The sequence below is a fragment of the Saccopteryx leptura genome, chromosome 2, assembly GCF_036850995.1.
Source record: "Saccopteryx leptura isolate mSacLep1 chromosome 2, mSacLep1_pri_phased_curated, whole genome shotgun sequence".
Taxonomy (NCBI): domain Eukaryota; kingdom Metazoa; phylum Chordata; class Mammalia; order Chiroptera; family Emballonuridae; genus Saccopteryx; species Saccopteryx leptura.
In genome coordinates, this window is record NC_089504.1 from 117,465,848 (window position 1) to 117,754,205 (window position 288,358).

Consider the following 288,358-nt stretch of genomic DNA (forward strand, 5'->3'; position numbering starts at 1 on the left):
GGAAATGAGTGTTATGAAGGTGTTGAGCCTGTTTTTATTGTTCTTGTTTTGTTTTTTGGGGTTTTTTTTTCTTTTTAATTACTCAAACCTGGATTTCATGGTCTAATTTTTGAATTAATAGGAGCTTTCAGAATCATTGCCACATATTTTGTATAATTTCGACAGACAAGACTTAATTGGTTCACTGAACTGTGTCTTTGTAAGACTTTAATTATACTATATAAACAGTAAATGCCAACCAGATAGACATCCCTGTTCTTTTAAGCTCTGTTTACAGTTCTAAGAAATAAACAGGCAGTTATTACCTTAAAAAACATTCCCTGTGTGCCAACAACATCTAGTGTTAATCTGTGGAGCTATTGGAAAAAGATCTAAGAGCTAGGGATAGCACAAAGAACTCCAAAATATGACTAATACCTAAAGCCTGAACCTTGATCTGATTCCACTGTGGAGGAATGAACCACGGACTTCTCAGAGTCACCACTGTCTTGACGTATAGAATGGGATAATATTGGCCACTTAGTCTATCAATAAGATTCTCTTAGTTTCTAAATTGCTTTGAGACATCACCTTGGAGGCATTTTGTAGACCTGGAGCAAGAAGTCCCATTTGTCATACTGGATGTAAAATAAATTAAGTGGAATTCTGGTGTCCACATGGATTAATGTCCCAAAGGAACCAACATACTAACTTGGGCAGAACTTATAAATCTCAGTAGTGTCAACTCTTCTGTGGCCAAATAAATTGCCCCTTCCTCTTTGCTGGTCACACAGTATCATAATTGCTGGCTGTTATGTTTGTCTCCTCAGCAAGCTAGTATCTTATAAGACAGAGACTGTGTCTTATTTATCTTTGTATCTCTGGTAGTTTGCACAAATTGGTAGCTGGCTAATTGTTCTGCAATCAGTAAGAATTTGTTTGATGACTATAGAAATTTTTATTTAATGATCGTCAAATATTAGATCAGAATCCCATCCCAATTCTGACTATGCTCTGAAGTGTGCCTACCAGTTCGTATTGCTTATCTTTAGTGTCCTGGTAGAAGTACTGAAGGAACACACTTCGTGCTGCTATACCACAATTCACATCAGGAAAAGGTGATTCTGACCCCCACACTTCTCAGGGCCCCGACAGGGAGAACAATATTAGAGGCACCCTGAGAGCTAAAATAATTCATCTCAACAATTTAGCAGAACATTTTTCTGCACCAAGCACTGTTCTAAGCTTTCACCTTGCAGACTCCTCACTGTAACCACTGGTGGGTACTGTTATTATACACATTTTACATATGTGGAAACTGGGACAGAAAGATGGAGTGAATTGCCCTAGAAAGGAAGGCCATGTGAGGATGCCACATGCTTCTCAGCTCTGAAGACAGCAGCAGCATGAGTCATTTCTCCTCTGTCTGCCCAGAGGCTTGGGACTCAGGCATGACCTCACTGCAGTATGCGGTGATTAGCGATCCATGTCAGACTCGTGGGCCACGCAGCGAGTTACTGGAAGGCTGGGATTGTGTATTTACTGATCATTTTTTTTTTGTCTCCCTGCTTAGCAGAGTGGCTGACTTACTTATAGTAGCTTTTCGCTAAGTGCTTTCTGAATAACTGGACGAGAGGGGTCTCTTTCTGAAACTCCCACTTCTGGAGAATTGCCCAGAGAAAAGGATGAAGACATTCATTCCGCTCCTCCATTGTGTTTGTGTGTGTGTGTCCAGAGTGGGCTACTGAAATCTTGTGAAACAACTGGCATTTAATACCAACCCCCTATCTTTTACTTCAGTAAAAGTAGTTTTTCAAATTGTTTTATAAAAGTTTTAGAAAGTCAAAGTAGTTTTAAAAAATGTGTGTAACTTTAAACTAGGCAGTTCTACTTCAAGTTTGTGAAGACTCTTCAAGGCTGTCTGCCTAGAGTCCACCAGCGTCCGTCTGTGTGGGGCCGAGCGGAAAGCACAGAGGCGGAGGGGCGGGGAAGGGACTGCATTCTGAACGTGGCTTGGATGGTGTCGCGCTGGAATGGGCCTGCCCGTCATTGCAATGTGATGAGGGGGAGCAGATTAGCCACACTTAGTTTTTTCAGTAAAGCTCAGAAATTTCACTTTTCAAATACTGGCTGTGATAGATTACAAAGATTGGGCCTAACTTATCCCTCTCTTCAAGCTCTAGGTTTGAGCCCTCCCATATTGACTCTGGGCTGGCCTTGGGACTCACTTTGGCCAACAGGATATTAGCAAAAAGGAATGCAGAGGCTTGCAATGTGCTTGCACACTGGAGCTCGACTTCTTGCTGTCCATGGGATCCTGTCCCCACCGCAGCAGTGAGAAAAGTGGGGAAAGTTTATGAAGGGAGGTGTGTGACCTAGACACCTCTGCTGTCCCAGCCGCAGCCAGACGCCCTCAGGTTCAGGAGCGCCCAGGGAGCTCAGCTCAGTTGTCCCGGGGCAGAGCAGTCCAGCCAGCTCCCAGAATGTTGGGTGCTTTGCTATATAATAAAAGCTAATTGATAACAAAATTTAAATATGTTTCGAGCTGAACAAAAGAGGAACCCAGTTCACTGTTACCTCCCATGAATGTAAAGATTTAACAAGGACTTCTTTTACATGACTTAAAAACAGTGAAAAAGCCAAGACCAAGAGGAAAGATTCTTATAGCCTGACCAATGGTGGCACATGGACAGAACATTGACCTGGAATGTTGAGGTCCCAGGCTCGAAACCCCAAGGTTGCTGGCTTGAGCCCAACATCACTGGCTTGAGCAAGAGGTCACTGGTTGGAGCAAGGGGTCCATGGCTTGGTTTGAGCACCTAACCCCAGTCAAGGCACATATGAGAAGCAATCAATGATACACTAAAGTGAAGCAACTATAAGCTGATTCTTCTCACTCTCTCTTTTCCTTCCCTTTCTCTATCGCCCTTCCTGTACCCCTCCCCCAAAAAAGAAAGAAAAAGAAAACAAAGATTTTTCAAATGTAAGGGAATGGTTAACAAGTGACGGCACATGCAGATACTAGAAACGTACCCCTAAAAATGATGGTTAGAATGGCCCCATACACACATCTATCAAATGTGGTGTGCTCCCACATATGGATTGATACTGCCCCCCAAAATACAGGCTCCTGTAGAATCGGACTACTGAGCTGAGTGGATCCCACAGTGCTGTGGAGTGGGTATCTTGTTATATAATGAAGAGATTAAAAGCTCAGAAAAGCCTAGAATATTTACAGGAATGTGTTCAACTTTATTTTAAGGATATAAGAGTGCACAGAGGGTGCAGTAAACAGCTCTACTCAGGTGACAACAGTGTGTAAACGGGGGATCGGGCTAATGTGTTTCGACAGTGAAAGACATCGTTATACCAAGTACTGTCTTTTCACTTCTTCAAACATGCTGCCCAAACTTACAGGACTTAACCGAGTTCTCCAAACACAGAGTTGTTGATAATCACTGGTACAGAAAAATCTTTACTGACATGAAAAGATACATTAACTGAAAGAGGCCAGTTGTAAAACAGCAGGTGCATAATACAATCCAATTTTTGTTAGCAAAGGAATGTGCAGGCATAGAAGGTAACTGAAGACAGAGACGAGGACGAGGGTATAGCAGTGGTTATATCTGGAAGGTGGGAGGAGGGGTAATTCTTTTTTTTTTCTTTCTTTTTGTTACTGGGTATTTTTTTTTTAGTGGCTATAGTGCTACTTTAGTACTGAGAAAATTTAATGAAAGTTATAGTTTTTAAAAAGTTTGGGGGCATATTCCCCCATGTCCATGCACATGAATATAATATAAACACACACATAAACAAACACACACACACACACACACACACACACACACACACCAAATTTAATTAAAGCAAGATTTGGGGGGGGGGGCAGTGCCTGCAAAATGCTCAGCCACATCACGACAATCGTTCAGGAGATTTCAGGAGTAGGCAATCTCTAGAACTTCAGTCTTCTTTCACGCAAAACCCCATGGATGCCTTGCCAGCACAACACCTACCTGATTCTCATGGGAGGCAGGTTGATGTCATGCAGCATCACTCTTTGCGGCCAGAGGTAGAAATGAGGCAGTGATCTGGGTGTTCTATTCTCCCATTCTGCAAATATCCTGCAAGAATGGGAGCAGGCCCACACAGGTGCAGCTGCCATGTGACATTGGAGACACCCTACTTATTAGGACAAGTCAGAGCTCTTGAATGGCCCCGGCAGCCCACCAATGGGCAACTTCATCATGACTTGCCCTTGACTGCTGACAGAGCACAGAGGTGTCTTTGCACATGACAGCTTCCTTACAAATGGCAGAAGGATGATCTAGATAGTCGTCTGATCCATGTTGACAATGCTATTGAGTCAGATGTGGCAGAGCCCAGCTATACTCCTGCATCTATAAATGTGGTGAGAGCAAAAGCCACAGCAACTCTCCATGGGCAAATCCTGGGGGAAAAACAGCGATGCAACACATCTAAGGCTCAAAATGATGAGCAGTTTATTAAAGATGCTGTAGAGGCCCTGGCTGGTTGGCTCAGCAGTAGAGCATCGACCCAGTGTGTGGAAGTCCCAGGTTCAATCCTCGGTCAGGGCACACAGGAGAAGTGCCCATCTGCTTCTCCACTCTTCCCCCTCTCCTTCCTCTCTATCTCTTTCTTCCCTTCCCGCAGCCAAGGCCCCATTGGAGCAAAGTTGGCCTGGGCGCTGAGGATGGCTCCATGGCCTCTGCCTCAGGTACTAGAAAGGGTCGGCTGCAGCAGTGGAGCAACTCCCCAGATAGGCAGAGCATCGCCCCCTGGTGGGTGTGCCAGGTGGATCCCAGTTGGGCACATGCGGGAGTCTGTCTGACTGCCTCCCTGCTTCTAACTTCAGAAAAAATAAATGCTGTAGAAGTACAGTGTCTCACTGGATGCAGTGATAGGGCCAAAACCTTGAGAATTTTACAGGCTCTTGAATTAATGGCTGGGCTGCAAAATGGAAAATCAGAGCTGATGAGGCCAGAATACCCTTCTCTTGAACTGTTTGTTGAACATGAAGTAAGTGATCTTTTTTACTAAAAGGAATATAGTCATCAGACATGGAAAGGATGCTATCAACATATCAATGTCATCTTTTTGAACATCCACTTCATGTTCAACTCTGATACTCTGCATCTCGAAATGGAGAGAGATAAAAAGTGTAATTTTATACTTTAAAAAGTCATGAGTTAGGTTAAGTTTAAGAAATAGATTCTCTGATTATTCAGAAGGTCAGATCACAAAATTGGGGGATGTTCACCTGTCCCTGTGTTGATTGGACCCACTGCAGAGTTAGTAAGATCCCATCACATTTTAAAGCTTAGCAAGGAGCAGGGCAGCTCTTCCCACAGTGCGCTCAGCTCCAGCCACTCTGCGGCTTTGTCTGCGAGCTGTGCCCGGGTTCAGCCACCACAGCAAGTCAGCAGCCACCGTTTCAGCTAGGGACCGGGCAGGCACTAGATGAGCCCATTCACAGACATTATTCCTTTTACCATACCCAAAATCTTGGCAGTAAGGATGATCATTTCCTCATTTTACAAATGAGGAAACTGAGAGGCTTGGAGAAGTGAAGTAGCTTATCTGAGGCGATGCTGCTAGCCGGAGGGGAGCCGGAGGGGAGCGGGAGGGGAGAGGGAGGGGAGAGGGAGGGGAGCGGGAGGGGAGCGGGAGGGGAGCCGGAGGGGAGCCGGAGGAGAGCGGGAGGAGAGCGGGAGGGGAGCGGGAGGGGAGCCGGAGGGGAGCGGGAGGGGAGCCGGAGGGGAGAGGGAGGGGAGCCGGAGGGGAGCCGGAGGGGAGCGGGAGGGGAGAGGGAGGGGAGCCGGAGGGGAGCGGGAGGGGAGAGGGAGGGGAGAGGGAGGGGAGCGGGAGGGGAGCGGGAGGGGAGAGGGAGGGGAGCCGGAGGGGAGCGGGAGGGGAGAGGGAGAGGAGCCGGAGGGGAGCGGGAGGGGAGCCGGAGGGGAGCGGGAGGGGAGCGGGAGGGGAGAGGGAGGGGAGAGGGAGGGGAGCCGGAGGGGAGCCGGAGGGGAGCCGGAGGGGAGCGGGAGGGGAGAGGGAGAGGAGCCGGAGGGGAGCGGGAGGGGAGAGGGAGAGGAGCCGGAGGGGAGCGGGAGGGGAGCGGGAGGGGAGAGGGAGGGGAGCGGGAGGGGAGCCGGAGGGGAGCGGGAGGGGAGCCGGAGGGGAGCCGGAGGAGAGCGGGAGGAGAGCCGGAGGGGAGAGGGAGGGGAGCGGGAGGGGAGCCGGAGGGGAGCGGGAGGGGAGCCGGAGGAGAGCGGGAGGGGAGCGGGAGGGGAGAGGGAGGGGAGCCGGAGGGGAGCGGGAGGGGAGCCGGAGGGGAGCGGGAGGGGAGCGGGAGGGGAGCGGGAGGGGAGCTGGAGGGGAGCGGGAGGGGAGCCGGAGGGGAGCCGGAGGGGAGCGGGAGGGGAGCCGGAGGGGAGCCGGAGGGGAGCGGGAGGGGAGCCGGAGGGGAGCGGGAGGGGAGCGGGAGGGGAGCCGGAGGGGAGCGGGAGGGGAGAGGGAGGGGAGCGGGAGGGGAGAGGGAGGGGAGCCGGAGGGGAGCGGGAGGGGAGCCGGAGGGGAGCGGGAGGGGAGAGGGAGAGGAGCCGGAGGGGAGCGGGAGGGGAGAGGGAGGGGAGCGGGAGGGGAGAGGGAGGGGAGCCGGAGGGGAGCGGGAGGGGAGAGGGAGGGGAGCCGGAGGGGAGCGGGAGGGGAGCGGGAGGGGAGCCGGAGGGGAGCGGGAGGGGAGCGGGAGGGGAGCGGGAGGGGAGCCGGAGGGGAGCGGGAGGGGAGCGGGAGGGGGGAGCGGGAGGGGGGAGCGGGAGGGGAGCGGGAGGGGAGCGGGAGGGGAGCCGGAGGGGAGCGGGAGGGGAGCGGGAGGGGAGCCGGAGGGGAGCGGGAGGGGAGCGGGAGGGGGGAGCGGGAGGGGAGCGGGAGGGGGGGAGCGGGAGGGGGGAGCGGGAGGGGAGCGGGAGGGGAGCGGGAGGGGAGCGGGAGGGGAGCCGGAGGGGAGCGGGAGGGGAGCGGGAGGGGAGCCGGAGGGGAGCGGGAGGGGAGCGGGAGGGGAGAGGGAGGGGAGCGGGAGGGGAGCCGGAGGGGAGCGGGAGGGGAGCCGGAGGGGAGCCGGAGGGGAGCGGGAGGGGAGCCGGAGGGGAGCGGGAGGGGAGCGGGAGGGGAGAGGGAGGGGAGCCGGAGGGGAGCCGGAGGGGACCTCCCTGATGCACCTGTGAGAGGAGGAGCAGCCACGTGGAGCCTCTGTAAAGGGCCCGCAGGAGCGCTGCTCCAACGCATATTCAAGCTCATTCACCCGGCAAGTCACTTCATCTCACAACAGACGGAGGCTCACCTCTCTTCGCCCAATTATTTCATAGGATTTTCATGAGGTCCAAATGAGATCTCATATACACTGCTAACAAAAATTAGGTGATCAGGGAATGTACAAATACTCCAGTACTTTCAGCCTTTTGTATAGTGCATTTTCACCAATGAAATAAGTTAGTTTTGCATCTCATTAGCATAATTGAACAACTTTCTTTGACTGTGGTTTGCTTTTCTGGTTTTGTTTAATAAAAAAAAATTAAATGCTTTTTTTATTGCTTTATATTCATTTTGAAACATCCCCTAAGTTTTGTGAGCAGTATTTAAAAAGCCTTGAAAACAGTAAAGCAGTTGCCAAATAACATGTGTTATTAATAAAAGGACAGAAGACTAAATTATACTCCTTTAGAGCATAACACTTCAATTGTTAGGGCTTCAGTGGGAAGAGCACACCCCCTTCTGTGCCTAGACTAAATCCTTTAAATAAATGGTGCAGGATTTTCTTAAGCAATCTTTTAAAGATGAAGGACTCAGGTGTACATGCTGGTACTTGAACCGATCTTTGCAGGGAGCGTTAATGTCTTCAATTCTATGCAGACACTCTCCGTGAGCTATTTATCTTGACCGAACCATTTTCTTGTTCCTATCAATTCTGTTCCAAAGAAATGACAAATGTATACTCCTAACCTATCCAATATAAGAATGAGAAAAAATCCCTGGCTGGTTAGCTCAGCGGTAGAGCATCGGCCCAGGGTGTGGAAGTCCTGGGTTTGATTCCCAGTCAGCGCACACAGGAGAAGCACCCATCTGCTTCTCCACCCTTCCCCCTCTCCCTCCTCTCTATCTCTCTCTTCCCCTCCCACAGCCAAGGCTCCATGGGAGCAAAGTTGGCCTGGGCTCTGAGGATGGCTCCATGGCCTCCACCTCAGGAGCTAGAATGGCTCCAACCACAATGGAGCAATGCCCCAGATGGGCAGAGCATCGCCCCCTGCTGGGCATGCAAGGTGAATCCCAGTCAGGCGCATGTGGGAGTCTATCTGACTGCCTTGCTGCTTCTAACTTAGGAAAAATACAAAAAATAAAAAAAATTTTTAAAAAGAATGAGAAAAAAACAAGCAACATATTCTCATGAAAGGGCCACATTATGTCTAGTAATTAACTTTTATTATCATCATCATTATCAATAGCAAAGTTCACAGTTCAGTTCATGGGCAACCAAAAAGCGGATGTTTTATGTATAGGACACCTGCAGGCAGTGTGATAACACAGTCTAGTTTTTGAGCAACTATGCATTACCATTTTATTAAAAGGGAAATGTACAATTAAAACCTGAACAGTTAAAACAATGCAATCTTTGGGCAATTAAAAACAATGAATTTTCAAGCCAATGTGGGAGATCTGAGTAATTTGGCCTTTCAGGTAATGTCAGATGGAAATCCTACTTCCTCCTTTTATCTAAGGATCATAGAAAAGAAAACACACACACACACACACACACACACACACACACCGAACAACAACAAGCTACCTGCCCTGAACACATGGGACTTGGAGAGGCCCTCCCAGCGCGTGAATGGAGGCACCATCAGTCTAGCATGTGCTGGAGCACTGAGGGGTCCACCTCCACGGCCTCGAGGCCCCTTTGCAAGCTCTGGAAGGTGGCCTGCTTCCCATAGCGCTGCCTCCAGTGGACGAGGGCCTCCACCATCTGTGACTGCACGTTGTGGGGGTGGTTGGCCTTGCAGCGGTAGACATCTGTCTGGGACAGCCCCAGAGACAGCACCATGGACTCCCACTCGGGGCCCAGCCTCTGGGCCAGCTGGTTGATCTGCCGATCCGACGGGGAGCTGTTGAGGATCTGTGGTGGGATTCTAGGGGTCTGACCACCTGGGGAGGAGAAAGACATCCAGGTGAAAAGAGCAAGCAAACACATCAGAAGGGGGCAAACATGAAAAACGTGGGGAGGATGACCTACGCTTCCATATGTCAGGGGCCAATTTTTCCTAGTTCTTTTGGGGTCTGCTCAGCACAAAGCCTAGACAGGGGCTTAAGAAATACCGTTCAGCATCAGTAAAAACTCATCATTTATTACAGAAAAAATTTGAAAATAAGAAAATAAAAATAACTAAAAAGCCTGACAGCGACACCAACAGATAGCAATTTGCCCTATTTCCTTTCAGTTCCCTCCATATAAAACACGCACCAGGGATTACATCGCACACACTGTTTTGTCACATGCGGTTTTCATCTCCGTCTCTTTCACCAGAGAGGCCAAGCAGGGGTCCTGGGGGAACGTGAGGATGTGGCACAGGCCCCAGGTCCCTCTAGCACGGCCATGGACGCAGGGGTGACGCTGTTCCCTGCAGAGCCAGCTAGTGCGGGAGGGTAAGCCGAAACAGAACAGCTACTCTCTCCCGATAGACTTGAACATAGCCAACGAAAGTTGTCGTTTCTGACAGAAGCAGGAGCCAAGAGTCCTACTGAGAAAAAATAAAACTTAGAGGCCATGAGGTAACAGGTCGAGAGGAGAGCCAAGTTCACTGTTCCAGTGCAAGCCACAGGAAGAGATACCAGCCTGGCAGGGCCCAGGGGAGGAGGAGGAAGCATTGTGCTAAGCAGGGGCAATGAGGGAACCTGACCTTGCAGTCAGTCCTAAACGGAATTCCAGTCTCTCAGAGGCCAGTCTGCTGAGGAAGCCTGACCTTTAGTGAGTGACTGTAACTGTTCCCAGCCTATCTAATGAGAAATACCATCAGTTACCCAGAAGGTCTTCCCAAGGAAGGAGGTTAAAGCTAAGCCATGAACATGGAAAGGAGCCCAGTAAAGGGTATGTACCCTGTGCAAAAAAGAACTGCATGAAAGAACTGCAGAAAGATCAGGCAGTGGTGCAGTGAATAGAGCATAGGCCTGGGATGCTAAGGACTCAGGTTCGAAACCCCAAGCTTAAGCGTGGGCTCATCTGGCTTGAGTGTGAACTCATCAGCTTGAGCGTGGGGTTGCCGTCTTGAGCGTGGGATCATAAACATGACCTCGTGGTTGTTGGCTTAAGCCCAAAGGTCACTGACTTGAAGCCCAAGGTAACTGGCTGAACAAGGGGTCACTGGCTTGGCTGGAGTCTCCTGGTCAAAGCATTATGAGAAAGCAATCAATGAACAACTAAGGAGCTGCAACTACAAGTTGATGCTTCTTATCTCTCTCCCTTCCTGTCTGTTCCTCTCTCTCTCTCTCTCTCTCCCAGAACTGCATGTGCAAAAGCCCTGAGGCAGGAGAACAAGGCATGTTCAAGAAAGTGAAAGATGTTCACTGTAGCAAAGTGCAGAGATGGAGAACTCCAAACATCCTACATTATCGTGTGATTGCTATGTAGTTTGGCCAGGACTAGAAGTGAGGTCTTCCTATTCCTGGTTCAGACATCTGTACGACAGCATATTGTACTTCTCTTTCTGTCACCAACATCATAGGTCAACCCCATTCCACATACACCAGCTCACTGTTTTGTTTCATGAGCTCAGTTTGAAGACAAAAGGTACCCCATTAGAATAGCTCATGTTTTCCACTCAATGTACATTGAGTAGTTGTCAATACCTTAAGCCTGAGTTGTAAAATAATTGTCAAAGAATCTTTCTGGTGTTTATCAAGATTGTATATTTTAAAAATATAACCAAGAAACAATTGTAATAATGATGATACAACTGACCAATATTTTATATTAACTGTAATAATTTTATGGCTTTTCTAAAAAAAATTGGGCTTATTAAAAATTCAAGCAACATAAAAAAGTACAAAGAAAAAATCATCCAATATTTCACCACAAATCGATACTGAGAAAAAAATGTATAAAAATTTAAGAGATTAATTGCATTTTCACATTAATGTTCTACAATGAACAGTTTATATTTCCTCTCCCTTTTCTCACACCTCTTGATTTTTAATGCTTACATCATTTTTATTTTTCCAGGTGCATAACATTTATGTGCCTGAGTAAGAATAATACCCCATCCCCAGCTGTTTAGTCTTAAAACTACATTATAATGGTTTGAAAGTTCACCTGTGGTTTTTCACTGTTCCCATGTTTTTGATCATGTGATTTTCTACTCCTGCGTCTGTTATTTTTATTTGAGTCTTTAGTCAATTTCATCATAGGGTAGTTTTTCTCAGGAAATGCTCATGGTTACTATATTCCTGGATTTCTTTCAAATTAAGATTGTCTTATTACCTTCACTGCTAAATAATAATTTAACATTTATTTAAAAATTTCATGCTATATTACTTTAATATGCTTTCAGATTATGGATATAATTTTATATTATTTTAATAATTTTATTCCTTTTACAAGTTTGTAGACCTTGCTCATATTTCATGGTAGAGAACATTGGTGTAGAAAATTCTAATACCAACTTGATATCCCTGTTTTGTATAACTTGCTTTTTCTGTCTGGGGTTTACAGTACTAAAGCTTCAGACCAGGGCATAGCATTTTCTATTTGCTTTTCCAGGCATGTGGTATGATCTTATGACCAAATTTTAGTTCTTCCTTCCTTTCAGAAAAATATTCTTGTGTTATATCTTCACATTCTTTTTCTGCTCATGTGCTGTATTGGTTTGCCTGTCCTCCATGGCTATCATCTTCCTTCTTACTGCTTAATTCCCCGTAATAATTAAGCATCCCGATGATGCTCATTTGATTTTCTACAATGTCTGTCCTGTTTTCTCCCCTGATTCAATATTTCTCTATTTATTTTCTTGGCTTTTCAATCAGTCTTTTAAAAAAAACCCATTTTCCCCTCATTGCCATTAGAATGGCTCTACTAAAAAACAAAAAATAGACTTTTGGTCAAGACAGCAAAGTTGGTAAATGCTGTGCTTGCTTCTTCCACAACCACATCAAAATTACAACTAAGATACAGAACAACCATTCTTGTCAACCAGCCAAAGACTAGCTGAACAGAATTCCTATAACTAAGGATATAAAGAAGAAGCCACATGAGACTATTAGGAGGGGTGGAGACACAAAACACACTGGTCCCACACCCACAGGATGGTGGTTAAGAAACAGGAGAGATATCTTGGCTGCAGAGATCACCCTATAAAGAACTAGGGTACCCCAGACTCACACAAGGCTCCCCATCCTGGTGTCCCAGTGCTGGGAAGAGAAGTCCTCATAACTTCTAGCCGTGAAAACTAGCTGGATTGCAGCTAAATGAGAAGGAAGGCTGTTAGAGTGCCAGGTGTCTTTCTTAAAGGGCCCACACACGGACTTACTAGTTTTGAGCTCCAGCACTGGGACAGCAGCTGGAAAGATGTCAAGGGCATAAGGGAAGAAACTGAATTATCTGGTTAAAGATGAGAGCTGAAGAGGAAGATGAGAGCTGAAGGGGCAGCTTTCGCCCCCACAGAAATGCTGGCAGATGCCATTGATCTTGTGCTGAGTTCTCCCACAACACAATCTGCAGGCACAGGTGGGCAACAAGTCTAAATCTCCATCAATATGGCAAATGACATTTGCTCCACCCTTGTAATTCCCTGAAACCTTGCCCACCAAACTCGTAGGCCTACCTACCCAAGCTGTTTAAAGTACATATCTTTTCCATACAAATGGTCAGTCTCCACTTAAGCTATGGACTTTCCTAAAATCTTTCAAAGATTCACAAATTCCAAACAAGTGGTGTCTGGCCTCAGCATGCCCTGTACCGCTTCCTAAGTGCTTCCAAGCTAGAACCAACATACTCAATGGCTGGCTTCAGAGCACACCAGAATACCACCCACTTAGCTCCACAAAGGGCACACCCAAAGAGTAGACTCAGCATGCACCAGAGCTCCACTACAGTGAATCAGGCTCCATGGGAAAAGACCTGGTACAACAGCTCATCGGATGTAGTCACAGCCTTTCCTCACAGCAAATCAGCCTGAGGATCAATCCCGTCCACTGATGTGCCAACAGCAATCAAGGCTCAACTATGACAGGAGAGCACGCACAACCTACATACAGAACCTGACTCAAGTGACCAGGGACACTGAATTACTGAGCTCCACAGGACATCTACTACAGAAGACCAATCTACCAAGATATGAGACATAGCAGATCTACTTAGTACATAAAAACTGACGTGTAATATTCAAAATGATAAAGAACTGGGACCTACAACCAAGATAAGTCTACCCACCCAGCAAAGCTATCATTTAGAATGAAAGGACATATCAAGAGCTTCCCAGACAAGAAAAAGCAAAACAAGTTCATAACCACAGGGAATCAGCCAAAATAAGGAAACAATGAAATGTCACAGATGAAAGAACAGGACAAAACTTCAGAAAAAGAATTAAACAAAATGGATACAAGTTGTGAACTAGACATTGAGTTCAAAACACTGGTTACAAGGATGTTCAAAAAACCTAGGGAAAGAGAAGATGAACTCAGTGAGAACTTTAACAAAGAGATAGAAAACATAAAAATAAAGGTAGAAGACATTAAAATAATCAGTCATAAATAAATAATACAATAACTGAAGTAGAAATATATCAGAGGGCCTCAACAGTAGAGTAGATGAAGCAGAGGATCAAATCAGAAAGTGGAAGACAAGGTAACAGAAAACACCCAAACAGAACAGTGAAAAAAAATTTTTTTTAAATGAGGATAGTTTAAGGGATCACTGACACACATCAAGTGTACCAATATTTGCATCATAAAAATACCAGAAGGAGGAGAGAAAGAGAACAAGGGATTAAAAATCTATTTGAAGAAATAATGAAAAAAAAAAAAAAAAGAAAGAATGACAGTATAGAAGAATCACTTTGTAAAGTATACTGCTCACAAAAATTACGGGATATTTCAAAATGAATATGAAGCAATAAAATATTCCCTAATTTTTTGAGCAGTATATAAAACCAGGAAGTACAAAGTCTTACACAACATGAACTCAAAGAGGCCCACACCAAGACACAACATAATTAAAATGCCAAGAGTTAAAGACAAAGAGAGAATCTTAAAGGCAGCGACAGAAAAGCAGTTATTTACCTACAAGGAAGTTCCAATAAGACTGTCAGCTGATTTCTCAACAGAAACTCTCCAGGTCATAAGGGACTGACATGTAATATTCAAAGTGATAAAGGACTAAGACCTACAACCAAGATAAGTCTACCCACCAGCAAAGCTGTCATTTAGAATGAAAGGACATATCAAGAGCTTCCCAGACAAGAAAAAGCAAAATGAGTTCATAACCACCAAACTTATATGACAAGAAATGTTAAAGGAACATTTTTAAGAAGAAGACAAAGAAAGATAAAAGAAATATGGATAATAAAATGACAATAACTACATATCTATAAAAATTATTTATTTAGTGAGAAAGAGAGAGGGACAGACAGGAACAGACAGGAAGGGAGAGAGATGAGAAGCATCAACTCATATTGTGGCACCTTAGTTGTTCACTGATTGCTTCTCATATGTGCCTTGACTGGGGGGATCCAGCCAACCCAGTGAACCCTTGCTCAAGCCAGGGACCTTTGGGTCAAGCCAGCAACCATGAAGTCATGTCTCATTCAAGTTGGCAACCTCGCACTCAAACTGGTGATTCTGCTCTCAAGCTGGATGAGCCCGTGATCAAGCTGGTGACCTTGGGGTTTCAAACCTGGTTCCTCAGCATCCCAGGCCGATGCTCTATCCACCGCCTGGTCAGGCTAAACAATTACTTTAAATGTAAATGAATTAAATGCTCTAATCAAAAGACATATGGTAGCTGAATGGCTAAATAAATAAGACCCTCATATATGCTTGTCTACAAGAGACTCACTTCAAATCAAAAGACACAGACTAAAAGTAAAAAGATAGAAAAAAGATATTTCATGAAAGTAAAAATGAAAAAAAATAGAAACCTGGAGTAGCAATACTTATATCAGACAAAATAGACTTTAAAACAGAGTCTATAACAAGAGATAAAGAATGACTTAGCAATTCTACTTCTGGGTACTTATCCTAAAAACCCAAAGCACTAATTCAAAAAGACATATGTATACTTACATTTACTGCAGAATTATTTATAATAGCCCAATAGCCAAGATATGGAAGCAACCTAAGTATCCATCAGTAGACAAATTAATAAAGATGCAGTACAATATACAATGGAATATTACTTAGCCATAAAAAAGAACAAAATCTTGCCATTTGCAAAAACATGGATGGACTTAGAGGGTATTATGATAAGTAAAATATAAAAGAAAGAGAAAGACAAATACCATATGATTTCACTTGTGTGGAATAAAAAATAATAATAAATGAACAAAACAGAAATAAACTCATAGATACAGAGAATATTTTGATGGTTGCCAGATGGGAGATGAGTGTAAAAGGGGGAGGGATTAAAATTTATAAATTTCCTGTTATAAAAACAGTCACCATGATATAAAGTACAGCATGGGGAATACAGTCAATAATACTGTAGTAACTATGAACAGTGTCAGATGGGTACTAGATGGGGGTGATCACCTTGTAAGTTATATAAATGTCTAATCACTATGTTGTACACGTAAAACTAATATACTATTGTATGCCAACTGTTATTGAAAAATTAAAGAAATTATTTTAAAAAACAGAAAACAATAAGTGTGAAGATATGGAAAAACTGAAACCCTTGTGCACTGCTGGTGGAAATGTAGAATGGTATAGCTGTTATAAAAACAGTATGGTAGTTAAACTAAAAATGGAATTACCATACGATCCAGCAAGTCTGCTTCTGAGTTATATACCAAAAAAGAACTGAGGGCAATGACTCAAAGAGCTATTTGTATGTCTATTTTCATAGCGGCACTGTTCACAATTGCCTAAAACTGAAAGCAACTCAAGTGTCTATCAAGGGATAAATGGATAAACAAAACATGGTATATTATACATTGGAATATTGTGCAGCCATAAAAAAAGGGGGAAATACATGACCCACGCTATAGCAGGTATGAACCTTGAGGGAATTATGCTAAGGGAAACAAGCCAGTCACAAAAGGACAAATACTCTCTGATTCCATTCACTGAGATGGAAATAGGAATGACTGTTGCCAGGGACTGGGGGAGGGAGAGGCAGGGCACTGTTTTAACAAGTACAGAGTTTCAGTTTGACACGTTGAAAAGAGTTCTGAAGGTTGGTTGTACCACAGTGTGAATGTATCATACTTAACTCTCCTGAACTGTACATTTAAAAATAGAAAAGATGGCACATTTATGCTATGTATATTTTACCACAATTAAAAATAAAAATTTTAAAAGCATCTCATTGTTTTATAACTGCAGTGAGTTTTTATTTCTACTGAACTGATTCTGAGCTCTTCTATAGCATGAAATACTTATGAGGTTGAGTTTTCTTGAATTGGGTTTTCTCTCCAACCAGGCTGGTTGTGGTGTTTTTGTTTTGTTTTGTTTTGCAAGCCATGTTTCTTCCTTTTATTCCTGTGCTGTAGCATTTTCACAGTTGTCATGACACTTATCTTCATCTTGTGCATACTTAATATGAATATTTCCATCCAAAACTGCTGCTTGCTCTCTTACAGTAAGTTCATGTATCCTTGACACTCTGCTCACTTTATAGGGGACTAGCTGTCTTTCTCCCCTGAGCTATAATTTAACATTGCTTGTTGCTTTCTGTGCAGTGTTTTGCCATAAAGGAGAGTTAGATAGGACTCACCAGACCTGTTTTTGCTGGGAGTCCTACATTCTGTCCTCTCCTTTGAAGTTATTAAATATCTTATACGAGATCCCACTCTGCCTAGCCAGGGTGCACTCACTTCTGTGGTCTTTCCCCCGTAACTGTAACTCGGCATGGAGACTTGGAGTACAGCCTGCTCCGGGTTGCCTTCCTGCTTCTGCTGAGGGTGACTCCTGACGTTAATGGAGGCTGTCTACTCACCTCGTCAGCCGGATTCTTTCCAGACTGATCTGTGTAGTAGGAATCCTCAGGATTTTGTCTCCTCACCTTTCTTTCCCATTATTGCCTCTGAGGGGTCAGGCTGGGGTGTGTTCTTCATTGCCTCCCATTTTTCAAAGTACATGGATGAAAGCTGTGATTGGTTATTTTTTGTTTGGTTGGTTGCTGCTGGTGAATGTTTTTGTTTTAACTGCTCTTTGGCTCTGCACACTGGGCGCTGGAGAGGGAGGGCCTGAGATCCTGCCCTTCTCTGAGAACCGGCCTGTTCTGACCCCGGGCCGCCTTAGTCACATACCGTGTGCTTTCAGCCAAGTAATTGAAAGTGGAGACACAATTTGCTCTCATTCCTCCACACCTTCAGGGTCACATATTCCTTGTGAATACTTCCACATAATGGAGGTGCCTCATAGTCTGCAGACACAGGCTGGAGCAAAGATAACAGGCACACAGGCACGCCCAGCCAAGAGCCAATCAGGCCCTCCGAGGACAGCTGATCCGCATAAAGAGACAGTAACAGCTGTGTGTGCTGTCTGACCTCCATCTCGGAGAGTGTCCTCGGGAACCCTTCCAGCTCGTGAATTCTGCTGAATAGAAGGTTACCTAAAAATGAAAGTCCTAAGGCTTCAGTGTCAACTCCCAAGGCCATACAACTACATAAAATCAGGTCAAGCTATAAATTAATCCACTGTGACCATCTGGCCACTGTTTCTCAAAGCTGGACGTGGTTAGTGTGCAAGATGATGGCAGGTGTGCGTGGGTGAACATTCTGCATTAGAACAGTCATGCATCTATTTTAACACAATTAGAAAATTATAAATAGCACCTCAAACTCATGATTGCAAGGATTAAGATAAGTAAATAAAAAATAAAACACAGGGAATGACAAAATAGTAAACAAAAAAGTAAATTTTAAAATAAAAAGTAATTTTTTTTAAAAAAAGCACTAAATTAGTGGTACCAATGGTACGAAGATATGGCAAAAATTGCACAAATGGAATCCAGTGGTTCTCAACAATTGCACCATTGGCATTTCCGGTCTTTTCCCCGTAACTTGACACTCCATTGTGCAGGGCTGTGCCCAGCACATGGCAGGGTCTTTAGCATCGCTGACCTGTGCCTACGAAGTGCTAGTAACATCCGCCAGCCCAGTCTGGGCACACATGTGCACATACCTTGGGCTGAGACAGCACTACCTCAGATACTGTGACATCATAATGTCCAACCTAGTTTTAAAAATTCCAAGCAAGGAGTTAATTCCTCCATATAAATGGACAAAATGTTGTCCCTTATCTAAATCCTAAATGCTTCATGCAACCCTTTAATTCTCACTGAAAGTAAAACTCACCCGTTTCAAAAGGAAAAGATGCTCAAATACAAACAGTTCATCAAAATGAAGACAACAATGAGAAACCACTTGATGTGCTTAGAACTCGAGATAATCCTGAGTTTTGACTGAAATGGGGAGACGTACAGAACTGTGTCCACTGCTGGTGGGAATGCAGACGGACAGCCGTTCTAGAGAGCAAGCTCACCATGTGGGTAAAATTGAATATAGTTAATGATCTTGTTCCTGGATATACATACCCAAGAAAAATTCTGAGAAAAGACCCATAGGAGACATGTGTAAGGTTGTCTGTGCAAAGTTATATTATTTGTGTTAGCAAATGTATATATACCTTATAGCTCAGCTATCTTCTTTGGGGTTTATATATCCCACAAAAATTCTCAACCAGATCCATGAGGGATCATGTATGAGGCTGTTTGTATTAGGTAACACTGTGGGAAGACAGGAACTGGGAACAGCCAAAGAGCTTACCACCAGGGGAACAGACAGACAAATATGAAGGAGCATATAGGGAATACCAGGCAGACTTAAAAAAAAGATTGCCTAAGTCACAACTATAAAAAAAAATCTATACCAATGAAAAAATTTAAATATATATTCAGAACACCATTGATAAAACACGCACAAATAAAAGAATATCTATCAGAAAGAATAGTTGGTTATGGAGGAAAGGGAGTGGATGGTGGGGTGGCGGCCAGGTCGAGAAAATGAATCTGACCCGCGCCTCCCAGGGCCCAAATTATGGGGTGGGATTCAGTTGGTTCGCATCAGTTCGGCAGAACCGATACCTAATTTTTTGTTGAGTTCAGTGAACCAGTTGTTAAAATGTCCCCCTGTAATCAGGATTCTCTCTAAGGTGAGCACCTGGGCAGCCGCCCAATGTGGAAATCACAAATTTACATTCCTTACTCTTCTTTAATGTTCATCTTGCGCAACAGCGTATTCTAAGCGCCCGTAATAATGTTCATTCTGTCCGTATTTGTAAGTGAGGATGCCAATCAAGAAGCAATATGAAGATATCTTAAAAACAGTTCTCTTGTTTTTTGTCATGTACTATTTAATATTTTTTAATTAATATTTTTAAACATTTTTTTATTTTTTAATTGATTTTAAATTTATGTTTACATAGATTCTAGTGTTGCCCCAAATGTATCCCCCCTCCCCTGTATTCCCCTCAACATCTCCCTTGGACCCCCTCCCCATAGCGCCTTCCCCGCTTCCCTTCAGCTTTATCGCATCCTATCATCCCCTTTCCCTCTGTCCTCTTTTCCTCTGGTCCCTTTGATGTCTCCTCTGTCTCAATTCTGTTTCTCAGTTCAAGTTGCTCATTGGATTCCTCAAATGAGTGAGGTCATATGATATTTTTCTTTGCCTGGCTTACTTCACTTAACATAATAGTTTCCAGGTCCATCCATGTTGTCGCAAAAGGTAAGATTTCTTTCTTTTTCAAGGCCCCATAGTATTTCCATTGTGTATATGTACCACAGCTTTTTAACCCACTCGTCCACTGACAGACACTTGGGCTGTTTCCAGATCTTCGCTATTGTGAACAATGCTGCCATAAACACGGGGGTACACTTCTCCTTTTCAAACAGTGTTATGGTATTCTTGGGGTATATTCCTAAAAGTGGGATAGCTGGGTCAAAAGGCAGTTCGATTTTTAATTTTTTGAGGAATCTCCATACTGTTTTCCACAGTGGCTGCACCAATCTGCATTCCCACCAGCAGTGCAGGAGGGTTCCCTTTTCTCCACATCCTCACCAGCACTTATTCTGTGTTGTTTTGTTGATGAGCGCCATTCTGACTGGTGTGAGGTGATATCTCATTGAGGTTTGAATTTGCATTTCTCTTATAATTAGTGTGTTGAGCATTTTTCATATGCCTAGTGGCCATCAGTATGTCCTCTTTGGAGAAGTGTCTATTCATTTCTTTTGCCCATTTTTTGATTGGATTGCTTGTCTTCCTGGTGTTGAGTTTTACAAGTTCTTTATAAATTTTGGTTATTAACCCCTTATCAGGAGTATTGTCGAATATATTCTCCCATTGTGTAGTTTGTCTTTTTATTCTGTTCTTATTGTCTTTAGCTGCGCAAAAAGCTTTTTACTTTGATACAGTTCCATTTGTTTATCCTGTCTTTTATTTCACTTGCCTGTGGAGATAAATCAGCAAATATATTGCTGTGAGGGATGTCAGAGAGCTTACTGCCTATGTTTTCTTCTAAGATGCTTATGGTTTCACACCTTACATTTAAGTCTTTTATCTATTTTGAGTTTATTTTTGTGAATGGTGTAAGTTGGTGGTCTAGTTTCATTTTTTTGCAGGTAGCTGTCCAATTTTCCCAACACCATTTGTTAAAGAGGCTGTCTTTACTCCATTGTATTTCCTTACCTCCTTTGTCAAATATCAGTTGTCCATAGAGCTGTGGGTTTATTTCTGGGTCCTCTGTTCTGTTCCATTGATCTATGTGCCTGTTCTTATGCCAGTACAAGCTGTTTTGAGTACAATGGCCTTGTAGTATAACTTGATATCAGGAAGTGTGATACCTCCCACTTTATTCTTCCTTTTCAAGATTGCTGAGGCTATTCGTGTTCTTTTTTGGTTCCATATAAATTTTTGGAATATGTGTTCTAAATCTTTGAAGTATGTCATTGGTATTTTAATAGGAATTGCATTGAATTTATAGATTGCTTTGGGTAATATAGACATTTTAGTGATATTTATTCTTTCTAACCATGAGCATGGTATATGCTTCCACTTGTCTGTATCTTCCTTGATTTCTTTTATCAATGTTTTATAATTTTCCGAGTACAAGTCTTTAATCTCCTTGGTTAAATTTACTCCTAGGTACTTTATTTTTTTGGTTACAATAGTGAAGGGGATTGTTTTCTTAATTATTCTTTCTGACAGTTCATTGTTGGTGTATAAAAATGCCTCTGATTTCTGAGTATTAATTTTATATCCTGCCATCTTGCTGAATTCATTTATCAGGTTCAATAGTTTTTTGACTGATACTTTAGGGTTTTTTATATATATACAATATCACATCATCTGCAAATAATGACAGTTTTACTTCTTCTTTTCCAATTTGGATGCCTTTTATTTCTTCTTCTTGTCTGATTGCTGTGGCTAGGACTTCCAGAACTATGTTGAATAAGAGTGGTGAAAGGGGGCACTCCTGCCTTGCTCCTGATCTTAAAGGGATTGCTTTTAATTTTTGCCCATTGAGTATGATATTGGCTGTGGGTTTGTCATAGATGGCCTTTATCATGTTGAGGTATGTTCCCTGTATTCCCACTTTGCTGAGAGTTTTGATCATGAATGGGTGCTGGATTTTATCAGATGCTTTTTCTGCATCTATTGAAATTATCATGTGGTTTTTCTCCTTCTTTTTGTTTATGTGATGAATAACATTTATAGATTTGTGAATATTGTACCAGCCTTGCCTCTCCAGAATAAATCCCCTTGATCATGGTGTATGATTTTTTTTTCATTTATTGTTAGATCTGGTTTGCTAATATTTTTTGAGGATTTTAGCATCTAAATTCATCAGGGATATTGGCCTATAATTTTCTTTCTTTGTGTTGTCTTTGCCTGGCTTTGGAATCAGAATTATGCTCGCCTCATAAAAGAAGCTTGGAAGTCTTCCTTCCTCTTGAATTTTTTGAAATAGCTTGAGAAGGATAGGAGTTAGTTCTTCTTTGAATAGTTGGTAGAATTCACTTGTGAAGCCATTGGGCCCAGAGGTTTTGTTTTTTGGGAGCTTTTGATAACTGTTTCGATCTCATTTGTTGTAGTCAGTCTGTTTACGTTTTCTGATTCTTCCAGATTGATTTTTAAAATATTATATGTTTCAAGGAATTTGTCCATTTCATCTAGGTTGTTTAATTTTTTGGCACACAGTTCTTCATAGTATTTTCTTACAATCCTTTGTATTTCTGTTGTGTCAGTTGTTATTTCTCCACTTTCATTTCTAATTTTATTTATTTGAGTCCTCTCTCTTTCTTTCTTGGTGAGTCTGGTTAAAGGTTCATTGATCTTGTTTACCTTTTCAAAGAACCAGCTCCTGGTTTCATTGATCCTCTGTATTGTTTCTTTAGCCTCTATGTCATTTATTTCTGCTCTGACCTTTATTATTTCCTTCCTTCTACTACCTCTGGGCTTTACTTGCTGTTCTTTTTCTAGTTCTTTTAGGTGCAGGGTTAAGTTGTTTATTTGAGCTTTTTCTAGCTTCTTAAAGTATGCCTGTAATGCTGTGAACTTCCCTCTCAGGACTGCTTTTGCTGTGTCCCATAAATTTTGAGTTGATATATACTCATTATCATTCATTTCTAGGAATTTTTTTATTTCTTCTTTGATCTCATTGTTAACCCATTCATTATTTAATAACATGCTATTTAGTTTCCAAGTGTTTGAGTATTTTTCAGTTTTTCTGTTGTGGTTGATTTCTAGTTTCATGCCATTGTGATCAGAGAAAATGCTTGATATGATTTCAATCTTCTTAAATTTGTTGAGACCCCTTTTGTGCCCTAACATGTGGTCTATCCTAGAGAATGTACCATGAGCGCTTGAAAAGAATGTATATTCTGCTGCTTTAGGGTGAAAGGTTCTGAAAATATCTATTAAATCTAGTTGATCTAGTGTGTCCTTTTCAAACTCTTTCTTATAACAATCTAGTTTTGTTACCTCTTTTATTGTTTTTATTTAAGTATTAAAGGCATGAAATAATAAACAACCTTTCGATATATTGTTTTTTTATACTTAAAATGGCCATTAGGGCAGAGAATCAGTTGTTACATTATTTGAGTCTCACCACCACCCACACGTTAACCTGGTCCCCGGGTGCAACCGCTGGCAGAGAAAAACCCCTTCGGTGCGGGGACTGGCTGCCTGGAATTGAAAGAAAAGCACCTTGAAAAGAAAACTACCATAATTAGAGCCCCTTGTTCTGATAGATAAGCACAGAGAATAGTCTCGGCCTCCCAGAGAGGTGGAGACATAAACTGCTTGGTCTTTCCGAAACCAATTTCCAGAATGATGAAGTGGCAGCCTTCTCCAAATAACAAGGCTGTTTTGCAAAATACAAGTAAATCATACTTAATGTGATGTGAAACTTTATTTGACTAGCAAGTCCATGGAAGGTCAGCAACAAAAATGTTAGCAATAATTGAGTTCTCACTGAATTAAAAGGTAGGAGCTAGGGTGGTCACGGCTCTGGGCGAGAATCGGCAGGCCTGCGGACTCTAAACTGGAACCTGCCAACACTAAGCCCTGGAACTAGGGAGACATCATTTCGCCTCTCTTAGGATGTTTTCACAATCATATAAGGCAACCAGATGACTTCTAACACCTCATTTCAGTATAATATGTTCTGCTATCTTTTCCAAATGCTATTTCATTTTCAATAGATCCTATGTTTTATGACTTCTCATCAACCAACAATTATTCATTTATTGTTGCATCACTTTGTCCAGCATGTATTCTAAGATAAAACTAAGACTTCTGGTGTTTTTGTAATCATTTTTGGTTTTGGGTTTTTTTGTTTGTTTGTTTGTTTTGCTTATTTGTTTCTGCTTTACAAAGACCACTCGTGGAAACTAATCTTTCCATAGCAAAAAAAACCCAAAAAAACAGTGAAATCAATATTGGCACAGTAAACATTTTCAAAACTGTCTAGAAACTATAAAAGTTCAAGTTGCTGGGGCCATTCATTTTTCTCACATACTCTCACAAACCTGACCCAACGCTTTCAGTTTGTCCTTCATCGTGCTGCCTGAATATATCAGCCGGCCTGGGGCCTTCGGGCCATACGCTAGCTGCTGCCTCTCCCTGGGACAGTGTCCTGCTAACTCCCTCCATTAAGTGTGACTTCTCAGTACAGCCCACCCTGACCACCCTATTCTAAATTGCAGCTCCCATTCCTCTCTGTGATCCCCCCACCATCCACCTATCACCTTCTAACATCTTATGTATTTTACAGGTGAGCTATATTTGTAGTTGCTGACTGCCCCTCCACCCCGCATCATCCCGTCCCTGCGAGAATATAAGCCTCTCATAGGCAGGGGGGCTTTATTGGTTTTGTTCAATGATGTGTCCCAAGGCGCTAACGCTAGTGCCTACCACATAGTTGGCACTCATGACACATCTGGCAATTGTTGGATAAATGAAGGAATTAAAAGGAGTGACTCATTACAATTAAAACACAATCATCTAGCTCTGCTCTCTACTGCCACAGTGTTACCACGCTCCCCCCATTTTTAGTTACTTAGCACTTAAAAACCAAAGAAATTATAGTGCATAATCCGGGAATGGATAGAAAATTTTAAAGGGGCCAATCCCATAACAGCAAAATACTATCAAGGTTAAGGGTAGGCAGTCACCCACTGTCTATACTGAACTGGGCAACAGGGAACTCCTCCCTCCCATACCCTTGTTTAATTTGAAGAGAGAAATACAGACAGACCCCAAGATGGCTTCTGGGTAAACATAGCAGAGTGAGGCCTGATCCTAGAGTCTCCACCCCCCACCCCCCAGTACCTCAGGAAATGGATAGAAGGTGACAAAAAGAAGCCAACTGAAGGATGGCAGAACCACCCTCCATCCCTTTCTCCCTGAAGCAGTATCAGTAGTCAACAAAGTTCCACTCTGGCATCCCCAAATCTGGAGAGGAATAATGAATGAAGTAAGTTTTCTTATGACTTTCTCTCTTCTGACTTAAGTCAGTTGGGATGGTGATTGCTTCATGGAGGGACAGGAAGATCAGAAATGTGAACAAGGATGGACACTCCCTGGCAGAAGAGATGAGACCTTTCACATGGTCGCAGGACAGAACAACATGGCCCACACATGACAGCGCAGCCAAGCTCACTCTACTGCCCTCACTCCTGCACTGACATGTGCCCTTTAACAGAATAGGAAATACCAAGTCCCCAAGGGGCCACAAAAGGGGTCAGAAGGATGTTGAGGAGAAATCAACCCGGTGTATCGGAGCACCAAAGGCTAAACATAGCTACCCAACATGTGCAAGGGAATAAACGGCCTGGCACCTGAGTAGCAGACTACTTTCTAAGTCACTAGTATTAAGTGATTTAAAAATGCAACATTATGTGGGAAAACAATGACATAAAAATCCACAATCCCCAAGGAGTAAGGGAAAGTATTTTGTCATAGAACAACTTAAAAGCATAATAGCAACATGAACACAGTAAAATAAGAGCTTAACCATGAGAGAATCACCTGATGCTTGTCAAACTAAAGTGATAACCCTAGGGCCAAAAGAACAGCATTATGATATAAATAAATTAAAAAACACCAAGGAATAGAATTAAAACATGGCTCAAAATTATTTTCAGAGGCTTGAGGTAATCAGAGATAGAAGTCAGAATTTAAAGCAATTAGAGAAAAAGGACAGTTATAAAGAACACATAAACACAGTTCATTAAAAGACTAATAATAGGCATCCCTGAAATAGAAAATCTAGCCCAAAGTACTCAAACATCTAATACAATAAAATATACCTAAAATGAAAAATCATCAGAATCTCTAAATTGAAAGAGCACACGCTATTTTAGAAAAAAATAGATAATTATCAACTGTGAGACACATTCTGGCTAAATAATTAAATTTCCAGTTCCCTAAAATAATTCTTCAAGCAGAAATAAAGAGCAAGTTACCTACAAGTAGGAGAAAGTCAGTCAAAATTTTCAGTAGTCCTTTACATGCAAGATAATGAAGCAATTCCTTCAAGAGTCTAAGGGGAATAAAGCATAGTCTCTGAATATTATTCCTAGCCAAGATGACATTCAAACACAAAAGTAATTGGTAGATATTCTTGAACAGGAAAACAACTCGAGAATCCACTGCTCTGAGCCCTCCTTTGAAAGTCTTGACAATCTATTCAGTGCAATGAATAGAAGAAAAAGTTATTCGTGCCATACCAAACGTGGAGAGGGGAAAACAGTTTGGGCAGGTGCAGGCAATAAAGGATTTATTGTTGACAGAGAATTTTAAAAATAGCAATAAAAAACACTAAAAATCAATCTGATTTTCCTATCACCATGTACCAACAATTCTAAGCATTCAAACGATAAAATCTCTCTTCTTTCTGGGGTGGAATGCTCCCCACAACCAGACAGTCTCTCCTAAGCCCCTTGACCTGCTCTTGATATCAGTAATAGGAAAAGCCACAGTGAAAAGATCATTACTGGACATTGAATTTATTTAATATAAACCTAATTTTAAACAGCTGAACAGAACATACTGTTATATATCCTGATTATATAAAAATAATAACACTCTACTCACAATCAAGGCTATAGAACAGAATGTAAATATTATATACCCTGACTATGTGAAAATAACAATGTAACTAATCTCAATCTCAGAAGGAAAAATCAAGTAACATTTTTTACTGAGAAAAAAATGTTTATTCAAAGTTCAGTAATTTCTGGACAGTTAGCTCAATGGTAGAGTATCAGCTCGGCATGTGGATGTCCTGGGCTCGATTTCTGGTCAGGGAACACAAGAGAAGCAACCACCTGCTTCTCTACACTTACCCCTACCCTTCTCCTTCTTTCTCTATTCTTCTCCCACAGCCATGGCTTGACTGGTTCAAACACATCAGTCCTGGGTGCTGAGGATGGCTCCATGGAGTCTCTACCTCAGGTGCTAAAAATAGCTTGGTTGCAAGCATGGCTCCAGACAGGGGTTGCTGGGTAAATCCTGGTCAAGGGAGATGCTGATAGCTTTGGGCCACGTAGGTGGTTGGAATTGGCTGTATAAAGAACATATATTTCTATTTTTACCAATTTTAAAAAGTCTTTTATATCTTATTCAGAATAGTTCTTGATTTATGTCAGGACTAATAGAGGTCATGCCTACTGAATATTCAGTTGTTTGCAGAGTTTAATAGAGGTGCCCTATTGAAATAGCGTTGGCTTTTCCCATTTAAAAATATGAACCTTAAATACAAAGGTATAATTAATAAACTGAAAAAGAAAACATAATAACTTCTAATCAGAGTTGACATCCATTAGGCAAACAGGGACAGTACCAAAGGCTCACAATACTTTTTTGAGTCCATGAAATTATTTTAATTTCTTTTAAAATCAGAAGGTAATGAACTCTAGGTCAAAGAAAATGTTTGAATATATAATATATACATCTTCATACCAACTCAATCATATGCTACAATTTTTAGTTTTTTTTTTAATGAATGAACAGACCCACCCAGGCACCAGTGCCTCTGGCCCAAGAAAGTCATAATGGGGCTCTGTTTGTAATATTTTTAAGCCACAAACTCATTGGCAGATGGCAAAAATTATTTAGTTGAAAAATATACTTTAAAACTACCTTTTTTTTTAATTCAGTGAAAGGAGGGGAGGCAGAGACAGAGTCCCACATTTGCCTTGACCAGGATCCACCTGGCAAGCCCCCTAGGGGGTGATGCTCTGCCTATCTAGGGTGTTACTCCATTGCTCAGCAACCAAGCTCTTCTTAGTGCCTGAGGAGGAGGCCATGGAGCCATCCTCAGCATCTGGGGCCAACTGGCTCCAATTGAGCTATGATTTCAGAAGAGAAAGAGAGAGAGAGAAAGAGAGAGAGAAGTGAGAATGGGAGGAGTGGAGAAGCAGATGAGCACTTGTCCTGTGTGCCCTGACCAGGAATCGAACCTGGGACATCCACACCCTGGGCTAAACTCTACCACTGAGCCATCCAGCCAAGGCCAAAAACTACCTTCCAAAATTAAAATCAGTGTAGTGATGGGAGAAACAAAATTCCAAAGTGCCTCATCAGTTACTCAGAGTGCACAGATAACTAATAAACTATATTTTTCACTCCATAGATGCACCTGACCATAAGACACACCTAGGGTTTTAAGGAGGAAAATAAGAAAAAATAGTATTCTGAACCAAATAGTGTGTTAAAATATTTAATAAAATACCATATTTTTTGTTCCATAAGAAGCACGGGCATTTTCCCCTCCACTTTTGGGCGGAAAAAGTGCGTCTTATGGAGTTAAAAATATGGTAAATTCTCAATATAAACAGCAATAGTTTTCTCACAGGCCACCAGCAAAGAACATTAAGATTCCTTCATAGGGAAGATATACAGATATAAAGTTTTGAGTTTTCCCTTTTCTAAATAGAAACATGAACTCTTGAATCACATTATTTCCCATAAATGATTATTCTTCAAATTTTTAAAATTAAAAAAAAACTGTAAGTTTACTTTAGTCTTCAAGATTACATACAGCCTGACCTGTGGCAGTGCAGTGGATAGAGCGCCAACCTGCAACACTGAGGTCCCCGGTTCAAAACCCTGGGCTTGCCTGGTCAAGGCACATAGGTCAAGCAACCAATGAGCAACTAAAGTGAAGCAACTGTGAGTTGATACTTCTTGGTACTCCCCCCACCTCTGTAACATCAAAAAAATAAAATCTTAAAAATAAAAAGATTAAACACATAAGATTTCTAAACTGATGCCCAAATTAAAGAAAACAAGCTGGCCCCGTGTTCCCTTGATATTATGATGCTGGCACATGGACTGCAAAGAATTAAGAGAAAATTCACTTAAGAAATTTCAATTGCATATTAAAATGATAAAAGATAAAGAACTCTGATTGATTTAAGTTTTATAAGTCCTAAAACTGCTCAGAGGAAGGATAAGGCTATTGCTAAGAAGTGCTCACAGCACATTCCTGTGATGAAGTTCAGCGGGGTTGAATGGCTTGGCAATAAGACAAAAGAAATAAAAATAATTTTCCAAGCAAAATCTTTCAAAGCTATGACACAACAATAAACTTAAAAATAAAACTTTTAGTCCTCTTATCAGAGACCCAGGGAGAGAGACAAAAGGCAGGCTTTTTAATTTGCAGCCTTCCCACAACTGGCAGGGACAACAAATGTGATGACTGACATAATCAAGAATCAAAATAATGTGGATTGATAAAAAGATATTAACAAGATTTAATTTGTTTTGGGATAAATGTGACATCGTGCTAAGCTTAAAAAATCAATCATGAAGACACAGACTGTTTTCAAGTTACCTTCAACGCACTCGAGGAGAAAATGTTCATATGCTTTAATTGATTGCAAACGCAATATGAACCTTGAAAAAAAACACCCAAAGAACAAAAAACAAAACCCCCAAATGTAATCTTAGTCCCAAATATATATATAGGTTTGGAATCAGGAACAAGGGAAATGACAGTCTCACAGAATTCATACTAGTCAGAGAAACCCCTTCCAAATCAATGACCTGATTGCACATTCTATGGATAGAGAGGCAGGCAAAACCCAAGTGCAGGGTCTGCCCAAGGATGTTAAATTAACCTGCAAGCACATACGAACTCAGTATGAAAGCATTGGCATCTACTACGGTGAACTACGAGCTTCAGCAAGGCAGGGACTGTGCCAGTCTTGTTCATAGCAAGGACCTAGCACATGGCTGGTACATCATAGCTCCCAAGAAATATCTTTCAAGACTTTAGTTTAAAAATGTAGGAAGCACCTGACCAGGCAGTGGCACAGTGGATAGAGCATCAGCCTGGGACACTGAGGACCCAGGTTTGAAACCCCAAGCTCACTGGCTTGAGCAAGGGGTCACTCGGTCTGCTATAGCCCCCCAGTCAAGGCACATATAAAAAAGCAATCAATGAACAACCAAGGTGCCGCAACTATGAGTTGATGCTTCTCATCGCTCTCCCTTCACATAGGGAGCAGTTGTGGGGAGTGCATTGAGAAGGTCACACACGGTGCGAGACTAACCTAGCAAAGCACAGCAGTTCTGCCATGAAGCAAGAGCTAAACTCAGTGGAGAATTCCACTTGACTTAATTTTCTAGCATTATTTCAAATTTTGTGCCTTAAGTGAGACTTCGGTAATAAATTTTTATAAACTAATTCAAATATGCCTAATTTCACATAAAATGCACTGGCGCTCTGAGGATAGGTACCTTAATTCAGCAAATATTAATTGAGACCAACTATGTTGCCAGGTATCTTTTAGTGCTGACAATATAGCAGTGGGCAAATGTAGCTCTTTATGTAAACTGCTTGCAATTTGTCTGAAGCACCTCCATGGAATTTAGTGCTTGGAAACTATCCGTCTAAACCAATTCATTTAGTTTACCAATGAAGGGAAGGGAATAAAATCAAAGGAATTAAGTCACTTGTTTACTCTCAGTTAATTGGCAACGGAGCCCGGAAGACAGTGATCGACAGGGGCCTGTTCTAGCAGGTGTTCAGTGTCCACGTCTAGCTGCACGCAAGCAGCTAAAGCTAACAATTTGGAGGCACATTTATGAAAGGGTCTCAGAAATAACACAGGATCGTCACTAATAAATATTCTGTTAATCTCCTTGTAAACACTCTCACAGAAATAAAAAATTTTGCAGACTTTTTCTAAGCTTTTTTTTTTTTTAAGTGAGAAGAGGGGAGATAGTGAGACAGACGCCCAAATGCACCTGGACCAATATCCACCTGGCAACACCTGTCTTGGCCAATGCTCAACTGAGCTATCCTTAGGGCCTGAGGCTGATGTGGTCCTACTAACAGAACCACTGGCTGCGGGCAGGGGAGAGGGAAAGAAAGGGAAGGGGGAGAGGGAGAGAAGCAGACAGTCACTTCTCTTGTGTGCCCTGACCGGGAATCAAACCTGGGATGTCCATATGCTGGGCTGATGTTCTATCTTCCACTGAACCAACTGGCCAGGGCCATTTTCAAAGTTTTAATCAAAAATTTCTTTTAAAAACATATATGTATTAGAAGCACAGGAATGTAAGTGTGTGTGAAACAAACAAAAAAAGATTAAGAAAACAAAACATACTTACTTTTGCCGTGTGCTATCTTATTTTATTTTAATTTTGAGTAGCAACCACTAAATTGACCTCAAGTTTCACTAACAAGTAGAAACCAGAAGTCTGATGAACACTGTTCTAGTGCACATTCAATAATTAGCTTACGGGTCACCTCCTCAGAGAACCCTCCCAGGACTTCTCCAAGCACAAGCACGCATCACCTCCTTTAAAGCCTGAAACCAGTGGCAGTGAGGACACAGGGAAGGCGCAGATTCGGGAGAGACTAGCAGGGGGCACTGGGAGGACTCTATGCCACACCCAAGCCCCCGCTGGAGCAGGAGCCCCTCTAGCACAAGGACCTGGAAGGTCTTCCCAACCTTCATGCCCAACCCAGCATATATTGAATTTCAATTAGCAATTGTTGGAATAAATTCTTTAGGGAGCTGATGAAAGAGCTGAGCCTGAAAGCCAATGAAAGAACCCACCCATCAGAGGCTGCACACTGACAGCGGCGAGCTGAAATCGGCCCACGGATATGTTTCATTTGGCCTGTGCAGTTCAAAACACTACAGAGACAGCATTTGAAAACTGGGAGGTTTCATACATTTCCAGATTTGTAGCTTTGCTAGTCAGTTCACCAAAGTCATCCTCATGCTGGTTACCTCCAACAGCCACTCTCTCCCACAACGCACGTGGAAGCCCAGTGGCTGGGCCGTGTTCCCTGTCCAGCACCTCTCGGGCCCTACAGGCATATGATTTGTGAGTCTTTATCAAGCAACGGGAGGAAATCATGCTCAGTACAATAGTCTAATACTTGGTAAATGAGCCACCAGCCTCCCGGGAGAAGGAAGAGAACACAGCAAAAAGGACCCTTCTTACTCAGGAAAGCACAGACCCTCCCAAGTAATGGTGACCTTTTCCCAGGGCTCAAAGGCTGACTGAGAGAACTGAACTGTGTTTATTCTCTTCCTCTCTCTGGGAGGAGAAGAAAAAAGAAGGGGTAGAATCATAAAACATAAGACGCAGCATTAGAACATTTTCTTTTTCCTGTCTCCTTTGGCATTGAATAACAACACTATTTTGCACAGGTGGGTTTTCAATAAACTTGGAAGCAAGGCTGTGGAAAATTTTTTAAATGCTGTATTACGCTCCAAAATTCCAGCTGTTCAGATATAAAAGTGATGTTTGAATGCCGTCCTTCCATGAACACATTCTCTTGAAATCCCCAAAACTTTCAATCAAAATCACTCTCGATCAAAATCGCAGCATATTTTTAAATAAAAATTGACAAGCTGATTCTAAATTTGTAAGGAGATATGAAGAAACTAGAAGAGCCAAAATCATTTTGAAAAAAAAAGTTGGAGAAATCACATTACCTGATTTCAAGACATTCCAAAGCTAAAGAAGTGAAGACAGTGCGATATGAGTGAAGTGATAGACAGACCAATGGATCAGAAATAAAATCCAGAAATAGATCTATGCCTGTATGGAAAACTAATTTTTGACCAAGATGCATAGGCAGTGCAGTAGAGAAGGAACAGTCTTCCCAATAAATGATGCTGAAGAAATTGGCTACCCATATGCACACACACAAAAGAGAGACCTTCAACCCATACCTCATACCAGACACAAAATCAACTCAAAATGGATCACAGACCCAAATAAAATACCTAAAACTACAGAACTTCCAAAAAAAAAAAAAAAAACGAAGTCGAAAACATTTGCGACCTCAGGCAAAGTTTTCTTAGAAGCAACACCAAAAGCATAGTCCAGCCTGACCTGTGGTGGCGCAGTGGGATAAAGTGTCGACCTGGAACACTGAGGTCGCCAGTTCGAAACCTTGAGCTTGCCCGGTCAAGGCACATATGGGAGTTGATGCTTCCTGCTCCTCCCCCTTCTCTCTCTCTCTGTCTCTCTCTCTCACTCCTCTCTCTCTAAAAAAATCAATAAATAAAAAATATTTAAAAAAAAAAGCACAGTCCACAAAAGAACAAATCGATAAACTAATGTCATCAAAATGTAAAACTTGGCCCTGGCCAGTTGGCTCAGTGGTAGAGCGTCAGCCTGGCGTGCAGAAGTCCCGGGTTCGATTCCCGGCCAGGGCACACAGGAGAAGCGCCCATTTGCTTCTCCACCCCTCCCCCTCTCCTTCCTCTCTGTCTCTCTCTTCCCCTCCCGCAGCGAGGCTCCAATGGAGCAAAGATGGCCCGGGCGCTGGGGATGGCTCCTTGGCCTCTGCCCCAGGCGCTAGAGTGGCTCTGGTCGCAAAAGTGCAACGCCCTAGAGGGGCAGAGCATCGCCCCCTGGTGGGCGTGCCGGGTGGATCCCGGTCGGGTGCATGCGGGAGTCTGTCTGACTGTCTCTCCCCATTTCCAGCTTCAGAAAAATACAAAAAAAAAAAAAAAAAGTAAAACTTCTGCTCTTTAAAAGACAGTGTGAAGAGAAAAGACAAATATAGACTACAAAGAAATACTTGCAAATCATTTATCTTAGAAAGGACTTATATACAGTATATACAAACATTTTCAAAGCTTTATGAGAAAACAACTCAATTTAAAAATGGGCAAAGATTTGAACAGACATTTCAATTGACGAGATATTTAGATGGCAAATGGACACATAAAAAGATGCCCAACCTCATTAGTCAACAGATTTAAATGCAAATTAAAACCACAAAGAGAATTGTAAAAATTAAACAGACTGATATACAATGTTGGCAAGGATGTGGAGAAACTAGAACTCTCAAACATGGGTGGTGCTTTATTTGTAATAGCCAAAAACACAGACCTTCGTCAGCAGATGGATGGGAAGAAAAACTGTGATGTACCCTTATAAGGGAATAGCGTTCTGTAATAAAAAGGACTGAAATATCAATGCACACTTCAACGTGAATCAATATAAAAATAAATATGCAGAGTGAAAGAAGCCAGACAAAGAAGAGAACTGTAGAACTCTTTCTGCAAAATTCTAGGGAATGACATGAATGTATGATGACAGAAAGCAGATCAAAGTTTGCCTGGTGATGAGGATGAGGAGAAGAAGGAATTACAAAGGGTGTGAGGAAACGTTTGAAGGGGCGCTAGACATGCTCATTATTTGGTTGTACTGATGGCTTCATGGGTGTATGTATGTGTCGAAACTTATCAAATTGTGCACTGAGTATATGTGTGCTTTATTATACTTCAATAAAGTGTTGAAAAAACAAACAACAAAACAAAAAAAAACAAAACTCAGCTGTGCTGTCCCTTTTTGTCCCTGACCCCATGTCACTTTGTTAAGTCCTCTTTCCTAAATGGTCCAGTAAGTAGCACAGCATGCTGGCCCCATCGCTACACTTGTAATTTAGTACAGTTTTAATCTAATTACCAAGTTAAGCCGTCCAATACTACCAATGTTCTACCATTTTTACTCTTAAAAATTGCAGCTTCACAGGGCTCAACCTAAATGCTTACTCCCTACTGACCGGATGGTGAGCTCTCTGAGGTCTGAGCTCATTTGAAAACCCTTCTCTCTCCAGCTACCCAGTCTCTCTGGGTCATCACAAGCATCTAAGAAATAGGCTTTAGGGCCCTGCCTCTACAGCCTCATCCTTTTTACCCACTTAGCATCACTCAAGCACCCTAAACTGTAAAGCCTCCTTGTTGCATAATCTTAAACTTAATGAGGTGACATTGACCAATAAGAGTACATAGGTTTCAGGTAAACATCTCTATAGCATTTGAACTTTGATTGTGTTGTGTGCCCATCACTCAAAGTCAAATCATTTTCCATCACCATATACTTGTCCCTCTTTGCTCCTCTCCCCCTGGTAACCACTGCACTCTTATCTATGTCCATGAGTCTCCGTTTTATATCCCATCTATGTGTGAAATTATATAGTTTTTAGCTTTTTTAAATTTACTTATTTCACTTAGTATAATATTATTCTCAAGGTCCATCCATGTTGTCATAAATGGCACTATGTCATCATTTCTTATGGCTGAGTAGTATTCCGTTGTATATATGCACCACATCTTCTATTTCTAATCCTCTATTGAGGGACACTTTGGTTGCTGGCCACTGTGAACAATGCTGCGATGAATATGGAGGTGTTTGTGTCTTCGCGCACCAACGTTTTCGAGTTTTTTGGGTAGATACCCAGTAGGATTGCTGGGTCATATGGTAAAAAGGATCTTTTTAAAGCAACAGAAACACACCCCTAGGCAGCTAGAAGCAGAGGATGTAGCTTTGAAAATGTAAAAAGTGTTAAACATTTAAAGCAACCATAAATCAAAGTAAAACTCTGATTCTGGACATCTCTCCAAGGAAAAATTCCAGAGGCTGCAGTACTTTAAAATAATACCATGTGCTCTGGCCCCCTGCCTTGGCTGCTTCTCCCTTAGAACAACAAAATGAAGCATGCCAGCTATTAGCGGCAGTCTTGTTATATAATGCAGTTAATCTCACATACTCTTCCCTGTGGGACTTAGCCCAAGTTTCACAGTGGTCTATTTTATTTAGCACTGATAGTTTTATTCGTTTCTTATTAAAGAGATCTTTCCACAAAATTGGCTGCTCTCTCAGCTTGGCTTGAAAGGGAGAAATATCTGAATTAAAAATCTGTGCAGCAGATGGACCTTGGTTACAAAGAATATCTCTGGCTTCAGAAGCTCCTCGCAGAGGCAGGTGTCAAGCCTGTTACTAAGTTCCTGGCTTTCAGACTTTCCTGAAGACACTTGAGGTCTTCCATTTATGCACTCTATGGGCAGAACAGAAAATAAAAGCAAAAAGCTCTATCAATACTGGTCAGATTCTGGGGATGTATTAGACTCACTTTTTGTTCATTTAAAAGGAACCGTTATTTTATTAAGGGAAAGACAATGTAATTGGGGAGATTTGAGGAGAGAAGGGACACATCATACTGCTGACAAGTCACCCTCCTGTACAGATGGGTCTTAGGCAGAGAGGGGTCTGAGAGGCCAGGAGTGACATACTGGATATCCTGGTTACCGTGGCTTGTCACAAGGATGGGCTGCCCAGAAGAGGCTCTCTTGGCTCCTGCTGCTGTTCCCAGCCTAGCCTTAGCCAGCCCTGACATTCCCCCTCCCAGCTACTGGGTGGGTGTCAGAGCAGAGAAGCTGTCAGTCATTTCCTTCTTGGCTCTGTGACTGACACAGCAATGACCTGTCTGCCTTCAGAGAGTTCTCATCTGTGTCTTCTCCGTGTATCACTTTCAAACAAGGAGATGGGAAGACGATAGCAATACTTTCATTCATAAAGCCAGCACCATGAAGTAGGTATTATCATCATATTCTTTTTATAAAGAGGGCATTAATAATAGAAGTTGAGTGACTTGCCCTAAGTCACTCAGCCTAAGAAGTGATAGCCACCTCGTCTTGAACCAAGGGTTTTCTGGTGAGTCTACCTAGAATCGTGAATGATTAGATTATCTATGTCTCAGAATGACTAGGCGAGTGTTGACAAATCCCTTGAGAGAAAAGGGGGATTATAGGACAGTGATGGTTCAAATACAGTTCCCAAACTGCAGACACCAGAGAGTTGAGGTGGAGCCACATGGAAAGAGGATCCCCACAGAGAAGAATTTATTCACGGTATGGTCTGAGGACCCTAGGGGAAAATAGCTCTAGCCAAATAGTTTGGGATTAGGTGTACTTTTATAGAGAATCCCAACAACAAAAACAACAAAACCTGACTTCATGACTGGCTTATAAGAAGTTTTTATAAATCCATGCTTGTAATGTCTACCACACTGAAAAGATAATGTGACCAATTTAACTAACAAAAAGATGGGGTGGGGGTCCAAAGGGACACCTCCTATAATGTGCCACCATGTCCCACCAACATGTTCTACTTTGTCTAGTGGCAGCTGTTACTTCCTGCTGATCAGTCACATTCCATAGACAGGTCAACCATCGCCCCTACCCCTACCCCCACCCCGTGCAGGAGATGCAGACCCCACAGCCGGCATCTAAACTTTGGGGAACTGAACCCTGGGACTTCCCAGAGTGAGCACCTTCAGGAAGACAACTCAGCAGAAGGCCAGACGTTTAGTTTCAGCGATGATATGTCATTTTAAAGTATTCTTCAGCGTTAACACAATTGTTCCATAAGTAATCTGAACTCTGGCAAAGGCATTCAAAGTAAATTTTCTAAATTTCCTTCTCTGGCAGTAAGGTACTTCTTTCAAAAAGGAAGAAGAAAAAATCCAAAACAACAGAAAACTGTAATAATCTTTTAGCCTACTTACTGGCAGCTGTGTGTGTGTGTGTGTGTGTGTTCCAAAGAGCGTAGAAGTGGCTTTTATGGTTAGAAAATTGAAGTGCTATCAAACCCAGGAAATTATAGGGATGAAAAACAAAACAGCTTATCTACACATGTCCCATCTGCTTTTGGTTTTGTGTTTTGCACAATCAATTACTGGAAGCACTGGAAAGTATGCCGAGATGCTGAAAATGAAACCTGGGGTGTGTCATAACAGTGACCTGCAGTGGAAGTAACGCTGCCATCGAGCTTGCACCAAAACCCAGACTCGCAGGAGAGCTTCCAGGAACCATCAGGGCAGGCTTTACAAACAAAAACACAACACGCACCAAACTGGAGCCAGTGATTTGGAACACGGTAAAGGCAAATTTCCATTCACTGGGAAAATGCCATCTACCTCATTCTTGTGTCGGTGTAGATCCTTATGTTCCCCACAGTTCAGCATGTTCACTGCAGAGGGCAGTTCGCTCCCAAGCTGTTTCGATGGTGGACTTTGCTCTTTGACAATTTCCCAGACTGCTACAGCTGAATTTTACGAAGGGAGCCCTTTAGAGCACAGTCTCTTTGGACCACTCCATTCCAACAATCCTCCTTCTTTCTCCTCTGACAATTTCCTACTCCACACCCCACGTCCATTATCTACTATTTGACTCTCACTGCTCTCCCTGAAATCATCATCTCCACTTCTGCATGAGACAAGGAAGAGGAAAAAGACTTCACTTTTAAAAAGAAAAGTCTGACAAAGACGACAATAGCAATGAATTCGCACTTTAAATGAACCGAGTGAATGACCAAACTATTGTAACAAAGGAACATTCTTTAGCTAAAAGAACTTTGTGGCAGAGAATTCTTATAAAAAAAAGAAGAAAAGACTTTCTATGCCTGTTGACCCAAAAAATGAATAAGAATGCATCATCAGTGAAAATAATTTTAGTCGAATTTTGAAAATTACTTTTTGTCGAAGGGAAAAGGAACTGGAGGGTGACAGTATTAGTTATGGATCCGTTCAATACTCATGCTTTTGGTATAGTCTTGAAGGGGGCAACACAGGTCAAAGCCCCAGGAATTCTAGAAATAAAATCAACAATGTGAGCCTATTCTTAAATGAGTATATTTCATTTGCATAAATCATCATATTGATTAGTCTGTCATCATAAAATGACAATCCATGAAATCATAAACCTGATTTTCCTTGTTGAGCAATAACTTAGAGATCTGAAAGGGAATTTGATTGCTACACCTCTGTCTAGAGGAAAATATTTCTCTTACTGATAAAATATTCAAATTATATTGGCTTAATCATAAGAAGAGTGTTAATGTATGCAGAAGTTGTTAGATACACTTGAATACAGATCAAAGTACTATTAGGAATCATTAAACATATTTAGATTCCAATGGAAGACAAAAAAGAGAATAGAGGCAAAGCCCAAAAGGTAAATGCATATAACACCAAGCTCTGTCCCCTGGCTTGTGTTTGGGAACCTGTGCTGTCTCTCACTCCTTTTCCCTCATAAACAGCTTGCATTTCTATAGCTGATAGAGAAGGAGCCCGGAGTTGCCCTGAGGATGAGGTCTAGAGTCCTGATTCATGACTCAGAGCAGTCTTGTCTCTCATCTGCTTGGCAATGCTACACTGTGGTATGAAGAGGACTCAGTATGGGGGGGGGGGGGCGGGGAGCGGGGAGCTGTCAAGGCTAATTTTCCTATGGTCTGATGCGGACCTCCTTTTCTAAGAACACAGGAAAACTTTTTCCTTCTGATTCAAAGCTCTGAGGCTGCCTTTCTTTCCAGTTTCTCTTGATTAGTCAAAGCTATTGTTTGCCAAGGTAAACTGCAAATTTCCCTCTCTGCAGAGATTGATCTATACACAGTCATTTTCAGGGTGTGACAGCATGGCACAGGGCACCAAGCCCGAAGGCGCGCTCCCCAGCACTTTCTCTGCCACTGACTCATGGCCGTCTACATCTCAATTTCTACATCCCTGAGAAGGTGGCGACCCAGATGACTCCCACCTTTCGGCAGCACGAAAAGATCTACTTTCTACACCATTTTTTAATTCTAGTTTCCCCCTTTCTTTACTTGGGCTAGAATCTTGCGCAGAGTAGGTGATATTTATGAAATACCATCTCGGTTCTCCAAATCGTACGTTCTAATTTTCATGTGGCCACAGATATAAGCAAAACAGCGCAAGGGCACATCGGCTAGCAATGACGGCAGGAGAATGACTAACCAGGCTGCGTAGCGTGTTTCCTTTCAGCCTTCCTCTGCGAGGGAGCTGTGATTCAGCAGAGAGAGCAGAAGCTGGGGGACAGCTCACTGTCTACCTTTCTAGCCTCTACTTTCTCACTTGTAAAATCAAGGAACTGACCCAGTTTAAAGGCTGCGAATGCAAATGTCCTCTGCTGGCCTGATGGGGAACACAGAGGGCAGGAGTCTGAGGCGTGAGGGCCGGAGCACGAGAGCGCATGCGCCAGCGAAGGGGACAGCCGCTGCTCAGCACCTGCCCGCTGCCGCCCAGGGAGGAGGAGGGCCCAACACCTTCACATCTTCTTTGAGGAGAAGCCAAGAATCTACATGTTAGGTGAAGTCTTGATTTCAAATACTGTCAACTAATTTAAAATTTTTAAAGTGCTAGGTGAGCCGGACAAAATTTGTCTGCAGGCTGGCTACCGCCTCGGGGTGTGCTCTAGGCAGGCGGCTCTCAGCTCCCCACAGGCCTAACATTCTACGATCCACCTTGGGTCCGTTTTTATAGCAAACCCTTCCAGTGATCAGTGGCTATTAACATAATTAACATGATGGATACAAATGTATCACGATAGACACAGCTCAAATTTGATTTGGAGCTCAAGGGCAATGTGAAAGGCTGGAGGTAGGGTGATACTGGAGAGAATGAGGCCTGATCCAATTTACATTTTAATAACATCGCTCTGACTGCTGTTGGAAGAATGAACTGGAAAGAAGGGCCGGCGCGTACGGTGGAGCAGGTGTTGAAGTACAAGGGCGCTGGCCAAGCGAGCAGGCGAAGGCTCAACTCCGGCCTCGGTCTGCCCATGAAGGCCTGGCCACCAGCAGCATCTTCCCTTGAGGGCAGGGTGCTCCTCCTACACCGAGGTGCCCTGCAGGCTTTCTGGCCCTGGGGCAGAGGTAACACAGGAAGGCCCGGTAGACATGTACTAGGGGTGAGAGATGATGATTCCTTGAACTAAAACAGAAGCCGTGGCTGTGCAGCAAAGTAGATGGCTCCAAAGATACTAAGAAGTGGGGTAAACATCTGTTGGTGATTGATTAAATATAAGGACAAAGTAGATAGATGGAGGCATCAAAGGTGACAGTCACGTTTCTACCCTGAGTGACTAGGTGGTCGGTACTGAAGTGGAGAAGGTGAAGGAGGAGCAGGAAGAAGCAGGATCCCGAGGTGAGTTTTGAGCACCTCAGGTATGAGATGCCTGGGAGAGAACCAAGTGGAAATGTTAGGTAGATGGCTAGATATGCAGAGCTGGGATGGGGCTGGGCTAGAGAGTAAGGCTATTTGAACTCGAGTGTTTTTTTGCTCATTGTTTTTTAAGGTCTCTTGTTGGGTAAACTCTGATATTTGTTGAGGTAGATTTTCCACTGATCCTTCTTCGGTTATTTGGTGGAGCCCACTGTCTGCTCCTTGCCTTCTTGCACACCATATCAAAGGCATGTTTAATGCTTACCCTGTCAGGCACTGTTACAAGTGCTCACCTTGCTCAGGCAATCTGACTTCTACCCAGCACACCCTAAGTTCCAATGCCTCTTCAAACGTCCGAGGTGGCATCCAGAGCTTCTCTTAGTCCTTCCTCTTCCACACCCAATGCCTGGCTCCTCACTGGAACTGCCTCTGGGTCTCTCATGAGTTTGATTTTCCTCACATGAACTGGTTTCTAGACACCCCACTTACATCCATGCTAACTTTGTTTTCTGCTCCTGAACCACCAAAGTTTGTTGGCTTGGATCATGCATATGAATGAGTCTTCTCTTCAAGAGGAAGGATAGGAATCAGGCCCCATGTTTATTCCTCCTAATTCCTTTACAGAGCTGCCAAAGATGCACCCACGGAGCAAGCTCTCATACACAGGGCCGGACCCCACCGGGATAATAGGTCTGCCCATGTGGATAACAGCATTCAGCTGGGAAAATAAACATTTTATCTGTGACAGCCCTAATTATGGGACAAGGTCTTATCTGGTGGCTACAAATGTCACCATAATGAATTGGTTCATTGTTCCTTCTTGCTGCAGACCTTCTCCAGTACTGTGTCTAGGTCCCAGCATTGAAGCTGGAAGGCACCTTAGTTGGCCACGTCATAAGATATGCCTGACCCCGTGTATGACAGGGCTACTCTGGGGCTGGGCCACCTCTCCTGGTGTATTTGAGCCTGCTCTGTCTTGTTGGGATATCTTTCTGGGGCAGACTGCCCCCTTCAAGACCATGAGGCAGAGCTCCCCTTTGTCTCTCACTGTGGTATTTCCTTCCTGCCCTCTTCCCCAGGGCCTGGGAGGGGTCAGAGAACACCACCTGCCGGGGCCTGGAGACACTCCTTTATGCTGTCACTAGGTAGCTCCTGGTTTCATCACCTCTCCCATGGAGAGTCCAGATCTTTCTAACTCAGTAGACCTCGGCTTGCCTCTTCTCCCAACTGGCCTGTTGTTCCCACTGCTTATGTTTGTCCCCACCTACTGCCCCTAATATGTCAAGAAAAAACTGGTCCAGGAAAGGAACCTAACCAGAAGACATAGTTAGTTACCTGTCCTACGGGGTAGGTACATCCCTGGTCAGGAGATGGAGCCTCGGACAATCTAACTGGTGGAAGAAGTTGGTAACAAGGGTTGCCTCTGGGGGGGAAGGGCTAGAAGGAAGGTTGACCTTTTTCACTAGGTGCCCTTGTAACAACATCCTCTTCAATTATAACTACTTAATTGGTCAACAATAATCTAACTATTTGTAACTCCAGGTGTGCTAAACAACCTTCTTTAAAAGTCTGGCTCCTCACACATGGTTTTCTGTGCAGAGAAAAATATGCTGACCTACAAACATAAATATTATTTAAAAATAATATCAATGGGGCCACTTTTACATGGGGTTAGATCTGCCTCCGGAGCTTTCTCCAACCCAGAGGAACTGCTTTGTACATCGTACGCCTTCGGACTGAGCCTAAAGCAGCATTGTGTCCCGAAGAACTGTTTGCAAGGATAACAAGAACGCAGATATGGTGACTCCTGGACTGATGACTACCAAACTGAAGACTCAAAACGTTGTTTAGAATTAGTGTCTATAGGGAAAACAGCTGTATTAGGCTTGCTTGCTTGGACTTTGCATGATTAGTGCATGAGCACACGGCAGAGACACGTGTGTATACTATGTAAGGCTACGGGTGCTTGCCCTTGGGGCAGATCGCTTGCCCACCACCGCAAGGGGCCATTTGCTGTTCGTTCGCCTGCTGCCATAAGAAGTGGTTTTCCCTGCCTGTTTGCTCATCTGCCTTTGCGAGACTCCAATAAACAGAATGGCTCAACGCTTTCTGGCTCCGCAGTTCCTCTCCCGTCTGCCTGAATTCAGTGTGAACCTGCCTGGCCTCGGCCACTGGCATTACAGTGTCACTAGGCTAGCTTATCTGCACCAACAGCAACACCTTCCTTGTACTGATGTAATTGTTCCCCATCTCTTTCTCATAAATACTCCCTTTGTTTCTCAATAGGAACACTATTTGGCCTTCTTCCTGAATCAATGTGACCAGCATAGTTATTATTATTTTTTATCCCACATAAATGCTGTTGCCTCTCACTTTGGCCTTTTATTTTTAGGTTAATACCTCTTAGGAGGAATTATTCTTTCAACACATTAATGAACAGATGTTCTAATTTATAAAATTGGTTATCATGAGTCCGTTTCCGCCACGCCCTCTGCTGGCCCGCCCCCTCTGCCCTGGCCTGAGAGTCCCTTGAATGGAGCTGGGAGGAGGGCTCCTGGCAAGGCCCAGCCTCAGGGCCTAGATCGCCCCTCTAGGTTTGGGAAGCAGCTTTCCTTCCCGTGAAAGGCTAAGGTATTGGCGGCAGCAGCTCCCCGTCTGGACCCCAGGAGGAGGCAGACAAACTGAATCTCCAGTTGACTGCATAATGTAGAGCTGAATTACACATTCCCAGCTTGAGCTTCCAGAGGGAGGAGTCTGAGCCCTCAAATGGAAAACAAGTTTGGAAGTCTGAGGGCCGCAGATAGAGGATGAGAGGCCTCCCACTTGCTTTATGGTGATCTGCTGGCCCAAAGCACTTTCGCGGTGCAGAGGTGAGGAAAGCGGGGAGAAGAAGCAGCTCATGGAAAAGAAAGATGAATAAGAAGGGGCAGGCAGGTTTCTGCCAAAAAGGCAAATTCTGCCACGCAACCACAGAGAATGGAATGCTGAGAGCTCCTGGGACCTCTTTTGCCTCCATCTCCTTTTGTGAAAGACAAGGACAACCACCATGGCATCCACCTCCAATGGCTGTTCTACTGATCCAGTAGGGCAATATACCCTACACACACACACACACACACACACACACACGTGCATGCATGGGCCCCTACACACTGCTCTTGGGCATGTTGAAAACATATTTCAAATACCTCAGAGACACTCCGGGGAGACATGGCTAGAATTTGTGTCCCTTGAAGGGCCAGGTTTGAGGCTCTGATGAACTTCCTTCCAAATTAGGAGGCAGTAACATAGACAGGGAAGGACCTCAGAAAGTCACCTGGTCCAATTCCCTTTGTACATGCATCCCATAAATGAGCTAAATGAGAAGATGAGGATTGAGAAGACAAAAGGATTTATAAAACAGTGCACTTCGGAAATACAGTACAGTTCTCTAGTACTGAGCCCTTGTATTCCTGGCATCCAACCCCTTCCCTAAATTCAGACCTCTCATTCCAGGTTGTTGGGCAAACAAATGTGTTTAGGCTTGCTCGCTTGCATATATTTTGCCTGATTGGTGCGTGAGCACGGGGCAGCACCATGTGTGTATATAGTGTATGGAAGGCTGTGGTGCTTGCCCTCAGGGCGGCAGATGGCAAGTTGTGAATTTCCTGCCTGCTTGGGAGGGGCCATTGTTTGCTTCTGCTTGCCCAGGAAGGGGGTCTCACCCCCCCTCCAATCTCCCCTTTCCCCCCTTCCGTCCTCCCCTATCTGTTTGGCTTGTGAGTCGGAGAGTCCCGCGAGAGACAGGGAAGCGGTTTTCCCTGCTGCCTGCTTGTCCACTGTTGTGAGACTACTAAATGAATGGCCCACCATTTTCTGGCTCCATGTTTCCTTTACCATCTGCCCAAATCCAGTGGGAACCTGTGTGTCCAAGCCCACCGGCCTTATACAGGTCATCGGTCTCCCCTGCTGGGGCAGCAACCTGAGCACACTAAGGTGTTCAGGTGAGACTTAGCAGAGGCCCTCCCATATTCTGAAAGCCTTTGACTCTGGTGCAGGGAGTGGGTGGGAGATGGTAGATGTCACCTGCTGCACCTGCATCCCCCGTCCAGCATCCTTTCCCAGGGATGGGGGTGTTCTCTAGCCTGGGAATCATTGATTGTAATGAGAGGAGTTACAGATGCGAGTGCCAGGTGCAGTGAACCAGGTAGAGACAGAAGGGCTGAAAGCCCTACGGTGGCCGCTAGCCTCATATGACTCTGCGTGTGCTGTCAGTGGACAGCATGGTAGATTTTTGAACCTAGTATGAAAAAAAGTGTAAAGGTCCTCATTAATAATTATTCACTATTCCTTTTATATTGCAGGGATAATCCTTTGAACATACTGGGTTAAATAAAATATATGAATCGGACTAATTTTCCATGTTTTTAGTTTTATCAATGAGGCTACTAGAAAACATGAAATTATGCACGTGGCTCACGCCGTGGCTTGCGTTATCGCCATTAGACAGCACTGCTGTAGAAGCAGCTGTCTCTGCCCTTCCCTCTCTCCACCGCTCAATACAGGAATGAGCAGTGTGTGTGGAGGACTAAATAGCTACTCCTGGGCCTTTGTTAGTCTGAAAAAGGAAGTGGACAATAAACTAAAATCATGTTCTTGTCGTTGGTGGTACACTCCCCATGCACCCGACGATCACAGCCTGAGACACCCCCCATGCACCCGACGATCACAGCCTGAGACACCTCTAGCCTTACTTAGCAGGCCCCTCCTTCCCTCAGGCTCCAGGGCACCAGGCACAGAAAACCGGCGCTCAGAGCCATGGTGGGTTCCAGGTGCTGCGGAGCTACTAATCAGCTATGGGACCTTCTGTTTGTTACTTCTTGGCATGTGTCTCACCTTGGCTACCAGACCGGAGGATCCCTGGAGATGGGGATCATATTTTTGTCCGTGATACCCAGCTACCTACCGACATCCTTAGGGCAGAGTCAATAAATATTTGTTGAATGCGGCCCATGAAACACTTAATGGACTTGAGTTTACTCACCTGTGATGACATCAGACTAAATAATCGCACAGACTCATAGAATTTTAAAGTTAAAAGAAAACTTAGGATCCTCTGGTCCAGTAGTTTTCAATCCAGTCAGATATACAGTACATTTTTATAACAATTTATGGTGCCATATTTACTAATCTGATATAAACTAATATAACCTATCTACACACATATATTTTAAATAAATATAATGTACAAATTGTAATACAAAGGAGAAGTGAAAAGAATATCTATAAAATGATATGTATTTCAATATTTGAATACTAGAGAGCAAGGAGGTCTCAGATTCACCCACCTGTAGAATCACCATGACTGTGCTCACTACTGTGTGGACTATACAGTCATGTTCTGTGTTGTTTTGGTGACTCAGACATCATTAGTGTTTGCTAGTGGTGATCTGATTTTTCTGAAACAATGAATAACTCATGGGAAAGTCCTGAACAAAACAGAGTATAACCTTAACTCAATTTATACATATTCTTAGATAATTCAGTGTATATTTTTAAACATGTGAAAAATACTATATGTTCATATGTAAAACAAAGTTGGTTTCTTTCAATATCTGGCAGGGACATACAATCCATGCAGGCTGTGGGACAATTCTTTGAGGAATTATCCAGAATATTATTTTGCAGCTTGGCCCATGCCATCGAATGTCACTAGCACTCCATCCTCACTCATTGTGACATCTAAAAAGCGCTCCCAGAGACTGCTAAAAGCACCCCAAGGGGGTGGTTACAACCCCTGCAGAGAACTGTGACAGGCTAAACCTTTTAATCACCAGTGTGATTTGAATAGAATGTGGTAAGGGCCACAAGATAATAGATATAGTAAGTTTTGATTTTCTATTTTAAAGAAAAAATTGTGCATATATCCACTGTCACAAAATGGATGAAACCATGAACTTGGTTTCACAATTTATGTGGCTGATTTCATGCATTACTGTTGGTCCTGTCACATTTCAAATTACAAAAACGACTTGTCCTCTGAGAGGCTTTGCCCATGTTCCTTATGATAGAACAGGCCTTGAGGCTCCGCGCATTAGCGGTGGGCTAAGCTGGAGAACCAGGCCTCCCCGCTGCCAGTCCATGCTCTTAGGCTTGTTTCCTCTGGCATACTCAAAAGTTTCTAGGACGTCACAGCAGAAGTACCAGTTGCAACACTTCTGACTCCAGCTACAGTGTTTACTTTCGGTCATTACTGCTTACATAAGATTCTGAGGTTCTTAATGAGGATAGGTTAAATATTTAAATCCCTCCAACAGCCTGACCTGTGGTGGCGCAGTGGATAAAGTGTCAACCTGGAACCCTGAGGTCACCAGTTCAAACCCCTAGACTTGCACGGTCAAGACACATACAGGAAGCAACTACTATGAGTTGATGCTCCCTGTTTCTCCCCATCTTTCTCATTCTCCCTCTCTTTCACTCTCTCTCTCTCTCTTCCCCTCCCCTTTTTCAATAAAAAACAAATTTAAAAATCCCTCCAACAAAAACAAATTTAAAAATTACAGTTTGACTGGATTACTGTTGAATAATACCATTTGAACCTTGTTTACTTTGGGGGGAATGTGGACTCTATTCATTTCATTCCAAACCTGCCTAAACAGAAGGTGAAGTCGGCTCTTCTCCATCTCTCCCACCCCCAAACTGTGCAACTCAGAATGGGGACTCCATCCAGTTCTTTGGAAGCTTCGCCTTGCCTTGCTCACAACAGAGTGTGTACAATCTGCTCTTGCCAGGAAACTAGATCCTGTCTGGATGACAGTAGTTATGGGAAAACAATATGTCTACAGCCAAGCACCAAAGCATGATTTGTACTTTGTGGCTGGCGTCGCTTCGGCAGAGAATCGGCGGACTGCTGAGAAACCTCACATGACCACCAGGCTCTGACAACCAGGTAGACAACTGCCCTTGCTTTCCCTTACCTGTCTACACCCTTCAATTTAAGCATCTGGTCAGAGGACAACATTCTCTGGCTCCAAGTCAACTTCTTTTCTGTGACTCCCTCAGCAGAGAGGTTAAAGGGTGGTCTGAACTCCAAGCTGCTCTCAGGTTCCTCAGCAGCACCTTCTCCTCCCCCAATTTACATTCTTTCCCTTTTCTAGATAGCTCTAAACTCATCCTGCCCTCTTCCCTGCTTCAGCTCCATACCCTTCCTCAGGCCAGTGGTTGCCCAACGGCCACAGAACCCAGACCATGCATATAGCACGCCAGCACATGCCCCTTGTTGCTGACATTTGGACTACTGAGGTTCCCTTGGCTTTGAAATAATCTGTCAGACAGATCCCAGTACATGAGCCAGAGACCTCCACCCAGAAGGCTATAGATGTGGGACAAACAAAACCAGCTACACTGCTCTTTAATTTCTCCAACAGGCCTGGATAATGTGAAGGCAAGAGAAGGTATATAGGCACAGACATGTGAAGGAGAAAGAAAAGGAAAGAGAGAGGAAGTGTCTGTCCCAGCTTCCCCTGATTAGTTGTAATTCCATGTCTCTGAAATGAGCCAAGAAAAGATGCCAAGCAAGAGGTAGAGGATAAACACACAATTGTACTGTTTAGTTTTCAGTGCTCTGTAGAAGCCTCAAGACTATTTACACTCTCAACAACTTCTGCACTGCCCTGTGGGATTCAAGTTCGTGGCATTCAGCTACTTTGGACATTTTTGTATAGCTAGATTTTTAGAGTCTAATGAAAAAGAGAAAGGGATTCTGACACCCTCAGTTTCCGGTTACAGAATAGGTGTTCATTCTTATTTAATTATACAATCCCTTTTACTCTATCAGATGTTGGCAAACTTTTCCATGTACCATTTTAATGCTTTGTGATGTAATTCTTTTTAATTTAACATGTGTCACTTAAATTTATATTTCCTGATTTTTCTTCCCACACTAATTTGAACCATACCAAAAAAACCTATACAAAAGAAGATAAAAACGTCATGCAGGACAAATAAGGAAATCACATTTGGGCAATTCTTGACTAGAGTTAGCATTTGACATAACAATACAGGATATGGGAAAAATCAACTCAAGATGCTATAGATTGCAATTGCATTATAACTAACCAAGTCCAGACCCAAATTTTACACCAACTATAAATCATGAACTGAAATAAAACTCAATAAAATACATACTTGAGCCAGAGTTTTCTCTTCTTGAATTTAGCAACAAACTATTATTAACTTTGCACAGGATAGATAGATAGTAGCAGAGGAAAAACTATTACATTTCTTTGAACCAATCCATGGTTATAAAGGATAGCTAATTCACATTTGGCACTAGCTCGATTTTTCAATAATAATATAACTTTTCATTAAAATTGATACTTCTAAGTGAAACAGAAACTATGTCTGAATAACATTATTGAAACTTAGAGTAAGAATAAAAATAATAATAATACCTATCATTGATTAGATCCTAGCATGGACTGATCAGTTGATTAGATAGTTTATCTACATCATCTTATTTTATTTTTTGAGGAAGTTTGTTTATTAAAGTTCATAGTTTAAATTAGCCATCATTCTTTGTATTATATATTCTATGGATTTTCATTAGTGCATAATGCCAGGTGTCTACCATTCCAGTATCAGGCAGAATAGTTTTACTGCTGTAAAAATCCCACCTTTTACTACCCATTCCTTAATTCCTCACCCCAAAACCCTGGCAATCACCAGTCATTTACTGTCCCCCTAGCTTTGCCTTTCCCGGTGTGCCATGCAGTTGGAATCACACAGTCTGTAGCCTGTTCAGACTGGCTTCCTTTACTTAGCAATGTACATTTAACGTGACTCCATGTCTTCTCATGAGTTAATGGCTCGTGTCTTTTTATTGCTGAGTCATCTTTCATCACATGGATATGTCACAGTTTATTCATCCGTTCAATTATTGAAAGGCATCTCGGTTGCTTCCAACTTTTGGAAATTATGAATAAAGCTGTTAGAAACACCCATGTGCAGGTTTTTGTGTAGACTTAAGTTTTCAACTTAAGTTGAAACCTAGGAGCAAAGCCTAGGAGCAGGACTTCTGGATCCTATGCTAAAACTATATTTAACTTTTTAAGAAAGTGCCCACTATCTCCCAAAGTGGCAGTACTATTTGCCTTATCATTCCTTAATCATTTAATGGCATTTCAAAGAATATTTTACACCTGTTACCCAGATGAGAAAACTAAGACTCCAAGAGGTTCACTGATTTGCCCAAGTCACACAACAGAGTAATGTTGGCATTACAACTTGGATTAGTCTAGCTTTAGAGCTGGTGATCTTTCTACTAAACTACCCTGTGTCTCTGAGCAAACCAAACACTCAGCTGGGCAGGCTCCATCAAGGAGGCATGTGTATATAGCCAATCTTTCCCATATTACTAATGTTCCTGCCCTGAGTCTATAACCAGACATCAGGAAAGTCCTGGTGTGCAGACCTTATAACTTTCTGCCCTCCCCTGACACAGTCATTCTCCCCCTCCTCCTGGGCCATAGTTCCAGGAAGGTGACAAGGCCCAGTAAATGAATATAGCAGAGGACAGGTATTGGAGGTTTATGCCTCAATACAACTCTAGCTGCAGTGTGCTAACATTAAACTTTGCATTATGATCCCCATAAAGCACTTTTAGTAACTGTAATAACCAAAAGCCTCAGCATTGGTCACTGGCTGCCATTTGCTAAGTTGTTTTTATCAGAAACAATTTAAGATAACTGTCACAGACATAGTCCTTATTGTGAAGCAGGGCAGAAATCCAAATACCCTTGTACCTCAGTTAACCAGTCAGCTCAGGTAACTAAGCACAACATAAAGCACAGGTGTCAGGGAGGCATGACAGGCAGTTATGTTTGGAAGGAGCAGGGGGACATGGCCAGCCTAGGCTCACTGTTAGGAGTGAGTGGGTTTGAGCCCCAGCTCTGTCACTCAGTATAAACTTGAGGCATGATATGGAAACCTCTACACCATGTGGAAGGTGCAAATATTTGCCACATAATAATAAACTTATCAGAATACAGCATTTTGCAAAGAGTCTAGTAAAATTCTCTATTCTTAATGTGTGTTAAGTTTTCTTCTTCTCTTTCTCTCTTCTCCTTTCAACAATTTCAGCCAAACGGGGCACAGAATGTCCTACTTCAAGAGGAAGCACACCTGGTACATCATGGAGAAAGTGCTTACGAAGAGTGATGCTTGTTCTCACGGTAATACGACCTGGTTAATTTAGGGAGCGTGCTTTACACAGAAAGGTCAACTAGCATAGAAGCACCATCTTTTGTAGATGGTCATTTCTTTTAAAAGTTTATATAAGATTTCAGATGTCGGTTGAAATTATAGGAGAATATTTCTTTTGCTTCCTCTTGTAGAAGTGGCGAGATTTCTATCAAAAAGGGCACAGATCGAAGGGAAGGAATGAGAATGCTGAATTTAAAAGCAGGTTAATTCATGGAATGCTTATGCTCGTGTCTTTATTTGCAAAAGGAAGGCCATGGGTTTAATTCATATTAAATTTATATTTTCATCTACGTAGGAAAAGGAAAGAGGAATGTGTAAATCAGCTATGCCATAATTCCCATTTATTCTTTATTCATTCAATAATCAAAAACCCTTACTGTCATACAAGATAGTTGTCAACCCTGAGAAAGAAGATATGTACCAAGAAGGGCTTCTGGTGGCTAACTGCACTCAAATTTATAAACAGAGCCTAGCAGCCATTTCTAAACAGGGGCCTCTCATGCAAGCCATACTTCTGAGAGAAGCCTGCACTGAACTACCTAGCACCTGCCTCCCACACTGAACTGCCTGCCTGCACTGTGATCCTGCTGTCTGAACTGACCCTTCTAAGGGAGTTCCTGGAATTCTATGTCAGCCAATAGAACTGAGATATTCCCTGTCCTTAAGAAAATAGGTAGGAATAGCGTTGGATCAAAGGAGAAATGGATAATTTCAAGAGATAATGAAATTTTAAAAATCTACTTCAACATTGTGATGTTACTTTCCCAACGCACTGAATTTTTACACTGACCAATCAGGATACCCACTCACCCTTAAGACTAAACTTCTGGAATAATTTGTCATTGCTATTTTCAATTTTTTCCTTTCCTCCCTCATAACCCTATGGCAGAAATGAATGAATGGTTGATAAAAAATTATAAAATTAATTTATAAATTTATAAGTAACTTTAATTATGTTATTTAGATAGATTTCAAATTTCTTTCTGTGTTTTGTGAACTAATCTAGTTACATGATGGAATTTGAAAATAGTCAAGTGTCATTGGTAACACTGAGCTTCTAAAACTTTGTTTCTAAAATATGGGACTATAGCCTGTTTAGTACCTTGATACTGATACGATCTTGGTTTCCCCATCTTGAACCCCTGTGGTTCCTTGGGCTCCAGGCTGCTTTGAATGGGTTATATCACTTTAGCCCCTAAGACCAACCAACTTTATTTGGATTCCAGCTTTTCCCAAGAAAGAATGCAGGCCTCGAAAATTACATTTCTTCTGTACAGGCAGTCTCCCTGGGTTAAGAGCAAACTAGGTGCTATAGGTTTGTTCTTAAGTTAAATTTGTATGTAAGTTGGAACAGGTACATCTACCTATTAAATGCAACTTCAGACAGGTGTTTGCCTTAACATAGGATTTATTTTTACCTTTCTGTGCATATAAATACTGAAACATGTTCAAATATATCCTTAAGCAATCTTGGATGATGCAGAAGAAGGACTTGTTGAAGTAGATGGGACTGGTGCAGGGGTCCCCAAACTTTTTAAACAGAGGCCAGTTCACTGTCCCTCAGACCGTTGGAGGGCTGCCACATACAGTGCTCCTCTCACTGACTACCAATGAAAGAGGTACCCCTTCCGGAAGTGCGGTGGGGGGCCGGATAAATGGCCTCAGGGGGCCGCATGCAACCCTCGGGCCAGGCCGTAGTTTGGGGACGCCTGTAGAGAGTCAGAAAAAAATGAGCAAGAAAACCTCAACTGGCTATGTACAAAGATGATATCATTTGGTCTTCAGAATGACATTATAGCTACGGCAAGAAAATTACTGTAGATTTAAGAACATTTAGCACACAAAGATAACTGGTGCCTGATTCAGAAATGACTTAATAAACTCTTCACAAGCCTTAAAACAAAAGCAACTTGGCCTGACCAGGCAGTGGCACTGTGAATAACGTGTCTGCCTAGGATGCTGAGAATCTATGTTCAAAACCCTGAGGTCACCAGCTTGAGTGTGGGCTTGCCTGCTTGAGCACAGGGTCGCCAGCTTGAGCATGGAATTATAGACATGACCCCATCGTTGCTGGTTGAGTCCAAAGGTCGCTGACTTGAAGCCCAAGGTCACTGGCTTGAGCAAAGGGTCACTGGCTCAGCTGGAGCCCCCCTCCCAGTCAAGGCACATATGAGAAAGCAATCAATGAACAACTAAGATGCTTCAACTATGAGTTGATACTTCTCATCTTTCTCAAAAGCAACGTGAATGAATTCTGAGAAATCTTGAAAGCAGTAACTGTTATACTTGGCTCACTCCTCACCCTTAACCACCATGTATTAGTGCTCACCACTTTTATGTAACAGGTATTGTTAATCACTTTTCAGAGTTGTGGAAAGTTAAGGACCAGGGAGGTTAACACAAGATCAAACACCAGGTCTACCTGAACTAAGATGAGATCCAAATCTACACGTCTTTCATTCAGTTTTTGGTTCCTAATCATGCCGTGCCCTTGCCCCCATTCTCCCTTTCCCTCTGCCCAGCCATGAGGTTTTATTTTCCAACTGTTTTTGCTTGGTGTGAATTAGAAGGGTAATACCCTAATTGAGAGATGAAGCAGGTTGCAACTAGCCACATTTCAACAGTAAAGAAGGGGTGGTGATTTAGAAAGAAACACAATCTCAATTGTGTCACTTGCCCAAAGGCCTGGCCATAGCATTCAGGGGCTCATCCTCATGAAAGTACCATGACTCCAGCAGACATCCAGGGACCCCTTCACTGTTCTCCTGAGGCACAGGGTCTTCTTTGCTTCCAGCCAGATCTCATTCTCTGGAAATGTCAACTTTTTTTTTTTTTACCTTAATTAATACTTTATTGCTAAAAATTGCTAAGTATCATCTGAGTCTTCAGTGAGTCATTATCTTTTTCCTGTGGAGAGACTTACTTTTTTGTTTTAATTAATTTTTATGGGGTGACATTAATCAACCAGGGTACATAGGTTCAGAGAAAACACCTCCAGGTTATTTTGACATTTGATTATGCTGCATACCCATCACTCAAAGTCATATAGTCTTCCGTCACCTTCTATCTGGTTTTCTTTGTGCCTCTCCCCTCCCCCCACCCCCTCCCTCTCCTCCCTCCCCACCCCCGGTAACCACCACACTCTTGTCCATGTCCCTGAGTCTCATTTTTATGTCCTACCTATGTACAGAATCATATAGTTCTTAGTTTTTTCTGATTTACTTATTTCACTCAGTATAATGTTATCAAGGTCCATCCATGTTGTTGTAAATGATCCAATGTCATCATTTCTTAAGGCTGAGTAGTATTCCATAGTGTATATGTACCACATCTTCTTTATCCAGTCATCTATTGAAGGGCTTTTTGGTTGTTTCCACGTCTTGGCCACTGTGAACAATGCTGCAATGAACATGGGGCTGCATGTGTCTTTACGTGCCAGTGTTTTTGAGTTATGGGGGTATATTCCCAGTAGAGGGATTGCTGGGTCATATGGTAGTTCTATTTTTAATTTTTTGAGGAACCACCATACTTTCTTCCATAGTGGTTGTACTACTTTACATTCCCACCAACAATGGATGAGGGTTTCTTTTTTTCCACAGCCTTTCCAACATTTGCTATTACCTGTCTTATTAATAATAGCTAATCTAACAGGTGTGAGGTGGTATCTCATTGTAGTTTTGATTTGTATTTCTCTAATAGCTAATGAAGATGAGCATCTTTTCATATATCTGTTGGCCATTTGTATTTCTTCCTGGGAGAAGTGTCTGTTCATGTCCTCTTCCCATTTTTTTTATTGGATTGTTTGCTTGCCAGATAAAAATTGAAAAGTTCCCTTCAGATGTGTCTGGTCTACACCTGGCTATATAATTCAACATTCAGACACTCGAAGTCACACAAACGACTTAGTGTTTACATTTTCCCTTTGTATGTCTGGCAGCATTTCTTTCAGCCTGTATATATCTCAGCTACTGAGGAACATCCTCATTGACATCACTTTGTCAAATGCATTGATTAAACACACAAGTTTCCAGAGATAGGTTCTAGACATTAAGGCCCTTTAAATGTACCTATTATACAAATACACACACACACACACAAACACATACACACACACACACACACACACAGATATGGACAAAAGTATGTTTATAATTGTAATACAAATAAATAATACAATAATTAATAAATAATAATACAAGAATAAACTGTTTCACATACTCACAACTGTAAGTACTTTTGCCCACCCCTATATATTTCATTTAGTGCTTTTTGTGGAATTCTATAGGTAGCATAGCAAATAACTACAAACTTAAGAATTTAAAACAATATTTACTTATGGTTTCTGATCTTACTTTTTTTTTTTTTTTGTATTTTTCTAAAGTTGGAAACGGGGAGGCAGTCAGACAGACTCCCGCATGCGCCCAACCAGGATCCACCTGGCATGCCCACCAGGGGGCAATGCTCTGCCCATCTGGGGCATTGCTCTGTTGCAACCAGAGCCATTCTAGCGCCTGAGGCAGAGGCCACAGAGCCATCCTCAGCACCCGGGCCAACCCTGCTCCAATGGAGCCTTGGCTGTGGGAGGGGAAGAGAGAGACAGAGAGGAAGGAGAGGGGGAGGGGTGGAGAAGCAGATGGGCATTTCTTCTGTGTGCCCTGGCTGGGAATCAAATGATTTCTGATCTTATATAGGTCAGAAGGCGGACATGGATGTCACAGAGCTAAAATTAAGGCATTAGTGAGGCTGTGTTCCTTTTTGGAAGCTCTAGGAAGTATTCTGTTCCCTTGCCTTTTCCAGTTTCTAAAGACTGCCTGCATTCCTTGGCTCATGGCCCCTTTCTTCCTGCATCTTCAAAGATGGCAAAAGCGGGTCAAATCTTCACATCACATCTCTCTGGCCCACTCACCTGCCTCCCTTTTCCATGTCTCTCATGTGATTAATGGGGTCCAGGATAATTCCTTCATCTCAATCAGTTCTCGTAATCACATCTCCAAAGTCCCTTTTGCCATATAAAGTAACATAATCCCAGGTCCTGGAGATTAAGACAAGTACAACTTCTTTGGGGGGGGGGGTGCATTATTCTGCCTGCCACAGATGTGTTCCTGTTTTCTTTCATTTATTTTCCATTTTAACTGTAAGTAATTTGAAACTTCTACTTCTCAGAATGCCAGGGGGGACAGATCTCCTGAGTTAATAAAACTTGCTAACAGCTTGCTGGCAAGAAAAGGCACATGCCGTTTTTGGGATGGTTTCAGATGTTTACTGCAAAAGGTGGATGTGGACTATCTTTCAGACGGAAACTGTATTTGTTGAGGTGCGCTCAAATACAGTAGCTGTTTCTTTTTCTTGCTCACAAACAGTACTGGGCAGAATAGATTGGAGAGCAGGGCCTCCTCCATGCATGTACAAGTAGGACTGCCAGGCTTTGTGCACCTTCTGATGGGATGCATTCGAGAGCCTAGAGCACCATCTAGTATTCTGAAATATTTAGCCTGAATCTAATCAAGCCTCTAGATCCAACTACTAACTTACAGGAAATATAAGGGATAGAAAAACATACTAACCATCACTAAGAGTAAAAGCACCCCAATCCAGAAAGTGTAAAATTATACAAGATAAATGATCCGCCCACTTTAATTATGCATCCCAAAATAAAGAAAAGATTTCAAGTTTAATAAAAAAATAATCATCCACTTATTATAGCATTTTCTACTAATGACTTGCTGTAAGCTGATGTAGTCCAAGGTGGATGCGTGCACTGCATCTGCTCGCACAGCAAGTTAATCTGGCGCTGAGCGCCACTGCCCCGGCCATTCTGATGCAGCTGTTTCTCAGCCTGCTACAGAACTCTGCTCCTCAGCAGAGCCACCGCTGGGGCTTCCTCATGGTGTGCAATTCCAAATCACAGGCTTAAATAGACTCAACTAGCCATATATTTTTCTCAGTAATCCAGAATGAAACAGTCATTATTTCATACCTTTAATTTGTTCTCATGACCCAAAGTCAGAGACTCAACTTATTAAGTAATTTAAGAAACTAAAAATTTACTCTGTAAAATATCTTTCATTGGAAAATTTCCCTGCAAAAGAAAATAGCAGCTTAGACAAGCTTACCATTAAATGTTGTGATCTACCTTTCTTGCTTGCTTGCTTGCTTGCTTACTTTCTTCCTTCCTCTCTCTCTTTATTTCTTTTACTGTTTGGTATATTGATTTTAGAGAGAGGAAGGGAGAGAGCAGGAAAGAGATAGGATCTGTTCCTGTATGTATCCTGACCAGGGACCGAACCGGCAACTTCTGCACTTTGGGATGATGTTCTAACCAACCGAGCTATGGGGCCAGGGCTGCTGTGATCTCTCTAACTGAACACTGTGGGTCAAAACTGGCTGGGAGGAGAAGGGAGCAGAGGGAAACAACAGGGTACTTCCTATGTAGAAAGGGTAACTAAACTTCACGAAATGTTCGATTGCAAGATATCAAACATTTGGTCCTGTTATCAAGACACAGGAGTCCATTAGAAAATAATCCCAAATAGGTTATATTAATTTATTAGTTAACATTTAAATAAAAATACACCATTCCCATTGTACTTTTGGATCCCCTGGCTTGTTAGACTTCAACTGGATAAAGAATTACATAGTTCCAGTCCCTCATTTTAACATCAGGAAACCAAACTACAGAGTGGTAGGAATGAACACTCCCTCTCCATCTTTCACCCTCCCCCTCACCTGTTCTCTCAGAACTCCGTCCGTCTGTCCTGTCCTGGGTCCCTTTTTCTTCCACAGCTGTAGGAGGGCAGAGCTCCTGTGGCTAGGGGGCCAGGTGAGACGGGGACAGCTGGTAGCGGGCTCAGACAAGTTTCCCCAGGGCCCCGGAGAGAAATTCCTCAGCGTTCCTTGGCCTAGACTCACCTGTCCTGCTATCTGAGATTTAAGTAGAGGCACCTCGAGAATGGAAGGGCTTACAAAAATGTCAGTCACATGGGTCAGTTAGTAATATTACAGGAACAGGAACAGCTGGGACCTGGCAGGAGTTCAGGGTCTGAGCCCGCTCGGTCTCTTCCAACCTTCCAGAGGAAGAAGAGTGGTTAAAAGCCCAGACTCTGGAGTCCGGACCCGACTGCCACCGACTAGCTGAGTGGCTTTGAGCAAGTCACCTGACCTCTCAGTCTTCGTTTCTTCCCCTATGATATATGTAATGCTTAGGACAGTGACTGATCGCCACTGTTTTTATGCCATTAATCTTACTTATCACTGAGCCTCTTCACTTACCCTTTGTTCCAGGGGCAATAAAACCTCAAAACTAAAAACACCTCCGCTTCTAGCAGACTTTTCCTCATGTTCCCAACATCATTCATTCAGCAAACATTTCTGGGGAGCCACAAACACAAACAAAATAGTTTCTTGCCTTCAAGAAAGGTATAATCTAGAAGAAAAATACATACAACCAGTTACAAGTTATGTGTCAACTGTAAAAACTAAAAAAATGTACAAAGCTACAGGACCAAAGAGGAGACGGCAACTGAGGGGTCTAAGAGGAGGGGGCTCAGGAGAAGTGAAGGGGGGAGGTGACCCTTCAAGTGAAGATGACACAGTGTGGAGATCATTTCTGATCTTGAGTAAAACTTTATCTGTCCCCTCAATAAATTACCCAAAGCCTGAAAGATGCTACTAGAATGGAAAAATAAAAACAGTTGATTCAGGCCCTGGCCGGTTGGCTCAGCGGTAGAGCGTCGGCCTGGCGTGCGGAGGACCCGGGTTTGATTCCCAGCCAGGGCACATAGGAGAAGCGCCCATTTGCTTCTCCACCTTGCCCCCCTCCTTCCTCTCTGTCTCTCTCTTCCCCTCCCGCAGCCAAGGCTCCATTGGAGCAAAGATGGCCCAGGCGCTGGGGATGGCTCCTTGGCCTCTGCCCCAGGCGCTAGAGTGGCTCTGGTCGCAGCAGAGCGACGCCCCGGAGGGGCAGAGCATCGCCCCCTGGTGGGCAGAGCATCGCCCCTGGTGGGTGTGCCGGGTGGATCCCGGTCGGGCGCATGCGGGAGTCTGTCTGACTGTCTCTCCCCGTTTCCAGCTTCAGAAAAATACAAAAAACAAACAAACAAACAAAAAAATCCAGTTGATTCATAGGGTGCTGGGACTGTGGACTCAATCCTGTAAGTTGCTTAAAGACAGGAATCACCTCCTATTGAACGTTCTATTCACACAGCTAGACACTGACCATCTGTGACCGCCAGACATTGGACACTTGCTTGGCTCAACGTGTTCTTTTGCCTTGATTTTTAACATTGCTTTTGGTACATACTTATGTATTGTTACAATGTTCTTTGTGCAAGAAATAAATTTTTAAGAAAGCTGCAGACATACAAACACAACAAGCGCACATAAAATACAACTTTAGTAGTTGAGCTACACATTGCAGTGGTGTTAGAATTCTTTTGACAAAATTACGTCAGAAGGCCTGACCGGTGGTGGCACAGTGGATAAAGCGTCGCCCTGGAAATGCTGAGGTCGCCGGTTCGAAACCCTGGGCTTGCCTGGTCAAGGCACATATGGGAGTTGATGCTTCCTGCTCCTCCCCCCCTTCTCTCTCTCTGTCTCTCTCTCCTCTCCCTCTCTCTCTCCTTTCTAAAATGAATAAATAAATAAAAATTAAAAAAAAAATTACGTCAGAAACAATCTAGATATTCCTCGTATGTTAGCTGGGCACTCACTGTCCTTCAAGATATAGAAAAAAATGGCTCAACTCCCCTCCAATTCTACAGGCTCTGGAAACCTGAAGCCCTTCTCGACATTTTGATAAGAATATGTTCAGAGGGCCTCCATTCCCTCCTGGACTCCTGATCACACAGGTGTTGTTTCCACACTGCACTTCAGTGACTGAGAGGTGGACGCCCGCATCTCCAGGCTCACCCGGGGAAATGCACTCTATGCCAGGCACACACCGCAGAGGCGGCTTCACGGATAGGGCCTTCCTCTGCCCTCCCCTCTCTTCTGTTCCTGCCTTGACTCCACTCACTCTGACAACCAATAAAACTTTCCCCTGACTCAGATAAAGTAGCTTTGACAACACCCAGGCCTCAGGGTCCTCATATTGTTCCTCAGCACTCATCAAGGTGTTTTCCCCAAGATTACTTCCTTCAGATAGCAAATTCTGACACTAGATGTTTGGGTACAGTCATTGCATTCCCTTTCCCCCAGCCTGTAACATGTAGATGTAACAGGAGGGGCTGATCCCATCGGAAGCAGCCATGGTGCCAAGCAGGTGTGCCAGTGGCCAATGCCAGGAGCAGAAGTGGTACCAGGATACCTTACATGACCATAGACTTAAGCTGCTTGTGAGCACATGAGACACACCAAGGGGGAGAGAAAGCTTTGCAAAGGGCTGGAGTTCTAACAGAGAGGGGTAAAACCCAGCAAAATAAAAGTTGTTAATGACAAAGAGACCCAATTAATCCCAGGACCTTAGGAAATGGACTTCAAGTAAAAACTCCTAAGAAAAATTATGTCCTTGACAAGGAAAAGTCTTGCCCCATAAAAATTTTTTCATTGATCCAAAAGTAAATACAAAATATTGATAAGGAATAAGCACTATTCAGATGACTTTTATATGGTAGCTCATAAAGAATGATCTTGATAAAAAGAATAGACTTCTATCTAAATGCGAAAGAATGTTAATAACGAAAGTATCGGCTATGGCAGGAAAAAGAAACAATACACCAATGGCTTTATATAAAGTTTTTTCTTGGGACTTAATTCTTTAAGAAGGAACCCAAAAGTTCTTTTAAAAAATCTCTTTATGCCTGACCAGGCGGTGGCGCAATGGATAGAGCGTCAGACTGGGATGCCGAGGACCCAGATTTGAGACTCCGAGGTCGCCAGCTTGAGCGTGGGCTCATCTGGTTTGAGCAAAAGCTCACCAGCTTGGACCCAAGGTCGCTGGCTCGAGCAAGGGGTCACTCAGTCTGCTGAGGGCCCACAGTCAAGGCACATATGAGAAAGCAATCAATGAACAACTAAAGTGTTGCAAAAAAAACTAATAATTGATGCTTCTCATCTTCTCCATTCCTGTCTGTCTGTCCCTATCTATCCCCCTCTCTGACTCTCTCTCTCTGTCTCTGTAAATAAAAAAAATAAAAAATAAAAATCTCTCCAACCACTCTCTCAAGTAGACAGAGATAGCTATTATCACACCCATTACACAAATAGATAAAATTAGGCAATATCAACTTATATATATTACAACTTATGTAACAACTTATACCCAGTATAGAAGATCCCTGAAGCATTGTTCTACTCTGGGACATGACAAAGGATTTCACTTTGGCCAGGAATTTCCTTCTGCCCTCCTCAGAGAAGACTAGAAGGTGTTCAGTTCCCTGAGTTAGTCCTAGCCTGTCTCAGTTTGAGAGTCCAATTGGTAACCTTGCACTTGCCCTATCTATTTTACAGAAGGCTACTTATGTATTATATTACAATCAGAATTTTATTTTTAATTTAGAAATTAAATGCAATGGGGACGTCATAGATCAGTAAGAGTACACAAGTTTCAGGTAAACATCTCTATAGCATTTGAATTGTTGATTGCATTGTGTGTCCATTACTCAAAGTCAAATCATTTTCCATCTCCAAATATTCATCCCTCTTTACTCCCCTCCCCCTGGCAACCACTTTACTTTTATCTGTGTCCATGAGTCTCAGTTTTATTTCCCACCTATGTGGGGCATATATTACAATTAGAATTTTGGCATAGTTTTTAGTTACATAAATAAGCCAGAGGGAAGGGTTCTTCTAGCCGAGCACCTCACTAAACTAGAAATTCACGAGGTGTCTGCAACATGAAAAGAAAAACAGAGGGGAAGGGGAAGGAAGGAGCAAACTGAGAATTTAAAACAGACAGAGGAAGATTAGAAACAAGTGAGTCTTAGATGAAAGAGTGACAGGGTGGTGGGTCTCTGCTGCTCTTCTCGCAGACTGGGAAGGGCCCGGGCTCTGCAGATGGATGATGTGAAGTTCAAACACTGTTGAAGAAGAGAGGATGCAAGCAGCCATGTGTTGGGCGGATAAAATGTATTATGCTCACTTTGTTAAAGATGGTGCCGCTGCCCACGTGGAGGCCATTGCCCAGGTGGTATTAATGTGTGTTGGGGTGGGCTAAAGGCAGGCAGAATCCTTGTAGCCTGGGGCTTGGTTTTGGGATTAAGCCTTTCCTACCCTTTTTGGTGTAAGGTGGTACAATCCTATCATGCCTTAGAAGTGACTTTGTATTAGAGACTTCCCTATTATGTATATTGGATTAAGGGTTTGGATTTCTACACTATAAAATGGGGATGGAACGAGAGTTTGCTCTCTTGGTTCCTGAGGTTAGCATGAGAGAGCAGAGAGAATAGAGCCAGCGGTGGGAGGAGGCCACGTGGAGAAGGCCAGGAGAAGCAGCCAAGATGGCGGAGTGCTGAGTGAGATGCCAGTTTGTGTAGAGTTTGTATCTGGGATAAGGAAGAAGATGGGGAACTGAGGAGAATAAGTCTGGTGAGCTAGAAACCTTTGATTCTAGGAAACTCGGATAAGTCAGTGGCTTTGTGAGCACTGAGTGTGACTGGGTTTTGGAGCCCAGTGTGTATTTTTACTTGCCCGCCGGGTGCAAGGTAGGATTAAAGATGATGGCCCACCAGTTTTTGGCTCCATGGTTTCTTTACCGACTGTCCGAATCCAATGCGAACCTGCATGGGCCGGGTGGCTGCTCTGATGGTGGCCCTGGCCCTGCTTCCTGGCTTTACACCATGAAATACTATTGTCTTTCTTAGAAATTGGGGAACTGCACACAGACCCCAAAACACAACACGCGATAGAAAGTGCAAACTCAGCTTTCACACAGACCACAAGCACAGCATGCAAACGAGCCGAGGATGGAGGGTTGGGGGAGTAGAATATGGGAAGACTATGTAAACTAGTCCTTGGGAACAGTTCTTCAATTAGAAACAAAAGTCATCTGTTTGTTCATTCATGTAATGAGTATTTACTCCTAAGTGTTGCAGCTATTACTCTAGGCCCTGGGGATACAGCACCACACAAGACAGTAGAGGAACCTGCTTGTAAAGCCAGAAGCCATGGCTACTATCACAGCAGCCTGGCCCATGCAGGCTCGCATTGGATTCGGACAGTCGGTAAAGAAACAACGGAGCCACAAACTGCTGGGCCATAGTCTTTAATTCTAGCTTGCACCCAGCGGGCAAGTAAAAAACACACACTGGGCTCCAAAACCCACTCACATTCAGTGCTCACAAAGCTACTGACTTACCCGAGTTTCCTAGAATCAAAGGTTCCTAGCTCACCAGCCTTATTCTCCTCAGTTCCCCATCTCCTTCCTTACCCCAGATACAAACTGCACAAACCGGCATCTCACTCAGCACTCCGCCATCTTGGCTGCTTTTCCTGGCCCCCTCCATGTGGCCTCCTTCCACTGCTGGCTCTACTCTCTCTGCTCTCTCATGCTAATCATCCCAGGAACCAAAAGAGCAAACTCCCGCTCCGTCCCCATTTTATAGTGTAGAAATCCAAACTCTTAATCCAATATACAAAATAGGGAAGTCTCTAATACAAAGTCACTTCTCTGAGGCATGATTGGATTGTACCACCCCACATCAAAAAAGGGTGGGAAAAGGCTTAATCCCAAAACCAAGCCCCAGGCTACAAGGATTCTGCCTGCCCAAAGACACACATTAATATCACCTGGGCAACGGCCTCCACGTGGGCAGCGCCACTTTAACAAAGTGAGCATAATACATATTTTATCTGCCCAACACTGCTCTTCTGGAGTTCTCAGGCTAGGGGCAAAATGTGAGTGTACACATACACAAATCCATGCCTGCTTTTCTATAAATTCAAATAAAACAGGCTATAGGCTGGAGTGCGGCCTGTGTTGACGTGGGTAGTTGACATAGGATGGTCAGGGAAGACCTCTCTGGGAAGGCAACTTGAGCTGAGCCCTAAATGATGAAAGGAAGCCGGCCTTACATAGTGCTCTGTATTCCAGCGAGTGAGAAGAGAAATGGAAACACTGCGTGGTATATTAAGAACAGAGAAGAGACCAGTATGACGACAGTAGTGAGCCATGGGAGACTGGCAGGAGATAAGGGACAGATGTAGGCAGAAGCTACATCATAAAGAAGCTTGAATATTCTTCTAAGTACAATAGGAAGCTAATGGTGGATTGTAAGTAGGGGAGAGACATTTATGTTTTAAAAGACTGGCTGCTCTCTCTAGCAGACTGTAGGGGCAGGCAAAGATGCAGAGACAGGTTAGGAGGCGCTATGGAACAGTGATTTTCAACCTTTTTTGAGCCGCGGCACATTTTTTACATTTACAAAATCCTGGGGCACACCACCTACCAAAATGACACAAAATGACACTCTAACACAGTACATATTATACATATAGTTAATAATATAGTTTCTAAATGTATTTATACTCACTTAGTGTGAAACCTGGGCCTGTCTCGATGAACACAAAAGGGATATCCTGGCAGGAATGGTAGAAAGACACACACGAAGCTCTTCCTCAACAGTTCTCAGTCTCTCTCTGTTTTTAGTTTTTATTGCAGTCAAGCTTGAGAAGCTCAGCTCACATAGATATGTGGTTGAAAACGGGAGCAATGTCAAAATAGCTTTGTTGGCCAGAATGGGGAACTCCTTGGCAACAGATAACCAAAAATTGTCCAAAGGGAGATCAGCAAACTTTAGCTTTAAAGTTAGATAACATTGTGATGCATTGTATATCACCCTCTGTGGGGCCTCTTTTAAAAAGAAAAAGGTCAAATATTTATATACACCATCAGGATAGACATAACCAACTGAGGCTGAGGCTTCATCTAGTGGTGGCAACATTTACCTCCAGTCCTGACCAGGATTAGAAATCAGGACCATGGGGAGGAGTAGCTGCTTCAACTACTCGTCGAGGCCACACAATGACAAGTGCGCAGCAGCCCCAGTGGCAACCTTCCTGGGTGTGGATGAGTGGCGGCCTACTATTGGTTCATCGCTAGTGGTTGGGATGAATCCTAGAAGGTGATTGGTCAGTGAGTGTTCCCTGTGCCTCCACTCTTCCTGTCGCTGATAGCTGGAGGGATTGTGAGGGGAATGTTTATGTTCGGATGGAGGCGGCTGGCAGCGGGCCATATCCGGCACACGGGCCGTAGTTTGGGGACCCATGTTTAATTTCCCCACGGCACACCTGACCATGTCTCACGGCACACTAGTGTGCCACGGCATACTGGTTGAAAAACACTGCTATGGAAGTCCAATGAGAGATGTCGGAGGTGTGGACTGGGGTGGTAGCAGAGGAGACGAGAAAAGTAGGGTTTGGGTACATTTGGAGGTATTGCAATAGGTCATAGTGATAAACCAGATATGGGCAGTGAGGGCAAAAGAACAGTAACAACAATGCTTAGGTTTGTGGCTCAAGCAACTGGGTGCATAATGGGATTATTTACTTAGATGGGGACGCAGGGAAGGTCAGGGCTGTTAGAGAAAGTAGGAGTGAGATGAAGAATTCTGACTTGGATACATTAAACTTGAGAAGTCTCTCAGATATTAGGGTCCAGAAGTTGGGGTTAAAGATGTTAGCTGGCAAAGAGAAAATACGTAAGCAATAGAACCCACCAAGATTGTCCAGAGAAAGAATTTAGAGATGTGTAAGGATCGAGCAGTGGAAGCTTTCTAGTAGCCAGAGGTAAGGAGGAGGAAGAATGACCAGTGAGGTGCAGAAAAGACAAGAAAGCGTGGCTGACATCAGCGAAGAAATTATTCAAAGTAAAAAGTAATGTATTATATCAAATGTTGCCGGAAGTCAAGGAACATGAGAAAAAAGAATTAACTACCATTAACCACTATATGCGGCAAAACGGAGGTCAGCGGTGCCCTTGACAGAAATACTTGCAATGGACTGGTGAGGCGGACTGAACAGAGACTGAAGGGCGAGGAAGCAGGAATGGGGTTCACAGAGAGTTCTTTCTGGAAGTCTCCAATGAAAGGAAAGCAGAGAAATGAATTAAGTAAGTATGATAGGAATCAAGGAATGTCTTTTGTTGTTTTTGCCAACTTTTTATTTTCAAAAATATAGAAAAGTAGAGAGAACAGTCTAATGAACCCCCCGGGTCACCCAGCTTTAACAATTATCAAGTCCTCATCACACTGCATTCACCTAATCCCCCACTCATTCCCGACTTCCCACCCACAGGATTATTTTGAAGCAAATACCAGACATTATTTCAAGGAAAGATTGTTTTCATTTTGTTTTGATTTTAAGAAAGAAATATTATTTGTTATTTAAAAAAAAAAAAAAGGAAACCAGAAAATCCTGTTATATAATGCTTTCACTGAGAAAATTCCAGCTCTACCACTTTAACAGACTGACTCCAATAAAAGGTATAAACTTTATTTTTCCTTTAAAGTAGAGATTCTGAAACTATGGCCCATAGCCCTCTGATGGGCCGTGAGGGGCTTCCAGGCGAGCAGCAAACTGATGGCCAAAACCCAAATCCTTCCATCAGTTCTAACAAATGGAGCAAGTCCAAGTTCATGGTCTTTTGTTTGCCTTTTTTTGGTATGTGTGTTTTGTTTTGGTTTTGTGTGCGAATAAGTAGCATAACTTATTAAGTTATTTAGTATTACTAAAATTAGTGCACTGTACATTTCTAGAATTTGCAGATGACTCTCATATAAAATTAAGCTAAGAAGTCTGACTGCTACCCAATGCCTGCCATTGTCGCAGAATACATATACAGATGGTTGGAATCTCTGTAAACTGGAGGAAGGGTGCCAAATTGCCCATACATAGATGAGTTGCTTACAGTTTGCAATTCCTTGCTTTTGATTATAAATGACTTATTTTTATTAGAAATAATTTAGTTTATTGTAGGTTATCTAGCTAAACCCTCAGCACATGGGGATGCATATTTGTATCACTGTCATTTGCTACTTGCTCATTAATTGGTAATCTGTGTTTCTGGGTTCATAGATTTGAGACAAAAGGCTTAAAACCTAGTAAATTCTCTATATTGTATCTTCTGTGGATTGAGGAGGACTTTATAATTTTATTTTAGTTGTGAAAAACCTTGATCCTATTGAGACAGTGTAGCAGTTAAGACAAATTCTGGATCTCAAGATAGCAGGGGCCCTAGTTGGGTAGCTCAGCTGGTTGCAGCATTGTCCCAATACACCAAGGTTGCAGGTTCTATCCTCGGTCAGGGCACACGCAAGAATCAACCAACAAGTGCATAAATAAGTGGAACAACAAATCAATGTTTCCTTCTCTTTCCCTTCCTCTCTCTCTAAAATCAATAATAACAATAAAAAGATACTTAGTAGCTGTGTGACTTTGGAAAATTCAGTTACTTTTCTGTTCTTCAGTTTTATCATCTGTAAAATGCAGATAATAATAGCACCTGACTCATATCTTTAAGTGAGAGAATATCCATAACTGGAACACTGCAGACTGAAATGTAGCAAAGAAAGGCTCTTAAACATGAATGTATTTTGGCAAACTTACTTTCTCTAAAACAAAGAGACTTTTAGCAGAACTTACTTTTTCTGAAAGTAAGTTACTCCCTACTGGCCTCAAGGCTGGTTTCCCTGATTGTGGCCTTGGACTAGCTTTGCGAAGTAGCAGGTGTTCTCAGAATGTTTCTCACTGAATTAACCCAATAGATAAACATTGTAAGAAAGCTTGTTTCACTGCTCTGTTTTACTGTTATGCTTTCTCCCCTCCCCATTCCTCAATCAGTATGTAATTCTCCCTATAAAACCTAACTCCCAAATGCAGTCAGAATCACATTGATTTGAACAACTTAGGTTTCCATGCAGTCCGCGTAGCTGGCTAATTAAAGACTCCTAATTTCTTAATTTGGCTAGTTGATTAATTGTGTGGCAAGACGTCTTATCTCGCTGTTCCGATACAACAAGACAAGGTCTCCATTTGCCATAGAAGATACTGCCACCACACCAGCTGCCACAGTCGCTACCACTGTAACAGCTTTTGTCAAGAGGGTTCTAAGAGAAGACACTTTGAAAATCACTACAGTATAATATGAAATCTATATAAGTGGTAGGTTTAATGGCATAAATGGTGGCTAGCTTCACAGCAAAACCTATTTCACCCATAATATAAGTAAAGTATTCACTAGCTGCATTAGCCTGAATGCAGGACCTCTTTGGCTCAGAAAGCAGTAAGAAGACATGAATTCTTTTGGGAATGCTGGGCCAGCATTAGACAACACTGTAAAATAGGTGGGCAAGGTCTTCATCACCTTCTCCCCGCCTTTCTGCAAGCCTGTCCTACTTTCTAACTCCATGCTTCCTAAGCCCCCAAGGACCCTTGTTTGGTCCTGGGTCCTTTACTGTAATATTTACCAGGCCAATTCTCCCCTAAAGTCTTCTCCTCAAAAAGGAATTCTGTCTCTAGGACCTTTTGCCCTGGCTATGTGTGAGGAGAAAAATGCTTTTAAATTTTTGCAATTAATTTTCTATGGCTATTAACATGTTTTGGGTCTCAGAAGTATCTTCTCTTAAAAGAAAGTTCTTATCAAAATATCTAATTACTGGAAATTTAGGCAGAATAACACTGAGTAAAAAATTCAAGTAGTCCAGCCACCACAGAACCTTTTCTGGAAGTTGGCCATGAGAAAAAATCCATTAGCACTATTTTCATGGGATTTTTTCCCCCCTCTCTATTTTGAAACAACATAGTATTTCGCTTAATCTAATTTTTTTCTACCATAACTCCTGTGGTATCAGAGACTCTGATGTTTGAGTGAAGGGAGGGAAGATTGGGGGTGGGGAGGATGTGGATGGGAGTATCCATTTGTGTGACTAGAAAGAGTGTGTGTGTGTGTATGTGTGTAAGGTTTTATGTCCTAGAAGAGATGCTGATACTCAACAATCACTAGTAACAATGTTATTTATTTTCTTTTGGGGACAGGGTTTAAATATGATAATTGTTCATAAAAATTCACACATAGGCAAAATATCAGAATCAATTCCTAAGGACAGGGGCAAAATTGAGGACTGATCATGCTTAAACTAGAGAACTGCATTGGTTTTCCAAATGTACCATAATTTTCTAGCATAAGTATCCTTTGCCCAGATAAAAATCAGTGGATTAAACCACAGATTTCTGACTCACTATAAATAGAACTTTACAGACTTTTCATCAAGAACATGTAAAGCTGGATTTTTTAGGGTTTCTATATATAAATCATCTCATCAGCAAATAGTGGCAGTTTTATGTCTCCTTTTCCAATTCTGCTGCCTTTTATTCTTTTTCTTGCCCAATTCATCTGGCTAGGACTTTCAATATTATGCTGAGTAAAAGTGGTGAAAGTGGGCACCCTTGTCTGATGCCCGATCTGAGAGGACAGGCTTACTTTCAGTTTTCACCACTGAGTATGATGTTAGCTGTGGGCTTGTCAAGTACAACCTTTACTATGATGACTTTTTCTCCCTATGCCCATTCGTTGAGAGTTTTTACAATAAATGGATGTTGAGTTTTATCAAATTCTTAGTTACTTAATTATACCTGGTAGAATTAATAAACGAATTCAGTGAAATTGCAGGATACATCAATACACAAGAATTTGTTGTGTTTCTGTATAAATAATAATAAAGTATCAGAAAGAGAATTAAAGAAAACAATACTGTTTACAATTGCATCAAAAGGAATAAAATACCTAGGAATAAATTTGACCAAGGAAATGAAACTGTGTATTCAAAACTAGACGATGTTAACGGAGGAAACTGAAGAAGACACAAGTAGATGGAAAAATATTCCATGCTCATGGATGGAAAGAATCAATATTGTTTAAATAATCTACAGATTCAATGCAATCGTTATAAAAATTCCAATAGCATTTTTCAAAGAAATTGAACATATGGTCCTAAAGTTTGTATGGAACCATGAAATCCTAACTAGCCAAAGCATTCTTTAAAAAAAGAACAAAGCTGTGGGCATCACACTCCCTGATTTAAAACTGCATTACAGAGATCTAGCAGTTAAACAGTATGGTACTGGCAAAAAAAAAAGACACATAGATGAATAAAACAGAATAAAGAACTGAGAAATAAACCTATACATCAGGGGTCGGGAACCTCTTTGGCTGAGAGAACCATGAATGCCACATATTTTAAAATGTAATTCCATGAGAGCTATACAACGACCCGGGTATGTTGCGCATTATCCAGTAAAAATTTGGTGTTGTCCCAGAGGACAGCTGTGATTGGCTCCAGCCACCCGCAACCATGAACATGAGCGATAGGAAATGAATGCATTGTAATACATGAGAATGTTTTATATTTTTTAATGTTATTATTTTTTTATTAAAGATTTGTCTGCGAGCCAGATGCAGCCATCAAAAGAGCCACATCTGGCTTGCAAGCCATAGGTTCCCGACCCCAGCCATACATATATGGTCAATTAATTTAAGACAAAGAGGCCAAAAACATACTATGAGAAAGGACACTTTCTTCGATAAATGGTGCTAGAAAAACTGGACAGCTACACCCAAAAGAATGAAACTCAACCACAATCTTACACCACACACAAAAATTAACTCAAAATAGATTAAAAACTTGAATAAAAGACCTAAAACCATAAAACCCTTAGAAGAAAATATAGGTGGCAAGTTTCTTTTTTTTTCAATCCTTTTTCTTTCTTTCCTTCCTTCCTTCTTTCTGTTTTTTTTGTTTGTTTGTTTTTAGATTTTATTTATTCACTTTAGAGAGGAGAGAAAGGAAGAGAAGGAGGAATAAAGGAGCAGGAAGCATCAACTCCCATATGTGCCTTGGCCAGGCAAGCCCAGGGTTTCAAACCAGTGACCTTAGCATTCCAGGTTGACGTTTTATCCACTGTCCTACCAAAGGTCAGGTGGTAAATTTCTTGATATAGGTGTCAGTGATGACACCAGAAACAAAAGCAACAAAAACAGCCTGACTGGGCAGTGATGCAGTGGACAGAGCATCAGCCTGGAATGCTGAGGACCCAGGTTCAAAACCCCGATGTCATAAGCTTTAGCGTGGGATCACCAGCTTGGGCACGGGGTCACCAGCTTGAGTGTGGATCATAGAATTGACCCCATGGCCGCTTGCCTTAAGCCCAAAGGTTGCTGGCTTGAAGCCCAAGATCACTGGCTTGAGTCCAAATTCAATGGCTTGAGCACAGGGTCACTGGCTCAGTTGGAGCCCCCCAGTCAAGGCACATATGAGAAAGCAATCAATAAACAACTAAGGAATCACAACAAAGAATTAATGATTCTCATCTCTCTCCCTTCCTGTCTGTCCTTGTCTGTCTTTCTCTTTCTCTCTCTCTCACTAAAAAAAAAAAGGCAACAAAAACAATAATAAGTGGAACTACATCAAACTAAGACACTTCTGCACAGGAAAGGAAACCATTAACAAAATAAAAAAGCAGCCTACTGAATGGGAGAAAATATTTTCAAACCATATATCTTATAAGAAGCTAATATCCAAAACATATAAAGAACTCATAGAATATAATAGCAAAAAGAAAACTAAAAAACAAAAACAAAAAAAAACTGATTTAAAAATTTGCAGTAGATCTGAACAGACATATTTTCCAAGACAAAAAGATGGCCAACAAGTACATTAAAAGATGTTCAACATCATTTATAATCAGGGAAATAAATGCAAATCAAACCAATAAGGAGATACCAGCTGCTAGAACAGCTAGTATCAAAAAGACAAGAAATAACAAGTGTTGAGGAGGATGTGGATAAAAGGGAAGTTTTATATACAGTTGCTGGGAATGTAAATTGTTACAACTATTATGGTAAACAGTATGGCAGTGCCACAAAAAATTAAAAATAGAACTACCATATGCTCTAGCAATTTGACTTCTGAGTATCTGAAGAAAATGAAGACACTAACTTGAAAAGATATGTGCATCCCCATGCTCACTGCATCATTCTTTACAATAGTCAAGATATGGAAACAAACTAAATGTCTATCAATGAACGAATGGATAAGAAAATGTGATAGATATGCACAATGGAATATTATGCAGCCATAAAAAGGAATGAAAGCATGCCATTTATGACAGCATGGCTGAACCCTGGAGGCATTATGTTACATGAAATAAGCCAAAGAAAGACAAATCTCATATGATCTCTCATATATAGAATCTAAAAACAAAACCAAGCTCATAGATACAGAGGACTGGTGCTTGCCAGAGCCAGGGGGTTGGGTGGAAGAGTGGGAGGAGAAATGGGTGAACTGATTGGGTTTTTTAGTTTAAATAAATTGTTTAAATAAAAATAAAGAACATATAAACATATAAAGCTATTAATATTGTGATGTCAGTTGGCAATGGGAGAAGGTCACATGAGGAACCACCCACGCCCATGCCCACCAAAAGAAACAGCCCAGGAGCATTTTGAAAAAACAACTGTCTGTCAGCCAATGAAATTTCGCCATGACCTATCACCCCACCACCACCCTACCAACGCTATAAATTACCACCACCACCCTCCCGGGCAGGAGAAGCTGCACGACTTCCCTGGCTCCTGTCTTGCAGACCAGTGAACCTCGCCTGGGAGCGTTCTAAATAAAGCTTTTGCTTGTCCATACTTAGTGGCTACGTCCTTCTTTCTTCCTCGGTGGAAAATGCCTTACAAATATTTTTAAAAACTATAGAGTCTAAACCAGGAAAATATAATACAAAAGAAATTCAAGAACAGTGAAAATATAAACTCTAGAATACAAACTGTGGTTGCTACAGTTACGCTTCAAGTTTAGTTTCTTTGGGAGGCCAAAAAGAAGGAAAATGGTAGCATCCACTACAGGTACCAAAAGGATAATACATATACTCTTTCTACCCACAGAAACAAAGCTCTTCCTGCAGCTGGGTTCCACAGGATACTTTTCAAATAGGTTACAAGTCTGTGACCTGGAGTGACAGAGCAAACAGCATCTTCAACTCGGGGATCTCAGGCCAGTGGCCACACTGTTTAGGAGATCCCACAAAATTCCGTTAAGTGACAAGCTCTTCCAAGGTAAGGGTGGGGATGGGAGCTGGTGTTCAATTTACAGAAGCAACATATGCTACAATATTCTGAAAACTCACCTACTACCTGGATTACAATTTAAATGAACTTCTGAAGAGTTCAGACTTATTTTACATACTGTGAAATCGCCAATTAGCAGACCTAAAACAGAATTTGTGGAGGAAAAAAAAAATGGAATAACTGTGACTGTGTTTAGATTTTTCTTTCTAGAATGCTATTTTCTACAGCAAACATTTCCAAAATTTCCCTTCTTCCAGAATAATGAAACTACATAATTTTTAACAACTCTATTGAGGTATACTTCACAAACAATAAACTGCATATATTTTAATTGTGAAACTTGATACAATTTGACACATATATATGTTCATGATAAAATCACCCAACCATGATAAATAACATACGAATCCACCATCCTCCAAAGTCCCTGTCTGCACCTTTGTCATCCCTCCTTCCTGCCATACCCTCCTCTTTATCTTGGGCAACCTCTCATTTGCTTTCAATTTTTGAAGCTACATGATTTAAAATTTTTTTTAAACTAAAACTTAAGTCTGTACTTAACATTGTTTTGCATGTGTTCCCTAGATCAGTGATTTTCAACCTTTTTTGAGCCGCGGCACATTTTTTACATTTACAAAATCCTGGGGCACACCACCTACCAAAATGACACAAAATGACACTCTAACACAGTACATATTATACATATAGTTAATAATCTAGTTTCTAAATGTATTTATACTCACTTAGTGTGAAACCTGGGCCTGTCTCAATGAACACAAAAGGGATATCCTGGCAGGAATGGTAGAAAGACACACACGAAGCTCTTCCTCAACAGTTCTCAGTCTCTCTCTGTTTTTAGTTTTTATCGCAGTCAAGCTTGAGAAGCTCAGCTCACATAGATATGTGGTTGAAAACGGGAGCAATGTCAAAATAGCTTTGTTTGGCCAGAATGGGGAACTCCTTGGCAACAGATAACCAAAAACTGTCCAAAGGAAGATCAGCAAACTTTAGCTTTAAAGTTAGATAACATTGTGATGCATTGTGATGCATTGTATATCACCCTCTGCGGGGGCCTCTTTTAAAAAGAAAAAGGTCAAATATCTATATACACCATCAGGATAGACATAACCAGCTGAGGCTGAGGCTTCATCTAGTGGTGGCAACATTTACCTCCAGTCCTGACCAGGATTAGAAATTGGGACCATGGGGAGGAGTAGCAGCTTCAACTACTTGCCGCCACACAATGACAAGTGCACGCGGCAGCCCGAGCCGGGACCTTCCTGGGTGTGGATGAGAGGCGGCCTACTATTGGTTCATCGCTAGTGGTCGGGATGAATCCTAGAAGGTGATTGGTCAGTGAGCGTTCCCTGTGCCTCCACTCTTCCTGTGGCTGATAGCTGGAGGGATTGTGAGGGGAATGTTTATGTTCGGATGGAGGCGGCTGGCGGCGGGCCGGATTAATAGCCTCCATGGGCCGTAGTTTGGGGACCCATGTTTAATTTCCCATGGCACACCTGACCATGTCTCACGGCACACTGGTTGAAAAACACTGCCCTAGATTATCTTCTAACCAGGGGTCTCCAAACTTTTTACACAGGGGGCCAGTTCACTGTCCCTCAGACCATTGGAGGGCTGCCAAATACAGTGGTCCTCTCACTGACCACCAATGAAAGAGGTGCTCCTTCCAGAAGTGCAGTGGGGGCTGAATAAATGGTCTCAGGGGGCCGCATTGCGGCCCGCGGGCCGTAGTTTGGGGACGCCTGTCAATCACCCTACGTTCTGTCTCTTAAATGATAAGCCATTGAAGTGGAATATTGTATCCTTGGTCCCTTCCTGCTGGCACCCAGGCTGCTTTATCAAGGTGGCATGCGCAGCCTGCTCAGGAAAGTGGAACAACCACCTTCCCCTCAAAGCTTCTGCTGCCCAAGTAACCTTCAGGAGACAATCCAGTCACATTCTGGAAATGGATGACTGCATCAGGCACTCCTTAGACTCTGCCTTGGGAGAAACGCACACCTAGCCTCCAGGAGAAAAACTTCAGCAGCTCTGGGAAAGGAGAAGATTCTGTCAGTCAAGACAGGAAGTGGGAAAGAGAAAGACCTGGAGTGGGGGTGGACCCCACCATCAGTCTCTGACCTTGAAAATCTTGACTGTCGAAGATAAGATACACAGAGAACCTCAGAAGAGATGAGAGCTAAGCTCTGTGAAGGTAGAAGGTACTCGAGGGTGAGGGATGCTTCCATCTCAGGGCAGTCAAGGCTTCCCTCCCAGGTCAGTGACAGAGGCAAGGACTAACATCCACAGTTCCCCAAACGCTTGCACACACCCAGCCTCCTGCATCCCCCACTCGCTGGGACCAAAGCAGTGTCATTGGTCTCCCTTGGAGGGTGAGGGAATCGAGGCTCATGTAGGTCGAATGGTCAATGAGGAGAGCAGAGCTGAGACTGGAGAGTGCCTTCTGATTCCTGAGCCGTTGCCTGTTTCTTCTTCGCCAGACAGGATCCTCAAGACATGATGATGGAACCTGACCAGGACCTCAGAGCCTCCTTCTAGAATCAAGAATGACTGTCACCCTAACCAGGGCTCAGAACGCACTGGTTGGAGAGGTGCTCTGAGACCTACGCTGGGACTTCGGGGATATACCCGTGATGACCAGGTGCTACAGCAGAGACTCGTTTCCTCAAGAGTACAGGCACATCCTAGTGGTCGTAAGATGGACCATGTTTCAAATGCACTAACTACAGGCTTGGCACTGTATGGAAGTCTAAATAATCCTTTAAGGAAAGAGTAGGGTAATTAACAATACTGCTATTAATCACACTCAAGTAACTTGTTGAGTAAGTTTGTATTCTTGCCTATCAGGCTCCCTCAATGTGAAGCGTGTTTGTATCATCCTGGTGCCCACTAATGCCTGGCATGCAGTAGTCCTCAATAGTTATGTGTGGGGTGGTGAATGAGGGCACCAGGCCACACCACAAAACTCTTTAATTCTAATGTTAAACATTGTGATAGAAAATGTATTTGTCCCTAATTATGGTAGAATAATCACAGTCGACAATGAGGCAGTCCTGTCCAGTTCAAACAGTTTTACACAACTTGGTAAAATCAAGTATCTCTTTGTGTTAAAATCTTCTGAGAGTGGATCTAATTTGTTTCATTTGGGGGGGGGGGGGGGAGATCTATCCCTGAGCTTGATAAAATACTGTAACATTTAAAAGAAAAAAAACAAACAACTAGGTTTGCTCAGAGGCGAGTGCAAGGGTCTTTAAGCAGGCTACTGTAACGCATGATCAGACGAGCACCAGACCTTCTGAAGCAGCATTATTGGGAAGCTATAGACATATCCAGGGATACTGGTTTCCAAAAAAAAAAACAACCTTACAGAATGACTCTTTTGGAACTGCCTTAAGCTCTACAATCAGTTATGTGACATACAAGGAAACCTGTTATATCACTTTATAGTCTTGGCAGATTTTTAACCAAAAATTTCACCAGCCAGTTTGATCACCACCGCTGTGGCAGACTCAGTGGTGAGTGCTTCTTGGCCAGTCCCCCAAGTCAGATTCACCTTCTAAGGATAAATACCAAAAGTGTAAAAAACTCTTCAGCAGAATGTGCCACGAGTTCTAAAAGCAAAGTCCATAGAGAGATTTCAAACATGCCTTGAACAGTGGCCACATTATTGGAAGATGTGTGCAGTTCTCAAGGTGAACGTAGACATAATTCTGCACAAACTGTCCAAAAGAGGCAAGGTAGTCTTGTACATCACAATTCCATATGGCTTAGTCGTCTTTATATCATTCCCCTGGCATAATGCCCTACACATAGTACAGCATGTGGCAAAATGCTTCGAAAAACAGATTTCCTTTAGGAATAATCAAACTATGGAATAACCATCTCAAGGCCTTTAGCCACCAGACTTTTTAGCTACAGTCTGGTGGTTCTTTACAGTCAAAGGTTGTTTTTGACAATAACTGATCTATTTGATTTTCCTGCTGCCTACACCCACACTGGCAAATAGGAAATTTGCCCCTCCAAATCTCTTAAAAATAAAAATCTTTATTTTCAAACAACTTAAATGTAAATTGAAGAGATTTCAGAATCCATGAAAAAGTACAGGCCTCTATACCACTCTTTTCTAAATTTTAAGCAACTGGCCATCAAGATAAAAAATGAAAAAAATTATAGGAGACCTATCACCATAGCGAAGGTAATGAAATTATCATTTAGAATGTGCCTATTACGTATTAAGTACCATGCTATGTGAAATCTTTAGGAAATCCAACAAAGGAGGTCCTTCCATACTTATTTCTAGAAACTTGAAACCTTGAGTTGAAAACAGATGTACAAGCTTACAGATTTCTTAGAGGAGAGGCCTAAGATTCAAGCTCAGGTCTGTTGAAATCTAAAATTCTGTCCATTTCCTCTAAAACACAGACTATGTGGCAGAAGTCTAAAGCTAAAGGCCCAGGTGTGGCCTACAATAGTGATCTGATAACAATAAAATGATTTGCCAATGTTTAAAAAGACAAGGTTTTCCGTGAAATACAAAATACCCTCCCAATACCAAACTGCCTTCACTCATCTTTCCAAACAGACCGGGCAGATAATGCATTGAGTTGTAACCACTGCTGTCCCCTACGGCCTCTCCAATACTCTCCTATGCGGCAAAACCAAAACCACTGTTCCACTTGTCACATCTTATCTAAGTATCCCACAAGAATTGAGACTCATACCGTTCTGATGAAATAAAAAATAACCACTGAGATCAAGTATAAGCCCTTTCAATAAAATCTAAGGCCAAAATGTTAAGAGACTGTTTCATGGGCACAAGCTACAGGACTAGATCTCGAAGGTTCTTACGCTTGTCTGTTCTGCTCCCAGCTTCTCGCTGGCAGCCAAGCAAATGTCTGAGTGAATGATCTGTGAAATGAAATATCGCTATTCCTGCAAAATTCCCTTTGAAATCACTGTCATGAGCTTGCCTTTCTAATAAACATTGCGGGTGCTACCAAGACGTCAAATCTATTTTCTTTCATTTACCAAAGGTCTCCCATGAAGAATCACTCTGCATTTACAGATCTATTCTTTGACCTCTCTTTTTGCTCTGCCAAGAGCTGCCAACAGCAGTTGTGGTTGAATACTGAAGGGTAAAAGAAGCTACAAAAACTGCCCCAAAGGAGCATCCTTAACTTCTAACCCACAGGCCAGGAATCTGGAAGATGAGAAAGATGATATAGGAATTGGTGATTCATGGGTCATATAATTATATATACTAGTGGGTCACTCAAGCCTACGACCCTCTCTGGAGGAGCCACAATGTTTAATTTTGATGTTAGCCAAAGAAAATCAGTTTAAATCATTCTCAAGTATTACATAAATACTAAAGCATATTCCAATCATATAAACTGGCCAAGTTTCTCCTCCTTACTCCCAAAGGAAGTAAGTTTATCAAATTTAAATTTTAAAACTTTCTTTCCTAGACCAGAAAAAGATACTAAAGAAACAGCTTGCCAATTGCAAGTTATTTTTAGAGGTGTTTGTAGCATAGGCATTATCAAATATACTACTTCAGTGCCGTTTTTTTTTTTAAGGGGGTGGGGACGTCATGTACACATTCCAATGTCTCTATATGTGACTGAAGCCAGAAATGGCATTTGTGAAAATATCATTCTTTTAAGGAAAGGAAACCACATTAATGAGTTAGGCCTAAAAAGGTTTTAGGATTTCAAAGTAAGTAAGTGCCATGCTTTTCTGAGAAATTGAAAAATGGTAGGTATCTCGTTTAATAGGCAAGACATTTTTTATTTATGCCAAAATGATATTTCTTTGCCATTTGTTATCACTTCATTTCTGATCTAATTGCTTTCTGATGTTCTTCAATGCATAGCCCTGCCTCCAATCTGATGTATGTCTTGTGTCTCGCAAGGGAGCCTGGCCAACCCGCTTTCCCACTGGACAGAAAAATCGCTCTGGGACTCTGTGTTCTAACAACAACTCTGTGTACCTAATGTCAAATAACAAAGATTTGCCCCGTGTGCTATCTCAATCTCTTCCTCTCTCTAAGCTTGGGTCCAAGCACCTGTAAAACTGGGAGATGCAGACCTGGCACATAGCAAGGTTTTCAAGGTGCTCTGAAAGACTGCAGAGGAGCAGGTCATGGCAGTGGGGCTGACGGATGTTCACATCTTCCCACTGACGCTCCGAGACGACACCATGGTAGAGGGCAAAGGCTCTAGATTCAGAAGGGCTGAGTTTGGAGCCCCTTTCTGCCACTTCTTAACTGTGCCACCTGGGGCAAGTCACTTAACCTCTCTGTGCTTCAGCCACCTCAGCTGTAAAATGGGATGGCTGGGGCAGTTAAATGTAAATAATTGGGTATTTAAAGGGCTGGGCCAGCTCCTGGCATAGAGTAAGACTCAATCAATAGGAACAATATTTATGACTTGTCCATTTTGATGCCCTCACTGGCATACCGTGACTATGAGAAAGATTATGTCGTTCAGTTTGAATATATTCAGTGCCTTGACACTTGAAGGAAACCATAATGTCAGCCCCATTTGTAGAGTTTTCTGAGACTCCAGACAGGCATTTCCAGGCCACACATCATTATGTGGAACCAGCCATGAAGTACTGCTCTGCAGGTGTTTTAATAAATCACACTAAATCTCGCAGGGCAGAGGGTGTGATTCATGCACACCCCACAGCGGTGGTGCAGCCATGCGGCTCGCTCGCTGCCCTGACTGATGACTGCTATTCCTCACATCCAGAGCAGCACACATCACAGATGACGGTGACATGGCCACACATGCCCACAGGCACAGCTGGGTTTTGTAAATGCCAAAATAATTTTGTAAGAAAGTAAAGAAAATAGTGGCCCCGGGGAAAGTTTATTATTTTATTTGTTTGTTTTGCTGGTTTTTAAAGGATTTCTTTATTGGGACAGTCTTAAAAATATTTTACTAACACATGAGAAATGAAATCAGCCATTTTTCTTTGGCCTCCATTTCTAGTAAAAAGATGACCAAATACATGCTGCTAAAGAACAAGCATAAATAAATGTTATTTTGATGCTTAAAGTTACAATTTAAAGAGTTGAACTTTTCCGTGAGTATGAAGAAAGTTGTTATAATCTTATCACTGCTTTGCCTTTGATGACATCTTTGTAATTACGATAAGAAAGATATCTCGCATTTTTCTCAGACACATGACAAAGGTTATATTATATAAACATGCTACTCCACTTAAGTTATTCTGATTTACTCATTATTTACAATTTATCCATAAACACAACTTTTTAAAACTATAAAATGAAGCCTGACCAGGCGGTGGCGCAGTGGATAGAGCGTTGGACTGGGATGCCGAGGACCCAGGTTCGAGACCCCGAGGTCGCCAGCTTGAGCGCGGGCTCATCTGGCTTGAGCAAAATAATAATAAAAAAAAAGTGCTCACCAGCTTAGACCCAAGGTCGCTCGCTCAAGCAAGGGGTTACTCGGTCTGCTGAAGCCCGCGGTCAAGGCACATATGAGAAAGCAATCGATGAACAACTAAGGTGTCGCAACGCGCAATGAAAAACTAATAATTGATGCTTCTCATCTCTCTCCGTTCCTGTCTGTCTGTCCCTATCTATCCCTCTCTCTGACTGTCTCTTTCTCTGTCCTTGTAAAGAAAAAAAAATAAAAAAATAAATAATAATAAATAAATAAGAAAAAAGAAAAACTATAAAATGAAAGCACTACTACTGGGAAGCAGCACAAAATAATGTGTGAGAGCTTAGAATCGATGTTGCAGATATGGGTGTGTGGGCAAGAGACTTACTCCCTCCAAACTGCAGTTTCTTCATGTGTAGTGTAAAAAATAAGACTATATCCTATAAGGCTGGCAGCACCAGAACAATGCCTGATGCCAACTGTGGCTCAGTAAACAATTTTTAAAGACATAGAAGGAATGGGAGGAATGTAAAAAGGAAGGGAGGGAAGAGAAAAGAGAGTGAGTAGCCATGACGCTCCCTGAGTTATACACATAGTGGCTATCATCCAGGCCTTTCGCTAGGATCCTGCCCATAATATAGCACAACTTCTTTTTTTTGTGTAAATTTTCCATATTCAATAAAGTAAGAAGGAAAGTATAAACAGCCCCGTGAACATATCACCGAGCCTCAGCAATTCATATTCTACCATTCTGATCTCATCAGTTTCCCTAACACACTTCTTCGGACAAAGTATTTTTAAAGAAAATCTCAGGCATTATAACAATTCAATAGTAAGTACTTCTAACAGGCAAGAACTTTTAAAAGAAATCACAAGACCATTATCAAAATCAATAAAATAATAAACCGTTTCTCAATAACATGTAATAAACAGAGCATGTTTCATTTTCTCCTATTGTTTAAAAAAAAGATATTTTAAAAATTCTTCTGTTCATTACAAGCTCCAAACAAGGTTCATACCGTGCATTTGGTTTATTGGTTTCTTAAGTCTTTTAACTTATAAAGTTGCCCCTCCCTACTTTTTCCTCATGACATTTATCTGCTGAAGAAATTGGCTCATTGTCTGATAGAACTTCCCACATTCAGGACCTGGCTGATTTGTACGCTTGTAGAGGCATGTAACATGCACCCCTAGCTTCTATATTTGCTGTAAACTGGTAATTAGACATGGAAGCCTATTGAGATTCGGGTTCAAACTTGCGAGTGGGGATATAAGCAAGAATGCTTCACAGGTGGAGCTGTTTCTTTTCTATCAGATCCCGTCAGGAGCAATATAATGTCCCCCTGGCCCATGGCGAGTAATGTTGAGATTGACCAGTGGTTCAAGTGTGGTCAGGTTGGTTCTTAATTACAAAAAGCTTCAATTCCACCTAATGATTTTAGCAGCTGCTAATGATTGTTGCCTCACTCCATTTCATGAGATATCGCAAAATAGTGGTCTCCTAGTTCTAGCATCCTTCTGCACTTATTAGCAGCAATTCTTTATAAAGAACTTACCCAGAAGTTAAGATGACCAAACTTCTTTACAATGAAAGGAGGACAAAAATAAATTGAAGAAAACAATATCGTAAATAAAAGAAACATTTTATTCATTGCAACAATAATACACTATAATATGATAAATGCATAATAAAAACATTTGTAATATTTTATATTGTGATTATGCTTACATGCCTATTAATTTTTAATAATAACTGTAAGAAAAAAATACTCAGATACAAATACGTCACATCACACACAACGGATGGACTCTGCATCGATCGAATATGGACATTTACAGGTTAGTCTTCCAATATCAAAAAGGAGGACATGTAGGAGGACACTTTTCGAGGGAGGGTGAAACTTACAAAAGAAGGACTGTCCTCCCTAAAGGAGGACGGTTGGTCACCTTATTGAAGTGCAGGCTGTGTGTGTGTGTGTGTGTGTGTTTCTATGCACTCACACAAATATATTTGTATTTTTTTTCTTTCTTATGCTGCAAGTAGCATACTTTATAAATACATTTTTCTACTTTACTTTCATCACCTGGCAACAGATCCTGAAGATTACTCCATGGTAAAATGTGGATATTTTCCTCAATTTTGTCTTACACCAGCATATTATTCCTCTGTATGAATGTACCGTTTGGTGCCATTTCTGTACTGATGGATAGTTGGAAAGTTTTCAGTCTTCAGCTAGTATAAGAAATGTTGTAATAAACGTGTCTGTATCATTTTGAATTTTTGACACAACATTTAAGTGAACTTCTCAGTCCTCTCACAATAAAACATTCCATCTTGAAAATGATATTTTCAATACATCACACTTAATTAAAAAGAAGTTAAAACCCATGGCACAATTTTGGGTAGAACAGGTTAAGTATGATGTAATACATACCTGCAACATAATTAGTCTCCTGGAGTGTGACAGAATGTGAATTTCTAATCCCAGCCTGAGGCCTTCTGAGCAGTCAAGTGTAGGATTCCCTGAACTAGTGGGGGAAACAGTGTACTTAGAATGACATCTGAGTTCATTTACGGGATCCAAATCAACACAATCAGTTCTGGTTTCTTTAGGAAAGATCCTTGTATGCTGGAGATGATGAATACCTTCCCCACCGACTCCACAGGGTTGCTGTGAGGTTCATATTCAATTATGTGTAAGAGAGCATTTTGGAAACTGAAGTAAAATTGAAATGTTAACATCTAGCAAAAGGATGGCATCTGCTAAACCAGTATCAATACCTTCAGCACTAACAAATATCCTACCCCTCCCTTCAATCTTACAGACAAAAGGAAGGGCCTATCTTGTGTTCTTAAATGCCTCCATGGCTTTACTGATTGACTTCTGATGGTTCGTGTGAGAGAACCTGCCAGTCAGAATCCAAAGTACATGGTGCTCTTTAGGAATAGCCACCTCGGTCTAGGACACCACAAAGCAGCCATGACAAGGATTTGGTCCATTGTAGGGAGAAAAAATAGCCACGGCCACTGGGAGCCTGCCTTTGACTAGCTTTATACAAAGATGGAAAACACCCGATGCTTCAGAAATCATTGCCAGTAATGAGACACACAAAGAAAGACAAGAAAAGTCAACCCACCATAAATGCCATAAAGAAGAATTTGTTCTGCCATAATTTGGTGCATGGCGTACTTTCAGTCTGATTTAGTAAAGGCAGTAAATCCAGACAGGTTCAGAGTCTGTTTATTTTCTAAATGACAGGCAAAACCACTATAATTTTTGTCATCTTTCTAAAATAGAACACTATGTACTATTCAGTGGCATTTTTTTTAAGTTTTCAGAATAGTTCCTGCCATTTGATTGTGAAAGTCATTCTTCTACTACAGGGTTTGAAGTACTACATATGGCCAAACAATATGCAGGGGTAAATATGAAAGCTTTCAGGAGAAGGGGAAGGTAGATGGGTGAGAGCAAGCATGGATGCTTTCTACATCAAGTCTGGGGAAAATACCTTTAGTCAAAGTTGATTGAAGATTCAGAGAAATTCGGTAAGATGAAAACACCACAGGTGACCTTTCAACCCCTGAATCTGAGTGAAGCATTAAATATCCATTTTCAGAATGCATGTGAGGGATTAGGTTTGGGGGAAGAGGGGTAATTGAATTTAAATCATCTTTTCTCTGAGTCAAGAATGTCAAGAATTTACTATTCACAGATGGCCAGGTGACGCTGGGACAAGTGCCTGTGAAGTCGAATCCTGTATTCGCTATGAGCTGTGGGCTCAGAACAGACACAAACAGCCTTTCCTAAATGAATGTTGATCTCCTAAAACACACATTCAGATACAGAGCAAATAGTGACATGGAATGATACCTTCCCACAAACATATCTCAGCACCACTGAAGTCATGTGTTCAGAGGCGGTCCCAGCAGGAGAATCACTCACACCTCTCATTCTTAGAAAGAATGGTTTCATGAAGGAAGGGGGGGTTTGAAGGCTCTTCTGCCTCTGTAAAGGGGCCAGCTGACGAATGTGGCCTGGGAGGCTCAGCCCAGCCCAGAGAGTGGGTTTGCTGACACATTGGCTGGAGTATCAGGCAGAAAATGGGAGGCCAGAGGGGAAGGAGGGCTGGATGGGAAGCAAAAGATCAGGAAAACCCAACCCATGGATGAGTCTTAAACTAGGAGTGAGGTTCTTAGCCTTTATTCAAAATAATACTTAACATGTATTGAGGGTTTTACAGTGGGCTTTTGACTTTAAGGACTTTTATGTGGATTAAATCAATAATCCTGTGATGTTGGCACTATTTTTCCTCACCTTCATTTTTCAGGTGAGGACACTGGCACCCAGAGGTAATTTGTCGAAGGTCACACAGCTGGAAAGCAGCAAACATCAGGATGCGAACCCTGGCATTCTGACTTTAGCACCCACGATTAGACCACCCCTCGATGCCGTCTCTCCGGAAGAGAGGGCGAGTTACTGCAGCACGAATGAGAGGAGAATGGCACAATCGGCCTGGCAGAAAGATGAATTCTTCCGTAATGCTCGTCAGTTCTAGGGAGAAACAGGAGAGGCAACGACTAAGTTATGATAAGTGCAGTGGAAAATGGCCGGGGTGTGACCAAAGGATTAAATAGGAGCTGAAAACGGGACATTAGGTAACATGAACCCAATTTCAGTATTCTTGGTATATACAATTCAGTGCTATTCCAAGGATCCATCCTGATCTGTGCTTTGGGTAAGGGAACATCTGGTGAGGAAGGACCGGGATGATAGACAGAAATAACAGAGCAACCATGAGGCACAACCCAAGGAGGCCACACCTTGTAAGGAAAGGAACATGAGGCCTGGAACCAGGGACACTCGGGTCAAACCATGGCACTGCTAGTTTATTTCTGTGTAACCACATGCAAGGCAGCTCTGAGCCTTTGTTTCCACATCAGTATAATAAACAATTTTAACTAAAAGCAGTATATATTATTAAATACATAATATATGCAAAAGCACTAACAGTGCTTGGCAAATGTGTTATTCCAAACATACTGAGACAAAGGAAGGAAGGAAGGAAGGAAGGAAGGAAGGAAGGAAGGAAGGAAGGAAGGAAGGAAGGAAGGAAGGAAGGAAGGAAGGAAGGAAGGAAGGAAAGGAGAAAAGGAGGGAGAGAAAGAGGGAGGGAAAGAGGGAGGGAGGGAGGGAGGGAGGGAGGGAGGGAGGGAGGGAGGGAGAGAAGGGGGGAGGAAAGCAAGCACATGACAGCTGCTGCTTCTTGGGGATGGGGAGACTGGAAGGAAGGACTTCCAAAGTGGCAGAAAAGAAAGAGAGGCAGACTGCAGCAATATCACAACTACCAAGAAATAGTACCTGCATATTCTATTTGCCACATGCACAGTAGGATACCAATGTCTATACTGGTCAGTCTTATTTCCATAGCAAAAAAAAAAAAAAAAATTGTGTTTGCCTGTTCATTCATTCCTCCTTTTGTTCATTCAACAAACATTTTTTACAGCCACAGAGCTTGGCTTAGAAGTCTACACAAATGAGGAGATATGAGGAAGGGGACCATCACAACTGTCTACAGAGCTTTGCAATGATCAGCCCAGTGGCTACAGGAGGCAGCCATGATCTGAGTACAGTATAATAATTACTAAGACACTTAATTGCACTCAACGAGCTTACATTCAACCTACTAGGGAAGATACACATGAATACACTTCTACAACACAGTCTAATCACTGCTCTAAAGTGATTTGGAACAGGGAAGCAAAAGAGACATAATCCTATAAAAGATTTCATAACTGTTAATATCATCATAATCTATGTCCTACAATTCCTATTGTAGACAAGACCATCTGATGGTTACTCCAATGTTCTCTTTATGCAATTTATTAAACAACAGTCATATTTTAGCAGTCCCTCATTCATTTTGTATTGTCAAGCACCAAGTGTGAACTGAGCATCATAAAACTATTCTCTGTTATGTTTTTCAAATGCTGGTGTTGCCATGGAATTCACCCAAAGTCTGGTCCTGAAGACCAACTATAACTCCTAGCAATGTTTTGTTTCAACAATAAAATATAATCCTGTTAATCCCATTACTTTAGGTATCTATTCATTACTGTGGAAAATGGCCTATTTCAAAGAACCACTACTTGTTTTGAAAAAGTGAATACTGACTGCAGTCATTTATCCTGGAAAAAAAATCTCACAGCATTGTTTCCTACCTACAGAACAAGATTAATTCCATTTTATTTCAAATATCTGCAAAGTTTTAATCAACACAGTCATGTTATATACAAACAGGTGCCTAACCAAAACTTGGTTTTCTTCTTTGAAGATCAGCAAGAAGAAAACAACTTAGAATACTGCTATTGTATGAGCAAGCAGTGGTGGTAACCAAACATTTCACTGTAATAAACTAAAAGGTCCCTAAAATAGATCCATTGTAGCCACCCATCCCCTTCGAATAACCAAGGCAGCAATTGTTAGGTTCGGGGAGGTGTGCTGTGGCTGCCAGAGTCTAACTCTTGGAGGAGCAGGAACAGGGAAGTGCTGATAGGGTCCCTGTGAGGCCGAGAACAAAGAGATCAGCACAAAGCTGGGCAAACATCCTGCATTCTATTGGTTAGAGACCCTTATCAGAAGTTTATGTTTGAAATTCGCCACTGAGCTAAACCCTTCCACTGTTGCTATGTTGCGCGCGACCTCCCTAGTGAATAGCGAACTGCCACATCTGCTTCTGTATAATGCTTGCTCACGTAGGATATATAAGGACCTAGTTGTAAGAGCCAGGCGCGACTCTCTTTTGTAGCCCCCTGTGGGTACGGTGTCTCGGACACCTTGAGAGTTCGTCCCTGCGCAGGTTAAACTTGGCCAATAAAGTAAGATGATCTAAACCCCTGAAAGTCTCCAACATTTGTCTCGCGCTTGGTGGATGTAACATTTTGGTGCGTTGGCCGGGAATCCCCTGGTTCAGAGACTGGATGGGCAGCTCGAGCTGAGTAAGTATTTACTGAGGATCCTCTTTTGGTTTGGGCTCCAGAGCAAACAACCTTAAGGTAGTAGGTGGGACGCTGCCAGTAACCTACCCAGGACTTTCAGAGGCGGGACGCCACTCTCTGAAATTTGGTTTCGCTAACATTAGAAGTGACCGGTCACGTGAGGGTTCTTATTTGCTTGCGCTGCGCTGCTCTGCGTTAGTTTTGATTTACATGTCATTCTCGTATGTCCAAAAGTTAGATTGTCTCGTCTGTTTCTTGCTAGTCTGTATTGTTTGTTTTCCTCTTTTATTCCTCCCTGATTTTCTTAGGATGGGCCAGCAGGAATCTATACCCGGCTCTCCACTTGACTGCCTGCTGAAGAACTTTTCTGATTTCCAGAGGCGGGCCCAGGAATACGGGGGCCTGCCGCCTGACCCTGAATTTCTCCGAACCTTAAGTCAGTTGGAGTGGCCCACCTTTAATGTAGGATGGACCACAGAGGGTACCTTTGACCTTCCGACTTTATTTGCTGTTCGAGCACCGTCTATAGGGTTCCCCACCCGGACCAATATCTGTACATAGACGTCTGGGTAGATATAGCTACTGAATGGCCCGGATACATTAGGAAGTATTTAAAGGGAAACAATGAGGCAGACGGGCAGTTTGCCTCGCCGCGGGAGGAAAGAAGGTCAAGGAAAAGGAAAAGAGAGAAGTCCACGCCCCGAAACAGCCTTGTAGCCAGCCTAGGCTCTACCCAGTTTTGCCCGAACCACCGGAGGACCACCTAGACCCCGTGAATGTGCCTCCACCTTACCCGCATCAAGAGGAACCAGATTCCTCCAGTCAGGATGCGGGCGGGCTCTCAAGCCCACCCCACACCCAGGGAGGGGTATTCTATGGGGAGGGAGCTTTGTCTCAGCGGCAGGCACCGCCATTTTGCCTCCGGCGGAGGCGCTGCCATTTTGCCTCTCCGAGAGGCGCCGCCGGCACCAGATGCTCCACCACGGGCACCTCCCCACCTTGTTTATGTGCCCTTCTCCACCAGTGACTTATATAATTGGAAACATCAGAATCCCCCATTCTCTGAGAAACCCCAAGGGCTAATCTCCCTCCTCGAAACCATATTCAGAACTCATCAGCTCACCTGGGATGACTGTCAACAGATTCTGCAAACTCTCTTCACTTCTGAAGAGAGAGACAGGATAATGCGGGAGGCCGCCAAGGCGGTCCTGGGGGAGGAGGGAGAGACTATGGCCGGGAGGAGGGAAATAGAAGACATACTCCCTTCTCAGCCCCCGGCCTGGGACCCTAATACTACCGGGGGAAGGGACGCGCTCCTCCAGTATCACCGGACTCTGCTGAGGGGGCTCAAGGCAGCTGCGAGAAAACCTACCAACTTCAGTAAGGTTAGTGAAGTCATCCAGGGAAGAGAGGAATCCCCAGCAGCCTTCCTAGAAAGACTCATGGAGGCTTATAGAGTATATACCCCTCTAGATCCTGAGGCGGAAGAGAACAGGAGACTAGTAAATATAGCCTTTGTGACTCAGGCCACTTCAGATATTAGGAAAAAGCTTCAGAAGATAGAGGGATTTGAAGGAGAAAATAGAAGCAAGCTATTAGAGATAGCCCAGAAGGTGTACGTCAATAGGGATGATCTGGAGGTTGGCAGGGCGAAGGAAATTGCCAAAATCCTGATTGCTGCCCAGAAACTTCCTCCCAAAGGGAAAGGAGGACAGCAAAAGGGCCAGGGACGGCAAATAGCCAAAGATCAATGTGCCTATTGTAAGGAGAAAGGGCACTAGAAAAGAGAGTGTCCAAGGCTGAAGGCCGACAGCCAAGGGCCAAGACAGGGCCCAGAGGTCTTGCTCCAAACCTTAGACTGACGGGGCCAGGGCTCCATTCCCGCCAGCTCCCAGGAGTCCATGGTCACCTTAACAGTCGAAGGAAAACTAATAGACTTCCTAGTCAACACGGGAGCCACCTACTCAGTCCTAAAGCAACCCCAAGGGCAAATTCAGAAGGCAACTACCAAAATAGTAGGGGCAACAGGCAAAGCAGAAGCCTACCCATGGGCTACCACAAGAATTACTAACTTAGGCTGAGGCACCATTACCCACTCCTTCCTAGTCATTCCAGACTGCCCTTACCCACTACTTGGAAGGGACTTATTGCAGAAACTTCAGGCCACCATTACCTTCTGACGGGAGGAGAGCCCTACGAGGGACAAGGAAGTGGAGGTCAGCTTGGAGATAACTGTCCCACTGTCTGAAGAATACTTACTTTCCACTATTCAAGGAGGTAAGGAGGAAGGAGCAGGAGTTCCGGATGCCCTGCATGCCAGGGTACCTGAAGTTTGGGCAGAAACCAACCCACCAGGTTTGGCAACCCACCAACCGCCTGTCCTAGTACAGCTGTTGAGCACTGCCAGCCCTGTTAGGGTCAGACAATACCCGGTCCCGGCCCGAGCCAGACAGGGCATTGCACGTCACTTGCAGCACCTGCTGAAAGCAGGCATACTCCAAGAATGCCAATCAGCCTGGAACACCCCGTTACTCCCCGTCCAAAAGCCGGGGACCCATGACTACCACCCGGTGCAGGACCTCGGGAGGTAAATGCACGGGTAGAGACGATCCATCCCACGGTGCCCAACCTGTATACCTTACTGAGCTCATTGCCCCCAACCCATACCTATTATTCGGTCCTGGATTTGAAGGATGCCTTCTTTTATATTCCCCTGGTGCCTCAGAGCCAAGAGATCTTTGCCTTTGAATGGAATGACCCAGAAAATGGACTGGTGGGGCAGTTCACTTGGACAAGACTACCACAAGGGTTTAAGAATTCCCCCACCATTTTTAATGAGGCCCTCAGTAAAGATCTGCAAGCTTTCTACCCTCTCATCCGTCGATCGTACTGCTCCAGTATGTGGATGACATCCTCATAGCTGCCAAGGACGAAGGAGAGTGTGAGGAAGCTACTTTGGACCTGCTACAAGATCTCAGGCAAATGGGGTATCAAGTCTCTGCCAAGAAGGCCCAGATTGTGACGCAAACTGTAAGTTATTTGGGGTATAACTTACAGGGAGGGCAAAGAACATTGTCCAGCCAGCGAATCCAGATGGTCGTGCAGATCCCTGAGCCTACCAGCAAGAGGCAGGTACGAGAACTCCTGGGTGCAGTAGGATACTGCCGACTGTGGATACTGGGCTTTGCAGAACTAGCTGAACCCCTGCACGAACTGACCGGGGGAAAGGAAGGACAATTCATATGGACAGATAAGGAAAAGCAAGCATTCCAAGCGCTTAAGGAGGGCGTAGTGACTGCCCCAGCTTTGGCCCTGCCGGATATGGCCAAACCCTTTCAGCTATTTATAGCAGAAAGGAGTGGGGTAGCCGTAGGGGTACTGAGCCAGGAACTTGGGCCGTGGAAGAGACCCGTCGCCTATCTGTCCAAGAAACTTGACCCTGTAGCCTCGGGATGGCCAGCATGTCTGAGGGCACTTGCTGCCACCTCAATACTAGTCAAGGAGGCTACTAAGTTGACTTTGGGACAGGACATCCAAGTAATTGGGGAACATTACGTAGAGCAAGTGCTACGAGCACCTCCTAACAGGTGGCTATCCAATGCAAGGCTGACACAATATCAGGCTCAGTTGTTGAACCCTCTGTCTGTTCAATTCCTCAAAACAACAGCCCTGAACCCAGCAACCCTGTTGCCAATACCGGAGTCCACAGTGGATCACAGTTGCAAGCAAATCCTTGACACGGTGACTGGCTCCCGCCCGGATTTAAGGGATCAGGCCTACGAAAAGGCAGACCTGATTCTGTTTACTGATGGGAGTAGTTTTGTCAAGGATGGACAACGGTATGCAGGGGCAGCCGTGACTATGGGAGATGAGGTCCTATGGCAGAAAGCTCTGCCCGCAGGGACATCTGCACAGAGGGCAGAGCTAATAGGACTAACCAGGGCCTTACAGATAGCGGAGGGAAAGTTGCCAACATCTATACTGACAGCCGTTATGCATTTGCCACTGCCCATGTTCACGGAGCTATATATAAGGAGAGAGGCCTCCTGACAGCAAGGGGAAAGAACATTAAGAACCGTAGTGAAATTCTTGCCCTCCTCGACGCCATTTGGCTACCTACCAAAGTTGCCATTATCCACTGCAAAGGACACCAGAAGGGGACCACCAGGCCACAGGAAAGCCTTCTGCCATTGCTGCCTAAGCCAACGCTACCTCCGGATCCTAGATATTCCCCAGAAGAAGAGCAGGAAGGGATACAGTTAAAGGGGAAGAAAAATCAGCAGGGATGGAGAGAACTTCCGGACTCCCGGCTCTATTTACCCCAGGGAATAGTAAGGGAAATAGTGAGAGATATTCATACTAGCACTCACCTAGGGCAGAATAAGCTAGAACAACTTGTCAAGAAATATTCCGGGCCCAACATCAGGGATATTGTTCACTCCTTTGTCTCTAGATGCAGCATCTGCGCCAGGGTAAATGCTCAGAATAAGAAGTTGCCTCCCTTTGTGAGGTATCGGGGGAAAGCTCTTGGAGAGTTATGGGAAGTAGATTTCACAGAGATGACCCCTGGGAAGTCAGGTTATAAGTATCTATTAGTATTAGTAGACACCTTCTCAGGATGGGTGGAAGCATTCCCCACGAGAAGAGAAGCTGCTTCCACAGTTTGCAAAGTCTTATTAAGGGAGATCATACCTAGATATGGCATTCCCCTAGCCCTGGGATCAGACAATGGACCTGCATTCATCTCTAGGATATCTCAAGAACTAGCTACTAAGCTAGGTATCAATTGGAAATTGCATTGCATTTCTAGGCCCCAAAGTTCAGGACAGGTAGAAAGAATAAACAGGACTCTAAAAGAGACTATAATTAAACTGAAGAAGACCGGTGAAAATTGGGTTGAGCTACTCCCTTTCGCCCTCTTTAGAACTAGATGTACCCCTTATCTTAAGAAGTGGGCCCCTTATGAAATCCTGTTTGGACAGCCCATACCCCTTGTGCCTCGATTAACCAGAGAGGAATTAGAAGTTTCTAACCATAACTTCCTCAAGTCCTTGCAGGCTCTGCAGCACATCAGGAGTGAAGTGTGAACCCTCCAGAGATCAGCCAGCTCGGAAGGAGAACACAATCCCAGACTGCCGGAGTCACCAGAGCCTGGGCAGTGGGTATGGATTCTCAACCACAGACGGGGTAACCTTGAGCCGCGATGGAATGGACCATTCCAGGTACTTTTGAGCACCCCTACAGCTGTTAAGGTAGCTGAGAAGCCCTACTGGATCCACCTCTCCCACGTGAAGCCAGCCCAACCACCCGACGAAGGACCTCGGAGATGGCAAGTCAAGCGGACCCCTGGAGAGCCTCTAAAGCTCACCTTCTCCTCCACTTAGGACTGATAACTTTTATTGTCTCCCCAGCAAGGGACTGGAGTTGCAGGAATGGGTTTTAATCAGGACAGCAGATGGCACAGTTATAGCACAGAATAACACCTGGGATAGTAGCAACCCCATAACCCTCCCAGCTGACTTATCGAAGTTTTTTGAGGATAAATTTTGTGACTCACCAGCAGCATGGAGATATGTTGGGGGAGGGGAGAGGCATCCATTAGGAGCAGAACACTTTGATAACCAAGAATTATGTGACCCTCATTACCAGAATAGGGCTTTATGGTATACCCCTCACTATGCTTGCCCCGAACTTCCATCAGGACAGAGACGTATTTGTAGATCTCATTTGGACTTTTACTGTAAAAAGTGGGGTTGTGAGACACTTGTCAGTGAATTTCAATGGAGTCCACCTAAACCAGACCCAGACATAAGTCTCTTTCGATTAGGAACTAGATTAGGGGGAAGAAGGTCCAATGATGGTTGGGACGATGACTGTGCTAAAGATAATTGTAACCCTACTATTATTACAATTAAGAAGCCTAAAGACCCAAGTTGGAATTCAGGAAAAGCATGGGGCCTAAGACTGTATGTAACTGAACATGATCCTGGTACCTTTTTCACCATCAGAAAACTTCCTGCGAAGGGCAGACCTCTCCTTCAAGGAGTAGGAAGCGGCCTGCCACTCAGGCCACCTAGGCCCCCTGTCAGCCTCCCGGCAGCCCTCACTCCGGCAGCACCTGAGCTCCCGGACAGTAAGACAGGCCCAGACAGAGCGGAGCTGCCACGACTCCTACTGCAGACTCTGTCCCAGTCGAGCCAGAGAGCAGGACCATAAATTGCCTTTTTACACTCCCAGCCCGTTACTAGAAAAACCACACCACCAAGAGATGTATGCCCTAGATTTACTGGATAAGGTATTTCCCTCCTTTAACAGTACGCAGCCTGGAATCACAGAGTCTTGTTGGCTATGCCTTAGTCCCAGACCCCCTTTCTATGTAGGGCTAGGGGCCAACACCTCCAGAGAAGGGGAACTGGCTCCCACTACAGTAACCCTTATGAGGGACCGGAACCAGGATCAGATAAAAGATTGTTTCTCTGAAGGATCTCTCACTTTAGCAGAGTTCCATGGGAGGGGGAACTCTTTGCCTGCTACCTTCTGGCAAATTTCACCTTAAGTAACTCCAATTATAGTGACTATTGTCTTAACCAAGAAACCCTACCTGCCACCCTAGAGGGCCCAAAAGTAACAAAGGCTCCTGAAGGACTATGGTTTGTGTGCACTCAAGGTATCTTCAAGTGTATAGTCCCCACTCACCCTGAGCTTTGTGTAAATGCTTATATTATTCCACAGGTATATCTGTATGGGGGAGACCCCGAATTCCTCGTTGCTCCCCCGAGGCGGGAAAAATGAACTCCACTCCTTATCCCTATCATGCTACCATAGGAATTGTAAGGTCAGCTGCGGTAGGGACAGCATCCCTCATTCAGGGAGAACTCACCCTCAGACAGTGATCCAAGACCTTCTCTAAAGATATTGCGCTTCTCCAGGAACAGGTAATATACCTAGAGAAACAAATAGACTCCCTCGCTGAGGTAGCCCTTCAGAATAGGAGAGGGCTAGACCTCCTCCTCCTTAAGCAGGGAGGAGTGTGTGCTGCATTAAGAGAAGAATGTTGTTTCTACGCTAACCACTCTGGAGTAATTAGAGAGAATATCAAGACACTTACAAACAGATTAAGGAACAGGGACCTAGAAGAAGAAAGCCCTAGCTGGTATGCCTCCATGTTTAAGACCTCTCCTTGGTTAACTATCCTCATATCCACAGTTGCTGGACCCCTCCTATTATTCTTATTGGCTCTTACCTTTGGACCAATAATCCTTAACAAGCTCCTTGCCTTCATTAAAGAAAGAATAGAAGTAGTGAAGTTAATGGTTCTGTCCCAACCTTATACCATTCTTCCCACTGATGAAGAATCAAGGGTTTGATTTATGCTCAAAAGAGATGGGGGAATGTTAGGTTCAGGGAGGTGTGCTGTGGCTGCCAGAGTCTAACTTTTAGAGGAGCAGGAACAGGGAAGTGCTGACAGGGTCCCTGTGAGGCCGAGAACAAAGAGAGCAGCACAAAGCTGGGCAAAACATCCTTCATTCTATTGGTTAGAGACCCTTATCAAAAGTTTATGTTTGAAATTCGCCACTGAGCTAAACCCTTCCCCTGTTGCTATGTTGCGCACAACCCCCCTAGTGAATAGCGAACTGCCACATCTGCTTCTGTATAATGCTTGCTCACGTAGGATATATAAGGACCTAGTTGTAAGCGCCAGGCACGACTCTCTTTTGTAGCCCCCTGTGGGTACGGTGTCTCCAGACACCTTGAGAGTTCGTCCCTGCGCAGGTTAAACTTGGCCAATAAAGTAAGATCTAAACCCCTGAAAGTCTCCGACGTTTGTTCTCGTGCTTGGTGGATGTAACAGCAATTACCCTTCAGAACTTGAGATGGCGCAGCTTCTTCTTGGGTAATAATGACACCACAACAAAATAATCTTTGATTTCCAGGATTTTGATAGTACCTAAGAGCTATCTATCCCACTTCTGGCTGTGTGAAACAGAAATTTCTGTCATCATAGAATCTTAGAGTCAGAAGGTCATCTTCTCTAATATCCCATCCAATGTATGAATCTCCTCTTCATCTCTAACAGATATACAATCTCTATTTGAACTTTTCAAATTATTAGAAAGTAATTCATTATGTTGATGTGAAATGTCTCTATTTGTATCTTCAAATCACTGTTCCTACATTAAGTTATTAGATTCTACACATACCATATCTAATTCCTCCTGATATCTCAAAAGATAAAGCATAAATAGGCATTAAAGTCCCAAACAATTAGGAATATGCATAACTCCTTTAAAGGACTTCAAGTCACCAAGCTGTAAAGCCAGTGGCCGTTGCAGTAGCCGGTGCAGGTTCCCACTGGATTCGGGCAGACGGTAAAGGAACTGTGGAGCCAGAAAATGGTGAGCCATTTTGTTTATTAAAGTCTCGAAAAGCGGAAGAGCAAACAGGCAGGGAAAAACCGCTTCCCTCCTCTCTCTCCGGACCCATAGCCCCCCCCCCCCCCCACCAGCCTCAGCACTCCCCAGCTTAACAGGTTGGGCTGAAATCTCAGGGCTCCCCAGCCCCTCAGCACTCCCTCTCTTTAGATTCTCCAGCAAAACAGGCTGGGGTAAAAAAAAAAAACCTTCTCCAGCCAACATTAGCAAACAAGGGTCCCTCCCAAGCAGAAAGGCAATCTGCAATTAGCAATCTGCCGCCCTGAGGGCAAATTGCTTCCATAGACTATACACATATGGTGCTGCCCCAATACAATGCAAAATACAAGCGAGCAAACCTAAACACATTTGTTTCACACTTGAAACACACTGGTTTGCCCAACACAAGCCAAGGCGAATTATACATGCTCTAGGATGCTGAATGAACTGACAGATGTAGTGTATAAAGAGGAATGAAAGAAAAGACAAATAATCCCGTTTGGATTTTGAAAAGAATGAAATTTTGATTCCCTAAATCATAGATCAATGAACTTTATGTGTATCTCTGGCAAAGTATTACACAGTTCAGCATTTCCCAAACTATGTTGTCATGAGATGACACCTGTTAACTTCTCCAGCATCATTAGACTTCTTTGGGAAACAGTTTGAGGAACACTGACATAAATCATTCATAAGCATTTATAAGGCAATAAATACTGGGAACCACCAGGGATTTACCAAGAACAATGCAGGCCAAAAAACTGCATTTTCTTTCTTCTTTTTTTTTATAGAGTTGCTAGATGGATAGACAGGAGGAATGCCATAAACAAACACAGTATTTTAATTTCAACAGAGCCTGTCTGCCCAAAATAGTTCAACCAAATATGAATCTGTTCAACTAAGCCTAGATTAATTCAACTTGTTTATAAACCATGTGGAATCATCTTTCAAATAATAGGGCTACCAGTTAGGTAATGCAGAAAGAGAGGAGGCAGAAAGAGAAGGGTTTAACTGGGATGCTTTGTGAACCTATGCTGCCTCCTTAGGATCCTTATTTCCATTTACAACAATTCACCTGCATAACCTAATTTCCTGTGTCAACATCAAGCTCCTTGCTCTTGATAGTCATGGGTGAACCTTCAAAAAAGAAATCAAGACAGTTTTTGTCTGTTTGTTTTTTATCATTTTGATATTCCATTTTCTTTGTTCCCCCTGTAATTACACACTGTGGCTCTTCAATAACTTCTACTAGGTTCTATCTGTTTGTTTATGTGTTTTACAGTATAATTTAAGATGAAAGACACAACCCTGTTTAACATAGCCAGAGGCTGACAGGTGTGGAGCTCAGGGTGTCCAGTCAAAAAGAGTCAGACCCTGAAGAAAGTCAGACCTGGATCTCAGTCCTCACTGGTCTTGAGGTTTAGTAATAAATCTTCCTGAGCCTCAGTGTTCTCACCTGTAAAATGGTATTGATGATAATATCTACCATGCACTGCCATTAGCACTAGGGAAAAAACATAACTAAATTTTCTTTCCTGGTGCTCAGTCTTGAGTAGAAACTCAACAAATTGTAGTTGAAACTAGTATTAATATCCTCAATCTTATGTGCTTCAATATATTCTTAACCATGTTTCTGTTACACATTCCAGTTTGAAGATCACTCTCTTTGATAGAGAAAGAGAAAAGCCAAATAGTTGAGTAGGTCTGCTTTTCATCATGTTACTATTATTCCATCTGCCCCAGGCAATGAGCTTAGCCTTTACTTGTTCTTCTTGTTTTGAACACAGCTTTAAAGCACCCTGTTCTGTTGTTAGCATTCTCTCCAGCCTCCACTCAGTCTGAACATGAGCTTTGCAGGTTATTTCCTTACTGGTTTGATGCCCTTCTTCTGAATTTGTCCTTGAGCACATGCCTGTCTTACGATCGTCTGTACATGTGCTCTTAATATCCAAGGCCATCAAAAACTGCTTTTTCTTAATGGTGCCCTCTCTTTTTCCTTCCTAATAAAAAAAAAATGTAATTTTCTTGTAAAAATTTTCTTCTTTCTTTCCCCTTTTCCTTCCTTCCTCTCTCCCTCCCTCCCTCCCTCCCTCCCTCCCTCCCTCCCTCCCTCCCTCCCTTCCTCCCTCCCTTCCTTCCTTCCTTCCTTACTCTCTCTTTTCTTGTACTGTCTTCTCTTACCAAATCTCTGGACTTTGAAAAATACCTCTCCTTTCTCTAAAATATATTTTCTAAACTTACTGTTACAATATGATTATGACCTATTTTCCTTTCTTTTGCAGTAATAAAACAATACAATCATCATGACTTCAATCAAAGAGGAAGGTTCAGGCCCTGGCCGGTTGGCTCAGTGGTAGAGCGTCAGCCTGGCGTGCAGCAGTCCCAGGTTCGATTCCCGGCCAGGGCACACAGGAGAAGTGCCCATCTGCTTCTCCACCCCTCCCCCTCTCCTTCCTATCTGTCTCTCTCTTCCCCTCCCACAGCCAAGGCTCCACTGGAGCAAAGTTGGCCCAGGCGCTGAGGATGGCTCTGTGGCCTCTGCCTCAGGCGCTAGAATGGCTCTGGTTGCAACAGAGCATCGCCCCCTGGTGAGCATGCCGGGTGGATCCCGGTCGGGTGCATGCGGGAGTCTGTCTGACTGCCTCCCCGTTTCCGACTTCAGAAAAATAAAAAAAAAATTTTTAAAAAGGAGGAAGGTTCAGTGGCAAATGAAGAACTTCACTTTATTCAAGGCTTCTTTGAAAATGCATATTAATTCAATCCCAATATTTCCTGTCCCCCATTTCATTAATAAAAATATAAATTAAAAAATAATTTTTCATGGTCACTCCATCCCAAGGTTTTAGTCAGTGTTTTCCAACTGCAGATCCGAGGACCCACCTGCCAGAAATTTTGTGCCAATCCACAAAAGAATTAACCACCCTAATTATGAAGATTATGGACCCAGTGATCTTAGTCAAATTTGCTTATGCTCAGGGTGATTTCTACCTTTGTGATCCTCAGAATAATTCTTCTATTTTCACTGATCCCCAAGTGTAAAAAGGTTAAAAATCACTGGTTTTAGTCAATTCTACTTCGATAAACAGATTTTCCTAGTTGGTAAGAACTAAGTCCAGAGCAGTATTTCTTCCACCTCGTTGCTTCCTCAATCTGTGGTTTTAAAAAAAGAACATTACAGAAAGGCTTTTGCTTTCCATGGATTAAAACATGCATCAGCCTGACCTGTGGTGGTGCAGTGGATAGAGCGTTGACCTGGAATACTGAGGTCACCAGTTAGAAACCCTGGGCTTGCCAGGTCAAGGCACATGAGAGAAACAACTACTACGAGTTGATGCTTCCTGCTCCTCTGCCCATTCTCTCTCCTTCCTCTCTCTAAAATTAATAAATAAAATCCTTTAAAATATAAAAAAAATGTGCATCAGATATTGAAAAAGTTAAAATCCTCATCAATGACTATATCTTGGTTTGTGGCAATTTTGACATTCAGTCAAATCTAAATATGTGCAATATCATCATCCAGCAAACTAAGACTCTTCCTGTTCTACACTAACCTGTGATAGTTTTTCAAGCATAATTAAAATGCTTTGGCTCTACTACCAGGAGAATAAGTTGTGCTTTGAAGTGAAGTCATGACAGTTTAGTCACAGTTTCTAAGGGAGCTGGCAAAGGATGAAAGTTTATACCTCCAACTCAGTCAGTGGTGAAAACACTTTGCTCTTACATTTCTTTTGTTTTTATTTATTCTAGGGTTTAAAATATTTTTAAATTAATATATAATTGGCATAAACTCTTTTACATTCTTAAGTCCCCTTAAGGGGGGACGGTCGGTTGGCAATGGGGGAAGGTCACGTGAAAAATCAGGTCCAGTAGAGCGTCAGCCTGGCGTGCGGGGGACCCCGGTTCGATTCCCGGCCAGAGCACATAGGAGAAGCGCCCATTTGCTTCTCCACCCCCACCCCCTCCTTCCTCTCTGTCTCTCTCTTCCCCTCCCGCAGCCAAGGCTCCATTGGAGCAAAGATGGCCCGGGCACTGGGGATGGCTCCTTGGCCTCTGCCCCAGGCGCTGGAGTGGCTCTGGTCGCAGCAGAGCAACGCCCCGGAGGGGCAGAGCATCGCCTCCTGGTGGGCAGAGCGTCGCCCATGGTGGGCGTGCCGGGTGGATCCTGGTCGGGCGCATGCGGGAGTCTGTCTGACTGTCTCTCCCCATTTCCAGCTTCAGAAAAATACAAAAAAAAAAAAAAAAAATCAGGTCTAGGAACTTTGGCTGGAACCGCCCACACCCATGCACGACAAAAGAAACTTCCCAGGAGCCCTTTGAAAAAGAACGACTGTCTGTTAGCCAATGAAATTTCGCCACGTCATATCAACCGACCACCCTACCAACACTATAAATTACCCCCAAACAGGGGAGGTGGCGCAACTTCTCTGGCCCGTTTTGTGGACCAGAGAACATTGTCTGGGAAGCGCTGTACTAAATAAAGCTTTTGGTATTCCACACTTGGTGCCTATGTCCTTCTTTCTTCCTCGGCAGGGAAAATACCTTACATTTGGTGCCAAAACCTGGGAGGACCTTGAAGTCCGCAAGGAACCGCTCCTCTCCCCTTTTCTTCCAAGGAAGAGCAGGACCTCCAACCTCCCACCCACTTCGGCACACAGTGCAGTAAGTCCCCTGCCTCCAGCCTCTCCTCAGTTCTTTCCGCCAAGACTCCCTGTCCATAATCGCAGCTGTGTCAGGGACCTCTTATCTGTTCAGAGTGTCTGTGTGCCCGTGGAGATGTCCCAGACACTTCCACTCTACTTGACCATCCAGTGGCCAGAGCTTGAGTTGCGGGACGCCAATTCTCATCTCTGATCACTCCGAGGACTGAGGGTGGCCATGGGGGCACAGGAATCTAACCCTGACTCAAAAACACTCCTGGAGTGCCTTATCCGAAATCTCTCCCTCCCTAAAGAAGAAGAAACTGATCTTCTTCTCCAATGTGGCCAGGCCACTATACCCACTGGATAATCGAACCAGGTGGCCTTCTGAAGGGACTTTCAACTTTAACATCCTCACCAGTATAACTATTGCCAAAGAACTGGGAAATGGTTGGAGATCCCTAATCCTCTAACCCTGACTCAAAAACACTCCTGGAGTGCCTTATCCGAAATCTCTCCCTCCCTAAAGAAGAAGAAACTGATCTTCTTCTCCAATGTGGCCAGGCCACTATACCCACTGGATAATCGAACCAGGTGGCCTTCTGAAGGGACTTTCAACTTTAACATCCTCACCAGTATAACTATTGCCAAAGAACTGGGAAATGGTTGGAGATCCCTTACATTCAGGGCATCTAGTATTTGTGCTCTCGTCCTTGTCTCTGTGCCACCTGCTCTACAGTGCAGGCCCTTTTTTGCCAGAGAAACCTCCACTCCTGACCTTTCCTCCTTCACCAACCCCCAACTCTCTCCCCCTCCTGCCTGACCCCCAGGGGTGCCCCTCTCTCGGGACACCTCTCTGGTCCCTCTGCATACCTCTTCTGCTTGGGTCTCTTCCCTCCAGGAAGCCCCCTCCCCTTGCCAGCCAGGAGCCCCTCCTTTCTCTGCTGTGTTCTTAAGCCCCTCCCCCGTCAGGCCCTCCTTTGTCGCCATTGGCCCTCACGCAGGTTTGCAGGGCCTTGGTCTTCTTATAGAAAGGCCTGGCCCTGTCCTGCCTCTGGCTCTGGTGTTTCTGGCTGAATCTGAGTGCCGGGCTCCCCAGGAACCCCCCCCCCCCCTTATTCTCAACCCCCTATCTGAGATCTAAGAACATGGCACTTAAGGTTTTTTGTTTTTATTTATTATTATTTTTTTAATTCATTTTAGAGAGGAGAGGGAGAGACAGAGAGAGAGAGAGAGAGAGAGAGAGAGAGGAGACACAGAGAGAGAGAAGGGGGGAGGAGCTGGAAGCATCAACTCCCATATGTGCCTTGACCAGGCAAGCCCAGGGTTTCAAACCGGCGACCTCAGCATTTCCAGGTTGATGTTTTATCCACTGTGCCACCACAGGTCAGGCGGCATTTAAGGTTTTTAATGGTCGGGAGGAAAAGGCCGAGGCTGCTCACCGGGCCCGCATGCAGCAGAAGGTAACACTCTAAACCCAGGCTCTATAGCAGCCCTGAGGCCGGCAGAGCAACAGGGCAAGGCATAGAAGGTGTCCGACCCAAGTCCAGGCCGCAAAGAGGAACCCCACCAGGAGCTTGCTTTAAATGTGGCAGGGAGGGTCACTGGTCCTGACAGTGCCCCCTGCCCGAGGCCACCCACTAAGCCCTGCCCTAATTGCAAGTAGTCCAATCACTGGCAGAGCAATTGCCCTTTTTGGGTAACAGGCTCTTCCTCGACGCCTCCATGTGGAGGAAAAGCCACCCAAATGGGAGGCCAAGCCAGGCAGGCGGGCCCATCGCTCAAACTCCTAGGCTTCATAGACGACTGAAGCGACCTGAACTTGAAGACCCCCAACACCCTCGTCGAGCCCAGGGTAATGCTACAGGAGCGGTTAAGTCCATCTCATTTCTTGTGGACATGGGGGCTACCTTCTCTGTTTTGCCATCACACTCTGGACCTCTAGTTCCCTCATGGGTCTCGGTTATAGGAGTTAATGGGACCCCTTCTTTTCCCCTTTGCACACCACTCCTGACATGCAGTTTGGATGGAATCCCCTTTTTCGCACTCCTTCTGATTCTTTCTTTCCTTGATCTGATAGGCTTCTGTCAACACTGAATTCCCAATTTTGCTCTCTTAGCCAAACCCCCCTGCCCTTGCCACCTACCTCCCCTTTCTATCCTCACTCCGCCATCTTCTCAGGGAACATGTGGACCGGACCCTTCCTCCCATAGGGGGTCCAGATGAAGCACACACAGTGGTCCCCCTCCAGCCAGAGACAGGGTTCTTCTGAGGGAGCTCCAGCCCGACTCCCTACAGCCCAGGTGGACAGGACCCCATACGGTAATACTGACTACTCCTACTGCAGCCAAGCTCCTGGGGCAAACACCTTGGTACATGTCTCTCGCCTCAAGCTTGCCCCCATGCAGGACCACTGGCAGTCGGAACCACTGGGCCCCACCCGTACCCGGCTCACCAAAAGGTTGAGCCCTGCAGATCCTCTTGTTACTCCTGTCCCTCCCACCGGAAACCTGCCGCCAGAGTGAGTTAAAGCAGGAAGCAATGCTGTTCCATGAGACTGGCCTGATGGAAGGAAACATCAATGTCCTCCACCATCTGCAAGAGAAACTGCACAAGGACCTCTCCTTCTACAACCCGCTTAACTCCTGGTGGCAGCCAACCATCCTCACCTGGGCTGCCCCTATCCTAGGTCCTCTTCTAATTATCAGCATATTACTCATATTTGCTTCTCTTTTTTAATTCTTACAGGGCCGCATCCGCGAGGTTTCTCGAGTCACGGTCAAACAGATGCTCCTACACCCATATACGCGACTCCCCTCAGAGCCACCTGCTTCCGACCTCCCTTCCCCACGACTCCCCTAACCAGCAGGAAGTGGCCAGATGAATAGCGGCTCCCCTATCTAACATAAAAGGTCGGAATGTGAGGTCGGTTGGCAATGGGGGAAGGTCACGTGAGGAACCAGTCCGGGAACTTTGGCTGGAACCGCCCACACCCATGCACACCAAAAGAAATGGCCCAGGAGCCCTTTGAAAAAGAACAACGGTCTGTCAGCCAATGAAATTTCGTCATATCATATAACTCGCCATCACCCTACCGGCGCTATAAATTACCCCAAAACAGGGGAGGCAGCATGATTTCTCTGGCCTGTTTTGCGGAGCAGAGAACCTCGTCCAGGATGTGCTCTACTAAATGAAGCTTTTGCTATTTCATACTTGGTGCCCATGCCCTTTCTTCTTCGGCGGGGAAAATACCTTACATCCCCCTAATGAATTTATTGCTACTTCTAAAATTCTAATGCAAAAAGAAATTCTAATACAGGCCATAACCAAGTACCTTTAAAATGTATTTAAGAGAAACAACCCAGAAAGTAAAACAAAGAGATACCCAGTGTGGCTATGTGGAGTTGTTAAGCTTTAGCTAATAATCAGAAATAAAGAACAATTTCAATTATCTTACAGTTTAATCTGTTAAAAACTGTAGTCTTCATTTATTGAATGAGAGGGAATTCCATGAGAGTTTACATTTCAACAATCAGCTAAACATACTGAGGTATTCCCAAAGGCTTAGATGTTGACATATTCAAAGTAAAATCTCTAAGTCTGGTAAGTATAACTGAGTTTAATTACTCCCTTTAACTACAGACCTTTGACTAAGAACAGCAATAAATACAAAGAAATGTCCTCCAGCTGTTATGCAGCAGGTACACATGTGCCAGAATCACTCCCTTCCTTTCCCTCTCGCTCTGAATCATCAACCAAATCTTCTCTCAATGCTAAGGTTCCTTAGCAAGTTACAGTAAAAGCGGAGGAAATGTTAGTTCTTAGAAAGGTTTAAAAGTAGGTGAGAGTTATGTTTGTATCCCACTCAAACACTGTAAGGTAACTCATTTTAGAGATGCAATATGACTCCAGCAGCAAAAAAGGCATCTGGGAAGTGCTATGCTCTCCGTGACTCTCTACAATCTCACTCTGGGCTGACTGCTCAGAAAGCCAGAATGCTGCCACCCAAAGACAACTGTACTGCCCCAGGAAGGAGGGTAATGAACGTATAGAGGGTAATGACTGCTTGATGTTTTCTTTTAACTTAGAAATGCACTGTTCTTTCTGGTGCTCTAAGTGACTACCCACCATATGGTTTTGCTATTAACCCTCTTTATGCTATTAACTCCCTAAAAGAGGGAGCACTGTTCTGGGTAGGGGTGGATTTTGCTTGGCCTGGCACCACCAGAAGTAGCTGCTTTGCCTGTGTATGTCAGTTGCTCCTATTAAAGCTCTTATGAATTTGGATAAGGCTATGTGTCAGTTATTTGAAATAGATCCTGAATTTAGACTTTTGGTGCTTTCCCCCAACAAGCATGAAGACAAATAGATTAATATCTGTTGCATATTCTCTTTTTTAAAATTTATAGATTTTTTAAGAGAGAGAGTGTTGGGCAAATAAGTTTGTAAAATTTGTGTTATTTGGTTTTGCTCACTTTTATTGTTAAAGATGGCCACTGCCCATGTGGGGCAGCTGATTACCTTCCTGCTTGGGAAGGGGCTTGGTTATGCTAATGTGTGCTGGAGGAGGGCTTTCGTGTGGAAAAGTTTTTTTTTGTTATTGTTGTTTTTTTTTGTTTTTTGGGTTTTTTTGTATTTTTCTGAAGTTGGAAACGGGGAGGCAGTCAGACATACTCACGCATGCGCCCGACCGGGATCCACCCAGCATGCCCACCAGGGGGCAATGCTCTGCCCATCTGGGGCGTCGCTCTGCCGCAATCAGAGCCATTCTAGAGCCTGAGGCAGAAGCCACAGAGCCATCCTCAGTGCCCAGGCCAACTTTGCTCCAATGGAGCCTTGGCTGAAGACTGAAGAGAGAGATAGAGAGGAAGGAGAGGGGGAGGGGTGGAGAAGCAGATGGGCGCTTCTCCTGTGTGCCCTGGCCGGGAATCGAACCCAGGACTCCCGCATGCCAGGCTAACGCTCTACCACTGAGCCAACCGGCCAGGGCCTCGCATGGAAAATTTTTTAAAAGAGGAGCTGGGAGGCCATTTGGCAGAGAGAGTGGAGACCAGTTGTTGCAGGGGAGAGAGGCCACGTGGTCGCAGAGGAGGCACGGAGCAAGAGGCGGGGAGCTGAAGGGGAACAGAGGTGAAGGGTTTTGTAAGTTCCACTGAACAGGTGAGGTGGGAGCCTTTGATTCTAGGGAAAACCAGAAAGATTCTCCTCGTTGTGGAACAGAACATGTGAGCGGGTTTTGGTGCCCCATGTGTTTGTTTTTTACTCGTTGGCTGGTATGAGTCTAGAATAAAGGATGGCCCACCAGTTCTTGGCTCTGTTGTTTCATTACCGTCTGTTGGGCAGATAAGTTTGTAAACTGTAATTTTATGCTCACTTTATTAAAGATGGCACTGCCCACGTGGATGGTGGTTGCCTAGGTGATAATATTAATTACCTTCCTGCTTGGGAAGGGGCTTGGTTATGCTAATGTGTGCTGGGGGAGGGCTTTCACATGGAAAAGTTTTAAAAGGAGGAGCTAAGAGGCCATTTTGAGAGAGAGACCATGTTGTTGTAGAGGGGGGAGGATACCATGTTGTAGCAGGGCAGAGAGACCAGTGGAGGAGAGGAGGAGCCAAAATGGAGGCCTGCAGAGGGCACTGAGTGAGGCTGGTGAAGCCTTCGATTCTAGAAAAAAATGGAAAGATTCTCCTGGGTGTGGAACAGGAGAACACGTGAGTGGGTTTGGTGCCCCGTGTGTTTGTTTTTACTCATCGGCCGGTATGAGTCTAGAATAAAGGAAACTGGCCCACCAGTTCTTTTTTTTTTTTTAATTTTTTTTTTTATTTATTCATTTTAGAGAGGAGAGAGAGAGAGAGAAGGGGGGAGGAGCAGGAAGCATCAACTCCCACATGCACCTTGACCAGGCAAGCCCAGGGTTTCAAACCGGCGACCTCAGTGTTTCCAGGTCGACGCACCATCCACTGCGCCACTGCCTGGTCAGACCCACTAGTTCTTGGCTCTGTTGTTTCTCTACAATCGATCTGAATTAAATATGAACCTAAACCTGCACAGGCCAGGCGGCTGTGATGGTGGCTGTGGCTACTGGCCTTACACCATCTGTCTGAATCAAATGAGAACTTGCACGGGCCAGGAGGCTGTGACGACAGCCACGGCTACTAGACTTACAGAGAGAAATATCAATCTATTGTTACACTTATTCATGCATTCATTGGTTGATTCTTATATGCACCTGATCGAACCTACATACTTGGCATATCAGGATGACTTTCTAACCAACTGAGCTACCCAGCCAGGGCACCATCGTATATTCTTAAATGAAGTTTTCAGAGAATAAAATATATTCAAGGTAGTAAATCAAATACAGTGACAAAAAAGGGACTTCTACCTGATACAAAATAATTTTGCCATTAGGTTCGTACAGATCCACACATGAGCTGTCTTGGGCCTCTAAAGAGAACTGTTAGTAAACAAGTAATAGCCACCTAAAAACAATTAACTTTTAAAATGGAACCATGAAAACCTACCTCGATTCTTTCCGAAGCTACAAACCTCAGACCTGAAAGTAATTAATAAGGGTTTGGATGTTGCAGTTGGATCTGCTCTACGCTACAAAGACATCAGATATGGGAAGTGAGATGAAGTCAAGAGCTTGCTCAAAAAGCCACAGTCACAAGGAAAATTGGGCTTTTGCAAAAAGGTGTTGATTTCCCTTTAACTTTTTTTTCTTTACTACAAGATTAACCCTCTTTCCCTTGAGCTAAATTTTATCACTCAGCACAATTTAGAGGCCACTAATAATCTTAACTTCCTTTCAAACATTCTTATCATGATATTCACTGGTAAATACATTCCAAAAGAACAGTCACTTCCACTATGTGCAAAAGCTTAATTGCAGAATTTAAAACTGACTACTCGCTCTTATTCACAAATGAGGGCCTCATTGTTCTCTGTGACCCTAGGTCTTTCTCCCCTTCTCCTTGACTCAGCAGCTGAGCTCAGCTTCCTCTCTCTGACCTTCCTTTAACAAATGCTAGAGCACAGCAAGCATTTCTAGGTCAGCAAAGGAAACTATTACCGCCTTTCAGAACAGTACCTTCTGTGTATTTGAAGGACTGAATGAGGACAAGGAGTCAGTAATTCGATGTACTATAACCCTCATTCTCATTAACTGCCTCTTGTGTCCATTCTGCTGGGAGGGGAGAGGCCCCCCATCCACCTCTGCGGCTGGCTATCAGAAGCCACCAGAACACTGGGGTCGGCCCTGTCCAGAGGAATACCTTCCACGCCCAAACTCCCTGCCACACTGCTCCTGCACTGTCTTCCCGCTGTCCCACAGGCCCATGACTATGGCCATCCTTTCTACCCCACTCTATGCATTCCACAACTAATTTTTTTCAACAGTTTTATTGGCATAATTCACATATCATAAAATTCACCCATTTAACGTGTTCATGTCGATGTTTCCCAGTACACTCAGAGTTGCGCAACCCTTACTACAATATAATTTTGAAACATTTCACCACCACAAAAAGAAACCCTGTACTTATTTAGCAGTCACTTCACAAATCTCCCTTCTTCACCTCCCTAAACCTTAAGCAACTAATATACTTTCTGTCTCTATAGATTTGCCTATTCTGAATATTTCAAATAAATACGTGTGGTGTTTCTGACTGGCTTTTTTCACAGCATAATGCTTTCAAGGTTCATCCACACTATGGCATGTAACAACATTCCGCTGTACCTGTGGATCTCGAGAAGAAAGATTCATTTGATGTGAACCCAGAAAAGGAATTTATCCACTGTGGTAGACTCTGCATTGTCAGTTGAGGGCCAAAATTTTATACATATTAAGAGCCAAGCCCTGGCCGTTAGCTTAGTCAGTTTGAGCATCGTCCTGATATTCAAAGGTTGCGGTTTCTATCCTCAGTCAGGGCACACAGAGAAACCAATCAAGGCTTCTGTCTCTGTGTCTCTCTCTCCCTTCCTCTCTCTCTAAAAGCAGTTAAAAAAAAAAAAAGAGTCAAGAGGCTGTTTGCTGACAGGTGTTTCTTACATGCTTTGCATACCAGGAAAAACCTCAAACTGAACGTGCCTTCGCCACTATGCCCCACTCATTTCTGCTGTCTGAATCCACGGTTGTAAGGGAGTTCCTGGTTTTGTCTTCTGACCAATGGACTAAGACCTGCCCGGTCCAATCAGCATTTTTCCATAATAACTAATCAGGATGCATAACGCCAACCAATCAGAAGTGTATGAATTTGGATAACTCGCTTACATAAAATGGACCTAATTGGGAACGTGGGCAGAAAAACTTTTGCTATAAAAGGCAGCCTCCTCTTTTTCTAAGCAGAACAAAATTTAGGTTGCTAGCTAAATCTCTGTCTCCCTGGCTGCAGAGCTGTTTGCACAAATAAATGCTTTTCATTGTCACTTACAGTCTAAAATTAATTTTGCTTTATATATATATATATATATATATACACACACACACACACACACACACACACACCACATTTGCTTATCTAGTCAACAGTTGATGGACATTTAGGTTGTTTTCTACTTTTGGGCTGCTATTTTTGGCCGCCACTTATTTTTAGCAGGCTCTCTCCTCTTTGTCCCCTCTTCTCTGGGCTCTAAGTCCAGGACTGAAAAATACTTGGGAAAAAGAAATTCAGATACACTGTGGATAGAATGAAAATAAGTACAGTCTTTCTGGAGGACAATTCACCAATATCTCTCAAACTTTTAAATACATGTACTCTTTGACCTAGAAGCTCCACTTCAAGTTTCTCAAATAATACTACATGTTTATAGCTGGCTACAAGGATGTTGTCTGCAACAGAGTGTATAATGAATAGCAAAGAATTAAGAAGGTAAACTTAAAGACTGTTTAATAAGACTCATGTAGAAGCAGTACAGGGACTGATATTCTTTTGATTAAAAAAAATAATAAGGTAGGACTATGTAGTAGTATGAAAAACTACCCCACATATGAATCAAAGAAAGCAAGTGACAGAAAAATGCATATATTAAATGAATTCACTTATATATATGTATATATCTTTATATGTATGGGAGTACAAGTAAAATGTTAAAAAGATACTTTTTTATAAATGGATACTGGGGTTCCAAGATGGCTACAGAGTAGATGGAAGCTACACTCGTCTGCCCCCAGCCCCAAACCAGCTTTAGAGGTAAATCATACGGCAATCAACCTGAACAACCAACTCAAGGCTAGCTGGACTGAAATATGATAACCAAGGATTTACAGAAGCCACATACAGACTGGTAAGAAGGGCAGAGATGCAATGCAGCAACGGCTAGAAGCCACAGGTGTGGCAGCGAAGAAGCCAGAAGCTATCATGGCCAGAGAACTACCTCTCCCCAGGAGCATGGGGTCTCAACCCCAGGAGTGTGAGGTCTCACCCCATGTAGGGAACCACAGCCCAGAGCACCAGAGGCAGGAACAGGAGCTCACACAGTATCTGATGCTGACAATCAGTGGGGTTCCAGTCTGCATGGGAGACTCAGCTGCTGCCTTCCAGGGACCAGCACTTCCGTGATAGCGGCACCAGCCTGGGGAGTGCCGTGACTGTGGGTGGGGCCACTACGTCATGCTCAGTCCTAGCGGTATCTTTCGGGGCATCATTTTCTGGGGAGGTTTTTGGCAGAGACCAAGACAGTCACTAAACTGCGTGGCTTTGGAAAGAGGGCTGGTCTTTCTATCTCAAGCAAATAGCAGAGACCCTTTCCACCACCACTGAGTCACTCGGCCTGCCCCACCCTGATGAGTGCAGCCGCCCTGGGGGAAAGAGCGCTGTGCAGCCGCCCTGGGGGAAAGAGCGCTGGGCAGCCGCCCTGGGGGAAAAGAGCGCTGGGCAGCCGCCCTGGGGGAAAGAGCGCTGGGCAGAGCCAGGATGTTCGGAGCATGCCAGCCAGAGAAACTTCCCTGGGAGCCAGGTGGGCGAGGGCTAGGGTATATGGCTACTTTTGGGCATGGGGAGGGAGGCAACTCCTATCTCCCTTGCAAGCTCAGCCCATGCTACCTCAGGAAGGGGAAGACATATTCATTCCCCTCCTATACACCTCTGGGCACCAACCCCAACAGAGGACTGTTTGGCTTATCCCTGCCAAGTCCAGGGTTCCCCACACTACTGGGTTCAGTTTTATGGGAGAAGAGGGGGGCAGCTTAGAGCATGGACATTCAAAATGTGAGTCCCTTCAAGCTTATGTCTAGGACCAGGATGAAGTGCTTAGTCCCCTCCTACAGGCTGGGCCAGCATTACCCCTAATGGCAAATTATTTTGGTCTGTCCCCTTGAGACTGATGGCTTTGCCCAACTAAAATTGCTTCCAACCTAAACCTACGGCTCACCTCTCCTTGCGGAACTAGAGTTGGAAATTCTGGCAGAGAAGGATCGGTTTGCCTCCACATTAGGGTCCACTTCCCCTTATTGAGTACCTGCCTGTATGACTCCAAAGCAGGGAACCCACAGCCCTGTCTTCCCTACCCCAGTCACCCTGACCGACCAAGCTCACAGCATGTGTAAGGGTCGTGGGGCAAGGCCAGCCTAGGCCCACTCTACAGTCTTTCTTCAGAAGGCTCTGGAGGAAGACCAGACAACCCCAGGAGGTAGGGAAGAAGCTGACAGGTGGAGGCAGACATCAGGAAGTCTCTGTCCTGTACATATCTGCCCCCAGCTCTAAGCTGGAGGAAGCCTACACTCATACACAGATTGACCCCTCCAATGCACACCCAGGCCCAGTAGCTGCAGCCACAAACAATGAACAGTGTGGTAGTTCCAGACAGGTAGCCAAGGCAGGTTACAAACAACATTGACCCATAGCAGAACCCTGCCCAAGTAAACCTAGAACCAACAAAACTAGTGGAGGACTTCAAACCACCACAGAACTTGACCCAACTATCCACACAAGCGGCACACACAATAGGAGAATCTGGCAGACACCAGTCCCTGCTGGGAACATCTCTACCCCAAGGTGCAGCTCTTGCACAGTATCTCATACACAGTGATCAAGGTTTATCCTTATAGTCAGACTATAAGGGTTAACTCCACCCATAAAAGGGTCAGCAGCATTCAAGATTCAACTATAAGAGGGTGCACATAACCCACATAAAACATTCTTGGAGCACAAAGTTTCAGGTGATCTGGAAGTTTGTGCCACTGAGCCCAATACGACACCTTCATCATAAAGACATCATAACAAGTTTGGGAGTCAGAGCAGACCTTCCTAGTACACAGAGACAAAAAGGGAAGACAAAAAAATATGCTCCAAATTAAAGAACAAGCAAAATCCCCAGAAAAAGAATTAAATAAAACAAAAGCAACTAAACTACCAGATGCAGTGTTTAAAATGATGGTTATAAGGATGCTCAAGGACCTTAGGGGAAGAATGTATGATCAAAGTGAGAACCAAAACAAAGGACAGTAAGCATTAAAAAGAACATTGAAACCATAAAAAAGAACAGGTCAAAAATTAAGAACACAATGTCTGAAATGAAGAATATACTAGAAGGAATCAACAGCAGATTAGATGAAGCAGAGAACTGAATCAGCGATTTAGGGGACAAGAAAACAGTAAGCACCCAGTGTTGGGCAGATAAAATGTATTATGCTCACTTTGTTAAAGAGGCCATTGCCCAGGTGATATTAATGTGTGTTGAGAATTGTTGTAGCCTGGGGCTTGGTTTTGGGATTAAGCCTTTCCTACCCTTTTTGCTGTAGGGCGGTACAATCCAATCATGCCTCAGAGAAGTGACTTTGTATTAGAGACTACCCTGTTTTGTATATTGGATTAAGAGTTTGGATTGCTACACTATAAAATGGGGACGAAGTGGGAGCTTGGGCTCTTGGTTCCTGAGGTTAGCATGAGAGAGCGGAGAGAGTAGAGCCAGCAGCTAAAGGAGGCCACGTGGAGGAGGCCAGGAGAAGCAGCCAAGATGGCGGAGTGCTGAGTGAGATGCCAGTTTGTGTAGAGTTTGTATCTGGGATAAGGAAGGAGATGGGGAACTGAGGAGAATAAGGCTGGTGAGCTAGAAACCTTTGATTCTAGGAAACTCGGATAAGTCAGTGGCTTTGTGAGCACTGAGTGTGACTGGGTTTTGGAGCCCAGTGTATGTTTTTACTTGCCCGCCGGGTGCAAGGTAGGATTAAAGGCTATGGCCCATCAGTTTTTGGCTCCGCTGTTTCTTTACCGACTGTCCGAATCCAATGCGAACCTGCATGGGCCGGGCTGCTGTGATAGTGGCCCCGGCCCTGCCTGCTGGCTTTACACCCAGCCTGACCAGGCAGCGGCACAGAGTATCAACCTGAGATGTGAGGACCCAGGTTTGAAACCCCAAGGTCGCTGGCTTGAGCATAGGATCATAGACATGACCTCATGGTCACTGACTTGAGTCCAAAGGTCACTGGCTTGAAGCCCAAGATCACTGGCTTGAGCAAAGGGGTCACTAGCTCAGTTGGAGCCCCCTAGTCAAGGCAAGCACATATGAGAAAGAAATTGATGAACAACTAAGGTGCCACAACTGTGAGTTGATGCTTCTAACTTCGCTCCCTTCTTGTCTGTCTGTCCCCACTCCTGTCACTTGAAAAAACAAACAAACAAACAAAACAAAAAAAAACAGTAAGCACCCAAGAAAAACACCAAAAGGAAAAGAGAATTAAGAAAAATGAGGACCTCTGGAACAACATCAACATAACAACATCTGCACCATAGCAGTACCAGAAGAAGAGAGTGAGCAAGGGATACAGAACTGGTTTGATGAGATAATGGCTGAAAACTTCCCTAACCTGGTCATACAAGTTCAAGAAGAACAGAGAGGCCCAAACAAAATGAACCCAAAGAGGCCCAAACCAACACATCATAATTAAAATGCCAAAGATTAAAGACAAAAAAATAGAATCTTAAAGCCACAAGAGAAAGCAATTAGTTATCTACAAAGGAGTTCCCATAAGGCTGTCAGCTGATTTCTCAACAGAAACACTTCAGGCCAAAAGGGTTTGGCAAGAAATATTCAAGGTGATGAAAAGCAAGGACCTACAACCAAGATTACTCTATCCAGCAAGGCTATTATTTAAAATTGAAGGCTTTGCAGACAAAAAAGAAAAAGTGAAAGGCATTCACTGCACCCAAACCAGATTTACAAGAAATGTTCAAGGGCCTGATTTAAGAAGAGGAAGAGAAAAATAATTCAGAGAGAAAAAATCTTAGGTATGAGCAATAAAATGGCATTAAATAAGTACGTATCAATAATAACCTTAGATGTAAATGGATTAAATGCTCCAATCAAAAGGCATAGCGTAGCTGAATAGATAAGAAAATATGCCTAGACATATGCTGTCTACAAGAGACACACCTCAGAACAAAAGATACACACAGACTCAAAGTAAAGGAATGAAAAAAATATTCCATGCAAATAAAAACAAACAAAAAATAGCTAGGGTAGCACTACTTATATCTGACAAAACAAACTTCAAAACAAAGCCATAGCAAGAACCAAAGAGGTCCTGACATAGTACTAAAGGGATCAATTCAAAACATCAACAAGGCAACAGTGACCTTAAACCACACACTGACTCAGATACATTTAATTGATATTTACGAAACACTTCATCCCAACTGCAGCAGAAAATACATCTTCTTAAGTGTATGTGGAACATTCTCAAAGATAGGCCACATGTTAGGATACAAATAAGTCTTAACAACTTCAAGAAGAGTGAAATCATATCAAGCATCTTCTCTGACCACCGTAGTATGAAAATAGAAAACAACAATTAAGAAAACCTTTAAAACATTCCAACATAATTAGGCTAAATATCATGTTATTAAACAATGAGTATGTTGTAGTAATATAAGGTTATAGTAATTAAATATATAGAAATATAGATAATATGGAAGAGATATAAAAATAATTAGAATGTAATATTAAAAGCAATTAAGGAAATTAAATAAAGTTATGCCATCTGGATAAGAATTAATATAGTGTGTACAGATATGATAAACACTCTGACTTTTGCGCAGGGCTCAGTTAGTATGTGTGTGAAGTTACATATAGATAAGAAGTGGCTTGATGTCATAACTCTGTGGGTTGACATAGACAAAGAGACTTCCCTAGGAACATCTTAAAAGTGGCTTGATGTAGCGTGACCTGTGGTGGCGCAGTGGATAAAGCGTTGACCTGGAAATGCTGAGGTCGCCGGTTCGAAACCCTGGGCTTACCTGGCTGAGGCACATATGGGAGTTGATGCTTCCAGCTCCTCCCCCCTTCTCTCTCTCTGTCTCTCTCTCCTCTCTAAAATGAATAAATAAAATAAAAAATTAAAAAAAAAAAAAGTGGCTTGATGTAACATTTCAGTAGATTAACATAAAAAGGGCTCCCTTCTGAGGAACTCCCAAAAAGGTGGTCTGAGATGATAATCTTGTAGATTGACACCTGTTAGAAGGCATTGGCCAGAAAAGGTACTGAAGTTAAGGGGCCCTCCTGCTGTGGTAGTCGCCCAGACTCCAACGTGAACGTGGACCTGCTCCACATCACTCTGACCAAAGACAGCCAAGAGGAGCACGCTGACAGGGTTCCCTTAAGCTGTACCCAGGCACACCAAAAGGATTTGTGAGTAATAAATTGCTTGTGTGATTCTTGCAACTAACTTGTATGTCGGTCGTGTCTTTCCTCTGGTGGCAGTTGGTGTCGGCACTGAGAGGTAGAATCCTCATAGCCGCCTCAAGAGTAGTAGTATGGAGAGGCTGCCAGCCGTGCTGATAAGCAGGAGTGTCCCATTGTGCGGGGAAGTCAAATCAGGGATGTCAGATCGAACTAGAGCTCAGGCTCTGCTGGGATAGAGTGAGTTAACAATAAGATCAGGGAACAAATCAAAAATTACCTGGAGGCAGAGAAAGACAAAATGATCTCACTTATATGTAGAATCTAATAAACACAATAAATGGAGGAACAAAATAGAAACAGAGGCAGGGGCACAGAGAACAGATGGTCAACTGTGAGAGGGAAGGAGGAAGAAGGTAAAAGGAATAGCCAGAAACATATATACATAACACACAGATATAGATAACAGAGTAGCAACAGCCAGAGGGAAAGGAGTTGGAGGTAGGAGAGGGGGCAAAGGAGGAGAAATGTTGGTGGAAAGAGACTTTGCACAGTGCCTTGGGGGGCACGATGCAGTGTGTAGAGGGTGTTATATTAAGTGGGACACTTGAAATGTCAACACAATAAATTAAAAATAAATTGTTTTAAAAATTATCTGGAAACAAATAAAAATGAACACACTACAACCCAAAATCTATGAAACACAGTAAAAGCAGTCCTGAGAGGGAAGTTCATAGCATTACAGGCATACCTGAAGAAGCAAGAAAAATCTCAAATAAACAATTAACCCTACACCTAAAAGAACTAGATGAACAAACAAAGCCCAGAGAAAGTAGAAGAAAAAAAATAATAAAGATTAGAGCAGAAATAAATGACATAGAGACTAAAAAATATAATATTAATACAAAAGATCAATGAAACCAAAAGCTGATTCTTTGAAAAAATAAACAAGATTGATGAAACTTTAACCACACTCATCAAGAATAAAAAAAGACAGGACCCAAATAAATAAAATCAGAAATGAAAGAGAAGTAACAACTGACACCACAGAAATACAAAAAATTGTAAGAAAATACTATGAACCACTATATGCCAACAAACTGGGCAAAATGGATAAATTGGTTACAGCGTTGTCCCAATACACCAAGGTTCTGGGTTTGATCCCCAGTCAGGGCACATACAAGAATCAACCAATGAATGCATAAATAAGTGGAACAACAATTCAGTGTTTTTCTCTCTCCCTCTCCTCCCTTCCTCTCTCCCTCTAAAAATCAATAAATAAAAAACAAAAGAGCCAATCTGACATCATTAAGAATGATATTTAAATGCTAATAGAAAAAGCAGTGTTCCCAAGTCTGAAGACAAGTATTTGCATGTTAATTAATTCTGAGGATAAGAAAGCTAGCTTCCAATTCAAGATGTCAAAAGAAGGTAAAATTCCTTTGCAGAGGAAGATTTTTAAAAGGCTATGGCAAAGACATAATTAAATGACCTGGTTTTAAGAGTTTAAAAAAATAAAAGCTATCCTTTCAACGCAAGTTCATATTGCCCCTTTGTGAAGAATGCATGTAAAGCCAGAAGCCACGGCCACTACTACTATCACAGCAGCCCAGCCCTTGCAGGTTCGCATTGGATTCAGACAGTCGGTAAAGAAACCATGGAGCCAAAAACTGGTGGGCCATAGCCTTTAATCCTACCTTGCACCCGGCGGGCAAGTAAAAATACACACTGGGCTCCAAAACCCAGTCACACTCAGTGCTCACAAAGCCACTGACTTATCCGAGTTTCCTAGAATCAAAGGTTTCTAGCTCACCAGCCTTATTCTCCTCAGTTCCCCATCTCCTTCCTTATCCCAGATACAAACTCTGTACAAACTGGCATCTCACTCAGCACTCCGCCATCTTGGCTGCTTTTCCTGGCCTCCTCCACGTGGCCTCCTTCCACTGCTGCTGGTTCTACTCTCTCTGCTCTCTCATGCTAACCTCAGGAACCAAGAGGGCAAACTCCGGTTTAGCCCCCACTTTATACTGTAGCTTCACAACCTCTAATCCAATATACAAAGTAGGGAAGTCTCTAATACAAAGTCACCTCTGAGGCATGATTGGATTGTACCACCCTACATCAAAAAGGGTGGGAAAGGCTTAATCCCAAAACCAAGCCCCAGGCTACAATGATTCTCAACACACATTAATATCACCTGGGCAACGGCCTCTTCAACAAAGTGAGCATAATACATTTCATCTGCCCAACAATGCATTTTAATGAAAGGACTAAAATATAGTTTTTTCAGTATCAATGCCTTTTTAATGTAGTGTCCTCATCACAGATCAAAATGACTTTTACCAGAATGATGGCTAATGAGCTCACGAAGGCTGTCAGTATTGGAGACAGAAGCCCAGTGCCCTAGAAGCCAGTATACTACAAACACACTGAATTGTCACAAAGAACATCAGCTTAACTGTTTTCTTTTATTAAAAAACCATTTCTTTTTAAAGGAGTCAAGCAAGCTAGTACAAGCCCACGAACAACAAGCTCAGAGGTTTAGGTTGAATATTTTATAAATTAAGTTACCTCAAAAGATGATAATTTAAATAAAGTATACATTCAATTTGCTATACTTATACTATGTTCATTAGCATTATGATTTGCATTGTTTAACTTCTACAATACTTTTTTTAGCACTGTGAGATATAGAATATAAATGTGCCCACTGTAGAGATAAGGAAATGAAGGCTCAGAGACAGTATACGGATTAACCAAGATCACAGAGGTAAAGAGAGGTGGGGCCAGGTCTGGATCCCAGGCTTCTGGCTTTAATTTCAATGATTTTTCCACTCTATTATATTATTTTTCTTTTATTTTTATCTAGTTGCTGATAATCTGCTACCAAGCACACTATTGCTATGAGATTACTAAATATGTGGATGACAGGGATATTTGGGGAATAACCACCATCTGAATAGACTAACCAGGGTTTCCTTTTCTGCTCTTCTGCAAAGGCCCCTTCCAACACCAAAAGTTAACCAAAATTAACACTGGTTAATTCATTTATTGTACAGATTTATATTTTGTAAATATATGTGATAAAGGGCTTTTCTCTGTGATACATAAAGAACACTATTAACTGTTAATCCAAATTCGGAGGGACCCAAAACATGAAAGACAGAAATAAGGTCCGTAGTTTACACACCAAAGCTTTATTGTTTAGCTTGGCCAAGCGGCGGCAGCTCCGACAGAAATCTGAGGGAGAGCGCGCCGGCCCTTTGTTCTACTTAGTTTTTATAGTTTTGTAAGTGGGAAGTACAGAAGCAAAATTGCAATTAGGAGCCCCTTACCACTATTGGTTATAGTCATATGTCCTTTAACATGATAGGACCACGTTCAATTTGCAAGCTATACATTATTTTGGGGAAAACAAAGTTTACAAGCCAACACAATGGTAGAAAGATGTCTCTTTACATATTAAAGGCATTCCTATATTATCTAGTGTTTATCTGCTATCTCTCTGTCCAGAGTCACACACACATTTACATAGGAGAGGTAGTTTCCGTGGGGACAAATGCCCGCAAATGACTCATTGCTATAAGAAAAGGTTTATTTTGGCTTTTCTCTTCCTGCACCTGGCTAGCCATTCACTCCTTTCCCCACAGGTGTGGTGGAATGTCTGGGAATCCATGTTTTCCTCCCCTTGCATTTACAATACAATGCCAAGGGCCATCCTGGTTATGCCAATCACACAGTACAGAGACTATTCTCACAATTTCTCTGCACACCTTAATCCAAATTAATAAAATGTTCTCCAAGCCTCCTAAAATATTAATATTAATTCTGTAGCCTTTGGTACTTTAAAACACCTGCGGGTGAAATGGCTCAGTGGCTCCTCATTAACAACAACAAAAAAAGATAAAAACACTGATAGAAACTAAGCACAGTCCACAAATAGGCTATTCACAAAGAACTACAAGTGGTCAGATGAAACCTTGCTCCATCTCACTACTAATAAAATGCAAAATAAAAGAACAATAGTTATTATTTTTCCCATCAAATCAAAAAATACTAAAAATAAATCACTAATTCCCTAGGTTAGCAAGAGTGGAATCTATTATAACTGTAGGTGAGAGTTAAAAATGATACAGTTCATAGGGAAAGATAAAAGTTCAATCTGTATGACTCAAAAATTCCAGTTTCAGAAGTTAATTTGAAGGAAACAGAAAAGTACTAAAAACGTATATAATCATACTGGTTATAACAATGAAAAAATAGAAACAATCTAAGTTTACAGCATATGCTATTGATTAAATAAATTTGTACATGTTACCCACAAAATTCTATAGTCATTGAAAAGAATTATGTTAAAGTCAAATAATTAACATATAAAACATTGAGCAAATTGAATAGGGCCTGAATGGGAAGATGTTTCATGCACATAAACTGAAAGGCTCAAAATTGTGAAGGTGTCAACTCTAGAGGTTTGATTGTCAAAACAACTATCTATTGGTCCAAAGCAATATTGATCAAAATCTTTGCAAGTCTGCGTAGGTCTCTCTGTATATTTGTGGAAATTAATAAGCCAATTCTAAACTTTATTTGAAAATGCAAAGGGCCAAACAATATCATGAGGAATTGGTACAAAGAAGACAATCTTCAGTTTACTAAACTACAGTAATCCAAGCACATATTAGCACAAGGGAAATACATCAACGGAAGAGAACTGAACTGTGTGTGTGTACGGACACTTCATCTATGAAAAAGGTGGCACGATAAGCAATGGGAAATAGATGGTCTTTTTGATAAATCCTTCTTCATCAACTGGATATCAGTGTCGAATAAAATGAAACTTAACCCTAACTTCTCACCAGCCACATAAATTGTTTGCATGTGAATTATAGATCTAACTGTGAAAAGTAATACAATAAAGCTGATGGAAGATAATATAGGAGGATATCTTCATGTCCTTGGATTGGGAGTAAGTAAAGATTTCTTACATGGGATTCAAAAAGCACTAATAATAAAGGGAAAATTGTTAACTGAATTACATTAAATTAAGTACTTATATTAACCTCTGTTAAAGGAATAAAAAAAGCTAAAGAGTGGGAGAAGATATTTTTAAGACAAATAACTAACAAAGGAACTCATACCTAGAATATATGAAGTAAAAACAAATTTTAAAAGTCTGATAACTCTATAGAAAAATTAACTCTTTTGGCATGTTCTTTTTTTTTTTTTTATTAAATTTAATGCAGTGACATTGATAAATCAGGGTACATATGTTGAGGGAAAATATCTCTAGATTATTTTGACATTTGATTGTGCTGTATACCCCTCCCCCAAAGTTAAATTGTCTTCTGTCATCTTCTATCTGGTTTTCTTTGTGCCCCTCCCCTCCCCTAACCCCTCTCTCCTTCTTCACCCCCTCCCCCCTCTCCCAACCTCCCGCCCCTGTTGCCATCACATTCTTGTTCATGTCTCTGAGTCTCATTTTTATGTCCCTTCTATGAATGGATTCATCTTAGTTTTTTTTTTTTTTTTTTCTGATTTATTTCACTCCGTATAATGTTGTCAAGGTCCATCCATGTTATTGTAAATGATCCGATGTCATCATTTCTTATGGCTGAGTAGTATTCCATAGTATATATGTACCAAAGCTTTTTAATCCACTCGTCCTCTGACGGACACTTGGGCTGTTTCCAGATCTTCGCTATTGTAAACAATGCTGCCACAAACATGGGGGTGCATTTCTCCTTTTCGAGCCTTTCTATGGTGTCCTTGGGGTATATTCCTAAAAGTGGGATAGCTGGGTCAAAAGGCAGTTCGATTTTCAGATTTTTGAGGAATCTCCATACTGTTTTCCACAGTGGCTGCACCAGTCTGCATTCCCACCAGCAGTGCAGGAGGGTTCCCTTTTCTCCACATCCTCGCCAGCACTTATTCTGTGTTGTTTTGTTGATAAGCACCATTCTGACTGGTGTGAGGTGATATCTCATTGTGGTTTTAATTTGCATTTCTCTAATGATTAGTGATGTTGAGCATTTTTTCATATGCCTATTGGCCATCTGTATGTCCTCTTTGGAGAAGTGTCTATTCATCTCTTTTGCCCATTTTTGGATTGGGTTGTTTGTCTTCCTGGTGTTGAGTTTTACAAGTTCTTTATAAATTTTGGTTATTAACCCCTTATCAGACGTATTGTCAAATATATTCTCCCATTGTGTAGTTTGTCTTTTTATTCTGTTCTTGTTGTCTTTAGCTGTGCAAAAGCTTTTTAGTTTGATATAGTCCCATTTGTTTATCCTGTCTTTTATTTCACTTCCCCGTGGAGATAAATCAGCAAATATATTGCTCCGAGAGATGTCAGAGAGCTTACTGCCTATGTTTTCTTCTAAGATGCTTATGGTTTCACGGCCTACATTCAAGTCTTTTATCCATTTTGAGTTTATTTTTGTGAGTGGTGTAAGCTGGTGATCTAGTTTCATTTTTTTGCAAGTAGCTGTCCAATTTTCCCAACACCATTTGTTAAAGAGGCTGTCTTTACTCCATTGTATTTCCTTACCTCCTTTGTCAAATATCAGTTGTCCATAGAACTGTGGGTTTATTTCTGGGTTCTCTGTTCTGTTCCATTGATCTATATGCCTGTTCTTATGCCAGTACCAGGCTGTTTTGAGTACAACGGCCTTGTAGTATAACTTGATATCAGGAAGTGTGATACCTCCCACTTTATTCTTTTGGCATGTTCTTTCAATGAAAAAAATTCAGTAGTGACAATGACTGAACAAAGAATACATGTTAAAGACATGGATGAATCTCACAAATGTTGAGTATAAAGTCAAAAACTAAAAACTATGCGTGTTTCTTTGACATAAAGTTTAAAAACAGACACTAGAGTGTTAGAAGTCAAAGCAGCAGTTCTCTCAGACAGGGAAGAAGCGTCGTGTGGGGGTTCTCGGATACTGCAGGTGTCTTCCTTGACCTGGGTGTGTGTTACACAGTTACGTTTGCTTTGTGATCATTTTCTAAGTGTACACTTAGGATTTATGTACTTTTTTGAACATACGTTATATTGTCATAAAATATGTTAATCCGTGTTTCTTGGCTTGGAAATACCTCTATCATGAATTAAGTAAAAAACAAAACAAAACAGTAATTTAGCAAACTATATAATTATCCTTTTCAGATATAAAAAGTAGAAGCATCCTTATCTACTAATCTAGAACCTGAAAGTTAACTGCTTAATTTCAAAGGCCAGTGAAAGTGAGAACTTATAACAACTGCTCCCTAAAATATTTAATTTTTATTTAACACTAAGGGCTTGCGTATTTGCTTAACAGAATTCTATATCGTCTTTCCTACATAAATCACATCTAAAATCCATCTTCTCTATTATCAGCTTTAGTTTTATTAACATAGAACAAAAATTTAACTACACTTGTGAAGGAGTATGAATGTAGAAACCTTTATGATTTTTTTTTTTATTAAATGAGATACAGGAAGGCAGAGACAGACTCCCACATGTGCCTGGACCAGGATCCACCCAGCAAGCCCCCTACCAAGCGATGCTCAGCCCATCTGGGGCAGTTGCTTCATTGTTCAGCCACTGAGCTATTTTAGCGCGTGAGGCAGGCCAAGGAGCAATCCTCAGTGCCTGGGGCCAACTTGCTTGAATCGTTTGAGCCATGGCTGTGGAAGGGGAAGAGAGAGAGAGAAGAGAGACAGAAAGAGAGAGAAAGAGAGAGAAGGGGGAGAGGGAGAGATGGAGAAGCAGATGGTTGCTTTTACTGTGTGCCCTGACTAGGAATCAAATCTGATACTTCCACATGCCAAATCAATGTTCTACCATTGAGCCAACTGACCAGGGCCCCTTCATGACTTTTAATATTTCTTTTTAATCTTTTACTGTTATTCTACCTACTTTAAATTCTGTAACAATTGTTTTAGAGATTTGTCTTGATCACATTTTGCTATAACATTCAACCTAATTTTAGTGGAGAAAACAGCTCTGTTTTTATACTCATATTTCACTGGTTTGTGTAATATATAATTAGATTACATAATTGCAATAATAAGTTCAACTGGCATAAACAGGGCTAAGAAAAAATACAAATGACTCTTAGTAAGCACATGGTTTTGGGTATACTAAAGAGAAATTTGTTAGCTGAATGCAGCTAGCCTAAGAGCACTTCCAATATATACATTTAAATTTTTGCATAAGAAACATGGAATGATATACTCTAAAATGTTAATATTGGTTTACCTTGATTGGAGGGGTTTCTGCTAATGCTTAACTCAATTTGCTTGTACGTATTTCTTCAGAGGACTTGTACTCATACATTTTTTCATGTCATGAGTAGCTTGCATAAGACCACTTATGACGTACATTTGAAGGACAGTGGGAGTTGGGAGAAGTATAGCACGTGAACTCCATCCTTTTCTAAGAGTGTGTGAAGTGTGATTAAGGCGTTTAAGTCAAACAGTCAAGAATGGAACCCCAGCTCTGTCATTTACTAGCTGTACATCCTTGGGTGTGTCTCTTCTTTTTGTAAAACGGGGCCAATATCACCTACCACAAATGATTGCTGTGAGAATGAAGTGATAATGTAAGATCAAAAGCTTGAGCACACATAGTAACATTTCTTGAGATAAACATTAACTTAAAAAATAAAACAGGAGAGGGGGACCAAAAAGACAACACGGGAGGCTCCTAAACTTCCCTCCTCCCATAGACTTACTGAATGTACAGGTACACACAGATCCATTACTGCTGAGAAAAAAACAGACTCTAGCCAAGTGACTCCTGTACACAGGCGAATCGACATTGCAATGGGTAGGAACGGCTGAGACACACGCTCAGCATAAACCACATCCCCAGCATTGTGCCATACAGTCCGAAACGGACTTCCAATCGTCAGCTTCTCCCTGAGAAATGACGTGTTTGGACCACACATCTAGTACCCATGGTGTAAGACTCCCACTAAAAGGACAGCCCCCCCTCACAAAACCTAGCTCTGAAAGCCGGTGGGGCTCACGTCCATCAGGCCCACAAAACTATAGCAAACAAAGAATCAGTTCTTAACAGGCACATGAGCACTTGACAAGGCTGTTCTTCAAGGGCTCAGTGCAGAGAGAGCAGGCACAAACTCCCATCTCCCAGTCTTTACCCCGATGGTGTTTGAAAGCATCTTAAAGTTGCAATTAAGCAAGACTCGTGGAGACAAAATACCTTGGCAAGGCAATTTTTAATAACTTCTGCAGAAGGGTATGCTGCCACTAGTGAAAGCCATCCAGCAAGTACACAGGAAGGGAAGTAGGTTCAGCTTTTATCCCTAACGCAGGCTCTAGGCTGAGTCTTGCCCCATTGGCTGTGGCATTGACCGTATAATCTTACTCTTTCCTAATTGGCTGACTTTGTTTAAATGGCCCCGCTAAGGGGGGAAGGAGGAGGTGGGGATAGTGTTAACTTCATGAAACTGGATGAGGGGGTTGAGGGATGGTCGGAGAAACTGGATGAAGGAGGTTGGGGAATGAAGAAAAAAACATAAGGTAAACAAGTTGTTTTTCCTTCAAGCATACTTTACAAGCTGCTGACTGAAGGTCCAATTTCTAATTTAGCAAGCATCTAAGAGCTGATTGTGATCCATCCTGGAACCTTGGGGAGCTGGCAGGCACTCCCTCCACCTTTCCCTGTGGCTTGCTCCAACAATAAAACCAGGTCATTAGCATCTCTCTAGAAGGAGCTTATATACATGTCTGGCAACCCATCTTTTGTGGCTGCCACCTGAGAGACAGCCCCCAGATTGCCCAGTTCTGATAGTCAACAGGCCTTGCATTCATGAGTCTCACAGCACTACAGCAAACAAACAAGCAGTTCTTAGCAGGCACAAATGAGTACCCACTACAGCTATACCCCCAGGGCTCAGTGTAAAGGAAGCGGGCAAGAATGCAAATCTCCTAGTTTTTACAGCAAGAGGTTTAACTGAATACTCTATAAACTGCTGCCTGAGGATTTGGCCTCTAATTAGCATACATATGGGGGCTGACTGAAATCCTTCCTAAAGCCCAAAAAAGCTTCCTCCTTCTCCCTCTGTCTCTCTCCAACAATAAAACCAAGTCACTAATATCTCCCTGAAAGGAACTTCACTACACAAGTAATGTCCCAACTCTTACAGTTGACTTGGCCCCAGATCATATAGCTTTGACAGCCAATGGGGCTTGCACTCATGAGTCCCACAGGACTACAGCAAACAAAGAAGCAGTTTTAAACAGGTGCGGGAGTACACTCTATTCCATGGCTATACACCTGAGCTCAGCACAGAAGAAGCAGGCAAAAACGCCTATCTCCCACTTTCTCCCTGTTAGAAACTTAACTGCCTACTTTCCCAGCTTCAGCCTGAGGGTTTATCTTAAGCAGCCTGCACGTTGGTGCTGACTTAAATCCTCCCCTTTGGGAAACCAACAGATCTTAACACACACTCAACTACTGGGAGCCACTGAAAACAAAGATGGTGGCTTGAACAATCCAGAAGTTTGAAAGACAACCAGGAGCTCAGGCCAGGCTGATGAAAGAGGTTCCTATCCTACATAAAGCCAGTCTGTCAAAATGGTAGAAGTGAATGTTTTTAGTAATAAAACCCAACACAGACAGTCAAGGACAATGAAGAAACAAGGAGCTAGGTTCCAAACAAAAGAATAAAACTCCAGAAACTAATCTTAATAAAATGGAAATAAGTCATTTACCTGATAGTTCAAAATATGGTCATTAAAATGCTCACTGAGGTAAAAAAGAGCAATGCATGAACAACATGATAATTTCAACACAGACATTTAAAATACTGTTAAAAAGTACCAAACAGAAATCACAAAGCTGAAGTATATAATTTAACTGGAAAACAGAGCAAAGGGAGTCAACAGCAGACTACATCAAATGGAAGAAAAGATCAGCAAACTTGAAGATATGGCAGTGAATTAAACTAAACAAATGAACAAAAATTTTCAAAAGAATAAAGATGGCTTAAAGAACTCATGAGACACCATCAAGTGGAACAATATTCATATTATAGGTGGCTCAGAAGAAGAAGAGAAAGAAAGAGGAAAAAAGTTTATTCAAAGAAATAATGGCTGAAAAATTCTCTATCTGGGGGAAAAACAAATCCAGATGCAAGAAATGACAAAAGTACCAAATAAGGTCTGTCTAAAGAGACCCACACAGAGACACATAATAATTAAATCGTCAGAAATTAAACACAAAGAAAGAATCTTAAAGAAGTTCTTCAGATAAACAAAAGCTGAAGGAGTTCATTATCACTAGACTTGTCTTAAAAAAATGTTAGAGGGTGTTCCTCAAGCTGAAATAAAAGGATGCTAATTAATAACAGGAAAACATATAAAAGTGTAAAAGTCACTGATAAATGTAAATATATAGTTAATTCAGAATACTCTGATGTTGTATTGGTGGCTAAGTCACTTATAACTTTAGTAAAAATGTTAAAAGACAAAAGTATTAAAGGCCACTATAAGTACAATAATTGTTTAATGGATAAGGGGGTTTGTAAAAATATAGAATTTTTGTATACATTTTAAATTAAGCTGTTATTAGCTTAAAATAGACTGTTAAAATGTAAGATGTATTATGTAAGTCTCATGGTAACCACAAAGCAAAAGCCTACAGTAGATACACAAAAGATAAAGAAAAGGAAATCTAAGCAGACCACAACAGAAAATCATCAAATCACAAAGAAAGAAAGCAAGAGAGGAAGGGGGAAAAAAACCTATAAAACAATTAATAAAATGGCAATAGCAAGCCCATACCTATCAATAATTACTTTAATGTAAGTGGACTAAATTATTCAAACAAAAGACACAGTGTGACTAGAGTGATAATACTATATTGTATAATTGAAACTTGATTTGCTAAGAAGTAGAACTTAAGTGTTCTGACAAGAAAGATAGAAAGAAAGAAAGAAAGAAGAAAACAGAATTGAAAAAAATTAAAAATCTTAAATTATTCTCAGTAATCATTTTGTTGATATTAGTGTTAATATTGTTACATTAACACTATTGTGCATACATTATGGAATAAAGTAAATTAATTATTTTTAAAAATGAAAAAAGGAAACAGAACAAATGTATACATGATATAACAAAATAAATGCAACACAGCACAGTCCACTGGCAGTATGCTGAGGAAACACAAAGCCAGGTAGGCGGGGTTGAAGGGGGATGAGGCTCATCAGGGAAGAATAGGCTCCAGACAGGGCTTCAGGGAAGTGAAGAATAGAAACCAGAAGTTTAACATTCATCCAATCTCTGCAAGGGAAAGGATATGAAGAAATCATAATAAACTGATTGAGACTTTTTGCATATAGCCGGAGCTTGGAACATATAGATAAACCCCAAATAACAGATTCTTTGTGAACTTGAGATTTAATATTTTGGAAAGCATAGGTAATGGTCTTTCTGCCTAGGACTAGTCAGAAGGACAGTGCTCTGGCAAGGGACATGTAAGAAGGAGCGAATTATGGAAATGTGACCAAGCCCATTCCATATCTGTCACTTGCAATCACAAGTCCTGGTGCACAGATCTCTACGTGGAGCCACCTGTAGGAACATTTCATTCCTTTCATCAACTGATCTTCCTCTGCAATGTTCCAGGCACTGCTCTGGGCACTAGGAAGAGAGGGATAAATAAAACAAGCTCCCTGCCCTCCTGGAGCGTATATTCTAGATCTGACTCTCTACCATCTATAAAGGATAGTTGATGCCATTTACACTTTAGGTATTTGTCTTCAGAGAAGAAGCAACACCTAAGAAAATTTGAGACAACACCACCTTCACCAGGACTAGCTGCACATTGGAGCTAGTTTTAACCTTGACCAAAGGTAGAATGAGAACTAAAAAGAAACACTAGAAGCTTTGCCAGTTTAACAAAGGCACTGTAGGACAGCAGCCAGAAAAAAAGCCCCTGAGTAGACAGAAGCAGTTGACCATTCAAATCAGATGGGCAACTCCAAAAATACAGATTGTCAAAGGTGACAATTGGGAGTCTTTAGCTTTCATTTTTAATTAGAAAAGCCAGTATCTTTTATTACACTAAGTACTCTCTTATTACATTCCCATCATTAAAAGACCCCATGGGCATTTTTGACTAAACCATGTGTAGGAAAGACATTGTGATGGGGGAGGGGTGAGGACAGGACGCAGCCTGGCACTGCCTATCCAATAAGCTTGGCCCCAGAATCTTAAGATTCACTAAGGAAGGCTTAGGGCAAAAGAGTGGCAAAAATGACTGGAGACTTAGTAACAAGGCTAAGCTCTCAAAAGATGAAAGACAAGTGGAATAGGCAGGCGTTTGGAATTTTCCATAAGATATTTACCAGTTCTATCTCAAAAATAGGATTTCTTGTATAAGACTATTCTTTCAAATACGAATAATTTAAAAATCTACACAAATGTTCCTCACAAGGCAAAAACTACTTTTTCAAGAAATGTCCATTTCAATCACTTTCAAAATGTGTGTTAATGGTTCTCAAACTATGCTTCCAAGGATAACTGGTTGGAATTCCTGTATCTGGACCAAGATATTCTGTTAAAATCATACACAGCAGTCTTTTACTAATTCACATCAAAGGAGTTAATAAATAAAACATTTTCAATGTAAGGGTATTTTTCACACCTTTTTTCCTTAAACCTGTGGCACTAATTAATGCTCTCCCTAAAGAAAGCCAGAGGGAGATAAGGGATCAAAAAACAAATAGATTTTACTGGAAAAAAAAAAATAGTTTGACATAATTTTTGTTTCTCATTCATATGTGTGATCAGAGCTGTACTTTTTATATTGCAAACCTCTAACATAATCCTAGGGGATGACACCCAGGAGACCCCCCTCCCAATACGGCTACACTGTGGGTACCCCTGTAAGACACAAGGAATACTGACGTGTGCTGGAGAAGGAGCTGTTCCAGCAATCCTATGACCCAAGGTAAACTTCCTGGATCTCAGTTTCCCCATTCCTACGTGGAGATCATACTGCCCTGTCTACTCCACAGAGGGCTAAGTGGGTCATGCATTTTAAACAGCAGTGTAAACTAATAAGTGCTGTACAAATGTGAGGCATTATTATCACTACTATTATTATTAATTAAAACCTTCATTAGAAACAAAAAGGAACACCAGTGATTCCCTCTTGACCTCTTGAATAACTGCACACAAAAAAACCTTTTACTCCCTGAGCAGTAGACAATTTGTGCTAAAATTTTATCTTCAAGCCTATCAAGCTCACAATCTAATCATTAATAATTTCAGAAATATGGAACATTTTTTGCTCTCTGGATTGGACCTAGACTACATCTTACATTTTCAATTTATAACCACACTCAAGATTTAAAATATCCATTCAGCCATATCTCAATTCCTGAATAGATGAAATTTATCGGTCTCTTAAATCCACAGGGATTTCTTTCCCAAATAATTCAAAATTGGATGATGCCTTTCATTTATATGAAGTATTTATCCTCTTTACCACAGTTACAGAAAGTTGTATTTTTTTTTCTTATTTTTTACAGGGACAGAGAGAGAGTCAGAGAGAGGGATAGATAGGGACAGACAGGCAGGAACAGAGAGAGATGAGAAGCATCAATCATTATTTTTTTGTTGCAACACTTTAGTTGTTCATTGATTGCTTTCTCATATGTGCCTTGACCATAGGCCTTCAGCAGACCGAGTAACCCCTTGCTCGAGCCAGCGAACTTGGGTCCAAGCTGGTGAGCTTTTTCCTCAAGCCAGATGAGCCTGCGCTCAAGCTGACGACCTCGGGGTCTCGAACCTGGGTCCTCAGCATCCCAATCTGATGCTCTATCCACTACGCCACTGCCTGGTCAGGCCAGAAAGTTGTATTTTAAAAAGATAATTTTCTCACACATAAAATCACATCAAAAAATTATTAGGAGAGATAGGATTAATTTTTACATACTATAATGATCTTTATCACTCCCTGTAGGCAATAATAATAATAATAACGACTAAATACTACAGAGTGTTAGGAAGGAAATTGTTCTAAGGGTACCACAGACTTTCTTAGCAAGAAGGTGAATTCCTGGGCAATCAAGACTCTTAAACCCTCCTGCCATGAAAGATTAAAAGAAAAGAAAATAAAGGAAAGAGCATAAAGAAATGTAGTATGTGAAACTCTGAGATGACTTTATTTTATTAAAATCTGTCAATTAAAAAAGAGACTAAAAAAAAAAAAAGAGACTAAGAAACGCCTCCTCTCTGTGTTGTTTGTCAGCTAAGAACACCACCATCCAACCAGTTACACACACCAGAAACCCCAGAGTCACTCCTGAGCCCTCCCTCTCTCTCTTCCTCGACATCAGGCCCTGTTCTCTGCTTTCCCTAAACATTTCTCGGATTCTTTTGCTTCCTCTTTTCCCATTGCCATAATCACCGCTGACCGGTGTTGCTGGAATAACCCTCAGACAGGTCTCCCTGCTTCCAGTCTTGTCACGGCCACGTCACCACTGATCACAGAGAGCCAGAGTGACTGTTCTCATGCCAAAAACCTGATCAGGTCTGATCCCCTGATTAACTCACCAGGAAAAAACAAAACAAAAAAACATCTTATATCCATAATGTGGTTTCCAAGACCCTTCAAAATCTGAGCCATGCCTGACCTGTGGTGGTGCAGTGGATAAAAGCGTAGACCTGGAACACTGAGGTCACCGGTTCAAAACCCTGGGCTTGCCCGGTCATGGCACATATGGGAGTTTATGTTTCCTGCTCCTCCCCACCCCGCCTTCTCTCTCCTCTCTCTAAAATGAATAAATAAAATCTAAAACAGAAAGAAAACAGGAGCCAAACTATAAAAACAAAACAAAACAAAAAACTGAGCCATGCAAATGTCTTCAGGTTCATCTCTCAACCCTGCTGGCCCCTCACATTCTGCCCGCTAACCTTTCTGAAATCCTTAAAATCCCCTGAACAGGTCACACTTGCTCCCTGCTTCTGGGCTGTAGGAATGGCAGAGAAGCCTAAAGAAATGGGGTTTATTTCTGCACAAGAAGGCCACAAGTGGTGAACGGCAGGAGCCGCTGGTGAACATCTTGGCAGTGCCGATCCAGTGCATCTGCTACTCCTGCGGCCTCTCCCGCAAGGCCCCACATGGAGACACAGATGCTCCAATCACATTCCAGGCGAGAAGAGAGTAGGAAGAGAAACTAGAAAATGGGGTAGAACGAATAAAAATAATAACAGTAGCCAAGAATATGTTTACTTTGAACAAAACACTGTTTTCAGTGCCTCGTGCTCATTTAGTTTACTGAGGCAGACATTCTGTTCTATTCCTCATTTTGTGAGTATAACTTGCCCAGGGTGCCCTGACTAGTAAGTGGAAGATGTAGGATTCACACCCAGAGGTTATGTTCTTTAACCAGACCTACTCAGCCTCCTCCAAACAAACAAAAATGGCCTGTTGAGCACCTGCTAAACAGAAGCTTTGTCCCCAAGCTTGGGTTGTAATTCACCACCCTGACACTCTACAGGCCCACTGTCACCTCAGTTTAAGCCACCATCATCTCCTGCCCAGACCACTCCTAGAACCTCTGAACTGGTCATCCCAATGACACCCTTCACCTCTCTCCTCAAGCTTACTCTTCACACTGCACAAAGCTTCAAAGGGACCTTTGAAAGAATGACAACCCGATTATATTACTGCCTTCCAAGTCTTCCCAGGGCAAGCAGAATAAATATCCAAAGTCACATGAGAGTCACGTGGGGAGCTTTTTAAAAATGCAGATGTGTACGTGCCACCAGAGATTCTGATTTCACTGGTCTGGGGCTTGGCCTGAGCCCACTGGAGGGCTGCCACATGTCTCAAAGTTGGGGACATTGCCGCTGGCCCGCTCCCATCTCCCACCACCCTCACTTGTTCACTGGCTGTCCCTTTCTCGCACGGCCCAAGCTCATGCCTACCTTACAGCTTTACATCGCAAGCCCGTCTGTTTAAAACAAACTCCCTCTTAATCATCCCTTAGGCATCAGCTCATCTCCCACCACCCTCACTTGTTCACTGGCTGTCCCTTTCTCGCACGGCCCAAGCTCATGCCTACCTTACAGCTTTACATCGCAAGCCCGTCTGTTTAAAACAAACTCCCTCTTAATCATCCCTTAGGCATCAGCTCAAATGTCACTCCAGGAGGCTTTCCTGACCTTGGTGAAAGCTGTCCCCCACTGTGCATAGTGTCCCTAAATTGTCACTAAAGAAACTGGTAGAAAACAGCGAGGCACATGGAAAGTAAGAGCCCCTCATACTCACCAATAATAAACAGTGCCTTCAATAGAGCTGGTGTTCAGTGGATGCTTGTCACATAAAACTAATGACAAAGCAGACATAAACCCTTAAGTCAGGGGTCCCCAAACTACGGCCCGCGGGCCACATGCGGCCCCCTGGGGCCATTTATCCGGCCCCCGCCGCACTTCCGGAAGGAGCACCTCTTTCATTGGTGGTCAGTGAGAGGAGCACATTGACCATCTCATTAGCCAAAAGCAGGCCCATAGTTCCCATTGAAATACTGGTCAGTTCATTGATTTAAATTTACTTGTTCTTTATTTTAAATATTGTATTTGTTCCCGTTTTGTTTTTTTAGTTTAAAATATGTGCAGTGTGCATAGGGATTTGTTCATAGTTTTTTTATAGTCTGGCCCTCCAATGGTTTGAGGGACAGTGAACTGGCCCCCTGTGTAAAAAGTTTGGGGACCCCTGCCTTAAGTGTAGGCTCCTACTGAGGAGCCACCATGACACATCCAGGCTCTGGGTCAGTACAATGTGAGTGGTAAGACATGAAATACCAGTGACTGTGGGCTGGGGCGAATTATATGGAGAGTCTAACACCTAACTAACCTAACTAATTTTTCTATAAAACAAAAGTAAGAACTAGGAAGACATCTTACAGCAAATAAAACACGCCTAAACAAAATTCTACATATATTAGCCAAACTCTCAAAAGTGTGTCCTGGCATTCAAGACCTTATATTATCAGGCAAAAAGGTACATGTCCCTCCCCTTACATACACTTTACCTCTCCAGTCATACTAGGCAAGTTGGCCCTTTTCCAAACTTGTCTCATGCCTCTCAACCTCCATACTTTGATCATCCTGCCTCTGGCTCTAGAATGACCTTCCCTCCAAATCTCTGCTTGTCAAAATTCCAACCATTCTTAAAAGCCAAAGTAAAATGTCACCATGTTTTACAACAACACACTTCCTAATCCCATAACTTCCTAATAATTCATTTTCCCTGTAGCATAAAGATCTTATTGTGATTTCCAGCTTCTACTCTGGCCCCATAAAATGTATTCTCTATACAGTACATCAAAAAGTTTGGACTTCTAAAACTAAAATCCCAGCAAGATACAGCCCTTCAGCGGTTTCCCACTGCACCTAGAACACAACCCCAAATCCTCACGGTTCCAGGCCGGACTCCCATCTTGGACACACCTATCTTGCTGGCTGCAGCCATCCTGATGTCCTGCCAGTTATGCAGAGCAGCCCGCTCTTCCACTCAGGGCCTTTGCACCTACCATGCCCTCTGACCAGGAAACTCTTCTCTTAGCTCTCCCCAAAACTGGCTTCTTCTATCCTTCTGGTATCTCCTGAAATAGCCCTCCCCAAGGAGCCTGCCCAGCCTGCTCTAGGAGGCTCCCCCTTTACTTTCTGCCACTGCAAAGAATAACTTATTTCCTTCACTGCCCTTTCACAACCTGTACCCATTTATTATTTATATGCTTGTTTCCTGTCTCTCCACTAGCATATAAGCTCCTGGGAGGTGGTGACCATGCCTGCATTATCACCTTTGTTACACTGTCCCCTGGCAAATGGGGGTGAATGAATGAGTGAAAGCAAAAAGTCATGTCTACTTCTTGGCCTCCATAGCAGAAGAAATTATTTTTCTCAGAACCCCCATGGAACTTTGTTTTCCAACTCTAGTAATATGCTCATGGAGCACTATATGGCAGTTATTTCTTTGTGGGTTTGTCCTCAACCAAGCTAGATTTGTTTTGAACCATCTCTGATAACCACATTACCACATTAAGCTCAAAGAACAACAATAAGAAAGAGGATCAGGAGAAAAGAAAGAGGGAAGAAAAAGAAAACAGAGGAGAGGGGGGAAATGGGAATGAAATCATAAGAAAGAGATAAGAAAGGAAGGAGTGAGTCTAGCAGGAACATGAATATTAGAAAAAAATTCCTTTATAATTGATTAATAAAATACAGATTATTAGTAAGATGACAGTTTTCTCCTAGCTACATTTCTCTATCCTCTTTTCCATCTGCTTTTCATTTCAACTGAACATCTTCCGTATACCCTTGTGTTATTTTTACCTTGGAGACTGATAAGTGACTGGTATTCATTCTCCACTTCTCTTGGGGAGGGTTTAGTCCATTATGTCTAAAATTTAGCAGACTGACCTTGAAAACCCAACCAGGGTAGCTGCCACTCCTCAGCATCTGAAGGGAGTAACTAACAGGGCTGGCAGCTCTGGATCAAAGTGTATTCTGAAAAGAGTGGACTAGGACAATTTCCACTCCTGGAGACAAGTGCACCGTCTTTGCTGTTCTCTCGTTTTCCCTTTGGTCACGTCTATCTGTGTTGACTTGATCTGTGTGTTTCCTGTATTTCCTGTTGTTTGTTATTCTGGGATCAGACTGAGGCCGGGTGCCTGTGAATGTACGATGCCAAAGGGATTTTTCAATCAGCTCATAAGAGAGTAAGTCTTGGCTGACAAGTTCCTCCCTTGGCCGTAGGGAAAGAGGTGGGAGCACAGTGAGCAGTGGGGCAAAGGAAAAGGAAGAATGAGATGGGGAAAGGCTCTCGGTGGGCAAAGTGCAAGTTGAACACAGAAATGATTTCAAAATAGCCAAATAGTATCCTCTGGTGATTACAATGAAAGATGAAGGGCTTCAGGGAGGGAAATAGTGGAATCAGTTTTTCATACAAAGAACCAGAGCAACTTTTTTCCTTTACCAAGAACCTAAGCAAAGAAAAATGGAAGAAGTTTGTAAATTTTCAGGAAAGCTAGGTGAAGGTTTTGTTATTTCTTATCTATGCAACTCTTTTTAACTGTAGTAATTTTAGTCTGATTGGTAACAGTTTTTTTTTTCTTCTTGTGCCATGCTCCCTATTCCTCACCCCCCACCTCTGAGGCAAATTATATCAACAATTAGTGTGTGTGTGTGTGTGTGTGTGTGTGTGTGTGTGTGTGTGTGTGTGTGTATTCCATCCTGGTTACATCATGTGCAATAAAAGTAAACATATTTATAACAAAATATATTGTGTAACAACAATACACTTCTCCATTTTGCTGGTCCTTAAACTTAAAACTTAATGAGCACTCTACATTCCCATAAAATTAAATGGCTTTGGATCTCAAATACTTAGCACAGTGTTTCTTAGTTCCTGAATTCCTGGAAACATAAAACTATCTCAGAAGAAACAAGGTACCACAAAAACACAACAAAGAATGCTGCAGAATGATCGTGAGAACATCACTGATTTCATAAGAGTCGGTTGTGAACAGTTCCAGCCCAAAGGTCCCAAACTTTTCTTTCTTATATTAAGATTCACCACTTGAGATTAAAGTACACTTGTATATAACCCCAGGTTCTTAATGAAGGCTTCAGGTGTAAATTGATATAAAGTGGTATCAACTTAAAATCTACCAAATCTAAAATAAATGATAAACTTTTCATGTAAATCAAACTAATGACAAATCAAACAAGTTGAATAATAGCAAATGTATTATTTTCCACTACATTTAAAACTTGCACTCTGGCTGGGAGCTCAGTTGGTTACAGCATCATCCCTGTATGCCAGGTTGTGGGTTCATTCACGGCTCAGTCAAGGCACATACAAGAATCAACCAATGGCCTGACCAGGTGGTGGCGCAGTGGATAGAGCGTTGGACTGGGATGCGGAAGACCCAGGTTCGAGACCCCAAGGTCGCCAGTTTGAGCACAGGCTCATCTGGTTTGAGCAAAAAAGCTCACCAGCTTGAGCCCAAGGTCACTGGCTCGAGCAAGGGGTTACTCGGTCAGCTGTAGCCCCATGGTCAAGGCACATATGAGAAAGCAATCAATGAACAACTAAGGTGTCACAACGAAAAACTGATGATTGATGCTTCTCATCTCTCTCCGTTCTTGTCTGTCTGTCCCTATCTATCCCTCTCTCTGACTCTCTGTCTCTGTAAAAAAAAAAAAAAAAAAAAAAAATCAACCAATGAATACATTAATAAGTGGAACAACAAACTGATGTTTCTCTCTCTATCTCACCCTTCCTCTCCCTCTAAAATCAAAAAAAGGAAAAAAAGAAACAACTTGGAAACACTGAGATGATCTTAATCCTAAATTGCCATGAACTATAAAGAACGACAAAATTTTAACTTAAAAAAATGAGTAAAATTATAAGTTATATTTCTTAGTAGCCTATGAGAAATACTTAATTATTGATTTGGAGATTTGTATATTTCCTTAAAAATTGTGAAGTTTCTATAACAAGCCTCCAAAATTATCTGTTTGATAAATAATACAGAGTGGGGTAGACATAGGTTTACAGTTGTGAGTACACAAATACAGAGTTTATTCGATTATTATTATTTATTAATTACTGTATTATTTTCTTATATTGTTATTTATTATGTATTGTTATTGTATTATTACAAACAACTATAAACCTACATTTGCCTCACCCTATATAATAAGAATAGCAAAGGGAGAATAAATCTCATGTTCATTGTTAAACAACTGTTCTAATAAATCTTCAGAATCAGATTCTAGATTCTAATATCAAACATTTATATGCCTTGCCCACAGGGTGGGAACTCATTCTATATACAGTATATACCTTTTGAAGCAAATCCAACATGGTAATAAGAGTAGCAGTGAGGATGAACTCATACACTTAATTCCTTAGCAAAAAACAAATGTAGGGTATGAACACACATCACTAAACTCTAATAATAGGAGCAATGAACCATAATATCTACTCGGGCTCAGCACCCGGCCCCGTGAGCTCTGCCCGCATGACAGCTCTGAGCCCAACCACCTTTACTAACTGTACCACTTCCACTCTCGTTCCAGCCACCAACCCGTTCACTTGGACAACTACCATGGCCTCTCGGCTGGCTTCCCTGCTTCCTCCTTGATCACCTACAGTCCATTTTTCCATGCCAAAGCCTGAGGAATCTTCAGAACCATCCATCAGAACATGGCACTCACCTGCACATTTTCCTTTCCCTCCCTCCTCCTCCTCCTATCCTTCCTTACCTACAGAAATAGAGAGGTTGGCCCTGGCCGGTTCGCTCAGCGATAGAGCGTCGGCCTAGCTTGCGGAGGACCCGGGTTCAATTCCCAGCCAGGGCACACAGGAGAAGCGCCCACTTGCTTCTCCACCCCTCCGCCACGCTTTCCTCTCTGTCTCTCTCTTCCCCTCCCGCAGCCAAGGCTCCATTGGAGCAAAGATGGCCCGGACGCTGGGGATGGCTCTGTGGCCTCTGCCCCAGGCGCTAGAGTGGCTCTGGTCTCAACATGGCGACGCCCAGGATGGGCAGAGCATCGCCCCCTGGTGGGCAGAGCGTCGCCCCATGGTGGGTGTGCCAGGTGGATCCCGGTCGGGCGCATGCGGGAGTCTGACTGTCTCTCCCTGTTTCCAGCTTCAGAAAAATGAAAAAAAAAAAAAAAATAGAGAGGTTGGCTGTTGTTTTCTCCTTCTCAAGCTCTGATGAGAAGGAAGCTACAAAAGTGGTCCCCTAAATTAGCATATTTTTAGTAGTGATATTCTCCCACCTTCAAAATTTGGAACAGAAACATTGCAGTCGCTAATGCCACATGTGTGATGAGCCCAACCTGCCAGAACACCGCTGGGAAGAAGCCGAGAGGCGAGGGCTGAGAGAGGAGAGTCCTCATTATCTTGACGTCCTACCTTAGGGTTCCCTCATATTTTAGACAAACCTAGTCAATCAGTCATTCATCCATTTTTCTATATATAACCAGAGAGAATATGTTGCTTGACTAGGAGCTCCTGCGCTGGCATGGGGAGAGCATTAGAAAGATAACTGTACTTTGGAATGCCACCTGGATGCCTTCAGCAGAAGCCCCCTGCTTTACCCTCCACTAGAGTTCAGTGGAAATATAGACCCAGGAAAATGGCCTCACCCACACTGGAAAGACGCTTCCAGGGTCCCTCAAGTACAGGGCAGGAAGTTATCTGCCTGCCCTCTAGTTCAACCCTCAGAAGGCAGAACTATTTGCTGCTTCTCCACCCCCTTCCTCAGAGTCAGGTCTCCGCGTGCACTATTGCTTTCGGGGATTCAGAAGCAGCTGCTGTGTTGCCACACATTTTTGGATAGTATTTCTGAGTTCAGTCTCTACCAGAAGGGTAACAGTAACTGTAGTTTTTAAAGCAAATACAAAGATTTTCTGTTATCAATGGAAACTGAGTAAAAGAGCAGTCATGGGTATGCTTTTATAAAAAAAACATAGTTTGTGAATAAAAAGAAAATCTAAGTTTTAGATTTTAAAATGTTAAGTCTTAAAAAATCATTTGTTTAAAAACATATTAGTCCTTTTGTGACAGCCAGTCTGCAAAATGACCCAGAGACTCCTGCACAGCCCTGTGTAGCCCTCCTACCCGACTCCACCAGGTGGCCTGGGTAACCACTCGTATATTACTGGTACGACGAAGGGGTGTGACTTCCAAAACTAAGTCGTAAAATACTGTGGCTTCCACCTTGCTCTCTAGGATGTTCGCTCTGGGGGAAGGCTGGCCTCCATGCCAACAGCACACTCAAGCAGCTCACAGAAGGCCCCAACTGAAAGGAAGCGACACCTGCCACCACCAGCACCGTGTGAGTTGTGTCCGTCTCAGCCTGGTAGTGATGCTATCAGCTAGGAATGACTGAGGTACTCATCGGGCCCCTGTCTTGCTTGTGGTGAGCCCTGGCAGGCAGTTGTTGGACTGAAGCCAACGTTGTGGCTGGACTGGCTCTTGTGGTTCTTATCATGATCACGGGATGTACTTCAGCACACCGTCAGGGCACTCTGAAGAGCAAGACTTATTATACTCACAGGTCCTGGAGGGCACATGGCACCCCCGAGGGCCACACAGCAAAGTCATGGAGAGAGGGAGAGAAAGGAAGTGAGGACTGGGCTCTGGCTTTGTTAGGATCTAGTGCAGGGGAAGGTGCCTAGGGTTTCATGGGTTCACACTTCATTGGTGAATTTTAAAAATACGAGCAGGAATTAGGGTATAGGATGGGAGAAGCACAGTCACTGAGGTGGTCAGTCATCTAGGTTACCTAGGGCTTCCTATAAAGGGAAGTTCATGGGTGGGGTTCCTTACCTAGTTGTTTTGCTGTATTATACAATCAAAAAATATGTTTATTCAAGATAGATACCTTTGAAGTGGATGCTTTGGGAATCAAAAGCTTCCTGCCAGCCACTTCCATTACAATAAAAAACCTTACCTCTAAGCACTTAACCTACATGAAGGTACCTCTTGGCAGCAGACCCTTCAGCTCTACACTAGCCTTCAGATGACCCTGGCCCTGGCTGACATCTTGAGATTTCATGGGAGACGCCCAGACAGAGCTATTCATCTAAGGCAGTGGTCCCCAACATTTTTTGGGCCACGGACCGGTTTAATGTCAGAAAATATTTTCACGGACTGGCCTTTAGGGTGGGACGGATAAATGTATCACGTGACCGAGACAAGCGTCAAGAGTGAGTCTTAGACAGATGTAACAGAGGGAATCTGGTCATTTTTTAAAAATAAAACATCGTTCAGACTTAAATATAAATAAAACGGAAATAATGTAAGTTATTTATTCTTTCTCTGCAGACCAGTACCAAATGGCCCATGGACCAGCACCAGTCCGTGGCCCCGGGGATGGGGACCACTGATCTAAGGTGCTCCCAGATCCCTGACCAAGAAAAACCGTGTGAGATAAACACTTACTGGTGTTTGTTTGTTTCTTTGTTTGTTTTTAAAGATTTTATTTGATTTTAGAGAGAGGAAAGAGAAAGAGAAGAAGAGAGAAATGGGGGGTAAGAAGCAGAAAGCATGAACTCATAGTAGTTGCTTCTTATATATGTCTTGACTGGGCAAGCCCAGGGTTTCTAACTGGCAACCTCAGTGTTTCAGGTCGATGCTCTATCCACTGCATCACCACAGGTCAGGCGCTTACTGTTTTAAGCTGGTAGATTGGGGGGGGGGGGGTAATTAGTTATGCAGCAATAGATAACTAATATAAAACTTTACATTGTTAAGTTGCTAGCTGATGAATAACCCTCTAGATGTTAACTATTAATTCATACAAAGTCCAGCAAGTACATACATGTGAATAAACAATACATATAAACTGGTAGCTAACAGCATAGACTCTAAAGTCAGACTGAATGGATTCAAAACTATGTTCTGTCTTGTGTGACCCAAGACAAGTTATTTATCTATCCAATCTTGTACAATCGAGATAATAATAGTACTGTCTCGTAAGGTAATTATGAAAAATGAATTAATCTTAGTAATAAACAGTTTCAGGAACATAGTAAATGCTCAATAAATGCTAGCTATTCTAATGTGTGAAAAAATTAATGGGAGTATTCTTTATAAAAGAGGAAAATAACAGTAAAATAATTGACTGAGAAAACAGTCATTTGACTGTTGACTCTTTTTGTGGGGGGGTTCTCCCACATGAAAGGAAGAAAAAAAGGGGCAGAAAGACTAAATAAGGCAGACAAGACTTGGAGTAATAAGTCTTAATCACATCTGGCCACTGTAAAGTTGGGTGACCATATAATTTATCATAAAAACATGGATACTTCTGGGAGTGAAAAGGAGCCCTATCAAGAAAGGTATTGAGAAAACAAACATTAAACAGACCCATTCCTAGCAAGCCAGGTATATAGACACCATACATGACTACGGTATGGAAAACACTGTTGAAGTTGAGAATAAAGCTCTATGGAAAGGAGATTCAAATTCCAGAGCTATCCTGAGAGGAGCAGTCAGAGGTAAGGATTCAGAGTCAAGTGTGTACAGTATTATACTAAAACCCAGAGTGAGGTCAGCACTAGGATTCCTCTGAGCAGTGATTTACCAAAAAGAACTAAATGAATGTTTTATTTCCTTAGTTTTTTTTCTTAATAAGCCATCTGTTCAAATACAATATTAATCTTTCTTTTTTTTTTTCTTCTTTTTTGCATTTTTCTGAAGCTGGAAACGGGAGGCAGTCAGACTCCCGCATGCGCCCGACCGGGATCCACCAGGCATGCCCACCAGGAGGCGATGCTCTGCCCATCCAGGGCGTCGCTCTGTTGCGACCAGAGCCACTCTAGCGCCTGGGGCAGAGGCCAAGGAGCCATCCCCAGTGCCCGGGCCATCTTTTGCTCCAATGGAGCCTCGGCTGCGGGAGGGGAAGAGAGAGACAGAGAGGAAGGAGAGGGGGAGGGATGGAGAAGCAGATGGGTGCCTCTCCTGTGTGCCCTGGCCGGGAATCGAACCCGAGACTTCTGCACGCCAGGCCGACGCTCTACCACCGAGCCAACCGGCCAGGGCCCTATTAATCTTTCTTTTCTTAAGTTTTTAACAGGGCAGAACACATACTAATGTAGGTTTCAGTTAGTAGTGACTTCCATTGAACTTCACAAGGTATCAGCTAGTGACAGCCTGCCCTCATTGTAGGCAAAGTATCTTTGAGGAAATAAACACCAGCTGGCACTGAACTTTCAAATGTGATTGGTAAGATTTTTGTGATCTATACTTAGGGACTTCTTATGTTATTGGTCTTTATAGTAAACAACTCTTATAATTATGCTCATCCTTTTTTTTTTTTTTTTTTTAAGTCAAAGAAGCAAGATTTGTATTTGTGGAATGTCTCTCAAGTTTACTTATCTATTTATTTTTCCCACCATATAAGAAAGAGTATGGTAAATGCAGACCTATTCCCAGGTCAGTTCAATGAGAGCTTTCCCTGAGATAGAGCTAAACTTCATTAAGATTGTTTATACCGAAGGGACAGATGCCCTCAGAGAACCTCTTAAATTAAAGTACAGGTTTTCTGGATGTGATATTTTTACTCCTGTATATAATTCCCTTTATTGTAACATCTATTATGTTTCCATTCATAAATTATATGGTAGCACAAAATTAGGTAATGTGGATAGTGACATATACATATATGTCTCAGGACTTTACTTCACGTGAATGTCAATCAAGCCAGTGACCCCACGCTCAAGCTGGTGAACCTCCGCTCAAGTTGATTGACCCCACATTCAAGCTGGCGACCTTGGGGTTTTGAATCGGGAACCCCAGCGTTCCAGGTAAACGCTTTACCCATTGTGCCACCACCAGTCAGGCAAAACATAATTTTTAATGGTTAAAAATATAATGCACATACAAATATATAATGAGTACACGTTAACAACATGTAATTCATGATAAAAACACAAAAGTGGCAAAGAAGTTGATAAAGTGAATTTTTAAAAATGGTACAAGATTTCTAAATTACATACAAAACTAGTTAATATTCTATAGGGCAATAAAGTATAAAGTTCAGGGTTATCTTGTCTACCTGCGAGAAATCATTTGCTTCATAACAATTTTCTGTAAGTTAACTTCTAACTTCAACAGAGCATGAGGACTAATTAATAGCAAATATTATAGTAAGTAAAACAAAATTTATTTTCTACATAATCAGATACCACTTAGGTCTTGTCAGACAATGTAATATTATGACTTTGAAAGACTTTATCTTCATTTTGTCATCTCATTAGCAATTTTCAGATTACTATATATATATTTGTTTTTGAGAGAGAGAGACAGAGACAGAAACAGACAGGAAGGAAGAGAGATGAGAAGCATCGACTCATAGTTGCAAGGCCTTAGTTGTTCATTGATTGCTTTGTCATATGTGCCTTGACCGGGGGGCTCCAGCTGAACCAGTGACCCCTTGCTCAAGCCAGTGACTTTGGTCTTCCAGCCAGCAACCTTTGAGCTCAAGCCAACAACCATGGGGTCACGTTTATGATCCCACGTTCAAGCCGATGAGCCCATGCTCAAACTGGTGACGGGGTTTTGAACCTGGGTCCTCTGCATCCCAGGCTGATACTCTATCCACTGTGCCAATGCCTGGTCAGGCCAGTTCAGTTTTCTTAATATAAATAAAATTCTCATTCAGTTGTCCATAGTGATAATAACTACACAGCTCTCTCCCTAAAGACCACCTAATTTAAAAGCCAGAACAGAGGCTCCATCTGGTATCAAAGTTATATTCCAAGCTCCTTTCCACCCTGTACTTCCCTCCTTTATGAAGTCCTATGCCAAACACTGACTTTAGGTTCTGAAGTGGCCCTGCTTAGACAACAGCGTAAGAGCACAAACATAACACATCCATCTTCATGTTCGTCACAAAGCCCAGTAGATCTTCCTTCTAAAGGTTTAGTGATTTATATAAAAAAGTTTCACTGCATGCCTACTATGTACAGAAGTGGTGTTTGGTTTGTTATACTGAGCTGAGTGCTGTAAATGAAATCTTCACAGCCAAGAAAGAATATCCCAAGGTCATTTAAGACATGAACACAATCTGAGCTACGGTGGCACAGTAGATAAAGTGTCGACCTGGAACGCTGAGGTCGCCAGTTTGAAACCCTGGATTTACCTGGTCAAGGCACATATGGGAGTTGGTGCTTCTTGCTCCTCCCCCCTTCTCTCTCTCTCTCCCATTCTTTCTTCCCCCTTCCTCTCTAAAAATGAATAAATAAAATTTTTTAAAAAGACATGAACACAAAGAAGTCTATCACAATCACAAAACTGAGGAAGGAAAACAGAAAGAATTAGAAGAGACAGCATGCCAAAGCCAGTAGCAAAGGATAGGTATTTTGGAAGATAAACAGGATAAAACAAAAGGAAATAAACAGATAATAGGAGAACTCAATATTACAGAGGTGACTAGTCATGTATTCTTTCACCAAAAAGCTAAATTAATGATAACAGTTAAATGGATTTTATGTGTGTGTGTATTTTTCTGAAGTTGGAAATGGGGAGGCAGTCAGACATACTCCCGCATGCACCCAACCGGGATCCACCCGGCACGCCCACCAGGAGGCGATGCTCTGCCCATCTGGGGCGTTGCTCTGTTGCAATCAGAGCCATTCTAGCGCCTCAGGCAGAGGCCACAGAGCCATCCTCAGTGCCCGGGCCAACTTTGCTCCAATGCAGCCTTGGCTGAGGGAGGGGAAGAGAGAGACAGAGAGGAAGGAGAGGGGGAGGGGTGGAGAAGCAGAAAGGCACTTCTCCTGTGTGCCCTGGCCGGGAATCGAACCCAGGACTCCTGCACACCAGGCCGACGCTCTACCACTGAGCCAACCGGCCAGGGCCGACAGTTAACTGGATTTGAAGGAAAAAATCTAAGCAGTAAAGAGAGACAAGTGACAATAAATCATTTATATTTGAGTTAAAAACAGGGGACTCTGGAATATTACCAAAGAAGACTAGCACGCTGCCAGGGGTTTTTTTGATTTGTTTTTTTTTGTATTTTTTCTGAAGCTAGAAACGGGGAGAGACAGTCAGACAGACTCCCGCATGTGCCCGACCGGGATCCACCCGGCACGCCCACCAGGGGCGAGGCTCTGCCCACCAGGGGGCGATGCTCTGCCCCTCCGGGGCATCGCTCTGCTGCGACCAGAGCCACTCTAGCGCATGGGGCAGAGGTCAAGAAGCCAGCGCCCGGGCCATCTTTTTTTTTTTTTTTTTTTTTAATAATAATTTTATTTTTTTAATGGGGTGACATCAATAAATCAGGATACATATATTCAAAGATAACAAGTCCAGGTTATCTTGTCGTTCAATTATGTTGCATACCCATCACCCCAAGTCAGATTGTCCTCTGTCACCTTCTATCTTGTTTTCTTTGTGCCCCTCCCCCTCCCCCTTTCCCTCTCCCATTCCCCCCTCCCCCCCCCCCCCCCCCCCCCGTAACCACCACACTCTTATCAATGTCTCTTAGTTTCACTTTTATGTCCCACCTACATATGGAATAATGCAGTTCTTGGTTTTTACTGATTTACTTATTTCGCTTCGTATCATGTTATCAAAATCCCACCATTTTGCTGTAAATGTTCCAATGTCATCATTTCTTATGGCTGAGTAGTATTCCATAGTGTATATGTGCCACATCTTCTTTATTCAGTCATCTAATGATGGGCTTTTTGGTTGTTTCCATGTCCTGGCCACTGTGAACAATGCTGCAATAAACATGGGGCTGCATGTGTCTTTACGTATCAATGTTTCTGAGTTTTTGGGGTATATACCCAGTAGAGGGATTGCTGGGTCATAAGGTAGTTCTATTTTCAGTTTTTTGAGGAACCACCATACTTTCTTCCATAATGGTTGTACTACTTTACATTCCCACCAACAGTGTATGAGGGTTCCTTTTTCTCCACAGCCTCTCCAAAATTTGCTATTACCTGTCTTCCTAATAATAGCTAATCGAACAGGTGTGAGGTGGTATCTCATTGCCGTTTTGATTTGCATTTCTCTAATAGCTAAAGAAGATGAGCATCTTTTCATATATCTGTTGGCCATTTGTATTTCTTCCTGAGAGAAGTGTCTGTTCATATCCTCTTCCCATTTTTTTATTGGATTGTTTGTTTGTTTGTTGTTGAGTTTTATGAGTTCTTTGTATATTTTGGATATTAGGCCCTTATCTGAGCTGTTGTTTGAACATATCATCTCCCATTTAGTTGGCTGTCTGTTTATTTTGTTATCAGTTTCTCTTGCTGAGCAAAAACTTCTTAGTCTGATGTAGTCCCATTCATTAATTTTTGCCTTCACTTCTCTTGCTTGTGGAGTCAAATTCATAAAATGCTCTTTAAAACCCAGGTCCATGAGTTGAGTACCTATGTCTTCTTCTATGTACTTAATTGTTTCAGGTCTTATGTTTAGATCTTTGATCCATTTTGAGTTAATTTTAGTACAGGGGGACAAACTGTAGTCCAGTTTCATTCTTTTGCATGTGGCTTTCCAGTTTTCCCAGCACCATTTATTGAAGAGGCTTTCTTTTCTCCATTGTGTGTTGTTGGCCCCTTTATCAAAAATTATTTGACTATAAATATGTGGTTTTATTTCTGGACTTTCTATTCTGTTCCATTGGTCTGAGTGTCTATTTTTCTGCCAATACCATGCTGTTTTGATTGTCGTGGCCCTATAATAGAGTTTGAAGTCAGGTATTGTAATTCCCCCAGCTTCATTCTTTTTCTTTAGGATTGCTTTGGCTATTCGGGGTTTTTTATAGTTCCATATAAATCTGATGATTTTTTGCTCTATTTCTTTAAAAAACGTCATTGGAAGTTTGATGGGAATTGCATTAAATTTGTATATTACTTTGGGTAATATAGCCATCTTGATTATATTTATTCTTCCTAGCCAAGAACAAGGTATATTCTTCCATCTCATTATATCTTTTTCGATTTCCCTTAACAATGTTTTATAGTTTTCATTATATAAGTCCTTTACATTCTTTGTTATGTTTATTCCTAAGTATTTTATTTTTTTTGTTGCAATCGAGAAGGGGATTATTCTTTTGAGTTCGTTCTCAATTGTTTCATTGTGGGCATATAGAAAGGCTATTGACTTCTGTATGTTAATTTTGTATCCTGCGACCTTACTGTATTGGCTTATTGTTTCTAGTAGTCTTTTTGTGGATTCTTTGGGGTTTACGATGTATAGGATCATATCATCTGCAAAAAGTGATACCTTTACTTCTTCTTTTCCGATATGGATGCCTTTTATTTCTTTGTCTTGTCTGATTGCTCTGGCTAGAACCTCTAGTACCACATTAAATAAGAGTGGAGAGAGTGGACAACCCTGTCTTGTTCCTGATTTAAGGGGGGAAGCCTTCAATTTTGTGCCATTTAATATGATGTTAGCTGATGGTTTATCATATATGGCCTTTATCATGTTGAGATATTTTCCTTCTATACCCATTTTGTTGAGAGTCTTAAACATAAAATTGTGTTGTATTTTATCAAAAGCCTTTTCTGTGTCTATTGATAAGATCATGTGGTTTTTGTTCTTTGTTTTGTTGATATGGTGTATTACGTTAACCGTTTTACGTATGTTGAACCATCCTTGAGATTCTGGGATGAATCCCACTTGATCATGATGTATAATTTTTTTAATGTTGTTGTATTCGATTTGCTAGTATTTTGTTTAATATTTTAGCATTTGTATTCATTAGAGATATTGGTCTGTAGTTGTTTTTTTTTGTGCAGTCCTTGCCTGATTTTGGTATGAGGGTTATGTTGGCCTCATAAAAAGTGTTTGGAAGTATTGCTTCTTCTTCAATTTTTTGGAAGACTTTGAGTAGAATAGGAACCAAGTCTCCTTTGAATGTTTGATAAAATTCGCTGGTATAGCCATCAGGGCCTGGACTTTTATTTTTGGGGAGGTTTTTAATGGTTTTTTTTCTATTTCTTCTCTACTAATAGGTCTGTTTAGGCTTTCTGCTTCTTCTTGACTCAGTCTAGGAAGGTTGTATTGTTCTAGGAATTTATCCATTTCTTCTAGGTTGTTGAATTTAGTGGCATAAAGTTTTTCATAGTATTCTACAATAATTCTTTGTATATCTACGGTGTCTGTGGTGATTTCTCCTTTTTCATTTTGGATTTTGTTTATATGAGTTCTTTCTCTTTTTTCCTTGGTAAGTCTTGCCAAGGGTTTGTCAATTTTGTTGATCTTTTCAAAGAAGCAGCTCCTTGTTGTATTAATTTTTTCTATACTTTTTCTGTTCTCTAATTCATTTATTTCTGCTCTGATTTTTATTATCTCCTTTCTTCGGCTGGTTTTGGGTTTTCTTTGTTCTTCTTTTTCTAGTTCCTTAAGGTGGGAAGTTAAGTGGTTCATTTGGGCTCTCTCTTGTTTGTTCATATATGCCTGAAGTGATATGAACTTCCCTCTTATCACTGCTTTTGCTGCATCCCATAGATTCTGATGTCGTATTGTCATTTTCATTAGTCTGTATATATCTTTTGATCTCTGCACTTATTTCTTCTTTGATCCATTCATTTTTTAAAAGTATGTTGTTTAGTTTCCACATTTTTGTGGGATTTTTTTCCTCTTTTTTGCAGTTGAATTCTAGTTTCAAGGTTTTATGATCAGAAAATATGCTTGGTACAAATTCGATTTTTCTGAATTTGCTGATGTTGTTTTTGTGGCCCAACATGTGGTCAATTCTTGAGAATGATCCATGTACACTGCAGAAAAATGTATACTCAGTCACTTTGGGATGAAATGTCCTGTAAATGTCTATCATATCCAGGTGCTCTAGTGTTTTGTTTAAGGCCACTATGTCTTTGTTGATTCTCTGTTTGGATGACCGATCTAGAGCTGTCAGCGGTGTATTGAGGTCTCCAAATATGATTTTATTTTTGTCAGTTTTTGTTTTAAGATCAATAAGTAGCTGTCTTATATATTTTGGTGCTCCTTGGTTTGGTGCATATATATTAAGAATTGTTATGTCTTCTTGATTCAGTGTCCCCTTAGCCATTATGAAATGGCCATTTTTGTCTCTGAGTACTTTTCCTGTCTTGTAGTCAGCATTATCCGATATGAGCATTGCTACACCTGCTTTTTTTTGGATGTTATTTGCTTGGAGTATTGTTTTCCAGCCTTTCACTTTGAATTTGTTTTTATCCTTGTTACTTAGATGAGTTTCCTGTAGGCAGCATACAGTTGGATTTTCTTTTTTAATCCATTCTGCTACTCTGTGCCTTTTTATTGGTGAGTTTAATCCGTTTACATTTAGTGTAATTATTGACACTTGTGAGTTCCCTATTGCCATTTTGTATCTTGCTTTCTGTTAGTTTTGTGTCTTGTTTGATCCTTCTCTTTCGTTTTTCTATCTTTTGTTTTTATTTGGTTGTATTCCATACATCTTTCCTCTGTTGCTATCTTTTTTATCTCATGTGCTTCTGTGGTGGTTTTTTCAATGGTGGTTACCTTTGAGTAATGAAAAGGGACCCTACCCTGTTCATTGTAGCGAACTATTTTGTGAGTACTTTTGCACTCCATCGTCCTTTGCTACTGTTAATCTCCATCTTCTCCCCCCCTTTCTTTTTGTTGTTGTCACAGTTAAAATTTGGTTTTATTGTGTTCTTCTTGGAGTTTTTACTTGTGGCTGTTTTGTTTTTTTTTTTGTTCTTTGTATCTGATTGGAGAACCCCCTTTAGTAATTCCTGGAGTGGGGGTTTTCTGATGATAAATTCGCTCATCTTTTCTGTATCTGTGAATGTTTTTATTTCTCCTTCATATTTGAAGGATAGCTTTCATGGGTATAGTATTCATGGCTGAAAGTTCCTCTCTTTCAGGACTTTAAATATTGGGGTCTACTCTCTTCTAGCTTGTAGAGTTTCTGCAGAGAAATCTGATGATAATCTAATGGGCCTTCCTTTATATGTTGTATTCTTCTTTTCCCTGGCTGCCTTGAGAATTTTTTCTTTGCTGTTGGTTTGTGTCAATTTCATTATGATATGCCTTGGAGTAGGTTTGTTAGGGTTAAGAAAACTCGGAGTTCTGTTTGCTTCTTGAAATTGAGGCTTTAGTTCTTTCCACAGGCTTGGGAAGTTCTCATCTATTATTTGTTTGAGTATGTTCTCCATTCCATTTTCTCTCTCTTCTCCCTCTGATATACCTATTATTCTTATGTTATTCTTTTTGATGGAGTCAGATAATTCTTGTAGGGCTATCTCATTTTTTTTAATTTTTGAGTCTCTTTCTTCTTCTCTCTGTTGTGCCTCAAGTTGCTTGTCTTCTATTTCACTAATCCTCCCTTCTATCTGACCTGTTCTATTAGCTAAGCTTGTTACTTCGTTTTTCAGCTCGTGAATTGAGTTTTTCATCTCTGTTTGATTTGTTTTTATAGTTTCAATTTCCTTGGACATATATTCTTTGTGTTCATTGAGTTGTTTTCTGAGCTCCCTAAATTGCCTTTCTGTGTTTTCTTGTATATCTCGGAGGATTTTTAGGATTTCTATCTTGAATTCTCTGTCATTTAGCTCCAAGGTTTCCAATATATTGAATTTTTTCTCCATAGATTTTTCCTCATCTAGCTGTGTTACCTCTCTTTCTTTTGTATCCATGATATTCGATTTTCTCTTCCTTAATGGCATCTGAGGATGGTTTTGTTGATACTATTAATGAGATTTAATAAAGAATAAAAAGTTAAAAAAATAAAAAATTGAAGAGTTGTTTTTTAAAAAAAAAATTAATAATGAAATAAAGAAAAATAAAATAAAATAAAAAATTTTAAAAAAAGGAAATTATTCCCCCCCTCCTTTTTTCCTCTCCTCTCCTCTCCCCTCTTTCTTGAGAAAATCTTGTGGTGAACTGTGAATTATAACAAACAATGCCTGTAATGGAGGGCCTGAATTGGGGAAAAGTAATAAAGGGGCAAAAAAAAAAAAGAAAAAAAGAAAAAAGAAGGGGGTATGGACCCACAAAAAGCAAATAAGGAAAAAATTTAGGTCAAGAATAAAATGATTTGCTTTTAGGTGTTGGTTGACTAAGAGTTATGATGAGAGGAATAAGAGGAAAACAGAAAAATGGGGGGACAAATTAAAAAATTACTATTGTATTTAGTGGAACAAGAACTAGATAAAATGGAGAGCCAGGGATGGGAGCACTGCTAGTGAGTTAAAAAGGTGAAGTAAAAACCCCCCAAAATGCCACAAACATAAGTTTGAGTCCCAGATAAGATAATTTGTTTGTTATTGAGGTTTGAATGAGAGGAGATGTAAAGGAGAAAGGAAGAAACTAATATAGAGGGAGAAAAGAAAGAGAGAGAGAGAAAAAAAGAGGGAACCACTAAAAGAAGAAAAAAGAAAAAACAGGACACAGAGAGAGTTAAGGGTTTTGGAGTGCAACCCTCATAGAGAGAAAGGAAGAGGAGAGAAAAGATAATGGGAGATGTAACACTTATGGGTAGTGTAGTTCAAGGAGAGGAGAGAGTAAGACCGGCAGAGAGTTAATCGGCCAAATTGGAGGAGGAAAAAAAATATCAAGAATGAAGATAAGAGAAACAAACGAACAAATATAATAAAATGGGATAGGTTATAAAGTCTGCAGATTATTCTTGATTTTGAGAGGTTATCTTCTTGCTTTTTCTTTTCTCTCCCTCTTCCTGGTCGGTGACTCTGTACCCCGGGTTCTGCCCCTTTGGCACGCTCAGGTAGAGGTTTGCAGTTGATAAGTCTCTATGGCGATGTCATGTATTGTGCGTTAGTCTCGTTGGCAGTCGAGGCTCATTAGCATTTATAGGCTCCAACAGTGAGAGAGTCCATGTTCCTGGAGCCTTTTTCCTAGTCTTTCCTTCCTCAATTAGTAGCCTGATAATCCAGCTATAGGGTTGCTGCTGCCTCTGCCTGGATACTAAGAGGCTCAAAGAGCTGGCAACTCTCCACTCTATTTCCACTCAGCACAGGGCTCTGGGTAAGGCTCAGTCAGTCAGAGCTGCTAGCATAATTAGGCGGGCTTTCCGCCCACTCAAAGACCTCTGGCTCTGCCACTCTGTCCGGTAACACAGGTGGGCACCCACTTCCGGGGCGCTTGGAGGAATCTCTCGCTCACTATCTGCGCGCGCAGACCAGGATATCCGGCCAGCAGTCTCACGCTCTGAGTGAGACCCCCAACCGCATGGAAAAGTTGCAGCGTTGGAATTGGCTCTCGCTCCGTCCCCGTGCGCGGCTTTTGCAAGGCGCTGGGGCGGCCCGAGATTCCGTTTTGGCCCACACAAAGGCCCCTGACTCTGCCCCTCTGTGCGATAACACGGGCGCGCACTGCCGAGGCACTTGGAGGAATCTCTCGCTCACTATCTGCGCGCGCAGACCAGGATATGAGGCCGGCCGCGTTTCCCTCTTAGTGAATCCCCTACCAGCACAGAAAAGTTCCACTGTTTGAATTAGTTCTCGCTCCCTCCCGTGCATGGCTTTCCCAGGGCGCTGGGGCTGCCCAGAGACTCTGCCCTCGGCCCACAGAAAGGCCTCTGACTCTGCCTCTCTGTGGGGTAGCACGGGCACCCACTCCCGGGGCTTAGGAAGAAATCTCTCGCCCACTATCTGCGTGCGCCGACCAGGAGATAGGGTAAAATGGCTGCCCCGCTTGTCTTTCTTTGTTTGGGTTTGGCGCGAGTGTTAGCTTGTATTGCCCGGGTTGCCACAGGATCAGTTTTTCCTCGCCTTGGATCTCCGTGCCACAGCCTGGTTCGGCCGTTTGTGCCGCGGCCTGGATCTATTCACCCCCTTTGCCCACCTCAGTTTCTATATTCACAGATCCCAGAGAAAGCCGCCTTGTTTAGGTTAGTGAGGAAGGCGGAGCATTTCTTACTCCCTATTTCCTTCGGGGTTTGGTTATATATTTAGCCAATTTTTCGCTCGACCATACCTTCGGGTGTATTACGAAACATCTGGAGGCTCCAAGGATAGGTTTTTCTGTTTCTGGTTGAAGATCTTGTTGAGTTTTGGGGGAGATTTATCGGTATCGCTTCCTACCCCGCCATTACTCTGATGTCATCTCTCCCCGGGCCCTCTTTGCTCCAATGGAGCCTTGGCTGCGGGAGGGGAAGAGAGAGACAGAGAGGAAGGGGGGGTGGAGAAGCAAATGGGCACCTCTCCTATGTGCCCTGGCCGGGAACCAAACCCAGTCCCCCCGCACGCCAGGCCGACGCTCTACCGCTGAGCCAACCAGCCAGGGCCACTCTGCTGGTTTTTAACATTGCATGACGTCCACTGGAGAGGCAAAATGAATTCTTATGCAAACCATGACCCCCCATGAAGCTGCAAAAAACAGCTTCCAACAGGTCTGAGGACACACAGAGCTCCTCCCTATCTTAGGGCTTTTAGATTCCCTGGGCTCCTGGTGTGGCTAGCTCCTACTTATCCTTCAGGTCTCATCTCCAATAGCATCTCCGTGGGCAGACTTTCTGATTAACCTATCTCAAGGAGACTCACCCACACCTACCCATCAGCACCCTATTATTTTCTAATATAGTACCCTCATTTGTTTCTATGACTACAGAGATCTTGTCTATGTCATTAACCATTATATCTCCAAAACAGTACCAGGCACCATACTGAGCACTTAATGTTATTCAAGGAATGGATGTACAGAATATGAGGAGCTAGCTAACCACCGAACAGGGGCCATGGCCAATTCCTAGAAAAGTTGTGAAATTTCTAATGGCTTCTTGGAAGGCTTACTGGGACTCCTGTTAGGCCCCAGTGGGGCAATATCAGCCTTGATGGCTGCAAACAGCTTCAGGTAAGCCCAAAATATAGCTGGTTCCAGCCTAACTCCCAGAAAAGCCTGAAGATTGTTCTTTCTTCCAGAAACTTCCAAGTTCTAGAGTTTACAAAAGCCAAGACTAGGCCCCAAAGGGTGACTGGATGCCTTGGTCGGGCCAGATACAAAGGCCTTCACGCCTTTGCAGACCATTTCTCCACAACAGCTGTCCTACCCACCCCCTTAGAGATACCCTGCCTCTCCCCCGGGGCCTGGCTCCCTGCTTCTCACCAGCGTCCCGAGGGAGAAGGAAAGAATTCCTGGAAGATAGGAGATGGGACAACAATACTGAAGGACAGGCACTACCATTTATGGAACATCATTCTGTGTGAGTCACTTACACGTAACATTACACTGACCGCAGAATGTAAAGTCTTCTCAACCATCCTAGGAAGCAGACTGAATTGTCTTTTTTCCATTTTACAAGTTGAACAAACCCCCTGAGTTCACACAGCCAAAGGGCAGCGAGGTAAGATCTAGATCAGGGTTTAACTACCTTTAAAAACTATATTATTCTTGGCACTATCTGCTGTCTTGACAGGCAGTTTGGGGGGAGGGGTGGAAGTAAAAGGAAGGGAAAACGCCACACTGACATCGTGCTCCCTGCTCTAACATTAGAAGGAAAGAAAGAGTTCAGAGAAAGGGGGTAAAAGAGCAGAGAAATGAATAATAGGAGACAGGAAAGAAAGTCCCCACCCCGCTCTCCCACGTCCCCTGTCTCATGCTTCTTAACAGTCCCCTGCCCTTGGCCTTGAACCTTCACCAGCAGTTGCCCAACCAGAGTCCTCTCTGGGTGACAGGGGGCCCTTCCGCTCTGGGTGACAGGGGCCCTTCCGCTCTGACTCCAGCCCGGAGGAGACGCTTCCCTCCCGCGGCAGGGCTGCAGTCCTGACGGCTCACTGGCTGCCCTAATTGGAATTCAACACATTTTCCATAAAATAACATTATATTGTGGTTAGGATTTATAATACCAGTGGCTTTTCTATTTAAAAATAAAAAACAATGTATAATAGAGATCCCCTCATCTAAAACCCAAAATGCTCTGAAAAACCAAAAGTTTTTTTCATAACTCATTTGGCAGCAAAACGTGACCCGACCTGAACTCATTTGGCCTGAATTCATTTGGCGACAAAACCCGACCTGAATTGACATGAGGCTATTTATAATTTTTATTTATCCCACTGAGTGTGAATATTCATCAGTTTCCCTGCAAAAGTATTAATGTGTTTGATTATAGGATCCTGCTCCAGACCACACGGCAGCGCTATGTAATAACTGGTATCTGCACAGTATTATCCTTCTCAGAAAAAGAGAGAAATCCTAAGTCAGCAAAACCTGGCCTCAAGTTCTGAATACAGAACTGTAGCTCTGTATTTATTCAGATTTAATTTCTTTGAACCTTGGGTTCATCGCAAGTCTGAAATTAGGTCGTAAACAACATCAGTTCTTTGGGAAAATATATTTTTAATTTCAAACAAGCAACTTATAAATGAATTTTTGGAACACCACTAAGTCATAGGTTGAAAGCTATATAAATAAATAAAAATTCTTCATGATAAAAGGTTTCCATCCTGCAAAGAAAGTGATCAGATCTGCTTCCCATTCCCACGGAGTCTTCAGGGAAGTCTTCAACTTCTGACGAGAATAGCCAATTTCCTTGGAACTTTCTGTGCACTGAGTAGGGTGCTGGAGTATTAGAACACGGACCAGGGGAAAAAGAAGTAACACTAGAAAGCCTATTAACTGCTTCCATTCTGTTAGATTTTTGCCAGAATTATGTTTTTTATTACTTTTATTGCAATTCAGTATTAACCTTCCTAGCAGAAGGAAAGCATCAAATGCCTCTTTCAACACAAGATAAGTTCAAGGGAAAACCCCAATCTTCTTATATTCACCTTAAGAATGTGATGAGTCTTATAGCTTATTATCTTTCTCCAATTTTGTTTTGGCTGCTAGAAAATCCAGAGCCAAAGATATAGCTTAGCTCTAGCACCTGTATAGAATTTTATACTGGGTCCTTTGCACTAACCCTTGTTATTTTTCTCCTGACCTTATTTTCTTTTTGCCTCATTTCTTCCTCTGTTATCGTATGTGGTAGTAGTGGTGGTGGTGGGTATGTAGACATGTGTAAATTTTCTCAAGGTCTTTTAGTAATGAAGTGGAATATGGATAAATAAAATAAGTAATTGTACACATAATAATCTACTAGTATGGATCCATTTACTTCCAGTTATAAAGATTTCAGTAATACCAGAGCTCTAAATCATGCTATTTGATTAAGTGCATCGGTTTGGAGCCATAGTTAAAACCTTTTATACTGCATGCCCACAATCATCATTCGTGATATGAAAATAATCATAAATTAGGGAAAGTAAAAGGAGCACCTTAGCTATGCCATTTCAAATATATACAGTCACACAAGATATGTGGTTAAGATTTGATCATCACGTTACCCCGAAGGTGAAGGAGGCCGTGTGTCCCGACTCAGCACACGTGCTGCCTGTCCCTCTGTCCCACTTCTCCAGACCAGCAGTTATTTCCCCACATCTGAGTCTGAGAGTGTGGCATCCCCCCTTTGCACCAGGGCCTCCTACTTGCTGGAGTTACTGGAAGACACTGGAGTTACGGAAAGAAGATGGGGAAGTCCCCAAGACTATTCATAAAATTCCCCTCAAAGCCACACTCTTCTGCTCTACAGCTATATCTGCTGTCTTCTGATTTTCTTTTCAGTAGTTCCAAAGCACTAGAATTGTCCCATGTATAATCTATACTGCTGAATAGTTGTCTCATTAAAATTTCTGGAAAAAAAAATTAGATTTTAAGTAACAAGTGGTAATAAAAAGTCATAAATGGTAAATTGGGATACATAATGTCAGCCTGCCCTCCACCTGCCCCAAGCTAGAAGAATGACCGATGCAGCTCTACAAGGAGGTAATGAGGGTGTTTACATGTACCTACAACTAGGAAGTTGCATATTCAAGGACATTTTAGGTATAAGTAAGTGACAGCTAGGTCAGAGGACCTGGCGACTTATCCAAAATTGTACTCTAGTAGAATATGATTTCAATATATCACAAACTCTGCAAGGCTAAAATGAAACTACAGAGGAAAACCATTGTTTTAAAAATTCAGTTTTTAGTAGTATATATAGTATGGTATAAAGTGACTTCTTCTGATGCTATCCTAGTATGATGTCAAAGCAAAACAAAATGAGAAGATTTTTGCCTGACCAGGTGGTGGTGCAGTGGATAGAGCATTGGACTGGGACACTGAGGACCCAAGTTTGAAACCTCAAGGTCACCACCTTGAGCGTGGGGTCGTCAGCTTGAGCATGGGACCATAGACATGACTTCACGGTCGTTGGCTTGAGCCCAAAGGTTGCTGGCTTGAAGCTCAAGGTTGCTGGCTTGAGCAAGGGGTCACTCACTCTGTTGTATCCCCCTGGTCAAGGCACATATGAGAAAGCAATCAATGAACCACTAAGGTGCCACAACAAAGAATTGATGCTTCTCATCTCCCTTCCTGTCTGTCTGTCTCTATCACAAAAAAAAAAAAAAAGAAAGAAAAGATTTTGCAATGTAAAAGTTTGAGTTTTAAATAAAACAACTCATAGGTGAATAGTTGTTGTCATTTGATGTTACTTGGCCTTTTTAGTTTTAATTTCTCCTTGCAAAATTTTGAGAATTAAGATGCTTCAAATCTCTTTAAAATGATGGATTCTGGCTATTGCCACCACAGGAAAGCTGCCCTAGAAAGGTGTGGTAAGCAGAATTCTAAAGATGTTCTCCCAGAGTTTCCCACTCTCTAGTTATCCAGTCAAGCACTTAACCCAGAAACTGCTGTGAAGGGAAAGGGACTTGGCTGTGTAATTAAGGTTACTAACCAGATGGCTTCGAAGAGATTAGCCTGGATTGTCCAGGTGGACTGAATGTAATCACATGAGTACTTTAAAAGCAGCAAAAGAAAACAGAAAGGTAAAGCAGGGATATTCAGACAGAAAGGTAAAGCACGAGGATATCATGTACCACTGCTGGCTTTGAAGACGGAAGAGGGCCATGAGGTAAGGAACGTGGAACTGAGGGAGCAGACCTCAGTCTTACAACCACACAGAACTGCATTCTGCCAATGAGTCTGGAAGTGGATTCTCTGCCCAGGACCTCCACATAAGAATCCAGGCCTACTGATACCATGACATTGACTGTAATGTCAAAGAACCCAGGACAGCCATATTTTACCCAAACTTCTGACTATAGCAATGGTAACAAAATAAATAAATATTGTTGTAAGCCACTAACTTTGTGGTAACTGCTTATAGCAGCAACAGAAAACTAATATGGAGGTAAAGCAAACAAGAACCAAAAGATCAACACTTCTGAGTCTGTTAAACTCATTTATCTTTAGTATTTAATGATTTCAGCTAAAGCACAAAATTATATAGAAACAGAAAATTAGAATATACGTGTAAAATCATAGGAGGGATTTTTTAAATAAAAAATGTTGCCAATATAACATTTTATTTCTTAACCTCAAGTACTGCCTTGAAATGGGTAAGTCAGCCATTGTTTCTAAGCAGTTCAAAAGACGGTTCACGAGGCATAAAGCAAGGATCTGGGACCCAAACTGTAGTTGTCATTCTTTAATCTCTTATTTTATCAAGGTCTTCAAGAATATACCACACTAGTCTGACAAGTGGTGGCACAGTGGATAGAGCGTCAGCCTGGGATACTGAGGACCCAGGCTCAAAACCCCGAGGTCACTGGCTTGAGTGTGAGCTCAGCCGGCTTGGGCACAGGTCGCTGGCTTGACCAATGGTTGCTGGTTTGAACCGAAAGGGCACTGGCTTGAAGCCCAAGGTTGCTGGCTTGAGCAAGGGTCACTGGCTTGTCTGGAGCCCCCGCTCAAGGCACATGTGAGAAAGCAATCGATAACCAACTAAAGTGCCGCAACTATGAGTTGATGCTTCTCATCTCTCTCCCTTCCTGCCTGTCCCTGTCTTTCTCTTTCTTAAGTTTTTCTTATTTAATAAGAAACAAGAACCAATTGGTACAATTACACAGAGAATTCAATTTAATATAAGGAATAACATTCTAACGGTTCAAGCTTTCCAGCAATGCAACGGACTGCCTTAAAAAGCAGTCAGAGGCCCTGGCCACGTAACTCAGTTGGTTAGAGCATCATCCTCATATGCCATGGTTGTGAGTTCAATACGTGGTTGGGGCACAGGCAAGAATCAACTAATGAATGCAGAAATAAGTAGAACCACAAACTGATGTTTCCCTCTTCTTCTCTCTCTCTTCCCCCTTCCTCTCTCTAAAATCAATCAATAAAAAAAATTTTAAATAAAATTAAAAGTAGCCAGAAATGTTATAAAAAGAGATTCTTACAATTCTAAGAAAAATTGGCCTAAATTTTTTTTATAGAGTATGACCTCTATACTCTATTCCAAGTCCAAAATTATGATTCCATCAACTTAGTAACAGAGTTGTATTTGCTGCCACAAGAACCCTGGCATTACCAGAGTACAAGTTCAATTACTATTATTCTACAGGCCATGTGAACTCATTCAACTTTAACATTAGGTAAGCAGGGCAATTTTCACAGCAACATATTATTAGCAGTCTAAGTTTCTAAACAGGAATAACACATATGAATATACAAAAACGAAACTATTTTAAAGAGCAGCCTTTATTTTTGATTCTTCAGAACTCTTTTTCGAACGTGAAGTCTGGCTGTACCCTTCCAATCCTGAGGTAGAAGGTGAGCATGGGAGAGACCTGGGGAACCTGCCCTGATGAGGAGGGGCCAGAAACACAACTCTTCATGTTCTCAGAGTGGCACAGACACCTGACTCTACTAGTCCCAACTGCCCCTTCAAAACAAAATCGAGAAAATCTCGCCCATCATACAATAAGAAATTTCCCGGCAACCTGTGATTGCTCATTTACAGCAAAACAGGCGGCAGGCTATTGTAAGGCATGCCCATTTGCCCCCTATTCTCTTTCCCAAACACAAATGCAAGTGTTTATGCAAGATTCACATTTCACTCAGGTTCGTGTTTGGTTTGGTTTGTTTCCTTGAGATTGGCTGGGTTTCACTGGTTTTGGTGGATGAGGATGAGCCAATCACTTCATATTTACCTTTCACGAAGGCCAAATTGGCCAAATGCAAATAAACACGTCTTTCAAGTATACCTCTGTCACTCCTGCGCCGCCTTTGCGTAACGTGCAGGGAACCAGGGAAACTGCCCTTGGGGCGCTGGGTGACTTGCCGCGTCCCAGAAAGGCTGCACAGGACCGCCAAGCCCCCGAGCCAAGCTGGGTGCTTATCTGCTGTTCGCACAGCGCCACCGCACTCGGCAGTTCTTAGAGCAGGGATTCTGAGAAAAAAGAAAGAGCCCAGTTCCCTAGAAACATTAAATTAACACAAGGAATCTGGAAACGAAACAGCAGATGCCCGAAAGCTTTCCCCTCGACTGTTTCCTGCCTTCTTGGAAAATCTTTGCATTGAAATAGATTGGATTACCCAGCACCGCCAGATGCTACTCGAGAATTACTTTTGAGGCTAACGCGAAAGCAAAGTTTGCCATCTTAAAAAAAGATTTTTTCTTTCCGAAGTGGTTTTAAGAGCGCCTTTGGATTGTAGATATCACCCAGGACCCAAAGCTAAAACTTTCTGCATTACAATACAGAACTTTCCATAACACTGACTTGCAAATCAGATAACAAAAACCACGGCGGCGGACCAGACAAGGAGAAAGGTGGAGCATAGAATGGAGCGTAAATTCAGGATCAGAGATTTCGTGTCTCTGGAAACTGCTCAGAAAAGGGCACGGTCCAGACCCCTTACTTTACAAAGGAGAAAATAATATATGTTTTATTTCTAAGCCTATTTATTTTGACCACAGCTGTAAGAATACAAAAGGGTAAAACTATCCAATAGCATTTCCAGACAGTCAATAACAAAAGCAGAAAGGCTCTGAGTAATATTTTATCAGCCTACTCTTTCTAAACCCCATCAACCCTATCTGCAGATTAATCTCATACTATATAATTTGTAAATTCAAACCAAGATTAATACCCACACACCTTAAGAACAGCAGCAGGCCTTAACAGATTCATGTTATCTTTACTTTAATATTTAAACATTTTTGACAGCTGAGATTGAGATCCATGGCCTTCTATGAGATATCAGGCTTTTGCAGAGGACATAAAGTTTTTACTGCGCTCGCACCTTCCTTGATATTTTAACTATTTTTCTTGATCACTTCTAAGGCAGGACTCCATAAGCCTTTGCCAGTGTTTTACATGGCATGCTTTCTAGTAAACTAGACAGTACCCTGCAGTTCTAAAAGGATTCTATACTTATCCCAAACTTGGGAGCGAGATGGGAAGTATATTGCAAGATAGTCTCAACAAAAATAAAGTTAAATATCTTTGCCTAATAATGAAAGCAACAAAACTCATTTTGAAGTGAGGGAGTCAAACAAAACCATTTCAACTGTAATAAAGGAAGCATACCGCTCCCTGAGAACAGCAGCCTTAAGTAGCTCTGTTGTAACAACCCACAAAGGATACACAAAATCTATCATTCCTCCCTGATATATGAAAAACTAAAGGGCAATTTCATAGTAATTTCAGTGCTTTCTAACTTAATGCTTGGACTTATGGAGAAGCAAGTAAAATGTTAAGTGTTTATAAGAAAGCAAAGAAAAATGCTGCAAAAATTATTTGGCTGGCAAGCCATGGAGAAAGCCAGAAATTTTGCAGGACTTACCAAACTACAGAGCTATTTTAAAACCGAAAGTCAAACAGCTTTTAACAGGTATTAAGTATTTTATACAGCAAAATTATCAAATGCATACACTTTTTTTGATATCACAAATAGATTTATTTCTAACTAGTAGGTAAAAACTATAGTTACACAAAAATAACTAAACTGCTGTGACAAGAATAACTAGCCATGCAATATTACTAGTTGGCTTAAAAAAAAATGACCAAAGAATTTCAAAATGATTATGAATGACCAAGTTTGACTCCCATATTTTCTAGAAAGGTAAGTATTAATATTAAGAATATGACTTTCATAGAAATATATTCCATCTGATCTTATTTTCATGTATTAATCACAGTAACAAACAATCTATAAACAAAAGTGATTTGACTCAGAAAGTTTCTTTTTAAAACTTTTATTAAAAATTAAAACTTTGGTAAATCACACATAGGGAAAATTAACAGATTTTAAAATCCCTTTAAATTATTTTTTGAAAAAAAGAGTCTTCAGGGCATAGAAAAATGTCGATAGCTTTAATTTCCAGAATTCCTTTCCCATAGCTAACTGGCATCTCATTCTGGGATTTCTTCAAACTTAACTGAAATGTTAAAGAAGAGGAGAAATATTTAGATGTTGATAAAAAAGTTATTCTAATTTTTCTACTTCACTATCTAATTTCAGCTTTCCGAAGTGCCTGGTCAGCCTCGGCAGATTTTTGTTGTTGTTGTTAAATCATTACTAAACAGATGAGGTTACTACTAGTTAAAACTCTAAATCTAAATGTCTTTTACTCTGTTGTAAAAATGTTCATGATATTAGTTAAATATGCTTTCCCTTCTGTATATTTTGTATCTTTAGCCAAACTCCTCCAGTAAAGTTTTGTTTATGTTGTATCCTAAAATAAAAACGTTTGTTTTTTGTGCTATAAAAATCAATAAACTTCTAAAGGTAGATGCCTCAAAATAAATTATTAAAATGTTTTAATGAAGGCCCTCTTATCATTAAAGAAGGTTACTGGTCATAAAGAAAACTGGCATATTTATAATAAACCAAAAGAGAGTTGTAATTAATAGTCTCCACAGTGATTATTAATGTTTATCTATAAAATACTGGTCTTAGTATTAATTAAAAAGTACAAGCTCAGTTTCTCTTCTCACTAAATGAAAATTAATTTTGTTTTTTTCTATTTTTAAGATAAGAATGACTTTTAAAAATAGGAGAGAATTTCCAGGATCTTTTTCCCCTTTCCCATTTCAAACTCTAAGTTTTATTTTTATCTTTTTGAATTCTTGAAATTCAATGACAATGTCATGGCTCTGAGAACTGAGATAACAGAAACCACCAACTGTCCGGGATAGCCTTGATGCTCTCGATTATATTTTCCTAGAAAGATTTATATGATATTGATATTTAATCTTAATAGTTAAAAAAAAAATCCTTATTGCCAGTAAAAGGTAGATCATTTAAATCTCAGTAGTTCAGCCAAATTTAACCCATTGAAAACAGGATAATTTAATAAACCTAAATAACACACTGTATTAGATTTTAAATAATAAATGTTATATACAGTACTTGAATATATATGCCCTGTTAAGATTAGTGGTTACCGGCCACAAATCTGTGTTGGAAATGAGCAGGGACACATTTTTTAAAGGAGAAGAGGCTATATTACCACTGCTCAAAGTCTTCATTTGGGTATAGGTGAGACATGGAAAGAAAGGATGTTCAGCCAGCCTGGTTCTTTATCAGGATGTTCAGCCAGCCTGGTTCTTTATCAGGGTACCTGCCTATCCCAGTGCTTTTCAGCCCATGTGCCACAAGAAGTTTTCAAACATGCAATGTCTGACTATTCAGTCAGGAGGACTCTCCTCTTTACCCTTAGATTGGCAAATAAATAAATGACAACAGCCAACACAACAATAGCCATCCAGTGGGAATGAATCAAACTTATACCTTTTTTTTTTTTTGTCTGATTGGCAAAAAATTTCCTGGTGTCACAGAATTTTAGTAATTTATGTGTGTCATGAGATGAAAAAGGTTGAAAACCATTGGCCTGTCCCGTGGCCCTATACTTGCTACTGTGTCCTGATTGTCAAAGTCAATCAAAACAGCTCAGCTCAAGTGTCTCTACAGTCAAATACCTATTATGCTGTGAGACAGAGGGAAAAACCAAAATAATATAAAAGTCTCAAACTCCCTGTATCCTTTCAAAACCACACTTCACTAATGTGAGTTAGTATGATGCAGAAAGAAACCACCAGTAACCTAAATGATTTCCCTTTAGATACATTTTAAAGCCAACCAGAGGACGTTTTTTCTTTCCCTTTTATTTTTGTTTTCCTATTTTGATTTTATAAGCCAGACTCTAACTTACTAATGATTTATATTCTGTTTGAATCTGGTCCCTGTTTGTTATCTTTTGTGATTGGGGGGGGGGGGGGCAGATTTCTGTTGTTTATGAAGATAAAATGGGAGGTTGACAAAAAAGAATAACCAAAGGTTACAAGGATGTGGATTTTCGTTTTGCTGGGGGCTGCCATTTTCTTCTGCAGGGAGGCAGGTGTGGGGTGGGTGAGGCAGGCGTGAGGAGCCCAGTGTTTTCTTAAAGGAGGCGAGGACTCCCACTTCACGGGGTTATCCTAGTTCTAAGGGCGGGCCTGCTCGGCCAGCCCTTCCGGATAGACTTCGTAACAGAGTCGGCAGGCTCTATTCTCTAGGAAGACTGAAGTTGGCAACAGCATCTCATGGAAGATTCCACAAAAGGCTAAATTAGGATGAGGTTGTCAACAGGCTTCAGAAAGGCAGAGTTCCAGGCCCCATCCCCGAGGCCACACGGGGCTCCTTCAGGTCCTTGTCCCCACAGTCTGACTCTTCTGGCCTCTCCACTCTCCTTCAGTTCCCACCCCACGCCTCTGCCAGCCCTTCCTTTTTCCTTTCACCCTGCAAAAAAATGAGCAGCGCTGTTGTTTTGCTCCAACTGACAAAACAGCTAAGACACAGCAGAATAACATGACTGCCCTTTTCAAAGTGGGCCACGTGATCCCCTATTTTAATCCAGCTCTTACCGTAAAAATGAATAGAGAGGGAGCTGTTTATGAAACTCTCCTGCTTGCCTTCATAATACTCTCGTCCCCTCCCCTCTAAGCCTCCTAAATGCCCAAATGAAATTATATAATGAGCTTTATTTTTTCACTCCGAAATTCTTCCTTAGTCCAAATTGCTAATGTGGCAGGTTCCAGCTGCCTAAATTCCCTAAACAACATTCCCTGTTCCATAAAAAGCATGCAACTGCAAGCACAGCAGTCCCGCTCCAGTTCTCAGAACTATAAACTGACTACCTAGCTCCTTGGCCTGGGAAGGCCGTGAAACAAGCCACAGGGACGATTTAAATTTATATCATCTCCAAGGTCCCATTTTACTCCTGGGCAACCAAGAGTGGACAAAGGAGAGGCCACCTCCATTTTTCTGTGACTCCTATATTGACTCCCAGGGCACTACCTCTGCTCCCACAGACACCGCCCCTCCCACAGGGAAAGGGTGACACTGAATTTGTACTGCTTACTGCTTTTTATGAGGGTATTTGTTTCACTGGGAAGGAGCAGAGTCCCACACAAAAGACTGCCTTAGTCAGGTGACTTGAAAACTGTATATACCAGCAAATATAGAGCAGTGCAAAGTTTGAGTCCTTTCTTTTAAATTAATATAATTTCAATGTTTACATAACAGTCATTGACTTTTATCTAATGCATATAGTATATGTCTCCACCTCTGGCAGAAATACTACCCAAAACCATACTAAGCAGATGTGAATGCTTTGTTTTGATTTTTAAGACTCCAAAGAAAGAGATTCCATAACCTACCTTGGCCTTGCCAGACTTCACAACAGCCTTCATACTTAATGGTCTAGCAATATCTAATTACTTGGAGTTCCCTGTACACACCATGATAGTCCACCTCTCCTGTCCCTCCATGTAATTCCTCTACTTAGAATACCCTCTCCAACCTTGCGCACATAGCAGACTCTCACTTATTCTTCAATAGGTGGCCTATGCCAGCACCCCTCACCTGTCCCAGACCTGCCATCCCTGCCTCCTTTGTTGTTTGTACATGTACCTATACCGCCCCTAGCACACAGTACTGTGTTTATTCATGGGTCTCCCTCCCCTGCAGGACTCAGATTCCTTGAGGAACTAATTGTATTTGTATCTCCTGTGCTTTACATATTTTGTACCCCAAAACAGGTGCTATAAAAGAGAACTAAATTGATGTGGCTAGAAAATGACTTCTAGCTTTTAACCATAGTAAGTCTAGCACAAGACTCATATAGATATTGTTAGTTGATCCTACGTCTGTCATGCTGTACTCTGAAAGCATTTGTTCCTTCTCTGTCCTCAAAGGAAAAAGAAAAACTGGTCACACTTCTCTGTCTTCTGTATCATAATAGATGAGGGGTGGCACCTGGGGGACTAGCAAATAACTGGCCTATGCAGTCATATTCTAAAAGAAATCAGTCAAATTCAAGGAAATCTGTGGCTCTATCAAAATTCTGTACACCCTCCATCCACCTATCATTAACTATTGGAATTGGCATTGATGGAAATATGTATAAGAGAATTTACTGTGAAGAACAGCACAAAAGTACCAGAAATAATCTGAGGAAGAGATGGGGTTAGGTGATACTTATAAGTAAAGATGAATACCAGAACTTTAAAAATCAGTTTGGTCTCTCTTTTTCAGTAACAGACTGGCCACTGATGAGAATAATAGGAACATTATTTTCCTATTCCTACACAATACACTGCACTACTGTCTAAGCACCCCAGCCTGACACTGGCTTTGATAAACACAAGTGCCATGTACTGATTCACATCATAGCTGTGTTGCCGTGATTCTGCTCTGAGGTTCTCTTTCTCTAACAATTTATGGACCATATTCCTTAAAAGTCTTGCTGGGAATAGACTAAAGGGAGAGAGGCAGAAAGAGGGGGCCCTTGCGAAGCACTTTCTATATACTTGTGCACCACCCTCCCAACAAGCCCAGATGATAGGCATAATTATTCTCGTCTTCAACACTATTTTTAAACCTAGGTATCTCTGGTTCTAAATCCAGTATCCTTTCCATAAATCATACTATTCCTATTTCTAATATCAGCATGAAGAACACAAGAAGTCAGTTTCAAAGGTAAGAAGTATATCGGTCATTCATTCAATATTTACTTAGTGGCCACTATGAGCCAGGAATAGTGCTCTCTTTGAGGATATAAACACAAATTCTGGTACTTGACTTCAAACTGCTCACAGTTTGATGGGAAAGAGATTAAAAAAACAAAAAAAACAAGTAATTTGGTCTATTCTGTTTTTTCCCAGGTTCTGTATTGGGTTTTGTTTCCCCCCTGTGTCACTTTTTGTGGCCATTTTACTAACTTTACAAATCTTAGCTATTGCTTTCCCATTTGGTTTTTTGTTTTTTAATTTAATGAGAGAGAGAGAGAGAAGGAGGACAGGAAATAAGAGAGATGAGAAGCATCAGCTCATCGTTGTGCCACCTTAGTTGTTCATTGATTGCTTTCTCATACGTGCTTTGGGGCGGGGGCCTCCAGTGGAGCCAGTGACCCCTTGCTCAAGCCAGTGACCTTTTGGTTCCGGCCAGCAACCATAGGGTCATGATTATGATCCCACGCTCAAGCTAGCAACTCTGCACTCAAGCTAGTAAGCTTGCACTCAAGCTGGTGAACCTAAACTCAAGCCAGATGAGCCCATGCTCAAGCTGGCGGCTTTGGGATTTTGAACCTGAGTCCTCAATGCTCTATCTACTGTGCCACCACCTGGTCAGCCTCCCATTTGTTATTTAAACATTAGTAAAACTTGACAGACCTACATACACCCTTTCATAAATAAATCATCTTCATGGCTAGAATCACAGTGTGAAGTGAAATAAACCATAGCATTTGAATTTGCTCGTGCCACTGTCGGTACTGTGCTGCTAGAGCAGTGGTAGTCAACCTGGTCCCTAGTGCCCACTAGTGGGCGTTCCAGCTTTCATGGTGGACGGTAGCAGAGCAACCAAAGTATAAATAAAAAGATTTAACTATAGTAAGTTGTTTTATAAAGATTTATTCTGCCAAACTTAGTGAAAATTGACATAAAGTACTTGGTAAGTAATTATTATTATATGTTTTAACTTGATGTAACTTTGCTTTATGAATTTTACAAAGTAAAGTTACTTCCCTACTTTATAAATCACCATTACTGTGGAACTGGTGGGCAGTTAGAAAATTTTATTACTAACAGAGATACAAAAGTGGGCGGTAGGTATAAACAGGTTGACTACCCTTGTGCTAGAGTGTTCATTCATTCATTTATTCACATATTTTTATTTCAATAAAATCTAATATAAGGCCCAGTGCTAGCTGGAGAAACAACAGTGAAAATGAGATAACCAGGGTTCTTGCGCTCATAGAGTTTATCTTCTAACCATCCTAAGAGGGAAGGAAGGCAGTAAAAAGAGCCATGAATTGGGACAGGTATGCTAGGAAGGAAAACCACAGGGTGCTATGAGAAACCATACATGGCACAGGAACCTGCCCTTGGCTGGGGAGGTGAGGAAGGCTTCCCCTCACAAGAAACATTACAGCTGATATCTACCAGTCTAGTGAAGTTTGATGATTGTGGGGGTGGACGGACAGGAAGAGGAACAGAGAGCAGCATTCCAAGCAGAGGGAACAGTATCTGCAAAGCCCTGATAATGGAAAGAACGCAATGCTTCCGAGGTGAGGAAAGGACGCCAAATTGTCTGGAAGACAGGTAGTTAGAGGGAGAGGGTATCTTTACCTCAGGATGAAGCTGGGAAGGTGGCATGGCCAGAGAGCCTACATTTTGGGTTTCAAAATTCACCCAGAAAGCAATGGGAATGTACTGAAATGTTACAGCGGGTGCACTGAACTCATTTAATGTTCTTTCCTATTCCCTTGGCTACCTGTGATTGATGTAGTAAAGGGGGGTAAAGCAGTGTAAAAAAGTATTTTAATGATGGAAAACATTTAGAATAGAAAGCTGAATGTCATAAGAGAAAGGGTGCTAAATTACGAATGAAAAAGAATGGGTTCTCTTCATAGCACTATTATGCTGAGTAGGTCGTTTAATCTCAAAATATTTCCGTTTCCTGATCTATCCAATGAAAATTCTAAAATATAAAACAAAAGAAAAATCTAAAGTCACGTACTTGTAAAAGGCCAATGAGGCAATATATGTGAAAGTGCTTTGATCTACAAAATATAAGCTCCTTGAGCCAAGGACTTTATGTTTTGTTCAATGTCTACCTAGTACCTAGAGGACAGATGAAAAGAAGGGAGGGAGAGAAGGGGGGAGGGAGGAAGGGAGGGAGGGAAGGATAGGGGGACAAATGGAGCACATGAAGCACCATCCTGTGCAAATCTGAAGCAAGATGTAGTGTGTGCGGACAAAGGCCCACCTAGGGGGGCAGCCTCCATGGGGGAGCTTAATAGCATGACATTACAGGTGCCTTCCAGCCAAACTGGCCTCCTCTTAGGGCCCGTGCACTGCCCCCTCCAGCAGCCACTCTAGAGGACGGGCCAGCTGGCCAGCCAGCACAGGACCAGAGGCCTGTGACATCCACTCCTCAGTGTCGGGAGGAGGGTGATTGTGATAAATCCCTCACACTGCTTCCTTCTAAGAGACTGGCCCCTGACCAGCTCCCCAAAGCCAGGCCCTGTGACATCCACTTCCTCAGTGTCGTGAGGAGGGTGATTGTGATAAACCCTTCACACTGCTTCCTTCTAAGAGACTGGCCCCTGACCAACTCCCCAAAGCCAGGCCCTGTGTACATATCCTTCTCTACTCAAATAACCCATCACTCCAGATTCTTTGTTTACCAGCTATATTATTATGCTAAAGTTTTATATAACTTTGTAAATTTCTCCTACATTGCATTATCTTGGATATGTGTACCTTTAGATGTGCTTTGATATTTATTAGCTTTATAGCAATGATCATGGTAGCCAACTGTTGAATACATACTCTGTTCTAAACACAATGTTTGACACTTAGCCTATTATCTCTAATCCACACAACATCTGACAAGGTAAACGTTACTGACTCCATTCCATGGAGGAGAAAGTTAAGGCTCAGAGCATAAGTGCTTGCCCAAGATTACAGGGTTATAAAGCCAAGGTTCAAATCTGAGTCATTAGATTATACTGTACACATTCTTTCCATTATATCACATATTATTATAAAAATAGTCAAAGAATGAACTATATATGATAATAAGAGCAACCTGAGCTTTTACTATGTACCAGCTCAATACCACGTATTAAGTTCTTTACAAAAATTATCTCCTTTAATCCTTTATACAACCCTGTAAATTTGTTATTTTTGAGATGAAGAAACTGAAAATTAGAGAAACTGAGTAACTTTCCAAAGTTCAAAAAACTATTCCATAGTGAAACCTGAATTTTAACCCAGATCTGCCTGACTTCAAAATGCACCCTCTCAACTGATGCTTAAGAATTTCACTATTCAAATATTATCAGTGTAACTTGTATGCCTTTGAAAAGAGAAAGTCAAAACAAAAGAAGGTCAATAAACCATTTTAAAGATGATTCAAAATAACTACTGCATTATGACACTATAAGAGCCTATTACTAACCACTTTCACAGCAATGGTTAACTTGTTCTGTTGCCCCAACTGGCCTTTACAACTATCCACAACCAGCATTTTTACTACAAGTGTTTTCGTTTTTCATTTAGTAAGCAAATTAGAAATCTATTTCAGAAACTACTAGTTCAATCAAATGGAACTCCTATCTTTGCATACAAATCTTCAGATACCCCAAAATGTTTTGCTATTTTTTGAGGAGGGGGGAGAGAGAGAAACATCAATTTGTTGTTCCACGTATTTATGCATTCATTGGTATGTGCTCTGACCAAGGGTCTAATTTACAACCTTGGCACACTGGAACGATGCTCTGAGCTACCCGGCCAGGGTCTACAGTTCTCATCATTAAACAACGTTGGGCACTTAGGAAGGTGTGCAAATTGCTCATATGCCTCATAAAATACTAATTTTCAGTTTCATAGTAAATTCTAGGTTATAACAAGGCTTTAAAGATATTCCCAGCATGACTGTTTCCCTATCAGAAATAATATTTTTCTAAATCAGGAGATTCCTTGAGCAGGACTACTCTGCTATATTTGTTACGACTACTATTAAACATTCCATTTGTTATTAAGAGGGTACAGGCTCAATAAGGTAACCTGACCTTGTGGATCTACTGACTGGGCAAACATGAATAGAACTTCTTTATATCTATTGAGAAGTTTGCTCATACCAAATTTCACATTGGCTGGATTTGTAAACCAAATAGCTGGCACACTGTTACCTTAAACAATAAGTGAAAAAGAGGCCTAGCAATTCTTGGAAAAGCATGTGGGAAGTCATGTGTATGTGTGAACTCAGGCCTGTGTCAACTCTCAGTATAAAATAGAAGTACAGGAGGTACCTAAGTACTCCTGGACAAAAGCAAAGTAAATATGCAAAGCTGGATGAAATCCCCAAATTTCAATGTGCTTAATCTTCAAGTTGGGATGTTCCATCAGTATGGGAAAATTATAACATTTATTTTTAAACACTTTTTAAAAATCAGAGTTCATGTGTAGAGTAAAACTAAATCACTAAATATGGCAAAAAAATTTAAAGAAGAACATAAATCACTTATAATTACACCTCTGTCAACACCGTGTCCGACTTCTTTCCCTGGCATTATATGAGTATATAAACACTCTGAGTTTCTCAATTACAGGATTGCGCTATGTGTACTGTTTTGCAACCTGCTTTGTTTTATTTTTCCACCCAATAAGAAATCAGGGACAATATTTAAAAATAAGTAAATATAGCTCTACATGTTCAATTCTCCATAACTGATTTAACCAATCTCTTCTGACAGACAAGTAAGTTTCTTTCAACCTTGCACTTTATAAACAATACTGAATTGAACATCCTTGTACATATGAGTACTTGTCAAATTAGTCCTTTCAGACAAATTCCTAGAAGTAGAAATACTATGTCAAAGGATGTGGCTTTTGATACATATTGCCAAACTGCCTTCCAGAAAAATCACGCCAATTGACACTCCCACCAGCAACAGAAGAGAGTGCAGGCTTCTCCACACCCTTGACCTTCCCTAACAATGAGTATTCTTTTCAAATTGTTGCCAATCTGATAGACAAAACAAATGTAACTTCAGGTTGCTTTCCTTTGCATTTTCTTTTCATATGTATATTGATATATAGAGGCAGTAAGTCAGTGTCTGCTGAAGTACTAAAGCTTTGGAGGCAGTCCTAGGTTATAAAAGCCCTACTACATGTGTGACGTAGGATATCCTGCCCTAACTCCCTAAACTGGAATCTCCTCATTGCAAATAATTATACCTGTTCCAATATTTTCTTTAGCAGTAAATATAAATTCTTCAGCCCAGTGCGTGGCACACAAACAACACTCAGTAAACTACTAGTTACAGTAGTCACAACTACCATCAGAGTCGTCATAGTATTAACAGCCATTGTATTTCTTCCCTTGCAAACTGCCTTTTCATGTACTTGGTCCATTCTGTGCTGGAAAATCCATCTTTTGTTCATTAATCTGTAAGAGCTCAGTATAAATTATGAGTAATAACTCTGGTGGCTATGTATGTTGCCAACATTTTCCAAACTCTGGCATTAGTTTTTAACTTTATTATTGGTGCTATTTATTATATAGAAGTTAATTCTCTTTTCCTTTACTTTCTATTTATTATATATTTTTTTCTATTTATTTTAAACTTCAATTTCTGCCATGGATATCATGCTTAAAAAGATCTTCACTACCACAAGATTATAAAGATTGGAAATATAACTTATTTATTACCTTTACAGATTCTTTAATTTTTTTTACCAGTAAAATCTTTAATCGGAAATAATTTTGCTATAAGGTACAATTTTATCTTCTTTCCCTTAAATGCTATTGTGCAATCCCAACACCATTCAGAGATCCTTTCATCATTGATTTGAAATGCCACCTTGATATAAAAAAAGTTTATAATTCCTTACCTGAGATTCTGAAATCATAAAGCTCTTAAAAGAAAGAATATTTTATTTGTTTATTTTAAAGTTTGGTGCCAAAATTCACTGGTGGCCAAGCCTGAGCTAATGTTGAGGCCATTTCTAGTCTGTCTTTATTTTATTCAGTGTCATTGTTAATGTTTTACTGTGGAAACCACTATGAATTTGAATATGAGATAGTGCTCAAAATTCTGAATTCTAAAACATGGCTGGCCCCAGACATTTCAAATAAGGGATAATGAACCTGTACTAGGTTTCCATATAGACCCAAACCTGCTTTTAGACTTCCTATTGTAGCTATGCCATTCTAATGACATTGACTTTTTAATGCTAAACCAATCTTCAATTTCTGGAATAAATCCCATTTGGTAATAATGTATTATCCTTTTTCTACTTTGCTAGATTCAACTTGTTAGTATTTTGTTAAGAACTTCTGCATCTATGTTAATGAAGTCTATAATATTTTCTTATGTCTTTGTCAAGGTTACACTGGCCTCTATTTTCCAAGTTTGCGTGCTCTTTTGTTTTTATTTACTATATCAATTTGATGTCATTTTTATTCTTCACTAGTCTCAAACAATATTTTTCTGAACTTTATAATTATTTCATCAAATTCCATGCAATTATCCCATTTCAATTTCTCTCTGAATTGCATCAAATTTTAGATTAATGTAGACAAAAGTCATATTGATATATTTACTATATTGACACTTTTCATCAATGAACATGATATGTTTCTCTTTTTATTTGAGTGTTCTTTTATGTGCAAGTAAGTTTGGAAGTCTTCATATAGGTCCTGCCCAATTCTTACATATTTTTAAATCTCCTTTATTTTTCAACTTTATTCATGTCTATGCCACCTTGTGTCATTAGTTCTGATTACCAGCTGTGGAAAACTGGTAGATTTTTCCCTGGAAGGGATGGAGTAGCATGTGGAAGAAAGCAGATGACCATCAGTATTTCATTCACTTAACAAACTGCTATTGAACACATACTATGTGCTACGTGTTGAGTAATCAAACAGTGATGAAATACCATCCCTGTGCTCAAGGGTTCACAATATAGAGGGGAGGGAAACAGACAAGCACAATGTAGCACAGGAACTGAGCCCTGAAGCAGGTCCCCATTTCTCCCCGAACATGGCTGGCAATGAGTAGGTACATCTGGAAGCCACAGTGAGTCCCCAGACCGAATGAATGCCATGGATATAGGGCTGAGTGTGCCCCGTCTTTCAGGTCTGCACATGGCAGCAAATCCTTGCCTTCTGATGGCTTCTCCCGTCAGCTCAGCTCTCCTGGTGGCATGTCGCTGAGCTGGGGACTGTGCACTGTAGGTCAAGGAACCATGTTTCCCATAACCCCTCTCTTTAATAACTTTAGAAAAGGTCATCAGGGTCAAGTGGAGTCATTACAGTTTCAGTTACTAATGGGCCTGGCTCTAGATGCCTGAAATCCCATAAAGTGCTATCACTTATTTCCACACAGGGACATTATTTTCAAGGAGAAAATGTTTTCATTTCACGCCTAAAATGGTAAGAAAGCAAATGAAAACAAAACTGCTGCTGTGCGTCTTCTGGACAGTGACAATTTCTGGTACGCAAATAAGAGACCTAGTGAACCCCAGAGACTCCCTGTTTGGGGTAACCATGCAGCCCGCCTCTCCGGCCCAGTGTTAACTGTGGGACTGCTGCACAACTACACAGCCTTCTGCACAGTGACCACAGGAGGCTGTGCACGGAGCAGGGGCAGAGAACACACAGTCACTTGTGTTACTCCTGAAGAGACCCCAGGGATCTGGCCAGTTATAAAGCACATCTGGAAAGAATTCACCTGTCATGAACCCTGCTTGCTCAACAGCAAAACAAGTGAAAGCACCACAAAACGCTCAATCATAGTGATCTTCTCAATTGCCAGGGACGAAAGTTTTCCCACCTGCACGTCATAAATGAGACAAATTGCATAATAGGATAATAAGAGTTGTTGCTGAAAGATGCAATCACTAAACAAGAGGACCTTTCAAAATCCAAGTGGAGTTGGTAATTACCCAGGAATGGCATATAAAGAAGAGCAACTCCAAGGCCCCTGCTTCTCCGTGTTATCGTGAAACTGAGGCGGCCAAATGCCAAAGATTACACTTCCTGTTGCAACACACCTTCCTGTCTTTGGCAAGGGCTCCATTCCTTTCTGCTAACTAAGGGTGGTGTAGTACATCGTCTTTATCGCTTTCATCTCAAATGCCACAGTTCACAAAGTTGCTACCTGTGATATGATTCATGATAGGATAAGAGTCACAGCAGGAAAGAAATAACTTGCAGCAGTCCTTTAGGCCTCAATTGCTATGGTATGTGTTTATCTGAATAAGACTTTTGCCTTATAAGGAATGTACCCCTCCAAAAAGAGTAGTGCTGGTAAAGCCTGGCTCTCTAATACAACAAGCAAGACCTGAGAAAAATCAAATCTATGTAGTTAAATGTAAAGTTACATTTATTGTCCCAAATAAATAATGCATGATTGCAAATAAATTAGCCCAACGAGACAGTCATTAAGGAGTTAAACTATTTATTGAATACTTGTTACCAGTTCAAGAACATGAACCACAAAAACAATTTGAGCTGCAGACTGCAAATACTCAGATGAACCCTGTAGGAGAGTCACGGGTTTTAGAGTCAGCCCTGGGTTTGCATCACAGCACTACGATGTATTAGCTTTGAGACCCTGGAAAAATTCATCTCTCTGAGCTTCCTCCTCTGCAAAATGAGGAAAACACCCACCTCATAGAAAGAGGTTTTTGAGTTAAGAAAATAGGTATTTATAAAGCTCAACAACAAATAAGGCAGAGGAGGCTTATCCCTCACAGCTAGTTTCCTATTCAAATTCTCTGTGCACTAAATGATGAAAATACCCCAGCTTCTCAACCCTTGCCGTTTAACATATCAAATTCTTTGTTACAACAAACACACCAACCTCTTTTGCATTATAATACTCCACAAGTCACTTCTCCTCTTCAGCAAAATTTCGAATTTCTTTTGCATTTCCAACCTTTCAGTTTCATGCTCTTATGAACACTAGCATACCATCGCCATCATAATTTCTCAAAGTAGTTCACAGGGGACTTGCAAGGGAGGAGTCCGGCCAAGTACAGTGGGGTGTGGGCCTTGAGTATTTAAAGGAGGGAGTGGCATCGGGTTCAATTTCTGTTTTGTTTGATTAATCAGTAGTATTTTTTTTCTTCAAAACAGGACAGTGTAAGAACATGCAACTGCGTGCCTAAAAAGGACATGCAGCAGCTGACGACAACCGGAAACGCAGCTGCCCATCGCCAGCACTGGGCACAGGGCACACCGAGAGGGAAGTGCGGCGTGCTAATGGAGAGATGAACTGAAACAGAAGTTAGCTCCTCACCGGATACATGTTAGAGCCACTGACTCAGAATTCCTTTGTAGTAAAACAAATCTCCAAACATACGTTAAAAAGACATAAGATAGCAACAATTCCTACATGTCTCATCATTTTGGAGGAATATGCTCTCCTTGCTAATGAAGTTAGAGATTTGAAAGAGGGCAAAGTGAGAAGTCTTACTCCTACCCTACAGGTAATTTATATAAGAATCAAAGGCATGAACTTCTCTGGTCCTCAGTGTTTTCATCTCTGAAAAAGAAAGTATTGTTTAACAAAACCTAACCTACGTAACAATTACCAGGAGCAGCTAAAACCACTGGGGAAAAGATTTTTTTTTTTTAATGAAAAGAGGGGATTGGATGATATTCTCTCTTGACTTCAAAACACTTAATTTGACTTGGGAGTAGTGCCCTCAGTCACATCTAAGACTACCTGAGGCAGGCCTTCTTGGACTAAGAACCCAAAACACAATCACTCTTCCCAGGCTCCTTCTCTTGAACTGTCTCCGTTCTAGATGCCAGAAGAGCAAACATTCACTTTCAGCCTCCCATGGAATGGCCACATGACAGTTCCAGCCAACGAAATGAAAGAAGAGGTATGCTGGGTATTTCTGGGAAGACTATTGCTTTTCCTGACAAAAGTGATAGCCTCTTTCCCCTTATCATCCAGCTCCAGATACAGTGTTGGTAGCTTGCAGCCATCTTGCTACCACAAGAAAATGAAAAGCCAAGAGAAGAGACACTCAGCCTTTGAGCCAATGAACCACTCAATGCCAGATGCAGCTGACCTCCAGACTTGTTACATGATTAAAATAACTATCTACTTCTTTTGCCATTGTCTATTTTTTGTATTATTGTTTGATTTTCCCACTTGTTTCCGAACACATTCCTAACTGATATACTGTTCACCAGATTCACTACACTTAGAGACCAAATGTTTTTCTGAAACCAAGAATGCCAAGCTCTTCAACTAAAAAATATTCATCTGAAAGTTTAGAGGAAAAGAATACAGAGTAAAGTAAACTTCGGAATCCATTTATTTCATGTTCTATGAAATCAGCTCTCTGCCTGTTTTCATCTCAAGATCAGAATTTTGGGATTGGAATATTAAAAACCTGAACTCTCTAATCCTAACAATCAGCAGTCTAGGCTAGAATTTTTCAACCTCTGATCTGTGAACCGGTCTACCAGAAATTTTGTGCTGGTCCACGAAAGAGTTAATCACCCTGATGTTGTATGAAGATTATAGACCTAATGATCTTACCCGAATTCTCTTATGCTTAGGGTGATTTCTGCCTTAGCAATCCCCAAAATAATTCTCCTATTTTCACCAGTCCTCAAGTATTAAAAAGTTTGAAAACCACTGGTAGCCTCTACTTGAATTATGAACAATGGTGAGGAATTTACTACCTCTAGAAGGAGCCCATCCATACTATCCTTGGACAATAATTTTAGAAAGGTCTTTCTCATATCAACCTGATATTCTATTTGTCTCCCTCTACCTTCTGAGAAATAAAAGAGAGAATCTCTTTCATAAATAAGAGCCATTTAAATGTTTGATAGCAGCTGTCATATCACCTCATCTGCACAGTGATGTTCACCAATTCCTTCAACCTTTCCCCCTGAGAGCGCAACCGGTTCTAATAGTGTACCAACTAATAATGCTAGCCAAATATGTAACTTTAACTTTTCTAGCAGCATAGTAGCCACATTATTTCAAAGGTGAAATTAATTTTAATAATATATTGTATGTAACCATATATATAAAAAATATTAATTCAACACTCAAAATAAAAAAATAATAATGAGATATTTTATACTTTTTCTACTAAGCCTTTGAAATCACTATGCATTTTCCACTTCAGGACGTATCAATTTGGAGCAGTCACATTTTTACTGTTCAACAGCCACATGTGGTAGAGGCTATGGTATTAGACAGCCAGGTCTAATGGAAGGACGTATGTTGTTCTCCGTAGAGGGATAACAGGTCATGTTTGTTAATCAGATAAACTGGCAAAATGTCATAGTGCCAAGTGTCTCAGCCTCGAGTCCTGCACAGACCTGTTCTGAAGGCGTGCAAGGGGAGTCACACCTCCTCAGCCTCTGAGTCCTGCACAGACCTGTTCTGAAGGTGTGCAGGGGAGTCACTCTTCCTCGGCCTCTGAGACTGAGCCCTTGAACTTCCAGGGCTCCATGTCACCCAACTGAGAAACTGTCTTCAAAAGCAGCTTTTTGGCCCTGGCTGGTTGGCTCAGTGGTAGAGCGTCGGCCTGGCATGCAGAAGTCCCGGGTTCGATTCCTGGCCAGGGCACACAGGAGAAGCACCCATTTGCTTCTCCACCCCTCCCCCTCTCCTTCCTCTCTGTCTCTCTCTTCCCCTCCCGTAGCCAAGGCTCCATTGGAGCAAAGATGGCCCGGGCGCTGGGGATGGCTCCTTGGCCTCTGCCCCAGGCACTAGAGTGGCTCTGGTCGCTGCAGAGCGACGCCCCGGAGGGGCAGAGCATCGCCCCCTGGTGGGCAGAGCATCGCCCCTGGTGGGCGTGCCGGGTGGATCCCGGTCGGGCGCATGCGGGAGTCTGTCTGACTGTCTCTCCCCGTTTCCAGCTTCAGAAAAATACAAAAAAAAAAAAAAAAGCAGCTTTTTTTTAGCTTATCCTCAAAACAAAAACATACAAAAAAAGATTCTATTTTGTATAGAATTTGAGGAGCTCTAAGATCCCACTTTGAAAACACTGCTGGAGCTGAATCAGAAGGTCTTTATTCTCATCTCTGCTCCGCCACCAAACTAAGTAAAACAACAACAAAAACCCTATTTTTCTAGGCCTCTTTTCTCTAAGGATGCCCCACTTTTTCACTAAACAACACTGTTCTAAGCATTCACAAACCATCCTTCCAATAATCCATTCTAGAATTCTGCCCACAGTAGCATAAAGCTCCGTCCTGGTCTATGGGTTTTGAACCTATATTCCTCACTATTGAACATCAGGATTGCATTTACCTACCTTCATAATTCCAACATCTTCCCACTCATCGAAATATCATAAAGTAATCTCCACATTTTTTCAGTGTCCTAGAACAGAATTCTTCTGGATCAAAAAATTTAAAACTCAATTTAGAGCAATTAAACATCCTGTACAGTCTATTTGACTTTCTCAAGCTTTAATTTCATGTCACCAATGGTATTTCCAACCTGTTCAGGATGACCATTCCTGCCTTTTATTTACTCACTTTAAAAGTACTTGTTGAGGGTCTACAGTATATTCCAGCACAATGGGAACCCAGATGAGACAGGAATACAGCAAGCAAAGGCAGGTCCTGCTTGCAAACAGCTGACACTCTTATGATGAATGAGAAACAACAAACTAATAAATAATCAGGACAATTTCAGGTAGTAATGAGAGATAATAATACAGCTAACATTTGAAAGCATATCATATGCAAGATACCCTTTTAAATATTAATCTTCCTAACAACTCTGTGAAATGTCTGCTGTTAGTATCAACCCAATTTTATACATGAAAAAGCTGAGAAGCTGAAAAAGTGAGGTTCTGTGCTAGAAAGAGCAGAACTGAGAAACGGTGAGAGAGAGTTCCTGGTATACTACTATCGTCTGGGAGGCCTGAAAGGTCTCTCTGAGGTCATCGGGACTGGGCCTTGAATGAAGAGCCAGCCACACACAGACCCAGGGCAAGGTGTTCCAGAAAGACGGAACAGCAAGTGTAAAGGCCCTTGGATGAGGTGAACCAGACAGGATAAACAGGGTGGGGGCTCTAGGAACAGAAAGAAATAGTGTGGCTGAAGCATGAAGAGGGAGGAGCCAGCAGTAGAGGGTAAAGCTCGAGAGGTGAGAGCAGGAGCCAATTTATGACGGTGAGTCTGTATTTTATTACAAGTACAATGGGAACCCATCAGAGTATTTTAAGCTGGGGAATCGCATAATCTGAATGACATTCATTTTCCAACAGAAAGTAATTTTTATTGAGACCCCACCAGCTGCACAATCTGTTCCTGACATTAGGCTCCTTCTTCCTTTGCAATTCGGTCTTTCTTAAGTGGTCCCATGACTGCTTTCTTCTCCTCCACTGTCTGGAAGTGGCCATAGCCGAACTTGGAGGTGGTGTCGATAAACTTAAGGTCACTCTTCTCCAGGGAGATCTCTCTGGTTGCTATGGGGAAGGAAATGTAGAAGGAAAGAAGGGAATCAGAGAAAACAGTTAGGATGGAGAAGATGGAAGCCCAACAGCAGCTGAGTAGTGCTAGCTTCCCTCTGCCATTTGTTAACATCACAGTATCAGCCCAGAGCAACAGGCTTGTTTCCCTTCCCTTCCTGGTCTGCTACTTGCTCTAGATTACTGAGAAGCAGAGACGAGTCCAGGGCCACCTGTCAGAGCCTTTGGCTTCTGACTCCAACCTCCACTCAAACAAGCAGAACATGGACAGTAAATTCAAGGCAAGAAAAGCAGAAAACAAGGGAAACAGTCAGTGATCATCTTCAGCTGCTGCTCAGTTAAGCCCAAAAAGTACACAAAGCACTTTTCTCTATGAACAATTCACAATTCAAAACCATAGAGTTCAAATAATGTTTAAAGTTGCAGGAGTTTACTAGTAATGCTTTATTTCTCACTGCAAAGATTATACTAATAAATATCTAAGCATGCTGAGGGGGACTGCTGCAAACACTGCCACTGGTGCCTCCCACCCGTGCACATGCCTGCTACCCAGCCCACCAAGACGTAGAGTTGGCTTCTCTTCCTTTGATTATGGCCTGGCCTTGTGACTCCCTCTGGCCAAATAAATGTAGAAGTTATGCTGTACCAGTTCCAGATCTTGAGAAAAGTGTGGCATTTTCTATATTCACACACTTGGGACTGAGCCGCCATCCTATAAAGAGGCTAGTCAAAATACTAGAGAAAATGAAGCCTATTTCCATATGGAAACAAAGGTGCCCCTGCCTACAACCATCATAAGACATGTGAGTGAAGCTTTCTTGGACATTCCAGTACCAGCCAAGCTCTGAAACTCAAAGCTTCTGCTATATCAGATACACAAGTCAATACCACATAGAACAGGACAACCACTCAGCTGATCCTAGACAGCCCGCAAAATTGTGGAAAATAATAATTAAGCCACTAAATTTTGGGAGGGTATGCTGTGCAGCAAAGGATAACAAAAATGTGTGAGTTGTTCATTCTATAGGTCCTTTGTAAACATGAAGGAAGCTCAACAGATCGAACCATTCAGAAAAAACCCAGATGAAGATACTTTATTGTTTACTTTCTTTGGAAACCTAGCATTGCCTCTTCTGATTTCTAGGCATATGTATTTATTTTGCATTAGAAGCTGAATTACTCTGATTTCTCATATTCAATTAAATTTAACACTTCTTCAGTAAGAATCTCTTATATACCGCAAGAGTAATTAAATCATAAACTAGGCCCAGGCTCTGACCATTAAGAGTTTATATTCAAGGGAAAGAAATGCATGTACACAAATACTTCCAACCAAAGAAGAATGTGCTTGTGTGAGAATCAAATCATGTAAATACTAAGTACAGCAGAGGACAGAGATCATTCGTTTGGAATTTCAAAAGGTCAAGACAAAGAAACAGACTATTCCAACTAGAATTACAAACAAGAGCAAAGACAAAGAAGTGGTATAGTACAGAGTACTTTCAGAAGCGGCGTAGTAGAGTACTTTTCAGGAATGACGAGCTCTCTGACACCTGAGACCAGGCAAGACCCAGTTACTCTGGCCCAAATGACTCACTCCCTGTGTTAGCCCTATTATAATGCTTATCACATAGAGCTACAAAGAGGTGGTTTGAAGGACGCAAGTTATAAAATGATGACTCTGATGTCTGGGTGTCAAAACAGATAATTATAAATGTATCATTATCATGTGTGCTTTTGTTTCTCTTTTACTCTACCTGGTAGGCAGGCAGCAGTATCATCTGTTCTCCACTTTGCTAAAAACTTTCCCCTGTTTGGAGGTTCTACATTCACTTATTTATTTTATTTATTCAGCCTTCTTTATTGAGCACCAGCTATTTGCCAGACACTGTGTTAGGTGCTGAGGATACAATTATAATCAAGACAGACAATAGTCCTGCCTTCATGGAGAGAAACAATAATGAACGGTAGGAAATACACAGGGTGGTGCTCAGAGAAGGCTTGAGAAAGGCACATTTAACCAGGTATATAATGAAGTGAGAAAGCAAGCCATGGGCCTGTCTGGGGGAAGAGCATTCCAGGCAGAGGAAGGAACCAGTGCGAAGGTCCTGAAATACCTGCATATTCCAAGAAGGAAGCCAGGAAGTGAGGAAAAGGAGACAGAGGAGGAGACTAGAGAGGAAGCAGGGATCCAGGCCACACAGGTAATGGCCAATACTTCGGATTTTATGTTTCCAGTGTGATGGAAAGCCTATCTCCTTGCACCCTTCCCAGCGCTCACCCCAGCCCCAACAGCCTCCACTGATCACTTCTTGTACACATATCACCTAGACTTTTATTTGCCACCCAGTCTACAGTCCATGGATTTCTATTCACCATCTGTGCATCAGTCCTATTTCCTCAACTATGTCTCAAGACATAGGGCAAGAGTTCAGTCTTACTCCTTTGCATTCCCAGGTCCTGTCACCTAAGTCAATAAATCTTTCTGGAAGGTGATAATGATGATGTAATCCCTTAGAGTCCTTTCCAGCTGTAAGATCTATGATTTCTTTGAACTCTATCAACAAATTTGTTGCACAATGACTTCAGAGGACTGACATCTTTCTGGATATTTTGAGATTACACTGATGCCACTTTTAGAGTTCCCATCCATCAAATAACTGGGATGAATTACATCAGAGTTTTTGTTTAAACAAAGGTTGCGCCACTTGGAATGGGGTCCACTTACATACAACTATATATCAGTGTCTGTACTTTAAGCCGGTTGGACCTCAGGAGAGGTATAAATTGTAACAAATGCTATCCTGATGTGATACCATTGTCAGACATTAAAAGATGGTCTCAAATTCTTTGCTGCTTCTCCCAATGAGAGGTGGAGAATAATTCCTCTCCTCTTGAGTCCGGGTTAATCATAATAACTTACTTGAGGAGTGGGGTTCTGGGACTTAAGAAGCTATGCCATAAGACGCCTGAGCCTTAAAGTTACCAACCACACCTTTTGGGAAAGGTCCCTCCAGATACCCAGGAGTCATGCTGTCGATAACAAAAGCACACATGCAGAGATCACCTGTCAGTGCTCAGACCAAACCAACAGCCCCAGCTGAACATCTTGCCAAGAGCCAGCATCAACTGTCAGCCAGCTCAGCTCAGGAACCAGACACATCAATCAAGTAGCCACCTTAGAAGTGGATCATCTGGCCCCAACTGCCTCAGCTGACACCATGTGGATCAGAGAAAAACCACCCAGCTGAGCCTTTCCTAAGGTCCTAACCCACAAAATCATAAGCAAAATAAAACAGTTGTTTTCATCCACCAAGTTTGGGGGTAGTTTTTTTATACAGAAATAGATTTTTTAATTTTTTAAAAATCATCACGCAACAGTACAACTCACAAGGGTACCTCTCCCCTAATCATTTATAAAAATGAAAGATACACATAGTCCATGGTTTGTCCTGTATCCAGTGACCGCTCTGCCCAGAGATTTGATCCATGAGACAGGAGGAAAACAGATTGGTAACTTCGAACAAGTACCCTGAATCAATCTTACTAATAAAATTGCAGGCAAACAAAAGTCACCTGAACTTTATACAGTGCAAAAGCCATAGCACCCATTTGAATTATACAGATCACAGAATCACACACTCCTGGGCAAATTACACATATTTTTCACTCAGTCTCAGTCATATTGCCAGTAAGAAGACAACTGCATTACTTAAAAAATGTGGATGGGACTTAAAATAGAAATAAATTGTACAATGCTATAATAAAGATAAAAAGATCCAACTGCTAAGCAATGATTGCATACAATAATTTCTAAAATTATTCTCAATCAGATGCTACCAGAATGGAAAACACACTCAATTGTAAATGATCCTCTCCTTTTGAACATCTCTGTTTGTACAAAGGAGTTCCATTATGAAAACAAAAGTTCCCCCAAATGGGCAGGCATTTTTACCCTCATCAGTATGACTATCACTTCTCCCCAACAACAGTCATTTCAGACCCTGCAATGAAAGGCTTCTGGGAAAGCAACCTGCTCATTTATACCCCTCCTACTGCTGCTCTCCCCTCTTCAAGCTATGTTTGTCTCTCAAAAAAAAAAAAAATAGAATGTTTAAGTGAACCCAAGGAAGTGGGAAGAGGTAACACAAAAAGAACAAATTTTGGTAGCAAATACTTTAGAGCATTTTTTTTTCACATAAACTACTACCTTGAAGTATATCTCATCATATGTATCACTCACATTTTTCATAGTATACATTCACACTCATCATCGGTACACCTTTTCTTTTATTTTTTTATAATCAACAAAAGAATATCACTTCTTAAGAAAATAACCTTAAAAACTAGAGACAGCCTGACCAGGTGGTGGCACAGTGGATGGAGTGTCGGACTGGGACACTGAGGACCAAGTTCAAAACCCCAAGATTGTCAGTTTGAGCACGGGGTCACCAGCTTGAGCATGGGATCACAGACATGACCCATGGTCCTTGGGTTGAGCCCAAAGTCATTGGCTTGAGCAAGGGGTCACTCACTCTGCTGGAACCCCTCTACCCCCAGTCAAGGCACATATGAGAAGCAATCAATGAACAACTCAAGTACCAAAACTATGAGTTGATGCTTCTCATCTCTTTCCCCTCCTATCTGTCCCTCTCTCTCTGTCTTTCTCTTGCTAAAAATAAAACCTAGGGACATAAAATGTGAAAACAGTAAGATGCCTTTAAGGGAAAATATCATCTTCCAGCTTTATAAGTACATTATTTGCTTGAAAACTAATTCACTAACAATAACATCAATAAAATCCTAACAAAGGAACTAAAATGTCAATTTTACATCAGTGAATACATGTATTTTTTCAAAAGCAAACTCCAGAATTTAATTAGAGAAATGTATTAACCTCTGATGAGAATACTGAATGAAAGGCTCACCATTTCTTTCACAGAGAAACCACTCCTTAAGCAGCAGGCAATCATTAACTCAGCAAACCCATGCCTAAAAACAGATGCACTCATATTCCTACACTGCATCACATTTCTCAAACTGCTTAAAAGACACAAGTAGCTGGTAATGCCATCAAAAGTAAATCTAATGACATTTTGGTTATGTGGCTCTGACAATTAATAAAGTGAAAGTTACCAGGAATTTAAGAAATGAAGCATAAGACATAAATTGTGTTCTTTTTATTTAAGTGAGAAAACTAGCAGCTCCATGTCTTCCAGGGCTGGGAGCCATTGCTTACATGTTAAATTCAAATCCAAAAGAAAAAAATGGCCTGACCTGTGGTGGCGCAGTGGATAAAGCGTCAACCTGGAAATGCTGAGGTCGCCGGTTCGAAACCCAGGGCTTGCCTGGTCAAGGCACATATGGGAGTTGATGCTTCCAGCTCCTCCCCCCTTCTCTCTCTCTGTCTCTCTCTCCTCTCTCTCTCTCTCTCTCTCTCTCTCTCCTCTCTAAAAATGAATAAATAAATAAAAAAGCATTAAGAAAAAAAAAAGGAAAATAATGTATGCATAAGATAATAATGAAAGCTGGTTTGACTAAGTGTCAAACCACAATGACACTAAGTTTCTTGCACTTTCTGTATGACCGATAAAGTCAAACACTGCTTACAGTCTTCTCCAATGCAAAAACACAGTTATTGGGGGAAATGAATGTTACATATTTCAAAGTTATTCTTCAAAATCACTATGGTGGTCTGTCTGACATGGTCAAGCAGACAGGAGATTGTTACCAGGTCCCAGAGGTCTTACCTTTCCTATCTGAAGTGGTCCTGCCTCAGAAAAAGATCTCTTATTAATACATGGCTACATAGCCTGACCAGGTGGTGGCGCAGTGGATAGAGTGTCAGACTGAGAAGCGGAGGACCCAGGTTTGAAACCCCAAGGTTGCCAGCTTGAGCACGGGTTCATCTGGTTTGAGCAAGGCTCACCAGCTTGAGCAAAGGGTCACTTGGTCTGCTGTAGCACCCCAGTCAAGGTACATATGAGAAAGTAATCAATGAACAACTAAGCTACAATAAAGAATTGATGCTTCTCATCTCTCTTCCTTCCTGTCTGTCCCTATCCGTCCCTTTCTCTGTCTCTGTCACAAAAAAATAGTAATAATAATACATAGCTACATAAAGGGAACCTGTAACACAGAAATTTAGTCTTCATATTCTCAGAGCCCCAAATATGAAATTTAATAATTTCAAACATCAAATTATTCCAATAATCAGTAACTTTTTCAATTTCAGGAACCGCTGTGAATATCTAGTGCATGAATGCATCTATTCAATAAGTAATTATTTGTGCCTTCTGAGAGGCAGACACTGTCCTAGGCTCCAAAGAGACAGGGGAACTGGGCAGCTAAGGCAGCACTACTTCTCCAGGCTGACAAAGTCACTCCCTGGTCAAGTAACAAACAAGTCCAATCAAGTACAGAGGACAGTTTCAGACAGTGTTAAATTCCGTGGAGGAAATAAAACAGGACAATATGATAGAAAGTGACTTGGAAGGTATCTAATTTGGACTGACAGGGAAGGCCGCACTGAAGAGGCCTGATGGCTAATTACCAGAGGGAGCTAATTGTAGGGCAAAACCAGGAGCAGGGCTCACCAGACAGATGGAACAGCCAGAACAAAGGCCATGAGGCAGTGAGGGACCTGGCAGACTGGGGAAACAAAGGGGCCTGTGAGGCTGGAGTGGTGAGGGGGATGGTAAAGGTAACCCCGGCAGCTGCAAAGCTTTGCCATCACAAGAGCCCCGTGGGCTCTGCTGAGGAGCTCCCACTCTCTTCTCAGTGCAACAGGGAACCATCCAAGGAGGGTCTGTCTGCACAGAGGAGTAACTTAACCTGGTTTGTATTTTGACACAATGGTTCTGGCTGCTGTGTGGAAAATGGATTGTAGAGCGCGTCTAGGTGGGAGGTAATTTTATTGACGCAGTAATCCTGGCAAGGGGTGGAGAAAAGCAGACAGGTTTGGGGAATATTTTAGGAAGCTAACTAATGAAATCAACATTGGGGAGGAGGGCTGGTGAGGGAAAAGATGAAAGCAAGGATGATTACTGGATTTTTGGCTGGAACAATAAGACATCAAGATTTCTGTTCTGTTTGACTCGGTGCCCTCATTTCTTCTTTGGCTGGAGAGCAAGAATTAGAAGCTTCCTAATCCAGAAGTCTTTTAATTACAAGTATTAAATTGAGATTTCCAGAATAAATAATTTGCAGTTTTGCTATTTGGCTGTTGGCTGCTACTAATTATTCACACAAAGGCTCAATATAATTTCAAGTTTCTAGCTTGACCAGGCAGTGGCGCAGTGGATAGAGAGTCGAACTGGGAAGCGGAGGACCCAGGTTCCAGACTCCGAGGTTGCCAGCTTGAGCGCGGGATCATTTGGTTTGAGCAAAAGCTCACCAGCTTGGACCCAAGGTCGCTGGCTCGAGCAAGGGGTTACTTGGTTTGCTGAAGGCCCATGGTCAAGGCACATATGAGAAAGCAATCAATGAACAACTAAGGTGTCGCAATGAAAAACTGATGATTGATGCTTCTCATCTCTCTCTGTTTCTGTCTGTCCCTATTTATCCCTCTCTCTGACTCTCTATCTCTGTAAAAATAAATAAATAAGTTTCTATGCATTAAAAATCAAAAGATATACAAACCTCCACCTGATAGGATTTCATATAACTACATATATTCCAATAAATCTTTGTTAACAATATTCTATTAATGTCAATTTCCCAGCTTTGACAAGGTACTGCGGTCACGTCCGAAATGATCATTGAAGGGGCATTGAATGAAGGGTACCTGGGAACTCTTCCGTACAATTTTTTTTAACTTGTCTTAAGTTACTTGAAAGTAAAAAGTTATTTTAAAATAAAACAAAACTATTTGCCCAAGGACACAGAACCTGTGGGAAATAGCCAATATTTGAGTCTAGATCAACTGATTTTTACTTCTTTTGATTATACACACGCTTTATTCAAATTAAAAGAACCTTAAGGAAAAGCATCCCCTAATTTTCACCCATTTTCTTTCATAAATAAAGAGAACCTATGCTTTTGTCCCTTTTGAAGGTGGTAAGAATCTTTGGCTGGATTACTTCCCCCCTCAAGAACACAGTCAGCATGCAGTCAGCAGTCTTGGAGCAAAAATCCTCATTTGGCTGGCTCTGAGAGTCTGTCCTAGGTGTTGGAGGGAAAACAGCTATGGTTAGGCTTGCTCACTTTTTTCTGGCTGCAAGCACATTGCATGTTAGTGCATGAGCACGCATCAGAAGGCCACGTGTGTGTAGCCTATATACGGCTATGGGTGCTTTCCCTTGGAGCAGATCGCTCTCCTGCCTCCACGACGGGCGGGTTTACCTGGTACCTCACCCACCACCGAGTGGGTGGGCATTCCTGATCACTTGCCCACCACCATGAGGGATGGTTTTCCTGATCACTGGCCTGCGCCTCGAGAAACAGCTGTCCCCTGCCTGTTTGCTCACCCACCATTGCAAGAATCCAATAAATGGGAATGGTCCAACACCTTTCGCCTCCATGGTTCTTCTGCAGCCTGCCCAAATCCAATGTGATTCTGCTGGGCCTCAACAACTGGAATTACACTGTCCTAAACAATTAAAATGGCTATGCTTTTATTTCCTGAGTGAATGGAACAAAAACAATGTAAATGATTTAGGCCATTTGTGAAATAAATCAGAATAGAGCTTAACAAATCTGAGTGGCCCACAATGCAGAATGTGGAAAAACAGTGGCCACAAGGTGGATGATTGCAGCCTATTTATCTATAGCCACTCTCCTGACCCTGCAAAGAAGTATCAGTCATGCCAAAAGACCAATTCCTGTTTGCAGGCCTACCACAGTGCCTATAAAGTGCACTTGCCTAAAAGAGTTGTGAATTTGCTTGTTAGGGTGTAGAGGAGAAACAGGAGACACGGACTCAGTGTGCTGGTGAGGCAGGATAGTAAGAAGCCAGAAAAATTCCTTGACAAATGACATGGGAAAACTGAGAGAGACAACTAATTCAAACTGGCCTCATCCAGCATCCTGACTCACCTACCTCCTTCTCCCTTGCATGACCACTCTCTTAAGCAGTAAACCCTCAGGACAATGAGGTTTTGATCAACATCAAATAACCTTACAAACAAAACTTCAGATCTGTTGACCACAGAGACAAAGTTTTGGTCAAACTAGAGATAACATCTAGGCCACAGTTGTGTTTCAGCTCCCTGCCCAGAAAAGCAGCAAAATCAGACAAAGTGACGCCAGGACTTCCATCAGGACCGGGTGCAGTGACTAATGAGCCCCTACCCTAGTGCCAACCAATAAGTAGAGACCACAACCCTGAGCCTATAAACTCATTTTGATGAATCAGCATATTAAATGACACCTAGAAAGCTGAAAGCTGATGAATATTCTATTGAAATCCTCCCCTGAAATTCCCACTTTTTGAAAACGGGTAAAAATCCATAATACTAAGAACTCAGTGCACACTTGCACTCTCTCACTCTCTCTCTCTCTCTCTCTCTCTCTCTCTCATGCCTGAATCTTCCTCCTTCAGTTGTATATCTTTGCTTTCTTTCTCCTAAGCTCTAAGAGCCCTTCTTTTGACTCTATAACCTGTTTCCTGAGTCCACACAGCCCAGCTGGCTCACTTCTTCTGCCTCTGTTAATTTTTACTAAAAAGCCAAGGCCACTCTCTGAGCAGCCCACGTGAATCTTTTCTTTGAGCACCATGCTAAATAAACTTCCTCTTGTGCTAGAGTTCTTGGCTCTGAATTCTTTCTTTGCCGAACTCAAGAACCAAGGCTGCTAAACCAAGGTTCAATATTGTCACTAACATTGGGACAGTGTAAACAAGGCACTAAGAAGCCTAGAGGCAGGAAGTCCCTGAAAATAAGTCAAAGAACAGGCTGAGAAACTTCTTTTTCACAAGGGATACTACAGAGTTGAGCATATTCATGTCATGCAGAGATCTAGTCAAATAGCACCTAGAAGATACAATTCTCAGTTTTTCTCAAGCCTGTCACTATCAGGCCTAGCCACAGCACCAACCTAAAGCCAATTCAGGATGGCTTTTCTTAGATAAGACAAGAAATAAAATTAAATTCTCTATCTCAACAAAAATCTGGAGAAATCTGGGAGATATGGGGCAATTAATAAAGTCAGCCCTAGAAGGTGGGAGTTGGAGTGAAGTTTTTCTCTCTCGTAGACTGGTTTCCACACACTCAAGGCTCACTCCCCTATCACATCCAACACTTAGACATCAAGATCATCCATCAGTGCATTTCCTCTCTGTTACCTCCCTCCCTCTCTTTAAACACATCAATTCATTTTAGCCAAACAATCTGTTTGCTGTCCTTCCCCTCATGGAACTCATTCATTCAAGACCCTGCTTTGTAAAAGACAGGTGCATCATATCAGAAAATAAAATGACGTTGATGAGAATTCTAATGACAGGAGGAGGGCCTGAATTTAGCCGAGGGACACACACACACACACACACACACACACACACACACTCCATTTTCCTTAATGAGTTTAATGTTCCCCCAGTGCATCCTGAGAAGATGTCTGGGATAGAGTACTCAGTGTCCACTTTGTCTGGACTGGCCTCTACCCTAGTAATTAAAGACTACCCTCTTCAAAAACTCAGTCACCCTGGGAGCACTCCCTACTTTACCCGCCTCTTCTTTAAAATCACTCCTTCATGCTGTGTGCTCTGGTGGGCCTCCATTCACTGTTATTTCTTCATAGGCTATAGTTAAATGTTCAGAAATTCACACGCATGTTCCCCTCTCTTGCCACATACTACTCTACAAACTCCTTGAAAGACAAGGGCTCTACCTTCTATTTCTGATGTAATCCTTTTGATGCCTTTTGGAGCCCAGGGCACTTGGTGAACACTCAAAGGTATTGTTAACAAATGCTTGAGGGGACTGAGAAACCCAATACAGCCACACTTCTGAATAATAGAAAGAACACAAAAGCACAATCTTGGGAAATGGGAAGACATTCTTACCCTTGTTTGGTATTCCTTGTCAGGAGGTTTGAGTTTCAATGATAAATGCTTTCCTCCAAAGAAGGTGAAAACAAAGACAAGATAGGGGTTGTAAAAAATATATAAAATACCTAATGGATGGGAACAAAAAGCAAATTGCTCATGACTAAAAACCTTCCTTCACTGTTTTTGTGGTTAGTACTCAAATGCTAACATTATCTCATTGCCCCAATACTTAAAAATCTTGAGACTAAACCATGAGGAAACTGAAATTAAATCCTCCTGCGAGTGTGCAGAGCACAAAGGAGTTGCGTCTGTTTGGTTTACCTAATCTTTGTCTCTTACATACAATTTTAGAAATGAAAGAAAAGATTTGATGGCCCTGGTATGATAAAGCTCTTCTCGAAAAATTAAATTCAAAAGAAATAGCAAAGATAATAACATTCTTTTGCAGGTAAAGTCTGCCCTGACTTTTTTTTTTTTACTTTTTTGACTCTCAAAACAATTTTAGAACTAAGCATTAGATTTAATCTAGCACTGTTAAGCACTACGAAAGGTAAACGAAGCTGATTCCCATCATGCAAACTACTTTCAAACCTTTCTCATTCTCTTTAGAAGAGTGGCCAGACTTTCTGTCTAAAGGGCTATACAGTAAATATCTTTTAGGCTAGGTAGGACATAAGGTCTCCATTGCAACTACTCAACTCTGCCGGGTTCAGTGTGAAAGCAGCCATAGACAACAGGTAAACAGACAGGCACAACTGTGGTCCAATAAAACTTTATTTACAGACACTAAAATGTGAATTTCACATCATTTTCACATCATGAAATATTATTCTTCTTTCATTTTGTTTTCGTTTCAATCCTTTAAAAATGTAAAAAACAAGCAAACAAAAAAAAAACCTTGAACTCACAGGCCATATAAAAACAGGTAGTGTACTGGATTCAACCCACAAGGAATTGACACCTTTTTCATACCAAAGGCAAGGTGGCAACAAAAAAAGTCAAAATAAGAAATCATTCAGCTTGTTTCTGAAAGGAGAAGGCTGTAGGGGAAGGAAGAAGAACGAAGAAAATGACTAAAAGGAAGTAGGGAAGCCAATGAGATACTAAGAAAACTACAGCCTAAGGGAGGAAAAATCCAAGCAAAAAAGCTGAAAGCCTGCGGAGGGGAGTCAATAAAAGAAGCAAAGGCCAAGTTTCGAGGGCATAACAAACAGGGCAAAAGGAAGTCAGCTAATGACTAGCCCGTGTTGCGAACCAAGTCCAGTCCTGAGTGAGAGTGGTAGGAAATTAAGAAATAAACACAGAGAGAAAAAGATGGGATCGGGCGGCCTCCTGTAGGCTGATGACATACAGCAGGTACAGCAAGGGTAGTCAACCTTTTTATACCTATCACCCACTTTTGTATCTCTGTTAGTAGTAAAATTTTCTAACTGCCCACCGGTTCCACAGTAATGGTGATTTATGAAGTAGGGAAGTAACTTTACTTTATAAAATTTATAAAGCAGAGTTACAGCAAGTTAAAGCATATAGTAATAATTACTTACCAAGTACTTTACGTCAGATTTTTGCTAAGTTTGGCAGAATAAATCTTTATAAAACAACTTACTATAGTTAAATCTATATTTTTATTTATACTTTGGTTGCTCCGCTACCACACACCATGAAAGCTGGAACGCCCACTAGTGGGCGGTAGGGACCAGGTTGACTACCGCTGTCATACAGGAACAAAAGGGGCAAAACCTCTGGCCAGCTTTATTATATAGTGGAGAGAAGAAATCCATTTTTAAAACAAGAAAGTTTCTGATACAAAGTCACATATATAATGTATAAACGGGAATCCTCTTAAGAGTGCACCACCCCCCACCATGCAACAGGCAAGGGTGTGGGGAAGAGCCTAGGCTGTAAGGACTTTGTCAGCTTACAGCTGTCTCCCACAAGCCCAGGGGATGGGATGTAGATTAAACCAAAAATGCAGATTCTTGGGGGAGCCCAGAATTTAAAAATCAAAGCTACAATGTGCACAAAATTATTCTGTTAGCAGGCAAATATAGCCCTAGTGTTAGATGTTTGTTGGGGTGTGTGCATGTTGAAGGGGGTGATATTCATTATTGCTTTTGTGCAATGTTCATGGGAATATCATTTCACAGAAGCCAATTGTGAAAGCCTCAAATCTTTAGTCCTAGAATTTAATCTCATCTTTAAAATAACTGGGCCCTGGGCAGGGTTTCAAGAGTTCTGATTGCTGTGCCCACTCTTATACCTAACCTATGCCTCCACAACTGGAACTTTCTTTGCAATCAGAAAGGTAAGAAACACATTCCCATGTGAAATTTCATTATTATAGCAGTTACTAATTATGGTAATAAAGTGAATTATTAACTAGCAGACAGGTTAGAAATTTCCTTGCACAAAGACCAAAACAAACTGTTTTTAGTTTGAACGACTAATGGCTGGGATTCGGCAAACACTAAATAACAACCAGTCAGAAACGTCAAAAGAAAAAAAATCACTTTCAAGGAGAATCAAAAACTAAGGAGTTATTAACTGCTGGCTATCCAGGAAAAGCTGAAAAATAAGATAAGTTTTAAAAAATTAGTGATAATAGTTTTATGGGCTGAATTCATATGTTGAAGCTAGAACCCTCGGTACTTTGGGATGTGACTATTTGGAAATAGGGTGTTTGAAGAAGTCATTAAGATAAAACAAGGCCATGAGGATAGCCCTAACCCAATCTGATTGGTGTCCTTAGAAAAGGAGGAGATTAAAAGACACCAGATGCACACATGCAGAGGAATGACCACATGAAAAGTAGCAGGAGGGTAGCCATCTGAAAGCAGGGAGGCCCCAGAAGAAATCAAACACAATGACACTCTGATCTTGAACTTGCAGCCTCCAGAAATGTGAGAAAATAGACTGCTGTGGTTTAAGCTACCTAGTCTTATTTATATTATTACATTTTATTATAGCTGCCCTAGCACACTAATATAAATAATTTAAAGTGCTTGGAGATGAAGAGAAAGGTGAAGAGAGCAAGTAAGGCCACCATAGATTCATTTCTTCAACCAACACTTATTGGCCCCACTAGGTATCTGGCAATGTGCTAGTTTCTAAGTAGATAAGGCTAAGTTGCCCTAAACAAACTCAGTGTCTACTTAGTGTCCACCGTCTACCATAATGTAGATGTGCCACAACAGAAATAGGCCCATGGTGCTTTGGAAACACAGGAGTTTTCTGCCAGCTATGAGGGGTCATGCATAGCTTCAAGAAAGAGGCAATGTTTGAACTAAATTCTTTAAAACAAAAAACAAAACAAAACCCTGACTTTAAAAAAACAAGTTTCCTCTCATTATTTGAGTAGGGGTGTATATTATTTGAACTGGAGAAAATAAATTGAGGAGGAGGTTCGATAGACGAGAAGGAGTGTTTTGTCTTGCCATGTTGAGTTAAGGTAAGGAGGCACAGAGGGAAGGTCTCTATTTAGGCTGGAGATAGAGACTTAGAGGCAGTTAGCAATGAGGTGGTCATCAGGCCATGGGTGCAGATGGGCCTTGCCCAAGGAGAAAGGTGCCAATGAGAGGATGAGGAGGATGTCACACAACGTGGGAGAAGACAAGCATTTACAAGGCAAGCAGAGCCTGACCAGGTGGTGGCACAATGGGCAGAAGTTGAGCTGAAACCCCGAGGTCGCAGGCTTGAGTGCGGGCTCATCTGGCTTGAGCATGGGGTCGCCAGTTTGAGCATGGGATCACAGACACAACTGTTAGGTAGATCAAAGGCAGCTCCATTTTGCGCCTCCTAACTCCCATTTTTATCAGGACTTTGCAGATCACAATGACCACAGTCTAATCCAAGAGGAACAAAGACACCTGAGAAACCCGAAGGCTGCCAACACCTTTCTGGTGTGCCCTGGTACCACACGATCACAGGCTGATCCTCCTAAATTCCAAGAAGCAAAGTTTCACCAGTTCCCTAGCAACACACATCAGCAGGAACTTTCAAACCCTATAAATCCTGAGATACCCTTCTATCAGGGCTGATGCCTTTTTCAAGCTCAGCCCATCTAATAAGGTTCATTTTTTACTTCCCTAAGCCTCATGTGATTTCTCTCAGGGAACCTAACAATGACCCCCTGGTCTCTGGCTTGAAGCCCAAGGTCGTGGCTGAGTCCAAGGTCTCTGGCTTGAGCAAGGGGTCACTGGCTTGGCTGCAACACCCCAGTCAAGGCACATATGAGAACCAATCAATGAACAACTAAGGTGCCGCAACTATGAGCAGATGCTCCTCATCTCTCTCCCTACTGTCTGTCCCTGTCTGTTCTCACATCTCTCTCCCTCTCTCTCTCTCTCTCTCCAAAGAAAAAAAATAAAAAAATAAAAAAGGCAAGCAGAGTAAAAAGAAGCTGAGAAACAGTATAGGGAGAGATGGGAGGAAAACCATGACCAAGGAAAGAGGCAACACCAGGAATGTAAGAGAGAGTGGCCCCATGTCAGTTACTGCCAAAGCAGCAAGGGGTGAGCTGAAAAATGTCCATGGACATTACCAAAGGTCACGCTGCAAAAACGCGTAAGGGGCAGAAGTCAAATGACCACAGCTTGAGAAATAAATCACTGTGTCTGGATGGGGCACTCATGAAAACCCAAGGAAATAAAAGTTGCTAGAGTTATCTTCTGGGACTGAGGAGAGGAAGAGTCAGAAGACAAGGCTTAACTGCAGCAAAAATGGCAGGCGGGGCAGGGAGGCCCTCATTCTGTCCTTCCCGTCCTCTGGGAGCCACCGGAACACAGGGAAGGGCAAGAAGAGGCGAGAGGAGGGAGGGAACGGGCATGTACTGACTACCTAGGGGGTAGCAGCAAATGCTAAAAATACTTCCTACATCAACACAGCACTTTATGTTTTAAAAGATTCATTCACATATCCTCCTATTTAACCTTAATAGATACTCTTGGAGATGAATAAGAGGCAGCTCTATTTTATAAATGAAGAAATTAAAATTTAAAGAGAAAAAAAATAGTCCACCTGAGTCACAAAGCAGATCAAGCAGAAGCAGAAGTTCATCCTTAGCCCAGACCCATACCTCCAAGGCTTCCTGAGCACTGTCACTGAAGGAAAAGCTGGGTGGCTCTAGGCTGGGTCTCAGCTTCCTCATCTGAAAAATGAGAACAATAATAATACTGTATCTACCTCACACTATTGATAAATGTAAAGCACTTAAAGGGTCTGGCTTACAATAAGCTTTCAATAAATGTGAGTCATTATTAGCTTACTTTAGCGATTAATTAGCTCAACAAGTACAACCTACACATGAACCACACACCCGTGTAGCATGTTTTTGTGCATTTGAAGAGGTGTCCAAACTGGAAATCTGAGCATGAGCCTAGATCCTCCTCCTCCCACAGCCCAGAGTTCAATCAGGTGAACTTTTAACCAGTGCTTTTCACCCTTACTTTTCATTATTGTCTCCAGAAAAAAAAACACACCTTTTTAGACATATTTTCCCTAATTGCATCCCCTCCCATAAAAGTTTAAAACCATAACATATCTATTTATAGACTGTAGCCCTTCTGAGGGCCACAAAGCACTGAAATAGCTAAGATTTTTTACACCATCCCCCCAGAACCAATTTTGGCCCCTGTGGGCCTATATCCCGTCACTGAAAACCCATATACTAACCTTCTTCCCAAATCTCTCCCAGTTCCATTCCCCTTTTCTCTAGCCTGGTGCAGGGCCTTGTCCTCACAATGTCTCCTCTGAATCACTCAGCAGCTTCCTGACTGGGCCTGGGCCCCGTTTCAATCAGCTCCCCATCCATACGCCACCACAGTGAGTTTTCTTAATGCAAGTTAGTTCATGTTAACTCCTTTCTCAATATCCATCAGCTGTACTCCATTATCTATTGGACCTTCACATGGCACTCAAGGCCCCTACTGGGCAGTCTTGGGCCTGAATCCCCAGCCTCAGCTGCTGTCACCTCACCCCACCATGCACACAGCACCTCCATGCCTTGGCACTTTCTGTTACCTCCTCCTAGCATGCCTTCGCAATAGTGTCTTAGCACAGGCCAAGTAGGGCCATGATTGTTCCTTTCACGGACTTCTCTCTGTCATATTCTTCAGTCACATCGAATGATAATAAGGACAACTAACATTCAGCGGATGTTCAATATATGCCAGACTCTGTTGTAAGCACTTCAAAATGTATCATCTCATTTATTTGGGGCACCTTTGAAGACAGGGATTATATCTTACTAATTTCTGCGCCTGTATAACTTCCAGCACAAAGTTAACATTAAATAAATGCCTGCAGACAGCAAAGTTTTGAAGCTGACATATTGTGCTCTTTCCGCTGACTTACCCGGTCCGTCCTCCCACTTCCTACAATGGTTTATGTTGTCTACCCTGATAATAAGAAGTGAGGGGGATGAGATATGATTATTCCACCAAAGGTTTTAACAGTTCCTTTGAAATACACTCTGATTAAGTGAAAAAAGTTTCTAAGTGTGGTGAGGGGATCTAATCTACTATCCAGAACACTTACATTTTTATAAATATAGTCTACTTGAAGGATACAAATTTATTTTTAAATCACACAGATAAAGGCTTAGTCACCTGCAGTCTAACTGCTTAGGAAAAACAATAAAGAGAAAAGATTTAGAATTGTAATATTTAAAAACACACAAAGAGGAGACATTGAAAAAATTGGGTTATATAATAATCTAGTGAAACACTTTGAAATAGAATACTCATAGAAAGATAAACAGAAAAAAAAAAAAACAGCCGAGTGGAAAACAGTCTTCCTAGTTCCTTAGGAGTCATTTGGAGGTCATTTAAGTCCACTGCTCTCCACCCCAACCTCTGCTAATTGAAATAGCAACTAGCCTTGGTAATGATTTGAAAAGACCACACCATGTTGATTCAAAAAGTTTTACTCTCTGAAGGAAAAAAATATATATACTTTTGCACACACACACCTAGTCTTCTGAATTTTATTCTTCATTTGGCATCACATAAAACATTCTGTATTTAAGTGTTATCATCAAGTAAATAACTTTCTGAAAATGACTTGAGTTTGGAAAAGAGGGACCTTCATAAACAGAATTTCCTATGGTAAAAATTCAAAAAGTGCCTTTCACTATTCTTTATTTTAAACCATGATTATCTCGGGACAATAAAATTATGAGTGATTTCTATTTTCTTGATACCTTTCTAGAGCCTTTTAAATAAAAAAACATAAATATGTGTTGTTTTTAGATTCAGAAAAAAAAGAACTATTTCACTTAAAAAAATTTTGTTAAACTAATAACAAACATTTGTTATTAATTTACAAGTCACATTCATGTGTGGCAGCTAGCTTCCCATTTACGATAACAAACATTTTTTAAACCATTACATCTGACAAATGCTATAAGGCCCCCAAATAATTTGACACACCTCCCATGGAAATAGGAGGACTCCTTCTCCTCTCTTTGAATCTGAGCCTTGGGATAGTTCAACCAAAAGAATACAGCAAAAGGTAACATAATGCCAGTGTCCAGACTAGACCATAAGAAACTGGTAGCTTCCACTTCCTGCCACATTAAGCCCAACCACTGTGAAGAATCCCCAGCCACAAGCAGAAAGGCCTTGATAGACAGCAACCAACGAGCAGTTACCACAAACGTGAGTGACCTTTCTAGGAAACAGATCCTCCGGCTCCGATTAGTTTAGCCACCTGAACTGACACCAGCTAGAGCAGAAATGAGCTGTCTCTGCTGAGGCCTACCCAAACTGCACATGCATGAGTAAAATAAATGATTGTTATTTGAAGCCACTAAGTTGTGCAGTAGCTTGTCATACAAGATAACCAAATACCATATTACATTTTATTTATTTGCCATTACCTTTCCCCAAGCACAATTTAAACTCTTTGTGAGTACAACTTTGTTTTTACATTCCTCTTTATAGTCAATCCCTCATTCACTCAATAAACATGTGAAGACTAACATGTTTCTAGCACTACGCTAAACAGCTTCCATGGGTACAAAGATAAAAAGTCTCTGCCTTAGAGAAGATTACAGTCTAGTTACAGAGACAAATAGACAATGACAACCATAAACTCAGAGCCTTAGCAAAATAGCCAGCAATGGTAGATAATCAATAAATGTTAGCTAAATGAACAAATGAATGAGGTTCTCAGAACTACTTTGGGAACTATGTACATCACTGTCTTACAGATGAGGTACTTCAATTACCAACATATTACTTCTCAGCTCTAAGTTCACCCTCTTCCCCTACTTTGTGATACTGGGGCTAGACTCTGTAAACATTTTTTGCCAGATGGTTCAGTGTTAGCTTCATCAATAGAGGGATACTGCAAAGCCATAGCAGATGAGGCAGGTTTTCATTCTGGTCTGGGTGCTTTAAGCCCTCTAAAGTAGACAAACACAGCCAGTGGCATTTGGAAAAACCGGATGGCGCTTGCTCTCCAGGGAATTTCTCTGCCACTCAGCGGAAAGCTTGCTGAGGATCAGCTTGGGTCCATCTGCATTTCCAACTACATTTCTCAATCAGGTTGGCTACTCTTACAGACCAGCTCAAGACTGAAACTTCTGGCAAGTTTACCGGCCACCAGCAGGCTGCATATTGATGAGGCAGTCACTTCATATCCCAGGTTTGAAAACCCGAGTTCACTGGCTGGAGCTCACTGGCTGGAGCACAGGCTCATCCAACTTGAACATGGGATCATATATATGATCCCATGGTTGCTGGCTTGAGCCCAAATGTCACTGGCTTGAGCAAGGGGTCACTGGCTTAGCTTGAGACCCCGGTCAAGGCACATATGAAAAGCAATCAATGAACAACTAAAGTGAAGCAACTACGAGTTGATGCTTCTCATTTCTCTCCTCCCCCTCTCTCTCCCTTCCTGTCTCTCTCTCTCTAAAAAAGACAGAGAATCCAAATAAAATCATAAATGAAAAGGGAAAAGTAACAAATTACACCAAAGAAATACAAAGCATTGTAAGAAAACACTACAAACAACTCTATACCAACAAATTGGCCAATCTAGATGACATGGATAAATTCCTAGAAACATACAATCTTCCAAAAATAAATCAGGAAGAATCAGAGAATCTGAATAAACAGATTACATCCAGTGAAATTGAAGCAGTAGTTAAAAAAACACCCAACAAACCAAAGTCCTGTACTGGATGGCTTTACCAGTGAATTTTACCAAACACTCAAAGAAAAATTAACACCTATCCTTCTCAAACTATTCCAAAAAATTCAAGAGGAGGGAAGACTCCCAAGTTCATTTTACAAGGCCAGTATTATCCTAATTACAAAAAAAAGATAATGACATTACAAAGAAAAAATATATAGGCCAATATTCCTGATGAATATAGATGCTAAAATCCTCAAAAAAATATTAGCAAACAAGATCCAGCAATACATTCAAATGGTCATACACCATGATTAAGTGGGATTTATTCCAGGGATACAAGGTTAGTACAACATCCACAAATCAATAAATGTGATAACCACATTAAAAAAATGAAGAATAAAAACCAGATGGTAATATCAATAGATGTAAAAAAAAAAGCATTTGATAAAATCCAGAAGCCATTTAAGTTAAAAACTCTCAGCAAAGTGGGAATAGAGAAAATATACATCAACATACTAAAGGCCATAGATGACAAACCCATAGCCAACATCATACTCAATGGGAAAAAACTATAAGAGTTTCCCTTAATATCAGGCACAAGACAGGGATGCCCACTATCACTACTCTTATTCAATATAGTACTTGAAGTCCTAGCCACAGCAATGAGACAAGAAGAAGAAACAAAAGTATCCAAATTGGAAAGAAGGAAGTAAAACTGTCATGATTTGAAGACAACAAGATACTGCATATAGAAAACCCTAAAGATTCCACCAAAAAACTACTAGAACTGATAAATTCAGTAAATTAGCAAAATAAATATCCAGAAATCAGTTGCATTTTTATACACCAATAATGATCTATCAGAAAAGAAAACAGTATTGTTAACAAATGCTTCAGAGAGAAAAATACCTAGGAATAAATTTAACCAAGAGTAAAAGATCTGTACTCAGAAAATTATAAAACACTAAATAAAGAAACTGAAGAAGATACAAACAAGTAGAAGTATATATCATGTTCATAGATAAGAAAAACTAACATCATTATAATGTCCATATTACTCAAAGCAATATAGTTCAACAAAATTCCTATCAAGATACCAATGGTGGATTTCACAGAACAAGATCAAATATTCCAAAAATATGGTCACCACAAAAGACCTCGAATAGCCATAGCAATTTTGAGAAAGAACAAAGTTGGAAGAATCATGCTACCTCATATCAAACTATACTACAAGGTCATAGTAATCAAAACAGCATGGTACTAGCATAAAAACAGAGATATAGATCAATGGAACAGAATAGAGAGCCCAGAAATAAACCCATGCCTATAAGGTCAGTTTATATTTGACAAAAGAGGCAAGAACATACAATGGGGTAAAGACAGCCTATTCAATAAATGGTGTGGAGAAAATTGGACAAATACATACAAAAAAATAAAACTAGACCTTCTTACACCATATACAAGAATAAACTCAAAATGAATTAAAGACTTTAAAATTAGACTCATCACCATAAAAGTCCTAGAAAAAAACACAGGCAGCAAAATCTTGGACATTTCCATAGCAATATTTTTTCTGATTATTTCCTTGGGCAAGAAAAACAAAAGAAAAAATAAATGGGGCCCTGGCCGGTTGGCTCAGTGGTAGAGCATGGGCCTGGCGTGCAGAAGTCCCGGGTTCGATTCCCGGCCAGGGCACAGAGGAGAGGCGCCCATCTGTTTCTCCACCCCTCCCCCTCTCCTTCCTCTCTGTCTCTCTCTTCCCCTCCCGCAGCCGAGGCTCCATTGGAGCAAAGATGGCCCAGGCACTGGGGATGGCTCCATGGCCTCTGCCTCAGGCGCTAGAGTGGCTCTGGTCACAACAGAGCGACACCCCAGATGGGTAGAGTGTCACCCCCTGGTGGGCGTGCCGGGTGGATCCTGGTCGGGCGCTTGCGGGAGTCTGTCTGACTGCCTCCCCATTTCCAGCTTCGGAAAAATACAAAAATAAATAAATAAATAAATAAATAAATAGGACTATATCAAACTAAAAAGTTTTTGCACAGCAAAGGAAATAATCAACAAATGAAAGACAACCCACTGAATGGGAAAACATTTGCCAATACATCTGAGAAGGGATTAATATCCAAAGTTTATAAAGAACAGGTAAAATTCAACACTCAAAAAATAAACAATCCAATTAAAAAATAGGCAGAGGACCTGAAAAGACACTTTCTAAACAGGATACATAGAGGATCAATAGACACATGAAAGATGCTCAACATCACTAACCATCAGACAAATGCAAATTAAAACCACAATGAGATACCACCTCACACCTTTCAGAACGGCTCTCATCAATAAATCAACAAATAAGTGTGTGGCGAGGATGCGGAGAAAAGGGAACCCTCTTGCACTGTTGGTAGGGATGTAGATTGGCACAGCCACTGCAGAAAACAGTATGGCGTTATCTCAAAAAATTAAGAATGGAACTGCCTTTTGACCCCACAATTCCACTTCTAGCAATACATCCTATGAATCCTGAAACACTAATTGAAAATATATGCACCCCTATGTTCATTGCAGTGTTATTTACAATAGGCAAGATCTGGAAACAGCTCAAGTATCCATCAGTATATAAATAGATAAAAAAACTGTGGTACATTCACACAATAGAATACTATGTGGCCATAACAAAGGAAATCTTCATTTTTGGATAGAATAGATGGACCTGGGAAGCACTATGCTAAGCGAAATAATCCAGTCAGAGAAAGACAAGTACCATATAATTTCACTCATGTTGAATCTAATGAATAAAATGAACTAACACCAAAACAGAGGCAGACTCATACATAGAAAGCATGCTGACAACTGCCGGGGGTGGGGGTAGGTGCTATCATAGTGGGGGTGGAGGGATTGAGCAAAAAAAAAAAAAAAGACAAATAAAGAAAAAACTCATGGACAAGGACAACAGTATGGTGACTGCAGGTGGTGAGGGATGGCAGTTGGAGGAGTGTATGGGGCAGGGGTCGGGAACCTATGGCTCGTGAGCCAGACGTGGCTCTTTCGATGGCTGCATCTGGCTCGCAGACAAATCTTAATAAAAATAAATAAATAACGTTAAAAATATAAAACATTCTCATGTATTACAATGCATTCATTTCCTACCGCTCATGTTCATGGTTGCGGGTGGCTGGAGCCAATCACAGCTGTCCTTTGGGACAACACCAAATTTTTATTGGATAATGCGTAACGTACACAGTCGTTGTGTGGCTCTCACGGAATTACATTTTAAAATATGTGGCGTTCATGGCTCTCTCAGCCAAAAAGGTTCCCGACCCCTGTTATGGGGGATAAATGGTAATGAACCAAAACATGACTTGGGAGGCTGGAACACAAAACAGTATACAGAGAAGTATTGTGGAATTGGACACTGCAAACTGGATTAACTATGTTCACCTGTGTCATTCCAATAAATTCAATTAAAAAAAAAAATGAAAAAAAGAGCTAGCCAGGTAACAGTTGGTCAGAGCATCATCCTGCAGGTTCGATCCTGGTCAGGGCACATACAAGAATCAACCAATGAATGCACAAATAAGTGGAACAAAAAAGGTTCTCTCACTCTCCCACTCTCTCTATCATGTGCATACATGCTCTTTCTCTCCCCATTCCTCTCTAAAATGAATTTTAAATAACTTTATTTGTTTAAGATTCTACTTATTCATTTTAAAGAGAAGAGAGAGAGAAGAGGGGGAGGAGCAGGAAACATCAACTCATATATGTGTCTTGACCAGGGAAGCCAGGGTTTCAAACCAGCGACCTCAGCATTCCAGGTCGGCACTTTATCCACTGCGCCACCACAGGTTGAGCTAAATAATTTTTTTTTAAATGAAAAAAATTGAAAGGAAGGAGATATGTTTAGAGACTCCATGAACAAAAAGTGCCATATCAATCTCATTCAAAATCTTTATTTTGTCTAATCAGATTTCTTAGAAAATATTTCTTATCTTCTTTGATATTTTATCTCCCATTTGGTAAACTGTTTTAAAAAAAATGCAATGGACATGTTTGCTAAATGTGAGAGCCAAGGCCAGAATGGGTCAGAAAATAAAGAAGCTATAGTAAGTTCAGGTGACTCCAATCATAACAAAGAACTGGTATTAGGGATTAGGGTAGCCTAATGGTTATCACCATGGACTGAATGACCAGACTATCCATGTTCAAATCTCAGCTCTGCTGCTATCCAAGTTGTGTCACTTTGGCAATTTAGCTAATACCTTACTTTGTAAAATGCAAATGATAATAAAAGTACCTACCTTAAGGGCCTATAAGGATAAAGTGAGTTTATGTATACATGGAGAGCCTTTACCTACAATGCACTCCAAGTTCTCTAACTTCTCTACTTTAACATTCTCAATCCTTTTTTCCCAATGTCTTTTCATTTTGGAAAGGTTTGAGAATACCTATCTTATCCCAAAACTGTCTTCTTGTTCTTTTCCTCCACCTCTGGCCTTCACCCTGGGCTTTGCTGTATTAAGACGCAGAACATTCCGCTTCCTAAAAGAGCTACCAGTCCTTTCCAGGCCCGCCGCACGGAACCTGTTCAATAAAACAAGAATGGTGGTGATATATGTAGTATAACAAACATCTCTTAATCAGCTTTCACCTCTTCCTTTTGGAACTGTCCCTTCCCCATTCCAAGTGACTTTGTCCGAATGGAAGGACTCATGACTGAACATAGCCAATCAGACTGACTCTTGAGAGAAGACAGTGGGCGAACTCAGCTGGAGATGATCACTGATGGCCAGGCAAGCCAGAGTTGCCGCATTCCTGCCTTTCTGAGCCCTAAAATTTTAGGGATTCTTTCAAAGTTGTATACATTAGAAAAAACTCTATTTTTGCTCCCATTAGCAAGAAGTCTACTGCTTGAACCAAAGAGCCAAAATACATGCGAGTAGGCTGACTTACATTCCTTAGTTTCTATGTCTGTAAAGGGGTGCGGGGCTCTCAGGTGTCTCCAGCTCTGACCTTCTACAGCTCTGACAAGAAGACAAGTCCCTATGCTCTGCCTGCTCTGAGAGTCTCCGTAAGAGCTTCCCCATCACCATTCAGCAGCCATACACCTTACTTACAAATGGTGGGACTGAGAGATGTTTCTGAAGCTTTATATTTAGGTTATAAAACCACAAGCCTCCCATTTGCCACTTACTACGTCTCAGCAGTATTATTTTGGTAACAGCGTCGCCAGCCTCCCGGCTACGGTGCTGAGCATAAATAGAACATGAACATTTCCAGGAATTGTCAACTTGGCACTTCTTATAAGGAGTTAAGATTTCTTTTATAATGTTAACAAAAATAAAGCCTAGGACAAAAACCTGCCCTAAACTTCTTCTGGAGGTTACATTTCCATCTCAATTAAAATTTACTGTTTGGAAAAGTACAATGTACTTTTTTTTCCCCTCTGGGGGGAAAAGTCCTCCAAAGAATCACATATTCCTTACTGCTCAAACTAAGGAACAAGTATAAACACAACTGCCTATTAAAATTAAGTAAAGGCAAACATTCCTGCAGCTAGCTACAACAGCAGTCTGCAAGCCTGAACTATACCCATAAGGAGAGAGCTACCTTGCTCAGTGTACGGTTAAACTCTGAGGCTGCACCACCAGAAAAGCTGGTTATTGGAACTGCAGGCACTCGATAGCAGGATTTAAGAGCTGCAAAAGTGGGACCTGATTCCAGTACCAGGACAGCCAAAACACGGTCTCCTCATCACAGCCAAGACAACTTAGCCTATTTTTACTCTCAAGGAAGGATGGGAGCAATCTGGGGGCTCTACTCCTTGACCCCACATGGCCTCACATTAGACCTTACCAGCCAAAAAAGTGGCTAATGTGAGAGATGAGGGAGAAAAAGAGACCAACCAGGAATTAGTCTTCTGGCAATAGGCAGGAAAGAGAAAGACAGAACAGCTCGTGATGCTCCCTGTCTTGGAGGGACTGGATCAGGGGGCGAGGGGAAAAAAGAATGGGGCTGGTAAACGCGGGCTCTGGAGCTGCCACAGGCCATCAGAATCAAGAAGGAGAGAAAAGTAAATTTTGAGAATGTGTTTTTCTAGTCTGTGAATTAGGAGACTTTGAAGTCTGAATGCCTGGATTCCAAATTTGGCTCTACCATGTTGTACGACCTTGAGCAAGTGACTTAACATCCCTGTGCCTCCATTTTCTTATCTGTGCAATAAGGGTAATAATACCACCTGCCTTACCAAGTCACTGTCAAGGCTAAATAAATTAATAAATGCCAAGGACCTGGAACAAGCGCCTGCCTGGCACAGAGTAAGCCCCCAATAAGTATTATGATTATTATTTTATTTATTGACATTAGTTAAGGTTCTTTGTGAGACACAGAAAAGACTAAAATTCATTTTGAAGTACAAATTGATTGTCCGACCACCCCTCAGACATACAGACAAGCCAGTCCCAGTCTTGTGACTGGCCATTGTCTCCTCCTCTTTTCACTCTACCTGGTAGGCAGGCAAGGAGAGTGAAAAGGAGGACAGTTTTAATTATAAAACAGTACAAAGAGGCAATGGAAATAATTCCCCCAAATCCAAATTCACCAGCTAATTCAAGTCCTCCAATCAAATTTATTCTGCGTACATCTAGTCTACATATTCCCATTGAGTTCTAATGAGTTTTAAGATTGGTCTTAGAGTGACAGCTGTATGGGGTGTAAGATTCAGGACCATTCTTAAGCAACAATGTTCAAGAAATTCAGAAAATTGAAGCCATCTGTGATCACAGATTTAAAATAAATAAAACTACATCTCCATTCCTATCACCCTTCCACATCCTTCCCTGCAAAATTAAGAACAGCTCTTCAAGCAAGCACACAGGTTTAGGAGTCCCAGGCTTGAGGAGCAGTAAGTGAGAAAGGAGCCAAGTGCCTCATCAGCTGGTCAGAAAACAAGATGCTCAACCCGGCTTTACTTTAAAATAACCTAGTAGGGTGCATATGCATATGTGTGTGTGTGTGTGTGTGTGTGTGTGTGTGTGTGTGTGTGTGTGTGTATGTGTGTGTCTTTAATACCACTGCCCAGACCCCACCTCCTCAGATTTTGGCATAAATTGGCCTGGCAAAGTCTGGGAATCATTAGTTTTTTAAAAGCCAGAGTTGAAGCTAAATCAACCCTGATGGTCAATAAGGCAACTGACGTAGCCAAATGACCCATACAGCGCAGGAGGGAGAGCAAAAGTCACAGTGAAAATTTCTAAGAGAAAAGAACAATAAATCCACTTTTTAAAGAGAAATGGACACATCCCTGCAGGGGAGAGACCTGTCACATGGTTTGCTATTCCTAGAAAGAGCTGCAATTAGCTGCCAACAGATGCATTATTTCATCAGTCCCATAAACATTCAATAAAATTCTTCTGCTCTTCCTTATGTCGGCCTTGCAGGGGTGAGGGTGGGGGTTTTCTGAAGAAAACAGTACTGAACTATCAAAATTTCCTTTTAAATATTTAAAATTAGCATTAATAAAAATAAAATATTTTAGTAAAATCTTATCCCAAAATACTTCCAAAAACCCTTGAAAAATGTCCTCTTAAAGTGAAAAAAAAAAGCATTAGTACCATTTTTTACAAAGCTAATTTCAACTATTAACACTATAGCATAATACAATTCCATTTCAAACCCACTGAGGAGCACAACAGAAAAAGTCCTAAATCAAAAGTCAGGAGGCCTGGACTCCAGTCCTGGCAGCAAATAACTAGCTATGTGATCATGGCTAAGTGTTGACTTCATCTCCTAGGACTTGAGTTTTCTCAGAAAAATTAGATGATCTGTAAGTCCCTCCCAATCTATAAGTCTGGAATACCAGGATATGTCTTCATCTTGCTGAGTTTGTTAAACTAGCAAATTAATGTGTTTAGAATTTAGACAACCTAAAATTAAGTCACTCTGGCAATTCTACTAATAAATTTAACCAGTTCCCAGCCACTGTGCATACTCTGAATTAGCAAAAGAGTAAAAGTACCTTGAATACGTACTATCTTCAGTCTGAACTAGAGAGAGTCTTCCTTCCCCAACTATGCTCACAAGGCCACGGTTCCATCCCAAAGCTCCTGTCACTTTTTTTAAATGAAAAAATACATGAAAAGCATCCTCATGCTTTTGGCCATATCCTCATACCATTATTATTTTCTTAGTGTTTTTCTTTATGTTGACTCATTTTAATTTAAATAAAAGCAATTTTATTATTATTATTATTATTATTATTTTATTTATTTTTTACAGGAAAAGAGAGAAAGTCAGAGAGAGGGATAGACAGGGACGGAGAGAGATGAGAAGCATCAATCATCATCAGTTTTTTGTTGCGAGACCTTAGTTGTTCATTGATTGCTTTCTCATATGTGCCTTGACCACGGGCCTTCAGCAGACCAAGTAACCCCTTGCTCGAGCCAGCGACCTTGGGTCCAAGCTGGTGAGCTTTTGCTCAAACCAGATGAGCCTGCGCTTAAGCTGACAAGCTCAGGGTCTCGAACCTCGGTCCTCTGCAGCCCAGTCCGACGTTCTATCCACTGCGCCACCGCCTGGTCAGGCATTATTATTATTTTTTAGAGAGAGAGAGAAAGGAGGGGAAGGAGAGGAAGCATCAACTCACAGTTGCTTCCCATATGTGCCTTGACCCAGGCAAGCCCAGGATTTCAAACTGGCAACCTCAGTGTTCCAGGTCAAGGCTTGATCCACTGCACCACCACAGGTCAGGCAAAGCAATGTGTTTTTTAAAGGAACTTCCTAAGTAGAAAACAGTTTTATTTTCCACAAATGGAAAGAAAATGTTAAAAGAATACAAGAAAAAAAAGCAAAACAACTAAATTCTAGCTACATACTGTTGTCCACAGAAAGCTTTAAGCATGAGGACCTCTTTCTGTCTGTTAAAAAGAAAAACTGGCAAGTATCGAGTGAGATATTTCAGAAATACTATATTTGTATCAAATGGAAGCTTTCACCTGGTTATCAGTATTGAAACAGACAAAAAAAGGAAATAAATCTCTCCCCATATGATTCAATCTCATTCGATGTATCATCGAAAATCATTTTAAGAACCACCTAAGATCATGACTATGCATACCTCACATTTTGGGAGGGGCAACAATGAATGGTTGCCACTATGCCTATGCTAATGCCACTGCGATTCACCTCTCCACCTCTCCACCTCTCCACGAGGAAAGCTCTTATCCCAGATGGGCCTGGCTCCAGCTACACTGTCGCCGGGCTCCCACCATCTGAACCGCTCTTCCTCCTGTATCTACTCTGTCGTGGAATTTAGAACTGTGATGAGCACTCCCTTATCAGAAAAGCTTCCTCTGACTTCCCCCAATAATATATGCTGAACCCTTCCTCATCTCCACACAGGCTGTCTTTTCATAGCACCATCATCCCCTGATGTACCATCACATGCCGCTAATGACAGGGCTGCATTCTGAGAAGCGCGTTGATAGGTGATTTTGTCATTGCATGAACATCAGAGAGTACGCTTACACAAACCTAGAGGGTATAGCCTACCACACACCTATGCTGAAAGGATATCCCAGTCCAGTGTTTTTCGAGTATCAATCATACATCAAGGTGGTTAACTCTTACAGACAGGCACGAAATTTCTGGTGAACCAGCAATGGTCCGCAGACCAGCAATTGAAAAGCACTGGATAGCCTACTGTTCCCATGCTACAAGCCTGTACAGCATGTTATTATATAAATAACGTGAGATTTAATCAAGTACACAAGAAAATGATGTGATCAAGAGACATGGTAAACACGAGCCCTATGAGGCTGCTAACAATGCAATGGGGCACACTGCTGTGCAGTACAACCTTTTTTAAAAAATAGAAAGAGTACACTCTAAAAGAATGATAAAAATTACAGTATGATAAATACATCAACCAGTAGTGTAGTTCTTTATTATCAAGTAGTATGTACTGTATGTCACTGTGTGTGCTATACTTTTATAGAACAAGCAGCACAGTAGGTTTATAGCAGTGTCACCACCAACACCTGTGCAATCCATTGCTCTACAACATTATGACAGCTACAATATCACTAGGAAATAGGAATTTTTCAGTTCCTTTATAAACTTATGAAACCACCATTGTATATGTAGTCTGTCGTTGATAGAAAGGTTGTTATGTGGCTCGATTGTGTTATTTATTCACTTGCTGTCTTGACACCATCAGGCTGTAGAATATAGTGAGCTCAAAAGAGTAGAGGCTTTGTTTACTATATCCCCAGTACCTAATGCCTGACACGTGGTCAATACTCATTATTTGTTGACTGAGCAAATGAACCCACTCAGTTGACCTGAAGGTTCTCCTCCTTCACATGTCTCTATTACCTAGTACCTGGCACCTAGCTGGTCCTCAGGAAGATACGATAATCATGCCGGGGATACACAAAAATCTGGGCTCTCTGTAGACTCTGCCCACCACAGGAAGGGGTCTTGCTGTGGATGCTCTGCCACCATTCCCTCTCTAGTACACAGAACACCACGAAGTGAACTCCATTCAGCCACACCGGGAGTGCCTGGATAAACCACAAGCTAGCTAAACTGAGATCAACACTGAACTTATGTGCAGAGTACGGTCAAGTCATGGTATGACTGGAAAATCCCAGGCTAGACATCTGTCTAATAAACCTATCACAATGCCTAAAATTTGCAATTATTTCTCAGTAACTTCAGATGCATCCAAATCTGCGTGGGAGAGCCAGAGTCCATCTCGAGCAGTGGCTGATGTGGTCAAGCAACGGCAGCTGTGAAGGGACAAGCTGAGCCCTGGAGCTGCTGAGTAGAGGGGAGAGGCCAGCCCTGCAACTTGCTCCAGTGAGGGCAGCCAAGGGGTCCAGGGCGTAAGGTCCACAGCAAGGACCAGCTCAAGCTCAGGCAAGGTTGAAGCAAATGTCAGCCCCAGGACAGCCACTCCAGCATTTAATGCTAACATAGGAGGCTCAGAGCTGTGTTCCAAGATATCCTTGCCAGTGGCTAAGAGAACGTGAAGCAGCAATCTAGTTTAGAAAGGAGGAATAAATAAATAACTCCCAAGCCTAAAGGAAGTCTCGGGTTAAAGGCAGGGTTGCCAGGCTGACTGTTAAATGAGAATCATGGCAGAGACCCAGTCCCACAGCCAAGGCCAATACAACAGAACAGGAAGTCCTGGGGCCCAAGAGTCACTCCTACCATCACTTCAGCTAAGTCCTACCAGCTAGTGAGACCAGAGGCTGCTCATAAACCTCCTTTCCAGATCCAGATTAGCTCCGGCACTGGAGTGAGCCTGTCAGTGCAGACAGAGCCCAGGAGTGGTGGGAAGGCAGGTTAGAGGCAGATGGGCAGGCACACGCTGCCTTCACCCAAATTCAGCATTATCCTCATCTACTAAATGACCTGACATGAGCCCGGAGAGGATTTCCAGCTGATCTAGTGTCTACTATGTGACCTTAGCCAGTAAGGGACACAATTGTCAACTGCTCCTTCTACAGCCAAGCTGATGAAGTCATTTTATTGCCAGAATTCCACTTTTAAAATATGAGAGTCCTTATAGGATGAGAAAAAACATAAAATCAGTTCTCCATTATCTATTTAAGAGTTTATTAACAGAAATAGGGAGACCAGTTATCTAGCAGATTATGAGAGAATCAAAAGTTTAAATCCAGAACATAAATAAAAAGAACTAGGCTCAATCACCAAATAAGGCCTTGAGGCAGCTCCAAATTCACAAATGAAACACAAAAATTCAACTGACAAAAAACAAAGGGAAAACCAAGAATCTGAGAAGACCAAAAACAAGAAAACTTTTTAACAAAATAAAATCAGCTCACTCTTGGAGAAAGATCTACCTCTTGGCCAAAGAGAAAACTGTTCCTCCCAAGAGGAGCTCACCAAATCTATACAAATCAATTAATAATTACAACCAAAGTTATTGTATATTGAATATATTATATATATATGCACCACATTTTCCTACAGTATAGTTCTTCAAAATGCCCTTACAGAAATTTAAATGGACTATTTAAAAGTTTATTAAAATTACTGAAAAAGCACTGAGGTCCTTGGGAAACAGGCCTCTGGGTCCAGTAACATTTTTTACAGGAACACTAAATTGAAGGCGCTTCAACTCTGATTTTAAAAAAAAAAAGTTTAATTAAGCCCCAATTTAGTTTTAGAAGTAATCTACTGCCATCAAATTAATTAATTTAAACACAGAGTTTAAGGTCTCAAACAAGGGAGGCTGTTAACTAACAACTCCCTTAAAACAATATTTCCTCTATCCCTTACATATACGTGTGTGTGTGTGTGTGTGTGTGTCTGAATAAATCTGAAGAAATGACAATGAGGTCACACCTCTATTAAAAACATACAACAGCCTTTACATCCCCCAAAATGATTAAAACATTAAAGTAAATATTCTGATAGAAACAGGCTTTCAGTTTTCATGTTTTATTGTTTCCAACTATGTGTTCTCAAGAGGAACCCTTAAGTCAAATACCAGGAAAAGACATTGGATACTCTAATATTTCTTTTAACATCTCCCCAGTTTTGTTATTTATTCTGCTTTCAATAAAATAGCACCAATGTCTTAGATACTTTAATTTGGCTTTGTTCATACACCTGAGTACTTAATTTGGTAAGGAAAATCCAACCTGAGAATTCCTGTGGTCTTCAAAGGCTAGCTATTTTCAATACTTCAAAAAGCATAAAATATACATTTGCCTGTAATTTTGTCATGCTAGGAAATGCAAATATTTTTTCTTTTTCCACTGGGGATTTTACTAGGCCTTCCTATGTTAACTAGTTATCTCATGCTGATCAGATATTCAGTTATATGTCATTAATATAGAAAAATTAATTATGAGTACTTAATAAATGTGGTCTGAAAAATCATTCAAAAGATGAGATTCATGAGGCAAAAACAATAAAACTGGTCTTATATTACTAGTGTTTGCTTTTTAACCAGATATACTGGTATATTTTAACAACAGCAATAACAAAGTCTAAGGACCACTGACTTGGAGAGGTTCTGACTATTACTGCTATCAAACACTCCAGAGAATGTTGATTTCCTAACTCTGTTAAAAATTTACAAGTCAACTTTCCATTTTTTTTTCAGTTCAGTTTTCTGCTTTTTTTTTATAAGGTGAGAGGAGGGTAGATAATGAGGTGGACCCCTGCATGCGCCCCAGCCAGGATCCACCCTGCAACCCCCTCTGGGGCCTAAGCTCCAGTACCAAGCTATTTTTAGTGCCTGAGGCTAATTTACGCTAATGTGGTAGGACCAGCTGAGCTATCCTCAGTGCCCTGGGCCACACTTGAACCCACTGAGCCACTGGCTGCAGGAGGGGAAGAGAGAGAGAAAGGAGAGTGTGTGTGGGGGGGAGCAGATGGTCACTTCTCATACGTGCTCTGACCGGGAATTGAACCCTGGACGTCTATACGTCGGGCCGACACTCTATCCACAGAGCCACCTGCCAAGGCCAGTTTTCTGCTTTTCAATTTTAGTATAACATCTAAATCATGGGAGCTGTTAAGGGGAACAAGTACTTCATATCACATCAATTTCCTGCCACAAGCCAGGTTAATGTCGTTAGGACTGTTCCTCTTTTGCATAGCTTTAACTGTCCTTAATATCCAAATGAGACCCTCCACAAATTACTATCCTTACAAAGTTAAACACTCTGAGTGTATGAAAAGGACCAAACTCAAAAGGATGACTTTAAATCAATAACCTTTAAAAACAAATCAAGCCAGCCTTCCAAACCATCCCTTTGGCCATGCAGGCCAGCCCAGGGAACAGGTGCATAGCGTGCCTTCCTAGAGGCTGTCTCCTCCTTCACGAACCTGACCTTTTCCAGCCAGCAGCTCTGGCACCCCATGAAGTGGTTATCAGAAGGCCTGATGCCTGCTTTCCCATCTGCACTTTCCAAATGGCTCCCAGTGCCAACGCTGAGATATGACCTGGCTCTCAGATGAGCACATACCTCCCAAGTGCCTTGCCAAGTTTCTCTGGAAGCATTTCCAAGTATATTCTCTGAGCTCCCTCCTCTCCCTCTCAATTATGGTTCATTCTTCCTTCCTTCCGGGCACTTCCTAATTCCATCTCCCCATCCCATCCCTGAAATGTCATGTCTTCTGTCCAAATTCCTTACCCACGTTCAGAAACTGCTGATCCCCTCCCAGCCTAAAACCCCAACTTCAAATCTAAAGGTCATAGTTCAACAATTTTGGAGCTGGTCTGAAGTGATCTTTTTGACGCCTACCTGAAGGCAGCTCAGTTATGGCTTCTTCTCTTGCCTTCTCCAGCTTCTCCCTTACCCAGGGAAATTCCTGTAGAGAATCTAGGAATGCGTCAAATGCTTTAGGACCTCTGGAAGGTAGGATATCCAGCAGCAGCATTGTTTTCCGGAGGCCAGTGGTTTGAGCTTTGATTTCTTGAACATGGTTCTCCGTCAAGATCCCTTCCTGGTAAAGATACTGAAGAACCAGTCCCTCCACCAGTACCTCTGCACCCAGCTCCAGGCGCAGGGAGCGAAGCACTTGCTTGTCTCTAGCCTCCATTTCCCCCTGGGAAGAGACAAAATTGTAGCTCAGACTACAGGAATACTGATGAGCCCCTAAAGATACTGCATGGTAAGCTCCGTAAGGAAAAGGACATCTTTGAACCTTAGCAGAGTGCCAGGCCATGGTGTTTAACACATGGCTGTTAAGCCAAGTCTAATTAATTCCGAATGTTTCCGGGCATAATGAACACCACTGAACATGAATCGTCTTTTCTGTTTTTGCTTGCACACAAGGGGGTCCTCGTTCTATAAAGGCATTTTTAAAAGAGTAGGTCAGAGACCCTGTTTAAAAGGCTACTTTTATCTGAGTACTACAAAGCGACATTTCATTTTAACATAGTCGAGAAGAACAGGGGTTTTACTGTGACCCCGCCCGCAGCAGCGGCGCCCCACCAGGGGAGACACCCCACCAGGGCAGACACCCCACCAGGGCAGGCACCGCAGACCCGCGTGCACGTCGTGCCCTTCCGAACCCGGGCATCGGCCGAGCCGGACCAGCAATGGGCGCGGGGGCCAGAAACCAGCAGGTACCAATAAATGTACGGATCTCGAACCCTAGAAGAAAAGGCTTATCCACCATCACCTTCAAGAAAAACACTTCAGTGTTTGTGTCCAGCCTACAGTAACCCTTATACCTGTAGTCAGATTACCCCTCCCGCACAGGACGCAGAGTCGCCGTCGCGGCACTGCCGGGACTACACATGCTCGGGACAGTCGAGGGGATCTTTTTTTTTTCTTTAAAAGAAAAATGCCCTGGTCAGAGCACGCAGGGTTGGAAGGCACACTGCCAAGCCCATTGCATTAGTGAGGGAGGTTGTGTAAATACGTGGCGGGGACCCCCCCAAAGTGGGCCGGGCCGCGACCCCCGCCCCGGCCCTCGGCGGTCGGACGGCGGGGGGGGAGCGTGGGCAGCCCTGGCGGCCGGCGCCCGTCCGGAGCCTGGCTCCGTTCCCGGCCTCACCAGCTGAAGCCCTGAGGCTTCTTAGGGGGAACCTGACCCGCTACAAAGAGGGTGCTGGGAACGACCTTCAGAGCGGACCGAGAGGAGAGCGGGGACTGGGCACCCCCACCGCCACCCAGACCGGCCAGGCTCGGGTCCCCGCCAGCGGGACAGGAGGGCGGGGGAGCCACCTCCGGCCCAGGCCCCGGGGCCGCAGACGCCGCTGCGTAGGGCCTTCGAGAAAAGATGGATACAGGGCATCTGGTTTCCTGTTACTTACGTCTGCAAACACGTATCTTAAAAAATAAATAAATAAAAACTGCAACTGGAATCCAGACTGTTAGGGAACCTGTACCATAAGCACCATCTTTATTGAAGGCGAAAACCGAGAACAGGAAGTGTTATCGCCATCTTTGTTGCGGGCAAACACAGGAAGTGCTGTAGCCATCTTTACTGGGGGCTCCAGTGTCGGGTTGAAGCCTTTTCCGCCATGTTTGCTGTGGGTAAACAATATAGTCACCTGGGGATGAAAAATAAGTAGCATCACTTAATGGGGTTATCTAAGGGGAAAAAAATTGAGTAATTGCATTTTTAGCACAGTAACCCCCAGCACGGCCTTGCACACAATTGAAATGATAGGTCTCAAAAGTCACTTTGTCAGCGAGGCCTTCCATGACCACTGTATTTAAAATTGCAACATCCATCTGCACTCCCATCCCTTTTTCCAACTTTATTTTTATCTGTAGCATATCACTATCTTACTAAAACTTCTACTTAATCATTTATTTATCATCCGTTTCCCTCTAGATAAAATGCAAGGTCATTTCTTTATATCACAAAGTTCCTGCCCACAAAGCATTTCGAGTTAATCAGTCAGAATTCAGTTACAGTAATCAGCTAGCTATTCTAGACAGAAGGAGATTTGTCACGGTGAATTGGGAACATTTACAATCATTGAAAGGCTGGAGAAGGTCTGGCATCCAAGCATAACTCCCTAAACAACACTGACAAACTGGTTCATGGCCACAATCAGAAACAGCAAGTCAGGAAGCCACAACCCCCACAGTTCCAATCTTCTCAGCACTGATGGACTGTGGCTGAACACTGGAATACTGCCGCAGAAAAACCAAGGTCTCCAGAGCTGTGTTTGCAAGTAGCATCAAGACAGAACCTGAACATTTCTGATGTATGCAATTGAAGAAACAATTTGTATGCATAACATTAGCAAGCAAGGGAATCTGAAACGTGTTTTGGAACTTTTCAGCTTCTGAAGCACAGCAAGATATGTTATTAAAACGGGGGAGGGGGGGATGATTTGCTGAGTTCACCAAATTTTTAATTTGGAAGCCAAGACAAATCCATGATCCCAATATAAAGAGATACAAGAATGTCAAATTTAGGGTTATTTCTCAAATTCCTTTATGAAATGAAACAGTCAATAAAAAGATTTATTGACTCACTTTTAAATTAATTGTACGGTATATACAGAAAGTTGTACATGCTGCTAAAAAATTAGTTTATAGCAACAAAAAACCTTAAATATCATTTTTCCCCATATTTTCACAACTAACACCTTTAGTGGAAGATGAAAATATCTTTTTAAGCAAATTAATGGTGAACAACTCTAAATCTCACTTCTCAAAACCTTCTAATTGTTACCAGTTTAAAGAATAATTATACTAATCTACCATTTTACTATACCAGTAGTGACAATATCAACTCTTGATACTGTTAAGTTCCAGGAACTCTCATCACTCTCTCCCTCTTCTTTTGTTTTGTAATTACTGCCTGTTCATAGGCAAGAGGTTTGATCTGTGTATGAACAGGTATTAGCAACATTCTCTGTCTTCATCCAGATAAAGTGCAGACATCATGAGATACTGCCTAGGTTACTGACTTTGAGGGGAGAAAAAAAAACATGTATTTTTCCAACTGCAAAGTAAACTTTGATAGTTTGTAAACATATAGTAAAGTTAAAACAAATAGCACAAAAACACTCACATAAAAACCACCTAGTGTAAAACACTTCTTGATGACTTGTATTAGTAAAGGCTTTAGATCTCCTCAGAACTAGGAGACATTGATGATGTCATCCAGGGGAAGGTGAAGAGCCAACAGTGAGTCCCATGAGAATTCACAGAACAGGAGAAAAGAAAATGAGAGTCAGCATGAGAAGAATTAGTGCAGGAGCAGTCCTTATGGTGAACAGCTTGAGAGAGTAACATTAAAGATCTGAATTAAGTTCATAAGGTGAAGCCCTTGACCATAAAAATCCTCCTCCTGTGGCAAATTTGGATAAGCATCCCTTGCTGCCTCCTACAAGACCAAGCTTACTCTCTGATTTATTAACCAAGTGCCATCAACCAGCCTGTTGGAGGACCACCATCCATGCTAGTACACAATGATACTTATGAGCAGCACACAAAGGTTCAGTTCTACTTATATAAATATCTAAAGCAAACAGGCCCCAAAGAACTTCACAATAGATCAGAATCACTATCACAGGTGATTACTCCCCACTCTGTCCAGTCCTTCCCCATAGGCTGGAACTGGACCCCGCACAGAAGATGAAACACTTGTTACCTAGTGGTAACTAACCCACTTTCAAGGAGGACAGGTATTTTCCTTTTATCTTTCCCCTATCAGGTTTACTTGCATCAAGATATACTCATTGCAAGTTTGCAAAATAAAGAGCCAAAAAACTAGAAGGACAAGTGTGGTATGTTTGTCTTTCAGTTTGGTCTTTAGCTTTCCAGCCTTAATAACAAAAACTAAAGGGGTTGGACATTTTTGGTTTTTATAGATGTGGAAATTAAGCCATGGAGAAAAACAGATTCATTTTAAGCATACTCAAAAAAGCTACAGAAATAGGTCATGAATTAAATCAAAAAAGATTTTCATAAATTGCAAAAAAATCAGTAGCATACAAACTGGGTACTCTATGATTTTATAATGAAATTAGAAATTTTAACAAAAAGATACCTTCCATAAATTTCATAAGCTTGGAAACTAGTACATCTTTTAAACTCTTCAGCAAAAGAAGAAAGAAAGAAAGAAAGAAAGAAAGAAAGAAAGAAAGAGAAAGAGAAGGGAAGGGGAGGGAGGGAGGGAAGGAAAGAAGGAAGGAAGGAAAAGAAAGGAAGGAAGGAAGGAAGGGATAGAGGAAGAGAGGGAGGGAGGAAAGAAATTAAGGGATATTTCAAAATGAATATGAAGCAATAAAAAAAGAAGCATTTAATATTTTTTATTAAACAAGAACATCAGAAAAGCAAACAAGTAAAAGAAGTTGTTCAATTATGCAAATGAGATGCAAAACCAACTTTTATTTCATTGATGAAAATGCACTATACAAAAGGCTGAAAGTACTGGAATATCTGCACATTCCCTGATCCCCTAATTTTTGTGAGCAGTGTATTTTAAGATCTGTATATTACCACCATATTTCTCTTTGGCCCCCATTTATGTATGCTAAAGAATGTGAGAAAGTAAAAAATTCCTATCAATTCATTTTTAAGTGGCTAATTTTATAAGGGTTATAAGTCCCATATATAAATATGGTAGTTATCTCTATTAGGTTTTGTTGTGAGTCATAAGTACCTGAAAAAGTACCTGAAATTTTAAGAATGTCCCTAGAACCTCCTTTTTTTCCTAACTGTACTTTTTTCCTAACTACTCTTATCTAGCCCATTTCATTAAATATTATCCCAAGGCCAAAAATCTTTCAGATGTTTAGCTCTGGCTTCATATATCCCTTGTCTACTTAACATCTCCACTTGGAGTTCAATAGGCAACTCAAACTTAATCTTTCCCAATGTGGCTTTCTGAGTCTTCTTACCTTCAACCTACTCCTACTCAGCTTGCCCCACTTGTGTATATGGGACCAACATCCCACTAAGCCAAAGACTGAAAAACATCCTTGACCCTTCTCTTTCCCTTGTACCTTCCACTCAATCCATCAATAAGTCCTATTGATTCTATCTCTATAACATCTCCTAACTCAGACATGTCTCTCCATCCTGACCACCACTACCTTCATCTAAATCACTATCATATCTTGCTGGGACTCCAGAACTTTGCCCTATTTTGTCATTCAGGTGACATCTTAAATGTCACTTACCTAGAGAAGCCTCCCCTGGACACCTGATTTAAAATTGCTCCCCACGTTCTATCACATCGCTTTGTTTCATTTTTTTCTTAGCATTTATCACTACCAGTTAATTTTCTTATTTATCTATTTGTTTGCTTCTTCCTTCATTGGGAAAGGGAGTAATTTCTGTCTCCCCATTAAAATGCATGTCCATAAAAGCAGGGACCTTTGCTGTCTTGTTGGCTGCTGTATTTCTAATATCTATAAGAGAGTCTGACATATAATCGGTGCTCAATAAATAGTTCTTTTTTATTTTATTTTAATTTATTGGGTGTACATAGATTCTAGTGTTCCTCCAAATGCCTCCCCCACTCCCAATAAATAGTTCTTGAATTAACAAGTCAATAAATCAATTAGTGAATTAGCCTAAAACACATTTGAACATGAAGAGTAAGCAGAATGCAGAACAACACAGGTTTTTAGTAAAGTAGCATATTCATTGAGACCCAATTTAAAGTATCCAGCTTTCCTCAACAGTTTTAATTCTAAATTAAAGACATGTCTAATGTTTTAAGACAAAAATTATTGAACATTTACTGCTTGCCAGGAACTGTGGACATTTTTTATACATATCATCTCATAGGTTTATTCAATCCTTGCACAGCTTTATGAAGTCAGTACAACTAGCAAAGGAGCAAAGCCAGGATTCAAATACAAGTCTTATCCCAAAATCCTAAGTCCTAACTACTGCTGTCTGGATAGTATGTTTCCTTTAGACTATTCAGTTTCCCCAGAAACATTCACCCAGGAAAGTAAGGTCTAGGCAGCTTGGCTTCAACTTAGCGCTCACAGCTCTTACCTAGTTGGTTGCAGTGCTAATGTTCACTTTGACAGCACATGGAGGTGAAGGGTTGGCTACACAAGGATATTCTTCCTATAACACACATCCCGTGAGCAGAGCGAGACATTATGCAAAACAGCATTTCTCAAGCTAGTTAATTATTAAATGTCTGTACCTTCTGCCAAACCTGTGCAATGATTATTATATGCTTTCTAAGATTCAGGTATCCAAAATTAGACATTTCTCTTACTGTACAGAAGGATTGGATTCTTGCACAGTCCATATAAGCTAGTACACATGATATCTCCTTGAAAAAAAACAAACTATTTCACAGATTGCGGATTATTATATAATCACAGAATTCAGGAACTGGAAAGGCGCTAAGAAATGGCTTCTTATTTCACAATAGTAAAAAATGAGGCACAGAGAGGTAGAATGACTCGTGGCAGTAGGATTAGTAGCTAATAGAATGAAATTACAGTAAGTCCCTGAGTTACAAACATTGACTTATGTACAACTTGTACTTTGTACAAACAAAGCACCATAAGGGCTATTGGTAATCAACTGTAGCCGAACATCAGTGAAAATGATATCATAGTTACTCGACTCTCATGGCATAGAACTAACCAATGAAGACATCATGGAACTAGAGCAGCAGATGATAGCATTTAGGGAAAAAAACAAGGACCTAGAAACTCCAGAACTGAAAGTTTCTACAAAAAAGTTGGCTGATGCTTCTCATCTCATTGAAGCAGGAATGTCAAAGTTAGAGGAGCAAGATCCTGACACAGAGAGGGTCACCAAAGTTTACCATTCAGTTACCAAAGTCCTGACCTGAGATGCCACAGGGCCATTATGATGAGAAAAAAAAAAAAAAAAAAGCTCTGTACAAACCTCCCTTGATGTCTACTTCAAGAAACTGACTCCAGCAGCAGAATCAAACCCTGACTCTCTACCACCAGTCCCATCCTCTCCAGCAAGTCCATCATCTTCTGCATCATCCAAGATGGTTTAAGGTTGTATTTGAACATGTTTAAGTATTTATCTGCACAGAAAGGTAAACATAAATACTATGTTAAGACAAACATCTAAGTTGCATTTAATAAGTAAATGTACCTATTCCAGATTTCATATAAATTCAACTTCAGAACAAACCTACAGAACCTGTCTTGTTTGTAACCAGGGACTGTCTGGACATCATTTACCAAACTTACTTCTCAATATGTAACTGAGCAATGGCTTTTTCAGTCATTTTGCCTGAGTTATTGCATGATTCCAAACTTTCAAAATGATGCCTACTTTATATTTATGTTCATATATTTTTTTCTAGACTTTGTTTTATTTTGTTTAAAACTTTTTAGGTTACCAACCTCCCATGTAATAATCAATGGACATGATATCACCTTCATGTCTCTAGAGAGAAAAAAAGAAACACAAAAGGAAACCTCACTATACTTGATAAATAAGCTCCCCAAAAATTGAAGTTATGGGTACTGGTGGAAGGTGTTTATACAGGGCTCCAATTTCAGCAGGAAGTGAAGGCTACTTTGAAGAATCTCCTCCATTACATATGCTTCTTTCTGAGTTCAAAATGGTGCAACAGTTCAACAGTGGTTCAAGATGTTTCACTTGTACCAGATGGAACTTAAAGCCTCAACTGTCTACTTTTGTATCTCATACAGTGATCCTGATCCTTGAAGTTCTTGAACTTTAAAGAGTATCAGAACCCTGGCCAGTTGGCTCAGTGGTAAAGCATCAGGCCGGCATATGGACTCCTGGGTTTGATTTCCAGTCACGGCACACAGGAGAAGCGATCGTCTGCTTTTCCACCCCTTCCCTTTCCCTTCTCTCTCTCTCTCTCTCTCTCTCTCTCTCTCTCTCTCTCTCTCTCCCCTTTCCCCTCCTGCAGCCATGGCTCAATTAGAGAGAGTTGGCCCCAGGCGCTGAGGATGGCTCCATGGCCTCAGGCACTAAGAAGAAAGCAGTTGCTGAGCAACAGAGCAATGGCCTCAGATGGGCAGAGCCTTGCCCCCTAGTGGGCTTGCTGGGTGGATCCTGGTTAGGACACATGCAGGAGTCTGTCTCTCTCTGCCTCCGCTCCTCTCACTAAATAAAAAAAAACAAAACCAGAATCACAGTGGTTGGAAGAGCTGAGCACCTGGCCCCACCTTCAGAGTTTTAGATTTAGCAGTCCTGTGATGGAACTCTGGAATGTGCATTTTAACAGTTCCCAGGTGATGCTATCTGGGGTCTGTTGTTTTAAATTAAGCCAATAAACACATTTCCATCAAGATTAACCAGTAGTGAAATTACTTGAGATGGCTTTATATAATCCTGGGTCAAATCTAGAACACAGGGATTGGTGATTTTTACTTCAGGTTCCAGTTTCATGGCTTCTACAAAAATGAATATCCAAAGCTTTTTGTTGAACTCTTTCTTTCATTTAGAGAACAGAACTCTAGGCCGTGGCCAGTAGGCTCAGTGGTAGAGTGTCGGCCCAGCATGTGGATGTCCCAGGTTCAGTTCCCAGCCAGGGCACACAGGAGAAGCGCCCATCTGCTTCTCCACCCTTCCCCCTCTCCCTTCTCTCTATCTCTCTCTTCCCTTCCCGCAGCCATGGCTCCATTGAAGCAAGCTGGCCCCAGGTGGCTCAGGCACTAAAATATGGCTCCAGATGGGCAGAGTATTGCCCCCAAGTGGGCTTGCCGAGTGGATCCCAGCCAGGAGCATGCGGGAGTCTGTCTCTCTGCCTCCTCACTTCTCACTTAAGAAAAACTTAAAAAAAAGAAAGAGAGAGAGAGAACAGAACTGTGACCTACTGTCAGAGATTCCCATGAACTTAAGTTATCAACTGCTGACTAGCACTCTGAAAAACAATGAGTGTCATTGTTGCAGGTAAGAACCTATTAAACATTTTTCATTTAGTAATTCTTCATCATAGTGAACAGAGAAGAATTTTTACTCCAGTGCAGTCCTAACCTGGCTCTGTTGTTCAGCGATGGACTTCATGTACCATAACAGCATTGTATTTTCCTCTTCAAAAAGGGACAGTGAGCCACAGGTGCTTTGTAACTTCACTGGAGTGCTCCGGGAAAGGATTCATGAGCATTTATATTAAACCTAGCAGACTAAAAATTCTCAAAGTGAGAAGCTTTCTTTTAGGAGATTTTTACATACACTGTTCTCTTCTTTCAAAGTGAAGCTCTCTGCTTTACAAGCACTGAATTCCGTTCTAGAAGGGACTCATTTTTCTGACAGAGAGCCAGCAATCAGTGAATACACCTTACATAACGCTTCGCTTGTGTTCATCTGTGGGATGGACAAGTGGGAAAGAAAATCTGTGGACACATTTGTCCACTGTGAAGGAGCAGGCTTAGGTCTTGTTAATACAGTGTCTCCTTCATTATATAATCTAGAATGCATTATTAGAAAGGCACACTTAACTTGGATGAAACTGTAGCAAACTACCTAAGACACTATGCAATTAGCTACTAAATTAGAAAGCACTCCACCAAAAGCCTTGTTAAGAATTCAGAGAGGGTAGAAACTAATAAGAAGAGGCATTTATCAAGTGCTTCCTATATGCTAAGCACTTCAAATGCATTATACTTTCAATTGTCACAAGGGTCCTGTGAAGTCAGAATTATTATTCTCATTTTCAGATGAGAACACCAGGGCTTAAAGGTTAATGAGCTTTCAAGTAAACAAACTTAGGTCTGTTAAGTAAAGGAGAGGTTCATGGAGTGTGGCTTAAGGCCCACCCATCATGCTGCCCTTTTCCCTGGTGTCTCTCTGCATTATTCATAAATGCAAGGCCTAATTCAAGTCTGCATGTTCCTCAGGGAGAAGACCCAAGCTTTAATCCATGCCTATCAACTTGTGTGAATAGCTATCCTTTCAGCCCTGTTAGCTAACAGGAAATCTTCTAAGACAAAGGTAAAGGAAGGAGGATTTCTTTTTATAGTATTTTTGCATGATGAGTTCTGTAGAATGATATATGATTTGCATAGAAGTATGTTATTTAAAATGCACACCCTCTGGCCCTGGCCGGTTGGCTCAACGGTAGAGCGTCAGCCTGGCGTGCGGGGGACCCGGGTTCGATTCCCGGCCAGGGCACATAGGAGAAGCGCCCATTTGCTTCTCCACCCCCCCCCTTCCTCTCTGTCTCTCTCTTCCCCTCCCGCAGCCAAGGCTCCATTGGAGCAAAGATGGCCTGGGCGCTGGGGATGGCTCCTTGGCCTCTGCCCCAGGCGCTAGAGTGGCTCTGGTCTCGGCAGAGCGACGCCCCGGAGGGACAGAGCATCGCCCCCTGGTGGGCAGAGCGTTGCCCCTGGTGGGCGTGCCGGGTGGATCCCGGTTGGGCGCATGCGGGAGTCTGTCTGACTGTCTCTCCCCGTTTCCAGCTTCAGAAAAATACAAAAAAAAAAAAAAAAAAAAATGCACACCTGCTGTTTTTACAGCAGAACCACATCAACCTCCTAGATTTGAATTGTGTAGCATCTCCGTCAAAACAACCTTTCTCTTTAGTTGCATTAAAAACACATGGCCCTATTTTGATTAACCTTTTTCAATTCCACTATTTTTTTTTATTTTTATTTTTTTTATTTTTTTTTTTAGTGAGAGAAGGATAGAAAGAGAGAGAGGAACAGACAGAAACAGACAGGAAGGGAGAGAGATGAGAAGCATCAAATCTTCATTGTGGTTCCTTAGTTGTTCATTGATTGCTTTCTCATATGTGCCTTCTCGGGGGTGGGGGGTTCCAGCTGAGCCAATGATTCCTTGCTCACACCAGCAACCTTGGGATCAAGCCAGCAACCATGGGGTCATGTCTATGATCTTATGCTCAAGCCAGTGACCCCACACTCAAGCCAGATGAGCCCACGCTCAGGCTGTCAACCTCAGGGTTTCGAACCTGGGTCCTCAGCATCCCAGGCCGAGGCTCTATCCACTGTGCCACCACCTGGTCAGGCTGATTTAGCTATTTCTTGAATTTTATCTCTAGCTCTGTCTTGAAGTATCCCAGACTTTCCAAATAACAGTATATAATTTCACCCCCAACACTCTGCCCCATTACCCATACACACTTAGAAAAACACAAGATAAGTAGGCTTTTGAAATGAAAGACTGGATGTGTATGCCCTTACTACCAGACTTGGGGTGTGGTAGGTAGTTAGAGAGGCATGAGCAGAGCACAAACAATGGGCCTGGTGAAGAGGGTCACCAGGGCGGAGAGCCCTGGGTTGTACAGCAACTGGCAAAACTGCAAGCCCTTGCAAACCACTCTCTTTAGCATGAACCAACGGAGATGACAACTAGGCCCAGCTGTGTTTCAGCTCCAGACCCAGAGAAGCAGCAAAATGAGGCAGAGCAATGTCATAGCTGACATCAGTACAAGCCACAATAACTAATGATTCCCCCGGTGCCAGCCAGTCAGTGAAGATCAGAACCCTGAGGAGATACACGAGGAAAGCTGATGAACATTTATTGAGATCCTCCCACAGAGAAGAGCCCTCAGGCTTGAGAACCCAACATGACTCTCTCTATGGGGCCTGTCTGCGCCTTTCCCCACCCTCTTCTTTCCCCAGGGCTTGTTCTCGCTCCCCTTTCCAAAGTATTGCCTCCCTCTTTTGTCTCTCAAGGCTCCTCTTTCTCCCTCTCTCTCTCTCTCTCTCTCTCTCTCTCTCCCCCCCCCCCACCTTAGCTCCAAGGGCCTTTCTTTTGCTGAGCCCATTTCTTCTACAGCTCATTTCTCAAACCTCCGTGACTTCCTAAATAAACTTCTTATATACAGTAGTTTGAGTCTTGGCTCTGAATTCTTTCTTAGCCAGAACCAAAGAACTGAGGTTGCTGCACTGAGGTTAACACCTGGGGCCATTTTCCACCGCTAACAGTATGAGGGGTGTAATCAGGCAAAAGCCAAACTTCAGACCCACAACTTTGTCAATTACCTTAAAATATCTCTGAAATTTTTGTGGAAAGTAGAGGTAATAGAGCATAAATGGTTATGATTTACACTAACTACTGACTCTTGATACTGTTTCTACCCAAGTCCCAAGGCTTTCCCAGTCTGTGACATGTAAGGGACAAGAATGGAAAAAGCTGACACTATCCAGCACTGTCTAGAATACAATGAAATGAGAACTCTCAAACACACCCAATCAATTTCTTCTCTGCAAAAAAACCCCAAAACAAACAAACAAAAAACAAAAACAAAACCATCAACAGAGTGAAAAGACAAACTACAGAATGGGAGAAATGTTTGCACACCATATATCTGATAAGGGGTTAATATTCAGAGTATATAAAGAACTCCTAATACCTAACAATAAAATAACCCAATTAAAAAATGGGCAAAGCCTGACCAGGTGGTGGTGCAGTGGATAGAGCATCGGACTGGGATGTGGAGGACCCAGGTTCGAAACCCCAAGGTCGCCAGCTTGAGTGCGGGCTCATCTGGTTTGAGCAAAACTCACCAGCTTGGACCCAAGGTCGCTGGCTCAAGCAAGGGGTTACTTGGTCTGCTGTAGCCCCACGGTCAAGGCACAGATGAGAAAGCAATCAATGAACAACTAAGGTGTCACCACGAAAAACTGATGATTGATGCTTCTCATCTCTCTCTGGACCTGTCTGTCTGTCCCTATCTATCCCTCTCTCTGTGTAAAAAAAAAAAAAAAAGGGCAAAGAAGTTGAAAAGACATTTCTCCGAATAAGACATACAAATGGCCAAAAAGCAGTACAAATTGGTAGCTGCAAAATTGTTATGGGGATATAAAATACAACATAGGGAATATAGTCAATAATATTGTAATAACTTTATATGGTGCCAGAGAGTACTGGAAATATTGGAGGATCACTTTGTAAAGTATATGATTGTCTAACCACAATGCTGTACACCTGAAACTAATATGAAATAATATTAAATATAAACTCTAATTGAAAAATAAGATTTATTGTTTTTTGTTGTTGTTTTTTTTACAGGGACAGAGAGAGAGTCAGAGAGAGGGATAGATAGGGACAGAAAGACAGAAATGGAGAGAGTTGAGAAGCATCAATCATTAGTTTTTCGTTGCGACACCTTAGTTGTTCATTGATTGCTTTCTCATATGTGCCTTGACCGTGGCCTTCAGCAGACCAAGTAACCCCTTGCTCGAGCCAGCGACCTTGGGTCCAAGCTGGTGAGCTTTTTGCTCAAACCAGATGAGCCTGTGCTCGAGCTGGCAACCTCGGGGTCTCAAATCTGGGCCCTCAGCATCCCAGTCCGAGGTTCTATCCACTGCGCCACCGCCTGGTCAGGCTGAAAAATAAGATTTAAAATGAAATAAATCACTAAAACTCAAGCATAACTTAAAAAAAAAAAAGCAGATGCAAAAATGCTCAAGGTCACTAATCATGAAGAAAATATAAATCAAAACCACAATGTAGCCTGCCCTGTGGTGGCACAGTGGATGGAGCGTCAACCTGGAATGCTGAGGTCGCCAGTTCAAAACCCCAGGCTTGCCTGGTCAAGGCACATATGAGAAGCAACTACAAACTTATATTGTACTTCCTGTTCTTCCCCCATTGCCTTTCTTTCTCTCTCTCTCTCTCTCACCTTTCTCTAATATCAGTAAATAAAATCTTTAAAAACTAAGTAATATTTTAAAAACACAATATAATATCACCTCACACACATTAGCATGGCAACTATTCCAAAAAAAACCAAAACAGAAAATAACAAGTGCTGGTGAGAATGTGGAAAAATTAGAACAATTGTTCACCATTGGTGAGAATGTAAGATGGTGCATCCACTATGGAAAGCGGTGTAGAGGCTCCTCAGAAAATTAAAAATAGAACTATCAGATGATCCAGCAATGCTACTTCTGGGTATAAATCCAAAAGAATTGAAAACAGGCTCTTGAAGAGATGCGTGCACACCCATGTTTACTGCAGCACTATTCACGATAGCTCAGAGGTGGGAGCAACCGAATATCCAATGACAGATGAATGAATAAATAAAACGTGGTATTTATATACAAGGTCTTATTATTCAACCTTAAAAAAGAAGAAGATCTGGTCATATACTAGAATGTAGATAAACTCTGAGGATGTTTTGCTGAGTAAAATAAGCCAGTCACAGAAGGACAAATACTGTATGGTTCCACTTCTATAAATAAAATTAGTCTAATGCACCAAGTTTTGAAAGCAGAATGTGGTCAGCAGGAGGGAAAAATAGGGTGCTCTTGTTTAATGAGTATAGAACTTTAGTTTGGCGAGATGAAAAGTTCTAGAAAGTTGTCGCACAACAATGTGCGCGTAGTAGATACTACTGCATCGTGCATTGAAAAATGGTTAAGATTGTAAATTTTATGTTATGTGTTTTTTACCCCAATAATAATTTTTAGACAGCATAAACTATAAGGTATTTTTCCCCGCCAAGGAAGAAGGAAGGGGCGTAGCCACGAAGTGTGGAATAATAAAAGCTTTATTGAGTACAGAGCGCATCCAGCCTGACGATGTTCCCTGGTCCCGGGGACAAAGGCCAGGGAAGTCGCATGGGGTGATCCTTGGGAGATATTTAAAGGATCTCGTCTAGGGTGGTTGAGTTGATATGATGTGGTGAAATCTTACTGGCTGATGGACAGTCGCTCTTTTCCCAAGGACTCCTGGGAAGTTTCTTTTGGTGCACATGAGTGTAGGCGGCTCTAGCCAAATTTCCCGAGTCTGGGTTCCTCACGTGACCTTCCCCCATTGCTGACCACCCTACATTAACCATGAAAGAAAACTTGATACTGGATATCATTAAAATGAAAAATCCTTCAACCATGGACAAAGCTTTTTGTTATATAAATAAAGTTGAAATGAAGAAGAAAAAGGACAGGTGAAACCAAATGAGGTGAAAGAAGCATTCATGTAAACCACATGGCACCGTGCCTGGTGCAGGGGCAGCCCCAATAAGTAGTGATCGTTACTTTACTTTGTTACTGTAAGGTTGGATTGCTGTTTGTGTTCAAGTGGTAAAGCAATTTGCTAGATTGGAACAACATCCTCTTGAAATTATTAAAATATATTCTGAGAGTTTCTTTTAAAATGGTTTCAAAGCTCCATTTCTAGATTTCTAAACTAGAGAATACTCTCTCCAGTGCACACGTGTATAAAAAAGTTTATTACATTATTGATGTATAGCCCCTCCAGAAAAAGTGAGGAAACAACGTATCTAGATGGGAATAATCCTCAAAATCATGAATACTGTGATGTGTATTTAAAAAGTACATATAACAATTTATCTGACCGGTGGTGGCACAGTGGATAGAATGTTGACATGGGATGCTAAAGTTCCAGGTTCAAAATCTCGTGGTCTTCAGCTTGAGAGTGGAATCATCGACATGATCTCATGATTGCTGGATTGAGCCAAAGGTTGCTGGCTTGAGCCCAAGACCACTGGCTTGAGCAAGGGGCACTAGTTTGGCGGGTGCACTCACCGCCCCCACGCTGATCAAGGCATGCATGAGAAGCAATCAGTAAACAATTAAAGTGAAGCAATTATGAGTTGATTCTTCTCATCTCCCTCCCTCTCTCTCTCACTAAATAAAGAATAAAAAGTACATATAACAATTATATATATATATATATATATATATATATATATATATATATATACTTAAGTATGCAGTAAGTATTTAAAAATACACGTGGTGATATACATCAATTTCAGGATAGATATTACTACTGGGTAGGGGGAAAGGGATGAGGGTAGAACTTAAGCTGTAACTACTGCATTTTTCTCCTAAAAATTCAAAGAGAGAGAGAGAGAGTGAGGGGAGATATCTAAAACAGAGTTTGTCATATTACATTTTGGTAGTAGGTATACAAAAGTGTCATAGTAGTTTCTGTGTTTTGTGTATGTTTAATATATTTCATACTTTAGACCAGTGGTAGTCAACCTGGTCCCTATCGCCCACTAGTGGGCGTTCCAGCTTTCATGGTGGACAGTAGTGGAGCAACCAAAGTATAAATGAAAAGATAGATTTAACTATAATAAGTTGTTTTATAAAGATTTATTCTGCCAAACTTAGTGAAAATCCGACATAAAGTACTTGGTAAGTAATTATTATTATATGCTTTAACTTGCTGTAACTCTGCTTTATAAATTTTATATAGTAAAGTTACTTCCCTACTTTATAAATCACCATTACTGTGGAACTGGTAGACGGTTAGAAAATTTTACTACTGAGATACAAAAGTGGGCAGTAGGAATAAAAAGGTTGACTACCCCTGCTTTAGACTCTATAACAGGGTGTTAATATTAATTTTCTCATGTATTTGTATTACTCAGTAAAAGTCCAATATCACCACTCTTGAAAGCCTTTCTCTGGAAGTCTTACTCCTTAGGTCCACAGCAGTACTTCAGTCCTCTGTTGTCAGTTATTTTTTTTACAACTCAGGTGTAAAGTGTTAGAGTCTCAAATGCAATGACAGGCATCTATTTACCTTCAAATTCTGTTCAAAGTTTAAGGCTAAAGTGGCTACATTAGTATATCCTTAACAAATTCTTATGCAATGAAATAATGAAGGCAAATTGCATATTCCATAACTGCTGATGAAGTCTGATATAATTGCTAATAAAAATAAGAACAGAAGTTAATACAAAGAAAGGTAGAGTCATGAAATACTATACCTGAGAAATCTAATTTGTTTATCAAATTCTCAGAAGCCTGAGATCTCAGTCTACCCAAGTTGCCAAAACAAATAACAAAGACTAGGGGTCTTAAACAAGAGACATTTCTCACAGTTCTGGAGGCCAAGAAGTCCAAGATCAAGGTGATGTATAATTTTATTCCTGGTGAAATTTCTCTTCCTGGCTGCCTCTTCATTGTGTCTTCACATGACAGTGACAGAACTCTGTGGTCTCTTCCTCTTCTTAGAAGGGCATCTATCCCATCCAGAGGGCCCACCTGCATGACTTAACCCAACCCTACTAATCTCCCAAAGACACCGTCTCTGAACACCATCACATTAGATGTTAGGGCTTCAACATATGAAGTGGAGGTGGGGAAGGATGCAGACATTCAGTTCCTAACATCAGTCCAAGCCAGGACTCTCCCCGTGAACATTATTACAAAGTGAGCAGCGAGACTCGGACTCTGGGGACTGCTAACCGTGCTCAGAGACTCATGTCTAGGTGAGGCAGGGAGAGGGCATCGCAGCTGAACGTATGGCCTTTTTCTTACCAACACGTTTCTGTCATCTCTTCACACACACCTCTATGCCACTTTGAACAATTAATGCTTCAAAGTTTTCATCAGCTTGTCACTGATTGCACTTATGTCTAGATGACAGAGGAATATAGATTTTGAAGTTAATCACAGAATTTTGTGATCAATTACACAGCCCTTGAATGGCCCACATCCCCTCCATACAAATGGCAGTTCAATATTTAATTATGGAAAAATCTGAGTAAAGCAAAGATAGAGTATTTGGTGCATTCATTCCCGATGGCTAAAAAAAAGAAAGCCGTCCACAAAGCATAAACTGTTCGAGTTAGATAAATTATTGTTAAAATCAATGTAATAGCATTGTCAATAATTACAAATCTAAATAACTGTTTGCACTTGAATATTGGTATGTTAACATAAGCAGGTTGTTAGTTATTGATGGACAAAAGGGTATTTTGGAGATGATGCTGACTCATCATTGTTCCGAGGGACATTATTAACCACATAAAAAGGAGACCTGGTTCATTTATTTAATGCTTCATAGAAGGCAGGTCTTAACCTTTGTCCCTTAAAGAAAAGGATTCCTTTTAAAATTTTTATTTGTGAAATAAAAAACTGCACTTTCCTAATTAGAACTTTAAGCTCCTGGGTTCATAAGACAGACTTCCAAGTTTTCCATTGTCAAAAGTAGCTTTCAGGAATTTCCCCTACTCTCTATACATACACACTTACTCAATTCCCCTAAAACTCAAGAGTTAAACCAGTGGCTCACCAAATTAGTGCTTCTGCAGTAAGCTGGTATTTTCTGCTACTGTTCTCCAGAGTTCTGAATAGAACTTAAGAGACCATGACAATTTCTCCTAACTGCAAATTCATTCTCATAAAACTGGGTGAGAATTAAGCAAGAACTCATTAGCACAAATATCACTGTAAGGATGAACAACCTTGTAATTAATATCTGGGTTGCTTTTTTTCTCCAGGTGATGGATTTTTTTCTCCACAGCTCATAAAAGCACTTTTGATTTAATTTTTTTTTTTTTTTGTATTTTTCTGAAGCTGGAAACGGGGAGAGACAGCCAGACAGACTCCCGCATGCGCCCGACCGGGATCCACCCGGCACGCCCACCAGGGGCGACGCTCTGCCCACCAGGGGGCGATGCTCTGCCCCTCCGGGGCGTCGCTCTGCTGCGACCAGAGCCACTCTAGCGCCTGGGGCCGAGGCCAAGGAGCCATCCCCAGCGCCCGGGCCATCTTTGCTCCAATGGAGCCTTGGCTGCGGGAGGGGAAGAGAGAGACAGAGAGGAAGGAGGGGGCGGGGGTGGAGAAGCAAATGGGCGCTTCTCCTATGTGCCCTGGCCGGGAATCGAACCCGGGTCCCCCGCACTCCAGGCCGACGCTCTACCGCTGAGCCAACCGGCCAGGGCCCACTTTTGATTTAAATAAGGTTGGCATTATAATCATCACTGTAAAACTGATTTAAAAGCTAGCCAATGGAAAACATATTGAACTAATAGAAATGTAGGCTGAGTTTGGGACATCACTGCCTGACTTGTCATGGGAAAATCTCTTATGTTCCCTGGCTACCTTAAATCTGTACCCTACAATCTCTAGAGGTCAATTGCACTGTGAATCACTCTCCTACCTAATCTTACTTATTACTACAAAACACACATTAATCTGTGTGTAGGCCCATCTATATGTAAATATTCATTCATCTTACAAGCCTATATTTTGGGCCAAATATACGTCAGACACAGCCCTAGGATCTGTATGGTTCAGAAAATAAAACACAGTCATTTTTGAAAAGAGGTGTATATCTGTGTGATATATGAAATATGATTCAGCAAATCACAAAAAAGTCCAATGACCAATAAATATTTGAAAAATGTCCATAGCTATCAGTAATCAAAGAAATATAAAGATGACAAGAAAGAAACTATTTGTTCACCTGTCAAATTAGATAAGGCTTTTAAACATTTTAATATCCTATAGTAAAGTGTGGAAGAAACACAATTCTAGTAGAAAAGCTACTCTCAAATCATATTTAATAACAAAAAAGAGGGTTTTTTTGAGGTATTAGATATGACACGATACATCTGGATGGTCTAAACCAGGCATGTAGTCTCGCTACTCTTGCCAGTACCCATATGCACATTATGCAATTCTGTCCATAAGACACACAGGAAATCTTCCAGAAACAGGGGCTGCTGGGAAGATTTTTCTCTTTCTAAAGGGAACCAAGACAGCAACTCTCTTTGCTTTCTTGCCATTGGATCTTGTTTGCATACACTTGATCAGGCAACTCTATTTCTAGGCCTTTATCCTTAAGAAGTAATCAGAGAGGTATGCAAAGATTTATATCCAAGGTCATTCATCCCAGAGTTACCTATAATAAACATATTAAAATAAAAAACATAAACAATCATAAACATCAAATAAATATGGTTAAATAAATTATAGAATATTGATAAATTATTACATTTTCATTTAAAAGTTATCTTGTAAAAAATAAACAATTTTATTTAAAAATGGGCAGAGGACCTAGACAGACGCTTTTCCAAGGAAGATTTATACAGATAACCAGTTGAGTTATGAAAAGATGCTCAACATAGCTAGTTTTAAGGGAAATGCAAATTAAAACCACAATGAGATACTACCTCATTTAGAGTAGCTATTATCAATAAGACAAGAAATAACAAGTGTTGGAGAAGATGTGGAGAAAAGGGAACCCTCCTGCACTGCTGGTGGGAACGGAACTTGGTGCAGCCACTGTGGAAAACAGTATGAGAGGGGTCCTCAAACAATTAAGAATATAACTACCATAAGTGATTCAGCAATCCATCTTCTGAGTATTTACCCCCAAAAATTGAAAACAGTTATTCATAAAGATATACATACATTGTGTTCATTGCAGCATTATTCAAAATAGCCAAGACAGGGAAACAATTTAAGTGTCCTTGAATGAATGATTGGATAAAGAAGATGTGGTACATATGGACCATGGAATACTACTCAGCCATTAAAAAATTAAATATTGCCATTTACAACATGGATGGATCTTAAGAATTAGTGAAGTCAGATGGGAAAGAACTAGAACTGTATGAGTTTACTTGTTTTTAGGATATAAAACAAAAACAAACAAACACAAAAAAAATTTTACAATATAAATTTGTATGCCTGAAATTTAAATGTTATTAACCTGTTGCTCCAATAAATTTAATTTTTAACAGTTATATTGTAAATGAATAAGAAAGTCTTCATGACATTGTTAAGAAATAAAAGCAAGTACATCAAAAACTTTGGAAAATTACGTGTATATGTATGTTTTAAGTGTTGTGTGTGTGTACTGTACATATATTCCTCCTGTATTGTGGGAAAATGAGAGGTTTCTTTGTGTGTATGTGTGCTTATTTGGATGTTCCAAAGTTTGTAGCATTAACATTTTTTGATCTTGCAATTAGAGAGAAAAGTGGTATTAAATAAAAACAAAATATATTTAGATGTTATAATAAAGCATGAAGAGAAATAGCCTAACCCTGACTGAGCATATGTTAGTTCCAGAAGGTGTGCTGGAGCTGAGTCCTGAAGTCAGCTGGGATGATTTGCTCATGAGGGAAAAGAGATATTCCAGGCTGAATGGAAAACACACACTAAAAGTCTGAGGCTTTAGGGAACGTGGTCCTTTCCAGGAAATGCTCATGGTTGATCATGGTTAGAAGTTAGTGGGTAGAGCATGTGCAAGGACCTCTGGCAGGTCGGGCTGGAAGAGGTGTTCACAAAGGGTCTGGGTGTCATGTTTAGAATATAAACTTTTATTTTTTGAGTGGATCTAACAATGATATGTAAAGTTGGTTACGTGAAAAAGTGACATTTCTGTGGCTAATTTTTGTTTTGTGATATTCATGCAGCGCTTTTAGGAGAATCAAATACCTCTTCTCGTCTACCATCTATTGCATAGCATTCCCATTTCCCCTTATGGACGTTCTTGTATCACACTTGAAGTGCCAATGCACTAAATAAGGATTCTCACCCTTGACCAACTTCAGATAACCTTTCATCTTACCTTATATGACGTTTGCTTAGTCAAGCCCAATATCTCTTCTCAAGTTAGCTCAGGTAGGTTTCTACTATTTCCAACCCAAGAATAAGACTAACAAATAATCAAAACACTCTCCAGATTACAAAGCATTTTGACCACTCACCATCTCATTTAATTTTTACATCAAACTTATAGGATATTATCATCAAATACCTATAGTAGGTCAAGGGTAGGAATTATTATCTTGTGGTCATCGTGGTTGGTATGGCCTGCAGGCCAGAATCCGCAATTCCTAACTCAGTACTTCCCAACAGTGGAAAGGCAATATTGTTGCATGAAACCTTTAAAATTTGAGGACTATTGGGAAAAGGTACCCAGCCCCAAGAAGGAAGTCATTGTCTGATGACTAACAAACCAAAGCCATCCTTAGAGATCTAGTCTTGTGGAGGCATAGAAGAAAAAAGTATTCCTTTTTAAAAATGTTAGCAGCAAGAATGGAACACTGTGAGAAATACGTTTTCAGTTGGCTGCCAAGGACCTATTTTCTGGAAATTATTCTAGCTGATTATCCTCAGAGATATCACATATTGATTGGTTCAGGGATTGGCACTCAAAGCGAGCTGAATTTAACCTAGTTCTCTCAAAGGGATTTGAAATATGAAATGAGTGTTTTTACCATATTTACCCATGTATAAGACGCACCCTTTTTTGAAAAATCTGGGGTCTAAAAACTGGGTGCGTCTTATACATTCATTGTAGATGGTTTTACTTGCATTTCTCACTTCTTTGCACTTGTTGTCTTTGCACTCATTGTTTCACATTTGTGAAACAATGGCTCAGAAAAGATTTTCATACAGTGCTGAATTCAAGTTAAAAGTGATCCAGGCCCTGGCCGGTTGGCTCAGCGGTAGAGCATTGGCCTGGCATGTGGAAGTCCCAGGTTTGATTCCCGGCCAGGGCACACAGGAGAAGCGCCCATCTGCTTCTCCACCCTTCCCCCTATCTTTCCTCTCTGTCTCTCTCTTCCCCTCCCACAGCCAAGGCTCCATTGGAGCAAAGCTGGCCTGGACACTGAGGATGGCTCCATGGCCTCTGCCTCAGGCACTAGAATGGCTCTGGCTACAATGGAACAATGCCCCAGATGGGCAGAGCATTGCCCCCTGGTGGGCATGCTGAGTGGATCCCGGTCAGGCGCATGAGGGAGTCTGTCTGATTGCCTCCCTGCTTCTAACTTCAGAAAAATAAATAAATAAATAAATAATCTAGTTTGCAAAAGTGAATGGAAATTGTGCTGCTGAACGTAAGTTTGGTCCTCCTCCAATTGAGAAATCAATCTGAGGCTGGCTACTGAAAATGTCATGGCATAAGAAGGCCTTGAGAGGCAAGTCAGCAAAATGGCCTGATTTAGAGAGGGAATTGAAGATATGGATTGAAAAGCAAAGGGCAATTGGAATTCCTGTGTCCACAGAGATGGTTCATCATGAGGCAACAAGAAGTGCTGATGAAAAAGAAGTTACTGATTTCAAAGGACACAATTGGTGCTTCAGGTTCATGAAACAGAATGAACTAAGCATGCGTACATGCACCAGACTTGCCCAAAAGATGCCTGAATGCTATGAGCAGGTCCTTGAATTTCATTGTTTTGTCATTCAATGTCAGAAGACACATCAGTTTGAGTTGGGACAGATTGCAAATATGGAAATTTTTGCAATTCATGTCCCATCAATTTCATGTCCCAAGTAACAGAACTGGTGATAAGAAGGGGATGAAAACTGTAACTGTGAAGACAAGTGGACATGAAAACAGCCATTATATAGTTTTTCTAGTTTGTTGTGCTGACAGAACCAAGCTGCCTCCTATGCTGATTTTCAAACACAAAACAATGCCAAAAGAAGACATTCCTCGAGGAGTCATTGTTCACGTTCATGACAAGAGTTAGGTGGATCAGGATGGGATGAAATCTGGTTTGAGAAAGTTTGGAAAAGGAGACCTGGTGGGCTTTTACGTAAACCTGCCCTATTGGTGCTTGATCAGTTCAGGGCACACATAACAAAAACACAAAGAAGATTGCTGCAGAGCAAAAAACAAAATCTGCCATCATGCATGGAGGCTTGACATCCTAGCTCCAAACACTTGATGTCAGCATTAACAAACCCTTCAAAGCTGCCATGAGAGATGAATGGAACCAATGGATGAAGTTTACTGGGGACAATTTGACACCAGCACAAAGAGTGAAGAAATTAACTATAGAAGAAGTTTGTACCTGGTTGAAAAGATCCTGGGATAATATCAAGATTGAGATGGTTGTCAAGTCATTTAAGAAATGTGGCATTTCAAATGCTATAGACAGAACTGAGGACGAGGCAATATATGAAGACTGATTCGTCATCAGACACAGATGAGGACAAGCTAATGGATGAGAGTTTTGAGTGATGAGGAGTTGTATGAATTTTATGATGAATAAAACTTGAGTGTAATAACTTTATGAAATATATTTTTTTTCAAATTTTAGGCCCCAAAATTAAGGTGCATCTTATACATGAGAATGTCTTATACATGGGGAAATACGGTAGTTGCAGCCAAGCTCTTCTCTTGAATGGGGAAGAAGTCAGCCCGGTTACAGTTGCTGGTAGCCATTTTTCACCACCATGAATAAGAAGGGAGAGAAAGCTGGTGTTCAGTAAGAAAAATAAATGCACAAAAGGCAGGGATTGTAACCTTTAATCTTACCTTATAAGATATTTCATTGGTCAAACCCAATGTCCCTTCTCAAGTTAGCTCAGGTAGGTTTCTACTATTGAAACTCATGATAATGTGTATCAGAGCAGACTAACTCTTGTAAGAAGCAGTCCTAAATCTCAGTGACCTAAAAGAATGCGAGTTTACTTCTTGCTCACACCAAGACCAACACTAACATTCTTCGTTGGCGGCTCTCCTGCACAGCCCTCTCCAGGGTGAATCAGGGAGCCCTGCTTCTTTTGGCTCCTCTGATGTCTCCACAACCTTGAGGTTTCAAGAATCTCCTGACAGCATCCCATCCCATCTGTTGGTCAAATAAGTTTTTAAATATGATATATGTTTGCTTGTTTATAGTTTGCATTGGGTGTGGGGGACAGGCTGTAAGCAGGCCGGGTGGTTATAGCCTAAGGCTTAGTTTTAAGACTACGCTTTTCCCCACACCCTTGACTGATTGCATGATGTGGAGTGGTGCACTCTCATGAGGAATCCCATTATGCGTCAGATAAGTGACTTTGTATCAGAGACTTCCTTGTTTGTATATTGGATTAAAGGTTTTGATTTCTACACTATAAAATGGGGCAGACCAGGAGCTTGCTCTCTGGGTTCCTGAGATTAGCATTAGAGAAAAGAGTGATTACATTCTAGGAGAAGCCCATGCTATAGGAGAGCAGAGAAAGGCCATGTGAAGGAGAGGAGAGACAATCAAGATGGTGGAGTGCTGAGGGATAAGCCAGTTTGTGCAGAGAGAAGGAGATGGGGAACAGAGGTGAATGGGGCTGGTGAGTTAGAAACTTTGATTCTAGGAAACTCGGATAAGTCAGTGGCTTTGGGAGCCCTGGATGGAAAGGGAAGTGTTTTCCCACTGTGTGTATTTCTTGCCCACCAGGTACAAGCTAGGATTAAAGCTAATGGTCCACCAGTTCTTGGCTCCATTGTTTCATTACCGTCCAAATCAAATGAAAATCTGCATGGTCCAGGCAGCTGTGATGGTGGCTGTGGCTACTGGATTTACACCATCCCAGTAATGAAGAAAGAGAATGTGAAAAATCACATGGCACCTATGGTAACCAGGCTTAGAAGAGGGCTATATCACTTCTTTCCACTGTCTATTGGCCAGAACTCAACCACAATATATGCAAGAATGCCTGGGAAATACAACTTCACTTTGTGTCTGTGAAGAAGAGCAGAACAGATCTTGGTGAACACTAGAATGATATATGGAGAAAAAGAACCACTTAGTTTCCCATAAACTTATCATCTTACCTTACCTGAGACGTTGTTTGTCAAACCCAATATCTTTACTCAAGTTTCCTCAGGTTGGTTTCTACTATTTACAACCCAAGGAAAAGACTAGCAAATAATCAAAATATTTTTCAGATTATAAAGCAATTTGACCACTCACAATCTCATTTATTTTTTACATGAAGCCTGTGGGATAGATATTATCATCATGTTTATTTTGCTGATGAAGAAAGTCTCAGACAATTGTATCAATGGCCTCAGTCCCATAGCAACAAGTACAGACAGGATTGGAATTAAATCCTTTAGACTCCAAAGCTGAGCTCTCTTTCCACTTCATTGTATGTAAAAACCTCTGGGAGGAAGGAAATTACACTCCTAACCTCTTACAGACTTATCAGATCACTTGCAGTTTTATCAGATGACTGGCACTCTGGAGAAAGAGTGGCTAACAGCGGGAAGCCACCAGCTCTCAGAAAGGGTAGATGGCAATGAAGGATGCGGAGAGGGAAGATCGGGCCCACAAGACACTTTCTCTTCTTCCCCATTTTGCAGAAGCTGTGTTTGAAATGCAGAAAGAAAATCGGATCAAAGCCCAAAGGGTAGAAATTCTTGTCCTACCTGCATTTTGTGTTTAACCTTGGAACATGCTTTAGACCAGTGGTAGTCAACCTGGTACCTACCGCCCACTAGTGGGCGTTCCAGCTTTCATGGTGGGCGGTAGCGGAGCAACCAAAGTATAAATAAAAAGATAGATTTAACTATAGTAAGTTGTTTTATAAAGATTAATTCTGCCAAACTTAGCGAAAATCCGACATAAAGTACTTGGTAAATAACTATTATTATATGCTTTAACTTGCTGTAACTCTGCTTTATAAATTTTATAAAGTAAAGTTACTTCCCTACTTTATAAATCACCATTACTGTGGAACCGGTAGGCGGTTAGAAAATTTTACTACTAACAGAGATACAAAAGTGGGCAGTAGGTATAAAAAGGTTGACTACCCCTGCTTTAGATTATGACACAAAAACTTATAGAGAGCCCTGAAGGAAAGCAAGACAAATGGCAAAGACCTTGAGTCATGGCACCAAGATGAAAGGCACTGGGTTCTCCTCGCCTAGGTGAGAACAAGGATGAGAGCTGTAAAGCCACCTTTGTGTACAATAAATGGAGAGACAGCTCTGGAATGACAGCAAACAGCTGCTTGGTTCCCCAGAGCTAACAGCTGCCACCTCTGCTGGGCTTTGTCTACCACCAGCTCTGTTGACATCCAGCCTCCCAGAATTGATGATCAGGGCTCTCCAGTGTGGCAGTGACGCCTGTGCCAGGGGAAAAGGTCTTTGGATGCTGTGGAGCAGAAGGGGAAGTGCCAGTAGAAATAACCTTGACAAAATAAAGATAACAGAGTGCTCAAAGCAAACTTGTCACAGAGGTCTCAATGCAGCAGTTCAACGAGTCTTTGCAAAAATCTTCATTAGTCCCAAACAAAAAGAGGAAAAGAATAATGTAACAAGATTTTATTTTTAAATGCATTCCACTTAAAAAACTTGTCCTTCATTGCAAGATTATGTCCTTGTTTGCTTTGATGTTAAAGTGTCCTTTTATGAAATGATCATAGAGAACAGTATTCTTTTTTCTTCCTTGCAAAATAAAATGTTCAGCAACATGATTCCAGTCCTCAAGTTTTTGTTTTCTTTTTTATTGGTTCATGAAACTGAAAAGTCTGGTACCCATTCAAAAGTCTGAAACTCTTTAAGAATCACTTACAAAGAAATACCAAAAAAAGAGGAAAATACTTAGGAAACACCCACACATATGGGAAGGATAAATCATATAAATTCAAGGACAAATCAATGTTTAGAGGCAGAATACATAATAGCATCTTTGAGGAAAGTCATAACACCAAACAGAAAAGAGTTAACTCTTCTGTTTCTATCAGCCTTAGGCACCTGAATTCTCAGTGCCTTTTAAAGATATGAGAAAAAGGGAGTAGATGGTCCAACCAAACCTAGACCTTTACTCACAATTATCTCAGAGACCAAAACCACAACTGACATGAAAAACTAGGGGCTATTAAATTTTTCACAATGGATTACAAAACACTAGCCAGCAACCAGCTGCAAAGATTTTGACAACAGAACAGATCCCAATAGTCACAGAAATACTGAGAGAGCTAATCGTAGCAGCTGTTTTTAAATGTGCAAAAGAAGGGTGAAAGACAAGGGGAACAAATAGTGAAATTTCTCCATGTAACTCTTGGAATAAAGCTATAAATGTTTCTATACAAAAGGGTCTACCTCTCCGTGCCACCTGCTGACATGCCAGGACCAGAGCAGGTAACAAAATAAGCCAGTCTGGGAACAACAGAAAAGGCTTGGACTAAAGTGCAAAGGAACAGGAATGAAAGAGTAAGGCGTGCTTTTCTTGTTTGCTTGTCTTTAAGTTTCAGATACCCATGCAACAATTTAACTGCAAGTTGTGTTCTTGACTTGCAATAGTAACATAAAGAAACATAGCTGCAAGGTAAGTAGAAAAATAATTGCAAATAAAATGTCAAGACATTTACATTCCCTGAAAATTATGGCATTAATTCTATTGCCCTATGTTTTTAAATTTCCAATGGAATGATCAAGGGGTGTTTGGAAGAAGGAACTAACATTTATTGAACACCTATTATAAGCCAGATGCGGTGCTTGAAACTCTCAAAATATTATCTCATAAACTTCTAATAACAACATTTTGAGGTTAGTATTATGGCCTCCCTTTCCAGATGAGAACATGGAGTCTTGACTACAATAAGATGCTTACTCAGAGCTAGACAGCTAAGTGTCAGGGTCAAGTATGTGTTTTTACCACTACTCTCAAGCTCCAGTTACTCTCTCCACCTGGAGGCAGAATAAATGGTTACAAAAACTGAGATAAAGATAATCTCTTCTCTTAGAAACAGTCTTCCCACTCTTGACCCTTCATTACCAGAGATGTCAATTCCAAATGCCTGGGTCTGCTCTATCTAATCCTGTCCCCCCCTTTTTTTCTTTCTTTTTTTCTTTTCTTTTCTTTTTTTTTTTTTTTTTTTTTACAGAGACAGAGAGAGAGTCAGAGAGAGGAATAGATACGAACAGACAGACAGGAATGGAGAGAGATGAGAAGCATCAATCATTAGTTTTGCGTTGCAACACCTTAGTTGTTCACTGATTGCTTTCTCATATGTGCCTTGATCATGGGGCTACAGCAGACCGAGTGACCCCTTGCTCGAGCCAGCAACCTTGGGTCCAAGCTGGTGAGCTTTGCTCAAACCAGATGAGCCCATGCTCAAGCTGGTGACCTCGGGGTCTCAAACCTGGGTCCTCCCCATCCCAGTCCGATTCTCTATCCACTGTGCCACTGCCTGGTCAGGCAATGCTGCCCACCCCCCCCCCCTTATTAGCTCACATTAAAATTAATTTACTTGTCTTTGCTGGTAACCCCAGACACTCACTTCTAGAAAAGAATTTATATGATCAAATAATACATTTTTATCTATTACTGATGCTACTGGTGGGAATTTCAAGTCTGCTAACAGGAGAACTCAGCAGAAATATTATGTGTTCCTAACACTTCACTATCAAAAAAAAAATCCTTTTATAGTAATTATCTGTTCAAACACAAGGTGGTTGGAAAAATATGCTTCTATCCCCTTCCCAATAGCCACAAAGACATGAAAAGAGAGAGACTTGCTGTACTGAGTTGAATAATATTCCTTCCCCCCCAAATTCATATCTACCTAAAACTTGTGAATGTAACCTTTGGAAGTAGCATCTTTGCTAAAAGAAAATCATCCTGGATGAGGTGGGCCGTATTCCAATGACAGCTGTCCTTACAAGAAGGAAATTTGGACACATGGAGCGTGCAAGCCCAGATGATGATGGGGGCAAAGATTGGAGTGATGCAACTACAAGCCAAGAAATACCAAGAATTACCAGCAACCACCAGAAGCTAGAAAGAAGGGGGGAGTATGGCCCTGCCACAATGTGATTTCAGACTTTAGAGTCCAGAGCAGGGAGAGAATATCTTTCTGTTGTTCTAAGCCACCCCTTTTGTGGTACTTTCTTGTGGCAGCCCTAAGAAATTAACACATTTGGTATATTCCTTCTATGGGAGAGTCTTGACTATTGTACAATAAGCCTAAAGAAATATAAGGGAAAGAAATAAAAAGGTAGGGACAGAAATAAAATAGAGAAGACTAATAAACCAACGACAAATTGTTTGAAAAGATGACAAAATACACACAACTCTAGCAAGCCTGATCAAGTAAAAAATAATGATCTGTGGGATTTTATGTTGAATATACATTTTAAACACACACAACAAACAATACATATTTTTTAAGGATGCATATATTTTTCAAAAATATATCAAATATATTAAGGTGGGTGTCTGCAGAGAATAAAAAATGGGAGTGGGATCAATGATGAAAGTAACCAATGAAAATAAAGAGAAAGGACTCACACGGATGAATAGGGACAGGGTTTCATAGCATCAGATAAAAGAGGCAACAAAAAGAGTCATTCAGTCATTATGTGAGGACAATTTGGGGGAGAAGATAATAAAGTTAAATCCTTCTTCAGATGGATTAAAAAGTTTGATGTTAAAAATGAAACCAAGGCCTTGGCCAGTTGGCTCAGTGGATAGAGTGTTGGCCTGGCGTGCAGACATCCTGGCTTCGATTCCCAGTCAGGGCACACAAGAGAAACGACCATCTGCTTCTCTTCCCCACTTTCTCTCCTTCTCACTCCCCCTTTCTCTCCTTCTTCTCCTCCCACAGCCAGTGGCTCAGTTGGTTCAATGGTTGGCCCCAGATGGGGTTGTAGGGTTCATCCCAGCCAGGGTGCATGTGGTAATCTGTCTGTCTCCCCTCCTCTCACTTAAAAAAAAGAAAAAGAAACCAATAGCTAAATAAATATATGATTACCTTATCTCAACAGTAGAAGAAACAACAGGGAAAAGAAAGATGCTTTGATTTCTTTAAAATAAACCTTTAAAAAAATAAAATCTTTTTGTTCATCAATGAGACATTAAAAATTAGATACAAAAAACAAATAGGGAAGACTATTTGCAACAAAAACTACAAAAGAAAAATATCTACAATATTAAAATGTTTATGTAAATAAATAAGAAAAAACAAAAATAAACCTTATTAAAGGTTGAGCAAAAATTTTTTTTTTTTTTTTTTTTTTTTTTTTTTTTTTTTGTATTTTTCTGAAGCTGGAAACGGGGAGAGACAGTCAGACAGACTCCCGCATGCGCCCGACCGGGATCCACCCAGCACGCCCACCAGGGGGCGATGCTCTGCCCACCAGGGGGCGATGCTCTGCCCCTCCGGGGCGTCGCTCTGTTGCGACCAGAGCCACTCTAGCGCCTGGGGCAGAGGCCAAGGAGCCATCCCCAGCGCCCGGGCCATCTTTGCTCCAATGGAGCCTCGGCTGCGGGAGGGGAAGAGAGAGACAGAGAGGAAGGAAAGGGGGAGGGGTGGAGAAGCAGATGGGCACTTCTCCTGTGTGCCCTGGCCGGGAATCGAACCCGGGACTTCTGCACGCCAGGCCGACGCTCTACCACTGAGCCAACGGCCAGGGCCAAAGGTTGAGCAAAAATTTTTTAATTACAGTCTACATTTAATATTATTTTGTATTAATTTCAGGTGTACAGTATAGTGGTTAGACAATCACATACTTTACAAAGTGTTCCCACTCGATATTTTAAATAACTCTGCACTGAACATAGGGCTGCATTTTTCTCAAATTGGTATTTTGGATTTCTTTGGATATATTCCCAGAATTGGAATCACTGACTCATAAGGCAGTCCCACTTTTAATTTTTTGAGGAGACTCCTTACTAAGTTCCACAATGGCTGCACCAGTCTGCATTCCCAACCAGCAGCGCACAAGAATTCCCTTTTCTCTACATCCTCGCCAGCACTTGCTGTTTGTGGATTTATTAATGACAGTCAGCCTGACAGATTTGAGGTGATATCTCATTGTGGTTTCGACTTGCATTTCTCTGACAATTCGACACATCGAGCATCTTTTCATATGTCTATTGGCCATCTGTATGTCTTCTTGAGAGACCTGTCAATTCGGGTCCTTTGCCCATTTTTTAATTGGATTGTTTGTTCTTTGGTGTTCAGTTGTATAAATCAAAAAAATTTTTTGAGCAATCCACAAAGAAAATACAATCAACTAATAAACTAAAAAAAAAAAATCTTACCTGTCTTGGTACAGTGGATAAAGCATCAACCTGGAATGCTGAGGTCACTGGTTTGGGACCCCAGGCTTGCCTGGTCAAGGCACATATGGGACTTGATGCTTCCTGCTCCTCCCCCCTTCTTTCTCTCTCACTCTTTCTCTCTCTTTCACCTCTTTCTCAAAAAATGAATAAATAGGCCCTGGCCGGTTGGCTCAGCGGTAGAGCGTCAGCCTGGTGTGCGGGGGACCCGGGTTCGATTCCCGGCCAGGGCACATAGGAGAAGCGCCCATTTGCTTCTCCACCCCCCACCCCCTCCTTCCTCTCTGTCTCTCTCTTCCCCTCCCGCAGCCAAGGCTCCATTGGAGCAAAGATGGCCCTGGCGCTGGGGATGGCTCCTTGGCCTCTGCCCCAGGTGCTAGAGTGGCTCTGGTCGCGACAGAGCGATGCCCCAGAGGGGCAGAGCATCGCCCCCTGGTGGGCGTGCCAGGTGGATCCCGGTCGGGCGCATGCGGGAGTCTGTCTGACTGTCTCTCCCCGTTTCCAGCTTCAGAAAAATACAAAAAAAAAAGAATAAATAAAATAAAATAATTCAATCTTAGTAGTATATAAAAAATTCAAATTAAAACAAAATCTCCAACTACCAAATTAGCTAGCTATTACTCTCATACATTCTTCTTAAAAATAAAAACTGGTCCCACTCCCTGACTCAGTAATTTCCCTGCTAAGCATCTGTCTTTGGGAAAAGACCAATGCATTCATCAAAATAGGAATTCATTTTGGTACCTCCCTACTCTGACAGTCAAGTTCTATGAGGACATAGTCTCTGAATCCCCAGGGCCAGCCACACAGTGAGGACACAACAAATGTTTGTTAAATGATTCTGGAATTCTCGTAGCAGTTTTCAAAAAGAATGAGTTTAAATTATGATATGAAAAGATTACCAGACATGTTGTTAAGTGAAGAAAACATGCAGGATGATCCCACTGATGTAAAAGTAAAACCATCACCAAAAACCAAAGCATGACAAACAAAAAATGTCTCTCTCTGCCTCCATCTGTCTCTCTCTGCCACACATCTCTCCACCTGTGTGAGTCAATGCACAGACTAATATATGAAAAGGTACACACACCAAGCTAATAAGAGTGATTACTTTTAAGAAAAGATGGGGATGGTCTAAGAGGATGGACTTTGGGTTGTCTGAAAGGTTTTAGATATAAATATATTCTCAGATTTGCATACTTTATAAAAGAATGTTTCTGCCCTGGCCAGGTAGCTCAGTTAATTAGAGCATCATCCTGATAGGCCAAAGTTATAGGTTCAATCCCTGGACAAGGCACATACAAGAAAAAGAAAAAGAAAATAAATAAAATAAAATAATTTAGAAATAAAATAAAAAAGAATGTTTCCTAAGTTGTATATCTGCAAAGATGCTTTTGATAGCATCATTTGTAACAATGAAAATTTATAAGAAATCCCTTGAAGAATGGTTAGATACATGTTGACAATGAAATATCATATAAGGCTAGTAAATTATGTTTTTGAAGAAGAATCACAGGAAATGACACAGTACATTATTAAGTGAAAACAACAGCAACAAAAACAATTTAATGCAAAAAAATATATAGGTTCACCTTACAAAAAACACTAAAGGCAATTGTTCAGGCTGAAAGCAAGTGATCCTAGAGAGTAATTTGATTCCAGACACTCGGCAGGACACACCTGAATTCCTCACCCCTTCTACTCCTCACTTTTTATACCGCATTTTTTTATTGGTTTCTTATTTTACAATAAAACTTTGATGCCATAAAACAAGCAAACAGCACCAAGAAAGATGATTATGTAGGTAATTACAAGAAAGAAGTTAGAAATTATTTTAAAAGCAATTGTATAAAACAATACATATACAACTAGTGTTGGGCCTCCAACATATAGAAACATATTATATTTGACAACAGCAGAAAGGAGGTGGGTGGGAACGAAGCTTTTTGAAAATAAGGAAATTACACGAGGTGATGATTCACATCCACAGAAATAAATGGACAGAATTAGAAAGAGTGAATAAAATGGTTAATATAACAAACTCTATAAATATATATGTGGTCTCCTTTCTTCTCTCAACTTCTTTAAAAGACATAAAATTATATAAAGTATACATATATATCATATATCATATATTACATATAAATATCTATATGTGGTTCAAACCCAACAAAAATTATTGCTATTTTATATAATTTTATATCTTTTAAAGAACTTGAAAGAGAAAGGAGAGCAAATGTATCACAATGGCACAAAAGGAGGGGAGAGGAAAAAATGCTATGTAGGAGTAAAGCTTCTATAGATCAGTGTAATTAAGCACGAATAAAACTGACGTCTATTCTGATAAGCTAAAGTGTATTTGGTAAGACCTAGAGAAATAACTAAGAAAATAACCCCAAAAATGCAGTGAAATAAAAACACTGAAGAAATTAAAATGTTACACTAGAAAATAATCACTTAATGCAAAAGAAAGTAGCAAAGTAGACTAGAGAAACAAAGAAAACATAAAACAGGGGAAAGAATGTAAAATGGCAGACATAAATCCAAATATTTTAATAATAACAGTAAATGTGAATAGATTAAACAATCGAATGCAAAAGAAGAGATTGTCAGACAGGATAAGAAAAACAAAGATTTGAACATATTTTGTCTACCACAGACACACTTTACTTATTTTGTTTTAGAAAAAGGGAGAAGGGCTGGTTTTTTACATTTTATTTAAGACATCAATATCACTTGGCACCTTGGGCAAATTCTTGGGCCCCCACCCCAGATGTACAGAAGCAGAAATTCTGGCAGTGGTCCACAGCAGTCTGCTTTAACCAATCCTCCTGATAGTGCTGATGCATTCTCAGATTTAATAACCAATGATATTGTCCTGGCCAGTTAGCTCAGTCAGTTAAGAATGTCATCCAGAAATGACAGGGTTGTGGGTTCGATCCCTGGTCAGGGCACTTATGGGAAGCAACCAAAGAATGCACAACTGAGTGGAACAACAAATGAATGCTTCCCTTCCCCCTCCCCTTTTCTCCCTTCCTCTCTCTGTCTCTCTAAAAATCAATCAATAAATAAAAGAAAAAATTAAGCCCTGGCCAGATAGTCCAGTTGGATGGAGTGTCTTCACGGAGCACGGAGTATGGAAGTTGCCAGTTCAATTCCTTGGTCAGGGCGTATACAGGAGCAGCTTGATGTTCCTGTCTCTCTCTCTCAATAATAATAATAATAATAGTAATAATAATAATAACCAATGACATAAAGCTTTGTAAAACAAAGCTCAATGTGCAATGTCAAACATTGGACAATGACATCAGTTGGAGAATTTAAAGATTAGAAATAGATTTTTGTAGAAATACATAGTAGAAATTATTACTTCTGGTTGGTAGTTATACTTTTCCTCAAGTTATGCCTTCAAAAATTATTGACCTGTATTTGCAGGAAAGGAAATATAACTGATAACATTCAGAAAGCATTAACCATAGTCAAGTCATAGAAATGAGCAGATATAGAATTCCTTAAACCTGCTTTCTTAACAAGTTCCATGAAAGAAGTAAGCCGTATGCTCTGAAATGTCTACATATAATGGGTTACCTTATCACCTATGCATCATGTACTAGTTAAGTATTATCCCCGAGAGAACTGAGAACAATGTCACTCACATCAGTACCTGTAGGGCTTAATTCTCCTTGGAACTTTGTTGAGAACGGCTGCCCTAGATGCTACATACATATCATTGGTCTCTTTTTTATTCTGTCTCAGTTCTTTTTTTAATTGTATTTTTATTTTCCAGTTACAGTTGACATACAATATTATATTAGTTTCATGAGTACATTTTAGTGATTAGATATTATATAACTTACTAAATGATCATCCTGATAAGTCTCATACCCATCAGACACCATACATAGTTATTAGAATATCGTTGACTGTTTTCCCATGCTGTACTTTATAACCATCCCCATGACTATTCTGTAACTGCCAATTTGTACTTCTTTATCCCTTCAGCTTTTTCATCCATCCCACTCACATCTGGCAACCATCAAAATATTATCTATATCCATGAGTCTAATAGCAGATACATCTTAGATTCAAAGATATAAATAGGTTGAAAACAAAAATATAGAAAAAAATATACCATGCAAATGACAACCATAAAAAAGCTGGAGTGGTTATACTACTATCAGACAAAATAGATTTTAAAGGTAAAAAAAGGACATTTGTATAATGATAGCAAGGTCAACTAATTAGGAAGATATAATCATTATAAATATATCTCTGTACTCAACAACAGAGCCCCCAATACATGAGCAAAAAATAATAGAATTGAAAGAAGAAACAGACAGTTCAACAGTAATAGTTGGAGACTTCATTTCATTACTTACAATAATTGATAGAACTAGGCATAAGATCAAGAAGGAATGGAACACTTAAACAATGCTATAAACCAACTATACCTAGCAAACATTTATACAACATTTAATTCAACAACAGCAGAATACACATTCTTCTCAAAGGCACAATGAAACATATTCTAGGATAGATGCTATATTCATCTCAATAAAGGTAAATAGGATTCAAATCATATAGAGTATGTTTTCTGACCATAATGACATAAAATTAGAAACCCATAACAGAAAGAATTATAGGAAAATCCACAAATACATGGAAATTAAACTACATATTTCGCCTTCTTTTTTTTTTTCCGGTGAGAGAAGATGAGATATTGAGGCAGACTCCGACATGTGCCCTGACCAGGATCCACCTGGCAACCCTATCTTGGGATAATGCTCAGGTACCAAGCTATTTTTAGTGCCTGAGGTTGATGCTTGGAGCAACCGAGCTATCCTCAGTGCCTGGGGCCACACTCAAACCAATCAAGCCACCACACATTTCTAAATAACAAATGAGTCAAAGGAGAAAATCACAAGGGAAATTAGAAAATATTTTGAGATGAATGAAAATGAAAGCCCAACATTTGAACATTTATGAAATGCAGTGGAAGCAGTGCTTACAGGGGAATTTACAGCTGTAAACACTTTTTTTGAAAAAGAAAAAAAAATTCCAAACTATAACCCAACCTTACACCTAAAACACTGGGGGAAGAAAGCAAACTAAACCTAAACCAGGAATAAGCAGAATAATAATTAAGATTACAGTGGAAATCAGTGAAACAGAGAAAAGAAAAACAACAGAGAAAATTGATAAAACCAGAAGTTAGTTCTTTGAAAATATCAACAACATTGACCAACATTTAGCTAGACTGATCAAGAAAAAAAAAAAGAGACAGAAGGTTCAAATTAGTTATATTAAAAATGAAAAAAAAAGAGACATTACTGTCATTAGAAAAATAGAAAGGATTATTAGGAAATATGTCAAAAAATTAAATAACTTAGATGAATTGAACAAGTTTCTACAGACACAAATTACAGAAAGTGATTCAAGAAGAAATAGAAAATCTGGCCTGACCGGGCGCTGGTGCAGTGGATAGAGCATCGTACTGGGATGTGGAAGACCTAGGTTCAAGACCCCGAGTTCGCCAGCTTGAGTGAGGGCTCATCTGGTTTGAGCAAAAGCTCACCAGCTTGAGCCCAAGGTCGCTGGCTTGAGCAAGGGGTTACTTGGTCTGCTGAAGGCCCACGGTCAAGGCATGTATGAGAAGGCAATCAATGAACAATTAAGGTGTTGCAATGCGCAACGAAAAACTAATGATTGATGCTTCTCATCTCTCCATCCCTGTCTATCCCTCTCTCTGACTCTCTCTCTGTCTCTGTAAAAAAAAAAAGAAATAGAAAATCTGAACAGTCGTATAACAAGTAAAGAGATTGAATTTATGTATTAATTATGCTTTTTTATTTTCCATATTTCTAATTCTTTGACATCTGGAGCCTTTGTAGACACTGCCCCTTCCAGGATTAGCCAGTTCCTAGAAACAGAAAACTATTTACCTGTGAGTGAACCTTTCATAGGCAAACTAACAAATCCAAAGCCCACACAATACCACCTCCTCTATTGGACTTTTATAATCTGAGCCACTACTCCCCAGTTCTAATTAATCACCCTAGGTCTGGGTACTAAGCAACTAGGAACAATCCCTATGCCCTAGAACCAGATGAAATTATTCAAATTAGCATATTTGAAACCTGCATACACTGCCTTCAACAGGCAGAAAAAGGTTCTTGCCAACATTTTTCCTTGCTCCCTTTGCCTCCTGACTAACCCTGTTATTTCCCCATGTGTGGAAACTTGGGAACTATGAGTAACAAACTATGTTTTCAATAGCAATCATCTTCTCATCTAACATCCTCACAAGGCCTGAATAATAATAAGCCTAAGTTTTGAAACAATGAGTAGTAGTTTAAAAGCTACCCATAGAAAACCCGCTAGGAACAGATGGTTTCACTGGTGAATTCTACAGATATTTAAAGAAGAATTAATACTAATTCTTAACACACTCTTCTAAAAAACAGAATAGGAGGGAACACTCCCAACCCGTTCTATGAGGTCAGTATGACCCTGAAACTAAAGCCAGACGAGAATATTAGCAACAAAAGAGAACTACAGACCAATATCCTTTATGAACATAGATGCCAAAACACAAAAGGCGTTTGACAAAATCCAACACCTCTTCATGAATAAAAGAACAAAACAAAAAACTCCATGAACTTGGAATAGAGAGAAACTTTCTCAAATCAATAAAAAGGCACATACGAAAAACCCACAACTAACATCATACTTAAGGATGAAGGATGAAAGACTGAATTCTTTCTCCATAAGATAAGGATACCTACTTTCATTACTGTATTCAACACTACATTACAGTGGGTCAGACAATTAGGCAAGAAAAGAAATAAAACATATTCAGGTGGAAAAGGAAGAAGTAAAACTATCTCTATTTACAGATGACATGATCTTTTATATAGAAAATCCCAAGGAATCCACTAAAATACTATTAGCACTAAAAATTAGCTCAGCAAGGTTGTAAGATACAAGATCAATATATAAAAGTCAGTTGTATTTTTATATACTTGCAATGAGCAATCTGAAATAAAATTAAGAAACCTATTTCATTTACAATAGCACCAAAAGGAATAAAATGCTCAGATATAAACTTAACAAAAGAAGTGCAAAGTATGTACATTGAAAGTTACAAAAGATTGCTGAAAGAAATTAAGACTTAAATAAATGGAAAGTCATCCCATGTTCCTTGGCTGAAAGAATATTGTTAGAATGGCAAATACTCTTCCAATTGGTCCACAGATTTAATGTAATCTCTTTCAAAATCCTAGCTGGTCTCTGCAGAAATTAACAAACTGACCCTAAAATCATATAAAAATTCAAGAGACCCAGAATAGCCAAAACAATCTTGGAATAGAGAATAAAGTTGGAAAACTCATACTTTTCCAATTACAAAACTTAGTACAAAGCCACAATAAATAAAACAGTATGATACTGGCACAAGGACGGACATATAGATCAATAGTATAGAATTGTGAGTCAGGAATAAATTTTCACACTGATAGTCAATTGATTTTCAACAAGATATTCAAACAGTTGAATGGAGGAAGAATAAGTCTTCAACAAATAGTAGTGGAACAACTAGATATCCACATGAATGAAGTATGACATCTATCTCATAGCATTTGCAAAAATTAATTAAAAATAGATCAACATCTTAAATGTAAGGCCTAAAACTATACAACTCTTAGAAAAAAATATAGGTAGAGATATTCATGATAGTGGGTTACACAATGATTTCTTAGATATGACACCAAAAGCACAGAAACAAAAGGAAAAAAGTAGACAAATAAGACTTCATCAAAATTGTAAACTTTTGTGCTTCAAAGGACACTATCAAGAAAGTGAATAAACAACCCACAGAATGGGAGAAAATATTTGCAATTCATATATCTCCCATCCAAGTACTAACCAGGCCTGATCCTGCTTAGCTTCTGAGATCAGACGAGATCGGGCACGTTCAAGGTGGTATGGCCGCAGACTCATATATCTGATAAAGGAATTCTATCTAAATATACAAAAAAAACTTTTACAACTCAATTATAAAAAGACCATTACAAATAGGCCAAAAATCTGAATAGGCATTTTTCTTTTCTTTTTATTTTTTTAGTTTTTAAGACTTTATTCATTTTAGAGAGGGGAGAGAGAGAGAAGAAAAGGGGGGAAGGAGCAGGAAGCATCAACTCCCATATGTGCCTTGACTGGGCAAGCCCAGGGTTTCAAACCAGTGACCTCAGCATTCCAGGTCAATGCTTTATCTACTGCACCACCACAGGTCAGACTGAACAGGCATTTTTCCAAGAAGGATATATAAATGATCAATAAACACATAAAAAGATTCTCAAATACATTAGCCATCAAAAAAATGCAAATCAAAACCACATCATTTCAATACCACCGACACAGCTATAATAAAAAAGACAGATAATAAGAGTGCATGAGTATGTGAAGAATAAAGAACTCTGGTATATTACTAATAGAAATGGAAAACGGTGTAGCTACTTTGGGAAAAAGGCTAGTTCCTAAAAAAGTTAAACATAGAACCTGACCTGTGGTGGCGCAGTGGGATAAAGTGTCGACCTGGAACATTGAGGTCACTGGCTCAAAACCCTGGGCTTTCCTGGTCAAGGCACATATGGGGAGTTGATGCTTCCTGCTCCACTCCCTTCTCTTTCTCTCTCTTTCCTTTCTGAAAATTAAATAAATAAAGTCTTTTTTTTAAAAAGTTAAACATAATTAACATATGACCCAGGAATTCTAATCACAGGTATACACTCAAAATAAATGAAATATGTTTGTACATACCAAATGGTGTATATAAATATTCCTAGGAGCATTTTTGCTAATAGCCAAAAAGTAGAAACAACCCAAATGTTTATCAACTGATGAACAGAGAAATAAAATGTGACAAATTCATTTATACAAGGGATATTATTCAGCCATTAGAAGTAATGGAGTACTGACATGTTATATAACATGAATGGATCTTGAAAATATTCTAAGTAAAAGAAGCTAGGCACAAAGGGGTGTAGAGCTAGATACTGTCTGATTTCATTTATATGAAGTACCCAGAACAGGTAAATCTACAGAAACTGAATGCAGATTAGTGGTTGCCTGGGATGATTTAAAATACAAGAAGGATCAACATTAAGGTCAGGAGTATGAGTGCTGTAATCGACGTGCATACAAGGTACAATGTGGGGTCCAAAGTTCTGGTGTTATTTGGAGAGTTGGGAGAGTTGCAGAGAGGTTAAAAAAGTGTTTGAATGGGGTGTTGAAGGATAAGTAGGAGTTTTCTAGTAGATGAGGGAGAGAAGGGCATTCTGGGAAGAGAACAGTATGTTCAGAAGCTCTGATGTATAAAGCATTGGGCCTGCTTAGTAATTGTGTGATCAGTTAGTTACACCTGGATTTAGAGTGTGTAGGAAGGCAGCAGTGGGCATGAAGGAAAGTCAACAAGATGAGGCTGCAGAGGCGTGCCATGCTAAGGAGTCAGGACTTAGTATAGCCTGCAAAGATACGTCCGCATTCAGCAGAGGTAAACATTACTTTAAGAAGCTTTCAAGGAGTACATTAAGATAAAATGGCAGCTGTGAGATAAACAGAAAAGCTCGTTTTACTTTAAACACTCCTAGTAAGAGCGAAGTAATGACCTCAAAATGTAAGAACCAAGCCTTTGACTGAACACCTAACAGCTGGGCTGAGTGTTTCTAGTGGCATCTGCCTTCATCCCTCTCACTCCCCCCATCTTTTTCATCGGGCCTTCTTCTCTTAGTCACTGCGCACCCCGAGTTTTCAGGGATTTTTAAAAATAACCAAGTAAGATTGCACTGGCTGTGTTAGTCTCATTACTGAATGAGTTCAGACCCAGGGTTTGATGCCAGAGTAGTGGAGGAAGCAAAGCGATCGACCCAATGGGCAAAACAGTAACGATGCGGCACTCTTAAGCTTTGTAGGGCTGAAACCCAACTTTAACACTCTTGGCTAAAGATGAAATAATCAGATTTTTATTTCAACTGTATCAACTAGGGAACTAAAATATAAATGAAGATGCATGAGAAAGCAGAAATTCACGATTATATGACTAAGTAGAAACTTTTTTAGCATCCTCTATTTCATGTGTGTGTGTGTATGAGACACATCAACAAAATAAATAAATAAAAGAACTGGTCAAGTTATATGAGTCACTGAGAATGTTTAAAACTATCTGGCTCCCCCCCCCACCCCGAGATAAGCAGAGAGTGAATAATCAGCATGAGAAATAACCAGTGGCCTGACCTGTGGTGGATAAAGCGTCGACCTGGAAATGCTGAGGTCGCCGGTTCGAAACCCTGGGCTTGCCTAGTCAAGGCACATATGAGAGTTGATGCTTCCAGCTCCTCCCCCCTTCTCTCTCTCTGTCTCTTTCTCCTCTCTCTCTCTCTCTCTCTCTCTCTCTGTCTCTCTCTCACCCTCTCTCTCTCCTCTCTAAAAAAAAAAGAAATAACCAGTGTGAGCAAACACTGACTACAGTCAGGGCACAGCAGAGGAAAACCTGGGACCTTCACTTGCTGCTGAGAGCTTAAAAATATCTATCTTGAGGAATTAGTGAAGGACTGGGCTCCAACCTTCTTGTTCTAAAGGTAGCTCATACGATATAGTTGAAAAAAGAACAGTAAGAAACATCAGCCACTATAATTATTAATCCAAGAAGGTTCTTTCCACTAAAAAACCTGTGCTGGGGCTTGTTTGGGGGGTTCTATCTTCAGTGTGGAATCAGGAACAGCTTTACCTACATAGCTTCTACTTACTACAGCTTTCTTCCGTGGTTTATGGACTGATGTGCAAGCCATGTTAATAAGTCCCAACAATATTTGGTGGCTGCAACATTCACATGCCTCTGCTCTGTTCTTTTATTAAAAAGAGAAAAGAAAATGAAAATGAAAGGGAAAGGGAAAAAAACAGTCTGGCCTGTGGTGGTACAGTGGATAGAGCAATGACCTGGAATGCTGATGGTCACAGGTTCAAAACACTGGCTTGCCAGGTCAAGGCATATACTACAAGTAATCAATAAACAACTAAAGTGATTGCCCTGGCCGGATAGCTTGGTTGGTTAAGAGCTTCGTCCCGAAGCACAGAAGTTGCTGGTTCAATGCCTGGTCAGGGCACATACGGGAACAGATTCATGTTCCTGTATGTCTCTCTCTCTCTCTCCCTACTTCTCTCACTGAAATCAATAAAAATAAAAAAAATAAAAACTAAAGTGAACTAACTATAAGTTGATACTTCTCATTCCCCTCCACCTCTGTCTCATATCTCTAAAATCTTTAAAAACTTAAATGCCTTCCAGAGTTGTTTGGGTGCTGAGTGCCTAAGGGTTGTGCCCACATCCCTATAAAGCATCTTAATTGTCATCTTACATGGCACCTGAAGAGGCCATAAATATTGCTTGGTATTATTGATTAGCCAGCCACAGCAAACACACCAATTTAATTTCAAATTCTAAACATCAAAGTCATAGTGCCACTTTGAACCTATGGTAAGGTTTCTTTCTAAAGAACTCAAACTGATGTTTTTTGTTTAATCTACCTAAATTTTCATGCCTTAAACCTCTCACTAGACAGAATTTGTAGCTGTCATTTGTTGAATGCTTACTGTGTGGCAGACACTCTAAGTATTTATTAGGTGCATCATTTTGGGTAAGTCATGTTTCTCTAAGAGCTTCCATTTAGAAATGGGAAATCACCAAGTTGGTTGCCCACAGGTAGCTGAATGAGCAGGAGAGCTGGGTGCAAGCTATTAAGCAGCCATTGGGTGAGTCTTGCCCAGCGTTCTTGTTCTTGGTGGCTCGCTAACCCTGCCTCCCCATTCCCGTAGGCAGACCCCGCCCTGCCACTTAGAACAGCAGGAAGTGTGAGACATGCTTTCCTAGGCTCCCTGGCAACTAGAGTGTTGGCATATGAGCTGGGCTTGACCACTTGTGAGCTTCGTGGGAAGTCAGCTAGAGATTTTTTTTAAAAGGCTTTCCCTTATAAGAAAAAGAGAGCAACAGGAGGACAAAGCTCTTCTCTTCTGGATATGTTTGTCCGCATGTGACTTGTGAGCATTGGGAGGCATTGGTGCAAATGAGGGCAAACTTCATAGCTAACATGCTGAAGATGTCAGGGAGGAAAGGCAGAAAAACATCAGTGTTTGGGGGGCAGCGCCCTTTACAGCATACTTGTGCCACAATATTAACCCTGGAACTAACCTATCTTGGACTTCAGAGCTGATGTAATAAATCCTTCCTTGAAGCAACTATTAGTTGGGCTTTCTGTCACTCAGCACTAAAATCAGCCCCCGGTCAAGGCACTGCTGAGGTGCATTCCTCATCTAAAGGAATCATTTGCCATATTTCCCCATGTATAAGACGCACCATTTTTTGGAAAAGTTTGGGAACTAAAAAAAAAACTGGATGCATCTTATAGAGTAGTTGTAGATTTTTTTTACTTGCATTTGACAGTGATGAGGAGTTGTATGAATTTTATGATGAATAAAACTTGAGTTCAATAACTTTCTGTAATACATTTCTTTTTTCAAATTTTGGACCCCCAAATTAAGGCGTGTCTTATACATGGGAGCATCTTATACGTGGGGAAATACGGTAGCTCCCTTTGCTTGTTGCCAGAGGAGGATTTTTTAAGAAGAACCAGGACTCCAGATTTTTATATAAAACTCCAGATTCTAAAATGTTGGCTCCAATTAAAGAAATATGTGCAGGCCAAACAAAACATCTGGAGGCCAAGTTCAGCCCATAGGCTGACAATTGTCCATCCCTGCTCTACTTCAGACAGTTGTTGTGGAACTAAATTAAATGAATTTAAAGTAAGATCAGTAATGATAACTGTAAACACTTGCATAGCACTTAATATGTGCCTGGCACCATTCTGCTTGCTATTAGGTCACCAGTCTTACAACAACCTGATGGCAAGATATAATTATTTCTTTCACATTACAGATAAAGATAGTAAGGAAAAGAGAAATTAAGTTTACCTGATCACACAATCTTGGTGAAGTGGAGCAGGGATCTGAACTGAGACCCAGATAATCTGGCTTCAGAATTCACTACTCTAAATGCATTATGCTTTACATACAATACACATTTCTGACTCATAATAGATACTCAGTCTATGTAATTTCCCTTCCCACATTCCCTACCATGCTTTGAGGCAATTTCAAAGATAGAATTGGGGATTTTCTAATGAAAGTTTCAGTTTGGTGCCTCAAAAGCTGCTATAATATCAAGACAGGTGATCAGTATCATAATAAGTGGAATCTATATGGTTTTGGCTCAAAGGTGGACAGCTGTGATGATATCTTTGCTCAGCTTCTTGGCCACCAAACAACAGGATTGCACAGAAAATGGTAAAGTTACATCTTCAGAGAAGGTCACCAACCTCCTGTGTGACTGCTAGACTCCCCACCAGGACTCCTCGGCAGTCTGGACTAGATGGTTGGAAGAATGGGTGGATGATTGGGTGGGTGGCTGGCTGGATGGATGGATGATGGACTGGCTTCACAAAGGTATTCATACATCTGCATAAGTAGGAGACACTGTTATTTTGACTCTTCTTTTAGAGTCAATCCCAGAATAGATTTCAAAATAGATTCTCAAAGATAACTCCACTTAGTATAATTAACAAATGTAGTGTTTAATCAGTCTTAACTAAACATTTCCTAAAAGTGGGCTCTTACAGAAATAATTCCATTGAGTGAAATGCAATTCCAAAAATGCTCGTAGCAAAAGTGATCAGGGCGTGGGGGAAGGAGTGAAGGAAAGCCATACACCTAAATATCCAGCAATAAAAAAGTAAATTTTGACCCTGGTCTGTTGCTCAATCGGTTATGAGTGCTGTCCCAAAACAAGGTTCGAGTTTGATCCCCAGTCAGGACACACACGGGAAGCAACCAAAGAATGCACGACTGAGTGGAATAACAAATGAATGCTTCCCTTCCTCTTCCCCTCTCTCTCCCTTCCTCTCTTCGTCTCTCTAAAAATCAATAAAAATTAAGCCCATGATTTCTCCTGAATGAGATATGTTCTTTCTGAATGAGAGGGCTCACGTTCTTCAGCCATGTGTGGGGACACAAGGCATCTGATCGAATCTCTATGTAGATTTAAACAAGATTGTTTATATAAGACACCTGACTTGTAGTAGGAACTTACTCAATGCTCATTTTTTCTAGCTCCTTCTTTCTTTTTAGTTTTCTTGATTTGCTCATATTTTCAGTCAGTCACTCACTCATTTATTCATTGAATCAACATGTGTTGAGCACCTACCCTGTACCTGTCATGGGACTGGTTCTTATCCGTTTGTTCCCATCCAGTTTCACTCCACATTCTTCCCTGCCCTGTTCTGTGCCCCAGGAGGCTGACTACCATGAACTACATTTCCCAAGCTCCCTTGCTCTCTGGCCTCCAGTTGGGTCTGGCCAGGAAACACTGGCTGGAAATCTGAGGGTAGGAGGAGAAAGAAGAAAGAAGTTGGGCGGTTTATATCCCCTCCACTCCTTCGCTGCCTTGTCATGGGTGTTGTGGGCAGCCCCTCTTCCACTGAGCAGCTTTCACTGAGTGTGGGACACAGCTCCCTCCTTTTGCCCCTTTAGGCCTAGGGTGGGGCTTTTCTTCACCCTGCCCATATTTCTGTACTTGGTCTCTTTGTTAAATTCCTTTCAGTTAAACTCTTTTGAGTGTGTCATCTGCTGCTCACTGGGACACTTCCTGATATAAATGATAAAGAAGGCAGACAAGTCCTTGCCATCATGGGACCTGCATTCTGGTAAACAGCTAATAAACAGAATAGCCTTGAATACTATGAATAAAAGGAAGTAAGGAGATGTGATAAAGACTGACCTTTGAACTGAGACCAACAGGCTGAGGAGGAGTCAGCAATCCAAAGATCTGGGAGACCCCTAGTACAGGCAGAAGTGCATATGTGAAAGTTTAAGGCGAGGACAAGCATGGGGTGTTGAAAGAACAGAAAGAGTCCAACGGGGCTGGAAATGGGTGAGCTGGGGGAGACTGGTAGGAGGATGGTCAGAGAGGCAGGAGAGACCAGTCAATGCTGTGTGTGATGGGCCATGGAAAGGGATCTGAACTTTAAGACAAAGAATATTAGGAAGTCTTTGAAGGGCTTCAGGTTGGAGAGTAATTCGAGCCTCATTTTGAATCTAGTCTTTTACTTTGTGGGCAATGGATTATATAATACATTAAGGAAGAGTAGAGATCATTGCCATGGTCCAGGCCAGAGTTGCTGGTGGCTTGAACTAGAGTGTTGGCAATGGAAGTGGAGAGATATAAATGGGTTTAAGATCCATTTACACTATGAATCTGAGATATCATAATCCTTTGGTTTTTCCAAACAGTGTCCTAGACCTATGGAGAATGGTGAGCAATCTACTATATTTTTTAAACATCTTTTCATTTTGATGATTTTAATATTTCAAAATTAACTTGAACATATTCTAGATCATCTGTATGACAACCTTAGAATAGGTATTATCACATAATTTCAGTGGCCTCTATTTCATATTATTTCTAAGATCTCAATGGTGCCAAATGATTGCCTACAATGACAGCATGGCACATAATATAATGTTTTTTATGGAAATCTCACCCCCATAGACAAGTATAGTACTCCTACCCACATAGCTCAATACATTTTCACAAACTGAGCGTCTCCACGTGACCTGCACAGTTTAGAAACCCAGCACTCCAGGAACCTCTCTCAAGTTCTCCAAGTCTCTTATAACCCCACCCCCAAAGGTAACCATCATCCCAATTTCTTACACCATAGCTTAGTTTTGTTTATTTTTGAACTCTATATGATTGGAGAAATGAGAGTTGCATCAGTGGGATGAAGCTGACCTCTAAAAATCCCATCCTGGTGTGTGGGCAGAATGGGATTCCCACTAGGAACAGGCTTCAGTTTCAGTTCATGCTTCTTGGGCATTGCAATGAAGACCTGATCTCAGAGACCAGAAACCAAATGATCCCCAAAGCATGAAGCACTCTCATTAGCATGACACAGAGATACCATTGTTGGCCTGGAACACCCATCCATGGACATGACCCAACACAGTCATAGGAGTAGAGCTGGGTATGTTGAATGTTTATTTATTATGGCTGTGGCTGTTCTGCAGTGAATTTTCCCACATCTTAGGTGAGTCATGAGATGTTAAGAATAGAATGTCTTGACTTTTGTCCTCGCTTTCCCAGTCTGCACTCCAGCAACTTTTCCAGGTCCAGATCAAAAGGTGTTTTTATTAATCTAGAAGAAAAGTCTAGCTGAATCTGCTTCTAGTTGCATTTACACCTCCTCCCTCACCCCACCTGTCCTTATTCTTTGGACTGTCAGGGTTAAAACAGGGAAGCAGGCAAATCTTTGTGTTCATGTACTCTCTTGTTTACTTCAATTCTAACTGCTCCCATTAACCCAGTGACCTCATGCCTCCCATGGTCCCCAGAGTCCCTCTTTGGAAGCACATACCCTCTCCCTATCAGAACATAGCCCTCTTGTCTCCATTCTCTCCCAATTCTGCTTTCTGTTATGTGACAATGGGTGGCATCAGGTGTATCAGAGGAATGCCCAGTGTGGTTTAGTAGAAAGAGCACTGCATTTGGGAGTTGAGAGACCTGGTTCTAACATTATATCAATTAAATTAATTAGTTGAAAGTGATAGAAGTCTACTTAAGCAAAAAGCAAACAAAAAAGAATGCAGTTATTAAAGAGTTTCTAGAGGGGTCAGGGGTCAGACACAGCTGTATCCACATCTGCAACCATGTCACTCTCTCATCTCTTGGCACTGCTCTCCTTGGCTCTCCACTCATGGGGACAAGATGGCTGCCAAAAGGATTATCCTCTCAGCAGCCCCAACAGAGCACATGAACTTCTCTAGTCCAACATCCTGAAATCAAGTCTCATTAGCATTAATTGGCCTCCTGGAAACACATGCCCTGATGCTCTCTGATTGGCTAGGCATAGTTCATATGCTCATCTTGGATGTGCAAGTGAAGTTAGTACCACCCAAAATGCTAGGACGCAGAATGTGCAGGGCTGGTTCCCCAGAGACTGAGGCAGGCAAAAGCAACAAATGTCTTCTTCAGCCACTAACTGATTGTGAGAGCTGGACAAATCTTTCCATCCCTGGGCCTGGTTTGTCACCTGCAAAACTAGAGGGATGGACCCTATAACTGCTAAGATTCCTTATACCTTAATAGTACTTAACTTCTCGTGAGAATGCCTCAGTAGTGTTTTCACCATTTAGAGGATAATATCTTAATCCAATTAAAATGGGAAACAGTGGAAACATAACCACCTATATAATAAGCCTTTGGAGAGGGGCAAGTATCATCACAGATGCAGGCCTTCCCCATCCATTCTGTAGAATCCCTGCCCAGTGACCCCATAAAGAAACATCTAGAAAGGTTGGTGCCAGTGGAGAGAGAGAAGTAGAATCTGAACCAGTCATCCACTGATGAATTCAACCAACAATTATTATGTACTTCCTCTAAAGCAGCCCCCATTATTTGAAGATTCAGTTATCTGCAGTGAGCCATGGTCTGAAAATATTAAATGGAAAATTCCAGAAATAAACAATTCATAAGTTGTAAATCGCACGCTGTTCTGAGTAGTGTGATGAAATCTCATGCATTCCCCATTCCGTCCCACCCAAAATATGAATCATCCCTTTGTCCAGAGTGTCCACACTGTATACACTCCCTACCTATTAATCACTTAGTAGCCATCTCGGTTATCAGATCTACTGTCTTGGTATCACAGTGCTGTGTTCAAGTAACCCTTATTTTACTTACTAATGGCCCCAAAGTGAAAGAGTAGTGATACTGGTGATTCTGATATGCCCCAGAGAAGCTGTAAAGTGCTTCCTGTGTATATAGGAGAAAACATTGTAGATAGTTTGATACTATCCACAATTTCAGGCATCTACTGGAGGTCTTGGACTCTGGGAATGAATGGCGAACAAGGCATAGTTTCTGTTCTCTAAGACAACACTCCAGAGGTGGGCACAGACAAGTAAAATGCTGATTAACAATTCGGAATGTCAAGGTCTAGGACAAGTTGGAAAGGAGGCACAGATGACAGGCAACTAATCCAGTGGGAGACAGGGCTTAGGACGCAAGAAGAGAAGATAGTGAAATTGTCCCAAAGAAGATCCTTGAACAGGGCCTGGAAAGAGAAAGAGAAGAATTTAGCCAGGTGAGAAAAACAAAGAAAGAGCATTCACATTGCACCTCATTGGGGCATGCTCAGGACATTACTGTTTGTTCCCAATGGCTGCCATTGGAGTTAAAGTGGGAGAGTCACAAGCCAAGCCTGGTTGGGACTTGCACTACCAAACAAAGAAGAGTGAATTTTGTCATAGAGAGGCTGGTGCCATTGAAGGGTTTTAGGCGGGAGAGTAATGCAATGTTATATACACAAAGGGTCTACTAACATTGTGTGGGGTCAGAGGGACCTAAGACTGCAGTCTTCAGGGAGTCTGCAATCACACCATCTTAATGATGGAGGAAGGGCTTCATGCACAATATCTGTCCGCTGGCTTCTGTAATATTTTTGTGTTGTGTTTATTCATACTTCACCCTGTTCTACATGGAATATAAAACTCACTCGTCAGAAAAAATGCCTGCAGATAGGACAAAGACTTTTTAAAAGCACATTTCTGTTCCAAAAATGATTACAGGTGATCTATATAAGTCTGTTGAATATTTGACCTCACCTCACACCTGACTAAAAATAACAAAAGATCTCTTCAGCCCCTGGATACTACCAAGATTTAACAATGTTTTGACCTTCAAGGCACCCCTGTGCTGACTGCTCCAGAAGTTTGATCACTCTGCCTTCAGTAGAAGGAAAAATGTCCTCTATTTTACAGAAAATTGCTTTACACAAAGGAAGTCACGGATCCCTGCACACACAGTCCTGAGGGTAGGAGGCTATTCCTTACGGAGTAAATCCTCAGAGCAGACAAGATCTGAACTCCAGGGCTGCCTTAGGCAGGACAGAAAAAAGGAAATGAACTAATTGAGCTGTGAAAGCAACCTGATCAACCTAAAACCCTGGCCTAGAGGACAGGTGGCTTCCCAAGCCTGTCCTGAATTAATAAATACATGAAATAATGCCTGATTTACAGAGAAGTTCGACATTCTCACTCCACTACAAGGACAGTCCATTTTTCATCATATATGCTACCAAGGACCTTTGCCAAACATTATGCAAAATGAGAAATAAATTTAAAACAAAAACAAAAACTTCTTTGTATTTGGCTTTAAAGTGCAGTTCATTTCCTTATACCAGCTTTAACTTTCAAGCTCTGCGTCTCTGAAGATTAAGTGCCAATGACAGCGACAATGACAATTTCTCCATAGAGCCTGTTGCAATTTTCAAAGCTTGTTCCTATCCATTGTCTCATTTGAGCGTCTCAAAACCCAGCTCTGTGAGTTGAATAGCAAATATCCACCTTCCAGCCGAGGGCCGGAGGCTCAGAGACACTTCAGACACCAAAGCAGTAGAGCAAGGTCTCAAACCTAATCTTCTAACTTGAACCCGGTAATTTTTCTTCCGGACGGGGAGGGGGAAGAAGCCAAAAACAAAACTAAACAAAAAATTGGATCGCAGAAAATAAAGCACTGACCGACTAGGCTTTACAGGAGGGTGAGAAATTAGGGACGAAGAGGCCATTTTTCACGTGGACTCAAAATGTGAGTTCTCTTTTTTTTTCTCTCTCTCTTTTTACAAGAGCTTTGTTGTTTTAAAAGGCCCTTTCTTCTCATTCAAAATGAGAAAATATCTTCTGACAGCCACGCAATGAGCAGAGCCTTCAGATATTGATTTCCCCTGGGCCTTACGCTGTGCTTGCTCCCAGGGCGCCCCCGGGAAGCTGCAGCTACCGCACCTGCCTCCAGCCCAACCTAGCGGTGTCCCTCCGCAACCTGCCACCTCGCAGCGGCTTTCCCCAGGCGTCCCTCTCTCTCTTCAACTGCACCTAAGGAAGATTGCCAGACAGAGATTTTAGAAAGGGAAGAGAGAGGAGGAAAGGGAACGAGGAAAATAAAAAAAGAAGAGAGAGAAAGAGAGAGAGAGAGAGAGAGAGAGAGAGAGAGAGAGAATGAGGAGGAAGAAAATAGATCCCTGGCTAGAAACCCAAGAAATTCCTGTGTAAAAGTTATATTCCCTTTGAAAAAAAGGGAAGGGGTGAAACAGAAATTGGAAATTGCCAGTGACATTGCTATCATTGATTCATTGATCTGTTCATTCTTTCCACAAACATGTACAGAGATCCTACTGGCACCAGGGACTATAGTAGGCTCTGAGAATACACACAATTGGCAAAAACAATATAATCCCTAGCTTTATTGATAGTATTGTAGTATAAATTCTGTCCCCTGGGAAGCCGACCCTGAGAAAGAGATTAGAATGCATGAATTTTGTAAGGGAGTGCTCTTAAAATTAACACCCAAGGGAGGAAGAGAAGTCAGCAGGAATAAGCCGAGGATGTAATCAGAGTAGGAAACAGGCTCAGGGGGAGCCTGGGCCCATGCTGAAATGACTTCTAAAGATGGGAGAGCTTTTAGAGCTGTCCCCAAGTGAGTGAGAAGGCCAGGCCTCTACACCCCCATCTAGAACAATCCTTGGAAGGGGATGTGGCCTTGTGCAGGCAGCTCAAGGTCAAGGGTGCTGGCAGCCGAGGGCCCACACTTCTAGCAGCTGAAGCAGTAACAGCCTTCAATACTAAAGGCGGCTCTGAGCAGCTCATCATGCATACAACACATGTCGTCTGAAAGAGGTGGCAGTCAACCACAGAACTGTCATAGAAAAAAAATATGTAACGGCACCATGATTAGTGCTACAAAGGAGAGGTAATGGTACCCTAAAAAAGTGCCACCTAGATTATGGGAAGGGGTTGGCTTTCAGGCCCAGGAGAAGAAGCCCTGAGTTGGGGGGGAGACTATGAAGGGAAATGTGCAGTTTGGAGAGCTTCTCCGAATGTGAAATGGACCGAGGGTGGTTGAGCACTCACCATATGTCAGGTACTATGCCAGCATTTTAGAGACATCTGCTAGCTGGACTTCACTACAGCCCTATGAGGTGGGGATTGCTCCCAGCGTCACTTCTAGCATCTCTTGCTATCAAAGAACAACAGTCACTGGAGCCAAGTGAAGCCAGAAATGACAGCTCTGATGGGAACCGAGTCAAAAGCACAATCAGTTGATGGAGGCTGAGGTCAAACTAACCAGTTCTGTGAGCAGAGAGAGAGGTTGTAGGGAAGGCAGAGAAGCAAGTGGAACTAGAACTCCTTTGTGGAAAATGAAGAAGGAAAGTGATCGATGTAAGCTGAATACTGAGGCAAGCTTTATCCAATTTACACATAATAGCGCTGATCATCCTAACAAAATCCAATACAATTTGTTACCATGACTTTGGTTTAGTCCCACATCCACTTAGCAATGCTGCATTTGGGGGACTCCAGAAGTCAAGTAAGCAGTGCTGAAACAAAATCAGAATAAAATAACTCTCAATGCAACCAATAACACATTGAAATGAAACAGGATTTTTAAAATATACTGCTCACAGAAACTAGGGGATATTTAAAAATGAATATGAAACAATTAAAAAAAGTATTTGATTTTTTTTTTATTAAACAAGAACAGAAAAGCAAAGTCGGTCCTGGCCGGTTGGCTCAGTGGTAGAGCGTCGGCCTGGCATGCAGGAGTCCCGGGTTCGATTCCCGGCCAGGGCACACAGGAGAAGCGCCCATCTGCTTCTCCACCCCTCCCCCTCTCCTTCCTCTCTGTCTCTCTCTTCCCCTCCCGCAGCCGAGGCTCCATTGGAGCAAAGTTGGCCCGGGCGCTGAGGATGGCTCTGTGGCCTCTGCCTCAAGCGCTAGAATGGCTCTGGATGCAACAGAGCAATGCCACAGATGGGTAGAACATCCCCCCCGGTAGGCGTGCCAGGTGGATCCCGGTCGGGCGCATGGAGGAGTCTGTCTGATTGCCTCCCTGTTTCCAACTTCAGAAAAAAGAAAAAAAAAACAACAACAAAGTCAAAGAAAGTTGTTTGATTATGCAAATGAGATGCAAAACCAACTTTTATTTCATTGGTGAAAATGCACTATACAAAAGGTTAAAAGTACTGGATGGAGTATCTGTACATTCTCTGGTCTCCTAATTTTTGTGAGCAGTGTACTTTTTGGCAAACAGGATGTAACATTGGTTTCTATATCTTATGGTACAAACTGTGTTGTAATAATGCAATCTGCAAAGCAACAATCCCATCTTGACAGTTTCTTTATTTCTTAATTTAAAAAGATATATCAATATAAGCTAAATTTGCATAGCAGAGATCCCCACAGGAGCCTCTGCTGTGTCCACAGCAGACCTATGGTAACGACTGGCTAGAAGCCCGTATCTCTGGGGCACTAGAGCACCTCCTTGGAGGGAATTCATCCTGAACGAAGGGAGCCAATGACCTCAGAAGTGCGTGGTAGAAGGAGGCAGGATAGAGAAAACTTCCTTTGGTGTCAGACCTGGGTTTGAGTTACTTCTTAGCTATGTGATTTCAAGCAGATTACTAAACCCCTAATAAGCCTCAGTATTCTTATCTATAAAATGGAATAACAACACCAACCTCACAGGGCTTTGAGAACTCCAGTGATGTTCTAAAAATGGAGTGACTCTCAATTTTTAGAACCGCAACACGAAGTAACAGCATGAGTATCATAAAGTTCTTTAAGACAGCACTAGCACTACTCAGAGTGTGGTCCTCAGACCAGTTGCAGCTCCTGGAAACTTTGTTTGAAATGCAAATTCTCAGACCCCATTCTAGACCTGTTGAGTCAGAGAGTCTGGCTTTGGGAGCTCAGGAATCTGGGTTGGAACAATTTTTCTGGCACAATGACCGAGGTTTGCCTGGGACCCAAGAGCACCCCTGGATGGGGACTTTCGGTGCTAAACCTGGAAAGTCCAGGACAATCTGAGATGAGTTAGTTACCCTGATGCATGTGATTCTGATGTGTGCTTAAGTCTGAGGACCACTGCTTTCACATGTGTGTGTGTATTTTTAAATTAATAGAATACAGTGGGTAACTTGTTTGAAGATTCCACTAGAGATTTCCACGAATCCCTAGGGGACGGCTATGAATGACTGAATTAAGATAAACCAGTATTGATTGAGCATCCTTTGCTGGTCAAAAGTTTGGATAAATGTTCTCTGTTTTACCTCTTTGATCTTACAGCAATTTTCTGGGTGGTAGATATTTTAATCCTCATCTAGAAAACTGAGATTTAAAAGAGTTAGAAACCTGCCTATAAGATCACAAATTAAGCCAAGGGCTTGTGGTTCAGAAATGTCACTTTCTCACATCTCAGGAATGTTCCATGAAGCCTATGTTTCCCCCAAAGCGAACTGCATCTCACCGGGGAGTAAGAGATGACTTAATATGGCACAGGAGATGATTTTAGCATTTAACAAGATAACACATTGCAAGAAATAATACTAAAAATTGCTAATGCTTATATAAACCTTACTGTACTGCTCAAAAAATAGGGGATCAGGGAACGTGCAGATACTCCAGTGCTTTCAGCCTTGTGTACGGTGCATTTTCACCAATGAAATAAAAGTTGGCTTTGCATCTCATCTGCATAACCGAACAACTTTCTTTGACTTGGGGTTTGCTTTTCTGATGTTCTTGTTTGATTAAAAAAAAAATCAAATGCTTCTTTTTTTATCGTTTCATATTCATTTTGAAATATCCTCTAATTTTTGTGAGCAGTATATATACCAGGCATTGTTGCGCCACTGTAATGCCCATTGTGTCCCCAGACATACTAGATTGGAAGAGGTGACCGGCCCTAGAGCAGAAGGCCCAAGTGGAAATATCAGAGGGCAGAATAATCATAAAGCTTATATACCCATATTAATTCATGTAATCTTCATAACAGCCCTGCAAAGGGACTTTTTGAGGCTCAGAGAGGTTAAGAAATTTTCACAAGGCCACTCAGTAAGAGGGGTTGAACTGTAAAGCCGGGCAGGCTTTCCATGCCAGTGCTTGTAATCCCCACGTGGTGTACACAAGGTGAAGCAGATTGGACGCCTCGAGCACTGGGCCTCACTGTGCCACTCACTAGCTACATGTCTTTGAGCAAGTCACATACTCTTTTTTTTCCCTTTGGTGTCAAACGATCTCTAATTGAAATATTTTCTGTTGTTGTTCTTAACTAGCCGGCATTCCCCTGCACCAGTGTTGATGTCATCGGTGATGTCATGAGGGTGGTGGCCATCAACACTGCAGCCCACAGACTGGGAAGTTCCCAGGATCTATCTAACAGTTGCAGAGAGATTTCTAGCTAAAGATTGGTGCTGCATCTGTCAGGCAATATTTACAGTCTTATCAAAAGTGACATTTCACCCTGGAAGGATAGCTCAGTTGGTTTGAGAGTCGTCCTGATACGCGAAGGTTGTGGGTTTAATTCCTGGTCAGGGCATATACAGAAACAGATAGACATTTCTGTCTGTCTATCTCTCTCTCCCTTCTGCTCTCTCTGAAATCAATAAGTAAAAAAAAATAAAAAAGTTAAAAAAAATCTAGAACCTGATATTTCTACTGTCCTTAATTATTTTTTGCTTTTCTGTCTCTTGGTGGTTCTTTGAGGGCCTTGATGATCAGGGCAGAGGCAGAAGGTACTACCTCAATGTGGGCCTCTCTGTTCTGAATGGTCAGTTTTGCTGTGATTCTTAGACCCTTCCACTGACAAATTGCTTTGGCAATGTCATCACCAACCTTTTTTGGAGACAGGCCCAGGGGGCTGGTCTTGGGGGGGAGGGCAGGGCAGAACTGACACCAACTTTCCCATCAGTGCACCTCAGGTATACAGCTTTGATCTCATTGGGGTCAAACTTCTGGCCATAGAGGGGTGGCTGGTAGCAGATGAACCAGATTCAAGATGATAGAAGAAAGTTGCACCTAAGCCTCCTCTGAGCTGAAAGCCCGCATACTATTTCTAGGTCTTATTTTCTTCATCTGTGACTAAGGTGTCTATTATGATGATTGTCCCAAGGTCAAGAGAAAAGCAAAGAAGAGAGTCCACTCTGTCTACAAGATATAGTGACCCCATATGTGGAGCCCAGCTATCCAGAGATGCTGAGATAATACTTGTTATCATCATCATCCTCATTTCACAACTGGTGTTTTATATACATTACCTCTAATCCTCACAAACCACCCTTAAAGGTAAACATGTGTGGTGAACATTTATTGCGTAGTCTTCCTGGCATCTCTCCATTTTCTGGAAAAAGCAAGCTACCGTCTTTTGAAGACTACTCCTCTACCACCTGCAACATGTTTCTACTGAGTTTAAGGTTCAGCATGTGATCCAAGTCAGGCCAATTAAATCCTTCCCAGGTGTTTTCAAATGGGACCACAGGGAAGAGGAACAATCTCTCTCCGGTGGAGAAGCTGTGAAATGTGAGGTCATGTTTCCCACCACTGAAAAAAGTGATTCTTAGGAACTGAAACTTTTGCACCTACAAACGAACAGAGAACAGAAACAAAAAGAAGTACCCCAACGATGTGGCAGACCCAGCTCCCAGTTGTCTGCTGGAATCCAGCTATATCCCCCCCTTCCTGGGTTTATAAAGGATAAACTAGATAAGCTCCCCTGGGTAATTTCCACTTATGTCATTTTTAAAGTTATTTACACCCATTTAAGTTCATTTGAGTTAGATATCTGCCGTGTGCTGATAGAGTATTAATATTATTCTCTTTCTACTTTCTCAGTTTCAAACTGAGACTGCCTGGCTAGTGAATGCTATCCTGGGAATGCCCAACCTGTCTGACTCTAAAGACAGAGCACTTTCCATCATCACCCTGCCTCTCCCAAACTGATAAGACAGCCGGGAAGACAGGGCCTCCTCACCTGGTCTGCTGCCTTATTGCAAAATCATAACCTGAATTGGCTGAACATTCACTGGGCTCCTCAAGGAAGAAGCTCCTAGATTCCCCTGATACTTTCTAGAATCTTCAGAGAGAAGGTAAATAGGGGAGACACTGACAATGGAGGCTTCGCTGGCTGCTGAATGGTGTGTGGCGGACAGAGTGAGCTCTCTGAGACGCCTCTGCTGTCAGTGTTCATGGTCAGATTTAGCTGGTGGGCAGGGCAGACCTTAAAAAAATGGGGGGGGACTTTGGAGTTTAGGGGCTTACCTATGGCCAAGGACCTATAAGAGAATGAGAAAAGGCCCATTCAACTCTTCAGAAGAAACCCAGCCCACGATGCCCAACACATTCCATTTTCTGTTAGAGTTAAAGTCGTATCCAGGCCTCCTGACTGCCCATCCAATGCTCCTTCCACTAACTCAAGTTCCCTTTGTATTACTACCCTCCCAGAGGCTGCAAAACATTTCTTAAACTATAACAGTGGTTGTCAGGTAGGAGAGACATTGCTTTATCAAGACCTCACTAATAAAAGAGAAAAATAAAGAAATTTGACATTTTAAAAAAATTAATTTTAATGGGGTGACAATCAATCAGGGTACATAGGTTCAGAGAAAACATCTCCAGGTTATTTTGACATTTGATTATGTTGCATACCCATCACCCAAAGTCATATAGTCTTCAGTCACCAGTTAGAAGGTGACAGAAGACTATATGACTTTGGGTGATGAAAAAAAAAAACACAACAAAACCAGATAGAAGGTGACGGAAGAAATTTGACATTTGAAGGCATCCTTAATCTAAAAAAAAAGTTCTGTTGCATCATTACCGGTAACATTTATTAAGCACCTGAAACTTTACTTAGAATTGGACAATGCAGATAAACCACTTATAAATTCATTTATTAAAAGATCTCTATGAGCCATCTACAATATGGAAACACTGTCCTAGGTCCTGGGGGCAGAGCGATGAGCCAGTCAGACAGGCTCCCTGCACACATGGAGCCCGCAATCTGGCGGGAGAGGCAGCTATGACATAAACACGAGCATGCACAATTATAAATGAGAATAAGAATTAAAAAGGGAGAGAAAAAAGAGGGAACTAAATCATGGAGGGAAGTGTTGGGGAGATAAGGATCAAGGGGTTTCTAGCCTGAGTTAGAAGATATTAATGCATCTCTAGATAGACAAACTCAAAGATTCCCATCTTTGCAAAAATGCCAAGTGCCTTTGGAACGAGGTGGCTAAAGGGTGGGCAGTCTTGTGTTTGGGCCTATGGTCTCAGAGAAGGAATCATGGCTTTTGGGTCTCCTAAGAGTTGGAGCTCCTTCAGCAATGGCTCATCTAGTATGAAGAGCAGTTTCCCGGAGGTCCTAAGAATTGCCCTGTGGAGCCATATGGGAGCCCGACACACAGGAAGAAAGTGCACTTCTATATATGCTCATCAAAATATCCCCCAAATACTTTGAACTAAGTGAGAAGTATTAATAAAAGCTCTATAATCAAAAATATGTATATAATTATTTAACAATATGACAATATATAAAGCCCCATATTGCCCAATCTATTTGTACAAATTGTTAACTCTCATAAACCTGCCTGGCAGGGTTGTTGAAGACCTTGGGGCCAAGAACTTGGGGCTGAGTGTTCCCATCACTCAACAATGTAATGTAGCAACACCACCACCAACAACCTGTCTTCATTTAAAATTTTGATATTTGCTCATCATGATTTTATTTTCACTTTTTAAAATTTTACATTAAAGTATTGTTTATCTTGACTAGTAAGTTTTTTGGCACCCCTACGAATTTTGCTGCCAGAAGTGAGTGTCTCCTTGCCTTAGCCGAATCCTGACCCTGGTCCTGAACCATGCCTTCAACTTTTACCATTTCCAAAGGCAAAGATCTACAACAGGTTTGATTGTGTGCCTCTTCCTACCGTGTATCCTTTTGATCTAGCATGAGTGTGAATACTGTCAGATGTGAACTTTCAGGAAACGGGTTCCTTTTTGCAATTTTGTTTTCAGCACATGCCAACTCTTAGAAACTGTGATCTCGGTGGAAGAAAAGGGTCACTCTGCTGCCAAATTTTCTTGCATGTAACATGTTGGTGGTTGGATGCATTGTAGAAAAGTGGTTGGTGGTTGGATGCGTTGTAGAAAAGTAACATTTGGTTTCAATGCTACTTTTTCCCCCTTAAAATAAATTTAGTTCTAGAAAATTTGCTACTTTCTATTTAACAATTTGGAAATAGTCCATGGTCTTATTATTGGGCTCAGAAAGAGATGTTAGAACATGTATTTTATTAAAGCATTTCCTTCTTCTTTATTTTATCTTCATTTATTTTTCATTGAATTTAATGGGATAACACTGGTTAACAAAATTATACAGGTTTCAGATACACAATTCTATAACACATCTTCTGTACATAAAGCACTTCCTTCTTATTAAAAAGATTTTAGAGGCATATTTTCTAGCCTAACCAAAATCCAGGTATATTCTGAATCAAACTAAAGAATGACATTTCCTTGGTCTAGGTTCCTAGTTGTGATTGGGCAACACCCAAATGTACTACCCATTGCTCAATAAATGTCACAGAATTCCTTGAATAAAATTCAACATGTTCTTGCTTTCAAACTAAAGCACAGTGCCTTCCTGGATGTTTATGTTAAATGGTGTGATGAAATCAAGCAAACACTGCTGAGGTGTGGCAGTCCCAGGGAGGCTGAGAACTCCCTGCCCATATCCAAATATTAGAACTTCTCAGCAAACTGGATGCAAATGCAAAAGAAACAAAAATAAAGCCACACCCAGCTCCATGAAGTACTAGCAAGTAACTTAATCTCTCTTTTTCTCAAGTGTTAAATGGGACAATTTGGGCTTGACTCCTAGTGTTGTTGAAAGGTTAACTAGAAACTATCCACTTGTGACACAGACTTCTTATGCCCCCCATATCCATCTTTTCTTATTCTATAGACATAGAAACCCCAATTTTTATAGCTGCCATGCATGGCTATGCAGAATAAAAAACTACATTTCCCAGCTTCCCTTGCAGCCAGATGTGCTCATGTGGTTCAATTCTGGCCAAGGAAATATGAGCAACAGCTAGTGATGAAGAGCCAAGAGCTATTCTAGACTATAAGGGCAATATATCCTAAGAATGGCAGAGAAACAAGATAAAAGAAGCTTGGATCCTTGATCCTCATAGAGCCATCATATTAGTGATGGACTGCATATGTTCAGAATGTTATGTGAGTGACAAATAAAATTCTGTCTTGTTAAGCCATTGTTATTGATCTCTTATGGTCAATAAACTTGTATCCTAACTAATATCCCATGTAAAGTATTTTCAAGTGACTGACACATTATAAATCATGCAATAAATGTCAGCTATGATGATGGTGTTAATAGGTATGAATTTTATCTCTACTGTCCTTTAGAAGAGTATCAATTAGAAGAAAATTAGGGCTACATAATTTGAAATGCATTTTTCCTTTCCCCCTGTTACTCCATTCTTTGACTCTAGTAATGTTCATGCAATGAATATGCATGCAGTGAACACATACTCATGTAATTCCTTTTCATTAATTACGAATGTGCCAGAGTGGGAGGCATTTCTAAGAGATCAGTTTCTACTAGAAAAGTCAGATTGTTTCATCATATGGCTTATACTAAAACCCAAGAATCAACAATAAACATTTTTCATATTTGCTACAGATTATTTTTAAAAATAAAACACTATGGATATGCTTAAAGCTCCTGGTCTCATTCATTCAATTTCCAACAGGTTATGGATCTTTGGAATATCCTACTGTGTGTTTCTTTTTTTAATTTTTTGACAGAGACAGAGAGAGAGTCAGATAGGGACAGACAGACAGGAAGGGAGAGAGATGAGAAGCATCAGTTCTTCGTTACGGCACCTTAGTTGTTCATTGATTGCTTTCTCATATGTGTCTTGACCAGGGGGCTACAGCAGAGTGAGTGACCCCTTGCTCAAGCCAGCGACCTTGGGCTCTAGCCAGCAACCTTAGGCTTCAAGCCAGCGACCATAGGGTCACGTCCCATGCTCAAGCCACTGACCCTGTGCTCAAGCCGGTGACCTCGAGGTTTTAAACCTGGGTCCTCCACGTCTCAGTCTTTGTGAGCAATCAACTTAAAAAAAAACCTCACATGCAAAAATTCTGAATTTACCTAGCAGATATGTAAGTGACTAATCCATTTACAAATCTAAATCTTTCTAAAATACCCACTATTTTTTCTTGAAACACTCAATTAAGGTATATTTGATAAGCATAACTGTACCTATAAAATAATATAGCTGACAGAATTACTTCATTATAGTCAGTGTAGTTAATTTTAATAGGTGATTAATAAAATTCTTTCAAACATAAAAACATTAGGTTAGGACAAAATGAATCATCTCTTCTTCGTCTGAGGAATAAAAATGCAGATAATCAGTTATCACTTTTTGTTAAGCAGGCATTCCCTCATACTTCATTTCCATGCAGAGAGAGCATGTACTTTTCACATGTTTTACATACTATATTCTTACAGTAAAGTAAGCTAGAGAAAACAAAATGTTATGAAGAATGGGAAAAGAAAATACATTTCCAGTGCTGTGTGTATCTACTGAAAAGAAAATCCACGTGTAAGTGGACCCACGCAGTTCAAACTCATGTTGTTCAAGGGTCAATAGTATATGTAAATGTTATTATTATTCATTTATTTTTGATTAAGCTAGTTTAAAGTAGGTTTCTCTTACTTGCAAGCAAAAGAGCCTTGACTCTTTTAACTTCCAGTGCAGGCATTCTATGAGGCCACTAGCTGCCACTCCACCTCACCACATAATTAGTGGAGCTTTTATACACTCATGTACCCAATGAGGACTCACCAGGAAACGGCCCACACCACAATGTTTTTCCTCTGAGAGCTGTCAAATTAGGAACAAGCATATTGTCTCCATGTGGGTGTTCCCTGGACTTTTATTTGGCAACGAAACTATCATTTATTGTTTCTCCGTATACCATTTATATGAGATCAATAGATTTAAGTAGAAAATTTTCTAGGTGCAGCTACTCTGATAATCATGCCAGTCATCTCAGAAAACACAAAATCCTGAACTTAATTTTTCTGCTAAAGCAATCAACAGGGAGCCGGCAGCCACATTTCTGGCCCCACCCCGGAGATTGCTCAGACTTTGATGGTTTTATTGGCCATTTTAAGACTGTATTCGACACAACTGCTGGGCGACCTTTAAATTGTCAAGCAGTCACCCCCAATACCACTGTGTTGGAAAAATATCTTGAGTTTCTTGGTGAAAAAAGAACATAATGAGGAGAACAAAGTAATTTGCAAATCCAATGGCTTAATAAGATAATATACCAATAAGAAAATGATATTTAATATCTCCCATATAAACGGACATAATCTCTTGTTTACTTAACTAAAATTCAATTATCAACTAAAATTCTTTGAGACACCTGGACCGGAGCCCATGCAGTAAACATCCCGCCACAGATGCTGTTATGGAATGTAGAAAGGCAGAAATAAAAAGTGGTTGAAAACATGGACCACGGCATCCCGTGGCTAAAGTGACTTAGGTTCAGGACTGAGCTCTGCTTCTGAAGGGCTGTGTGACTTGGGGCAGGGGGCCTAACCTTTCTGAATCTTGATTTCCCCATCTGAAAACTAAGGATAATAACAATAACTACACCACATGAGGATGACACAAGATAATGCGTATGGAACACTGAGCGTGACACCTGTCCATAGTAACCCTGGGCAAATGTTGAGGTGACTGCTGAGGTGATTGTCACCACAGAATGGCCTATTAAGCTGGAGATTGCTGAGACTCAAGTAGGTCTGGATTTTGAGCTATTTGTGCAAGCAATGAATTACTAAAAATAGGAGGCAGTGTTTACTCTCATAGCTTCGGGGAACAGCTATGACTTGGTCTCAGACCAAGTAGATTCGGCGGTAGAGTAAACGTCCTGGTAAATGCCTCTCAGTTCAGACCACATCCTGACTGGACCTCACTCCGGGGAGGTTTGGATAACCCAGAAAAGCAGGCCCAGCAAATTGCTCCAGGCCAGGCTCGTCACAAGGCTTTCCGAGAGGAGTGGGCCTGTGACCTTTCCTGTTCCACCTAGGACACTGCAAAGATAGAAGACCCAGGTGACAAGCTGTATGAGTTCACTAACCTCTGGTGTTCTTTATCTCTCACACACACACCCCCACAATGCCGGGGCCAATGCCTTGGCTAATTATAGAATGCAGGGCTCTGAGGCAGAAGAGAACCCTCTCCTTCCCTAGGAGCTAGCGGGGAATGGGTCATGCCACAGCCCACCCTGTGGACTGGCCTGACCACGGTCTCGGCATTAGCGGCGGGAAAACGGGCACCGAGGGGCTAAGTTCGGTTCAGCAACCTCAGACTTGAGTCCTGTCTAAGGGAAGAATTCAGAGCCAAGACTCAAACTATAAGAGAAAGTTTATTTAGGAAGCCACAGAGGTAGAAGTGAGCTGTAGAAGAAATGGGCTCAGGAAACAAAGTAGAGCAAAAGAAAGGCCCTTGGAGCTTAGTGGGGAAAGAGAGAGAAATGAGGGAGGGAGATACAGCCTTGCGAGACAAAGGAGGAGAGGTTCAGGAGAGGTTGGGCGAGCTCTGGAAGAGAGCACGCACTGAGGAAACAAGGGTTTGGGAGAGGGTGCAGTGAGCCCCATAGGGAGAGCCATTGGGTCCTCCATCCTCGGGGCTTTTATCTGAGCTCTCAGGGGAGGATCTCCATACTCTTCATCAGTTTTCCCAGTGCATATATCTCCTCAAGGTCCCAGTCTCCACTGCTTGGTTGGTACCAGGGTAGGGTCATTAGTCCTCATAGCTGGTCCTGAGGTCAGCCATAGCATCACTCCATCTGATTTCACTGCTTCTCAGAGTCTAGAGCTGAAACACAGCTGGGCCTAATTGTCATCTCCAGGGGTTCATGCTCAAGGGAGTGGGCCTGTAAGGGCTGTAGTTTTGCCCATTGCAAGGCAACCCAGGGCTCTCACCATGGTGACTCTGCACCTGGCCCATCATTGCTGCTCTGCTCTTGCTTCTCTAACTGCCTACCAGACTAGGAGGTGAGATCCACCCATACTGGAGCTACTTATTCCTGGTCCAAGCAACCTATCAAAGGGTAGAGACTTATCTCCAGAAATAATACTTCCCAAAGTCTCTTTGAGACTTGTTATACACTTTGAACTTGAATTGGAAACTGAACACATTTTCTGAATTTAATTTTTCCAATTGCAGAAAATATGTTTTCATGCCAATGTCCCATGGCTCATATAACTTTATATATACAAACACATATATGTATCATATGCACATATGTGTCTGTGTGTGTCTGTATATGTTGTAAAAATATTGAGAATTGACATAATTTCCTTTTCCTTTTTCTCATTTCCTCCTCACCCATGTCCTGAAATCTACAATATGTGCACACCATGTTTCTGAGTCTACAGGGGTATCATAGTCACCAGCAAATGATCAATAATCTCTTACACATTTTAAAAATTAGATTTATTTTATTTTATTTTTTAAAATAAATTTTTATTAATTTTAATGGAGTGACATTAATAAATCAGGGTACATACGTTCAAAGAAAACATCTCCAGGTTATCTTGTCATTCAATTATGTTGCATACCCGTTACCCAAAGTCAAATTGTCCTCTGTCACTTTCTATCTGGTTTTCTTTGTGCCCCTCCCCTGCGCCCTCTCCCTCCCTCTCCACCCTCCACCCCCCCTAACCACCACATTCTTGTCCATGTCTCTTAGTCTCGTTTTTATGTCCCACCTATGTATAGAATTATGCAGTTCTTAGTTTTTTCTGATTTACATATTTCACTCCGTATAATGTTATCAAGATTGATCCATGTTGTTGTAAATGATCCGATGTCATCATTTCTTATGGCTGAGTAGTATTCCAAAGTATATATGTGCCACAACTTCTTTATTCAGTCATCTATTGAAGGGTTTTTTGGTTATTTCCATGTCTTGGCCACTGTGAACAATGCTGCAATGAACATGGGGCTGCATGTGTCTTTATGTACCAATGTTTTTGAGTTTTGGGGCTGAGTACCCAGTAGAGGGATTGCTGGGTCATAAGGTAGTTCTATTTTTAGTTTTTTGAGGAACAACCATACTTTCTTCCATAATGGTTGTATTACTTTACATTCCCACCAATAGTGGATGAGGGTTCCTTTTTCTCCATAGCCTCTCCAACACTTGCTATTACCTATCTTGTTGATAATAGCTAATCTAACAGGTGTGAGGTGGTATCTCATTGTAGTTTTGGTTTGCATTTCTCTAATAACTAATGAAGATGAGCATCTTTTCATATATCTGTTGGTCATTTGTATTTCTTCCTGGGAGAAGTGTCTGTTCATGTCCTCTTTCCATTTTTTTATTGAATTGTTTATTTGTATGTTGTTGAGTTTTATGAGTTCTTTGTATATTTTGGATATTAGGCCCTTATCTGAGCTGTTGTTTGAAAATATCATCTCCCATTTAGTTGGCTGTCTGTGTATTTTGTTGTCAGTTTCTCTTGCTGAGCAAAAACTTCTTAGTCTGATATGGTCCCATTCATTTATCTTTACCTTCACTTCTCTTGGCTTTAGAGTCAAATTCATAAAATGCTCTTTAAAACCAAGGTCCATGAATTTAGTACCTATGTTTTCTTCTATGTACTTTATTGTTTCAGGTCTTATATTTAGGTCTTTGATTCATTTTGAATTAATTTTAGTACAAGGGGACAAACTGTAGTCGAGTTTCATTCTTTTGCATGTGGTTTTCCAGTTTTCCCAGCACCATTTGTTGAAGAGGCTTTCTTTTCTCCATTGTGTGTTGTTGGCCCCTTTATCAAAAATTATTTGACCATATATATGTGGTTTTATTTCTGGACTTTCTATTCTGTTCCATTGGTCTGAGTGTCTATTTTTCTGCCAATACCATGATGTTTTGATTGTTGTGGCTCTATAATATAATTTGAAGTCAGGTATTGTAATGACCCCAGCTTCGTTCTTTTTCCTTAGGATTGCTTTGGCTATTCGGGGTTTTTTATAGTTCCATATAAATCTGATGATTTTTTGTTCCATTTCTTTAAAAAATGTCATTGGAATTTTGATGGGAATTGCATTAAATTTGTATATTGCTTTGGGTAATATGGTCATTTTGATTATATTTATTCTTCCTATCCAAGAATAGGGAATATTTTTCCATTTCATTGTATCTTTTTTAATTTCCCTTAACAATGCTTTGTAGTTTTCATTATATACGTCCTTTACATTCTTTGTTATGTTTATTCCTAGGTATTTTTTGTTGTTGTTGTTGCAACCAAGAAGGGATTTTTTTTTTTTTAGTTCGTTTTCTAATGTTTCATTTTTGGCATATAGAAAGGCTATGGACTTTTGTATACTAATTTTGTATCCTGCGACCTTACTGTATTGGTTTATTGTTTCTAGTAATCTTTTTGTGGAGTCTTTGGGGTTTTCAATGTATAGGATGATATCATCTGCAAAAAGTGAAACCATTACTTCTTTTTCGATATGGATGCCTTTAATTTCTTTATCTTTTATTTCTTTATCTTGTCTGATTGCTCAGGATAGAACTTCTAGCACCACATTAAATAAGAGTGGAGAGAGTGGACAACCCTGTCTTGTTCCTGATTTAAGGGGGAAAGTCCTCGGTTTTATGCCATTTAATATGATGTTAGCTGATGGTTTATCATAAATGGCCTTTATTATGTTGAGATATTTTCCTTCTATACCCACTTTGTTGAGTATTTTAAACATAAAATTATGTTGTATTTTATCGAATGCCTTATCTGCATCTATTGATAGGATCATGTGGTTTTTGTTGTTTGTTTTGTTGATATGGTGTATTACGTTAACCGTTTTACGTATGTTGAACCATCCTTGAGATTCTGGGATGAATCCCACTTGATCACGATGTATTATTTTTTTAATATGTTGTTGTATTCGATTTTCTAGCATTTTGTTTAGTATTTTAGCATCTGTATTCATTAGAGATATTGGTCTGTAGTTTTCTTTTTTGTGCCTTACTTGCCAGGTTTTGGTATGAGGGTTATGTTGGCCTCATAAAATGTGTTTGGAAGTATTGCTTCTTCAATTTTTTGGAAGGCTTTGAGTAGAATAGGAACCAAGCCTTCTTTGAATATTTGATTGAATTCACTAGTATAGCCATCTGGGCCTGGACTTTTATTTTTGGGGAGGTTTTTAATAGTTTTTTCTATTTCCTCCCTGCTTATTGATCTGTTTAGGCTTTCTGCTTCTTCATGACTCAGTCTAGGAAGGTGTATTGTTCTAGGAATTAATCCATTTCTTCTAGATTGTTGAATTTGGTGGCACGTAGTTTTTCATAGTATTCTACAATAATTCTTTGTATATCTTTGATATCTGTGGTGATTTCTCCTTTTTCATTTTGGATTTTGTTTATATGAGTCCTTTCTCTTTTTTCCTTGGTGAGTCTTGCCAAGGGTTTGTCAATTTTGTTGATCTTTTCAAAGAATCAGCTCCTTCTTTTATTAATTTTTTTATAGTTTTTCTGTTCTCTATTTCATTTATTTCTGTTCTGATTTTTATTATCTCTTTTCTTCAACTGGTTTTGGGTTGTCTTTGTTCTTCTTTTTCTAGTTCCTTAAGGTGTGAAGTTAAGTGGTTTACTTGGGCTCTCTCTAGTTTGTTCATATAGGCCTGAAGTGATATGAACTTCCCTCTTATTACTGCTTTTGCTGCATCCCAGAGATTCTGATATGTCGTATTGTCATTTTCATTTGTCTGTATATATCTTTCTTGAACTTGTTTTGATCTCTGTGCTTATTTCTTCTTTGACCCAGTCATTTTTAAAAGTATGTTGTTTAGTTTCCACATTTTTGTGGGGTTTTTCTTACTTCTTTTTTGCAGTTGAATTCTAGTTTCAAGGCTTTATGATCAGAAAATATGCTTGGTACAATTTCAATTATTCTGAATTTGCTGATGTTATTTTTGTGGCTCAACATATGGTCAATTCTTGAGAATGTTCCATGTACACTAGAGAAAAATGTGTACTCTGTCACTTTGGGATGAAATGTCCTGTAGATGTCTATCATAGCCAATTGCTCTAGTGTTTTGTTTAAGGCCAATATTTCTTTATTGATTTTCTGTTTGGAAGAATGATCTAGAGCCATTAGTGGCGTATTGAGGTCTCCAAGTATGATTGTATTTTTGTCAGTTTTTGTTTTTAGGTCAGTCAGTAGCTGTCTTATATATTTTGGTGCTCCTTGGTTTGGTGCATATATATTAAGGATTGTTAGGTCTTCTTGATTCAGTGTCCCCTTAATCATTATGAAATGACCATTTTTGTCTCTGATTACTTTTGCTGTCTTGTAGTCAGCATTGTTTGATATGATTATTGCTACACCTGCTTTTTTTTGGATGTTATTTGCTTGCAGTATTGTTTATCAACCGTTCACTTTGAATTTGCTTTTATCCTTGTTGCTTAGATGTGTTTCTTATAGGCAGCATACAGTTGGATTTTCTTTTTTAATCCATTCTGCTACTCTGTGTCTTTTTATTGGTGAGTTTAATCCATTTACATTTAGTGTAATAATTGACACTTGAGGGTTCCCTATTGCCATTTTATATATTGCTTTCTGTTAGTTTTGTATCTTGTTTGATTCTTCTCTTTTGTTTTTCTATCATTTGTTTTTGTTTGGTTGTAATCCATACTTCTTTCCTCTGTTACTACCTTTTTTAAGTCATGTGCTTCTGTGGTGATTTTTTCAGGGGCGGTTACCATTAAGTAATGAAAAGGGCACCTACCATATTCATTGTAGTACCCTATCTTATGAGTGTTTCTGCACTTCATCGTCCTTCACTACTGTTAATCTCCGTCCTCTCCCCTTTTTTTGCTTTTGTTGTCACAGTTTAAATTTGGTTTTATTGTGTTCTTCTTGGAGCTTTTACTTGTGGTTTTGTTTTGTTCTTTGTGTCTGGTTGGAAAATCCCCTTTAGTATTTCCTGAAGTGGGGGTTTTCTGGTGATAAATTCCCTCATCTTTTCTGTATCTGTGAATGTTTCTATTTCTCCTTCATATTTGAAGGATAGCTTTGATGGGTATAGTATTCTTGGCTGGAAGTTTCTCTCTTTCAGAATTTTAAATATTGGTATCCACTCTCTTCTAGCTTGTAGAGTTTCTGCTGAGAAATCTGATGATAATCTAATGGGCCTTCCTTTATATGTTGTATTCTTCTTTTCCCTGGCTGCCTTGAGAATTTTTTCTTTGTTGTTGGTTTGTGCCAATTTCATTATGATGTGCCTTGGAGTAGGTTTGTTGGGGTTAAGATAACTCAGTGTTTGCTTCTTGAATTCGAGGCTTCAGATCTTTCCACAGGCTTGGGAATTTCTCGTCTATTATTTGTTTGAATATGTTCTCCATTCCATTTTCTCTCTCTTCTCCTTCTGCTATACCTATTATTCTTATGTTATTCTTTTTAATGGAGTCAGACAATTCCTGTAGGGCTTTCTCATATTTTTTAATTCTTGAGTCTCTCTCTTCTTCTCTCTGTTGTGCCTCAAGTTGCCTGTCTTCTATGTCACTAATCCTCTCTTCTATCTGCCCTGTTCTATTAGCTAAGCTTGATACCTCATTTTTCAGCTCATGAATTGAATTTTTCATCTCTGTTTGATTTGTTTTCATAGTTTCAATTTCCTTCGTAATATATTCTTTGTGTTCGCTGAGTTGTTTTTTGAGCTCCTATATTGCTTTTCTTGTATATCTCTGAGTGTTTTCTTGTATATCTCTGAGTATTTTTAGGATTTCTATTTTAAATTCTCTGTCATTTAACTCCAAGGTTTCCAATCTATTAAAAATTTTTTTCTATAGATTTTCCTCATCTATCTGTGCTACATCTCTATCAATTGAATCCATGATATTTGATTTCCTTTTCCTTAATGGCATCTGAGGGTGGTTTTGTTAATACCACTAATGAGAATTAATAAAGAATAAAAAGTTAAAAAAAACACAACAATAAAAAAATAATTTAAAAATTATTATTTTTTTCCCTTCTTTGAGAAAATATCATGAAAAACTGAGAATTATATTGTGCTAAATAGAACAAAAACTCCCTATAATGGAGGGCCTGAGTTGGGGAGAAGTGATAGAGGGGCAGAAAGGAGGCAGGTACCCACAAAATGCAAAGGAAAAAATTTGGATCAAGAATAAAACAATACCGGTTTGAAAACCTGGGCTTGCTGGTCAAGGCACATATGGGAGTTGATGCTTCCTGCTCCTCCCCCCCTTCTTTCTCTCTGTCTCTCTCTCTCTTCTCTCTCACTCTCTCCTTTCTAAAATGAATAAATAAAATAAAAAAAATAAAACAATTTGCTTGTAAATGATGGTTGACTGAGAGATATAGTGAAAGGATATGAGGGAAACATAAAAAAGGAAAAAAAATACTATTGTATTAAGTGGAACAAAAACTACATAGAATGGAGAGCCAGGGTTGGGGGGAATGCTAATGAGTTAAAAAGCAAAGTAAAAGGCATACAAAATGCCAGAAAGAAAAAATTTGAATCCAAAATAAAATAATTTGTTCATGAGTGAGGATCGAATGAGAGGAAAAGTGAAAGAGGAAAGAAGAAATTAAGAGAGAGGGGAAAAAGAAAAAAGAAAAAAATGGAGAGAGTCTAGGGTTTTGGAGTGTAACCCTCACCAAGAGAAAGAAAAAAAAATAGGAAATGTAACACTTATGGGTAATGTAGTTCAAAAACGAAGAGAAAAGAATAAGACGAGCAGAGGATAAAAGGAACAAGGTGGAAGAAGAAGAAAAAATAAAGATAAGAAGATGAAAGAAACAAAAAAAAAGTGAAAAAAGTTATAAAGACTGTAAATTTTTTCTTGATTTTGAGAGGTTATCTTTTTCCTTTTTCTTTCTTCTCCCTCTTCCTGGTCAGTGGCTCTGTACCCCAGGCTCTGCCCCTGTGGCATGCTTAGGTAGAGATTTGCAGTTGATGTGTCTCTATGGCGATGTCATATACTAGGCCTCAGTCTCGTTGGTAGTAGTTGTTAGCATTTGCAGGCTTCAACAATGGGAGAGTCCGTTTTCCCGGAACCTTTCTCCTAGTCTCTCCTTCCTGAATCAGCAGCCTGATGATCCAGCTATGAGGTTGCCACTGCCACTGCCTGGAGATTAAGAGGCTCAAAGAGCTGGCAGATCCCCACTCTATCCCCACTCAGCACAGGGCTCTGGGTAAGGCTCTGTCAGTCAGAGCCGCCAGCATAATCAGGCAGCCAAGTGCTCTCAAGGTGTCTTTCTATGTGCCTCCAGGCATGTCCAGTATGCCTCAGCACTCTGTGGACCACTCTCCCCAGGCTTTTTGCACTTTGTAACCTGTATTGGCTTCTTGTTCAGTGTGTGGGACTTCCAGATGCTCCAGGGATAGATTTTTCTGTCTCTGGTTGTAGAACTTTTGGGGAGAGGTATCGGGAGTGCTCCTCATGGTGTCATTTCTCTGATGTCACTCATTTTATTTTTGTTATCAAAATTTTGATGAAAGTTTCCTAATAAATTCAATAGAGAAAGGAATAGGAAGTAAAAATAGATTTCTTTAAAAGAAAGATTGTTGTACAGTGTATCAAAATATTATATATCCAAAATGAGGGCCATGCTTAATTTTTACCCACACAGAGATGCAAAAGTACTGAATAGGGTCAGGAATCCTAGAGTTTGGAAGGGATTTAAGGAAATTAACTAAATGCTGGTTAATTGAAAAAACTAATAAAATAATGATTTGCAAACAATAATACTATCTACATATATAATTTAAAAAACCCAAAAGACTCTCCTAACTACTAGAATTAGCAAAGTTGCTGGGTACAAATAAATGTTTAAAAATCAATAGTGATTCATATCTCAAAAGAAAACTAATAAAAAGTGTTATTTAAAAACAAACAAAAGATTCCACTAATAATAGCAACAAAAATTTGGAGTACTTATAAAAAAAATGGAAGTTCCGTGGGCTTTTCCAAAGCTTTTTTGAGTTATATAAAATATCTAAACAAATGAAAGAATTACCATGTTCATGTATAGGATGAGTAGACTCAGAGATGGCAATTCTCTCCAAATTAATTTATAAACTCATTGCAATTACAATTAAAATCATTATTACTTTTTCCCATGACATTTGACAAGTTGCTCCATAAGTTAACGTAAGTGTAAAGAACCAAAAATGCCCAAGATAACTTAGAACAAAGAAAGACAATTCACTGTACTAGATAGCAAGACTTATTATGAAGCACAGTAATTTCAAAAGAAGGACATTGGTTTAGAGACAAATAGAATAGCAGAACAGAATAGAGAGCCCATAAGTAAATCATGCTTAAGGGAAAACTTGATACATAACAGAGATAAAATTATAAATCAGTAGTGAAGTGATAAAACTATTCAATAAATCAGTTTTCCATTTGGAAAAAAATTGTCTTTTAATCCATCCTTTTCCTCATTCACAAAATTAATTTCTATGTCAATTAAATAATTTAAGTGGAAAGCTAAACTTCAATATTTTTATGACGTCAAGGTTGGAAAACACAAAGTCTCAAGTACAAGATTGGTAAATCTGACCATGATAAATTTTAAAATGTAAAACATCATTTAAGAAAATAAAAGGCAAGCTAAAAATTAGAAAATATTTTAACATATAAAACCCATCAAAGATGCTTTCAATGCATAAAATCCACCAATGGATTATTATCCAGAATGGATAAAGAAATTCTACAAATCAATAAGAGAAAAACAAATAACCCAATAGAAAAGTGGGCATAAGATAGGAACAACTTCTCAGAAAAGAAAATCAGAGGGCAAAAAGTCATGATAGCTAAAATAGAAACAGACTCATGAATTAAGAGATCAGACTGAAGGTTGTCAGAAGGGTGGGGGTTGGAAGGCTGGGTGAATAAGGTGAAGGGATTAAGTAAAATTGGTAGTGACAAAATAGTCATGGGGATATAAGGTACAGCATAGGGAATATAGTCA

General features: G+C 41.4%; 1 protein-coding gene and 1 pseudogene across 2 annotated transcripts; both read right to left on the bottom strand.

Annotated features, from left to right (window-relative positions):
* Positions 1-8,450: 8,450 nt before the first annotated feature.
* Positions 8,451-216,348, bottom strand: CRADD (CASP2 and RIPK1 domain containing adaptor with death domain). 2 transcript variants are annotated; one of them, XM_066368634.1, is made up of 3 exons: positions 216,191-216,348; positions 214,671-214,974; positions 8,451-9,195 (listed from the first exon to the last, which is right to left on the bottom strand). In XM_066368634.1, exons 2-3 carry the CDS (start codon positions 214,966-214,968, stop codon positions 8,894-8,896), a joined length of 600 nt encoding a protein of 199 aa, XP_066224731.1. In that variant the 5' UTR covers positions 214,969-214,974; positions 216,191-216,348; the 3' UTR covers positions 8,451-8,893. The 2 variants fall into 2 exon arrangements, with proteins under 2 accessions (XP_066224731.1, XP_066224732.1); XM_066368635.1 differs by lacking the exon at positions 216,191-216,348 and adding an exon at positions 215,606-215,702.
* A 54,194-nt stretch (positions 216,349-270,542) lies between these two features.
* Positions 270,543-274,159, bottom strand: LOC136391503 (large ribosomal subunit protein uL11-like; annotated as a pseudogene).
* Positions 274,160-288,358: the final 14,199 nt, after the last annotated feature.

Excerpts from the sequence above, each read along its gene's own strand:
- CRADD (XM_066368634.1), bottom strand. The coding sequence starts at position 214,968 with ATGGAGGCTAGAGACAAGCAAGTGCTTCGCTCCCTGCGCCTGGAGCTG. Across the intron at positions 9,196-214,670 it reads CATAACTGAGCTGCCTTCAG|GTGGTCAGACCCCTAGAATC; the intron begins GTAGGCGTCAAA and ends TCTCCTCCCCAG.